This window comes from Podarcis gaigeae (genome assembly GCF_964106915.1).
Source record: "Podarcis gaigeae genome assembly, chromosome: 6".
NCBI lineage: Eukaryota > Metazoa > Chordata > Lepidosauria > Squamata > Lacertidae > Podarcis > Podarcis gaigeae.
In genome coordinates, this window is record NC_139682.1 from 28,277,790 (window position 1) to 28,554,988 (window position 277,199).

A 277,199-nucleotide genomic window follows, 5' to 3' on the forward strand; every position below is an offset into this window, starting at 1 on the left:
GGGTGTACGTACTACAATTACAGTCTGCAAGGTTGAGATCTTGAGACAACAGCTGCTCCCAACTGGGTTGTTGAGATTCCTATGTGCCTTCAGCATGTAGCAATTGGCACATTGACTGGGCTGCTGGAAACAAAATGGCTAGGTTGTGCCCAAGTGAGGAGCAAATGGAAGTATGGTATAGTGTCAGAAGCCACTCACTGAAATGACACCACACACCAAAAAAATTAGCACTAACAAGTTTCCATACCAATAGAAATTTAGGAGAAATCCTGTATTGGACCCTTAACTGATCTTAATCCACTGTTTCATTGTGTGCACGTTATCCAAAAATTAAAACAACATAAGATAAGATAGATTTAGGATACATTCAAAGCACTATGATACTTTTTTAAACAGCCATGACCCCACCCCCCAAAAAAAGAATTCTGTGCGTTGTGATTTGTTATGGGTGCTGAGAGTTGTTAGGAGACCTCTGTTCCCACAGAGCCATTTAACAGTCAATCCCTCTTCACATGGACTTCTGGGAATTGTAGCACATTAAGGGGAATAGGGGTCTCCTAACAACTCTCACTAAGAATTATCCTTTGGGGGACGCCATGACAGTTTGCAGTGGTCTCTTAGTGCTTTAAATATATAGCCTGAATGGGCCCTTATTGCAGCAAAAGAGTGGTATTCAATTAAGTTGTACTCAGAGTAAAGGTAAAGGGACTCCTGACCATTAGGTCCAGTCGTGGCCGTCTCTGGGGTTGCGGTGCTCATCTCACTTTACTGGCCGAGGGAGCCGGCGTACAGTTTCTGGGTCATGTGACCAGCATGACTAAGCCACTTCTGGCGAACCAGAGCAGTGCACGGAAATGCCGTTTACCTTCCCGCTGGAGCGGTACCTATTTATCTACTTGCACTTCGACGTGCTTTGTAACTGCTAGGTTGGCAGGAGCTGGGACTGAGCAGCAGGAGCTCACCCTGTCGTGGGGATTCGAACCGCCAACCTTCCAATTGGCAAGTCCTAGGCTCTGTGGTTTAACCCACAGCGCCACCCGCGCTCGGAGGAGACATGTTGCAATTAATGGACACTGCTAAGTTAGGTCCATTAATTTCAGTTGGTCTAGTCTGAATAAAACTTAGTTGAATGCCACCCTAAATTGATAAAGCAGCCTCTAATCCGCAAAAGTTTATGACACAATACATCTAAGCTTTAAGCTGCTGCAAGAATTTGATATAGTGATGCTGTAAGTAAGAGACTAGTCTGCCTACCCCTTTGCATATTATTATCCAAATGCTGGGTGTTGTTCTCCTCTCTAGGGGAAGTGACTATTGTAGTAGCAGCAAAGATACCGTAGTTTCAGCTAAAAACAGCTGAATAGCCAGGAAGTGGTGGAAATGATAAAACGAACCCCCACTTGCCTGGTTAAAAAGGCAAGGAAAGAAACAATATCTTCCTTACCAGAAAAAACAAGGCGGGGGGGGGGGGAGGCTGCATCTTGAAGCTCCCCACGTTAGCTGTGGGGCTGAGGGCAGATCACCCACCTCTTGGTTTTCCGACCTGTATGTTATTGATGTGAGTTCAGTGGTCCATATAACTTTGGCACATCCTCCGTGAGCTAGGAATTTCAAGCCAACTTTAGCAGTTGACTTGAGAATAGTAGACAACTCTACATCAGGATAGGGGATTGGATCTGGCTGATATGCTGGAACTTTATCTTCCCCCATGAGGCAGGAAGGCAGGACCCCCCCCCACACACCTGTCAGTCACAGGACATCAATTACATTGGGTTAACTATTTTTGCCCACGTGGTTTGAAATTAAACCATGCACAGTGCTTTGAAGCACCAGCAGTTAGCTGGTTGTTGTGGCTTCAAAGCACCATGCAAGGCTCTCTGCAAGCATCAATGATCAGCTGGGTGAAAATGGGTCAATAGATGTCATTGCAGTGCTGGGTGATTGACAGGTGCATGGGTCCATGGGGTGGGAGGGGCGTGTGCTGGACCAAAACAGCCTCACGAACCTAATAAGGCTATGAGCCAGAGTTCTCCACTACTGCTCCAGCTCCAGCTCCTGCTTGGTGCACATGTTGCCAGTGGTTGAAGCTGAGCATGTCCTCCCTCTTACATTAAGACAGAACATACATTAGAGAGAGGTGGTTTATCTGCATAAACATGTGTATTAGCAGACTCATTTAAATAATGACTTAACCAGTTTGTAAATAGAGCTAATTTGGCAGTTCCCTGTGCTCTGTCATTAGAATCCTGTGAGTTCCTGGACATCATGTGGACAAACTAAATTAACTTGCCTTCGTTTATGTGGTTGCCTTTCATTAAATAACTCTACTTTGCTCTGGCACAACACACTGTAATTGTAGAATCATGGGTCAAGAACAAATTAAGCATTGCTTATTACAACGCCCTCTAGATGTGCAAGAGCATTCGTTGTCCTCCACTTTTAATAACAGAGAAGATGCTGAAGTCAAAATGTTCCTTGATTATTATTTTTCAGACACCACACAATATAACTGCAAGTCTTGCCTCACCAGGATTCCAGGGGCATAAAATTCTGCAAAGCAAGGATGAGATAGTTCACGAGGAATATTAAAAACACACACACACCTGTATGTTCGTTCTTCACAACAGGCTATGCTGCAACATGAAACATGCACAGCACCGGACAGAGCCTCATTTGAATGCCCTTCCAGCTTGAAACTATGAGCAGATGTAGGCAGATCTATCAGGTGGTACTCTATATAGGTAGGACCAGCAAAATGTTACCATCACACTGTGCCAGTAGGCACACTTCACACTTTCTGTGTGGTGCATGCTTCGAGTTTCTTTGCATCCTTTTATATTTTGCAATGCTTATTGTGAGAAAGTAAGGTAAAGGTAAAGGGACCCCTGACCATTAGGTCCAGCCATGACCGACTCTGGGGTTGTGGCGCTCATCTCGCTTTATTGGCTGAGGGAGCCGGAGTACAGCTTCCGAGTCATGTGGCCAGCATGACTAAGCCGATTCTGGCGAACCAGAGCAGCGCATGGAAACGCCATTTACCTTCCCGCCAGAGCGGTACCTATTTATCTACTTACACTTTGACGTGCTTTCGAACTGCTAGGCTGGCAGGAACTGGGACTGAGCAACGGGAGCTCACCCCGTCGCAGGGATTCGAACCACCGACCTTCTGATCAGCAAGTCCTAGGCTCTGTGGTTGCGTCCCATTGTGAGAAAGTACCTTACGCTAAATCTATTAACGCCAGATCTCCAGAAATAGCAGCACAACCCTAAGCGTGTCTGCTTATAAGCAATTCCTATCAAATTCAGTGGGGCTTACTACCGGATAAGTAGGGTTATGATCGCAGTAAGGTCCATTACTTCATCAGTGAGTACATACTGCTATGTACTGTACACACACATGCAGTTTGAAACTAGCTCCTCTGAAGCCTTGTATGCACACCCTGATATACCATTTTACAAAATAAGTTGAATCCGGAAGAAGTTAGTTCTCAATTCCCAGTGAAATCAGCAAAAGCCCCTTCCATTTCAATGAATCATAACTAACTTAGTCTTGATTCAGTATACCTAATATTGTAACATCTTGTACAGTGGTACCTTGGGTTACATATGCTTCAGGTTACAGACTCCGCTAACCCAGAAATAGTACCTCGGGTTAAGAACTTTGCTTCAGGATGAGAACAGAAATCATGCTCCGGCAGCGCGGCGGCAGCAGGAGGCCCCATTAGCTAAAGTGGTGCTTCAGGTTAAGAACAGTTTCAGGTTAAGAACGGACCTCCGGTACGAATTAAGTACTTAACCCGAGGTACCACTATATTTTAATGCAGGGACCTTCGAATTGGCAAAAATGCCCAGTAGCAAGTGCCCATTTCAGGAATGCACAAATATTTCCCCCAATCACATTACAAAGCACCCTGAAGGGACAGAAATTCTAATGTCTGTAGAACCTGACAGGTGAAGAGTGCTGGCCTATCAGTAAATGTCTCACACTATCTTTGGCTGTGTGTACTTTGGCAGGGCTCTGTTTGCTCAGCAGCATGGAAATTTCAGCAAATACATATGCACTGTGCACCGTTTGTTCCCAAGAGCTATTATGATGATGATGATATAATCAAGTTATAAAAATGGAGCCCAGGTGGGGAAGCCCCACTCCAGGAGTAGCTAAGATCTGTCTGCTCTGGAAGTCATTTCTGGGTCCAGGTTAGTTCTTCTAAACTCCACCATTGTCCAGAGATTCAGAAGCAAGAGTAGCAGCTGGGACATCTGTGAGAAAGCTCGCGTACACCCTTGCTACTCCCTATTAAAACTGGTTTGCCCATGAGGCAGGGTAAAGTGAGTGCCACAGGCAGCAGAAGTACATGAGGCAACACTGCCTGCCCCACCACTGGTACGAGCGAGGCATTCTGGTGTGCGGAGAAGCCAAATAACAAAAAGCTTTGCAAAAAGCCCTAGTTCCTGCCAAGTTCTGCAAGAGCCAGGGTGTTCCTGGGCACCATGTTGGTGCTCGGTTTCCCCACCCCCTGGGCAGAGAAGCCAAATGGCAGTGCTTTGCGGTACACGTTGCTCTTGCCAAGTTTGGTGAGAGCCAGGGCATTTCATCAGCAGAAGTTGCAGGGTGGGCAGTTGCAGGAGGCAGCAATTCCCATGTCACCTAAGGTGATGAAATGGGACAAGTTGCCCCTGCTCCCTAGTAACTAAGTTTGCCTAAGTTTGTTTTTTGAGTTTATGGCAAGGTGCCTCAAGAACTTTGGTTTCTAAACAACAGCTCACAGTTAAGACAAAAAAAATTCCTTCCAGCAGCACCTTAAAGACCAACTAAGTTAGTTCTTGGTATGAGCTTTCGTGTGCATGCACACTTCTTGGTATCTGAAGAAGTGTGCATGCACACGAAAGCTCATACCAAGAACTAACTTAGTTGGTCTTTAAGGTGCTGCTGGAAGGAATTTTTTTTTGTTTTGACTATGGCAGACCAACACGGCTACCTATCTGTAACTCACAGTTAAGGTATTCCATGGTCCACATGCTAAGAGTACATAAGGGAGGCAGTAGCTCATAAAAGGATAATGCTATATTTTGTTTTTGTTTTTTTAAAAGATGATATTAATTGTGGTTTGAGCCAGACAGATGCTTTGTTTTGTTTTAAAGTACAGACCAGGCCCCATTCAGATAGTTTGAGATGTTATCACATTGAAGAGACACTTTAATATTTGTTGAACCAAATGTGTGTGTACATTCATGTGCACACATACTTTTAAAATTGCACAAAACATCAGGTGAAAATGACGATCATAAACTAGACAACACTCTTCTTGTTGATCAAAGGTTGCATCATGTCATGAGTCAATGATTTTGCCCTTTAAAATAGTCTTCCTCCTTGCATACAGTGGGCTCTTGAATCACTTGATGGTGAGCCTCCAGGCAGCCTGGGTGTGGTGACTTTGTCACCGTAAAAGCAAACTCCAAATGAGTGTTAAGATGTTAGCTTTATTACATTTAGTTTCCTCCGGGGGCTCCACCCTCTGTTCAAATTTGTCACTATCCAGGAAGGTCAGTTTAAGGAGACTTCCAGTTTACTCATGTGTTGTTGCTTTTGCTGTTACTATTTTGCTGCCTGGGGATCCTAGAAGCAGGATTGTGAAGTTGCAGGAATTGCTCTAATAAAGAATTTAATTTACGAGATTAGACGCTGACCTTGTTGATTTATAGCACAATAGTGGACAGGGAGGGTTGTTCTTTTAAGGTTATTAAAATTTATCTTATTGAAAGTTAATCAATAAGGGGCCCTCACCTCAACCATGACATGATAGTCTTTGAGCCTATCTCGCTTAAGTTTTATTTGATTTTTTTCAACCTCCAAAATGTCAATATTTATTTATTTATTGGTCTTAGATTTTTGTATGTTAGTTAATGGCAGGGATAATCACTTTTAGTAAGACAGAGCCCTCACCTAGTCAAAGAATGTCTTTGTTTTACTGCAATACAGATAAGAAAAGAAGAAAAGCCTACTGGATTGTGCCAATGGTCCATCTAGCCCAGCATCCTGTTTGCACGGTGACCAGTCAGATGCCCATGGGAAGTCTGCAAGCTCCCTGTCCACCTGTGATTCCTAGCAACTAGAACTCATGGGCACACTGTGTCTGGCAGTGGAGGTAGAGAATAGCCATTGTGGCTAGTACTAGATATGTGTGTGCATGTGTGTGAGTGTGTGGGTGTTACAGTACATATATGCTCATTAAAATATTGATACTGAAGTAATTAAAGTACCTTAAGTGTCTTCAAGGAATCCAAGAACCCTGTTGTACATTCTCCAATCTTCTTACAGTCTGACAAATGTCTTTAGACATGGTGGTAAATTCCTCCTCTTCCATGTCCTCCATTGCTGCTATTGACTTTGAGGTTCTCCTCACATATGCCTCCACAACTTCCATCTCCATAGCCACCTCATTGCATTAAAGCTGAGAGGGTTCGGAAGCTTCTTGTTAGACTTTGTTAGGTGTGGCCTGGAATTGATACGTCTTGGGGTTCTGTGAACATGACAAGGTTGGTTTCATCTGCCTGTCCCTTATCTGGAGTTTCCATAGCCACACCTTCTCAGATGCCTGTAAAAGAGTCGGTACCTTCAGTGTATTTTAGCAGAGATAATTGTGCTCAGCTGAACAGGAACCTTTACTCTGCCCAATGCTATGCTTGTAATTAGCTGAATAATGCTTGCAGGGTCAAGTTAAAGAGTCTCACTGGAAGTAGTTCCTGCCTCTTGTGTGCACATTGGCTACTTTGCAGCTGAAGACATCTGACACTTTGCCTCATCTTTTGAAACTTCCTGTTCCTTTTGCTGCTTAAAGTCGCAATCCAGTTGGGCATCTGTAGAACCATGCTTCAAGATCTATCAAATAGAAGTTAAAACATCATGGTTGGGTTGTTGTTGTTGTTTAGTCGTGTCCGACTCTTCGTGACCCCATGGACCAGAGCACGCCAAGCACTTCTGTCTTCCACTGCCTCCTGCAGTTTGGTCAAACTCATGCTGGTAGCTTCAAGAACACTGTCCAACCATGTCGTCCTCTGTTGTCCCCTTCTCCTTGTGCCCTCCATCTTTCCCAACATCAGGCTCTTTTCCAGGGAGTCTTCTCTTCTCATGAGGTGGCCAAAGTATTGGAGCCTCAGCTTCACGATCTCTCCTTCCAGTGAGCACTCAGGGCTGATTTCCTTCAGAATGGAGAGGTTTGATATTCTTGCAGTCCATGGGACTCTCACGAGTCTCTTCCAGCACCATAATTCAAATCATCAATTCTTCGGCGATCAGCCTTCTTTATGGTCCAGCTCTCACTTCCATACATCACTACTGGGAAAACCATAGCTTTAACTATACGGACCTTAGTTGGTTGGGTACTTCTCCACAATACAAAGCTTCTTATCATACCCCATGATGATATAATGGCCGCTTTTAAGGAAAATTTGAGAATGAATTTATCAATCTAAGCAAGAACAAAGTTGCCTGTGGGCTGAAATCTAGAATGTCTTGTGAAAAAAATAACAAAAAATGTTGGAGTGCAATCTGATCTGCCACGTTGAAGTAGGTAAATTCATACCATGAATGCTGTAACAGTTCATAAAGATGTTTGGTGGAACCTTTCAAGAATATTCTGACTCAGTGGGCAGTTACTTAGAGGAGCTTGACAAACAACTTTATTTTGCCCGTGTTGCTTCTTGGCTCGCAAACAACAAGGAAGCACAAAGACATAGAGATGTGCCTGCTCCTCTTACCTTGGGCATTCTCGGGTGTGTTCATTCATTCATTCATTCAATATAAATATTGCAGCTTCTGTGTAATGATCACAAACATCTTCTATCCAAAAGAGAACACTAAACAACAGGTGGGCCATAGATCTTTGAACTGCCACATCACTGAACTTGACTGTGAACTTTCTGTTAGTCTTTTTTCAACAGGAGTCAAGGACCTTATGGCCCAATCCTGTGCATGTTTACTTGGAAGAAATTCCTACTGAGGGTAGTGGGGCTTGCTAATGGGAACTCCTAGTTAACACGCATAGGATTGTAGTGTTAGTCTAACTTTTCTGCATACAATGTGAACACCAGTTTTATGGACAACCTAAAACACAGTGTCTCGCCTCACTTTCAGCTGAAGGGAGGAGATCATCAGGTCACGAACATGAGGAAACCCATTTGTTATGGAAACAGAGCCATATCAGGAAATCTGGGGATGCTATGGCAATAACATGATGAAAAGCAGCCTAGAAATACAATAAATCGAATCAAACATTGCACTCTTCCTCCAAGCTGCGCAAGGTGAATACATGGGGAATCCCCATTTTATCCTCACAACAAACCTGGGAAATAAACCAGACAAAGAGATAGTGACTGGCCCAAGATCACACAGTGAGCTTTGTGACTGACGTTTCACGTCTTCCTTGAACAACACTGGGTAGAGTTGTTCTAGAGTGTGATCTTTTAGCTTTGTCCAAATCCTGAGAAATTTGTTACGATGTTATGACTTACGATAAAAGTCTAAATACATGTATGTAGTAGATTAACAGAACCAGAAATTCAGAAATGAGAGATTATTGGGGCAGGGCCAGCCCACTCATGAGGAAAGGTGAGGCAACCACCTCAGGTGGCAGGATCCACAGGGGCTGTAGTTCTTCATGTCATGCTTTATTCCCTCCTTGTTTCTGATATAGATCTTAACCCATCCCTTCTTCCCTGGCAGGGAAGGGGGGGGGATCATTTTGGCATTTGCATCAGGTACCAAAATGTCTTGGGCCGGCCCTGTATTGGAGTAAGCAACCTTTGGATCAGGCTCTGAAGCTGTTGCATCCTACATAGTATTTCTAATCATTGCCATGGACCCCTTCTCCTCCTATACCTATGTTGACTCTAACATCCTATGGAACTTACTCCTTTGTTTCAGTCATCCTAGAACATGCTGGGGAAACCCTAGATTGATGTTAGTGTGATACATTCTCAGAGTATTTTGTTCTTGGATCTCTTGTCAGCACAATGGAAAGATGGGAAAGACTATTACATCATGATCTGTGGCTGGAAATGTGTGTGCTTGCATGTATACATATACAAACACACACAAACTATTTCAACTCCCATAATAACTGTATCTCTAGGAATGAGAGGCAGGAGATCCCATCACCTTTGTCTGATGGATTGCAAAGCTTTCTAAACACACAATTTTTCTCTGCGGTTTGTCGTTTAACAGGCTTGACCCGACTGGAAAAGACATTTCTATTATTGCAATTAGTCCAACATTCTCTAGGAGTTCCCTTCATTATAAATCATTCCCATCGTCTGTGTTTTTCCCTTCCTGTTGTTTAAAATTCATGTCATGGGCTCCTGTGAAGTGTTTTGTTTATCTTTCCTGAGACGAGTGGCCATTTAGATAGGTCTAGTCTCTCCACAGCATCATGGGTGTCTTATTTCTATTATTTTGTATTTTATCTGAAGAGGGGAAAGGATGCTAGAGAACAGCAAAGCCTATGTCCTAGAAAATTTGGGCACTTCCAGACTGTCACTATTTTGTGGTGAGATTCAGCTGCATACCCGAAAATTCAGGTTGTGCAGTTGAAGTGGATTTGGCGCTCTTGTGCAGGGAATATGCTTTCCACATCCACTTTTACATAATAAGGAAAGTAACAGGAAAATGCATTGGAAAGTGTGGAATAACAGTTGTTTGACCCAACGTAATACTAAACTCCCTGCAAAGAAACCCGAATGTTCAATAAACAACTGCTGTCACTTAACCTCACCATAAAATGTCTGCAAACAAATAAGGATGAATGTTCAGTTAGCAGGTCAGCAGGAAGTCTTTAGGATACCACAAGACTCTACATTGATTTATCTGCAGCAGACTAACACTGGCAGCTAACACTGTGGAAGAAGAATACAGGGAGACTTGAAATAGTGACTCACTAGGCTCCTTTGGAAAGATTGCAACTGATTTGAATAGGTAGTTTTTGAAATCTGAGTGGTTTAATTTGGAATGTTTTACTTATTGCATCTTTGCAGGCTTGTTCAGGCAGGGGAATTTGGACTAATGTGCCAAGAATGAAATTTATTGTAATCTGCCCTGGGATCCACAGATGAAGGGTGTTATAGAAATATAAAATAATAGATAAGTAATGGAAGGGGCATGATCTCAGTGCTGCTGTCAAAACAAGACTTCAGGGCCCTCACTCAGCGGAATAAGCAGGAGTGACCCCCTACACAAGAGGGCTGGGCTTACCAAATTTTAAAACAGGTGAATGCATTTATAAATATATGTTAAATATAAATGTAAATATATTTATAAATAAACATGTTAATAAATAAAAATGTTTATAAATAAACATATTTATAAATATGTTAATACTATTTATATGTTTTAATATAAAGCAGTATGCAAGTGTTTTAAATGAAGCAAAACAAAGATTTAAAACATTCTGCAATGATCCACTGGCCATGGCCAGTGTGAATGGAGTCATGGGAGATGAATGGTGCACATGATCTCATGGCCCCTACAGAGTTTGAGCCCTCACATGTTCAGCCGAACATCTGATCAGAACTTGTAAACAGCACAGCTAGTAAATGATACTGAGTAGACCACTGATTTCACAACCTTCCCTTCTTCCCCATCTCTTTGTTTATACAGAATATAATTACTAGCTTAGTACATTTACTTCGAAGGCAGGAAGAAGTCCCAGAGGAACACCTTCATGGACCAAGATATTGCAGAATCTATTAATCCAGTGATTTCAGTCTGACAGCATCTCCCTGCAGGATTTCAAGATAAGATTATGAAAGGCAGGTCTCAAAGGTAATTTGGGCTTCAGGTAGTGAAATAATCACACTCCTTCATTGGAGGTTTTTAAGCAGAGGGTGGCTGACCTTTCTGTCATGGATGCTTTAGTCGAGATTCCTGCATTGCTGGACATTGGACTAGATGGCCCTTCTAACTCTACAGTTCTATGATTCTGTTATTGTAGACTGGAGGAAATAGATAGCCAGAGAGAAATGATATTGATGGATTAGTCAAGGGTGGTGCAAAAATGCAGCTCTCTGATTTTCAACTTTGTGTACTGGCACCTGATCCACATTGCTGTAATAAGTTTTATGTGTCTGTATGTAGAAAAGATGCAGCTATATTTGCCTCACTGTGACTTTGTGATAAACATCTGTTACTATCATTATCTAAGAAGGATTAAGGGAAATAACATGCATGCCCTAGCATGCCTAAATTTATCCACCTGTTTGGCCCAGAGTTGTGGGTTCCTTAAATGAAAGGGAATATTTCCCCCTCCCTCTAAGCTGCATGCTCTCATTTCCTCTACCACCGCAGATCCTAAGAGGAACATTAAAATGACTTGCTTTGCCTATTTACATGAACTGCTTTGTAGAGTCATGCTGCAATCTCAATAACTTTGCTGGCAATTTTTTCTACCACCTCCCCCCTCCTCCCATTGCCCCGGAACTCACTTTTGCAGTAGATACAACACTGGCTGGGGAAGAGGGGAGGAGGGCAGAGTCCTGCAACTCTGAGGAGGGGGTGAATTGCCCCCTCCCAGGTCATCAGAGTGAACATTTGATGAGCAGAGAGGGGATGATAGCTGCCGTGCTCAGCTGATTTGCATGGAGCAACTGAGGAGGGATGTGGGCTCTGTATATGCAAGGGGGGGCACCTGCACCACCCCAAAGAGTTGGTCCAAGATGAATGTGGCCCTTTGGACAAAAGGAGGCAGCTGTAGGGATAAGCCACAATAAAATAGCAGTAAAACAACAACAGCAACAAGCAGATCAAGGAGCAACAGGATCATATACTTTCAAGAAAAAGTGCTTTGGAAGAACAAGTAGGTGTTTAATGTCTATTTGAATACCTTCCAGACCACCTGTTTCTTAAGTATTCAACTTTACCATATTGGCTTTGAGTCCTGAAAGACTTGCTCCATGCCTTGCAAGCCTTTTCCAACTGGCCTGAGAGGCTGCGGACGTGACTGACTCCAGCTATAAATGCTGATGCCGCTGAGCAGAATCTTGGGCTGGGGTATTGTTTAGGCGAGAGGGGTTGTTGCTGTTGTAGATGTTAATTTTTTTCTATTTTTATTTTGGATCTTAAGTTTTAGGTGGAACTTGTTTGGTTTGGTTGTACTTTTTGATGTTTTCTTTACTGTTCATGACTCCTTCTGCTATGCTTGGAATTGTGCAATTTTTAAAATATGTTGTAAGCCTCCTTACAACCTAACAGTTTGAAAGCATGCAGCGCAAGTAGATAAATAGGTACCGCACCAGCGGGAAGGTAAACGACGTTTCCGTGTGCTGCTGTGGTTCGCCAGAAAGTGGCTTAGGCATGGTGGCCACATGACCCGGAAGCTGTACGCCGGCTCCCTCGGCCAGTAAAGCGAGATGAGTGCTGCAACCCCAGAGTCGTCCACAACTGGACCTAATGGTCAGGTGTCCCTTTACCTTTAAGCCTCCTTCAGCATGGTTTTAACTTTGTAAAGGTAGCATACAAATAAAAGCATTGATTGTCTGATTTGCTTGAGAGGTTAGGTGCAGTTTCATTACAGCAAGTCTTATCTGACATTCTCCAATGCAATTTCTTAATACATTCCTTTTCTCAAAAAAGGTCTGATCTTTTGGGGAAGCGGGTTTGTTGTGCAAGACCTCCCAATCCACAATAATGGCAAGGCCTGGATTTGCTGGTATGTGATTGAATCCCACACAAAAATAGTGACAGTCTAGAAGTGTCCTTCCTGATGGGGCCATATGAGACCCAGTTGGAATAGAGCTCACTCCTTGAGTGTTCTGCTTAAATAAATGCTTTGAACATTCCAAAAGACACATAAGCTCACTATTATTATTAGTCTCTGCACTGCTGCTAATCACTCTGGGTCCTGCTGCTGCTGCTGCTGCTGCTGCTGCTCTTGAAAACCAAACCCGGCACATAGATCATGCTTGTTGCTAATGTTGTCACATCCGAGCACTGGGGACTTGGGGCTCTTGTATTTGCATCTAGTACAAATCCCATGGGTAAGCTGGCTCTGCTGATTGGAACAGCTAGGACAGTGGCACGTTGCTAACTTTCTCTCTTAAGAGTATACACTGGTGGATTTGTTCAGAATTCATCTTTTAAGCAGAGACATAAGAGCACAAGAAGCGCTTGCAGGATCAGGCCCATGGCCCATCTAGTCCAGTCTAGTGGCATCCCAGATGCCTGTGGGAAACATGCAGAACCTGAGCAAAAACCACCCTTCTGTGGTTTCCACCAACTAGTATTCAGAAGCATTTTTGCATCTGAGACCTGTGTGTTCATTTTGACATCAGTGTATAGCCTGTTGTCCCTCACCACTTACAATTGCACATATTGCCCCGCATTCTAATGGTGCTTTTGCCTGACTCCTTTTGCCTATTATGGGTGGAGCAGGAGAGTGCAGCCCAACAGCAGCAACAACAACAACAATAATTAATAATAAGTTATTATTTATACCCCGCCCATCTGACTGGGTTGCTCCAGCCACTCTGGGCGGCTTCCAACAAATTATAAATGCAGCCCTATGCACACAAACAGAGCTATAAGCAACAAATTCCATATACATGGAATTTCATCTGCCATAGTAAGCAACAGTGATCGCTATGCATCTAAAGGGCTTTGGGTCACAGCCTGTGATGGTATGAGGTACCTGTCAATCATTTTGTTCTCATCCATAGCAAGAGACCGAACCACTCTATTAATAGCATATTTGCAAAAACAGCAAATGCTGACATGCAGAACTATTTTCTGGGTGTGGGGGAGAGTCCTGTCTGGGTTACAGTGGATGAGAGGGCTGGCTAGGATAAAATAACTTTCAGTGCCCTAGTACCATGTTAGTGACTCACCTAATTACCTTCTGGAGAAGAGAGTGATGACAAAAATGGGAGATAGCAACTTTGGGGTCATTCATGTTGATGAATGTGAAATTTGTGATCGTTAACATGTTACATTATAAAGAATTTTTTTTAAAAAAACAGCAAAGGGAAGAGGTTCTCATTAAGAAACTGACTCATTCCAAGGGAGAACATTGGCCGATGTATTTGTATTTCAAAAAGTGAAAATCCGGACCCAAAAGCTGTTGAGCTTCAAAAAGTTGCTTTTGAACTTCAATTCCAAAATGGGTTGCCATACGTTCTGGTTTTCCTGGACATTTTGCCAATTTGTGAAAATCCCCCCCCCCCCCGATGCCATTTTCAATGGCCGAATCCCAGATATCTCTGGGAAAACCCGGACGTTTGGCAGCCCTAGTGTACACTGATTGGCAGCTGCTCTTCAGGGTTTCAAGCAGACGTCTTTCCCAGCCCTGCCAGAAGAAGCCAGGACTGAACCAGGGACATTCTGCATGCAAAGCATGTGCTCTAATGCTAAGCTATGTTTCACTTGTTACATATAAAATAAGACCCCAGTCCTCAAGGTTCTGAACAAGTTGGCTGGCATCCATCTGTCTTGGGAGACCATGGAGGAGTGTGCCTTTGGGGGTGAAGTCAAACTGCTCAAAGGTTACAGCGCCTGCTGTGGCTGTAGAGATCAATGCAGGAAAGACATGTTTTGTTGCAGTTGGGGCAGGTGAAGGCACCTGGTTGTGCTGCAGCACTTGCACCATGGCATTTCTTCTCTCTGCACTCCTCCCAGTGGTCATTCCTCCTCTGGTCACTGCCATCAATACACAACCTGACTGTCTCCAAGCACTGTAGTTGTCTACAAGGGTTTCCCCTTTTCATATTGTTTCTAATGGTGGCTGCACAGTGATGGCCATGTAAGATGTGTGGTAAATGAAGGCTCACAGGTTGTAGGGGAACCACCAGCCCAGAAATCTTATTAAATTAGAACGTACGGCCATTTTAGCTTTGTTTTAAAAGTCTCTCTCACAAAAATGTCCCAAGTCTGCCACTATCAAAGAAGCCCAGAGTAGGAGGTTTTCCTGTTCTGCTGACTGTTTATTCTGCTCTCTTTCTGACTCCCATAGTTGTTTATCTTCAAGAGCAGAGTGGTCATGCAAAGGTCCTTCTAATCTCCTACTTATGAATACTAAAATTCAAGACAGACTTTGAGGACTATCTGTTCTTTTGATAAACAAGACCATCTGGTGGGTATTCCAAGAATCATTGATGACTTTGCTCATCTCAAAGGGAAGGAGGAAGGTACAAGGGCACTCAAGCTGAAAAGCTGTGAATTTTGTTAGAGAAGGTTTGAAGTTATTTATCTTTAATAATAATAATAAAAAAATATTCTAATAAAACTTTGTCATGTCAGTTAATACCTTAAATAAAGATGCATCTGTAATGTATATCCATTCTGAAGATATGTACTTCATCTTTATTTAAATTTCTTCTTCTCATAATCATGTTTCACCTCCAGTCAGAATGCATGTCATTGGATACTTGGTGTATAATCAAACTAAATTGGGAGGCCCTCTCCACGAAGCACCACTGCAAAGCATGTCCACCGCTGCTGCTACAGCATTTGCACAGCACACTTGGCATCCTGTACTTACTTGGTCATCCTTCCCTGATCTATTTGGACTGTGAACTTAGTACAATGTGTTTGGGTCATATCCTGTGGTCACAATGCTGGAGTACAAAATAGGAGTGAGGAGACATTTGACACGGCTGTCCATATACTCAGTGCCTTGCTCCCAGCAGCAGACAGCGTGGTGGGGCTGCACTGCTTGCCTGACCTCTGGCTGCCTCTGCCATTGCAGCAGAGATGGAGGGGCACGTGGAATGGACTCCCTCAGAAGGTGGTGGACTTTCCTTCCTTGCAGGTTTTTAAACAGAGTTTGGATGGACACCTGTCATTGCTGCTTTAGTTGAGATTCCTGCAATGGAGGATTCTGCAATTCTATTATTCCTGCTGGTGCATTTGCACTGTGCCAGTCTCTCTGCTGTTGCCACACCCTCACCTTTTCTATCCAGGTGTGCTGCAGTGACTCAGTTGGTTTGAGGTCAGGTGAGCCCCAGAGCCCCATCATGTTGTCCACTGCTGGTTGCTCTCTGTCTTCAATTTCCCCCAGCTCTTCTTTGACTATCTCTCCAAGGCTTTCCATTTTGCAATTGCAGAGTGGAATTTGTTGCATCAGTACTGCCTTGAATGTTTTGCTCTACTAGTGATCTGACTGTTTATTAAAACAAATCCCAGTCTCAGTGTTAGGTAACATACTCCATTAAGCCATTAAGAAGGTGGGGTAGAGCCGATGGGTGTGATCAGCCTTTGAAGACAAACAGTCTCCTTCTCTAAGCTGGTGGAAGATCGATGGCTTTTAGCCCATTAAGAGACATTTGTGCCACATTATCTGTGAGACAACCAGCATGTTCAGAGACTAGTTCTACTAGACTAGGACTGGGAAAACCAGAGTTCGAATGCAGCCATGAAGCTCACTGGGTGACCTTTGACCAGGTACTCTTGTTCATCCTAACATACCTTAATGGGCTTGCAGTGAGATTAAAGTGGTGGTGTGGTTCAGGAGAGGGACCGTGTATGGTTTTGTGAACATCCTGAAGGCAGGTTAAGATATAAATGAAATAAATACATAACTATTAATGCTTTGGATTTGCTACCTAAATCTACTTGGAGTCAATTTAGAAACATGCAAAGGATAAATGTTTTAATAAATATTTCAATGTATTCCTTTCCTTTCAGTACTGGCAGATGTGGAATTGCAATAGCCACTAACCCTAGCAGGCTCATTCCTCTGTTCCCCACAATATGGAGCAGAAAGTTCCATACAAGAATGTAATTTGATGCAGGGAGCTGACAGAAAACAAGGGTGTTCTGGTTGTGGAAACAGATGGGAGGGGATACTTTTGTTAAGCATCTCCTGTCTGTTCCCTGTGCTTGTGGGATAGACTTTTCTCCCTCGTTATCTGTGTAGTCCTCGTTGTGACACTCAGAAGAGCCCAGATGGCTGAGTCTGATTAATCAGAGCTTTAGTTTTAATCTGTAATCAAACTATAAATCGGTCCATCAGTCAGATGAATCGATTTTAAAGCCTTCTGCTGTGGTAAGGGTTTGTTTGTTTTTTGCTGTCTATTCTTTGGTGGTCATCAACGGTATAGCAAAGGGATCCTGTTTTGCATGAAGTGCCCCAGTTTTAAATGGGGAGGGGAATGTGACGATGGGTGTGATTGAGGTGATGATGTCTCAGGTCGGAACAGGTATTACCATACATCAGTGGCATGGGGAGAGCCCACAGGGGTGGTTGACCCAGGTGCAAAATTATTAGGGGGCACAAAATTTCAACACCCGGTACTGCCTCAATACAGCTGTGCGCTTCCGTCAGTGGGCTGCATTGACAATGGCTTTTCCATGTGAGCCAGGAAGTGACCTCTTCAGACAATGAAATGACTCTTCTTTTCTTATCTCTGCAGCTGAGATCTCCTGGGTGACATGGATGCCGTTAGGCAGTTGAATGTGCATGCATACTGTGATCTTGCACAGTGCCCCAAAATGTGCATTTTGGGGTGCTGTTCCCCATCCCAAAAAATTGTTTTGGGGGCTGCAACCTTGTGTGGGTCATGTGACTCACAAGGGAATGTGGACTTGGAAGATGGTGTCCCAGATTTGGGCCGGGCCATATTGGAAGGTATGCTATTACATCCAGACAGATTGGAGCAATGTTTCTGTATGACACACACTTTCCTCCCTGTGCTGGATGAAATGGAAAATTTAAAGGTCGAATTTCCTTCTTGCTGACCCATAGCTAAGAGATATTCTTCATTTCTACTATTGCTACCCTTCTGTAGGAAGAGCCCCAGGAAACTAATGCTGGCAGTACTCAGTTAATGATGGGTAAGTCTACCTGAGGAGATTGAACTTGTTTTGGAAGCCATGTTGGCACTGAATGATCCGTTACTCATTACTGTAATAGAAAAGATTCTCTGTTTCATATTCCCAAATTAATGAAAAATAAAATATTAAAGATGACCTTTCTAAAGATTGTGCTGAGTGGCAGATTTATTTATTGGCATACATGAGATAAATTGTACATTTATACATCCTCAAAAGGCACAAATACTTATTTATCTATTTATTTAGAAAATGTCTGAATCACTTTACATTCAGAAGAATGTCAAAGCAAAGTAAACATGCAAGTGTATTTACTGTAAATCTAATCATTTGTTAGGGCTTGTTCTCAGCTGGGTCATTGCCGAATCTGTTAGCCGCTAGGTGCCAGGCGTTGAATTTGACCTGAATTGACATCTGTTTAGTTACCTCCAATTCTTCTAATCTTCTGCTGCTCTATTATCTGCGCTCTACCTTCAGAAGCCTCAGGGCACCGGGTATGGCACAATCCCCTAAAATGAATCATTTGAGCTTCTGTATATTTCCTGGCTGGAAATTTTCCTAGTTGGAAAAAAAATTCCACTGTATCAAGCTGAAATATTTGGCTGTGTTGCGTGCCTTTGAACTGTATGTAATTTAATTGCCTTTGCCCATATGCCAGACTGTTTTGTAAACCAGCTACAATAAAATCTCACAATAAAATCTCACAACTCTTTGTTTCACAAAACCCTCAGCTTAGCTGGGCAAACATCAAGCTCCTAGTTTGACCTATTCCCCACCAGTAGCCTGATGTTAAACGTGTATATAGTATTTAGGAAAAAGTCATGCACTGACTTCAGTGGGACTTACTGCATTTAAGATCAGTCACACTGCTTTTGCAACTTGCTTTTATCTTTTTTTGGCCATTTGTTGCTCAAATAAAAAGGTGTTTTCTCACTCGCCTCTTCTCTCTGTCATCTTGTGGATCCAATGTAGCTGCTGAAACTTCTGACTTTAAATGACATGTCCTTTAATTTATATAAAGCCATTCTCAACTTGGAGCTCTTTTCTTGGTGCTGTCAAGCAGCACCAAACAGGAAGAAGGAGTCATCTATTTTAGTTTGTTGATGTCCTTGGGTCAACTGCTGGCTAGACACACATGCTTGTGTAATCCTATGGTGTGGGGGGAGAAGGGAGGAGAGAGACTGTAAATCACAGCCGTAATATTGGACACCAGGATAGCTATAAATGTCTTGGTGTGTATGCTGAAGAGAGCTAGGGGACACTAAAGTCCTCTCCTAATCCCCCAAGATTCCTAGCCTTGGTGTAGATCTTGCCTTGCGTGTTATGCATCTCACACATACCATCTGTGAATATCTGAAATATGAAGAATATCAACATTGACATGGGAATGTTGAGAATCCCAGGTAAGTTTTGTGAAAGTCTCAAAAACTCCATTGACACACCAGTGAATATCTACTAAAAACGATTGTCAGCATCCACTCATGTACATCTGAAAAATGGGGCAACATCTCTGTCTTTGGATAGTCACAAAATGCACCTGGGATTGTCAGCATTCACATGCGCATGTCGGCACCCACCAAATTTCAAAGATTCACGTGCATGCATTTTCGTAGGGTACCAGGCACTAACAGGAGGCACTAACAGTGCAATGGGGCTTACTTCAAGGTAAGTTGGTAGAGGATTGCAGCCTAAAAGCTGCCTCCATTTGAACTGATATGTCTGTGGCAGGAAGGGGTAGCGATGATTAACACAATCTGATGAAAATGAGCTTGGGAGGGTTACCAGTCATACCACAGACATTCCCAGACTCTCATAAAAATACCAAAACCTGTATAATTTAAAAGCAAGAGTCTCAGTTTTGTCCTGCTAATTATCAAACCGAAAAGGTAGATATCATATTCTTTCTCTTCTCTGTGGCCTTCTAAATGTTTTTGGCTTACAGTTTTCATCACCCCTGACCACTGGCTGCAGCTGATGTGAGCTGGACTCTTGTTACTCCTGTAATCAGTTTTAAAAGGAAAGAAAAAAGGAAAGAGGGAAAGATACGGGACGGGGAAAAGAAGAGAAAGAGGATACAAGGCCCTCTATCACAATTACAGTATAACTTCAACACACAGAAGAGTGAACCCTCTCAGTTAAAGTTCATATAAAAGTAAGGTTAAAAAAGAAATATAAGGAAATAAGAAGGTCTTCCCATTGTCTGCCAATTATACATATGGCAATTATAAAAATTATTCAATGTATGCATTCCAGGATAACATCTAGCTGTATTATTCTTCAGCTGTTTCTCAGTTCTGCTGGACTCCTGCTTCTTTCCCAGTGGTCAGTGATCTTCAGTCTGATAACATCTGACCAAAAATGATACCTAGGGATGAGGAATCAGCACTTTTGTAGTGGAGAGAGTTTCATCAACTGAATTTCTGCCTGTTGTTCAGTTGTTAAAAGCACAAGAGCCCTGCCACAGAAACAACGGGAACCTCAGGTGGGATAAAAACCCCATGTCTGCCTCTTAGGGGTCCGGGTGCTCTCAGTGTGACAAAATGCTTCAGGGCCAGTCCTATCATTAGGCAAACTGAGGTGACTGCCCTCAGGCAGCAGCAGCCCTCTGTAAGTTTCTCCTAAGTCCATTGGCCATTTTCCACTGATGAAAGACAAGAGCTGTGAACGCTGCACAGCCTGTTCTCCCCCCTGTAGTGTGCTATAATAGATTCAGTCAGCAGTCTTATCCTGCCTGGAGATAGGGTGCCATCTTGCCCTTTGCCTCAGGCAGCAAAATGTCTTGAACTGCTCTATGCTTTGAGGAGTTATAGAGTGAAAGGCAAAAAGATGATATGGTGGGAATTCAGATCTCAGAGAGGGGAAGGGGAGCTGGAAGACTCCAAAGGAGAGCTTTCACATGTCCAAACATCCATCTGAAGGACCCTCTCCCCGCACTGAATAGATTCCAGTGGGAAGTGTGTGCATTGATGTAGGCCTGTGCTTTAAAATTCATAATCTGGCCTTTTGCAATAAAAGGCCTATTTCTGTTTCTACCTGTCTGAACACTCACCCTAGGCGGTTATTCATCCCAGCTGGCTGTACTTGCGAAGGTCACAGATACGTTTTCTAAAATGTGGCCTATAAATAGTTTACCAGTTAACATGGAGTGAAATGCTGACTAAATTAGGGCAGGCTGTGGGTCAAGCTGGCCTCAGAGAGCACTGACCAAGCATTCCTCAGCCTTTCTTCTAAGGGGAACATATGATGCTGACTTGAGTTGCATTCACATGTCAGTTTATTGCATTTTCCTGACATTCCCCTAGGTGTTCCTTTCCACATTATATTCCACATTCTATTATATTCCACACAATGTAAACACTACTTGCAGAAATATAGTAAAATATAATACAAGTTTAGCATGCTATTTGCATCCCCCCCCCCCCCCCGGAAGCAAGTAACATGCAAATGAGCACTAAATTTGCATTATATTCCACTGTATTTCCTCAACTAGCTTTTCTGAGATGTGAAAGTTCAAATATATAATGCAGAAATTAACAGTTAAGGAAATGTCTAGAAAATGAAATAAACTGAGAGTGCAACTGTAAAAGCCACTTACAGAAATATACCAGAATATAATGCAAAACGGCATCCACATGACATGTTTATTCTACTTTACCGACTTCTGTGTCATGTGAAAGCTCAAATACAATGTGGAGATTATCAGGAAATTGTTGAGAAAGCAGGATAAACGGCTGTGAGAATGCAGTCTTGCACAATGTTCCAGGAAGTCTCGTTTATGTAATGTGAAAGCTCAGATAGAATACAGAAATGAACAGTTAGGGAAATGTGTGGAAGATGGAATAAACTGCCATGAAAAAGCAGCCTTATACCAGGTCAGACTATTTCTCCATCTAGCTTAGTAATGTCTACTCTGACTGGCAGTAGTTCACCAGGGTTTTGGACGGACGCCTCTCACATCACCTGAAACCTTATCCTTTTAAACGGAGATACAATGCGTGTGCTCTACCTCTGTGCTACACATCTGATCCAGCGGTCCAAAGAATTCATATTCAAGATGTGTGTCTTTGCATGTTGAAAATCATGTCCGAAACACATCCAAACTGCTGCAGTTAAATCTATTAATAAATGGCTACAAACCATCTATGAAGATGTAATTGTTTACTGGGCAGAGATGGTGACTAGAGAATAAATAAGTATCTGTTCCCATTAGAGATGCCTCATGCCTGCCTTATAAAGCTTGCCTTCCCATGTGTACGGAGTTATCATGCACCCGCAAGTTCCTCTCTGGCTCTCATTCAAATACAAGTTGGAGAAGAGCCCAGACTCTCAGCTTAATTGGCCTCATAACAGGAGCCACTGGAGCCCCAAGAGAGGCCTTCATCCCTGGTTTCTTGATCACAGCCACACAGTTGTGTCCCAGGTGCTAGCAACATTGGGAAATGTAGTTTTCGAAGGGCACTCCAGTTCTTTGGATAAATGTCAGACTATTTATTTATTTACGCCCCAACGTAAGCATAAAAATAAATGAGGGAGACCAGGAGGTCTCTGTGGAGTCTGTGCTTCTATTACCACCAGACCAGGAAAAAGAGAGCAGGGCAGGCTATAGGAACTCTCTGGGGCTCATGAGAGGTTTGGGAAGGTGTTTGAATCCTGTTATGCTCCCAATGTCAGTGGGAGCATGAAGAGTCCCAATTTGACCCAGAATGAACAAATCTATTTTTTTTTTTTTTGTTTCATAAGGTAATAGCTGAGTTTGCAAAACCTAATTTTGAGCCAGGTGTGTGGGATTTTACAGTCTTTTAATTTGCATTTTGAACTCTCTACTTTTGTTGTTTTGTGCTGTTTTCAGTATTATTATTATTGGTGGTGTTGGCATTGCATTGAAGTTTATGTATACATAAATAAATTTACCCATCAACTCAACCGCGTGGTGAATCTATCATAGATGTCTGGGATGCATCTCTGCTAATAAACATATGATAGAAGTACTAAATACTCAACTACGTTTCAGAAAAATGTGGGCATTTCACAGGTGGAAGAGGAGTCTGTTTGATCCCCTGCTCTCAACTGGTCGCCACAATTTACTGTCATCATCCTACAAAGTTGTGGCAGCAAAGTGCCTCTTTTTGGGGTCTGTTTTGTGCCTCGCTGAGTTTTAAAGGATTGCTTTCTGCTAACTGAAGGGCTGCTGCTTTACAAGGCTGTCCTCCACAGATAGGATCTTCACCTGCTGCCTCATGAATGCATTCCCAACCGGGACACCGACATACAGAGGGATTGAGTATCCCCCACAAGCCAGCGCTTGCTTGCTGTGTATCATTTATCTCAGCTGTTTGTCTCACTGATCCAGTACACAAATTGATATGTAGATAGGCCCTGGGTTGGAAAATTAATCTAACGATCCTGGAGAAAAGAGGAGGAGGTGGATAAATTTAGCAACTGTCTGAGTTATTCTGGGTCCTGGAAAAAAAGAGAAAAAGAAAAGTCAAGGTGAAAGGGATTTCAAAGAGTTATTGGTACTGCTCACAGAAACTCTACACTCCCACAGTGCTTTCCTTTATGATTTCAAAGCAGAACTGCAATGTAATTTAGGCCCTGAATCCCAGAGGTTACAGAAAAGAGGCCATAACTGTATAAAGTCAAAATATTTCCTCTTCCTCACATTGTCAGTCCCATACTTATAGCATCAGGCTGCTCAGAGTTGAGTGAGCATGTGCAAAAACTAGTAAGCCCTAGGACATTTGCAGGTGGGTGCCACCATCTCAGTGCTTGGTAACCAAACTTCATGAAACTTCACAGAATCACAAAATGGTAGAGTTGGAAGGGACCTTGAGGATCATCTAGTCCAACCTTCTGCAGTGCAGGAATCTTTCACCCAGCATGGGACTTGAACCCATGCCTCTGAGATTAAGAGTCTCGTGCTCTACCAACTGAGCTATCTCTGTGTTCAAAAGAGCAGCAGTGGTGGTGAAGTATGGAACCTGGTATGAGGTTCGGCACAAGGATCTCCTCATCTTCTCCTGTGGTAGCCAGAATAACCATTGCCAAATACTGGAAGATAATGGGGAAATGGAGGACTAGTATAGACAAAAAGGGAGAGTCGCATGGATGGAGAACTTCTAACTAAATGAGTTAGAGCACCAAAGACTTCAATTTACACCAAGGACAGCTTTGGTGAACAGTAGTGTTTCATTGCATACATCTCAGAGTTGTCCAAAGATGCTTCATCAAGTGGGTCAGACTTCTGCTGAAGGGTCTCAGGCTGACAGATGGGAGCCTTTCACCTCACCTGCTACCTGCTCCTTTTTAAAGAATGAAATGCTATTGTTTGAACCTGGCCCTTCCGCATGCAAGCATGGGCGTTTCCACTTTGCTGCAGGCCTTTCCCCACTGCAAAACAGCCATTGAAAAATGGTCTCGTTCCCATTTGTAGCAGTGTGTGAGAAAGGTATGGCAAGCATGTTTTGCATCTCATAGCTTCCAGTTACCCCCAGGATTGAAAAAAAGGGAGAGATAAGAAGAGAGGAGGAAGCAGGGCTGTGTGCTTTGCTAGCTGGGAAGCTTGAGAGTCTGCTCCAACTGGTCTGGCAAACTCTGCTCCCCAAAATAGAAAAAGGCCAGGCATGGGAATGAAATTATCAGCACACAGAATTTGATAACCACCAGTGCATAAACATGATTGGCACACAGTCGCACACTGTGTCCCTGTTAAATACTCAGCATAGGCTATTGCAGTTTAGAATCCATGTTTTGGATTTACGGTACAAGCTTTCTAAATACTTTGGGATTATGGTAAAGGAAAAATTGGGTGACGTTGTGAGAGGAAAAGTTGTTTGCGGTTACTTCCTGAACATTATTATCTCTTTGTTTCCAGGCATCGTACAATAATTTCTCTTCAAGGACCAACTTTAGGATGTAACCCTGCAGAGGTATCATAACAAGCAGATTTGCTTAAGCGTGCCACGTAACATGTAGATTTACTTCAAGAGTGCCTTCTCGTGGCAGTGAAGCTCCATTCATTAGCTAAAGTATGTGCATGTAGGTTTATTACATTAAATATTTCCCATTATGGATGTTAAATCCTAAAAGCATCTGAACTCCCATGTAGGAACATCTGCTATCTAAATCATTCCTGGGGAAACAGAATTCCCCATGGAGGAAAACTTGGGGAAAGTGTTCACTGGAAACACAAACAAATCCACATGGATTAATTATTATTTTTTATTTCAATGTAGGGATGGATGAATCTGTCAGGTTTAATTTCTCTCAGTTTCTATTTTTCCCCAGTCTTAAATTCAGTTACCCACACTTCCTCATCAGTTTGCTCTTTTATTTTTTGTGGGGGGGGGGACTCCTCATGGAAATTCACCAGCATATTTTTGTATGCAGTTTCTCCAAATATATACATTTTTGCAAACTGATTCCCCTAATATAATTGGTTTGTTATATAATTCTCACCATTGTGTGCATTTTCCTGTGCACATACACCTGGTTTTGGTTGAAGAACTGCATTGCAAAATGTGGAGAAGTGTAAAATTCAGAGAATAGCTGTGGTGTTTCAGTTTGCAAATTAGGTAGGTCCGCTTTAAAATGCAAACCAAACTGAATTTCTCCCTTATCCCTGCTCTAGATAGTGTTTCCTTCTTGAATGAGCTGCCAAACAACTACTTAGTTATGGTAAATGTGACTATATATTTGTAAAGCAGTTTGATTGGAATACTAACACCCAGTGGCGTAGGGTGGGTTGTCAGCACCCAGGGCAAGGCAAGTAATTTGCGCCCCCTAACCCATGGATTTGCGCCCCCTAACCCTAACCCCATATGTTGCGCCCGGTGCGGCCGGCCCCCCCTGCACCCCCCACGCTACGCCACTGCTAACACCAGAAGAGAGCAGCAGAGATGGCAGCAGATAGTGAAAAAATAAAAGTGCTTAAAATCTGCATGAAGCAGATGAACGGAGCACCCAATCCGTTTGGACATGCCGGCCAGCCGGACTAATGACTTCACATCAAAGGATTCAACACTTGACTTCTGCTCTTTCCAGGAAATAGTTATTTAAAAGTAGGGAACAGGACGGAAAACATGAAAACACTTGACTCATTTTTATGTATGTATGTATGTATGTATGTATGTATTTATTTATTTATTTATTTATTTATTTATTTAAAGGCACTGCTAAACAGCTTCATAAAAAATATATCCAAGCAGTGTACACTGGATGCAATATAAAAGCAACGGGTGGAATCCATTGTTGTACTAACTCCCTCTTTCCATTTGCACAAGGAATTTCCACTTGTGCAATGGAACCTCTACTGCTCCTCCTCTCTCTGGATGGCCCCTAAATGGATTCTGAGTTTCCCCCAACCCTTGTGATTAGATATGGGGAGGGTTTGGTGCACACATGTGAGAAGACAGAGTAGAGTTCCATTGCACAAGTGGAAATCCTTCTGCTGACAGAATGAAGGAGTTGGAGGCAGCTAGATTCTGTTAAAACAGGACAAAACAATACAACCTCACAGACTTTTGCTTTTCTCTTAAGGGTGGGTGCACAGCACCATACCCAAGAACAGTCTCAGTCCCTGGCATCTCCTAGAACTGATGGGAAAGAATCCTCTCTGAAACCTAGGAGAGTTGCTGGCAAGTCTGTGTGGACATGTTGATGGACCACATGTCCCATCATCCCTGACCCAGTGGCCATGCTGGTCAGGGCTGATGGGAGTTGGAGTCCAACAATATCTGGGGACCCAAGGTTGGGGTCTGGTGTAGATAGTACTGAACTATGGACCAATGGACTGGCTTGGTAAAAGGCAACTATTTCTTTGTTTATCTGTATCGTTTATATGCCACTTAATATAGCAACATCTCTAAGCAGTTCACAGAAATTAGAAACAAAAAATCACAAGCAAATACACAACATCAAAATGTAATGAAAATCCAGTAAAGTGTTAAGCAAAACATGAAAGCGTAAATACAGAGTGGCGTAGTACGGAAATTAAGTGTCAGGGGAAGACTGACAAAGCAAGCAAGTTTACTGTTTAAATTGCACCACAGTGACGGCCTACAGATTTGATGAAGTAAAGGGGCATGAGGGCCAACCAAAGTTGTTGACCTTTTTTAAGGATTTAAGTTGTGGAGGTTTTTGTAGGATTTTACCCCAGGAAATAAACTGCCACAGGGGCCGGATTAAACTGACTGGCAGGCCGGATTAGGCCCCCGAAACGGACTTTGGACATGCCTGGCCTACAGTATCTGCCAATGAGGCAGTCCATGATCCTTACAATGGTATTTCTATAGAAGGTCACTTGTTGAAATCGTGCCGGTTCAAGGACTATTTGCTTAAAAAAAGAAATGGGGATAGGAATTTTTTGGAAGCCAGATAATTCTTCCCAGAATTTTGGTATGCAGTTCTTATGAATTTACAGTTCTTCTGCTTGTGGTTATCCTGTTTAGAATGGCATCACCAAGGAAACTATCTTTTGATGTGAAATGTGTGTTGTGTGAATGAGCTCAGTGTCAATAATATACTTCTCATTACTAGCTTTAAATGTGCCCAGCGTAAGAAAAATAAAAGAACTGGCATTATTCCCTGGTATGCTTAATGACGTAGAAGGGAACCAGAAATAGCTGAGCTAAGAACATGCAAGCAGGATTCTTTTGTCAATCATTTCCTCTATTTTGAAACTCATAGGTGACTGTTGATTCTTAAGCAGCCAAAATAGAATCAACCACACATAAAAAAGAAGGCGGCGTCAGCCAGTTGGAGGGAACCTGAAGGTTTGTGGAAGTACCATTGTTCTGTAGGGGGAGCTAGGTGGACAGACTTCCCAAAACAGAAAATTGAGGACTGAGAGAAATCAAGGGCCACAGAATGCTGCCTGACCATTGTAGATAAATGGAGGGGTGAATGGAAAACTGAGTAGGAAGGGCAATGGAATGGAGTATTCAGCAAGGGGTCACGGCTGACTGACTAGGGCAGAGAACAGGAGCAATCCACCCTGTAACATCTGTTTCAGGTTCCACTTTTGTCATTGTTCCAAAGGACTCAAAAGAATATGAAAGACAGCTTTTCACTAAAAACACATACCAATTTGTGCATAATTTATTATGTTCCTGCTAGTCATGGGAATGGGAAAAGAAACCATATCCACTCACTGACCACTAAGAATATTCAGCAGTGAGCAATTCTGGCAAGGCAGATTACATCATGTTCATGAAAACAACTTTGCAACCATAAGGACTGGAAACATACCAAAAGAAATAAAAGAAGAGAAGAGAAGAGAAGAGAAGAGAAGAGAAGAGAAGAGAAGAGAAGAGAAGAGAAGATCCACAAACACCTCAGATTCCCTGGGAGTAATTTTTGCATCTCACACTAGGCATCATGTTTATGTGGAATCATAGCCCTGTCTGTGACTGAGTGTGCAGAAATAACACATGAGCATGGAGGAATTTTGGAATAATTTTGACAGATAATACACTACTTCAGACTTCAATTTCTGACACACACACACACACACACACACAAACACACACGGCTGGCATCAGGTGTTGGAGTTCCCAGGAGAGGTCCAGCTGCCAGATCCTAGAAATTCCCCGCTCTGCTTCTCATTTGCTGCCTGATCGCTTCTGAAAGAAAGAGGTAGTGACTGAGAGCACAGCAGCATCCATTTACACCTGTGCCTTTCCATTTGGATAGTGGAGCAGACTGGGCCCAGAGGAAGGACGCAAATGACTAGGAGTGGAGATAGCAGCATGAAGAAGGAGGTCCAAAGAGGACATCTTATCCAATAACTACCCAAACCCTATTGTCAGTGCTAACAAGACCTTCTCAGATAAGTGTTATTGCCTGCTTTAATATGCTGCTGTACTTTATTATTGTGAAATATTGTAGTGGTCATTATTTTTGTGTGATGCATTTCTGTCCTGGGACCATATGGTAAAGCCGTGGCTTTCAGCCATTGTGCTGTGGCACTCTGGGGTGCCTTGAACGATGGTGAGGGGTGCTGCGGGCAACACTGGCCTCTGTCCGTCTTCCCTTCCCTTCCTCCTTTGATGCCCTCGCACGTCTCTGCCTCCCAAAGGCTTGTGTGGCTGTTTGTTGCAGCAGCCCTGGCTACATACAAGCTCCCCAGGTGAATGGTGCCTCTGGGGCTGGCCAGGGAGTGCTTCCCAGGCCTCTGTGGGGCAGTGTGAAGAGGCACCTCCCTTTGGAGCAGGGGGGCAGCTCTGAGACCAGGGGTGGCAGTAGTGGCTGCCCAGAGGACTCCTGAGGAGAGGGGAGAGGAGAGGAGGCTGAGGGAACACTCCACAAGGGAGGGTGTTTGAAAAGGGGTGAGGGGCTGCCAGCTCTGTGGACAAGGGGTTTCTGAGCCCCACAGGGGTGCCACCAAAAGAATGTAGTTGGTCAAGGGAGCCATGGACTCAAAAAAGGTTGAAAATCTCTGTGGTAAAGGGTGGAGTATAAATGAGTTAGATAGATAAGAAGCATTAAATAAAACAACAACCAGCACCATTGCTTATTTGTGCATTTTAAAGAGCTGCCATCACTCCCCACAATCTTATATATCCACAACAAGATGCTTGTTTATGTCTAAGCACAAGAGGCCTACTTAAGCCAGTGTAACTATAGAGCTATAGAAGATCTTGGCTTTCTGAAAAATGCACTAAATATAGACAACAGAATTGGACTTTGTGCTGCTGCAACACTTATGAGCTCTCCTTTCTTTCCTCACTCAAGTTGCTAAATGTCACTTGCAAGCGGACCTCCACCCTCCTGCATTCTTTATGCACACAGAGAGTTATAAAAGGGTTGGCTCAGCAGTTCAGCAAAAGGCTAGCGTATATTTTTATCATCAAAGAGCCCCAGGACCCTGTAAATGATAAGCTGTGAATGCAAATGTGATAGGAGCTGGTGCCATATCACAAAGGCCTCCTGCTCAGACAATAACCTTAATTGGCAAGAGATGGAGCAATTCCATTGTCAATCTTCGTTAGTGTGCACCAGAGGTCATATGTGGAGCCAATAGAATTTCCCATTAAACTCAACCATGCTAAATGGGTCCCACTCTACACCATAACAGCTATGTCCCATGATTTATGATTTCCTCAAGGTTTTTGCTGTGAGTAGTATGTCCTTGGGTCACATAATACATGCCACTCTCTGTACAACACTGTGTAAGTATCTTGATACATTCTCAATAATTAAAGTCACCATTAGGGAGGTTTCCAGGTTACTTCTTGCTGCTATTTTGTTTCCAACTCTCCTTTTAGTTTCTGTATGTGGTTCCTTCTCTGGAATTGTCGACTTTTGCCCCAGTAGAGCTCTTTAGGATTCCCCCAAAGTGCTATTTTGGAGTGCCATTTTTAAATGAGGTTTTAGGGGTGAGCTGTTGCCCCAATCCTTCAGAAGGAGTTTCAAAGTCTGTGTGGCTGCTAAACCCTATTTTAGCTGAAGTGCCTTGAAGGCTTAAACATTGTTTTAGAGGTGAACTGCAATCTGTCTCATCCCCCACCAATTGTAAGGAATGGATTTCGAGTCTCCTGGACTTTCTGTGTGGTTCCTAAACCCAGATGTTGAAGTGAGGAATGTAAGTTTGTTTCGGCACGTTGTGGCAACCATCTAAATGACTGGCTCAGCACCCTCAGTCCTATGGAATTCAGTATTGGGATGGTTTTTATGTATGAAATGGTTTTGTATTATTTACATGATGTTGGCCGCTCTGAGCCTGACTTTGGCAGGGGAGAGGGCAGGATACAAATAAAATTTTATTGTTGTTGTTGTTGTTGTTGTTGTTGTTGTTGTTATTGGAATTGTTTTTACCATGACATTTTATAAATGAAATAAAAATAAATGGAACAACATAAAAACAATAAATAGGCTCAGTGTGTCTCAAATGTGTCATCTCTACCAGCTTGCCCTTACCCATGTGCTTGTTGACATCTCAAAGAGATTTCCTCAGCAAGCCTTGCTTATTTATATGTTTAATCATTCTGGTTTTAATAATGTGCTCAACCAGTTTACTCAGGAGAGACATTAAGTTAAACAGTGTGTTAATTTCTTGTTTCCCCATCCCCCACACAATCCCTTCAGTGCTTCCTTGGCTATCTTCCAGTCCTCCAGCAAAGAGGCTGATCTTAATAACAAGATGTATATTTCTGCCAGGAGGTCAGCAGTTTTGCATTTGAAGGCCTTCAGAACTCTTGGGTGTATAATCAACTTGCTGATTTCCAAATTCCAATTAGCCACAGAGCAGAAGTGGGGAGCTAGTGGCCTTCCAGGAATTGCTGGACTACGGCTCCCATCATCACTGACCATTGGCCATGCTGGCCAGGGCTGGTGGGAGTTGGAGTCCAACATCTGGAGGCCCACATGTTTCCCATCCATGCCCTAGAGCTTCATCGCTTGTCATCTCAATTTAATTTATTTCTTAAGACAGCTCTTTCCCAATAATCCAGGTGTCTGTCCAACATCTCCCACAGTTAAAACCAATGCAAATAATTAATTCAATGTCTGTACAATTTCCCTTTCTTTCTACAGCAGCCCTTTCATATCACCACTACCACCCCTTGTTGATTTCATACTCTGAATGTACTTAAAGATTTTTTAATTTGCTGCTTTATCAATGGTTTTTACACACACACGCGCACGCACACATACACACAAATCTTACTGTCAGTTTCCAGGTTTTTAGGTGTCTTTTCTTGTTTTCTTCACTTTGGGCAAGACTTCCATTTTTCAGAGGAACCACTCTTGCCTTTTTTTAGCTTCCTTGACTCTCTTTGTTAGCTGTAATTGCATCCTCTTGGAATTATTTGTACTTGTACCTTCCCTAATCTGTAGTATACATTCTGTCTAAGCTTCTATTATCTTATCATGGTTTTAAATGACCTCCAGACATCCTGAAGGGATTTGACCTTCTTGAATCTCCCTTTCAACCTCCTTTTAATTAACCACCTCAGTTTGAAGGAGTTTCCCCTTTTGAAATTAAAAACGACTTCCTGGGCAACTTGTCACTTAAGTATATGTTACATTCAATGTCACTTTGATCACTCTTCCTGATCAGTTAAACAAGAATTATATTTTGTACCAGATCATGGGCACCGTACAGGATTAATTCCAAGATCGCCATACTTGTAGTTAATCCCATGACCAACTCTTCCAAGGCATGGCCATAATATGCAGAAAGTTAGTCTCTCTGTTGCAACCTGAAAAATCATTTTCCAAGTGAATAGGGCTATAGCTAGTATCCCCTGGCGTGAAAGGAAGGAAGGAAGGAAGGAAGGAAGGAAGGAAGGAAGGAAAGGAGCAGCTTACACCACAGAACCATTGGAAAAGTAGTCATTTGGGGCCCAAATGATCATTTAGTACATCTATGTTATGAAAGCAAAGATCTATGGGCCGTGCTGTTGTTGTTGTTTAGTCGTTTAGTCATGTCTGACTCTTCGTGACCCCATGGACATGCAAATAGTAAAAGCATCACTGTAAGGTTTGAAAAAAATATTTCAAACACCTAGCCCGGATGTCACAGGGACTAAATCTACAGACGGGCTCTCCATACATGCACATACAGCCCCGAGCATTTAGGATCAGCACCCACACTTTATGTAGAGGAGGGAGCCTCGAAACCTGCTTCACCAGATCAGCAGCAATGGGACAATCACATACATAGGTCACACAGTACCCTAAAATAAACTTTTTTAAAAATAAGATCAAATATATATTAAATGGTATATATTTACTTTATTTTTATTTTTACTTTTGGTAAAAACAGGGAGGGGGTCACCTGTCACCTTTTTTATTACCAAAAGTAGTCACAATTGTCTTAGGACCCAAGGCAGTTCACAATATGAATTAAAAAGAGATGCAACTGAAACACACACGAATCAATCCATCCTCTACTTTTCACAAGGAAAAGTAAATAATCACAGGTGTGAAAACAGCATTTTCAGTTAGGATTGTTCAATAAATAACTTTTGATCTGCCTGTTTCAGTAAATGCCCTTTGGTTTATGGATGTGGGGTGTACACTATTGCAAAGTGTTCGACCTTGGATCTTTCCCCTTGCTGATTCAGGGGGAGGCAGTTTTGAATTTCTCTGGGTGTGTCTCAGGACTACAGGCAAAATGGATAACAGCCTCACTGCAACTCACTGCCTAGTATTCTGTTTGTACAATGCTGGCCAGATTTGCTACCCTAGTTGTAAAAAAAAATTGACTCCCGTCAGTCTAAACCATTGAGCCTCTTGGGCTTGCCAATCAGAAGGTCGGTGGTTTGAATCCCCGCCACGGGGTGAGCTCCTGTTGCTCTGTCCCAGCTCCTGCCAACCTAGCAGTTCAAAAGCACACCAGTGCGAGCAAATAAATAGGTACCACTGCGGCGGGAAAGTAAACGGCGTTTCCAACCCTGCAGTCCCTGTGGAAGGGAGACACTTAAAGTCATGTTGTGGCCATGTCTCCTACTCCACAGAGGGCAGCCCTCCATATGAAAGGTTGTTTGTCTGAGATGAAAAAGCAGATTGCGGCACTGACAAAGCCAGTCCTGTCTTTCAGGAGTCCAGACAGAAACTGGAATAAAATGAGGAAATAGATGGTTGAGAATTTGGCCATCTGGGTGTAGCACTCCCCTTTCTGTTACATGCGTGTGAGTCAGGGATCAGACAGATCTAGAAGGTGCCAGGAATACTGGGGCAAGTCTAGTTAACCCATGTTGATGCTACCAGGATCAGCAGGACACATTTAGAACCTGATATCATTCCTAGGAGTACTTTAAATTGTATGCACTTTGGGACCAGGTCCTGTCCTTTTTTTGTTATAATTTCTAACAGGGACAGTCCTACAGGTAGGCAGAGTGAGACATCCATCTCAGGCAGCAGTGATGGCAGGCATTGGACCCCCAAAGCTAACCTGCTGCACTCATATATATGGTAGAAAGCTGTCCTGTCACCACTGTTGAAGAAAGATTTGACTGGAAACCTTGGTCAGCTTCTATACATGGCATTGTGATGACACCATCTTATCTATTGCCTCAAGTAGCAAAATGCCTTAGTCGAGCCCTGAGCTTTTGCTTATGCTGTAAGTGTCATGTGCAGTGAGGATACACACTATCTACCGGTACATAAAAACAACAACAATGACACCTTCATGGCTCAGACCTGAAGGAAAAGAAATGTTGAAAAGATTTCTTAGGTCTGTATTTTCCAAACTTTCAGCGTGCGTCAGACGGCAGCCCTCCATTTTTAATACCTTGTCTCTTGCTGCAATAGTTGCCCTGCAATTCTTATTGAATAAAATGGTCACAAATGGCCAGGGGGGAAAGGGATCAGAATTGCTAAATGTGCAGGGAATATTTCTTCTGGATTTCTGTTGAGAATGTGTGAGTGTGATGGCAATTAGATTAAAAAGAAGAAGAGTAAAGTCCATTTAAAACACAATTCTGGGAATGTTTATTCATAGTAAGCTGTCTTATTAAGTTCGGTGAAACTCACACCCAGTTAAGCTTGCACAAAATTGAAGTGTCGTTGACTAAGCATTAGATGGAACTTGCGAAGCATTCTTTTTAGAATTCCTATCTTTGTTCACGCTACTAAGCGGCACATGAATCCATCATTTCTGGAAGGCACAGTTATAGCATCATATTAAAGGTAAAGGTAAAGGTACCCCTGCCCATACGGGCCAGTCTTGACAGACTCTGGGGTTGTGCGCCCATCTCACTCAAGAGGCCAGGGGCCAGCGCTGTCCGGAGACACTTCCGGGTCACGTGGCCAGCGTGACATCGCTGCTCTGGCGAGCCAGAGCCGCACACGGAAACGCCGTTTACCTTCCCGCTGGTAAGCGGTCCCTATTTATCTACTTGCACCCGGAGGTGCTTTCGAACTGCTAGGTTGGCAGGCGCTGGGACCGAGCAGCGGGAGCGCACCCCGCCGCAGGGATTCGAACCGCCGACCTTTCGATCGGCAAGTCCTAGGTGCTGAGGCTTTAACCCACAGCGCCACCTGCGTCCCACAGCATCATATTAGCCCTGGTGAAATGCAAGTGCAAATCCACCAACTGGATTCATTCTACTGAAATGAATTGAAGTTGCCTAGCAACAGGGGATGGGCCCACATACAACAACCTCTCAAGCCCCTAACTTCTCTTAAGAACGTCTTCCGCAATTTTGATTTGTTTGCTTCTGTCAGTAACAGCCATGACACAACTCTTTGCTTACACGATTGCGTCACAGGCATGACTTATTTTCCCCTTGTCAAAATCAGAGCACCCGGCAATTATAAGAGCCACAGCAGAGGAACATGACGGGCTTGTCAGATGGTGTGAGTTGCTGAACAGGTTCCTATTGTAGGAGCTCACAGAGCCGTATTGTGTATGGCTGAATTGTTGTCCCAAGTGAGCAAGGGTGAGACAGGGAGTTGGCAAATGGATAAAAAAGGCACATGTGGTTAAGGGGAGGAACAGGCTGGGTAAGTGGGGTGGGGGAATAATCTCTTAATCACTTGAAAAATGAAGGGAAAACAGGATCTGTGCAGTAACCTGCAAATGCTTTTTGGACAACTTAACATTTGCCTTCTGGTGTCTGACATATCACTTCCCCCAAAGAATCTCAGGAACTGTAGTTTGTTCAAGCTGCTAGGAATTGTAGCTCTGTGAGGGGAGGAAACTACAATTTCCAGGATTCTTTGGGGAAGTCACATGCTTTAAATGTGATTTACATGTAGGGTGTGTACACAGCCTTTGACTTGAGTTCATTTTCTGTTATCCTGGTGCCCTGGGAAGTGGTGCAGGGAACTGCTGTTTCTCGCGCTGTCTAGATAATTTGGAAAGCCCTATCCCCACTGTCTAGATAATTTGGAAAACCCACACTTCACAGGGGACAGGAATTAGAAAACACCATTGTGAGATAGTTTGAAAACATGCCCACCTGTGTGTACAGACAGCACAGGTGGTAGCTGCTGCTTTAGATGATGTTTTTGCATCAAAGTGTGTGCAATTACAAGCAGCAGAAAAGTGCACTGCAAAAAAAAAAATGACCTCTACATGTTTCAAAGGCCACATCTGTGCAGAGGCTTTGATCACCTGTAGGTAAGGTTAGCTGGCATCTCACTGAAGACCACAAGAGCCTACTAATGTCACAGGAATATTTGGAGGAGTATCAAACGTTTGCACCAGAGATGGAAAACCACTGTGACCCTTCAGAAGATGTTGGACTCAAAGTCCCATCAGCTCCAGCCAGCAAATGCAGTGGTCAGGGTTCATGGGAGTTCTGGTCAAGGAATATTTTGAGGGCCACAGCTACCCCCACCCCTGCTTTACACACTTCAAAAAGTTCTACATTTTTCTAGTGGTATTATTATCCTCATTTATTGGTTGTTACACAGAGATAAACAAGACACTTGATTGCAATCATTCACCAGTCTCTTTTCTTAATGAGCATTTAGCATAACTAGTAATTTGACGATTATCATAATTAATGGTGAGTCATAACAATTGGGAGTAAGCCCACTAAGCTTAGTGAGGCTTACTTCCAAGTAAAGTTGTTGTTAACAGAATACACTGCTACATTGGTTAATGAAGTTGCAATATACTGCAGCACATTAGCAAAGTATGCAAGCCATCCACACAACAGCTGTTTCAGAGTTATCTATCAGCAATCCCATAAACTTCAATAGGGCTTTGCTGACATTAATACACAGGTGGTGGTGATTTGCTTCTTGCAGCCATATATTTGAAGAGACAGGTGGATGAATTTGTTGTTGGGAAACCTACTCCAGGATTTTATTTTGACAATTGCAAACCTGTTCTGTGTATCAGCTGGCATGTACAAAGCTGTCCATTCATTTACAAAGTCTGTACCTTTGCAAACCTAGGCTACATAAAAATTCATGAGTGAGGGTTAAACTGCCACTTTTAGTTTAAAGGTTTTCCAAAATCTCTTGATTATGACCAACAGTGTTTGAGCCTGCCAGAACTCTTCATAAGGTTGAATGTTAACCAAAGTGGCCTTGTGAAGGGTGAATAATGCTGACTTGTCATCGAAGCCATAATGTCTGCATTGGTCAAATGCTCACTTTTGTTGCATAGTCTGGCACGAAACATGGCGACGAGGATCAGGTTATCAGGCTTGTTGTGAAGATCACTTGCACTTAAGAATTTGCCACCACATCCCTGTTGGAGTTTCTTCACCCCGGATGCAGAAAAGGTGCTGAGCTCTGCCCCAGCATCACCAAGGAGCTCTCCTCCTCTCCCAAACCTTGCCAGAATTAATGATATCAAGAGTCAGTGATGCTAAGTAAGTCCCACTGAACTCAGCTGGATTTTAACATGCTTAGGATCCAGCAGTTGGAAGTGCACCTACTGTACAAGTTACAGAAGATTCCAACTAACATCAGGAAGAACTTTCTGACAGTAAGATCTGTTCAACAGTGGAACGGTCTTCCTTGGAAGGGGGTGAACTCTCCTTCCTTGGAAGTTTTTAAGCAGAGGTTGGATGGCTGTCTGTCATGGATGCTGTAGTTGAGATTCCTGCATTGTAGGTTGTTGCACTAGATGATCCTTGGGGTCCCATCCAACTCTACAATTCTATGATTCTATGCAAGATATAGGCTTAAGGATAACCGATGAAGTGCAGCCCATCTTGGAATGACTATCCATGAATTTCAAATTGTGTGGCTTATGCAACAAGGTGATGCCATTGTGAACCATGTCGGCAGACAGTCACCAAGCTGGACCTTTAACATCTGCCTGAAGCAATTAAAGTTTTTGTTTGTTTTTAACTGCTATTAGCTTTGGGTGAGTCAAGCATGGGAGAACTAGAGCAGGGTTATCTGTAGTCCTCCAGTTGTTGCTAGAATCCCACCACTTTCAGACAGTATAGCTAATGACCAGGGATGAGGGTTGAATACTTGTTATGTTTTTAACAATGTTGTTATTGATTCCTGTTGAACCCTCAAGGTCCCTTCCAGACCTACAATTCCATGATTCTACTATCTAAACCTTTGGAATGGGAATGGCTACAAATGAAATTAAGAAAGCACATTGAATTCCTGTTGTTGGCAGTATGTTGCAAGATGGGTTAGTTAATTGGTTGGCTCAGGGCACCACTCCCTGCGGACTACACTTATTTAAAAGAGGGCTCCACACACCTACACTCTGCAGTCTTCTAGCCACTCACTGGGAAGTAACCCTTCACCTACTGCAGCTGCAGTCATGGGAAAATCAAACAGGTAATATGTATCAAGTGAAGAAATCTGCATCCCCTCTTTGGTGTGTACTGAAATGTGCAATGAGAACTTCATGAATAAGAGTTTGAGGGGGTTGCATGAGTAGGAAAACCAAACAGGTAATGCAAATCAGGTGAAGACAGCCCTGCTTCTTCCCTGGTGTGTAGTGCAACACAGCAGAGGGGAATGACCTTGCTGCATTTTAAGCTAATGTAAACATACCCTTTGTCTTAGCCTTTATGTAGCTTTCCTACCTCTGGAATAAGCAAAGCCCTTCTAATTTCCCCAACTGACCTTTCTCTGCCTCTTTTTATCAGCCCTGCCCCCACCGCCTTCCTCTTTGGAAATGACCCACTTCCTTCCTAACCATCCTGGCTGGTCACTTAACAAATCCACTTCTCAGTACCTCCAACAAACAGCTCTCGCCATCTTCCTCCACCAACCACCAATGTGTTTGTTTACATGCCATCTTCCAACTCAACTTCTCAAACTGGCAGGCTGTCAAAGGGCAAGAACCAGTTTCCAAACCGGTTGTGTAAGATAATGGCATTTTGCACAAGCTCAGAATGTGGTAAGGGATCCTCGCCATGACCAGATGCCAACATATATATTATTTAGTGTGGTTAATTGCAGAAACTCTAGGTGGTAAAGGGACTTGCCTAGTGTAACAGAGTGACTAAGAAATTGAAACCCAGGACTTATTTCCATAATATATGACTGCATTTGAACATTTCAGCTTGGTTAGTCATGGGCGGAATAGAAAATAAAGTTTGAAGTTCATAGAAGCCTTCTGGGTTTTTAGGGCCTCTCCAGCAACGTGGTGCCCTCTAGATGTTGCAGACTCCAACATCCATCAGCCTCAGCCGGCATGCAAAATGGTCTGGGTTGATGAGTGATGTAGAAACTGGGAGGTTGACAGATTCGTCCACCCACATCTTAAGTAAGACTCCCATTTGCCCTGTGACAAAAAATTGTGGTTGGAGTGCTGGGGAACAGCAATATATGTGCAACTGATATGTTACCTTGAGAGAAGATCTCTGGGTGTTATGCAACAGACAAGCAACAACTGCACATTTATTGCACTACCTTTTGATGACCTAGAAAGGTCCCCCCCCCCTCTTAAGCAGTCACCAAATTTACATACAAAGAATTTGGCATAGAGCTGGATCTATGTTATGTTGGTGGGTTACAATCATTCCTCTTCTTCCTCCACCCGCCCCCGTGTTGTTGTTGTTATTTCCTCTTCTTCTTCTTCCTGCTGATTTCTGGAAGCCTGCATGCACGCAGTTGATCCTGCTAAAGCTGACCATAGGAACAGCTTATAACAGGGTGAGAGAAAGGGAAGGAAAGGGGGATGGTCAACATTCCCATATATGTTGTTGTTGTTATACCACCCTTCATCTGAAGATCACATGGCGGTTTACAATATAAAAGCACAAGTATACTTACCATAATAACAAATAAACATAATAACTCCACCACCACACACACATAAAGATCCCATACATATCTACTTCTCATTTCATTTCATATTTATTTATTTCCTTACTTACTTACTTACTTACTTACTGCATTTTTTATCCTGCCTTTCCTCCAAGGAGCTCAAGGAGGTATACATAGTTCTCTTCCTCCCCATTTTATCCTCACAACAACCCTGTGGGGTAGGGTAGGCTGAGAGACTGGTCCAAGGTCTCCTAGTGAGTTTCATGGCTGAGCGGGGATTTGAACCCTGTTCTCCCAAGTCCTAGTCCAACACTCTAACCACTGAACCACCCTGGAACTCATTCAATGATGCTTACCCCCATGAAAATGGGTAAAGGTTTGAGCTTTTATTTCCATTTACTCCGTTTTTGAAGGAGCACCCAAGTGATGTAAAAACGAACTTCTATTGTCCAAGTTGGTGGCCATTAGCTGTGAATTCTATAGCTTAACTTTGTGCTGTATGAATTTCTTTTGTCTGTCCCAAATCTGTCAAGAATTGCTCACCACTGACTTTCTCTACATAATTCTATACATTTATATCATGTCCCTCTTCCTTTTTTTCTGTGCTAAAAGGGCTCAGTAATTGTCACCTTTCTTCAATTAAAGTTTTACTTTAATAAAGTTTTACTTTCATAAGATACCATGATGGAGTCTACAGATGTACAGAGGTTAAAGGTAGATCAGTAGAGCTGAAAGCTTAAAGTGACTGTGTCCTGCATATGAAACTTAATAAGAATCTATCACTGGGCAAGTTGCTGTGTTTATTTGTTGTTCTTGTATTTACATGAAAGCCAATAAAAATTATCTGGATTAGAAAGCTTAAAGTGAATCACTGGTGCCATTAAGCAGATTCATTAGCATCTTATTAACAAAAAAATTAATTGGAGTTGCCTGAATTCAAGGTGTGTCAGTCAGGTCTGGCCTTACTAGGAATCAACATGAAGTTATTGCTTCAGGCAGAAAAGGGTGCCATTTTTCTGCCTTTAGTCTCTACTTCTATGTCTCATTGAAAATAGTATTTAAATACAGCTGCACTCAGGAGCAGTAACACAGAGCTATTATTTAATCCTTTTGTGACCAAAGCAAAAGTAATCTGATCGCCATAGATTTAATTACTGAATGTACTTTTAAGTATCTGATAGGCATAAATTTTAGTACTGATTGTACTTGAAATACATTTTCAAAATACACACACACACACAATTGTTTTCTGTAGTGGTCAGCTGCTGGACCCTTCTATTCATGAATAAGAACATAAGAACTCAAGACGACCCATCTAGTCCAATATTCTGCTTCCATGATGGTAAACCTATGGGAAGCTTGCAGACAGGACCCAAGTGCAGGGGCGTATGAAGTGGGGGGCGGAGGGGGTGGGTCGCCCCGGGTGCCACTCTTGGGGGGGGTGACAAGATGGCCCTGCCTCCCCGCAGCTGTAGAGCAGCCGAGGGCGCGCACAGTCAGTATGGGTGCCGCTCTCTCTCGCTGTCCATACAGGCTGCCGCATATGTGTACTCTGTACAGGGTGCCGCACATGCACACTCCGTACGGACGTCGCACGTGCATCACCAGGCAGTTTGTCCCGCCCTGGGTGCCAGAGAGGGTTTCTCTGCCACTGCCCAAGTGCAGCAGCACAAATATTCTTCAAACATTGCCTTTATTGAAATAGTGTGCACTGGTACCTTGGTTCTCAAACGCTGAAAACCCAGAAGTAAGTGCTCCAGTTTTCGAATGATTTTTGGAAGCCGAATGTCTGATGCGGCTGTCAGCTACTGTTTATGAGGCACCTTGGTTTTCGAACATTTCGGAAGTCAAACGGACTTCCGGAATAGATTGTTTTGCGCTTTTGTTTTTCAGGGTTTTTTAGTGAATTTGTTTTTGTGACTGTGTGGAACCCAGTTCAGATACTGATGGATTGATTGTGGATTGCAGAAATGGATAAAAGCTCCCCATCCAAACAATGACTATCATCAGTGCACGTAAGAAAAAAAATTAATTTAAATTTTTATCATCTACAATACTTTTTTATTTATTTTATAGTACAGTACATTGATTATTGCTTTCATTTTATGGATGATGGTCTCGTTAGATAGTAAAATTCATGTTAAATTGCTTTTTTTAGGGGTTGTTTTGAAACGGCTTAATCCATTCTGGAACAGATTAATCCGTTTTGCATTACTTTCTATGGGAAAGCGCGCCTTGGTTTTGGAATGCTTTGGTTTTGGAACGGACTTCCGGAACCGATTAAACTTGAGAACCAAGGTACCAATGTATATAACTAGCTAAATTAATCCATTCATTGTACAACATAACAGCAAGATAGTTAATTTACGGTACTAAGAAACACTCAGCCATATATAGGGCCTGAGGGACACAGGAACATGCCAGAGGAGACATGAAAAGTGGAAGGATTTAGGAACGCTGATGCAAGGAGAAAAGTAACAGGGCTTGGTTCTGGCCTCTGCAGTAGGAAAATGAAAAGTTATATTTCTTGCGGATGCAAAATTATTTGTTGTGCCGCTTTGTGAAACAATAAATGCAACTTAGTGCTGACATTTTTCAACACACTGAATTATTTTGCAGGGGGCTAAGAGGATTGGTTCAGTTTTGTCATTGCTGCTTCCTTCATGTCAACAATACAGAGCATTTTAATGAATATTTTACTTCCATGTGTTACTGCAAATAATTGCAACGATTGCCTGTACAATGGATATTTAAGGAATTTGGGGATTTGCTTTTAATTATTCATTATTTTCTCGGCAATGGCTTTCAAACTATCCAATATGTCACTGAATAGGATTGCACATTTCTAATTTAGTACATTACTTTTAAAAATTGGGTGGTGTATTAGACTTTAAGAATCCAGCCATTGTTCATTTTACCAAGGAACTCTGGGAATGGAGATGAGCAAGGTACAAACATAGCACAGCTCTGACCTTTGCAAATAAAGAGGGCTGACCACAAGTGACTATTTGAATAGCATTGCAGCAGAGACACAAACCACTCCCATAAAGTCATGTGCAGTGAGCTGATGTGAAACTACCCTGAAGATTACCAAAAGAAACAACCCAGCCACAAAGTTAACTTGGCAGTCATAAGCACATGTCTGCATCACTTCTACTGAAACCAACAGAACTTTAAATTCTTTATTTTGGTTGAATAACACCCAGTGCCTTGGAATTTAATGTAGCCTTGATGGCCTGTGTTCTTTTGATGTAATAAGCGTGGATCTGCACATTGTTTAGTCTATGCAAGGGAGAAATTTGACATGGAACTAAGCACTCCGTGAATTCATTTTGCCACTTGCTGGAAACTGCAGGAGAAGAGAATGCTCTTATGCTTGGGTCCTGCTTGTGGGTTTCCGACAGGCATCTGTGAGAACAGGATACTAAACTAGATTGGCCTGATCCAGTAGCTGCTTCTTGTGTTCTTGCATGTTTAAAACTTCCAATCTCACAGGTAAACTGTTCCCAGCTTCTTCTGGCTTTATATACTAATAGTGACACGTTGAACTTGTCCCAGGTTCTGGAGATACAGTTTTTATTACAAAGTCTGTGCTTAACATTGTCTGGATGATCATATATTATGAAAGAGATCCAACAGAAGCCCATGCACCTCCAGGAAGTTTAAGACTATTTAAGAGTCTTAAACCAATTGAACCAATTACCTCTGATTGCATGGTCAGCATATTTCCAGATGTTCTTGCCACACACATTCATTCTCCTGGCTCACACGATGGTTTCCTCATACATACCACATGATATTTTTCATACATGGGGATAGTATTCATGTAGCAAGAGAGGAAGCATATGTCATCATATGTGCGGTGAGAAGCATGTGGCTGTTTTGCTGTGAGAATGTGGAACAGGAAGCCAGACTCAACTTCCTTACCAATATGCCAGGGATGGAGAATCTGTGCCCTGCTCCCATGCTTGGACTACAACCTCTGGCAGCCCTACAGCTGGAGATCCAAGTTTGGGAAACCTTGGTGTAGACGATACAAAGCTAGATGTAACAATGGTCTTTTCAGCATAAGGAAACTTCCTGTGTTCCTATATTCCTAATTTCTTCTTAAGTGCAAAAACAAAAACTTTTCAGATTCACCACAAGGGATCTCAGCAGCAAGCACAAATACCAATGTAGATACCAGCTGTCAGACTTGAGCAGATATATTGCCCAATGTACAACCACCTGTCAACACAAGAAGGTCAGAGTTGAGGTTACGTGCAAATGTGTGTCATCATCTTGTTTTTGGGGCAAATAACAGGCACCCTGAGAGTTTTAACTTCGGGAAACAGAACGTTTATATCAGCAACATTACATAGACAGCCAGCTTCATGGGCCTCCTTGATCATGGGCAGTGGGTGCCTTCATCATCGTATAGCAGCAGTAAGTCCTGTTCCACAATTGGCTCTGCACTAAGAGACAGCCAAGGCAGTCTCTGGCTTCTTCAGCAACCTCAACGTTTGCAGCTGGGCTCTGCCCTCCCAGGCCTTGTGGGAAAAGATCTGTAAGGCAGGGAGCAGGTCTTCCAGGACTCATGGCCAAGATGTCCACACCATGGCTTGTCTCTTCAAACCTTGGTCTGTGTCTGGGATGGCCAAACAAACCAGGTGCTATGCAGGCTGCATCCCTATCCAGAGAGAGCAGACCTTGGCTTAGTTATCAGTTCACTAGTGGCATCCAGACTAGGCTATTGTAATGTGCTCTATGTGGACCTGTCTTTAAAATTGCTACAAAATGCCGCCGCCTGACTATTGGTTGGAGCCAGGCAGTCCGAGTATATTACACCTTTATTGTACCAGCTGTAATGACTGCCAGTGCATATCTGGGCCCCATTGAAAATGCTGGTTAGGACTTTTAAAACCCTAAACGGCTTGGATCTGGGTTACCTAAAGGACCACAGTCTTCTGTTCCATCTTGCCCATACCTTAATATCTGCCTTGAAGCCCTGCTATGGTGGCTTCCTAGAAGGAAAGTTAGACTGACAAGCACTTGGATGAGGACATTTCCAATGGTGGTCTCACAACTGTAGAATACATTTTCTCGGGACATCAGACAAGCCCCATCCCTTGCAGTTTGGAAAGAGCCTCGAGGAGCCTCTTTACTGCAACGTGTAGCAAGTAATCTGATCAGAGCTGTAGAATTTGCACACATCAGTGGGAGCACTGGGTTGGCTCTGGCGTTGCATCTGAGCAGCTGTGATCTTGCCACTGCCGTACTACCTTCACCGTTTACCTTCCCGCCGGAGCGGTACCTATTTATCTACTTGCACTGCATGCTTTCGTACTGCTAGGTTGGCAGGAGCAGGGACCGAGTAACGGAAGCTCACCCTGTCGTGGGGATTCGAACCGCCAAACTTCTGATCAGCAAGCCCTAGGCTCAGTGGTTTAGACCACAGCGCCACCCGCGTCCCTGCCCCCACCTTGGTAAACAGCAGCAATGTCTCAATCAGGAGAGTGGGCATGTGTCACTACCCCACTGCACCAGCCACTTCTGCAGGTACATATTCAAATTTTTGTACTTCAAGGAGGAGGAGGAGAAGGCTGCCCTAATATAATTAGAACTGTAGTGTAACAGTTGGAGTCTAACTGAAGAAGTAATGCTTCCTATGGACACTAGATGGTACCATTGCACAAAACTAATTTAAGACTTCCTTGTTGGGGCTCATATTTCACAAACCCCGGAATGATGTATTTTGCTCCATTCTGAGGCTGCTTACGCACTGCGTCTTCAAAACACATCCAAAGTACATTCTTTACTTCTTCTTTTTTCCCAATACTCAGTGCTGTACATTAAAGCAGTCTTGCTAATAATGATCGGTAATATCAGTCAATTATAGCTTATAATATCCATTTAAGTTTCAACAGTGTTTTAAAAGAAAGGTTGGAAGAGCATACTTAACCTGCGAAACACAGTACGAATTCATTATGGAAAAAGAGCATGTTTTCGTTATTTTAATGGTCACGCCTACCAGTCCCCTCTGCAAGCAAACCCAAATATTTACATGTCCTGGATTAAGGTCCACATTTGGGTGTGCTGCTTTTCATATTTCAGAAGCTCTTCAAAAGTTTCGGAAATAGGAAAAACAGAACACGCAAATTTGGTACTCTTTCAATGCATCTATGCTTAAGCAATAAAGTACCCCATTGTGCCACGAAGGGAACAGCTGCTCTGTATCAGGGGGTGGGGGGCAGTATTTCAGGAACTTGGTTCAGTGCCCGACCTTCAGCCAAATCTTTATTTCTTTACTGTACTTTGATATGGATCCATGCTTCCAAAGGTTCCTCTAGAAAATTTCAGTTATCCTATAAGCCCTATATCTGGAAATAGGTAAAGCCTTATTTAAAATCTTTTGTTTTGTTTTCGTTTTGTTTGTTTTAAAAAACCCCTGCTGTTTTAAGGCCAAAGTTAAGGCTTTCTCATTCTGGCTCAAGCCCCACAAAGCCAGAAACCTGGAAACTAAGGCTGATGGCTTAACAGGTATGCCCAGTAACAATTTGCAATTATTTTGTAAAAGTGAAGGGAACCCTGATCATTAGGTCCAGTCGTAAACGACTCTGGGGTTGTGGCGCTCATCTCGCTTTATTGGCCGAGGGAGCCGGCATACAGCTTCTGGGTCATGTGGCCAGCATGACTAAGCCACTTCTGCCGAACCAGAGCAGTGCACGGAAACACCGTTTACCTTCCCGCCAGAGCAGTACCTATTTATCTACTTGCACTTTGATGTGCTTTCGAACTGCTAGGTTGGCAGGAGCAGGGACCGAGAAACGGGAGCTCACCCCGTCGCAGGGATTTGAATCGCCGACCTTCTGATCTACAAGTCCTAGGCTCTGTGGTTTAACCCACAGCACCACCCGCATCCCTAGCGCCACACAAATTGTGCTTCCTTACAACTTACCCTCCACACACCCACATTTCTCCTTGGTGTTTCAAACCCAAATCTAGATGGAGAGCATTTGGGCAGCGGTGGGGGAAAAAAATGTGCCACCTGTTTATGTATCTGTACCTGTTTTTATCTATCAAATTGTGTTTATATATGAGTCAAACCACATACAAACATCTTGGCATTTTACCTTTTCTTTCACTTTTGTGAGTAAAATAAAATATGAAACACTTTTTCATCAAGCATCAAATTAATGTTAGTCTGCAGTACTAGTGTACAGTACTTGCAGAAAAGTTAAGACCACCATGAATTTTCTGGACAGAAGGGTATTTATTTGCCTGCCGAGGAGGACGGCAGGGAGGGGACCCTTGTGAAAGAAAGCGGGTATATGTACGCATGTGTGAGTGTACCAGCGAGGTAATGGGGAGGAAAGGGAAAATGGAGTGTACTAATGTTGCAACATGGGACGCGGGTGGCGCTGTGGGTAAAACCTCAGCGCCTAGGGCTTGCCGATCGCATGGTCGGCGGTTCGAATCCCCGCGGCGGGGTGAGCTCCCGTCGTTCGGTCCCAGCTCCTGCCCACTTAGCAGTTCGAAAGCGCCCTTAAGTGCAAGTAGATAAATAGGTACCACTTTATAGCGGGAAGGTAAACGGCGTTTCCGTGTGCTGCGCTGGTGCTGGCTCGCCAGAGCAGCTTCGTCACGCTGGCCACGTGACCCGGAAGTGTCTGCGGACAGCGCTGGCCCCCGGCCTCTTAAGTGTGATGGGCGCACAACCCTAGAGTCGGACATGACTGGCCCATACGGGCAGGGGTACCTTTACCTTACCTTTTACCTTTAATGTTGCAACACGAAGGGTGGTGGAAGGCACTCTGTACATGTTCAGAGGAGCATATTTTGGATCCAGGAAGCGTTGCAAGATGTCCTGGGCAGGGGGGGTTGCCTCATGGTAGCAAAATTAGTTGGATGTGGTGGCAAAAATATCCAAACTGCTCCTCCATGTTGAAATAATTGCACACCCCTGAATCAGTAAGGCAGACCTGCTAACGTAAGTCCATAACAAATGAGGGGGTTGGTTGAGCTGTGTGCTATTAGAACTTTGCAAAGCATTTTTAAAGGTTAACATTATGTCATGGCCTATTTTGGAACAGCCAATATACCTCCTCCCTCTCCATTTCTTCCTCTTCCCACACAAGTGAGAACATATTTCTGTGGGTTAATTTCATATTATATTCACTGAAACCCTGTTCTTTGTGAGCCACTGCTTTTGGTTGAAGAGTGAAAATAATGAAGCAGAAAAGAGAGTGGAGAGTTCCTCTATTGGACTCCTGACTGAATTACTGGTTTTGGTTCTTTACTATTATTTCTTATCACCCAACTCCCAAGGCCACTTTTTCACACAGTGCTTTGAACTTCTATTTACCGTCTTTCAGTGTGGTCTATTGTTTCCTTTTTTGTTTGTTCTCAAGTTTGTGCAGGGCCCGCCTCCTCTTGCTCTCTTCATACGCCACTGAAATACAATAGTAACTATACACTCCATTAATACAGTGGTACCTCGAGTTACATACGCTTCAGGTTACAGACTCTGCTAACCCAGAAATAGTACCTCGGGTTAAGAACTTTGCTTCAGGATGAGAACAGAAATCATGCTCCGGTGGCGCAGCAGCAGCAGGAAGCCCCATTAGCTAAAGTGGTGCTTCAGGTTAAGAACAGTTTCAGGTTAAGTACGGACCTCCAGAACGAATTAAGTACTTAACCTGAGGTACCACTGTGAATTTCATTTATAAGGCAAATTCTAACTGAATGCCTGTCAGGGCCGGCCCAACACTACTACACTATAGATGTGGGTGGGTGTTAAATAATCCCCCCTTGCCCCCAAAAGGCAAATGGGAAAACTTTGCAAAGAAGCTTAGGCATGTATTCTGCAGTACATGTGCTAAAAGACATTCAATAAGAATTCACTGTCTCCTTACAGTACAGTGGTATACATGCCTCCTTCAGGTGTAAATCTCTTTGTGTTTAATGAATCTCACTCTCATGTTGTGTTACTATGGCCCTATGGCAGCCATTTTGTGACTGGCACCCACAGAACTCTCTCAGAATTGGTCCAAAATGGTTGGTGAACTGTGTTGCAAGTATTGAGATTGTTGACAAACAAAGCAGGCATTTTCTCCAAGAGTACATCCCTCTGGCAACTGAAAAATGCCAGCATTGCAGAACATTTCCAATTGCCTTCCGTATAAGTACATAGCACATAAAAAATGCTTTTGCACTATGAATATTGATTCAATGTCCTCTTTTTGACATGTCACCAAATGAAAATATAGCTCCTTCCAAAAAAACTCCAGCATCACAACAACCAAAAAACACCTCAGGCAGTGTTTGCATATTATATCAATCTAAACACAATGCATTTCACTGACGTATTCCAGCTCATCAGCTCATTAGATTCCTCATGTTCTAGCAGTGTTTTAAATAAAAGTATATTAAAAAAATAGATTACTAGCCTGTAAAATAGAAATCAAATTAATTCTCATAATGTTTGTGGCAGTTATGACCTTTGCACAATAGCTTTTCAAAGTCATACCTATCAGACTTTTCCATGGACAAAATCAAATATTTGCATGTCCTGAATAAAGGCCCAAATATGCACACACTCTCATATTTCAGACTCTGGTGTTCCTTTTCTGCTGAAAGGTGAGGAAGAATTCAGGTGTTGGATTTCCTTTGAAACTCTTCCAACAGGTAACGTTCCGTTCCACCAGTTAGAGCTGACCACCTAGAGATCTCTTAGAAATTCAGACAAGCCAGATGCAAACTTAAAGAAATAAAACACAGTGGGTGAAAATCAGAGGTGCCCATCTGCCAGTAGAACAGACATAATGAGCAGAATGGATTTTTCACTTCTGCTTATGCTACAGAGGTTTTGGGGACCCTCCAGGAGGTGCTTTGAGAGCCCCAGGGGAAAAGAAGAAGGGGACATCTATTTGTTGGATATCACCCTTTTATTCTAATTTTACACAAGTTTGGCATATGCTTAGTTTGCTTTCAGCCATGCTTCAAATACACAGAGTGGAAAGAAACTTGCAGTGTGTTTATCTACATCACCCAGACTTGTAAACCCCAAGCAGAGACAGCCAGAAGACACAAGCAGGAATTACACCAGTAGCCAAAATCCAGTTGGCCTCATGGACTATCTTCTATCTTGAGATTGGCGTCATTGCATGGAATTAACAACCCCATAGTTAGGAATTGTGTCACGTGCAACTTTGTGTTTAGAAAAGCCCAAAGAAGGGAATGCAGCATCTTTCAGTTAGACCCATGGAGCATCATTTTTGTGGAGTTTGGTTTTCGTATTGCAATTTGGCAATGTTCCATGTTGTTTTCAATGGCTCCTCTAGAAAATTGTTTATCCCAGAGTCTGCAGCACCTAGGAAAGACTTAGTCAGCATACAAGTCTGAGACTTACAAGCCAACCTCAAGGCTACAGCTGCCCATTTTTTGTACCTCCCCCCCCCATTTTTCTGTGTCCCACCCACCCTCTGCTTTGTGTAGCAACTTGCCCAGCTGAGAATTATGGAGAACCCAAAAGCTTGCCACATTTTTGTTTTTGGTATTGATATTATTATTAGTCTAAAGGGTATTATTGAGATTTTAGTAAATAATGTCTGTTCTGTACAAATTACTACACCTTTGTTTTATCAGTTTGATATATAAGGAACTCTAGATGTCCTGGCAAAGCACAACTCCTCCTTTGAGGCACCCTTCCCACAGATGTGGATTCCTACAGCTATTGAGCCAGCTGTCTGCAGAAATAACTGTAGGCAGGAGTGATCCTGTCCTCCTGGCCCAGGTATTGCCACCTGCTCTGCTCCCTGAATCTGGACTGGGGAGGTGAGGTCTTGCTCTCTCTATTTCTCCATTGGTACCAAGGCTGTTTCCAGACTGCCAGTATTTTGTGGGAAGGATTTCAGTGCATACCGGAACTTTAGCTTTGTGTGATCAAAGTGGATAAAGTGCAGTGTCACCTTAGCACAACAAATCCTTTATTTTTTTGTGGATGGTAAAGCAACAAGGAAATGCATTGGAAAGTATGGAACGAACAAATGATTAATGGGAAGACGTGTAAATATCCCACAAGCAAATTGAGAAGAATGCTGATTATAGTATAAACTGCCCTCTAAACAAATCAGAACAATTGCTCAATGAAGGCCGGACATAGTCTAACCACCGTATAAGCTTTGTACAAGCAAATCAAGAAGAATACTTCAAGTATTTATTGTTAAGCAAGAACCTCCTATAACTAATCAATTTATTGTGTTAGGCTGAAAGCTTCTATTTCACCCACTGCAATCTGTCACTCGTGGCTTGCATGCTCTCTCCTCAATTGTTTTCTGTTCCTAGATTTTTTTGGCAGATACTGAAACAAAATGCAGTAAGGCAATCCAATTGCTGGAACAAGTCTTGGGGTGGGGCAACTGGCTAAAATGTTTTACAATGTTTTAAACAGTTCTAACTTTGGTTCCTCTTGTTTTTGTCGGGTTGGGGTTGGTTAAATGTTTAGTTGGGGTTGGCAGTTATTTTAAATTGGGTATAACTGTAAACTGTTATTATTGTTCTTATTGGTTTCTATTGAATTATTGGTTGGTTTGTTGCCTGTATAGGATATTCTGGTTTTTTAATGTTTGGTGTTTTGTTGTACTTTTATATATGCTATAAGCCACCCAGAGTGGGAAACCCAGCCAGATGTGTGGGATATGATGATGATGATGATGTTTTCAACAAATGAATAAAAAGCTCTTTCTAGATCTGTGTAGATTCCCCTCTCTTTTTCCATGGATTCGTAGAATTAGAAGGGAATGGAGGTAATCTCGTCTGGCTACTTGCCAAACCACAATACACTGCAGGGTATTATGCAGAATACGCCTATGAATCCAAAATGGAACAACATGGAAAGATGCATAAATAAAAATGGCATCATGTCGCTATTTCATCTGCATTACATTAGATGAAGACCATCCAAAATAATGTCACTTCTAACCAGAGATTTGCAAGGCTCATTTAACAAACTCAAAAGGCTTCCAGCATACATCAGACCGAAAACTAGGTTGGCCTCCTGCTTTACAGGAGGACAGGCCTCTATTTGAAGGACTAACAGAGGACAGTCTTCTAGTTGAAAGAGTTTCCTATTTGGGAGGCTTCCAGGCCAGTTTAAATAGAGCAGTTGAGGTCTTTAGAAGCTGCTCACCAGTAGTTGCACCTGGATAGCAGGCTGAATGTATCGATCTGACCACTTGACACGGGGCAATTTATTGTGGGCTCAGCACAGCTCATTCACGCAAGCTTTTTGCAGCAAAGTTAATGAGAAGGTAATGAATTAGCAGCAGCAGCAGCAGCAACAACAATGGCATCCTATTTCTCCACCCCACCCCATTCAATACAGGTTTACTATTTCCAGGTTTGCTTGTTTATTAAAAACAAAAACTTACCATTTTCTGCAGAAATGGTAGCTCTGATTTAAATGAGAAAATTATATGGGACAGCAACCAGTTCTGCAAGTTTGCAACAAAAGCCATCTCTGCACAGTCCTGATTGGCTAGAACCAGTGATATCACAAAGCCACCACTCCTCCCCATACAAGCTGTGCTAAAAAAAATCTTGAAGTATGTAGGAGGCAAAAGACAAGTAAGTGAACCAGTATTCTAATTCTTGTTAGTTGCTTTCCAGATACAGTGGAACCTCGGATTACATACTGTCCTCCTTACGAATGCTTCAGGTAACAAGCTCCGCTAACTCGGAAGTAGATGCCCCTAGTTGTGAACTTTGCCCCGGGATGTGAGTGGAAGTCGCACGGCGGTGGCACGGCAGCAGCGGGAGGCCCCATTAGCGAAAGCGCACCTCATGTTAAGAATGGTTTCGGCTTAAGAACAGACCTCCGGAATGAATTAAGTTTGTAACCGGAGGTACCACTGTACGAGAGGAAATTGAACTGAACCTTGCAGAGAAACATGCATAGTGACACTTGTTTTTGGTACATCTGTATGCATCTAATTCTATTTCTGGACCGCTGCAAACCAAGTTTAAGGAAAGTTTAAGGTAATAGTTGCAGGATCCATTTCTGTTGCTTGTCAGATCACTGGAAATCTATGATTTTGGAATTATTATTATTAATATTATTAATAATATTCCGGTACATATTGAGAATATACCGGTACATATTGAGAAAGAATGACACCTAAATCAATAACCAGCACAAACCAATGCTACTTCAAAACTTACAGAATCCAGATAACAAGATATTGCTTTTGCCCAGTGTGTTTTCAACTTAGCTGGAACAAAGCTGCTTTTCCTGAAGCTATCCTTTTCAGGGCTGACTATTCAAGTGCTGCTGAAAATCAGAGACTGGACTGGGAACCTGTGGCCCTCCTTGACCATTGGGCATGCTGGCTGGGGCTAATAGGAGTTGAGCCCAACAACATCTGGGTGACTACAGGTTCTCCATCCCTGCCGTAAATGAACTCTGTGCATCTTTTCATTGAGGCAATGCTTTTAAAATGATTGTGCAAACAATATTTATTCTTTTTGTAGCATTCTATTTAACCAAGGGAAATTCATCATTAATGAGTACATTCAGAATGGTGTATGTTATCAAGATAGCCTCATACAACAAATACTGCAGTTCTTTTAAAGCAGCCAAATAGGAAAAGAAGTCATAACAGAGGATTACACAGAGTGAGAGCCTTTGTAAACATCCACCAAGCCTTGTGAATGCGGGATGAAAGGTCTATCAACAAAACAGTTGTTCTATCTATCACTTAATTGTCTCCTTAATATTACATCACTGTCACGTATTACAACTTCCCATCTTTTCAACATCAACATGTTGTTTTTTTTGTAACAGGAACCATATAAAACAGATAAGCTGCCCCCAATCCACTTTAATAAATACTTCAACATATGATCAGGGTAATTGAAACCTTATTCTTCTATACTGCTGAATACAAGTGGCACATTGCTTGCAAAACCTTCCAAGTTGGTGGTCTGGTAACTTGGCTTTATCAAGAAGTGCCAGCTTCCCATTCTTTCAATGCCTAATTAAATATGACCATGTTAATTTTCAATAGTAATTCTGAGTACAAAACCATAAAGATAGTTGTTTTGATTTAATTAACCCAGAATAAAGGATGTTATCTAAAGTCTGTGCCAGCACTGCTCCATATTTAAGAGTACAGTGTCCCTGGTTTTTCTAGAATGTGCACATTTAGAGTTTGAGTGAATTTTATATGTTGCATGCTGAAATACCATAACCATATTTGTGATAATACAACAAGCAATAACTGCACCCAAGGGCCATTTTTGGTAATTGTGTTGTTGTTTTCCTTGGGCTTGGATCTACAAAGGGCCCTTTTCCAAGTTTGTACAGAGAAGAAATATTCTGCTCGGTAGAGATTTCTGTGTTCTGAGGTTTTTTTAAAAGGCTCTGTTCTATACCTTTTCCTCTGCTTATTTATGTAAACTGGAACCTACTTAGAACAATTTTTGAGAGAGCAGCATGCTTCTGCACTCTGCATTATAATTCATGCCCATAAATCCATGCTGTATTTATTCTATGAAATCCAGGAGGTTACATCTGGCGCTTCAAGAGAAGTGCACATTTCTAAAAGATAACAGGACCAGCTCCATCATTAGGGGGAGTGAGGTGGCCACTTCAGGCAGCAGATTCTGTGGGACAGGGGGTGACAGTGACACGTTGGAGGCAGAGATGTGTAGGCTGTGTGATCCGTCCTACACTCCTTAAACGAGCCAATGTCCAATTGTCAATTCCATACATGGAAATAAGGGGGCCATCTCGTCCTTTACCTCAGGCAGCAAACTATCTCTGGCCAGCCCTGTCCACAAAGGAGCCTGCAGTGGAATAGGATAAGGACTGCACATCCCAACACAACAGCCACCCTAAACAAAATGGCAGACACCAACTGTGTTATCGGTTGCTCTCTGGGCGGAACATCTTCTTGAGGACTGCAACACAGGCAGGGGCAGAGCTGTGCTCCTCCTGTGAGCAGGCGGCATCCTGAGAGGTCGATATCAGCACCGGCTTGTTGAACAGCTCCCGAACCCCCTGACGGAACTTGGGATCCCAAACACTGTAGATGGCCACGTTCCAACAGCTGTTGGAAGTGAGGATCCAGAAGGCGTAAAAGGAGAACTTGCACCACTGGTAGCCCATTACTGACCCCACAACAAATACCGCAATGGGGAGGAAGGAAACGGAGAAAGCAAAAGTCAGAATGCCAATGGTCTTGGCAGCGGTAATGTCTGAGAAGGAGACCTGGTTGCTACCGCCCTGTGCCTCTTCTCCCAGTTGCTTCCGTTTCTTGCAGTATTGGTGGACGGCTGCAAAGGTGACGGCATTGATCGCAAAGGTCCCACTCAAAACTGAGAAATCAAAGACCGGGTACAGAAGCATGATATTCCAATGGGATTCAGGTGGCTTGTCTGTTGGAAAGGCATAGTTGCACATCTTGCTGCAGGCATTGTACTGGAAGGTGATATCAGGGCTGGAGAGCAAGGGCACCACTGCCAAACAGCAGCTCATGGCCCAAGAGGCCACAATGAGCCAAATAGTCCTGCGCTTGGTGATCACTGCTTTCCTGTGCAGAGGCTTCAGCACAGCTACACTCCTCTCAACTGAGAGCAGAAAGATGGTGCTGATCGAGACAAAGGTGCAGCCTGCAAAGATGGGCCCAGTGATGAAGCAGGCAGGCTTCTCATATTTATCCATCTCTGGTTCCATCCCCCAGGTCAACCTGTTCACCTCCCTGTAAACAGAGTAAGGCACAACGATGAGCCCCACTGCCAGGTCAGCTAGGGCCAAGGAGGCCTTCAGGTAGCCTTGAGAGGTTCTGAATTGCCTGACACGGAAGAAAACCAGGAGGCTCACCAGATTGCCGAGGCTGATGACCACCACCAGGAGGACCATGAGGAACAGCTTGCAGATGTCCCCAGCAGAGGCCTGGCTCCAGTCTGTGCAATTGGGGCTCCTGCCACTGCTGTTTCCCAACATTGACCAAGTTGTATTTCCTTCCTAAGACAAGCAGGGAGCTACAAAAGTTACAGGCTAAGGTTTCTTCACCTCTGAAATTCCATGGGAGGTGCTTCGCAGGGTGCTTTCTCCATAATGAATTTCCAGAAGCGGAGTTTGCAAGAAATAGCAGCACAAAGAATTTGAGTGGAAGTCCGGGTCAAACTGCAGCCTATTCACAAATGTAGAATAGACTGCTGTGCCCACAAAGATGTGAAGTGCAGATCCACACAGGAACAAGCTTGAGGTGCCAGTCAGGCTCCCACGCAATCTACTGTAACAAGTTCCTTCTCTCCCTCCCTCCCTCTCTAACACACACACAGGAGTCTAACTATAGTAGTGCATAGTTCACACAAGCAAAGAATTAGTCAAAGATCATCTGCAAATACTGTGATCTTGCATCACTTTGTTCAAAACACACCCGTTGATACTGCAATGTCACACAAACCCTCAGATTTTTGCAGAAGCATCTCTCAGGCACACCTTGCACGCGCCCGCACACAAATATAACAACAGACCCGTCACCAATCTTATATGAGAGCCCTTGAAGTATTCAGGTGGTTTTTGCCCTGGGATAATACTATGAGAAGTAGGTTACAGCTATCCGACAGACTATCGCCCCCTTCTCCCTCTCTTGAAGAGAACTTTCCGTGCCTAGACCTACTAGTGTTACAGCAGCCTCCAGCGTAGTAAAAGCAAGGAAAGGGCGAGTCTTAACGTTCCGCCATAGATTCACATGCTGGCAATTTCTCGCATCGGTGAGAAGTCTTTACGCGGATTATCTGCACAGTCTCCTCCTCAAAACAAAGCAAAGGAACAAAGCAATCCTCGGGCCCTTTCCTGGAGTTGCCATTCAGATGCGCTCCGAAGTGGCTCCGCTCTTCTGGAAGGAACGTGCGCTCGAAAAAACCAGCACAAACTGGGAGACCCATCAGCCTGTAAGGCTCTCTGTTCGCTCTCTCAAGCTTTGCGGCGCTGCGCGCAGCTCCGGGCTGTTTTCATCCTCTGCTTCTCCCCGCATCGCTAGCCCGACGGCCGCCTCAAAGTTCAAGGCACCCTTGGCCAGAGTCCCTGCCCCAACTCCTGCGGCGAAGAAGCGAAGTTCCCGAGGTTGCTCTAGAGACCGGCGAGACGCTTCCCGCGACAAACAGCCTCTCTTCTGCAACCCGAAAATGTGGTTACCCGAAACTCCATGCAACAGGTTCCTGGAGCTTCCAAAAAGGGGATGCTGCTGGAAACATTCGCCACGCGCCTCCAGATTGAATATGTCCACAACTCTCTGCTCTCCAGTCCTTCGGCTGCTCAGCCAAAACTAACCCACGCGCCTGAGTTTCCAAGTCTTCTTGCGTAGCTGCTTTTGGCGACGCCTCCAGCCTCCGGGGACTGGGTTACGGACGGCTCTTGCCCCATCGGGCGCTCCCTGCTTCTCTCACCTAAGCGAGCAAAAGGCGAGGGGCACTGCAGACTGGAGACGCGCGAAACAAGGCTGCCGAGATTCTGGGCGAGATTATTTGCAGTGCTGGGGGCGTTGCTCAGATTTCCCCCGCACTCGCCGGCTCCAGTTTGGGCAGAGGGGAATGGGTGTTGCTCCAGACATCAGGGTCAGTTTCTTCTGGGAGCGCGTGCGTGCGGGTGCTCCTAAGGGCGTGATCCACGTTGGCTGGCGGAACGCAATGTTGCGTTATGCAGCGCTGCGTCCCCGGAGACCACAGGGGCGTTGTGGAGGGTTGTCGCTCTCATCCTACGATCAATCACCGGTTTCCTTTTATTATTATTATTATTATTTTATTTCCCCGTAACAATTCGTTGGACAAAAGAAACCTCTCGAAGACCAGTCGAATGAAGAAGAAGAAGAAGAAGAGTTTGGATTTGATACCCCGCCTTTCACTCCCTTTAAGGAGTCTCAAGGGGGCTAACATTCTCCTTTCCCTTCCTCCCCCACAACAAACACTCTGTGAGGTGAGTGGGGCTGAGAGACTTCAAAGAAGTGTGACTGGCCCAAGGTCACCCAGCAGCTGCATGTGGAGGAGCGGAGACGCGAACCCCGTTCCCCAGATTACAAGACTACCGCTCTTAACCACTACACCACACTGAATGGGCGTTTTCCCTGCACCACTTTTTAATACAGGCCCAGTTCCATACACTCTCGAGATTTATTGCTAATGTTAAACCCCTTTTGTCTTAAACATTGCTATGTCTCTCCCTCCCTTCTCAAATTGCCCTTCAGTTGAGAACTTAAGAGACGCTTCTCCATACACAGTGGTCACGTCAGGGGGGTGGGGCGGAATAGAGGGACAGAATCGTAGAATCCTAGAGTTGGAAGAGACCCGAGGGTCATCAAGTTCAACCTCCTGTGATGCAGGAATCTCAGCTGAAGCATCCATGGCAGATGAGCCAAGGTGCACTTCTAGTGAGTACCTGTTTGTCCCATCCTCAGATTTCTAAGAAAAATTGATGATGTGGTGGCATCCCTGTGTCCAGCCTTCTCTTGGAAGGAGTCCTCTCTTTGAAGGGATGTCCTGCAAGTGTTGTCTTTGTCTGTTCTCATGTAGAAATTCACTGCAAGGTGAGTTGGTGGTTAACTGGACTTTATCTCCAATGTGGCCTGGGTGCCTGCATTGAATAGAATCCAACCTCTCCTGCCAGGCCACATCTTTAGGCAAAGGATCATAACTCAGTGGTAGAGCAGCTGCTTGACATACAGAATGTCCCAGGTTGAATTGCCAGCGTCTCCTGGTAGGAATGGGAGAACCCTCTGCCTGAAACACTGGGAAGCTGCTGGATAATCACCGCAGGTAATCCTGAGCTAGTGAGCCAGTGTAAGTCAGTTTCCAGTGTTCTCTGAGTCAGCTCTCCAGGAGCCAGCCTCCTGTGTCATAGCTGCTTCTCACAAAGGAGCCACCTGCCAGATATTTAGCTGATAACACATACATTACATCCCCCCATCTACCAGTAAAACATGAAATGAAAATATCCCTAGATGTTTACAGCAAGGAAGCAGATACAGGGCTAAATCATTGCTTTCTATTGTGCAACACAGTCCTCCCATCCTTTGGGTTTGAATTTCCTTCCATATATTGAATAGTTGTTGCTTTCACTTGCTGGTGCTTCTGGTCTACAAGCACGTTTTTACCTCTGACATGAAAAGTGGAGGTGTTTTGGGTGGGTGGGCATTTTCAGGGCAAGAGTGATGGGTGGGAGGGGTATATTTAACTTTTCCCCCAGATGCTAGTTTTGCTCCTAGTGAGGTAGCAAGAAAACTGCTTGCGTATTTGCAATTTGCAAAGTTAGGCAGGGTCTGGTATGATGTCAAATAGTTTAAACAAGCCAGAAATTCCCAGAATGATAACAGACACTTCATATTAAAACTAAAAGTTCTCACTGTTTTTCACATTTCTCAACCAACAGAAGCTGTTTCAGTAAAAGATTAGTCCTTGTCCTCATTATGTCTCTCAGAGAAGTCTATTCATCTCCTGATGGTTAAAATGTGTTAATGATCTGCAGATCCTTCACAAATCCTTCTCTTATAATATTGGCCGTCCAGACGTAAATAATCTCTCACAGTAAAAGATAAGTTGCTCACTTTAGATTTCCAACAGAACTTGGTTAAGTGATCATCTATCAAGTGTTTGTGAGTCCTCTCCAAATCCTTCAGAAACAGGAAGTGCAAGCCATCCATTTGGACAGAGAACAGCATGAACTTCAGAGTAACTGACAAGCATGAAATAATAATGTCACAGTACTTGGCATCATTTCATTCTGCCTAATTTTTTCACTCTATCCTTGGGGGCACCCTAAGGATGAAAAAGCCTGAGATTTATCCACTCTGCATTCCCAGCACTGCTATCAACCCTCACTGGAGCCTGAGAGAAGTGTAGTTGGTCTTGAATCAGGGATCTAGTGGTCTGGCTTTGGCCGGTCATCCTATTCACTGTGCGTTCATGATGGCTTTTGCTCATGCTGCAGCTGTACATGACCCGTTTTCCATATTGTTAGCACCTGCAAAAAGTGTTAGGGCAGTCACACTCTTTCATTTCCAATCAGTGCATATCCTGCTTAAGTCCTACAACTATTTATGCCTCAAATGTTCTGGTTTGTTTTTGAACCAGTTTCATTGCACTGTAGCCTCTCTAGATAGCAGTATTGTGATAGCAATGGAGAAGCACTGGACACCAGACTAAAGCAGAATAAGTCCTCCACTACTATTATTGTGGGAAGGCCATGTTGCAGAGTACACTGGCAATAAAATAGCAACCTGTGGGGGGGGGGGCACAGGGGTGCAAATAGGCACAGCTGGTGGGAAGAGCCATTTCTTACCTTCACTGTTGAAGGGGCAAAGTGTGAAAGCTTCCCTTCCCATGCCATGGTTTTGGGGGATCCTATACCAGCCATTTAAAAAACTAATTGCTATGTGAGTGACACGTCATGTCCTTAGACTGTCCTTTGCCTTTATGTAACCATAGCTTCCCACTTCCACAATACCATACAAACTGAGAAAAAGTCACCTGAAGAACAAGTATTTCACTCTTGTTTTACTGGAAGTCAAATATATGGGCTGTTTACATGGACATGCCTTAAAATAGTTCAGCTGCTGTCTTAAAAGATGTACAGACATAATTTTGGGTGGTGGTTTCTCCCTGTAACAGACCATTATCAAGGCTGGTATATATATAAAAAATAAATTCTCCCAAGATTGTTGATCCAGCCCTGCCAGGCCTAAAGTAACATCGGAATCCTAGAGCAGCCATGATGGAATGAAATGGATATAGTAGTGAAGGGCATGGGGGGAGGAAAATCCAACCTCCGAGAAAACAAGGAAAGCGCTTGTGAGTCAAAAGTGACTCCTTTGAGGTACTTCTTGGGAGGTGGAAATGCTAATCTCTGGGCACAGCTCCTTATGTCACAAAGGCTGCTAGTCCTACTCAGAGTAGACCCAAGGAAATTAATGAATATGACTAACTTAGGTCCCTTAATTTCAGTGGGTATATAATCTGAGCAAAACGTAACTGGTTACAACCCCTAGGCCTATTTCTGATCAACATAAGATGTAAATGTCCAGACGTCCAAGTACCGTACTTCCTATATATCTTTCCTGTTGTTTTGCTTTCTCCACCTTCCTTCCTTCCTTCCTTCCTTCCTTCCTTCCTTCCTTCCTTCCTTCCTTCCTCTTCTTCTAAAATAAAAATAAAAAAAAATTGGCAAATGAAGATTTTGGATTGTTCTTCCAACTGCTGTCATGTGTTGCTTTATGATGGTGTTTTCAGCCTTACTTAGGTTTCAAAATCTCTCACACAAAGACTATTCAAATAATTCTAGCTATGTTCTCCTTTAGTTCTATATTTGAAACAGGAAATGTTTGGCTATTGTTTTTGAAACAAGTGTGTGCCCAGGAGAGCTTCTCTACAAGACAGGTGGAATGGGTAGACTAGAAAAGGCAAGTTCGTCTGGCTATCTAGACATAAATTAATGGTTGGACATGTCCTTGCCATGGCCCCAATGGAAAAAATATCAGCTAGTGGGCATGGGATAGCTTCCCAGAATTCAGTGTGTTTTGAGGAAAAGATGGAAGGGAAATCTTAATGTAAACTATCCTGAAAGGTAGTGTGTGCGTTTAGGAAAGAAGCTGGTTAGCACAGAAGTTAGTACAGGATTATACTTGCAGCAGTCCTGCATTAAACCATCTTCCTAAACATACATTCTAATGAAAGTGAGATTTAGTCAGTAGTCAAAGGGCTCGTATCCATAGTACTTTTTAAAAGTGCCTAGTTTATTATTACAATTACCTCCCTCTGCTTATTTCAAACACAATGGCTTTTAACTGTGGGAGCTAAGCACCAGCTTGCGCAACCTGCTGTTCAAACCCACACCCACCCACTCACACTCCAGAGTCCTAATGAATCCAAATACACAGCCACAAAAAAAGCTTTTAATGGTGTTTGATGTTTTAAGGAGAAACTGGTAGCATTGTAGCACAAATGGGAGGAAGAAAAGATTGGAAGACATGTGGAACTGAAAACCACACCTACAACGCTGAGGACTTCTCCCAGAATTCATGCCATGCTGTTGGAAATACAGTACAGTGGTACCTCAGGTTACGAACTTAATTCGTTCCGGAGGTCCATTCTTAACCTCAAACCATTCTTAGCCTGAGGTGCGCTTTTGCTAATGGGGCCTCCCACTGCTGCCAGCACACAATTTCCGTTCTCATCCTGGGGCAAAGTTCTCAACCCGAGGTACTACTTCCAGGTTAGCGGAGTTGGTAACCTGAAGTGTTTGTAACCCAAAGTGTTTGTAATCTGAGGTACCACTGTATCTGAAATCAAACAAAATGATGCAATGGAGAGACCTGGTGGGGTTTTGTTCCAAAGAATCATAGCCTTTCCAGGATTAATGAAGCATAACATTACCACATGCCCTAAGATGCCCTAAGTTATTACACAGAATTTATGTGCTATAAGAGATGCACATGATATGGGTAGCTTAGGAAATTTTCAGAAGGCTGTGGTTTATCCTGTATCTTCAGCAAGTAAACTGAGGAAAAAAGCTCAACAATTTAGGGGTCTCCCGGCCTAAAAAAAAACCAACAACTTTTTTGAACTACAGCAACCCTAAGATAGATGGGTCTTTTGTTATTAACTGCAACAAGGGCTGCTCTGTAGATGGTTCTCTCTTGCATTTATACCTTGTGCTGGAAATTTGATTTAAAGAAAGCATATGCACCTGTCCATAATTAAATAATTAATAGTGCAATCCTATACTGAAGATCCATCAGCTGAGGGCCTATAGAAATCAGTGGAATGTCAACTATGCCCCCCACCATGACAGAAAAGTGGCTGAACGCTTCAGATTTGCTGACAAACCCATTCTGCTTCTGAAAATACACTGATGGATCAAGCAAGTATTTTCTACCCATGTGATTTTCCTCTCCAGGCCAAGTACACCTTGATTACAGTAGCTTAGCTTCCATGTCATGCAAAGCCATGGTTTGTTTTAAAGCGTGGCTTAATTGTGATGTGCCTCACCTCCCTTACCCCCAAATTGTGTTCTACTTGTTTGAAATAAACCACATGTGGTAAGCCAGTAATAAGACAAAGGACTTGTGCAGCAGAGCAGAAGGCATGTTCGTGATTAAGTCCAAGTCTGGCTTAGCAAGATATGCAAACAAGACATTCCATTGGCCTAGTAGCTGTGTGTCTCTGGTACTGGCATAATGTGAGAACATAGCTGTCAACCTTCCCTTTTTTGGTGGGAAATTCCCTTATTCCAGTGCCATTTCCCACTGCTTCCTGCTGCTATCCCAGATTATTAGATATCTGGGACAGGTGAGGCTGCTGATCCCTTATTTTCAAATCTGAAAGTTGACAGCTATGTGTGAGAATAGGATTGCTTACTCAGTTCACTAGGTCATATACATATTAGTTTATACAATCTTAGGTTGCCTCCAGATTACTCCATTATTCAGAATTCATCCTGATTCATTCATACAATTATTTGCAGAGAAGTTAAACTATGGTGGTTATTTACTGAGAATTCATTCTGATTTGTTAGGTGGGACTCTGCCAGGGAGGTTGCATCAAGCAATTGTTCTCCCATGTTTTCCAGTGTATATTCCTGTCATTTTCCTTATTGCAAAAAGTCTGGTTTGGAGGAGGGGCCTTGTGCAAGTGCACCAAATCAACTTTAATTGTGCAACCTCAGTTTGGCAGTATGTAACTGAATCCACTTGAAAATAACAACAATCGGGAAGTGCCATTATTGTGTGAGATTGCACAGCGGTAGAGTAGCAATACTCGTTCTGAGCCACACATAGTCCCCTTATCAATAAAACACATCTCACCTAGGAAAAAGTTGTGAAGTTCAGAATGGGTTGCAGGTGCCTTAAAAAAAATCTTCTTGCTGAATTCCTTGTAAATTGTTTTCTGTTTTAAAACCCATTTAAAACCCGCATGAGTCACACTTGTTCAACATTGTTCCACTCACAACCCCAACTCCCAGATGGAGCTGAACCCCCATATGTGAAATTATAGATCTGGTCTATGGTTTCCTATAATAACTTTATGAATCACTGCTATTCATGGCCTTGGAACCAAAGCACAACACTAATTCAGAAGCCAACCAATTACAGCACAATTTTTTAATATAAGAAATGCTGTGGCATTACAAAGAAAGCTGACTTCACTTCTGCCATAGCTTTTGTTATATGTTGTTCAATAAAAATTACCCGGGGTGATGAATGGCATGGTAAACCTTTACCGACTCCACCTGCAGGTAAGGGCTGATTCATACCTATGTAATGTCCCCATGAACAAACCTAGCCCCATGAAGCTCAAATATATATATGTTTAAAACAATGAATGGTGTTTAAGATTATGTGAGATGCTATTAAGGCTCAGCCTGTTGCTGCTTCCTAGGTCGTTGTTTCACTTATGAAAGTCATCCCATTGGACAATGAATTCATGCTGTGATGAGTTTGCCAACTACATCACAGAGAATCTTATTATTACTCAGAAAGAAAAGAAGACAAACAACTGCATTGTCGATTTGGAGTGAAAACGGAGAAGATTGCATGGGACACGGTAAGCAGTGACGTGCTACATCATTGAACTAGGACTAGGTGAGCACATCAGAAGTGTGTTGGCTGATCTAGAGCAACTGTGACACTGGAGGCAAAACATAGCCTCCATCATGGCAAGTAGCAAACTTATCCTATATGGTCAAAACAAATTTATTTATTTATTTATTTATTTTATTTATTTTGACTGCATCAGACCAACATGGCTACCTACCTGAATCTCTTATCCTACATGGATTTGTCTAATCTTCTTTTGAAGCCATCCAAGTTGGTGGCTGTCACTGCCTCCTATGAGATCAAATTCCATTGTATTTTCTTTCTATCTGTCCTGAAACTTCCATCCTGCTTGTGTCATTTTAGTCCATTCAATTCAATATTTGCTCCCTTTGGCTTTTGGTTCTGTTTCAACAATGATCACACATGTGCAGAAATAGACTGGGACCTCCTGGATGTAAAGCATTGCCACCACTGAGCTACAGTTTGCACTACTAAGGTCTTGTTGCCCTTGACAGAAACTCATATAAAGAGACCTTCCAGCTTTCCTTGCTTTTAAGAGCTTGCAATTCTCTGTTTCATTATTCAGACCCATAGCTTTGATTTCTCTATTATTCTATCCCCAGTTATTCAATTAGCAGGAAGACTTTTCCTTTGTGCTTCCAGTAGCAAAGAGAAAATAAATGGTATGCTCTGTATGAGGCATACACCACTTTTCTATAACATTAAAAGGAACAAAAAGCCAGTTGTTCTGAAGGTCTGTTAATGCAAGAGGACATCTCTTGCTAATGAAAAGCAGAAAGATGCAGTCCACTGAGTAGAATAAATCTGAGTCATCAACACTACTGGCTCTGGGTTTCTAGCAAAGGAGCGTTTAACGAACCAGTGCTTTTCTGTTTATGAGGTCATTTCCAAGACCTTGTGTTTGTATTGCATGCTTACTGCAACACCTTTATGGTCTTATCTGTAATATACAGAATTTCAGTACTAAATGCAATGGTCAATCAACCACACTATGTATGATAAGCTACTGTTTTATAACGGGTTTGCTATTGCAGAGGGCCTTCTTGGTAGTGGCGCCAGCCCTGTGGAATGCCCTCCCATCAGATGTCAAGGAAATAAACAACTATCTGACTTTTAGAAGACATCTGAAGCCAGTCCTGTTTAGGGAACTTTTTAATGTTTGATGTTTTTTCACTTCTTATTTTTATTAATAATATTCTGTTGGGGGCTGCCAAGAGTGACTGGGGAAACCCAGACAGATAGGTGGGGTATAATTAATTATTATTATTATTATTATTATTATTATTATTACCCATGCCTGATGCAAGGAATTTGGTCAAGCGGATGTCACCCAGTAAGGACTCCATAAAACCATCAAATAGCAAGGGAACTGAAGGGTCTGCTGTGCTTGGAATTAAGACTATGGAGGGCAAGTTCATCAATAGCATTCCTATACACCATGGAACCTCATGTAGCCAGAATTGCATAATCTGTGCACAAAATGGAGATATCAGAAAACATGGAGGAACCTTGAGGTTTGCAGAAGTCCCCCCCCCAAAAAAAAAACCTAATTGTGGCAGGGTAGAAACCCCAGAACAGGCAATGGAGGAGTGAGCATGCTCAGTGGCCATGGAATGCTAGCTGATGATGTGGAGGGACAGAAAAGAAGGCGAGAGGGGAATGGAATGAAGTAGGCTTGGAAAGGGTATGGCCATCTTAAACAGGAGCATGGGTGAACCATGCTCGGATCCAGCAAGCCAGGTTTGCAGCGATGCTGCTGGACTACAGCTACCATCATCCCTGATTATAGGCCGTGTTGGGTGGATTGATGGGTGTTGGAGTTCAACAGTATTTGGGGGTCCACAGGTTCCCCACACCTATCTTAAGAGTTGATCACCCATTATAATGAAAAGATTCTCAGTCTTTAAACTTCCAATGATAGATTTTAACCTTGTATTGTCTTCAGCATTCCAGAGAAGGTGATTCTACAAGAGGACAACTTGTTGCATTGCCCAACCATTTTTACAAGTGCTCCTCCATATCTAGCAAGCCTGTTTTGCTGTGAATATGAATCCATTGTCCGAAGCTCATTTCTTAATGTTTCTGGTTTTCTTTTCTGCAGTCTTTCAGATTTTTTCGGAGAAAAACAGTTATCATCATGCTATTCCCCGCCCCCATCTCAGTTAAATACCAACTGTAGATTCCACATTCCACACATTTTATCATTGCGATATAAGTTAAACAATCACATGGTTACTTTCTTTCCCCCTGACAGTCCCATGTCTGGTTTAAATCATCTGCGCACACTGTGCTGTTCTTGGCCACCAACTACTAGCTATCTCTCATGAACTCGACCTTGAGCATTAGCCAGAATGCTTACATAGAGGATAAAGTAGAGGTGCCAAAATAAAACAAAACAAAAATTCCTTCCAGTAGCACCTTAGAGACCAACTAAGTTTGTTACTTAGTTGGTCTCTAAGGTGCTATTGGAAGGAATTTGTTTGTTTGTTTGTTTGTTTGTTTGTTTGTTTGTTTGTTTGTTTGTTTCGACTATGGCAGACCAACACGGCTACCTACCTGTAAGTAGAGGTGCCATTTACGGTAGGTTGGGGGACCAGTAATGTAAGCTATGGAGGTGCTGAACTCAGAACCAGGCCATGACACTGAGCTTGATCCACAGTCTGTCAACCAGAAGCCCTCTGAATCACAAGCCCCAAAACTGGGAACACCTCCTGAGCCATAGTCTCCCAGAGGGGAGATTCTCCTCTCTATACCAGGGTCCTCATGCTCCCCAGTGCCTTCTTGCCAGTGATGGCAATGCACAAGGCAGGAGTTGGTGGCTATGGATCACAAGACTCAAGGCAGAGGACTGCCCCTTTAAAATGTTCCAATATTCAAGGTGGAGGCGGAGCCTGGGAATGGTAGTTGGCCCCAAAGGCCTCCAATGGTGTTCCTGGTCTTGTTGAAAGTAGGTTGTCTGCTTGGAACTATCCAAGGTCCTGTACACCAGCACGACCCTACAGTACTTGCTACAACAGACTAAATCTCTTTCAGGTATCCATTGTGGTTTGTGTGTTCCTGTTATGATCAAGACATTCATTCATTCAAAGAATTATGCTCTCACAAGGCAGTTTACAGAATGACTTTTTGTAAAACACTTTAATTTACGATACGATATCTTTATTGTCATTGTCCCATACAGAACAATGAAATTGAACTCAACAATTCAAAAGCAGCAAATCACAGTTGCTATCATTAATTTAAAGCTAGCAGCAACTACAAAGTTACCATGTTAGAATCTTAGCTACCATTAATAACCAAGCATAGATTAAGATAAAAATGTCTTCAGAGTTTCAAAAGGCCACCACTGAAAAGACCTGTCCCCTAGTAACAGCCAATGTAACAGCTCTTACCATCAGGCCAGTCTGATGCTGACCATAACAGGCAGGATCATATAGCTATAAGTATCCTTCAGATAATCCTGGTTCTACACAATTTACATCTTTAAAGGCCAAAGCCAGCACTTAATCTGGTTCTAAAAATAGGAAGCTGAATTGATACCATAGGATCTGAACACCTAACTCCAACAGGCACTCCGACTGCCACATTCTGTACTAATTGCAATTTCCAAATCCTGTTCAAGGGCAATCTATTGTACAGCACATTGCGTCAATCAAGACTGGATGTAGCCAAAGAATGTGCCACTGTTACTAGGCCCGCTTTCTCTGGAAAGGCTGTGGAACTAGCCAGAGGTGGTATAAAGCACTCCAAGTCGTTAGTGCCACATGAGCCTAGGACAAAATGTGGCATATCCCTGTATACATAGTGAGCACTGCCATGTCTGTTATCTGCATGGTGCATTTTGGTTTGCCAGTTCTGGGGAACTAAAAATCAATACCCTCTATTCCATGGCACAAAGCCAGTGCCTAACTATTGCAGAACTCCCCAGAAGTTGTGGACTATAAGTCCCAGCACTCCTGACCATTGGTGGCTGGGTCTGATGAGAGTTGTAGTCCACTGTGTCTGGAGTCATTCTGAGGACTATCATTGGCATAACCACTACAACAGGCTTTAATCAGCTGATTTGGCTAACTTCCCAGTGACTGAAGGGCTGATTAAGAAGAAGGCTATAAAGAGATAGAAAAAAACCCTTCTTCACAAACATGGACTTTCTCATACTTCTCTTGAGCTTATTAATAACACCAGCTGGTTGGTGTTTTTCTGCTAGGAAGAAAGTGGGGAGAGATAAAATCATCAAAGTAAGTATTTGTGATTTTTAACTTTCATGGCATGTTTTGGACACAGTTTGAATAAGTTGCATTCTGCATGCAAAAGGATTGTGATAAGCAGAAAGGTTGACTATAAACACTGCAAGGAAGTAATAAGGATATTAGGCAGGATTTTGGAGTATTCTTTATCTCCCACCTTTCCTGCAAGGAGTCCCAGGGGAAGCACACAGTTTTCCCTGTCCTTTTTTATCCTTACAACAACCCTGTGCTGTAGGGATGGCTAAGAGATAATGGCTGGCCCAAAGTTAATGAGTGAGATTCATGGCTAAGTGGGGATTTGAGCCTGAGTCCCCAAACCCTAGTCTGAAACCATAACCACCCTAACCTCCATCACACTGGACCTGTGGAGAATCATGTATATGTTTTTAAAGCAGGTAAATATTAGTGACTCTCTCGGTGTTGGTCTTCAGGAAAACCCTAAATACTTCTCTCCACATTGTACTTCATTGATTTTATGGTGCTGTGCTTCCATAATGGTTTTATCTTCCACTGTTATCTTAACATTGCTTATTTTGTTGTTAACTGTTTCAATAATTTTATATAGTATTGCATGGATCTTTTGATTAAAATCTATATGACTACACTGTGGCTGCATACATGCCACAAATTTAAGGTTCATCATTAAAGCATCACCCCAAAGAATCCTGGGAATCCTGGTAGTTTGTTAAAGATGCTGGGAATTGTAGCTCTGCGAGGGGTAAACTAAAGTTCCCAGAATTCTTTGGGAGAAGCCATGTGCTTTGAATATATGGTGCACATGCAGCCTGTATCAAACATTTACATGAACCCACCACAACCATCAATTGATATGTTTTAAAATGTTATATATAAAATACCAGAGGTGATTAACCTGTAGCCATCCAAGATGTTGTTGGACTACAACTCCCATCACCCCTGACCGCTTGCCATGTTGGCTGGGGATGATGGGAGTTGAAGTCTAACAACATCTGGAGAGTCATGCTTTGTACCATTTTCTGGTATCATTGTGGAGACTCTTGAGGGGTTCAGGTTGGAGGTCTTCCCTAGCCCTGTTACATGAGATTATGTAGCTTAGGTGCTAGGGATTGAATCTCAAACAAGGCATGTGCTCTGCTGCTAAGAGCCTTCTCCTCTGAGTGTGGCCTTGTGTGGGAATTGTTGTCCTGTGCTTATCTTTGACTACTATGAAGCTACCTAGATGCAATGAAGTAACCCAATGGATGAAATTAACAGCAAGTGTATAACTCCACTGATGCAAACTAAGTTCTGTTGATTTACACACACGTGTACATTCTCGTGCAATTAGTAGCAAGCCAATGCTCTTTTATAGTTGATGTTTGTGGCTGGGTTATATATATATATCCATGAGAGAGTGGGGGAGAAGGAGAGCCTTGAATAATACATCTGTAAATAGTTCAGATATGTTTGCTCAACTAGAAATATTCATAACTGCTATTCATTGTGACAACTTAATCAGATTTATGAAATGGTTTGAGAGGCTTGAAGAATCAGAGGAAATGAGAAGGATGAAAAAAATCTTTTATATTTTTATTGTTAAGGGAAAGCGTTTCTGCTGTTGCGGGGACAATCACCGGGCTGCCACGGAAACACTTTTGCAATGACGACTGTATGTTTCATAGCTGCCCAAGAGCATATAAATAGTGTGTATCACACCCTTTCCTGATTTTTCCCCTAAGCTGGTTATTCAGTAAGCAGGGAGCCCACAAAATAGACCCAAGTGGAAAAAAATCCATGGTATTTGAAGTGATTCTTTATACAACCAACCTCCCTAGGTTTACATGTCCGTAGGGCAAACTCATATGTAGGGGAAATTGTAAATAAATAATGAATACAGTGGTACCTAAGGTTACATACGCTTCAGGTTACATATGCTTCAGGTTACAGACTCTGCTAACCCAGAAATAGTACCTCGGGTTAAGAACTTTGCTTCAGGATGAGAACAGAAATTGTGCTCCAGCGGCGCGGCAGCAGCGTGAGGCCCCATTAGCTAAAGTGGTGCTTCAGGTTAAGAACGGACCTCCAGAACGAATTAAGTACTTAACCCGAGGTACCACTGTACACCACAAGCAATGTCACATTTTGTGCCTGAGGGTATTGGAGGGGAGGCAAAAGAAGCAGTGAGGTACTTTTCCATTGTGCTTAGATCCAGCACCATGATCCACTGGATTACTGCTTTTCACACAGAGGCATGAAGGGATTTGGAGAGCAGAAAGCTGAGATGGTTAAACCAGGGACCACCAATCTTTTGAGGCTTGTGGGCACATTTCGGATTTTGAGCTTCTGCTGTGGGCACAACCCCCTCTGGCCGCTTCTCTCTTCCTGCTTCCAGTTCAAACCCTCCGCCCTGTTCCCAAGAGACAGAAAATAAAAAAGTGCACTGCACAAACACTTTGCTTTTGCAAAGGATGTGGGTAAAAGTCAGATGAAGCAGAATTAATATGAGCCTTATTCAGCATATGGAGCTGAAAGAGGATGTGAGAAGGAGTACACTCTATCTATTTCATCTGCCAACTCTATCTACTTTTCAACAGAGAAAAAGCTAAGCATCTTCACCACCTCATTTCCAAGAGGGCTTTACGTCTTGAGGGCTACTGAAAAGGAGGAGAAGGAAAGCTTTCATCCTAAATGTCCAAGAAATCTTGCTGCCCTGCGCTGTTTCTCTCTGCCACCAAAAACAATAAAACCTGCTGAGTGCATCAGTGCAAGGCTTTCATGAGCAATCTTCTTATAAATGAGTACAAATAAGGTACATTGGTTATAAAAACATTTATCATAGGAATCAACAGGCCACTGCTGGCTCTGTACCAATGGTAATGGTGATAGCTTGAATAAACAAGCAGTGAAGTTGTAGCTGGAAGGTTGCTAAGGGTTCAGGGAATGTAAGAAGTGCAGTAGAAATAGGCATTCTCTTGAAAGTTACAGAATCATAATACAGACTCACATCTGTTAACCAGTTCCCCCCACTGTATTTTTTTTGGCCAGTGTTTTAGAAAACAGATACCATTTTTGTTACCTTTTCAGTATCATTTTTTTGTATATGCTGAGAGAAAGAGTTTGAATGAGACCAGCAAAAGGTATTCTAAGAAATGCTATGCTTAGATGGTATGTTCATCATGTACAAATGTGGGACAAGAGATTATAAATGCCATGGAGCTGGGTGGTGATTAATTCTTAGTTATTCCATTAATATCTAAAAATAGCTGTTTCTTTCTTTTCATCTCCTAAAATCAAAGGAATAACATGGAATGAGGCTGTGTTTGCTCTTCTGAGGTCAAGGCTGGAAACGGAGCGGGGATCAGATTGTGTACATAATTGCTGTCCAAAGCCTGATTTATCTTTTTATTTTTGAGGGAATAAAATGTAGCCCTGGAACCTTTGCCACCTTCATTTCATGTGAAAAGTGGTGGTGGTGGAGATGTAAGAAGAAGAAGAAAATCTATTGCAGTGACAATTTTGTCTTGTGACACTACTCTTTCTACAGACACACTTTCTTGACCAAGTGAGCAGCATTGGACACAACAAAATTTACTTCTGAATAAACATGCTTAGTGTATGTGTGAGATTAAGATTTTTATGCCCCAGTGTGTGTCATGTGACACTTGTTTACACTGAATTGCATTTGTGATTTTACTGCTCATTCACTCAGTTTGGAAAAATCCTTTTGAAGCTTTTCGCAATCTCTTTCCTGTTAACCATCCTGAACAAAAGTGTTTCATTAAAAAAATGTATTTTTAATTCTACAGTTATAATTATAAAGCTATACAAGTCCTGCTGAAAACCTGTCATGGTAAAAGCCTCAGAAAAGGGGGGCGGGGATAGGAAATGTACAGGCTCCATTTTCAATGTGAGAAAGCCAGTGTGGTGTAGTGGTTAAGAGCGGTAGTCTCGTAATCTGGGAAACCGGGTTCGTGTCTCCGCTCCTCCACATGCAGCTGCTGGGTGACCTTGGGCTAGTCACACTTCTCTGAAGTCTCTCAGCCCCACTCACCTCACAGAGTGTTTGTTGTGGGGGAGGAAGGGAAAGGAGAATGTTAGCCGCTTTGAGACTCCTTAGGGTAGTGATAAAGCGGGATATCAAATCCAAACTCCTCCACCTCCTCTTCTTCTTCTTCTTCTTCTTCTTCTTCTTTAAAATATTTATTAAAGATTTTCTTAATACAATAGAAAAAACAAACAAAGTAACATATAATTTTTCAATAACCACATTTTCTTCACTTCTTTGGACTTCCTCGCATCTCTCGTTCCTGCATTCCAAGTTTTCCGAGCTTTACCCAGCAATTTATCACCTTGTTTCAATTCTTATATTATAATTTTCCAGTATTGTGTCCCTAATTTTAGATAATTTTACCCAAACCTTAAAAGCTTAATTTTAGCATAATATTTATCCAAAATTTATCTTTTCTTATATTTTCATTTATCTTCATATTCCTTTTAACTAGCTTAATGGTGCCCTATTGTTAATAATCTTACATCTTTCTTAACATTCATACAATTTACAATATTTTTTGTAAATAGTCCTTAAATTTATTCCAGTCCTCCTCCACAGCCTCTTCTCCCAGGTCTCGGATTCTGCCAGTCATTTCTGCTAGCTCCATATAGTCTATCAGTTGCATCTGCCATTCTTCCAGTGTGGGCAAATCTTGGGTTTTCCAGTGCTTGGCGACAAGTATCCTTGTGCTGTTGTTGCATACATAAAAAATGTTCGGTCCTTCTTTAACACCCTCTGGCCGACGATGCCCAAAAGAAAGGCCTCTGGTTTCTTAGGGAAGGTATACTTAAATACCTTTTTCAACTCATTATATATCATTTCCCAGAAAGCCTTAACTCTAGGGCAGATCCACCAGAGGTGAAAGAACATTCCTTCGGTTTCTTTACATTTCCAACATTTATTATCAGACAAATGGTATATTTTTGCAAGCTTGACTGGAGTCATGTACCACCTATATATCATTTTCATAATATTTTCTTTCAAGGCATTATATGCCGTGAATTTCAAACCGGTGGTCCATAACCTTTCCCAGTCAGCAAACATGATATTGTACCCAATGTCCTGTGCCCATTTTATCATAGCCGATTTGACCGTTTCATCTTGTGTATTCCATTTTAGCAGCAAATTATACATTCTTGAAAGTACCTTAGTCTTAGGTTCTAACAATTCCGTTTCTAACTTTGATTTTTCCACCTGGAATCCTATCTTTTTATCCAACTTGAAAACTTCTTTGATCTGAGCATAATGTAACCAATCTCGCACTTTATCTTTTAATTTCTCCAAACTCTGCAACCTCCAATTATCTCCTCCTCCTCCTCCTCCTCCTCCTCCTCCTCCTCCTCCTCCTCCTCCTTCTTCTTCTTCTTCTTCTTCTTCTTCTTCTCTGGCATAGTTATATAGAGCTAACCTTAGCATGGGACAGGCAAACTGCAGATGAGACTTTGCCTTATCCAGCAACATTTTGGTTGTATATTTCTGACTGCCAGGATGAACAAAAGGAAAAGGATGGAAAACTTAATACACCCTTTAAGGTTAATGGAATACCCTCCCCAGGAAGGCCTGCCCTAGCACCTACCTTTTTTTGGGGGGTGCCAAGCAAAGATGGCAAGAGTGCCAACATCTTGTCCCATTCAGCTGGCAGCAAGAGGGTTCTTTGAATTAACATCTCCAGCCTAAATGAATCACATATAGAGCTGAATATTATTCTGTTTGCTAAATGTTATCAGCCATGTGAATATGGATACCTGGCTATTTGACAGTGACGAAATCAATATGGGCTTCATGTTCAAGGGCCTAGACAGATAAATCCACCTATGGGTAAGATAATTTTAAAAAGTCAAATAAACATATTCAAACAGATGCATTACATGGCAGCAGATGTACAAACATATAAGAATATTATTAATCACCCTAGCATTTTAATAGCTGAAGAGAGATGTAGGATGGCACATATGTTGTATCCTATCACTGGCATAGTAACGTGGCTCTCTTCCTTGTGGAAAGCAGCAGGGGATTGATAGCAATATGGTTCATTGCTTTTTCATTAGCTGATATGCTCAATACATCCAGGTGTTTGAATTGTCTGCCCGTAGAACATTCATAATTGGAAAAATCTAGGACTGAACATGTTCAAAATGTTGCTGCAGAGTAACAGTTGTATTTAACATTTCATCAAGTTAATTACTAGCACTTTGGAGCTCTTTAGAAGGTCACATAAATCATGACTAGATAGGTCACTGGTGGCAAAAGAACATTCCCAAGAGTAATGGAAAAGGAGATTTATAGAAAATAGAGCACAACAGTTCTTGGGTTAGAACAAACTAACTTGAAATAACCACCATCCAGTATATATGAATAGCAGAACAGGGAATCCTGAAGTTGCCAAAATCTGTGGCACCATCCATGCAAAAGAGAGGGGTAAACACAGGCATAGGGGTACCCTAAGACTTGCAGAGCCCCAAAAAATATTTTGTGGAAACCTAAAGGAAGTAGCATCATGGCTGTCTCTTGGTGCAGATCAGGTCATTGAGCCTAACTGCTTCTGGAGGAGGAATAAAAACTCACAGGGAGAGGGAATAGAATGGAGTATCCTGTTCAGGGCATAGCTGGTACCCTGAACAAAAATACTCCACACTGCAACATTTTGTTGCAGGACTCCTCTTTAAAATCAAGGAAATTGCATCATTGCTATTCTCCAACTATTCTATTGCCTTCAATGTTTGCCTACAGGCATTCTCTCCTTCCTCCTCCACAAGCCTCAAGTTTTCCTTGCTTAGAAAAAAAAAATCCCTTAGGGATGCATTCTTAAGCTGGAGGTCAAATTCATTTGATTTGCTTGGAAGATGTTGGTTTGTTTTTTTTAAACCCAGTTAGTAAGATGCTTAAGGGATATGCAAAAGCTTACTTGTGCATATATTATATATAGATGCCTCACTAAAGTTGGATAAATAGGAATGCAAAGAAATTTCAAGGGTTCCATATATCACAGCCTCTGTTGATGTGACTTGCCACAAATACGTTTGCCTGTGATAATAAAGGGCATTCATGTGAAACTCAGAAGCAGTTATACTTTTTAGTCTTCTAATCTGCTGCTGCTTTGGTTTTGTTGTCTTTGGCAGATTGCGTTACTTTTAATTGTTTCTGCTTTTGCTGTTTTACTGTTAGAGAGCCTTAGGACATTCGGTTTACATTGAAAAGTGATGTACCAATTTGAGAAATCAGGGTGTGTAAGTGTGTAAAGGAGTGTGATTGCAGTCTTAGTCCAGCTTTTTGCTTGCATGTGGGTTAAACCACAGAGCCTAGGACTTGCTGATCAGAAGGTCGGCGGTTCGAATCCCCACGACGGGGTGAGCTCCCGTTGCTCAGTCCCTGCTCATGCCAACCTAGCAGTTCGAAAGCACGTCAAAGTGCAAGTAGATAAATAGGTACCGCTCCAGCGGGAAGGTAAACAGTGTTTCCGTGCGCTGCTCTGGTTTGCCAGAAGCAGCTTAGTCATGCTGGCCACATGACCTGGAAAAACTGTCTGCAGACAAATGCCGGCTCCCTCAGCCAATAAAGCGAGATGAGCGCCGCAACCCCAGAGTCGGTCACAACTGGACCTAATGGTCAAGGGTCCCTTTACCTTTACCTAAACCCTCCATGTGAGTCGTGTGTGTGTGTGTAATTTGCTCAACTCCCTGAAACCCCATCCCACTCCAGCTTGTGGGAGGTGACAGTCTGAAGTAGGGAGCCTAATCTACTCCCTGCATAACAGGTCTTAACTGTAGGGTGGAGAAGGCTCCCTGCTTCACACAATGCCCTCCATGAACTGGAGGGTACCAGGGGTGGCAAGACAAGGGGTGAAGCTTAGTGTGCACCCACCACCCCACTTGCCAAGCTCATGTGGACGACCTACATCTGAGCAGACTACATAAACAGGGCCTGTGCTTCTTCATCAGTGATGCAGAAAAGTGTTGACTAAAAGAAGCCAGTATGTTCTGAACCAAAAAGTCTGTTGATCAGAAAAAATGCAAAATGGCTAATATTTTAAAAAAGCTCCCTACTGTACATGGTCCAATTTTGATCCCCTCACTCCCAGTTGTAACTCCTTTAAACATTCTATTGCTCTACATTGCAGCAGAGTGGGCTTGGCTTGGTTGTTGACACCACCGTGACAATGAGTGTTGTGGCCCCACCTGCACTTTCCAGCTTTCAGAGTGTAAACCAGGAAAGAGAAGATTTTAAAGGACCTAATACAAGCTGTACAGGGATATAAGATACACAAAACACCCGAGCTTGGAGATTAATTGACTCTAAACATCTGATCTGCATGCGTAAGTGGAAGAGGTGTCATTAGCAGGAGTCAATTATGGCTTAAATGGTTTCAACAAATGCTGACTCATGGTATTTACAGAAGCTCAGCAGCAAAGCCACATTTCCCCCATTTTCGAAAACTCTGTAATTTAGCATTTGGTGGAAAGAAGAGTCATATCCTCTGGCTTCCCATAGCATTATGAAATATATTTCAAAGTTCCACTAAGAGGCATTTAAATAAATAAATAAATACAGACAATTTACGCATATCTATTAGCAATCACATCCCCAGTTTGCTAGTCAAAATAATATAATAGCAGCCCTTTCAACTGTGACCAAACATCCATCTACTCCAGCATACTGTTACCCCAAAGTGATCTAGCAGGTACTGGCTATGCGCATGCCAAATATTCAAAGCACGTTTAAAGCGTTACTAATCACCGAGCTGTAGCTTTCTAAAGGTGTCAGGGACTGTAGCTGAGGAGTAAACTATAGTGTGCAGGATTCTTTTTTGGTGGAGAAATGTGCTTTAAATTTGCTGTTAATGCATGGTGGGTATACAGCCACATGGTGGAATTACACAAAACAGACACTAAGGGAATAGATCTCTTGCACCGTTGCTACCCTAATACATGGCAGGACTGACCCTACTATGTGGCAGGGCAAAGCAGCTGCATCAGGCGACAGATTATCCAGGGCAAGGAGCAGCAGTGAGGTGTTCGGAGGACAGAGCGGTGCTTGCTGTGGATTCCACGTACATAAAGAAACCACACATATATACACACGGGGATCTTTTTTCAGAATATGTATTTACTGTACTGTATTCAAATAAATGGGGATAGAACTTGCTCCTTAATTGTTTTTGTCGAAAGATTACAACTGCTTCCTTTTGAAACAAAGGCATTACAGTGGTACCTTGGGTTAAGTACTTAATTTGTTCCGGAGGTCCGTTCTTAACCTGAAACTGTTCTTAACCTGAAGCACCACTTTAGCTAATGGGGCCTCCTGCTGCCGCTGGAGCACGATTTCTGTTCTCATCCTGAAGCAAAGTTTTTAACCCGAGGTACTATTTCTGGGTTAGCAGAGTCTGTAACCTGAAGCGTATGTAACCTGAAGCGTATGTAACCTCAGGTACCACTGCATATACATGATCAGAAATTCTAAATGAAACACATAGTGGTTGAGGGGTCAAGACCTCAGATGTAAGGGGTGGTTCTAAATTGGTGTAGTTGAACGAGGGGATGACTACAAAACCAATATAGTTTTTCTCCTTACCCCACTGAGTAAGGGAAGGGAAGGTTGTTAGCTTTGGAGATGTACCTCTCATGCTGCTAAACATGTCAAACAATTTGGACAATATATTTCAGTGTCCTCCAAACACATTACACTCTGTGAACCTTTTTATTTACTATTGCATTTTCCTTTTAGTATAAAACAGCAGCTACGATACAGCACTTTAAGCAGAAGATAATGAGTCATTAAGAGAAGATATTCAGTAAATATCTGCATCTGTGTTTAGGCCATTAAAATGCCCTGGAATTGTTTAGTAGTTTCTGCTGCAGAGGAAAGTATGGCACATCCTTGATCTTAAAGTGGTTTGGGGCTAATGTGTTAGCATTCTGGATGAACAGATTGGGTCCATGTTTATCCTGTTACACTCTCTGCCAGTAATAAACTTATCAAGTGATTAGACTTGTATCAACATAGAGGACTACTTGGTGGCCAAAATACGCTGAGGATGTTGTGTGTAAGTCCCCATGAAAACAGTGGATACTACTTCTGAGTAAACAGATTTAAAATTATGCAACATGTTAGCAAGACTAATGTAACACAGTGACGAAGGGTGAAACTGGATGTGACTTTGGTGCTGCATAGATGTGTAGTTTGGTGCTGCATAGCTGTTTCTTGTTTAATAAATGGGGTGGAGTGGGGAGCGGGACTGGGAAATTGGCACCGTGAAGGAAGCTTTAAACACCCCCCCCCCGTGTTATGTACTGAAGTTCTCACCATGGGTCAGCAGGGGGATACTGTAGATAGTTCAGGTCCACATATGCAAATGAGGGATTGAAAGTGACGTTCAGTGATTGGATAGTTACAGAAAGTTGTTACAGTTGCGTTGTAGTGGAGCTCTATATAAGCAGGCTGGCTGAACCCTTCAGTTCAGTTCTGTTCTGGTCTGTGAATAAACAAGAGCAGTTTGAAGAATCGCTGTGTCGTCTGATATGTTCACCTACAACTCAACACCCTGCTTGCCTGAGTCCCAGTTGGAATCAGGCCTACCCCTTATGTCTGCTATTCACTATGCAAGAAAAATGACAGGTATATGGACATGGAAATAGGTGTGCCTGTATTATTATTTTTTGACAGCCAGCACAGTAACCCATAAGATAGACCCCTACCCCTAAGTTAGCCTTGCAAATTGAACTATAACTCTGCTTATGTCTTAAAGGAGGCTTACCTCTGAATACTGTAGTTCTGTAATTGATTTCTCTAGCTCTGTAAAGAGACTTGCTTTTACAACCCAGTATTTCCCCCTTTTGTCCCATTAAAACCTTTGAAGGGCTGTCTTTTGTGGGGAATTATATTCCGTTCTTCTCCAAGGAGGCTCACCTAGCTCCTTCGTTACATATCTTTAGATGCCAGGCATTCCTCTTCTCCCAGGCCTTTGGCTAATTGAGCAGTCTATGGCCTTTTGAAATGTGTTTGTGGGATGTGTGGATTGGTTTGGTTTGTTATTAGGGCATGTGTTTTTGTGTTTTTATATAGTAAACTGCCCCATGGTCTTCAGATGAAGCATGGTATAGAAATTTAATGAAACAAATAAATGAATAAATTCTTGCCACAGTGTAAACTTTAGCTCTTCCTAGATCTGTTAATGTTTCTGCTGCAAGACACAAGCACCATGGCCAGCCCCACCATTAGGCAAAGTGAGGTGACTGCCTCAGGTGGCATGGGGTGTAGTAGCAGTAGCCCCTGGCTCTTCCTCCTTAGCTCCCCAGCCATTTGTGGCATCTCCTTATCCCTCATTAAATACTCTTATTCCCAGACAAGTCCTACTCAACAGCTTAGTGTACATAATCTTACATAATAATCCTTGGATGCATTCTCAAAAGTGCCAATGAAAATTTATACTTGTGTCTGTTGGTATCATTTCTGCTATCATTGCCCAGATTTCTTCATGTTTTCAGCACAACAATAGGATGTAACGTTATCACGACAACAAATGTCAGTACTGTATTATGACTACTGGGGGGGAGGCTGTTCAGAAGCTGCTCCAAAACTGTTCAGAAGCTTCCAAACTCTGGTTAGATGCAATGCACTACATAAATATTTGCTTTAGAATGACACTCCAGAGAGATGTGCAGGGATTCTTAGCCCCTCTACATTGCTGGTGGTGATTCAGAGGCTCCTAAAGTAGAATTTAGCTTGTAAACTGTACTTTGTTGTTAAGCCCGGTGCATCACAGTCACAAGAAAAGAATTTGAGTAAATGTCATATCAGGTGATTCACTGTTACACTTCCCAAATATTACTCATTTGGGGTGTGTGTGTGTGTGTGTGTGTGTGTGTGTGTATGCCTGCATGCATGCAAGCAGGCTGTTAAGATCCAACTAAAGAAGGTCTTAATAATGACAAAATGGAAGTGACATATGGTTGGCGCTTGCCTTGTTAGGGTATTAGGATTTCCTAGGTGCTCTTGCCTAAAGATAATTGTCCTTTTGTGATCACATGCATAGCACAGCAATGACTGATAAAATTGACATGCACAATCATATGGATTAGGCATGAGAAAACATAAGACATTGCTAGGGGAAATCTTATCAAGTCTATCCTTGACTCCCCCTCCCCTACTGTAGTTTGTGCACATAACAAATGGGTATATACTGCTTTGGTTTGGAATATAAACCTCTCCTCCTCCAGCTTAGCAGAACATGAGATCAAGTGTGTTATAATTAATGGACTCAGGAGATCTGGGTTTAAATGTTTGCTCAGCCATGAAACTCATTGAGTCGGTCATTATATCACACCTCAAGTAGCTGTTCTGAAAATAAAAATGGCCAGAGCTCATGTGTGCTCTGCTGAGCTCTTTGGAGAAAAGATACACTACAAACATGAATAATAAATAAGCATGTGTATTGGGTGGATTATGCTGATGGGTGTGATTAATAGAGATAATATCTTTTTTATACGATTTCTTTTTTTCTAGAACTCTAGTTGTTGTTGTTTAGTCGTTTAGTCGTGTCCGACTCTTCGTGACCCCATGGACCAGAGCACTCCAGACATTCCTGTCTTCCACTGCCTCCCGCAGTTTGGTCAAACTCATGCTGGTAGCTTTGAGAACACTATCCAACCATCTCGTCCTCTGTCGTCCCCTTCTCCTTGTGCCTTCCATCTTTCCCAACATCAGGGTCTTTTCCAGGGAGTCTTCTCTTCTCATGAGGTGGCCAAAGTACTGGAGCCTCAGCTTCACGATCTGTCCTTCCAGTGAGCATTCAGGGCTGATTTCCTTAAGAATGGATACGTTTGATCTTCTTGCAGTCCATGGGATTCTCAAGAGTCTCCTCCAGCACCATAATTCAAAAGCATCAATTCTTCGGCGATCAGCCTTCTTTATGGTCCAGCTCTCACTTCCATACATCACTACTGGGAAAACCATAGCTTTTACTATACGGACCTTTGTTGGCAAGGTGATGTCTCTGCTTTTTAAGATGTTGTCTAGGTTTGCCATCGCCTTTCTCCCAAGGAGCAGGCGTCTTTTAATTTCATGGCTGCTGTCACCATCTGCAGTGATCATGGAGCCCAAGAAAGTAAAATCTCTCACTGCCTCCATTTCTTCTCCTTCTATTTGCCGGGAGGTGATGGGACCAGTGGCCATGATCTTCGTTTTTTTGAAGATTCGTTTTTTTGAAGAGAGCCAGTGTGGTGTAGTGGTTAAGAGCGGTAGTCTCGTAATCTGGGGAACCAGGTTCGCGTCTCTGCTCCTCCACATGCAGCTGCTGGGTGACCTTGGGCCAGTCACACTTCTCTGAAGTCTCTCAGCCCCACTCACCTCACAGAGTGTTTGTTGTGGGGGAGGAAGGGAAAGGAGAATGTTAGCCGCTTTGAGACTCCTTACAGGGAGTGAAAGGCGGGATATCAAATCCAAACTCTTCTTCTTCTTCTTCTGATGTTGAGCTTCAGACCATATTTTGTGCTCTCCTCTTTCACCCTCAATAAAAGGGTGAACTCTAATACATGTTGTATAATGTCTAATAGAACTCTAATACATGTTTATAATACCTTTTCTGCCATCCTGCTCTGCTTTATGCAAGGCTCGTTTTAAGTTGAACATTATCTAAACATGCCTATGTCTTTGTTTTGACTTAGTTATACTAAGTTAGTATACTTAGTTATACTAAGGAAATTCACCTTTTTTGTCATGTTGTAGGGAAGCTCACACACTTTGGGAAGCCTTGTTTCATAGTACTCCACCTATCAGCAGATGCTCAGATTGTTAAATTTAGTCTGTTAATAAAATTCAGAGACAGTTTTACTCTATTGAATTGCACAGGAAGCATTTCTTTGGATCAGTAGTACTTTGTAGAAAATTTTGTTTACTAACATTCAAGTTAAAGAGCTTGTATGGTTTTTATATATAAAAAGGAGATGTTCCTAAATTAAATTATGTATTCCAGATATTAGCACCTTTCACTTGTGGCAAAATGAACAAAATGAATGAAACAACTGGAAGATTCACCAAAGGAAATTTATAAGAATTAGTGAAATTCTAAATACTGTAAGTAACTTTTCCAGTAAGATTAAAGAAAGTATAATCTTCCCAGAGGTATTCAGCTTCTGACTCCCTGCAGAATGAGTATATACCATGATGCCACCTGCAGTAAAAGCAGAAGCACTACATTAGTCTTTAATTATTATTTCTGTAGCAGTTGAAGAAGCCTATAATTTGTAGTCCCCTTTCTTACAGAGTGCACACAGTCTCCAAACAAGTTATTGTGCATTTAAACATGCACTCCCTTTGAGACGCATGTAGTTTATCCCAAAACAAGGAACATTAGTGGAAAATAAACTGATTGTTGTATGATTGTATACAGTGCTTTTTTCAGGGGGACGGGGACATGGGGCTACACATACCCCTAAACATTTTGTGAAGCTAAGTTTGGCCTCATTGAGGGGCAGTATTTCAATATGAGTAGGAAAATAAGAGTACCCCTAAAAAAAATTTGAAGGAAAAAAAGCACTGATTGTATATACTTATTTCCAGAGAGGTAGCAAAATCAACAAAGTCTTGTGCCACCTTACACATTTTGTTTATAGCATCAGTTTTCATGGACTCCAGTGCACTTCACTTCGTGCATCTAATGAAGTGGACTCACTAGTTACAGATAGGTAGCCGTGTTGGTCTGCCATAGTCAAAACAAAAAAATTTCCTTCCAGTAGCACCTTAAAGACCAACTAAGTTAGTTCTTGGTATGAGCTTTCGTGTGCATGCACACTTCTTCAGATACACTGAAACAGAAGTTTCCAGACCCTTCTATATAGAAGGGTCTGGAAAGCTCATACCAAAAACTAACTTAGTTGGTCTTTAAGGTGCTACTGGAAGGATTTTTTTTTGTTTGGACTCACTAGGTTCGTCTTAATTTTAATTAAATGTCACAAAGCCTTACACTGCAACCCTGTGCAAGCCTCATTTAGTTATGGGACTTACTTCCATTTAGGCAGGTAAAAGGACTGCAGCCTAACAGAAAAAAATCCTATACATAAGTCCCATTGAGTTCAAGGGAGCTTACTCCCAGGTAAACGCATATGCAGGGGCATATGCTGTAGGAGTTTTTGAATGAGTTGGAAATTGCAAGGGGACATCTGCTTCAGGAAAGCGACATTGAAATGCACTGAGCTGCTGAAATAAGCATCCTGATTCTGTACCTAAAGAAGCTCAAGTCTAAAACAACGCGCGCACAGCCCTCCCCTAAGAAGAGCAACTCTCCGCTCGTTGTTAGGCCGGCTTTATTTTGTCCCGCTTCCCTTGCCGTCGGTCCTCGGGAAGTAAAGGCTTCCTCAGCCGATGGGATTCTGGGAGTTGTAGTCTCTTCACCCCAGCCCGCTCTGTAGACGCCCAGCTGTAGGGGCGAGCCTGGGAACTACCGCTGGCATAGGCCGGTGTGTCCTGCCGCTAAGATGGCGGCTCCCTTGGTGCTGGTGCTCTTGGTGGCCGTGACAGTTCGGGCCGTGCTGTTTCGCTCCAGCCTGGCCGGGCTCATCTCGGAGAGGGTGGAGGTCGCGTCCCCTTTAAATGCCTGGAAGCGAGGTGAGAGGCCTGAGGTTAGGAGGGGGCGGCAGGGGGGGGGGTAGGCGGCGGGAGGTGGGCATCTTCGCCCGCTCCTGGGGTGGCTCCCTCGAAGGAGGGGACCCCAAGCCCTCCTCGTGGGCTGCCTTCTGACGGCCGGACCCAGGACCTTCGTGGGAAGGGGGGTGGGCGATCTGCCGCCGCCCTTCGACCTGTGCCCTGGTGCTAAGCTCTTCTTGGGCGCGGAGAGGGTTTCAAAAAGTGCACCCGCGGGAGAGGTTGCCAAAAGGGCTCCTCTTCCCATTGCATGGCAGAAGCCTTTCTTCGCATGGAGAACAGTACTGTAATTAATGGGGGGAAACTTCACCGGTTGAATTTCCCCCCCTCAATTTTTTTATTGATTTTCCCCAAAAAATTTAAACAAACAAACATAAATCTCAACCGTATTTAAACCAAACTTAGTAACATTGTTAAGTGACTTCCTCGTATCCCCCTGGTTGAATTTCAGTGTATATCATTTTAACGGTTTTCAAAAACCAATATTCTTATAAAATTAACTTAATCACTTAACATCTTTCTTTCTTTCCAATTCAGCATTAAACATATTAATTCATCACATTACATATTTAAATCCTAAGCCTATCTGGTATTTGCAAGCATTTCCAATTAATTTGTTGAATTTCTTTTTACCTGTTCTTCATGTCCCAAGGGCACAGGAGCCTGCAAAGTAAACGAAACAAAAAGAAGTAACTCTGTTTTCTCTCTGTACAATTAATGTCTGCAGAAAAGGGCCACGTGGTGTAATAGGAAGAGGGCTCTTCTGAGCAACAGAAAACAACCTGCTGAGCTCTAGTCAACTGTTTGCTGTTGTTAACGAGTTACAATTAAAGCCATTCAAATTTCTTTTTACTTTATTTCTGTCCCCTGTTTCCCCGTGATCAAATACCGCATAAGGCGTATATAACATTCAAGGGGTGTTTACCCAGCTTCTACCATCAAAAGAACTGGTAGCTAAAAATATGACTTCTCTTTGTAAAACTTCTGTTATAAAAGAAATAATAATTTGCTTTCTCTGTGTTAGTTAATAATGGAAAACTCTGGCAACTGGAAGTATGTCATCTGACAACCAGTAGTATGTACCAGTTATATCAGGCATAGGCAAACTTCAGCCCTCCAGATGTTTGAGACTACAATTCCCATCATCCCTAGCTAACAGGACCAGTGGTCAGGGATGATGGGAATTGTAATCCCAAACATCTGGAGGGCTGAGTTTGCCTATGCTTGAGTTATATGAAATGCATATGTATGTATGCATGTATGCGCGCGCGCACACACACACACACACACACACACACAAAATGGTCAGCAAAATTTTCAAAACCAAAAACAATTCAATTCAAAATGCTGTTTTTGACCTTTCAAGCGCATGCGACAGCAATACCTGAAGGATCACCTCTCCCCATGAGGACCACCAGCCCATGTCCTGCAATCATCATCAGAGTGTGTTCTCTGTGTGGCCCACCTGAGAGAAGAGTGGAGGGTGGCAAAACAAGAAGGGACCTTTTCAGTGTTGCCTTGCCATCTGTAGAATGCTATTTTCAGGAAGGTACTCCTGGTGCCATTTCTGTCAGTTTTTAGGTGCCAGGCTAAGACTTTATCCTTTGGTTAATTAAAGTTGTCTCCTGTGGTGGTGCTCATCAATTAGTGGGATGGGTAAGACTTTGCCCATATGAATTTATTCTAGAATGAGAATTTCTATGTCTTGTGTAGTTAGTCTTTCAAATTTACTCTGATTTTTAATTGTTTATATATGCTGTGATTTATTGTTGTCAGTGTCACTTTAAGACTCTTTAATGTAAAAAGCAACTCGTGAAACAGAATAACTAATAAAATAACAATACATAGGATATGTTTAAGTGGTGAATTTGTGTTTAGATCTATATGAATGAACCCTCACTATTTTCAATCTTGGGCATTTAAACCAATAACAGCGATTTTGCATGTTTTTTTCAGTGGTTGAGGGGCTAGCCTTACTTGATTTGGGTGTGTCTCCATACTCTGGTGATGTATTTCATGAAGTAAGTATGCAGTGGTTCATTTTTATAAAATATATAGAAATGCTATTTATCTTGGAAATTCTGAAGTCAAGAGGGCATGGTAACTGATGTAGAGGGTCTTTGAGACACTGCACAGAATCCTGTTACTCCCTTCTCACTTCTGATAGGATGAGATGGGATTGGCTGGTTTTAACATTTTGGCATAATGCTAATTGGTTATTTCTGGTGATTTGTTATCCTTGGGCAGAGCAGAGGTTGCATTGTTTTTGTATATTTTAATTGCTGCAAAAAATTTTTTTAGAAAAGGGTATCTAATAAATTTACTGAAGTTATATGTGCACATATAGTTAGTGTAACAGGGCAATCTTGGGGTTGGAAGGGTTGTCTGCATCTTTCATATCCTCAACCAGCTTTTCCTCAATGTACTGTGGAAGTTACTGAATATCTGAATCTCAAGTAACTGATACTTTTGCTCTGGTTCGCAAGTAATTTATTCTTTTATTCTGTTGTTATTCACTCTGGAAGTTTATTTTCAATTGAAAAGACTGCTATAAAATATTAATTAAAATAAATGAGCCAATACAATTCCACATTGTGAGTGAGAATTGCATACAGGGAGCTCACAAAGATCTGCTCAGGACTGGTCCAAGACTTCCTGATGGCAACCTTTCCATGTACAGTACATGAGTTGCCCAGTCTGACAGCTGAATTTTATTTCAACACTGGTGATGGTACAATGCCAGCAGTAGCAATTTTAGGGCAGTAGGCTGGCTTAGGAGTGCAGGCCAGACCATGTGACACACACAGCTCTGTCTTCCTATATCCTGCTGCTTCTGTCTGCTCCTCAGAACTTGCCACCTGAAGTGGCTAACTTACTCTTACTCTGCCTTACATTTAGAAGACATCTGAAGGCAGCCCTGCTTAGGGAAGTGACATTTTAATGTATTTTTAATCTTTGTTGGAAGCCACCCAGAGTGGCTGGGAAAACCCAGCCAGATGGGCAAGGGACAAATAAATTATTATTATTATTATTATTATTATTATTATTATTATTATTACTCTACCTAATACTAGGGTTGGCCCTACTCCCGTTCCTCTGATCAACTTGATACAAGGAAGGAAACTCCAGGGGAGTTTTTTCCCCCAGAAAGAGTTTTCCATAATTATAATGGCTATATAAACTTATTTTGGATGGGAAATCGTATTTGTCCAGTGTAAACTCAGAGAATTTGTTGTTATTTGTTAGCCTGAAGAAGGCAGTAGCTGACCTAACTATGCATTATCATTGGAGCATGACTAGAAATGTAAAAGCAATTGGTGTTTGCTCCGTAAGATAAAAGGGATGCAGGTGGCACTGTGCGTTAAATCACAGAGCCTAGGACCTGCCAATCAGAAGGTCGGTGGTTCAAATCCCCACAACGGGGTGAGCTCCTGTTACTTGGTCCCTGCTCCTGCCAACCTAGCAGTTTGAAAGCACATCAAAGTGCAAGTAGATAAATAGGTACCGTTCCGGCGTTTCCGTGTGCTGCTCTGGTTCGCCAGAAGCAGCTTAGTCATGCTGGCCACATGACCCGGAAGCTGTAAGCCGGCTCCCTCAGCCAATAAAGCGGGATGAGGGCCGCAATCCCAGAGTCGGCCACGACTGGACCTAATAACTTGGGAGGGGAGGCAGGAGATGTTCTCCACCTATTCCCATCCCCAACACTTTCAGAGTGTGAGGGATGCTTGCTTGCATGATATTGAAGGGCAATTGGTTATTTGTTTTGGCGTGGGGGGCAAGAAGAGGGGCACAAAAGAGTTATCCTCCCCTTTCCTCAATGCTTGTGAGTCCCTACTTGTAATATTAAAGGCAAAGGCACAGCTTCTCCAAAGAGGAGGCTGTGGGGCTGTTCGAGTTGCCTTTGGGAATAGCAGTCCTCTTCCTTGCCCTTTTTTGCCCATGTCAGTACAGCGTTTATACCAGGGGTCAGCAGACTTTTTCAGCGGAGGGCCGGTCCACTGTCCCTCGGACCTTGTGGGGGGCCGGACTATATTGGGGGGGGGATGAATGAATTCCTATGCCCCACAAATAACCCAGAGATGCATTTTCAATAAAAGCACACATTCTACTCATGTAAAAACACCAGTCAGGCCCCACAAATAACCCAGAGATACATTTTAAATAAAAGGACACATTCTACTCATGCAAAAACACGCTGATTCCCGGACCAACCGCAGGCAGGATTTAGAAGGCGATTGGGCTGGATCCAGTCCCCGGGCCTTAGTTTGCCTGCCCATGGTATATACCCTTGTGGAGCACTTAACAAAGTACGCAGGAAGTCAGGAGCAGTCATAAATGCCACAGCTCCAACATCAGCCATGGCTGCAGCATTGGTCGAGTTGCAGTAGGTTCCTAGCACAGATATGAATGATAGGTGGATTAGTGGCTCTGCATTACATGTCATGCCATACTCTGAAGATACCACAGGTTGCATTCAACTAAGCTTTACTCTGAGTAGACCCATTGAAATTCATACTCATCACTCATGTAGGTCTATTAATTTCAATAGGTCTACTCTGAGTAAATGTTAACTTAATGCATCCCTAAGTAACACGATTATATGAAGCTAAAGTGTAGACTTTGTGTCATTTCCAGGAAATAGTTTGTGTGTGTGTGTGTGTGTGTGTTGCTTTGATTTGAAAGCAGTTTGCTCAGGTTAATTGTATTTCTCTCTTTGTTTCCCCCCTTAGACTCCACTAATAATATACCTCTTTCATTTCCTGATTGATTATGCTGAGCTAGTATTTATGGTAAGTATTGATTTCATTTTCATCCACAGCTCAGTTGCCTCTCTTTCAGAGCTTATTCCTTGTTTTATTGAGCATGTACACTCCCCCCCCCTCTCTCTATATATATAGTACTCTTATAAATTCATACACACATACACACACACACACACACGTGAATTTCTAAGAGTACAAAATACAGAACTGAAGAATAAAAAAGAAAAAAGTGAAAGAAAAAGAAGGGGGAAAGGAAAAAAATTAGATATCAACCCATAATTAGACATCAACCCATAATTGTTGTGAACCGCCCTGAGACCTCCAGGTATCGGGCGGTATATAAATTCAATAAATAAATAATTCTGTTCCATCGACTTCCCATCCATCCTTCCATGGCTCCCGAAAGTTTCCCATTCCTGCTGCATATGCAATTTTTTACCTAACTATTGAAACATTCAAATTCTACAGTACAATTTCCTAAACAAAGTGGTAGTTGTATTTTTTCCTCCAGAAAGCTTTTGATTATATGATACTCTGTTGACATGTGGCATATCCTAGAATGCATTAATTCTATACATATTTTTTCCTTTAAAAAAAGTTAGCATGGGATGTTTGCTTGCCAAGAAAGATAGAAGAAGTGGAGAGTTTATAAATCCCAGCTTTATTGCTTTTTTATACTGCCTTAGAGATAGTGAAGAATCCAAAAATTAGTAATTTTCCATTGCTTTTCCTGTTATTAATAATTTCCTACCAAAAGCAAATGCAAAGGTCTGGTGACTTCAGTAGGATTTCGCCCATGTTATAATATTGGAGTTACAATAGTGTTTGTGCGCCAAATAAAAAAATGATCAGAGATGTGTCTAATTTTGCTTGACTTCGTGGCATTCCTGTCACGGCCAAATTTGGATTATACTTGCCCTTACCTGTTTCCTATGCATAGTGGCCGAGTGAGATCACACCTTACTTTCCTACATCTGATACCTCTGGGGTGTCCATTTGTGGGTGTCATGTCTGAATGTGGTGTATATGTATAACATTCATTGCATACAGACCAAAATGACATAGACTCTGCACGTTGGGCCTATATGCATTGCATTTTACAGGTGTGCACCATACTTGTTTTCTCAGTTGTGAAATTGCTGTAAAATGCTAATCTTAATTTACCGTGTGATAGGGGTTTGCTGCTTCACAAACAAATACTTCTGCTATCTGGTTCCAGTCTTACCTGAATTTAAAAAGACCCACCTGTGATAATTTTTTCTTCTTCGTTCAAAGTATCAGGTCACAGCTGCAATTAACACACAATTAACATGATGGCGTGGATGAGCTCTGAAACAGAGTTTGTCAAGCTGTTCAAACTTGTGTGGGACTTGATGAATGAGCTCCACTGTCAACTAGGTTCTCAAAATGCTCCGTTTCCTAGATCCTTCCAGGGAGATTGATGAGCCAATAATATTGTGTTTTACCTGGGACTGCCTTTAAATGTGATCTAGAAACTTTCATTGGTTCAACATAGGGCTACAAGATTGTTAACTCTGGGACTGGCTGATATGATCATATTACACCAGTATTTTACCATCCGCGCTGACTTCCAGTCTGTTTCTAGCCCAATTCAAAATGCTGATAGTGACCTTTAAAATCTTAAATGGCTTTGCGCAGATAATTTGAAGAATTGCCTGCTCCCTAGAGGCCTTTCTCTGGCTTTTCTGCAGGTACTCCCACCAATTGAGGTTTGGTGGGTGACTTCCAGAAAGAGGAACAGCTATGGAACCTCATTTCTGGACTATCCGCCGTACTGCCACCTGGTGCCTGAATTGTGGGCTCTTTGGTGCCAGGCAGATACCTTTGTTTTTTTCCTCATTTTTTTTCAATCTTAAAATTTTCAGGACTTTTAAGGTCTTTTGAACTGCTGTTGTTTCTCATTGCCAGTTTTTAATCAGTATTTATTCTTCTGCTGGCTTTATACTGTTTTGGATTTTATGCTTATGCAGTATTGTGGTTTTTAAATTTTGTCTTTTTACTGTAACCCACCTGAGGGTATACTGGGAATTTTACACTTGAGATGTATATTTTTAGAACCCAACTTATTTCTGAATTTTATGTTGCTTTAAACTGTTCTTAATAACGTGTCTTAATTGTTGTAACCTGCCCTGGAATCTTGGGGTTAAGGGTGGCTAGTAAATTGTAGTTGTAGTTGTAATAATAATAATAAATTTATAAAATAAAATAAGGTGCTGTAGAAATGAATTAAAAATATATAAATCAACTCATTATAATTTAAACTTACAGGTAGAAAAATACAATTTTAACATGTTTTTGGCCCATGATGTTTGCATTCCTGAACATTGCAAATTGCCTCAGAAGCTGATGTTACTTTTTAAAAAACATTTTGTAAAGTAACATGTTTCATTGTGATCCTTTACAATCTCCAAGTGTTTTTCATTAATATTGGTGATATTTTTTTTTCAGATTACAGATATGCTGACTGCTGTTGCTCTCTATTTGGCCGTTCAGGATTACAACAAAGTTACGGTAAGTAAACATGTGTCATTTGTTTATTTGTTTATTGTCCACATTGATAGGGCATTTGCTGTGTGTTGTCTTCTCTTTCCTCATTTTTCTTTCTAATAAGCATTTTCTTTTCTTGTTGTGTTACCCACCTGCTATGTGGTGTAATTTGTATGAATATCTGCTCCCACATATTGAAATTTACTGTCACAGATCTTCACAATAGTTACATTATTTCGCAGTCATTGAGTACTGAAACCACACAGTATCCCTCTCACACACAAAGAGAAAGAGAGAATAAGAGGGAAGCAGGACAATAATTGGGCAAGAGAGGGCAAAAGGCTGCATTTGACTCTGCTCATGAGCTCCACTTTTGTTACGTTGCTGCTGGATTTGCATCCAAATGCATTTTTGCAGCATGATGTTGGAGTGGGAAATTAGCCTTTCTTAGGCACGTGGCAATACCTGACCCACTCTTTCAGTTTTTTCAATGCTGACTGCAGTGCATGCCTCATGTGCAGTAAGTAGGCAGTGCAAGGTCATACAGCACTCGCTGCTTTTCTTGCTGTTCCCCTTTGCCTTCCCTTTGCATGAGCTGTGCTTAAACCAAGAAGCGTTTAATTGACTATAGCTTCCCATTTCATCCAAACTGGGAGACTATAGTTGCCAGTGCCATAACAATCCAGGACATTAAGTCCTGGTTTGAAGTTGGGTTAATATTCTAGCTTGCTTGGAAGCTGGTGACCATAGTTTCCCAGTTTGAACGAAAAATGGGAAACTATGGTTAATTAGAGATGTTATGGTTTGTTTGCTCACAACAGAAAGCAGAAAGGGACTGTGGGTGCAGGGGGGGAAATATTGTAAATATTTTGGCTTCAAGGTATTATTGTCCCAACTCAGCCTGTCTAGTCTAGTATTCCAGCAGGACTGATTAATCCATACCAATCCCTTTGAAATACCACTGAATGGAATATGAAACTAAAAACCCTCTCTGGAAAGGAGAGGATAATACTTTCCTTATGGTCAGTAGAAGAGATCCTTAATATAGACTGATATGCCCATTATCTTGGTGAATCATTTTCCAGTACAAATAGGAGGCAGAGACACACAGTCAGTATCCACCCAATAAATCTCAATCTAGATTGTGACTTGACCTTTTCCTTATTAACTCATGAAAACTGAAAGGAAACTACTGAAGCTGTAATTGCTTGCAATTCAAGCAGTTTTGAATGCTCTCTTCTGAAAGGTCAGTATTGATTTATCTAGCGAGTGACATTTTAAATATATAATTACATCAATATATTTCTGAAATTGTCCTCAAATGAATCTGATGCAATGTTCAGGGGGGAAACTGCTGTGGTTTGTAGATGTTCATGTCACGCAATATACGGTAGTTCTGCCTGTGAAAAGATAGTAACAAAAAAATCTAAGTACTAAGTTTATAAGTTTTGGGCTATGGTAAAAAGAAATTTTCTTCAGGCAGCACAATAATGAGGCTCAGTAACTTATACAAATACAGTGATTTGTGACATCTCATTTTTCTTTCCTATCCAGTTTAAGAAGCAAAAGCTACTAATAGAACTGGATAAATATGCACCTGATGCAGCTGAGCTTATTCGGACCCCCATGGAAATGTACTATATCCCTCTCAAGGTTGCACTGTTGTAAGTATTGCCTTCAGTGGGTAAAAATCTTCTAATACACAGAACGTTTGTTATTACTAATTATATTGGCTTGGATCCAGAGAAGTACTAGTGGAATCCTGTTCACACAGCTGGGCTTTCCTGTCTCCTCATTCTGCCAAGCATTCCATCTCCTAACCAGCAAACTATGGTTTGATTAAGACAGGAAATAATGAATTATGCCCTGTCCACGAGGGGAGGAGAGGCTTGGGAAGGAAATGGCATTCAAGCCCACTGCTCATTCACCGTTCTCAAAACTATGTTTTGGAGCATTGTCTGCAACACAATCATCCTGTCCATTCCAAAGATGCACAAGACTGTTATGGTTTGTGGTTTCCCCCTCTCTTTCCCCCCAGTAACCATTTCTGCCCTTTCCTTCTTGTCCCTCCAACAAGAGGGAAAGAGGATGAGCTTCATGAATCCAATGAATAGTGTACTACCTTCTGCTAAAATTGCAGGCTTCTTTCCCAAAACTACCTTCCCAAGCTTGACTTTCAGAAACAGAGAATCTCCCCTTCCTCCTGCCCTGATCCAATTTCTTGAAGGAGCTGCCTGGGGCCTATCCCAGGATAGCACCCAAGGAAAGGGCTTTTAACTCACACACCTTATCTTGCTGTGTCCTTATTTCTAATAGTTTTATTATAATAGTAATGATTCACCCAGAATCTCACCTACTGTGCAATAATCTATCTGTGTTTCCCTTTTGAGCCTAGTGAATATAAACAACTGAATTGCTTATTTTTTTAAATTAAGGAACTGTATCTTAAAATAATTAAAATGAACCATCCTCTGGAAGATATACAGTGATGTGTGTGTGGTTTTTAATCTTGTAATCTCTCAACCACTCTAACTCAGCTGTGTTCAGGGCTTGCAACACTTCCCACAGAGCCTGCCACCCACACAGTTGCAATTCAGCCCATTGTAAGTGTTCTCCTGTTAGCACGTAATAGTCCTTGAATCATTTTCTGTGTGTTCCCTTGATTTCTTTAATAAAACCTATTCAGTGGCAGACTGTATTTTTTCTTAAAGGTGTTGCATGCTATTTCCCCCCTGTTTTTACTGTTTATCCATTACCAAATGTGGAAGCACAAGTATTAGCAATTGTACATTAAGAAGTGGGGCCTCCATCAAGGTGTTGCCGTGTATACTCATCTCTCAGTAAGACTGCTTCTGTTCAGTGTGCCAGCCAGCCATGTCCTCTTCCCCCAGGCCATTCCACTCAGTGTTTCCCCAGTTTTCTATTTTTCTTTTCTTGCAGACAATAATTATTCTCTGGTTACTGAACATGCTCAGTCCTTACTGAGCTTTTCTGGGAGGGAGCTGCCCCTTTGGGGTCTTCCTGTACTCTGGCAAGACTCAGGGTTTCCCTGCGCATTTTCATACCCCCCTTTTGTTTCTCAGTGACCATTGTTGGCTACAACAATGTTTTCATATTCTGTTGGCAGCCGCCCAGAATGGCTGGGGAAACCCAGCCAGATGGGCGGGGTATAAATTATTATTATTATTATTATTATTATTATTATTATTATTATTATTATTATTATTATTGCATTCACCACCTGAATTTACAATTAAAGGGAATGATAAATGATAGGTAGGTGAAGTCTCAAGGTCTGAAAGGCTCGCAGCCTGACAGTGCAATCACATACACGTCTGCTCAGAAGTACATCCCACTGGCTTCATTCCCAGATAAGCGTGTACAAAATTGTAGTCTTAGTCAAAAAGAATATGCATAAATGAAAGAAGAAATGCATAGGGGGAAAGGGAAAACATAATCTTTCTAATACTTCATCAGCCTGGTTCCCATGTAACGCTAAGCCAAACCATGATGTATCTTACATAAGCAAACCTTGGTTCCCAAAGAGAACATGGTGGCTACTCTGGTCCTGCTCTGGCCCTAGGACTATCATACTGTGAGCTAAGCCATGCTTTGGGTTAGGGTTACATTTGACAGTGGGCTGATGGTTTATCTCCCCCAGACAAACCATGATTGCTGAATCATAGGAAACAAACTTGGCTACAGCTCATGGTTTGTCTTGAGTCACAAACTCTGGTTCAAATGTAATACTAGGCCAAAGCATAGCATAGCTCACAATAGCGCAGCTTCAGCAGCAAGACCGGTGGACGAGCAAAGCAGCCATGACCTTCTCTCTAGGAACCCACACATTTGCTCATTCACACTACTAAACCATGGTTTGGCTTAGTTTTGTGTGCAAAATGAACCAGTTTAAATATATCAATCCAGCCCTTTCAAACTCACATTTTTTAGTTCTGCTACATATAAAGTTTCCATTCCTCTACCCATCCTAATCTCACCCTCTGCCAAACTCACTTTGCATACAAAAGGGCAGTTTCCCCTATTACATCATCATGCTTCCGAATGAGATTGCATTTTAAACGTACTCTTCTCTAACATTCTCCTTTCCTCCTTAGACTCTTGTAATTGTCTTGTACTGTGCTGGAAAATAGGTTTGTCTGCAAGGGCAGTACTTAACTTGGCAGGGTCCCAAAGGTACCATTTAAGTTCAGGGTCTTGGATGACAAAGCATGCGCAACCCAGAAATAAAAAAGAGATGGCAGAATCCTGATTGCTTGGGGTTTGTTTTAACTCCTTATCTGCAGCTGCGTATTTTATACAGTGCCCTTAATGTACAGAGTAGCATAAGCAAAAAGAAGAAGTACAAGTCTGTACCCTAAGCAGCTTATAACCTCCTTTTGATGAAGGAGAAGGAAAGGGTGAATGTGCAAATACAATTATGCATACTTAAGGTTTGTATCGGCTGGGGATGCAAATTACAGGGTTACGCCAAAGGTTTCACAGAAGAGCTAGGTCAGAGGAGGAAATGGAAGATAGAGTAGACATTCTGGGACCTTGACTTTGCGTTTTTGCTTTTTTCCAGTTATCTCTTAAATCCATATACTGTGATGTCTTGCGTTGCAAAGTCCACTTGTGCCATCAACAATACCGTAATTGCATTCTTCATTTTGGCAACGATTAAAGGTAATTGATCTGGGGGAAACAGGCATACCTCTCAGCTTTTCTTTTTATAACAGTTGAAAAATGTGCCACTTTAAATGCAGAAAATAACTGTGTGGTTGTGTCTGAGCTGTCAGGCAAACCAGATTGCAGATAGGTTTGTGGTTCTGCAGTCTTTGATGTCACAACTGAAAACCTTTTCGGTTTGAAGGCCACGTTTGCTTCTGGGCAGCTTTCTGAGAGCCACATTGCCAGTTGTGGGCGGGGCCAGAGGCAAAAATGGACTTCCGCTTGCGCAATGGGTCTTCATCCCCCCCCCCACACCCTACGTGCCCCCTGAAATTGGCTTGGGGGGGTGTAGTATTGTCAGGTGAATAGCACAAAGAGGGAGGAGAGGGAAGACCATTCTATCTGGCGATTGCAATGCTTACGTGGAGGGAATGTTTGTCTTAGCACCCTTCAATCTCCTTTTTTTGACCAAATGCTTCCATTTTAGAAGCCTGTTTGAGTATGGAAAGTCTAGTGATTATTAGCTGTCGCAATTATTTTGTTTTCCTGTTTTGCAGGTAGTGCCTTGCTCAGTGCTGTATTTCTGGCCTTAGCAACATACCAGTCCCTGTACCCTCTCACCTTGTTTGCACCAGCCGTTCTGTATTTATTGCAGGTAAACATTCTACAGAGGCAAAAGCTATGTTTTTAATACTGCTTCTCCTATCAACCATCAGCAAACAGAAGCTGATACAGCAAGCACAAACTGATAGGTACCACAATGGCACCGGTTGCCAACAGTTTGCAAGACTTCCTTGGGGGGCAGACGGCTCAAACTGGAAAGCAACCTGCAAGTTGTTTTTAGCTCGCCTTGGCTGGGACAGAGCACTCTTCCATTCTCTCGTGGCCAATGTTACTGAGCAAATTGTGAAACGCCAGACATTTGCCTGCGCTGATCTAGCTAAAGTGGGGACAGTTTTGATGACTGTCTTTTCTTCTGAATCAACTAAGTCTAGGAAGGCCCTGCAGTTGGCTACAATTCTCTTTCTTGCCCTTCTGTAGAAGATGACAAGCATCTGACTTCTCTTTTTCTGAATGTTGATCTGAGTCCCTGAGGGAGTCAGATGCATTTGCAATCGTTCATGTATCTACACAGCCCTGCAAAACAGATTAAATGAGGTTCTCATTCAGAGGGCACAGGATATTTTCCCAAGATTTGGGGATTGATAATAAAATTTTGCAAACCATTTTTTAGTGGTTTTTAGCCCATTGTTACCCTACCATTCCCAGATATTTAGGATTTTGCACTATTATTAAAATACAAGCGCCTTCTATATTACAGGCGCTCTTCCATAAATATGCAAACCCTGATCTGGAAAAGGTGGGGTTTTTTCATATTATATGTTTCCATTTCAAAAAACTTACTTTGTGATGTTGTTTCTCCCCCAATAGCGTCAGTTCATACCAGTGAAAATGAAAAGCAAAGGCTTCTGGCTTTACACCATGCAGTATGCAGCTCTGTATTTGGGAAGCCTGATGGTGATTATTTGTCTCTCATTCTTCCTCCTCAACTCTTGGGATTTTATTCCGTCTGTGTATGGTTTCATGTAAGTAGAACTTGCACTGGATCTATCCATCTATAAAACCACCGTCCCCCTTAAGAGCTTCTTGTTGTACTTGTGAGTTCAGAACACAAAACAGTAGAACAATTAAAATATTGAATTAAGCCTCCTGTTGTTAAAAGATACGTATGTTTGTTCAATGTCATGTTAATTAGGGGTGATTCATTGCTGGGTGAATAGCATAACTTCATTTATCTGAATGGTTTGGAAGATAAACAGTTTGGAAGATGGTTTGGAAGATACTGGATAAACAGGAGCTCAAGTAAATTGATGTACAGTACTTATTATGTAGCGCTGTGCTGGCATTTTAACTGAGGAGCATGCAGTGATGTTTGGATAACACGCATTCATAAGGCTGAGATTTGTTATAATAGAGATCCTGTAAATTAAGAGAAGCTGTGTTCAAAGGCTCTTTAAGAGCAGTTGTGTGCTTCCCATAGACACCTGATTGGCCACAGAGAGAACAGAATAGTGGACTAGATGGGCCCCTGGCCTGATCCAGAAGGACCATCTTATATTCTTAATTCAAGTAGTCACAATTCCTGGAGAAAGCCAATGTCTAAGAGGAGTTTAGATTATGTGTGGGTTAAACATGGCTCAATGTATTAAATGCTAACAAGAAAGGAAAAGCAATAAACAATACCCGATGTTGCTCTGCTTGTTGCATCCTTTAGGTAAGCATAGCTTCTGATACACAGTTCAGTCAGTAGGGCGTGAGACACTTAATATCAGGGTTGTGCGTTTGAACCCCACATGAGCAAAAGATTCCTGCATTGCAGGGGGTTGGACTACATGACCCATGTGATCCCTTCCAACTCTGCAATTCTGTGATTCTATAAGGAGCACTGCCTCAAAGGCACCAGTTCTTTGGACAGGTTATACAGTATGTGCTTGCACACAGTGGGAAGGTGAGAAGCCCCACAGCCTCCAGATATTCCAACCTGAAATGTTAGAAATGGAAAGATGTGGAACTAAATGTTTGCCCCCAGTGCATTGTGTTGTTGTTGTTGTTCCTCAGAGTCATTATTGTTTACCTAACACAGGACAACGATGTTCCTTGAATAAGCCAATAGGTGTCACTGTTTTCCCACAGAAATAAATTTGTGGTTGAAATGGAACTGCAAATGTCATAGTGAAGATAATGGGGGAAAGCCTAGCTTTGGGTGGGTGGGAGAGGCAATGCTTTGTTTATTTTTTTGTAAAAATATATGTATTGCTTTTCAAACCAAATTGTTCCCCAAACAGTTTGCAAATATATGTACAAAAAGCTAAACCACAGTTCAGTGTTATAACTAGATGAAAAACCAGACCTTTTAAATAGTCCAAAGTACTGCTAAACCCAGCAGAAACTGACATGAGTGTGGCAAAAAGAGAGAGGGGGGGGAATACAGACTAGCTGCTAAAAGCAGCAGTAAAAAGATTGATCTTTAAGGCCTGTTTAGAAAGGATGGAGCAAAAGGATGGAGGCTTCCTAACTTCATATAGAATTGAGTTCTAAATTGTGAGGCCACAGCCAAGAAGTCCCTATTCCATGTTCACAACAGCCTATCTTTATAGGTGGGCACCTAAGTGGGGCATCTGAAGCAGATTTTAAGGCGGGGAACGAGGTCCTTTAAATATAAGCTGGGTCTCAAACTATTTAGGGCCTTAAATGTCATCACGAGCACTTTCAGTCAGGCTCAGACACTGGTATAATATGGGTGTAATATGCTCCAGCTTCCCAGCCACAACCTGTGGGTGGGCAGTTATATTTTGCACCAATTGAAGTTTCTGAACCATTTTTAAAGTCAGTCCCAGGTCTTTGTAATGTCTTTGTCTTTAACATGCTGCTTTTACTCTCAATTGTTCGTTGATCTACTGTTCTACTAAGCTGTATTTATACTCCCTGATTGTGACATTGTGCCATCCATTCCAGCCTTTCCGTCCCAGACCTGACACCCAACGTTGGCCTCTTCTGGTACTTCTTTGCTGAAATGTTTGAGCACTTCAGCCTCTTCTTCGTGTGCGTCTTTCAGATCAACGTCTTCTTTTATACTATTCCCTTGTCGGTGAAACTAAAGTAAGTAGACTCTCTTACTCTTGCCTCTCTCTTTGTTGCTGCTGCTGCTTCCTCAGTTTCTGCTGGCCAGGAGTGTTAATTTTTAATGCTGCTGACAAAAGCTTTTGCTGTGCAAGGTGGTGTAAAACCATCACCAGGAGTGATCACTGTTCTCTTCGGGGGGGGGGGGGGCTCTTATTGCTCACTTTAGCTTGGCTAATCCTTTTTGAACATCACTATTATTCTTTTAGCTGAAGCTTGGTTTAACATAATGCTGTGCATGTAAGAGAAAAATGTGCTGCATTCCGCATAGCTGGCTTAATGTTTCAGCCAGAATCTTCAACTGCTATCCATGGTGCTCACCTGGACCATGAAGCCATAGCATGTTTACACAGCACATGCAATCCAATTTAAATGAGATGGAGCAAACATACGTAAGTTTTTCTTACAATTCTGATGCTGTGCTTACAATTGAGCCTTATTTGTTGTATAAAAGGGACTCTGCATATAACAGCAGAATTATTCAGTGTTGAGTTTGAAGTTTTAATTTAACTCCTTTATACCTCCTGAGGAATAATGGTGTAGTTAGGGTTGACAGTGCTGTGTAGCTCAAAATATGATCCCCTTCCCCTGGCAAATGCAAATTAAATAAAGTGACATAAACATTGCTTTGTATGCATTATTTATTTATATATTAGAAATATTGCGTCTTTCAAATAATTTGGAGCTACAGAGGACGTAAAAGATTCGAAAGTATGGATGAGGTTTCATGTGTCGCAACCTGTTGTTACAAAACTATACACAGGCTGTTTCATGATTTAACTTCATTTATTGTTATTATTTAGGTATCTGTATGCCTCTCAAGTGGGTGGTTTGCAATAAAAAAATTAAGATATTAAAATAAAACTTTCATAATAACAGTTCAATCTAAAAATCAGAGTAGTTATATTATGCTTAAGAGCCTAGACTGTTCAGAATTGTTCAGCTCATAAATGTGCCACTTTGTCAATCTGTTTCATGCATCTTATGAAAGCATCTTGCTCGCAAAATAAGTAAGCTGTCTCTGAGGCGCTATCAGAGCATTGCCATGTTGTGCATTGATTTGTTGACCGTGAGTCAACAGAGGCAATTTGGTGGGACAGAGGGTGCATGTGGGGGCAGAAGGCAGAAACCCCACTGTGCAGGTGGAAGTCCTTATGCAGGGCTTCCGCTGATGGGACTCAGGTGAATGCTTCCCTCTGCAGCTATATTTTATCTGTATAAGTGCTGAAAATGAAAGCTATGAGATCAAACTTGAGAAATCACTATACATAGTTGTGCAAATCAGAACTTAAAGTCACTGTGGGTTTTTTTACTTGTCCTTGGAAGACCTGGGTTAAAATATCCTGGCCTCAGCCGTGAAATTAGCTTGGTAGCCTTGTTATCTCACAGGGTGGTTGTGAAGATATAATGCAACGATGCCTAGGAAATGCATAGAAGCCTAGAAGCCTCCATTATTAAGTAGCAGTCTTGGGAGATCCATTTTGTCCTTCTTGGTTGGAGTCATGCCACACTCTGCCTGTCCCATGTGCTTGCAAAGCTAAGAATAGCATGGAAGGGATTCATGTGACCCCATGTTGTGACTGCAGTGTGATGGCACCGTAGTCTCTCTCAGTTTGAAGGCACCGTCGTCTGTCCCTTTCACACCATGTTTTCACTTCCCAGCAACTGTGATCAGTCTGATTTTGCCCAGATATTTCAATCTAGTTTAATATCTCCTTTCCTCATCAACTGTAGCCACAACACATACTATAGGCCCAGTTTCACATGAAGTTATTCTGAAAAGGGATGCGATTGCCATTCAGTTTGTAGGCATCAACTTTGCCCTGTCGAAGTCAGAAGGCAGCCATGCTTCTGCCTGCTTCTTGCACAAGGACTCCCAGCGTGATGTATGGGAGGTAGAGCAATGGAGCCAGGCCATGAATCTTAGCGGGTGGCCTTGGGCAAGTCTCTCGGCCTAAGTTAGCTCACAGGTCACCCAGCTTGCAATTTATTGTGAGGATAAATCGGGACAGCTACATTCACGCCACTCCTGAGTTCCTTGGTGGAAGGGTGGAAGATTTATTTTATTTTTCCATTTCCTCCAGAGAGCTCAAGGTGGCTCTCTTCCTCCCCATTTTATTCTCCCGACAGCCCTGTAAAGTAGATAAGACTGTGAGAGTGGCTTTCAGTCAAAGTAGGGATAAGAAAATGTTCTGTCAGGGCAAGGATTGCTCATTGTGCTGTAGAATGTTCTCCTTCCTCTCTGTTCCCCCTAAATACATTCTAGGGGTTCCTTCAACCCTCTGGAGAAGATTTGGGTATGACACATGGTTCTCATTGGTGGAGGAAAGGGAGGGGATCTTCCTTTGTACAAGCAGAAATCCTTGTGCAAATATGTGGAAAACTGTTCAGTGACTAACCCAAGGTCACCCAGCGAGCTTCATGGCTGAGCAGGGATTTGAACCCTCATCTCCCAGGTCCTGCTCGAAGACTTTAGCTGCTACACCACACTGATGCAGCAGTCAGAGCTTCGTGCATTGGAAGGGTACAGCATAAGAGTTTGCCCCTCTCTCAGACTGCATTGCTAGACTCTGAAGTTGTGGTCTTTCTGCACGCATGCATTCTGCTGCCTCTGTCATTGTCTACACCCAATTATGTCCACCATGTTTCCTTATGCTACCAAACCTGTACTCATGTTGAGTGCATATGATGTCATCTAATGAAATAATGGTGGCAATACGACATAAACTCATAGCTAGAGTGTATGTATCACAGGTGAGGCTAAACTATGTCTGAATGCTGGAAGAAGGAGGGGGCAGATTTTGTATTTTAAATACTCCTGGTGGCAGGGAGCACAAACCACAGAAGGCTAGGCTCCATCCTGACATGGCAGATTTCCCCAGGCAAAGATCTTTGATGCAGGGAGTGTTCCAACATTTGATTTCCACCCCAGTGTGAAATGGTGCTATCCCTGCCTAAAGGTTTTAGTTTTGCTGTTAGAAGGCCTGCTGGTTGCACTGATAGAACAGCAGCCTCTGCCGTTCCTGCAGCATCTACACCATCCAGTTATTTACAGCCTTTTATGTTTCCCCCCTCTAGGGAGCACCCCATCTTCTTCATGTTTGTTCAACTTGCCATAATTTCCATCTTCAAGTCCTACCCAACTGTGGGAGACATTGCCCTTTACATGGCCTTCCTTCCACTCTGGAGCCACCTGTATCAGTGTAAGTGATTTGCATTTTATTCTTTCCCCTCTGCCATCCCTAATCCTGTCGTTTTTGCCCACCTTGGAAAAGCCATTAGTGACTGTCGTTCCTTGTTGGAAAGCGAGTGTAAAGTAGCATTTAAAACGACAGAGGAATGATTCAGCCAAAGTTCTAAGACCTTTTGATTTTAGTAGGAGAGAACCAAGGACATGCTTATCTTTCCCAGTGAGATCAATGGAATTCAAAAGTGATTCGTTTGTACTGATCTAAAATTGGACCGGAGTGTGTATGTGTGTGTGTTGCATCTCAGAGCTCTGGCATTTCATCACTCTGGCTGTTCAGCTGCAGCTTGCAATTGACACTTGCTCTTCTTCTTTCTCCCTCCCTGTATGTGTGCAGACTGAGAATAAATCATTCTTCAAGATGGCTTTAATTGCCTGCTGTGATGACGTTGACAAATTCTAGTGATCCAGCCTCTTTTCACAACAGGAAGCATTTGTTTTTCTTCCTGCAGTGACTTGCTTAGGGGCAGGTTTTGTAATCTCAGTCATTCAGCTGTGGCTGACTGTTTTGGATTAAGAATTTAACCTGTTTCTTTTTTAGTTCACTTTTGAGTTCAGCCTGGATACTCAAGCAATTTTGGTAGGATCAAGTATCATGAAATCTACTGATAATTAGTTTCATCAGAATGCATAAAAAGAATTTCCAAAACTCCCCACCCCCCGGTTTTACTTTAAAAATGTTTAAACTGGCTTGTCAGTGAATCGCCTTGGGTATATATATATTTTGTTAAAAGGCGCTATGTCGATACCAGAAGCAAGTAAGTAACTTGAAATGCTTCGCCAACAACCAATATTAGTTATGGGAATTGTCTTGTGCTGGCATGACTAGTGTGTCTGAAAAGTAAAAAAGGAAATGCTCTGAAAAAGCTATACAAAATGTTTCATTGTATTTTAAGACGGGAAAAGTTTGGTCCAAATTTAGCTTTCCATTCAGTCCCCATCTTTATTTATCTTCCAGTGTTATTGCTTAGACTTTTTGTATGTTGCACCTGCTAAAATAAAAAATGTGGAAGCGATGGGGTGGTGGCATTGGGAAATGAGTGCAGAATAAGCCTGTCAAAGCTTTCATGTGACACAGGAATTGCAGTTAATTATTTATTCTAACTAGAGGGATTTCTATAGCAGCTGTCTCTGGAACAACCCTCTAAATTAGTATCTGCCACCCTATTGTAGTTGGTATGGTACAATGCCAAGGACTCATTAGTATACCAGCTAACCACTTTTAATGACGCCTCTGCTTTTTGTTGCAGTCCTCCGGAATGTCTTCATCCTTTCCTGTGTGCTCATTGTTTGCTCCCTGCTCTTCCCGGTTTTATGGCATCTCTGGATTTACGCAGGAAGTGCCAACTCAAATTTTTATTACGCCATCACTTTGACGTTCAACGTAGGACAGGTTAGTAAAACAAGGTGGTGGGTGAGGTTTAAGTAGCCCTCTTTTAAGTTCCTTGTAACAGATTTTGTACTGGACACAGAAATCAAATGTCATAGGAATCTTGGCATTACAGCAATAGGCTAGAAAGTGTTTGTGTGCGTGCATGTGTGTGCGCGCATGCGCATGTGTAATATCTAGTGAAATCTCCAGAGTCGGAGGGGGATGTGTAAGATTTCATTGTTAAGTTGCCTCACACAGTTCCATGCCTGTCCCATGAGCCAGAGCTTAGTTGGAGAATATCTCCTTTGTATACAGAAGGTCCCAGATTCAAACCTCAGCATCTCCAGGTAAAGTCTGGAGGGACACCTGTCTTAAATCCTCAAGAGTTGCTGCCTGTGCCAGTTTTGACAATACTAAGTGGACCAATGGTCTGTCTCAGCATGAAGCTACTTCCTAAATTCCTATAGAATGCCTGGAATAAATTAAATAATAATATAGTCAGGTATGCTCAGTTTGCATAATTTATTCATGTTTTCTCGGTGCATATTTTATGTTTAGCGCAGACAGGGCTGCCTAGCTAGCATCTTAGCTTTGAAAAGCGATTTGTCAAAATGTGTTCATGTTGTGTGTTTTGTCCTGCATCTCCTGTCTCTCTTTTGGTCGTCCCAGATCTATACGGCATAAGAACAAAAACGGGGAAGTGTAACTGCAGGATCTTGTTATCTGAATGCTATTCTTGTACATTCTGATTTGGGGCATGGCAGCTTAGAAAAGCAGTTGCTTTCCCTTGTTATGGGGTGGATTTTTCTATTTGGCTTGCTAGCTGCCTGGACCCATCTGCTCTTATCTGGCTCACCACATTTCATTGAGTAGCCAGGAGTGCTCCTCTATTACTAAATGTTGGGTCACCAGGAATGGGAGGGGGCACCACAGCAATCTTGCAATTGCTTTAGATCTCCTTCTTAACTGTATTGCTCACTGTGCTGGAGTTTCCTGTATCAGAGGTTCCGAATTTCCTTTGCATTAAGCAGATTTTGCTGTGAACTAGTAGGGAGCGGGGAATTACAGATGTGACTGTGGGCCTCCCATGATTTGTGCATCCTTGCATGGTATGTAAGCTAATGCCAAAGGGGTGTCACATAGTCATCTTTTGTTCTCCTTGTACTCAGTACGTCAAGGTAATAATCTACTTCAGTGGAGATTTTGGCTTCTAGACTAGGTCTCCTGTTACTCCATCTGTCTACTTTAATTGTATATTTCATCAAATGAAGCAACGCCCCTCTCCAAATTTCATCATTGCATCTATTTCTGTTCCAACAAAAACAACTAAATTTCTCCCTATTGCTGATCTGCTGTTAGCTTCAAGATAATTTCTTGCAAAACAGTTTGGTTTGATTTTTCTCCTGAAAGGTATTAAATGATCATTTTAATATTAAAAAGGACATATAGTTGCTTTGCCAGTCTCTGGGGTTGGCAAATTGGTCATTTACACTGAGTATTCTTCTAACTTGGGCTTGCTTAGGAAAAAAAAGCTGATATATTAAAGAAATTAGAATAAAAACTGTTGTGAGTGTTTGGTACAAAGGCAGAGGAGATCGTTAGAAATACATCACTTTCAGGAACCTCACTGAGGCCCTGAGATATTTATCCAAACTGCAGCTTTAAAGATATGGGTTAATTAGTGAAACAACAATTTTTCTGCAGTCCCTAACTGATATGTAAATACACAGATTGTTATATACATACTCTGATCAACCTAGTTATCTGATTAATTAAATTTAATTGAACTGCATATTGTGTGCATGAATCTTGTCAATACCAGTATTTAGTGAATGTGTGGGACTTACTGTCTGATAACTTTTACACTAGAATCTCTAACTTGAAGAGACAAAAATGACTGTGTTCCTCCATCCCTAAACTGCCTATGACATAGGCTTAGAAATAGCAAGATTGCAACACAGAGTGAATTCAGTGTATACTTGTCCACTTTTTACTAGCTTTGTAATGTCTTTTTTAAAGCATTTATTGTCTTTGTAACCAACTAGCTCTCCAGTGGTTCTTGCTTTAGATGCAAGAGATTCTGGGTTTGAATCCCATATGGGACCTTGAATTGGAAAAAAGAGGGTCTAAACCTCTAGAATTTGGGGAGGGGCCATAGAGCACATACATTGCACGCTAAAGGATCCCTGGAATCTTCATTTGTGTTGGGAAAGGCTCCTACTTTAAACCCTGGAGAACTGTTGCCAGTCATTGCCTATGCTACTAAGCTATAAGACGGCGTCCCATGGTCATTGCAAAGATAGCTAGCGGGTTTCTTAACAAATTAAAACAGAAGTGCTCTGAGGACCAGTATGAGCCTGCAGGCTGGACAGAAGTATTTGGGAAGCTGTGCATTCCCAAATCCAATTGCAAGAGTAATTGTTTGTTTCTGCCACTATTCTGCATCTCCTCTAGCAGCCTGAGCCTAGATATGCTTCCGCAGTTCAGTGGGGATATTTTCCACGGAGAGTGTACCTTGGATTTCAGCCTAAGTTGCAATCCTTCACTTTGTCCAGTATGTCTAAGGCAGGGTTTCCCAAACTTGGGTCTCCAGCTGTTTTTGGACTACAATTCCCATCATCCCTGACCACTTGTACTGCTAACTATCAACCTCCCATCAACCTCTGGGGGTCAATATTGACCACTTTGGGAAACCCTGATGTACATAAAAGGCTCCAGGTTTCCATGCAGAAGGTCCAGATTCTCTAGGTAGCGCTGGGAGAGTTACCAGCACAAAACCCTGAAATGCCGCCATCAGTCTGTGGAAACAGCACTAAAGTAGATGCTCTGATTTGGAATAAGGTAGCTTCCTATGAAGATTTTTGTGAGCCTTCAGCTGCAATCTGGAGTTGTGCAGTCCACGCTGATTTATCGTCTCATTTGCTGTTTGTGTAAACTAGTTCAGAGTGTTAGGTTTCCATGGGGGGAATTCAAGTTCAAATCCCCATTCAGAGTCACTCCACACTGTATGTGGCACTGTTTGACAGATGACTACTTTAGCCCTTCACCGCTTGTCACTAAAGTTTCTGGGAATCCACATCTCCTCTTCATCTTTTGAGTTTAACCACGGAAAACCGGCAGTATATAAATATGACTTAGAGCTGGATGTATTTAGGTCAGGGATGGGAACCTATAGCTCCCATCAGCCCCAGCCAGCATGACCTCTGGGGGGGGGGGTTGTCCCTGGGTCCCTGTCCCTGTCCTAGTGCATGAATGTTTATGTTTAAAAGTGTACCTTGGAAATTGCAAGCTTTTTGGGTCCTCTTGGTTTCTTTTGCTTGAGTAGATGGTTTTCTGCACAGATGGTTACTTTCAGTCTCCTTCATGCAGAGTGACAGGTGTGCTGTCTTTTTGAATATTAATTGCAAGAGGAAGAATTGGGTCAAAATGAAATGCTCCAGGGGTCAGGTGCACAGCACACTGGAAGCCATTAAAACATTTGCTGCTGTGCTGGAGAAATATAAGGTGCCTATGTTCTGAACGCAAATAAGTGTGGGGGACACAGTTCTGTCCTGTCCACTCCCCAAGCTCTCAGCCTTCATGCTTCTTTTGCTGGGTGTGGACTGTAGCAGCCAACTGTAGCAGAAAGGGTTAGAGAAAAGGGTGCGGATAAATTTTTATATTTTTAAAAAATTGCTAAGACATGTTGGCTGAATGCATACGTGGTTTCTATTATACCTTGTACTCTCACAAACTATGATGCGACAATATATTTATTCATAGAATGATAGAGTTGGAAGGGACCCAAGGGCTATCTAGTCCAACCCCCTGCAATGCAGGAATCTCAGCTAAAGCATCCATGACAGATGGCCATCCAACCTCTGCTTAAAAACCTCCAAGGAAAAAGAGTCCACAATCTCTTGTGGGAGTCTGTTTCACTGTCGCACAGCTCTTACTGTCAGAAAGTTTTTCCGAATGTTTAGTTGGAATCTCTTTTCTTGCAACTTGAAGCCATTTGTTCGAGTCCTACCCTCCAGAACAAGCATGTGACAGCCCTTTAGATATTTGAAGATGTCTCCTCTCAGTCTCCTCTTTTCCAAGCTAAACATGCCCAACTCTTTCACGTGCTCCTGGTAAAGATTAGTTTCCAGACCCTTGATCATCTAGGTTGCCCTCTTCCACACATGTTACAGCTTGTCAACATCCTTCTTAAACTGTGGTGCCCAGAACTGGACACAGTATTCCAGGTGTGTTCTGACCAAGGCAGAATAGAATGGTACAATTACTTCCCTTGATCTGGACGCTATACTTCTGTTGATGCAGCCTAGAATAGCGTTAGCTTTCTTTTGCTGCTGCATCACACTGTTGACTATTGTTAAGCTTGTGGTCCACCAAGACCCCTAAATCCTTTTCACATGTACTGCTAGTAAGCCAGGTGTCCCCCATCCTATATTTGTGCGTCTGGTTCTTCCTGCCTAAGTGCAGAACCTTACATTTCTCCCTATTGAAATTCATTTTGTTAGCTTGCACCCAGTTCTCCAGTCTGTTAAGGTCATTTTGAATTCCCCCGGCTACACTTTGATATGTCACTGAGTTCTAAAAAGAAAAGGCATTTAAGGAGGATTGTTTATAGTGCTTCTTCTGAAGAAATTAATCTTCCTAGGAAATCAGGACATTGGGTAGCCTACAGGTCAGGAGTTGCTGGTCTCTTTCAGCCTGAGGGTTGCATTGGTTGTTAGCCACAGAATCTATGGCAGCTCTTCTCAGAACAGATTGAGTATTCCAGAATAAAATTGTTAAGATAATGCAGCATTGTTGGGTTTTTCCTTACTGCTTCAACACACAACCTGGCTATTCTTGAGTAGCTTTATCACCCTTTTGTTACTGGTAATGTTTTTATGGTTTAAAAGCCTTACTGCTATGCAGGTTGGCTTGTGTCTATAATAGTTCAGTAAATCTAAACCAAATAAACATTGATAGTGTAAAGTACAGCATGTCTTGGTCTGGATGTGCAGCCATTTTGTTCCGAATGAATCAGGTGTCACTCCTGCATGTGTTTTCTTCTCTTCCCCTGCAGATCTTGCTCATCTCAGACTATTTCTACGCCTTCCTGCAGAGGGAGTACTACCTCACTCATGGAATCTACTTAATTCGAAAAGACAGGACAGACCCCATGCTGGTTCTCAAATAAAGTTGGCATCTGATGCGACTGCGGGAACAGACAACGGATGATACTTGGGAAGGGGTGGGGAGATACCTTTTTTTGCGTATGGTGAATGGGCTCCTGTTTGGGGAATAACCAATTCAGTGCTGGTACAAAGTGTGATGCAGAGAGCATGAGAACGGGTTGAGAAGCCCACCTAGGTGACTCACAGCCGCATCAGAATCTTCTTGTCACCGCTGCGAATGCCACTCATTAGTTCTGGATAATTCCTCAGGACCTGGTGAAATGCATTTGAACTGACACCAAGGAGGGGTCTTGAATCCAGGCAAGTGACAAGGCCATGGGTGGTGATTTTATTATTATTATTATTTCTTGGGGAAAGTCCTGGGAATTTTCTCCTTGAGGAAAGGAATAACTTCAGCAAGTGTTTATTTGGTTCCTCTTGCTGCTCTGCTTCCATTGCTTGAATTGGCAGCTCGTCTGCCTGATGTACAGGGATCTTTGTGCCCTCGGGAGAGAATGGGCAGCTACTCTTTGACACTTATTCTCCTTGCACTGATACTGGAAACTGGGAGGCCCCAAGTATTCTGTGTGCAGTTTTGTGCTCTGGACAAATGGTCAGTTTGATGTGCATCAGAGTGGAGCTGCCCAGTGGAGCTAGACTGGGAGACATGGAGATTTGCATTCTGCTGCTTGTAACCCAAGAATTCGGAGGACGTTTGGAGGAATCACCAGCTGGATCAAACTTGTTCACTATGGACATGCAAATGAATCATTCACGTGCAATCTTAGGAAAATGAAAATTAAGAGTTACAGAAAACCCAAAGTGAATGCATATTGACCAGAGAGGTCATGGTTGGGCTACACAATCCATTCAGCTCTTAAGATTCATAGGAAAATTATTCTTCCAATCTCTTCCCAACCTAAGATTTGAGGCCAGAAAGCACAAAAGTGGGAGCACTGTTAATGGAATGTTTGGGCCCAACAGTAGTTATAACCATTACATATTCTACCCAAAGTGTTACTGTTTTAGTAGGAGAAGCAGTAAATTGTGACTGTATTAGAAAAGCAGCTATGCAAAAATGGCTACCCCATCCCACCCGCTTTTAATGCTTGTGTGTTCAGTTGGTTCACTTCCCTTCAGTAACCAAGAGACAGGTATTTTTGTTTGGAGATGGCTGCTATTTTTAACTCTTCTAACCCAGCACAGCTACAGCTAGTTTCTTTCTCTGACATTTTAATTTTACCAATGGTGTGGTTCCCTCACCGGGTAGCCAAACGAGACCCAGGAAAACTCCTAAAGCCCAAAAGAGGCCCAGTGACAAAACCACTCCACCTTTATAACTATAAGCAGAAGAGATTAATTTCAGACCCACTGAATCTGCAATTTAATGTCCCCTCTGTCATTTTTTAATTATTATTTTTTTTGCAAAGTTGCTCTACAGGCTATAGCTTCCTTTCTCTTACAGTGTATTAAAGCAATCTTTCAGAAGGGATTTTTAAAAAATGAAAATAAAAAAGCTTGCCTTATTAAATTGCACTTTTAGTGATTTTCTAGAACAGGGGTGGGGAAGTTCAGAGCCAGGGGCCTTTTTGGAATGTGCCTTTGAATTCTGATGAGCAAGAGTTATTGTCTGGATGGAAGAGAGAGGTGTGTGAAACTAGTCTACCTTACAAAGGCAAAATTTATATTCATTGCTCTGTCCACTTTTTGCCTGTGGCCCCACCCACCATAAAATGTGGCCCCCGAAGGTTGCCAAGAAAGGAATGTGACCTTTGGCTGAAAAGGGTCCTCCACCTCTAATCTAGAAGACCTCCATAACAAAGTGACTTTTATCTAGGCAGGGCTTCCAGGACATAACCTTGTCTCAGGGAAGTATCTGGAGACTACGGTACTTGAGTCTGAGTTTTGATGGGCTTTCCAAGGAAGACTTCCTTTCAGCTCAACTGTACAGGTCGGTTGGGGGCACAGTGTAACTCAAGCAATATTCCGATGACATTTCCACTCCTGACTTGTGTGTGCTCCCTGTCTTGTTCTTTCCCTCTTTCAGGGTTCATCTGAATTTAGGGCAGATAATATTTTGGGTTTGTCCGTCAGATGGCAGGGGGTGTCAGCACAAAGTGATTCCTGATGTTTTCGAGGAGAGCCTTACAGTGGCAGCAGGGAAGGCTTGTTACGGTACCTTTATTTCCCCCTTTTTGTCTCCCCCTACACACCTTAAAATAAAATAGAAAAGCTACCAACTCTCAGCAGCTTGGATGACAAGAACTTCCTCTCTGAACTTCCTTCCTGAAAAAATGCAAGCAGAGGTGGATTTAGGGGACCATGACTGGTGCAGTCGCACTGGGTGCAGATTGCCACCGGGGCACCGCAACTATGATTGACAGTGGAGTGTGAGAGGTGAAGGAGCGCTGAATTTTGGCATCGCACAGGCTGCCGCTGAAATTTGAGACCCCAAGATCCGCCATTGATGCAAGCGTGTATGATGAGCACTTCTAAAAGTTGAAAGCGGTCAGAAGCTCCCTCACCCCACCACTGCCCTTGTGCCTCCTAAATGACCACCTCCCAATATGCCACCAGTAAACAAGGTGATGAATTGAAGGTGGGCTGTTTCAGGGCCCCACCACCCTTATGTTCGTGCTAACTGCATGTGTATAGACTCAGTGCATGCACCCAGGTCGGGGTGCAGGATCCAGCTCATCCACCGCTTTCTTGCATGCATCTCCACTCCATGAGCATTTGGTTCAGTTCTGTTGCAGGTAAGATGTCTGGCTTTTCCCAACACTCTTTGTCACCATTAAAGTACCTGCCAGGGGTACGCAACCTGACCAAGCTTCAGAAAATTCTGACGAAAACATCAGTCATAGCAGTTTAAACACTGTGCATTGTGAGGCAGGCATCATATATTTGCAACCATTTTTGTGTCTTACCAAGGCATTTTATAAATGTATGCTATCGGCTGCTTGTGTGAAAAAATGCAAGGGTATTGCAAGGATGTAGCTTTTTCTGGTTTGGATAAAATTGGGGGATTTCAGGTTCCTATTTTAATCAGCCATTTACTGAGGGTATGTTTTGCAACACAACACTCTTGGGTGGATTGATGCCTCCCTGGCTGAGCCTGTTTCCCAAAAGAAATATATCAGTTTTCAGCACTCAACAGCAGTGAAGACAATTGATGGGGGGAGTGAGCCTCTGTGAGTGTTGCATGTTTATGAAGTACTCCTGCATCTGTTTGATGTGCTACTCTCTCTCTGTGTGTGTGTGTGTGTGTGTGTGTGTGTGTGTGTGTGTGTGTGTGTAAGAGAGAGGCTGAGAGGCCACATTCAAACCATGCATTTATCATAGTCTCTGGTTTTGTAGTCTCTGGCTTGGCTCACCGTAGTGCTCTTCTCAAGGCATGATCACCTGTCTGTGAGAACAGTGGACTACATTACAGGGTTGTCGTAAGCCAAGCATGACTAAACTTGGCCCTCCAGCTGTTTTGGGACTACTACATCCTGTGTAAGCCATTCTGCCTCAGCGTTACCATACCCTTTGGGGGCAATATGGGAATCGCAAGAACAGCACTGTATGCCTAGTCTACTTTTTGAACCAAAGGTCAAAAATAATAAAATATAGGGATAGTGTTAAAGATGGCCCACCTTACAGGGTTTGGCATAAAGGTTGCTAGGATATGTGACATGCTTTAACCAACGTAAAAGTGAAGCATAAATACTATTATAGAGTTGTGGTTAAATGCTGTTGTTTGTTAAAAACATCTGGTTCTGCCCAGCTGTTAAACATCCCCGATTGTGACTGATGTCCCGATTGTGACTGATGTCGCAGTCCACCGAACAAAATGGATGTCCTTCATTTGAGACGCGGTCCAAATGTATCACTTATTTAGGGGGGAAATAATAAGCTGGAAACAGTCTGAGCCATGTGTCAGCATTACCTGATAGCTTTGGGCTTTCAAAATGGCTGCCTTGTCAGAAGACTTGAGCCCTTGGTTGCAAACGGGAAAACTGATCAATTGACAGAAAGATTACCGTGGTCTGCAATACAGTTCATTTCCCTCTCAGCTGGTCTGCCCCTTTCACTTATGGGCGTTTTGAGGATTCATGCTGTCTTTGTAAACTGGAGAATGACCACTGCCTCAGGTGCATTATTCTATTTAGGACTGAGAGTGGAATGATGGTCTAATGGTATTTATATTATTTGCAGGACATTAAGAGATAATTGGAAGCTGACATTGGAAGTGTGCATGTGTAATGGTTAGTCGAGAGCGTCTCTAGTCCGTCCTTACCCAAGGGCTATTAAAACCTTTTAGCTAAATGTAATTAATGTAACATAATATTTCCCCCTGCTTTAGCTTGGCGGTGTCCTGATTCTAGAGTTTCTCTCCCCATCCCCCTCGTTTTCATCCTCTTAAATCCTAATCTGGGCTGGCATGCAGAAGCCCTGGAGCTGCAGCATCTTGGCACTGAGCGGTTGCCATGGCATCAGCCATTTTGTTTCCCATGTGAACCGCGTAGAATAATTTGAGGCTTGCGCTTGTCCTTCTCCAATGCAGGTGGCCATTTTTGCAGAGGGTCAATAACTTGCTAGGCTGTGACAGGGAAATAAAAAAGCAAAGGCTGCACATGTACCCCACAAGAAGTGAAAAAGGAGGTTGTTTAGGGGGAGAGGAAAAGAGAAAGAGAAACAGGTGTGTTAGAATGAGAGGAACAGGCAAGTCAAGAAGCAGGAGAACGTTTGGTATGGATTTGGTACAGAATTATAGGGCACGTTTTAGACCCAACCTACGTCGTCAGACCTGTTGCTTAGCCTTCGCTCACATGCAATGAAAGATGGATGACAAGCAGCTGGCAATCTTCCTTTTAGAGCATCTTACTATTGCTGATCTCATGGAGGGATCTTTGATGAGCTTCCAAAAAACCCTAGGGTTTCTCACAGCACAGTTTGCGAATGGCAGGAGTTGAATCTGGACCTGGATTCCTAATGACTGTACTAGCACGCCATCCCAAATTAGTTTGGGTCCATAAGCTCAGGACTAGTCAAACTCAGGCTTCCCAAGCAGGGCAAGGGCTATGAGGAGTAGCAATGTACTGAATTGGGATGACTTTTAACAGGGAAGGGTTTGTTCTAATAATGAGATTGCTTTCCTACACATGGAAGGATCTGTACAGCAGGCTGTCAAGCTGGCAGGCTATAAAAGCTATATGGCATGAATAAATTGGTTCCAGCAGCCATGGGGAAGTGGCTTCTGCCTGCACTGAGCAGGATGAAAGTGTTGCTGAGCTATTTTCTCACGGAACGGAAGGCATGGTTGCACAAAGCGGGGGGGGGGGGGGGGGAGCTGGTGTGTTCCAGATAGGAACTACATTGCTTCCCTGTACGACTGGTACTATCCAATTCGGTTCCAAGATTTTAATTGTAAACCTGTTGCTGGTCGACATGCTGCTCTCAGCAGTTTTTCTCGTGGGTGTGATGTATTTTGTGAATCTGCTCAAGGAAAGAAGTTGGCATTTGGCAGCAAATTCAATCTTAACTTTCATAAGCATATTTCTAACTTTTATGGCTGCAAACGTAGGCTTGAAACGGTATTTGCAATTGTGGGTGAATTCTAAAAAGCCAGGAGGAGTTGGGGGGGGGAGTCTCTGCCTTACTCACTGGTCCTATGAGAAGCAAAAGTAGAATAAATGGTGCAAATTGACAATTTGCATCACTTATACTAATAATTTATTATTTATACCCCGCCCATCTGGCTGGGTTTCCCCAGCCACTCTGGGCGGCTTCCAACAAAATATTTAAAATACAATAAAACATCAAACATTAAAAACTTCCCTAAACAGGGCTGCCTTCAGATCTCTTCTAAAAGTCAGGTAGTTGTTTATTTCCTTGACATCTAATGGGAGGGTGTTCCACTAGGTGGGCGCTACTACTGAGAAGGCCCTCATAGTGTTGAGACCTTTGAGCCTATGCAGAATGTACAGTTACGCTGTCAACATGAGTTAGAGCATGTAGCCTGGCTTCTCATAGATCTCCCAATAGCAGCAACTGTGAACTTGAAGGCAAGTTTCAAAGATACAGGAAGCATATGTGACACAAGACCTCATAGGTCTCATGTATCACACTGTTCTCATGAGAAGATCTCCTTTGGGAGCTTTCTATATTTACAGGAGCAATGCCTAACTTAGCACAACCAAGTCTGTTGCTGCATTTCTCTTCCTTTAAGAGACCTAAAGTTCAGCTTTTCCCCTTTGCCTCTTCTGTGTGGTCTTACTGGTACCTGTGCAGAATGGCACGGTTCTTCCCACTTTCTGCTTTGCTCATGTGGCAAAGGGAATGAAATTACTAGTGGCACCAAACGGCTCGATTTCATTTTTTGTGTGTGCGGCCCTTTCTGAGCACCTGAAAGGGCTAATAGTCGAAGAGGTTTACAGTAGTCAGTGAGCCTCATTCCTCCCCATTACTGCAGCAGAGCTCATGAACAAGAACAAGAACTACATTACAGCTTGGTTCCTTGGGGTAGTGAGGAAGTCCTTTAGACACCTATGAGTCTCAACCAGCAGGGCTAAGGGCAAGGGACGTTGGGAGCTATAGTCACAGAGGTTCCCAATCCCTAGACAGTAACAAGGTAAAGGTAAAGGTAAAGGTACCCCTGCCCGTACGGGCCAGTCTTGACAGACTCTGGGGTTGTGCGCCCATCTCACTTAAGAGGCCAGGGGCCAGCGCTGTCCGGAGACACTTCCGGGTCACGTGGCCAGCGTGACATCGCTGCATCTGGCGAGCCAGAGCCGCACACGGAAACGCCGTTTACCTTCCCGCTGGTAAGCGGTCCCTATTTATCTACTTGCACCCGGAGGTGCTTTCGAACTGCTAGGTTGGCAGGCGCTGGGACCGAGCAGCGGGAGCGCACCCCGCCGCAGGGATTCGAACCGCCGACCTTTCGATCGGCAAGTCCTAGGCGCTGAGGCTTTAACCCACAGCGCCACCTGCGTCCCACAGACAGTAACAAGGGAACAGGCCTAATAGGCCCAGAAGCCATCTTCTGGTTTACTAAAAAAAAAAAACCCAGTGGTTCCATTAGCCAAATACATTCTCTAGGGCTGCAGTGTGTAGATGTGCAATTCTCTTCCCCGGGCTAGAAAAGGGTTAGTTTAATCTCCCACTTGCTAGTAAAACTGAATTACTGTGTCACGATATGATACACATCTAAACACTGTGTCACTGACATGAAAAGTTTGGAAAGCTCTGCTCCAGGGTTACACCAATGCACAGAGGTTTGTGCACATGTTCCATTTACAGCTCCATTTACACTGCACAACTAGGTTCAGCATTTCCGTGGAAGTTTGTGGCACAAGGACACAAGCAGAGAACAGGCGTGCTGTCACGACTCCTCATCACCAGCCTTCAGTCTGACTGTATGGGACGCCTGAGATTGGGGCAGGTGAAATCTACTGCTCTGACAACAAGACACAATTTTAACTTATCTTTATTTATATAGTTATTTGTATAGATTCAACTGGGTGGGGAGTTTTTTCTGTCATACACACACGTTTTTGGTATCATAAATTTAAAAAAAGAGAGGAAAAAAGCAATATAAATCAGCACATTCCTTGAGTGAATGGTCTGCTTGCCACAATGGGACAAAGAAAATTAGAAAAAAAGGAAAAGAAACTCGTGCATGCAAGAAAGGAGAGGGGCTGGCTTTAAAAAAACGAAACAAAAACAATCCTAAAAAGGCAAGTATAAATATCGACAGAGACACAGCACAGGGTACGGCAGATCTGTGAAAATTAAGCTAATTCCACGCTCACCTCTACTACGTTTTAAAGTGCAAAGAAGCTTGGGCTTGGTTTGTTTGTTTTTCAAAATCTACATAATACAAGCAAATTATATTCCCCCGTCGTGCTTACAAAATAAAATAAATCTAAAAGATATACATTATACACAGTCCTGTAGAAGACGCCTACATCTACTCTGTAGCACCAAGAATTGATATGCAAGTAATTAAAAACGCAAGAGCAGTGGTAGTTATTTGTTTTTGTTTGTTTGCCTTCAGATTTCTGGCCCTTTAATAAAAGTTCAGGGGATAAGCCCCTCCCCTTGCTGTAGCGGTGGCGTTTTTCTTCTTCCGCCTGCCACAAGCTCCATCAATTTGGCATTGGACTAAGAAAAAAGGACATGATGACAACAGAGACAGAAAAGGAGACAGAGAAAACGCACGCAGCGGGGAAGGAAGGGGGACGCAACAAGTGTTCCACACGGGGGGTCAAGGGCAAGGAAGTAGAGACTTGTGGGTCACGCAATCATACACACACAGAACTAGCTTGGTCTGCTGCACTGCAAAGGTGGAGGCACATGAGTTGCTTTTTGTGCTGCTCCCGAGCCACAGGCCTCTGTCTGCACTGGTGTGCCAAGGGGGTGGGGTGGGGGGAGTGTTGGGGAGGCAGGGATGTTGACGCAACAGTCAGTCCTCTGGTGCGGACAGGCGCTCAGTAGCCAAAGGTCTCCTGCGAGGCGTAGACCATGTAGAGGAAGCCGTCTTCGTCCTTCTCTTGCTCATAGATCTCAGAGATAGGGGTGGAAACGCTCACCATGCTGTGCTGGTTCACCAACAGGAAGAAGGCCTGGGTGGGATTCAGCTGCAGCCGGCGACTGGTGGAGAGGGGGAGAAGGAAGTTCAGGATTAATCAATTTATTCAATTTCGGTGCCGCCCTTCGCCCGAGGGTCACAGGGCAGTTTACAGTAGAACAACACAAAAACACACAAACCAAAATAATAACATGCCCGAGCACATTAAACACAGAGTTTAAAGGGCCATAGGTCGTTTAATTAGCCAAAGGCTTGGGAGAAGAGGAATGTTTTGGCCTGGGACCCAAGGATATGTAATGAAGGCATCTGGCGGGCCTCCCTGGGGAGAGCATTCCACAAGTGTGGGGCCACTGCAGAAAAGGCCTGCTCTTGTGTTGCCGCCCTCTGTGTCCCATGAAGAAGGGCCTCAGATGATGATCGCAGGGTCCAGGTCAGTTCATGTGAGAGGAGGTGGTCCTTGAAGTATTGCAGTCCTGAGCCATTTCAGCTTTATAGGTCAAAATTAGCAATTTGAATTGGGCCCGGAAACTAAATTGGCTGCCAGTGCAATTGGGCCAGGATTGGCATTAAATTCTCAAACTGTCTTCCCCCGGTGAGCAACTTGGCTTCTGAATTCTGTACCGGCTAAACTTTCCGAACCATCGTCAGTGGCAGCCCCATTTATAATACGCTGCAGTAATCTAACCTGGAAGCAGTTACTTCAGGAGAGCTAGCAGGAGGAACTGCACAGTGGAATCCAATTCACTTATTTGTTCAGACCCAAAGATGCCACAAATAGCTCAAAAGAGAGAGCTGGCATCTTTTGGTGGCAAACCTGGTTGGCATCTGGAGTGCCTGCAGATCTGATTATGGTATAGATTCAGGGAAATACCCTTTCTGCCTCCCCCAAGCAGCAACAATACCTGCTGTGCCTTCAGCTCATTAAGTCAGTGAATGATGAAAAGCCACGCTGCAGCCTTTGCAGCTGCCCCATCACCCTTCTAATTCATAGAGGAGGACTGCCCTATCCTCATGTCCTACTTTAGGAAGCTAGTTAGAAGGGCAAGCTGTTCCCATGCCAAAAAAATAACCCTTGATTTGCACTGTCAGGAGCAGATCACAGCTGGCTGCTTTGAGGCCTTTCACTTACCGGATTATTTTTACCAATTCACTCATGTTGACATGGTCAGGGACTAGGAATTTGGTCTTATCCAGCACAGGCAGCTGCTTCTCCCCCTTGTATCTTTCAATAATGACCTGATGAGAGAGAAATGGGTGCAGTCAGGTTTCTTCTTCTATCACGGCAGCCCTTAAGGAGACAGCCTTTCAAACAGCAAACAAACCCAAGGATGTGAAGATAATTAAAAATCAAGAACCAAACCACATCAAAGCTTTTCCCAATTGGCACCTTGAAGTCAGGAGTGGCTTCTGTCTGGTTTTACAAGAACCCCTTTTGAAAGGTGTACTGTAATCAACGAATTGAATGCTGACTCCACATTCGGTCTTGCTCCTCTCTCCTTCAGATTGCTTGTGCCCACCTTCTTAAAACTTATTTTAAGCAATAGCCTGAACATTCAGTCATTAGCATGTTTGTTCCATATCTTATTTGTAAAAGCAGACATATGAAAAATTAAAAAGAAAATGATTTCCATGATCTTGAACGAAAGCCAGCATTTTTTTTTTAAAGTGTTTTATTGACTCGTTCACTGCTCAGATTATATATGCCTGTCCACAGCCTTAGCATCAGTGAGAATTCAGTAGGCCCACGTCCCCTTTGGTGTTGTGTACAACACAAAATGTACGCCACTGCTCACAAAAAGGAGAATCTTCTGAATCAATAAAGACAACAAGATGGTGCGACAGCCACTCGGCAGTGAAACACAGAGATGGCACAGCTCTGTGGCATGATGGTGATGATGATGATTGTATGTATGTATGTATGTATTCATTCATTCCCCTGCCCATCTATCTGGGTTTCCCAAGCCACTTTGGGCGGCTTCCAACAAAATATTAAAATACAATAGTCCTTCAGATATTAAAAGCTTCCCTAAAGATTTTGACCAAACTGCGGGAGGCAGTGGAGGACAGAAGTGCCTGGCGTGCTATGGTCCATGGGGTCACGAAGAGTCGGACACGACTAAACGACTAAACAACAACAACAACAACAACATCTTTTGATGATGACACGGAAAGACCACCAAGTTGATATTTAAAAGGCAAATGTGATGGCGCTGGCAGTAAGCAGCCACCTCAAATCTGCTGAGTCTCCATCTTTTCCCCTCCCACTATCTCAGATTTTGAAATGCGACCACTGGTTCAACCCCTGGAGAGAAGCAATCCTTTTAAGCATCCATATTCGCTAGTGCCACAAACTCAAAGCCACACAACTGCCATTTTTGTTTAAATACAGTGGTGCCCCGCAAGACGAACACCTCGCAAGACGAAAAACCCGCTAGACGAAAGGGTTTTCCGTTTTGGAGGCGCTTCGCAAAACGAATTTCCCTATGGGCTTGCTTCGCAAGAAGCAAGCCCATAGGGAAATCTCCAGGGACCTCTTTTAAATGCTAGCGGTGGGGAGCAAAGCCTTCCCCCCCCCCTCCGGCCTTCAGAAGAGGTCCAGGAAGGCCGACGGGGGCCGAAAGGCTTTGCTCCCCACCGCCAGCATTTTAAAAGCAGTCCGGGATAGCAGGCAAGCGCTTCCCGCTATCCCGGATGGCTTTTGAAGGCAGGCGGGGGGGAGCAAAGACTTTTGCCCCCCGCCCGCCTTCAGAAGAGGTCCTGGACCTCTTCTGAAGGCCGGCGGGGGCAAAAGTCTTTGCTCCCCCTGCCTGCCTTCCCGGGATGTTCTCATCCTGAAGCAAAGTTCTTAACCCAAGGTACTATTTTTGGGTTAGCGGAGTCTATAACCTGAAGCGTATGTAACTCCAGGTACCACTGTATTTACAAACTGAGCTGAGCAGAACCTGCTGTTTATCATGAGTATGCGACCCCCCCCCCCACAAAAGAAATGTCTTCTGAGGTTTCTGACAAACCTCTGGAGCAGATTTGGAAGGGGTTCATGTGGAGAGAAAGTACCACTGTGCAGGCAGCAGTCCTTGTGCTAAATACATCCCAGTATGAATCTGAATGAATACCAGTTATTGGGGGACAGAAATGACACAGGGCGGGTGTTGCTGCATTCATGTGGGCTTCGCAGAGGCATCTGGTTTTTGTTTCATCAACCCCTTTTGGGGAATTAATTTGATTCAGTGTTGGCCATATGTTCTGCATTTTATGATGTTTTGATGCTTGTATAGTACACTTCCACGGTATTTTTCTCAGGCGTTGGCAGCTTACAAATACTCGTATAAATAAATAAAAATCTGGCTGGTTAATATTAGAGGAGAATGCTAGATTGGATGGGCCTCTGGTCTGCTCCAGCTTCTAAACATCATTTCATTTACAGACCCGAGAAGCTATATACGTACGTAATGGGGAAGGCCCTGCTCCCCAATTACTGAAGTGTGGGAATTGTTTGGTTTGCTCTCTAGTTAGGAAAAGGAACTCTGCACATCCTCAGTAGTTCTGCTGCTTCACTAGATGTCCCTCACAGCCCTTCCAACTCTACGATTCTATATATGCTCAAGGGCTGGGCCCCAAAACTGAAAACAGGTTCTGGGGCTGAGTTCCAGCTGAATGCTGATCGACCCTCATTCACCCCCCACTTTCAGTCCAGATTTTATTTTTATCTCTCCTTCTAGGAACAGAAGTGCTACTTCAACAGAAAAATGTCTGAAGCCTTTTTTACAGATAATAAATGCAGTTATTGTGCAAATGCATGATTGTTTGCAAAAAAGGGGGGTGCCCTAGTGTAAGAATTGGCCTTAAAAGATCAGGCCAAGGTCCATCTGGCCCAGACGTCCATCTGAACCACTGCCAACCAGCTGCCTTTGGGAAGAGCCAAGAAGCAAGGCATTCAAATACATGTTCAGGGCATTGAATCACGTCTGTTCAATGTCTCCTTGCCATGCAGTTATTAAAAAGCATAGTGAATTGCCTTCAATCAGAGCCTTTTAGGATATAATGGATGTTGTCCCTTGTCAAGGATCCTTCCAGATGGGAGCTTATTGTAGATTTGGTGTGGCTCATGCCTGCAAAAAAAATTTTTCCTCAGCATCCACACAATGATACCACTGTCAAAATGTGAACCCATACTTTTAAAACAAACAAAAAAAAATCCTTCCAGTAGCACCTTAAAGACCAACTAAGTCAGTTCTTGGTATGAGCTTTCGTGTGCATGCACACTTCTTCAGATACACTGAAACAGAAGTTTCCAGACCCTTCTATATAGTGAGAAGGTGGGGAGGGGTATTACTCAGAAGGGTGGTGGGAATGGGTGGTTGGCAGATAGCTGTGATGAGCCTGTTGACGACTCTTAACGACTGCAATAGGTCTTACAGGGAGAAGCAAGGAGTGAAAAGGTGAAAAATGGCTTTGTCATGTATAATGAGATAAGAATCCAAGGTCTTTGTTCAGGCCAGGTTTCTCCATGGTTTTAAGTTTGGTGATAAGTTGTAATTCAGCAGCTTCTCTTTCCAGTCTATTTCTGAAATTCCTTTGTAGTAAAACAGCTACTTTGAGATCTTGTATAGAATGTCCTGGGAGATTGAAGTGTTCTCCTACTGGTTTCTCTGTCTTGTGATTCCTGATGTCCGATTTATGTCCGTTTATTCTTTGGCGTAAGGTCTGGCCTGTTTGTCCAATATAGAGAGCTGAAGGACACTGTTGGCATTTGATGGCATACACAATGTTAGACGATGAGCAATTAAATAGTCCCGAGATGGTATGTGTGATGTTGTTGGGGCCAGTAATGGTGTTGTCCGGGTGTATGTGGCAGCAAAGTTGGCATCTGGGTTTATTGCAGGCTCTGGTGCCAGTGTCCGTGTTAGGTCTGGTTGTAGTATTATTGTGGGTTAGGAGTTGTTTAAGACTGGGTGGCTGTCTGTAGGCAATGAAAGGTCTTCCTCCCAGAGCTTGAGAAAGAGAACTGTCATTGTCCAGGAGAGGTTGTAGATCTCTGATGATACGTTGTACTGTTTTAACTTGCGAGCTGTATGTGATGACTAGAGGTGTTCTGTTATTTTCTTTTTTGGGTCTGTCTTGCAGCAAGTTCTCTCTGGGTATCAGTCTGGCTCTGTTCATCTGTTGTCTAACTTCATCTGTTGGGTATTTTACACGGACACGGACACTGGCACCAGAGCCTGCAATAAACCCAGATGCCAACTTTGCTGCCACATACACCCGGACAACACCATTACTGGCCCCAACAACATCACACATACCATCTCGGGACTATTTAATTGCTCATCGTCTAACATTGTGTATGCCATCAAATGCCAACAGTGTCCTTCAGCTCTCTATATTGGACAAACAGGCCAGACCTTACGCCAAAGAATAAACGGACATAAATCGGACATCAGGAATCACAAGACAGAGAAACCAGTAGGAGAACACTTCAATCTCCCAGGACATTCTATACAAGATCTCAAAGTAGCTGTTTTACTACAAAGGAATTTCAGAAATAGACTGGAAAGAGAAGCTGCTGAATTACAACTTATCACCAAACTTAAAACCATGGAGAAACCTGGCCTGAACAAAGACCTTGGATTCTTATCTCATTATACATGACAAAGCCATTTTTCACCTTTTCACTCCTTGCTTCTCCCTGTAAGACCTATTGCAGTCGTTAAGAGTCGTCAACAGGCTCATCACAGCTATCTGCCAACCACCCATTCCCACCACCCTTCTGAGTAATACCCCTCCCCACCTTCTCACTATATAGAAGGGTCTGGAAACTTCTGTTTCAGTGTATCTGAAGAAGTGTGCATGCACACGAAAGCTCATACCAAGAACTGACTTAGTTGGTCTTTAAGGTGCTACTGGAAGGAATTTTTTTTTGTTTTGACTATGGCAGACCAACACGGCTACCTATCTGTAACCATACTTTTAAAGTATTTAATCCAGATTTTCCTTCACTGCAGAAAATCTATTAAGTAAAAATTACCCATTATATATCTGCAGTACAGAAGCTCATTGTTTCCTTCTGTCTGTCTCTCTCTCTCTCCCCCCCCCCTATATATATGTGGCTAATTTGGGGGGGGGTGTATGTGTTGCCAGTGTTGATAGGTGGCCTCTACTGCCACAGCCCTACTTACATTTGCTCCCTGAGTCAGTACAACGCAGCCATTTTATTTCCAGCAGCCCAAAAGATACTAGAATGCCTAATTCCATCAACTGTTGCATAATGAGGGCATGTTTGAATTTCAATGACCCATTCTCTCAAGATCTCAACATGTGGGGGATAATTTTGGGGACTGTAACTGTGGTATATAAACCAGGCTTTTAGATAGATAGATGATAGATAGATAGATGATAGATAGATAGATAGATAGATAGATAGATAGATAGATAGATATAGATATAGATAGATAGATAGATAGATAGATAGATGATAGTTAGATAGATAGATAGATAGATAGATAGATAGATAGATAGATAGATAGATAGATGATAGATAGATAGATAGATGATATAGATGATATAGATAGATAGATAGATAGATAGATAGATAGATAGATAGATAGATAGATGATAGATAGATAATAGTGCCTTTGCCCAAGGCCTCTTCATCACTCTTGCACAAACCTCAACCGGGAAACTATCGGTTCACAAACTTAATCCATTCCGGGAGTCCGTTTGACTCCCAAAACGGTTCAGAAACCAAGGCACAGCTTCCAATTGGCTGCAAGAGCTTTCTGAACTCAAGCGGACCCCATGTTGAACATTTGGCTTCCAAAAAAAGTTGGCAAACTGGAACGCTTACTTTCGGGTTTGCGGCATTTGGGAGCCGATTTGTAAGCCGTTCGGGAACCAAGATGCCACTGTTTTGTGAAACGTGATAACTAAGGCTAGTAACATTTGCTTTTGCACTTGGGTGCACTACTTAGGATTTTTCATTTTAAAGGTGTGCATGTACACAGAGAGATACAGAAACAACTGCATGTGTGTCCCCAGACTGAAAAAGGGTAGAGAAGGACAGAGTGAGAGTAACTGAAGGGGTGGCACACATCTGCCTGCACAGATGGTGCTAAAGTGCCTAGCTACTGTCAACCTTCTGAGTTTAGGAAATCCTTATGTTCTACTATTAGACAAATGGAAGATGACAAGAGCACAGCATAAGCGTGGCTGGCTTCAATAGCTTCCTCTCTGGATCCTCACCATTCATCTTCCTCTCTGCTAAAGTCCTTACCGGTGTCTAATGGCAACAGTAGGAGATAAGAGGCATCCTTTTAATTACCAATCCCACTCACCACCCTCACAGGAGGAAATCATTCCTACTGCAATGAGAGTAGGCAGAGTAGGAGCCCTTGCTGTTTCTGCTGCTGCTGCTGCTGTCTATAGCTTGGAGATTACAGTGACAGCTGATGACATTCAGAGATTTATGGCAAGACTCTGTTTCTGCAGCCATGGGCTGAGAGGCACCCAGGAGAAGTGAATGGGAGACTGCTTACTACAGCAAATTTGCTACTCGCTTAGCTCTAACAGCATCCTGGGTGTCCTAAGGGATACAGAGGTGACACAACTCCAGGCTTATTTATCTACAATCTAAGCAGTGCAGGCAGGACAAAAAATGAAGGATGGAGAGGACTTTGGTGGGGGAACAGAGAATAAGGAGATGTTCCTTTCTCTCTCAAAATTCTAGAGCCCAGGGTCATCCAATGAAACTGAGTAGAGGGAGAATCAAGACAGACTATTAGGCTGATATTAAAGTAGGAAAGGGAGTTTTTTATATACAGTGGTACCTCGTGTTACAGACGCTTCAGGTTACAGACTCCGCTAACCCAGAAATAGTACCTTAGGTTAAGAACTTTGCTTCAGGATGAGAACAGAAATCGCATGGCGGCGTCACAGCAGCTGCAGGAGGCCCCATTAGCTAAAGTGGTACCTCGGGTTAAAAATAGTTTCAGGTTAAGAACGGACCTCCAGAACTAATTAAGTTCTTAACCCGAGATACCTCTGTATATATAGAGAAGGTGGTTGTCTGCATTCTTAAGGAAGAGCATGGATTAAGATGGGAGTGGGGGAAAGGGAGACAATAAATGAGGTATAGAGTCGGACAAGAAAGAATGTGAACCTTATGCAAAAGCTTCAGAAAAAATAGTTTAGGGTCTCTGAGTCTTCATGCATGAACACTTGAAATGTGTTAACATCACAGTGCAGCAACAGAGCAGCACTGACGACATGCACACACAGACCGAGTGTGGACCTATGGAAAGTTGTCAGTTGAAAGCAACCTTAGGAATAAGTGCAGAAAAAAGAGAAGCTGAAGGTGAGAGAGAGAGAGAGAAGCAGAACTGAACAATGACACAGAAGTGTGGAGTGGCAGGTGATGGGCAATAGATAAGGATTATGCGTTCTGCTTTCAAACACATTCAGGTTAAGAGTATGGCATGACTGAGATGGCTAGGATGAAATTTCAGAGCCAGCTAGAGATACTGTATTGAGCAGAGGAGGTGGGGGAAATGTCAGGAGCAGAAAGTTAAGTCTGGGAGTCATCTGCATAAAAATTTGTGGTTGAAGGAAATTATCTAATGTTTTTTTTCTCAAGTGGCACTTAAATCTCTTTCTTTGTGTGCTTCCCCATGTTTGCAAAGTAGATGAAGATCTTGGCAGTGACCAGAACAGTGTTGTTGTTTTTTCTTCAACTATGTTGCTTGGATCCCTAGGGTTCCCTGGAAAGTAACAGGGGGTTCCTCAAGGAAAATATCAGTAATGGCAGATACATCTTCTTGAAAGGCAGCACCACTGATTTTTCTTCTGCAGCTACAGAAGAATGATGTACATGTTCTCGGCTGCATTTGTAGTTCTGGCAAGGGCGATGGCAAGACCCAACATGCCTTGCTAGCGCCATGCATCAGATGAGTGTGCGCCCTAGAACACATACCCAAATCCTTTGCAGTGTGCATGAGATCCTTGAAAAACTCTAGAAATAGATCCCTCAAGAGCGAAAGACTGCAAAACCGCTCAGCTAAAACACTGATTTGCAAAGGGCGCTCTTTTCCTTTTTTTAAAAAAAAAATCCATATTAACAAACAACACATTCTGCAGTAATAGGCATTCTTCACATCTTGCAACATTATTTTTCTAAATTATTTCCCCTTGCCCATATTCCATCTAAAGGGGGGAGGGACTGAAGGCTGCACACCTACAAAGCTCCAAAAATACTGTCCACAATGACTTGGAGCCACAGTTATTTGTTGGTTGGGGCTGCTGTGGTCATTGCAATCTGTTGTCAAAGGCTGCCTTGTGTTGTAACTTCCCATAGGGCATTTGGAGAGAATGTGGCAGATAGCAGCCACGACACTGATGGCATCCAGGACTGTGGGGAGGAATGCAGAGATGATGGCACTGCTGGCACTGGAGAAAGAACCATCACTCTATCCACAGCTAGTAACATCATGAGCTGCTCTTGTGTGGTGCTGCTGGGAAAGAGCCACAGCTCAGTGGCAGAGCATCCTCATGGTGCGCATAGTTAAACTATGGAACTTGCTTCCTCAAGAGGCTGTAATGGCCACCAACTTGGATGGCTTTCAAAGAGGATTAGACAATTTCATGGAGGATGAGCCTATCAAAGGCTACTAGCCCTGATGGCTATGCTTCCCCTCCACACTTGGAGGCATCAATGCTTCTGAATACCAATTGTTGGAAGAGAGTGTACTTGTGCTCAAGTCCTGCTTGTGAGTTTCACACAAGCACCTAGTTGGCCACTATGAGAGCAGAGTGCTGGACTAGATGAGCCACTGGCCTGATTCAGCAGGCTCCTCTTATGTGGAAGGATCCAGTTTCAATTCCCAGCATCTCCAGGCAGGCCGGGCAAGCATCCGGTTCTGAATCTCTAGAGAACTACTGCCAGTCAGGCACTGACAATACTCAGTTAGATGTACCAACGGACTGAGCTAAACAGCTTCCCATGTAGCTATGTAAACCAAACCAAATAGTTATTCAAGTATCAGTAGCAGAGAACAGATGGGTGTACATACAAGCACACCACATATCATGCTTGTGGCATTTTAGAGTCCAATAGCTAAAGAGCTGTTGGCTAGGGAGCTGTGTACTTTGCAATACTGAATGAACACTATGCAAGTTACAGGATTTGGTACCGACCACAAAGTTCAGAATCTTAGCGTTGTAGGAATGCCTTTCCATTTTGCAGATATGTGGTCAATGCCTAGTGAAATCCAAGGAGCTAGAGGGGATATTGAATAAGATGCCTACTTGTCAGCACTGCTGATTGGATTTCAAAATCCTGCATAGCCTCCCTTCAGTTTCCTCACCGACCAGCAGGGTTGGAATTATGCAAAATATCACGAACCAGCCCATTTTCCAAGTGGCGATCCTTATGTAGCCAAACAGCACCACACATGCACAAGGAAGAATTACCAGGATGCCTGGATAATCAAGATTTATAGAGCTACAAATAAAATGTTAAGGGGAGCAAATCTAAAGGAGTCCAAAATACCCCAATGAGGACTGAACATGCTGATAGTTGAGAAAATGAAGAACATATATATTTTTACAAAACTAGAGAGGAAGGGGATGGAGTATCCTGAGAGAGCGCATGGTTGGCTGCCTTGAACCCCAAAAGGAGCAATCCACACGATGCAATGTTTTGCTGCTGGTCTCACTTGTAAGAAAATACAATGCAGACTGGGTTAATCTGCATAGATAGCAGAATGCAGCTCAGTAGCAGCAAATAGTTAAACTATGGAACTCATTCCTACAAGATGCAGTGATGGCCACCAAGTTGGTTGGCTTTAAAGGAGATTTAGACAAGTTCATGAAGCACAAGTCTATTAGCGGCTACTCGCCATGATGCCTATATTCTACCTCCACTGGCGGTAGCAGCTGGCCTCTGAACACCGGTTGCCAGAAACTGCAGGAGGGAAGAGTGCTGTTTTTGCTCATGTACTGCTTGCAGACTTTCCACAGGCATCTGGTTGGCCACAGTGAGAACAGGATGCTGGACTCGATGTGCCTTTGACTTGATCCAGCAGGGTTCTTCTTACTTTAAAAAGAGCTTGGCTCCCTCTAGCCAGGAGAACCTGTCCCCGTTCCTTCTCAAATCAAGTAGCTGACAGCAGAGATTATAAACAGGCAACCACTGTGTGGTCACAAGATTAGCGCTGACCCAGCATGGACTCTCAAGGAGGAGAGGCTAGTGAGGGGCAGGTGGAGAAGAAAGACAGACAGACGGACAAGGAGACAGCTGGGGAGAGCAGAACGATTCTGCCCATTCACTGCAGGAGCAAAACAAGACAGGATTGTCATATCCCATCTCTCCATTTAAAAAGGAAAGAAGGAAGAAGACTTCAAGGCCATCTTACAATATGAAACAAGAAAATAAAGGTATTACAACGAAGATCTGAAATGCCATTTAAAAACCTCAGGAAAACAAGACAGACTTGGCCTAGTGCCCAGAAGAAGTAACAATGACAGCATCCAGGGACAGTGTTTCTTCCATAGATAGGGATTTAAAGCGTTATTCCTGAATAAACATTTTCTAGCTTTGCACTGGGGCATGGACATCTGAAACTAGGTGCTTGAGACAAAATCACCCTTTGTTTTTATTTTATTTTAAATTCTTACATATATATCTCTCTTTTCTTCCATCATGGAATCCATGAGGACAGAGGGTCAGGTCAAAGATCAAAGGCCAGTCTAGTAGCCTAGCATCCTATTCTCACAGGAGCCAGCCAATGGGAAGCCTGAAAAATACACTTGAGTGCAACACAACACTGTTCTCCTCACTGAATTCCTAGTCCTCATAATTTACTGCAGGAATGATCCTGGAAGTATGTATGGTGAAGTCTGGAGGAGCGTTAAAAGATTTCCCTACTCCCACATACCCCTCTCCAAATAAATTTCCTTTTATAGCTGGGCATTTGGCTTTTTCGGCTTAAACATGAAATTCTCACTAAAATTCCCCCCCCCCCTGACTGCCCCTTGTGTTATAACACTATCCATTGTATTATAATGATATTTCACGACGTTTCATTAAGTTCTGTGTCCTGTGGCCTCTGGCAAAGTAAAGTTCCTCTTGTTCATTTCCTCCCCCGAGGTGGACTGAAGGGATTGGGACTAAGAAACTCCACAAGCAGCTAGTCAGACTAGGGAGTGGCAAGAGTTTCATTCTGTCTGGTGGTAGCCTAATTTTCTGGGTGGGGAGCAGGGACATATAAAAATGGGGTCTGCTAGCAATACCCCCCTGATGTGTCACAACCCCTTTGGATTCTAGAATGCTATGGTTTTATTTTCATTTTCACTCGCAGCACAGTTTGTCTGCATGATCCCTAAACTATAAGCAGAAAATATTTCCCACCCTTTTCTTTTGTCTAGTCATCCACCATTCACATCTTGCCCAGATTAAGTGACAAGTTGATTGGATTCAGCTTCTGATTTTGGCCACATTTCCTCAAGCATGACACCTGGCACTTAAGAGAATGTAACTTAGACATACAAAATTGTGCTGGGGCAGCTGCTAAAAATGGCAAAATTGTGATCGGCTGTCTCCTTTCTCCCCATAATGCATAGATTAGTTTTGCCTGCTCTTGCGCCATTTTCATAGACAGGCAGCAATGGTTCCATTGACCTTTGTGCAATTGCTACCCAGCGACAATGGCTAAGTATTTATGAAGGAAGTTAAGTTTCGCAGTATTTGGAGACTGGATGAGAGAACAGCACAAGTCTAGAGCCAACAGTGTTATTTTTCAAGAACTCATATTTCAATGGAACAATATGCTCATAACAAAAGAGCTAGTATACATTTCTCTGAGCCACGGCAGAAGGAATCTGACATTGCTGGAGCTGTCAACAGAACCAAGCAGCAAAGCGGAGGCCCTGAATGCTCATAAAAAGGATATATAGTTCTTTTGAGAGCAGTGACTCTCATGCCAGTATATACCGTAACTCACAATCTAGTAATTCACCAACCAGCCATTCTGGCAGACTCCATCTGTTCTTTCCCGACCTGCTAGCCATGCCTATTGCCCATCTGAACTGTTGCCCTGTTCCAACCCAAGGTTTGGCAAGTTTCAGTAGACAATTTGAGTATCCCTGTTGACTAAATTTTAGAACTTCTATCAGAATTTATTCTGTTGCTCTTGGCAGATTCTTCCTCAAGTTGTTGCCTCAAACAAACCCATGTCCAACATGATGGAAATCTATGAGCAGTGGCAAAGGACATTAGTAGCCCACAATTATTAGAAACATTCACGGAAATCTGATTTAACAATGAGAATAGCTCCACACAGGCAAGATCTCTTAAATTCTTCTGCCACTTCAGGCAAAAAATATGATTTGGGCACTCTCCCTCTCTCCTCATGTTCATCCAAGAGCAAGAGAACTGCTGCATTCAACCTTTAAGGGGATGCTCAGCTCCAGCCCCCTCCTCTTCCTCTGCTCCATGCAAGTGAATGGAGCAAGGAAGAAAGGGCTGCAATCCGGGGGATAGGGAGATTCTAAGGAGGTCAAGTACCCCTTCCCAGAGACCCTGCTCTTCCACGGGCCAACACTACAAATGAGTTAATTGCAACAGGTTTCTTTGATTTCTCAAATTAAAAGATTAACTTCAGATTTATGTGGGGTGGGGAGCAGTGGCGTAGCGTGGGTTGTCAGCACCAGGGGCAAGGCAAGTAATTTGCGCCCCCTAACCCTAACCCCCAGATGTTGCGCCCGGTGCGGCCACCCCCCCTGCACCCCCACGCTACGCCACTGGTGGGGAGTAAATGTGGGGTGGGGAGGTAGAGGAAACATAGGCTAACATCTTGATGGCAACATTTTTGTGCAGATGCAAAAAAAGAAAAGGAAGCTTGCACACCCATCCAGAAGGGCTCATAGATATCCAGATGACAGTTTAGCCTGGACACTGAGGTCCAGCTCCGAGGGCCTTCTGGCGGTTCCCTCACTGCAAGAAGTGAGGTTATAGGGAACCAGGCAGAGGGCCTTCTCAGTAGTGGCACCTGCCCTGTGGAACGCCCTCCCATCAGATGTCAAGGAAATAAACAACTATCTGACTTTTAGAAGACATCTGAAGGCAGCCCTGCTTAGGGAAGTTTTAAATGTCTGTTGTTTTATTGTATTTTTAATATTTTGTTGGAAGCCGCCCAGTTGGCTGGGGAAACCCAGCCAGATGGGCGGGTATAAATAATAAATTATTATTATTATTATTATTATTATTATTATTATTATTATTATTATTAAATTTACATTATTCTTTCAGTTGGGGACAAAAAAAAGAGGAGGAGGAATAAGTATATGATCACAACCCCAAAAAAAAGTTCAGAGGATAATTTCCTGGAAAGTCTCTCCCATGCAAAAATTACTGCTTTCTAGTTCCAGTTTGTCCTTTGATAAGGCTGGAGTACCAGGTACGCTTTTGCTTTGGCACAAGTGAAAGAGATTGCAGTAATGTTTGTGCCTTGAGGCAACTACCTCCCCAGAGAAACTTGAATTTCTCTTTGGCATTCACTTGATTACTTCAAGGTTAAAGCCAGGAGGATAGAATCATGGATAGAATCAATCGAGAAGATAAATGTTTGATAATGTTGTAATTAGAATCCCGAGCCCAAAGAAGTGTTTGGGAAGGAAAGTTTGAAACAGGATGGGGTGGTGAGCAAAAGAGAGCCACAAACCATGTAGGAAGTAAACAGAGCATGCTCAGCCCTTGTAATTAAAAGGACTGCTGTTTCTTTTTGCTGCTCCCTTTGGTTAGGAAATAATAAATGTTGCCAGCAGCTGGCAGAGCTGGTCACTTACAAGGGCCTAGTTATATTTCCCAGAGATCCCTTGGAAGAGGGACTGACTATTAAACCACTCTGGCAATTGTAGCTCTGTGAGGGGAAGAAGGGTTTTCTAAGAACTCTCAAAATTTGTGTGATTCTTTGGAGGAAAGCCATGACAGATAAATAATAATAATAATAATAATAATAATAATAATAATAATAATAATAATTTATTATTTGTACCCCGCCCATCTGGCTGGGTTTCCCCAGCCACTCTCGGCGGCTTCCATAGAAACCAAAAATACACTAAAATATCACAGATTAAAAACTTCCCTGAACAGGACAGATTGATGTGGTATAATACTGCTTTAAATGTATAGTGCAGATAAGGCCTAAACCAGGCAGCTGAGGCTCCCTGGAGTAAATAAGACCTTGTACCAGCAGTTTGAAGTTTATTGTCAAATTTCTTTTTGCTTTGTACTTACGTATTTCATTTAAGACTGCTTCTTCTGCAACACTGAATTTATTGCATGTTTGCTAAATTGTTGGTTTTTGTCTTCTTTGAACTTATTGGCATGCCTTGTAAACGGCTTTCTCCCTCAACCTCCATCTCCACCTTCAACCTGCAGAGTGCATATCCTTGCCCTCAAATATTGGCTATAATTTTTATAAGGGGCCAGGCCCCATTTTATTATTTTCTGCTTTCAAGGTGTTGAGTCTTAACAATATAGCGATTTCATCTTGGCCCGTGTAAGAGGAAAATGAGCAACTTTAGCAGGCTGGCACTGAGAGCCAAAACCGAAGCATGGAACACAGGAACACAGAAGTTCAAACAAAAGCGCACACACACCACACAACCATCCGTTCTATACTCACTGGAATTTTGTTTGGATGCTGTTCTCGGATCTGCTGTACTTCTTTACAACGATCCGCTGCAAAAGGGGAAAAATAGCAGATTTAGCAATTTGGAAGACTTTTCCTGGCTATTTTTTTCAATTAAAAATTGGGGGGAGGGGGAAACCTTGCAAATGTTTGCAAGCAGGATTATACAACTCATACCAAACTGGGACAGTGGTCAGAATGTAGCAGTTACAGCAATAAATAAGAATATTTGCTATTTATATAGCAATCCCCCCCATCTATGGGAAGTCTTGTATATCACCTGATGTCCACCCACACCCAAAGTCGGGTACCATGCAGATTAGCTAGCTAGATAACACAAATGAGGCTTCCAGACAAATGCTTATTATGGAATCGGTGCTGTTTATGCACACAATGCTGTTGTTTATTTGCCACATCCACATGAGGCCATTGGCATCAAAATGTCACCCTTCCATCCCTGCCCCATTTAATCCCAATTTCCCCCTTCCCATGGAAAATCAGAAAACCTGCTGCCAATGACTGGCTTGCAACATTAAGTCCTTGTCTGGAAACGCCAAAGTACAGAGCTGCTACAGCAATGAGATGGTAATTTACACTGACCTACATGTAACTAAGCTGGACATTATCCACATTGTGAAAGGCTTATGCCAGCTCATCAGGAAAGCATTCAGGAAGGAAGCCAAACTTCTGATGTAAAAGGATGCCTTAGCCTATGCAGATTACAGTGGTACCTCGGGTTAAGAACTTAATTCGTTCTGGAGGTCCGTTCTTAACCTGAAACCGTTTTTAACCTGAGGTACCACTTTAGCTAATGGGGCCTCCTGCTGCTGCCGCCGACCAATTTCTGTTCTCATCCTGAAGCAAAGTTCTTAACCCGAGGTACTATTTCTGGGTTAGTGGAGTCTGTAACCTGAAGCGTCTGTAACACGAGGTACCACTGTATTATTTACAGGATGTCTATGCTACTTCTTCATCACTCAGCGCCCTCAAAGCAGCTTACAAAACACATGCTCCATCTCCTTATAACTAGGACAATCAGGAAGACTACTTTATACATTCTTTTTTAAGGTATATCCATGAAGTCTCAGATATACATCTAAAAACATGTGGATGGGACATGCATTTGAAAACAAGCAGGTCATACACCTGCCCTCATCAGGGCATCACGAATAGCTATAGCTCTCTGCTGAGTACACACTGTGGCAAATCCAAGTTTGTCCCTATAGAACACGTGAAACAGCCCACATAAATTAGTAGACAAAAAAAAAAAAAAAAGCAGAATGAAACACTATGTCAAGCATCCCCAAACTCGGCCCTCCAGCTGTTTTGGGACTACAATTCCCATCATCCCTGGCCACTGGTCCTGTTAGCTAGGGATGATGGGAGTTGTAGTCCCAAAACAGCTGGAGGGTCGAGTTTGGGGATGCCTGCTCTATGCACATTCATTAGGAGGGAAAGAAAAGTCTTCTTAATTCTGTTCAGGCATGGTTTCCACATTGTTACAGAGATTTCACTGCTCGTGTCTCCTGATGCCAGACATATTTCTGATAAACTGAAATGGTAGTGATTGGAGACACAAGAGGAAATAAATTCCACTCCCACCCTGCCTCAAGCCCAGCTGCTGCTTCACCCCAATAGAATAGGGGTAGAAAACCTGTGGCCCTACAGGTGCTATTGGGATGAGAATGACCATCAGCCACAGTCATAATGTCCAAGAGATTATGGGAGGTGTAGTCCAACATAACTTGGGGGGGGCACAGGTTCCCCATCCTTGCCCCAGAATCTCAGTGGTCTGCAGATTAGAGAAAGGGTGGAAAGTTGAGTACAAAAAGAAAGGAGTACATTCGTTTAAACCTAGCCTGAAAGGGCACAATGTGTATTTCAGAGGGTTGAAAAAATTATTATTTTTCACAATGAGCGATAGATATAGGACAAAATATAAATTTTAACCTCTGGGGAAAGTGACTTGAAGTTTACAACACATTATTCTTTGAAGGAGAACTACCTGAAAAAGATCCACAAATGGTATTTAACTCCAAGTTGGCTTGCTAAGATGTATAAGACTGAATCATATAAGTGCTGGAGATGCAAAGAGGTGGTGGAAACGTTCTTTCATATGTGGTGGACTTGTAAAAGGGTAAAAGAGTATTGGGAAATGATCCATAATGAATTGGGGGGAAATGTTTAAAAGTACTTTCCCCAAAAAACCAAAGTCCTTTCTGTTGGGGACTGAAATTCCCAGGTGTCAAAAAAGGTTATTTATGTATACTACTACTGTGGTCCGTATTTTGTTAGCCCCAAAATGGAAAATGAGTGAGGTCCCAACCAAAGAAGAATGGTGACTTAAGTAGATAGAATATGCACAACTTGCAAACTTAACATATAGAATAAGAGAACAAGAAGAACGTATGTTTAAAGGAGATCGGAAAACGTTAATTGTGTACAGCTGAAAATGCTAGCAACATTAAGATAAATTCAACAGTGTAAATAATGAAATACTGATTGGTATAGTTTTTGTAAAATATGCAGTGATTTATGATATGTAAAATGAACCATGGAAAAGGGAAGTCACTGATATCTTAAGGATGTAAAGTGAGTATTTTAAATTGTAAAACAGAAGATTTAATAAAAAATATATTTTTTATATATACGCAGGTGGCGCTGTGGGTTAAAGCCTCAGCGCCTAGGACTTGCCGATCGAAAGGTCGGCGGTTCGAATCCCTGCGGCAGGGTGCGCTCCCGCTGCTCGGTCCCAGCGCCTGCCAACCTAGCAGTTCGAAAGCACCTCCGGGTGCAAGTAGATAAATAGGGACCGCTTACCAGCGGGAAGGTAAACGGCGTTTCCGTGTGCGGCTCTGGCTCGCCAGATGCAACTTGTCACGCTGGCCACGTGACCCGGAAGTGTCTCCGGACAGCGCTGGCCCCTGGCCTCTTAAGTGAGATGGGCGCACAACCCCAGAGTCTGTCAAGACTGGCCCGTACGGGCAGGGGTACCTTTACCCTTTACCTTTATATTTTAAAAAGGAAATAATAATTATTTTAACAAGTGTTTGAAGTGCTTCCAATGGTTCATAAAACAAGTATATAAAATTAAGGCCAGTATTATTATTATCATCATCCCTGTATAACAGATGGGAGGCAGAGAACAGAGACAAGTCCAAGATGACCCAACATAACCTAAACTAGGGACTTCCGGCATCCAACTGGTACCCTTAACTACCACAGTAGCTCACATACACCTATAGTTCTGCACATTAGCTGCAACCCTCTTGCTCATGGTGAATTTCCAGTATCTAAGAGAAGTTGTCTCCTTCAGGCTTGGGACTTAAGATATAGTTAAGCCAGCCTTTTTCATGCAAACTCAGCATGACATGTTATTCTGCGGTGACACAAGAATTTAAATGAGATAGAACTGGAAGGGTCCGTCCAATGTATTTGTGAGTAATGAGCCAGCCCAAGTGTACAGCTCAGCACTACTGCACCATCAAAGACCATTCAAATTTAGTATAATTTATATGTCACCCATTTGTGCACTACAAATGCATATGCTGCCAGCTGCTCACAGTATGTCACGGGTGAACCACACACACACACACACACACACACCAGTAATTTATATGCATGAATATTTTTTATATAAAAGCACTGAAGTGAGGATAGAAATAATAGAGCCAGTAAAGCCCCAAAGCACTTTTGGATCCACTGAGATTACAGGGATTGTAGAAATGTGCAAATATTTCTAGTTTCACCATACCCCCCCCCCAAAAAATAATAATAATAAGCAGACCATTTTTCTGCATTCACCCTCATGGTTCCATCACAGCTAATGGCTACCCAGCATCTGATACAAGTGAAGATGAGAGTTGACTGTTCTGTGTCAGATCCACTGTGGAAAAGTCAGCCAAGCTGAAATTGCCAACAAGCACCCAGATCACTGGGAGGAGGGGGAGGAAAGCAATCTGCAAGCCATTATCCTACAGATCAAGCAAGTTTAAACTGGAATGAGGAATAAAAGGGAGGAATTTAGTACAGAGAGGCATTAAATCTATTGCCATCTTCAGAACACTTTTTTTTTATGTAGGAAGAAACTGAAAGGCAAAGGACTATGGGAAACTGAGGAGAAGAAGAAGAAGAGGAGGAGGAGGAGTTTGGATTTGATATCCCGCTTTATCACCACCCTAAGGAGTCTCAAAGCGGCTAATATTCTCCTTTCCCTTCCTCCCCCACAACAAACACTCTGTGAGGTGAGTGGGGCTGAGAGACTTCAAAGAAGTCACCCAGCAGCTGCATGTTGAGGAGCGGAGACGCGAACCCGGTTCCCCAGATTATGAGACTACCGCTCTTAACCACTATACCACTAAGAGAAAGCACAATACATGAATAGCCTCATTCTCCCACCCAAGGGAGTTGCATCCAGGGCTGGCTCCAGATTTGAAGGGATCCTTGGTAGATTGGTCCATTTCCTATATTGGTGGGTTTTCCTGGCTGTGGAAGCTGCAGGTGGTTATTTATGTTTCCCACAATGCCCTGGAGCCATCAAGGGTACTATGGGAAGTTGAGTATGGCTTTTATCTAATGCGGCACTAGTTAAGAATCCCATCAGTGTAAGTATTCATGCTTACACAGCAATATGGATACTCCCTCTTTACCAAAGTGTTAGAAGCCATAGTCTTCAAACATCCAGAGCAGCTTCATTAAATAAGAAAGGAAGTGATAGCCAGGACAGAAGGACTGGGAGAAAAGGAGTAGGAGTCCTTTTTTGGACATTTGAGACCAACATCTCTGCTTGGAATGGACCAGGAGTCAACATGGATAACTAATACTGTATAACCTCCCTCTTAAGGAACATTCCAAGGGTAAAATACCCCTCTCAGCTCCTTGGAGGAAGACTGGGATTCAATGCTCTATCAAAAGACAGCTACTCTATTTACTGGTAGCAGCAGAAGGGAGTTTAGGTCAAATGAGGAGATGTGTGTGAGGCATGTATGGCCCTAGTTTCAGTTATGTTGAACGCTTGCAATTAATTTCAGTGGAAAGAACAATCAAGAGGAGTAAGTGAATGTGGGTGGCAATCCTGGCTCCAGTGCATGATCAGCAGGGCTGATATGGCTGGATAAGCAGGGTCTCCTCCTCCCTCTTTGCTCCATGTACATCCCTACAGAAGCTGTGCACTTGGTGGAAGAAGGTGACCTCCCCAGAATGAAAATGCTACACCAGCAACATTATGTTTATACGCTGCACTGCCTCACAGTAACCTCTGCCTCAACTGGGAAGTGAGGGATGTTACACCTGACAAAACAAAACAGTAGAAATAAAATAAAATAAATACTTCCACTTAGTTACAAAAGTAGCTGGAGGTGATTTTGTATTGGTAAACAGGAATCCGCCAGGAGTAAACGAAGCCTGCCATTAGTATAATATCCCATCAGTCACTGTTGAAAACGGGATGCTGGACTTGATGGTTGCACAAAGATAAATCCAAAAGAAAGAACAAGACTAAAATCAAATTATCACATGCAAACTATCTCAGGTAACCTCCAGCCCCAGCAAAGCTGACAGTAAGCAGAGAGGTCGGAGCTTTGTTTGCAAGGGGATTTCATTATTAGCAGCAAGGTAGATAAGAACACTAACTCTATGCAATATCTGTTATCATTCCACTTGCTGTCAAGCAGGAACAGCAAGTTCTTGGGGAAACAGGGCACAAGGTTGCCTCACTGCAATCAACAAACCAAGGCAATGTTACTGAGGGGGTCTTGCAAGTGTTTTCTAAACTCACAAAGAATCTAATTAATCAACTATGTCCTCAAATGGGTAACCTTAATAAGGGGGCACACAAAGCAGATCCTAGCCTTTTAGTAGGCTAGGTTTATTTATGTTTCTGCAGCCTCGTCACTTCTGTGGGTTTACAAGAATAGGACCATCGAGATATTGTTGAACTTCAATTTCCGATATAACTAATGGTTATATAATCCAGCAGGGACGTGGGTGGCGCTGTGGGTTAAAGCCTCAGCGCCTAGGGCTTGCCGATCGAAAGGTCGGTGGTTCGAATCCCCGCGGCGGGGTGCGCTCCCGTTGCTCGGTCCCAGCGCCTGCCAACCTAGCAGTTCGAAAGCACCCCCAGGTGCAAGTAGATAAATAGGGACTGCTTACTGGCGGGAAGGTAAACGGCGTTTCCGTGTGCTGCGCTGGCTCGCCAGAGCAGCTTGTCACGCTGACCACGTGACCTGGAAGTGTCTCCGGACAGCGCTGGCCCCTGGCCTCTTAAGTGAGATGGGCGCACAACCCCAGAGTCTGTCAAGACTGGCCCGTATGGGCAGGGGTACCTTTACCTTTATATAATCCAGCAACATATGGAGGTCCACAAACACTTGTTTGCAAGGTTACTGTAAGGATTACTCTCTGGTCATCAACCTCCCAGAAACCTATATAAGGAAGATTCTCCCCTAACTATCACAAACAATTTTTCCTTTCCCACTTGGCTCCCTTCCACAACATACCAGAAACAGGAAGTATTCTTTGTTGGTGTCCCTTGCTGTATTCTTGTGAGTGCAATCCAGTGGTATGCCTGAGCCTCTCCCTTTCCAACCCCATTTTGGATAGCAAGGAAGCAGGGAGCAGCTGCTGGTCTTTCCCCACCCAACTCTCACTTTTAGCAATGGCTCACTGCTAAATTATCACAGCAAGGCAGTGTCACAGAAATGAGAGGGTTGGTAAGCTGCATAGGGTCATTAGTTCTATGCTGCTGCTACAGAGTAAAATTCTACACCCCAGTATCTTTATGTGAATAGCATGCCGCAATCAGAGGGCAATGATGAACCTAGAGAGCTACAAGAAAACCAAGTTACGCAAGATCAAAACACCCTCCTGGAGTGGTTGATGCATCCTGGAAGAAAAATGCTATCCAAACACCAAGAGAAAATGGTAAGCAAGACTTTGAGTGTCAAGCAAAACAGACCCTTCCACTAAGTGAAACCCAAGGAGCACTGCTTTGCTGCAGACAAAAGCACCAAGCACTCCTTGGCTAACCATCAGAATTTGTCCCTGTGCATCCAGTTTTGGTTTTCATATGCAGGCACATACAGTGGTGCCTCGCTAGACGAAATTAATCCGTTCCGCGATTCTCTTCGTCTAGCGGTTTTTTCGTCTTGCGAAGCAAGCCCATTGACAGCTTAGCGGATTAGTGCTAGAGCTGTCAAGCGGCTTCCAGCGATCAGCTGTTAAGCGGCTTATCAGCGGAACAGCTGATAAGCGGCTTAGCAGCTTAGAAAAAGGGCAAAAAAAGCAAAAAAAACCCGCTGGGGGATGCAAGATTTTTTCGTCTTGTGAAGCAACCCCATAGGGAAATTCGTTTTGCGAAGCGCCTCCAAAACGGAAAAACCCTTTCGTCTAGCGGGTTTTTCATCTTGCGAGGCGTTCGTCTTGCAGGGCACCACTGTATGCACAAAAAAGGGGGGCAGAAAAGTACTTCTAAACTGAAGCATCTTGTCGGCCCAAGAGGCAGAACTGAGACAAAATATTTGGAGACATAACACAAATGGAAAACACCAGGCCCAGCAACATCTATCCATCCTCCCACCCACCAACCAGCACCCAATCTAAGAGTCTTTTGTGGCTTGAAACTTTCAATTGTAAGTTGGTCCACATAAATTCATTATTGCAACTTGCTAAGTTTGTAGAGCTTGGAAAGGGATTTGCAAATCATTGACTGCAAACACTGGCAAGAAATCTGCTCCTTGGGGCTATAATTTCCTTTGCCCTGTGCTTTATTGTTGCAACAAAAGACAAAGACAACTCTTGTGGCACAGTCAGGGTTAACACGTTTATTGTGGTAGCAGATGGCATACACACCTGATTAAGTAGACAGGGCTTAGCCCATGAAAGCTTATGCCATAATAAATTTGTTAGTCTTGATAGAGGTGCCACAAGTCTGAGTTGTTATTGTTGGATAGTTACACCCACTACATGCTAATCTTTTAAATGGGTGCCAATGCACCAAGCCAAATTACCTCTGAGTTCGAGGACACCAAACCTGCCAGTTCCATCGCCAGCCAGCACCTCCCCGCTTCTGTTAATACATTACACGTCACATTGCAATCAAGCAAGTCAGGACATTTCATAAGTGGCTGGCGTTTTCTCAAAACAGGTCAGCCATAAGTTAGACAGCTTCAGCTTCATTGTAGTAATGGTAGATGACAGAGAGAGGTTCGTCCCAATAAGGTTTCCAAAAGGGGAAACGGATAAATATTAAAACACAAGCCTGACAGATGGATATTTTTGCACAGAGGCTGTTAATTACACATGCTACAAAGAGATTTATGTCACAATCCTGGAGAGTCATGTACTGTATTATAATTGTACCAGAAGCTACAAACAAAAGCCAATCAGGCCTAGCTGATTAAGTACTTGCAGTTCTGTCCTATGCGCTTTCTGGGAAGTAGCCCTGATCAAGGACAGTTTAAAGACCTTGATTTCATGGTCACTGATGGAGGGACAACCAACCCCTGGTCACATGTTCAGGGGAGAAGAGAAGCTGGAGTGTCAACAACACAGTCAAACTCAGAGTCTTTCTTTCTTTCCAAGATAAATAATAATGGAAATAGCAGGAGGCTGTTTATATCAGATGTTAACAGTTCCAGTGAGAACACAGTGACCTGTGAATAAACCCAAGATAATAAGGGGATGTGTCGAGGACATCTTAGAAGCACAAGTTCCCATCAATAATCTCTGAAACCTGATTGCTTAAGTCCTAAAGCCAAGAGATGAAGTAGAGGGAGAGTGGCAATGTACAAGAAAACAAAATCCACAAGGAGTCCTGTGCAGATATTCGATAGTGTAAACAACTGAACTTGTGAAGAGTGCCTTGGGAGACACCTGCTCATTAACAGTTCCTCATCATCCTGGGAAAATGATAAACAAAACTGGGGGAGTGGGGGTTGATTTTGAGGAAGGATAATTGTAATGAGTGTTTTCCTCACACTCTGTGACATCTGGTGGGGAGAAACCTCTTGGCTTTCCCACCATCCAACAGGCTGGTGGCCACTCCATAATGTTCTTTCAGGGGTGGCTGGCTAGAACCAGTTACCAAATTCAGTGGCAGATCTGGGAAAGCCGGTCCTTTTACATGAGCCACCAAGACCACTCTCTTTAGGCAAAGCTCTTAAAAGGAAGATGTTGCTTTAATGCCACCCCTCTGATTTAATGTGTATTAACAATGTTTTGTTGTGATGGCTGCTAATTTTTATGAAGACATTTTATGGGATGGGGTTTGGAGCTAAATGACATCTCAGGGGTCCCAGTGAGAAGACTTTGGAAAAGATTCAGGATTAAAAAGTGCAGAGAGTATATAGGAAACCAGTTGGGCCATGCTTGGGCCTTTGCCTGGTCATGCAGGTTTAACAATAGATTATTGGCCTGGAGGGATCTGGAAAGATGACACATTGGGATTCCCCTTCCCTCCTCAAAACTATGGAATGTGTTCATGCAGTTGTCTGCGAATGGAAAGGACTAGGCACGCAGCTTGTACTTTGAAACAGAGAATCAGAAAGCAAAACCAGAGGTCTGAGATTTTTTGGGGAGAGGGGATCTGTTGGGAGTGCTAAGCTGTGATACACCTGTACTCAGCTTGTTAAATAAACACAAATACTACAAAACACCTAAGACCTCATTCCTAGTGCTGCTCCCCTGAAACCTGATAGCTTGGAGGACTGGGCTAAGCACACAACTATATTCTTCTTTGCTTGTTAACACATTTTGAGAATAGTAAGTAGGATATAATTTTTTTGCCAAAGAAACAAATAAAGTAGCTGTTTTCTTGGATGTTAATGAAAGGCACTTGCACTTTGAGTACCTTACTGCTATAGGAAAGAGAAGACCAAGTAATTCTGGCAAAGCCACCAATGACATACAGTGGTACCTCTGGTTACAAACTTAATTCATTCCGGAGGTCCATTCTTAACCTGAAACCGTTCTTAACCTGAGGTAACACTTTAGCTAATGGGGCCTCCCACTGCCCTGGCGCACAATTTCTGTCTCATCCTGAGGCAAAGTTCTTAACCTGAGGTACTACTTCCGGGTTAACGGAGTCTGTAACCCGAAGTGTTTGTAACCCAAGGTTTTTGTAACCCGAGGTACCACTGTATTTCCCTTGCAGCTTGTGACTTGGGGTCACTTCCACACCATGTTTAGAGCACATGACTTCCCCCAAATAATAATAGGAGCAATAATTTACCCATTCCAGAACTACAATTCCCAGCATTCTTAACATACTACGCTTCCCAGGATTCTTTGGGAGAAGCTATGTGCTTTAAATATATGGCAAGAATGCAACTCAAGAAATGGGGGGAGGGGTATCAACAGCTTATAGCCATGGCAATACGAAGCTTGGCGAGAGAATAAGCAAGCAATGTTCCAGTGACACCACTGAATGACTGTAACTCTAAAACTATCTAGTAACCAGCTGAATCCTCTCTTACCACTACATGTTTATTTCCCTCCTTTTCAGAGTGGAAATATTACAGGTAGATAGTTTTAGAGAAGGGTTTATCACCTGCCCACTCACAAAAGTCTTCAAACAAAACCTCTCTGCAGCATAAAATTATTATCCGTTGTTACTGCTGTTTTTAAAAAGTTCCCTTCTTGAAGATCAAGTGTCCCAATGTTAGAGAAGAATGAAGAGGATACTTATGCTAGATCAGAGCCTTTAGGTTGTCATTTTTCAAAAATAACCTCTCTTGCCCCAGTCCTAAAGTTTAACACACACTTTTGAATGCGGCATTAAGAGGGGGGAGGTGTCTCGATCCGCTTTCATACATGCATGCAATCTGTTTATGGGAGAACAACAGTTTTGTTGAATGAGGACCTTCTGATCAGGGCCGTAGCATTGTTAAAGCTCTTAAATGTATGGAAGAATAGGTCCTGCAAAGGAAGAATAAGCTTGGCTTTTGCAAAGGGAAGTTTGGCATGACTCACCCTATTAGAGTTATTCGAAGCATTATTAAGTATGCAATTGGAAAAGGGCCCATAGGCACATTCAGAAACCCAAGAAACAATTGTGGGCCCTCACCCACCACACGCACCCCTCAATGCAAGGATGTGTTTTAGCTTTTCCCAAACCTAAAGAGGGGAGTTGGTGATATTCCTGGACAGCACAGCCTACAGGGAGGGGGCAACCCACCCTTGCTTACTGAAGTCTCCAAAAGAGCAACAGGTTTAGAAAAAAGCCTTCTCTTGGAGCCAAAAGACTTCTTTTGAGACTAACTGCAATTGCGGGGGGGGGGGGGGGGGGCTCTTTTTGGTGGGATGGGTGGGATTGCTGGTAGAAAGAAAGCATTAACCCTTCCCCAGTGGTGACTCCAAAATTTCCAACACACGTCAACTAGCCTTCTATTGGCTACAACAGATGGCTTTTTTCAACCCTAATTTCAGCAAAGGAAGGGGCAGCGTGAAGGGTCCTCACGGTGGGGGGGTGGGGGTGGCAGCCAGGAATGCTTTGGTAGGTTAATTCCATGCACTGGGCTGTTGAACCCTGTCAAGAAAATGGTGCCATCACTTGTGCCTTGGGGTAAAAACTGGTCTCTGGAAGAGAAGCTACTTCCTAACAACTGGAATGATCTCAGCAAGTTGAGACACCTGTGCTATCTGGACATACTATGCTTTTAGGCCAGAGGGCATGCTAGTTTCAGCTATGACAAAACACGTACACCAAAGTGCTAGAAGATTCTAGCTTTTAAGACTTCTGGTTGGCTCACGGGGTTCCCCTGAGTTTTTATACCTTTGCATTTTCCTCTGCCTTCTGTTTTCTGTCACCTGTTACAGCCTTTAAGATCAATGCTCAATGGGATGCATAGAGTTGGGATCAGTTAACTTTTGTCATCATATTCTGGTTCGTAATTCCCAACCACTCTTTCTAATCGGATTCTGGAACTATAACTTTTATGGGCCTTTTGATTATCTCAAATGCTACTTGTTAATGCTGCTCTCTTTTCTTTTAGTTTTTAAAACGAAATCTACATCATTTAAATCTGGCGTTCTGTCTCTCTGGGGAACAGAATCCAGTTCCTAACTTCTTGTTTACTTTCTTTTATCATCATTTTAAACGGCCTTTCACCCTTAGGTTCCGGGGACAGTCACATTAAAACTCAATGTTAAAAACAGTTTAAAACAACATACTGTGTAAGTTGGCAGCGTGAGGCTCAGGAAGCAGAAAGCCCCGTTCATACTTGCTTCTTTGGAATCTTAGGGATAGCTAGTAAAGTATGGGCCCAGGCAGGTTGGACAAAAAGAGTGTTGTGTTGTGGTGTATTACCGTATATAATACTTGGACTTAATTACTGGATTCTCATCCCTGTTTTCAACTCAAAGCATCTCACAATATTAACAAAGTACACTAAATACATTTAGAATAGCTATAGCTCTGAATGGCAAAGAGTAGTAAATAAACAACTCAGAAGGGATATTGCTGCCACACCCTGCTTTTGTTTTCCCCAAAGTCATCTGGTTGGCCATTGTGTAAAATAAGGTGCTGGACTAGACGGACCCTGGGTCTAATCCAGTCAAGTTCCTCTTCAGGTAACCAGAAATTCTAGAAGACAGGTGAGCAAACAGTGGCCTTGACAGCCCTTTCAGGTGGTCCTTAAAGTTAATATCAGGTGGGTAGCAAGGAAGGTGAAATTGAGAAAATGGGGTGGAAGAGTGAGGGAAAAGAAAGTAATGGAACAGGAATGAGATCCCATGCACCTTTGGTTTCACCACTACCATTGTAGATCTGAAATTCCTGATAGATCTATCACCTCTGAGGAAATGCAGGCCTAGACAGAAAAAAAAAGGTTGTCCACCCTGGCCAAGAACTTTTACTGTATGTTAGGATCAAATGAGTTTAAGAAGAAATTGTTTTTAACAAGAGAGAGAGACAGAGAGACCTAGATTTCTGGCCAAATATTTTGTAGACGAGTGCCACTTTCGTATAAAGCAACAACTACCCTCCATTATCCAGCAACTCTACTAGAACTTAAGTTTTGAAAGTGTTTCAGAGCGCCACAAATTTCACTGAATGTTTTCTTTTAGAAAAATATTTACTTAACCTACAATGCTCAGCACAGCTGTGTGTGCAGAAGTCCTATTGCAACCAGATTGCATGCCAGTGGTTATGTGCCAGATCACAATCTTATACTGGAAGAAAGGAACTCAAGAGAAAGAAAAATATACAGTCAAGCTTCTACAAGGATTATGAGGATAATTTATTTTGGTCGTTAAAAATTATTGTTAAACCTACTGAAACTCTTATTCAACAACGGGCTACAAACATTACTATTTAGAGGTCCCAGTTCAGAACTTTAACCTAGCTATGAATTCACTGGATGGTCTTAAGCAAGTCATAATCTAGCCACCTCGGCCTGTAATTCTATACCCATTTATCAGGGAGTAAGCGCCATTTGACTCAATGGAACTTAATTATGAGGAGAAACGTGTAAGACTGCACTGCCTAATGAGATTTATCTGCAAATTTATAATTTGCCCTTTCTTAAAATATAAAAAGGTGGCTTACAACATGTAAAATAAAGTATTTTGTTTGGGAAATGAACTACATAAATAATAAACCTTGTTTAGTATTACTTTGATAAGCACATACAGCATCATAGAATTGTGTATCCTGGGGAGGAACTGTTGTCATAAATATACTGTATATAGCTATATGAAAGGCGTCATTGTGCCATGGCGACACCTAAGCAATAAAGTTAGAATGCAGCAAGGCAGGAGTGGACAATTAAAGGAGTCAAGGCTAGGACTGGCATGATCAACATTCCAACTCAGGCCTCATATTCCTGTAACAATAGCCCAATTTCAACTTGCAACATGTGGGTTGTATTTTAAGAGTTGGCTCATGCCTTGAATTGAATTGTTATTTATACATTATATGACAACATGCTTCTATATATTTGGGAAAGTTCTTTGTTCGCCCACTATGTATTTGGACCTCTTAAAAACAGCTGAACTAAAATTTGCAGGAATGCTCCTGGGATCAAAGAGCAGGTTTGCAGTGAACAAGCAGTGGACAGTTGAAAAGAGTAGCATGGCCTGAATGTGAGTAAACCCATTTATACAAACTTACAGAACAATCTTGTATGTGTCTACTCATAAGTAAATCCCCATCAAATTCAATGCCACTCCCAGTGTATACAGGTTTGCAGCCTTTCATTATAGTGCAATGAGAGGTGGATATTTTAATTGGGGGAGTGGGGCCAAACAATGGCTTCCTACTTCCCTCTACAAAAGTGTTTGGACTGAAAACAGATGCCTTTCTTAAAATAGTTGTGGGGCGAACACAGCAATTTGTTTTCATTTTGGACGTGAGGCACCCAGAGTTTTAGTATTGTTTTTGCATTTTTAACTGTTTTTAATTAACTTTTGCCTTGAGACAGTATTTTACAAGGAGATGAATAAATTAACTGATGATGATGATGATGACATGTTTTACTGCTTGCTTCTGCCTCATCTACATGTAACTACTCATCCTTTTAAGTTTCCATCAAGTTTGGTTCAGCTTTTCCCCATCAGGTTGTCACTACAAGGGAACAACTCGCTCAACAACCTTGGAGACTCTTATCCCAGAAGGCAAAGACGAATAAACACGATCAAGGCTTTTCAAAGCATGAAAACAAAGAAAACCTAGAACTACATCCAAAAATCAGCTGTAAAAGAAAAGGGAAAAAAAGTGGAAAAATACATCTAAACAGGAGCACCTGAAGTTTTTCAAAAGGGAAAGACTCTGGCCCCTCACAGAGCTACAACTTCCATAATTCCCAGGGTAAAAAAGAGTCATTGTTAAACTACTCTGGAAGTTTTAGCTTGGTGAGGGGACTGGGTGTCTCCTAACAACTCTCAGCACCCTTAACAAACTACATTTCCCAGGATTCTTAGAGGGAAGCCATGGCTGCTTTAAATAGTACAGGTGGGGCCTACGAAAACAGTGTACAGGATACAAGGAGGTCTTGTAATATTTCAGGAGATTCTCCCTAGGAACTCCTCCATGGGACAGGAAAAGGGCAGCAGCTTCAAACACTTTGTAAACAGATGTTCTTGTGACGACTGTTTGCCTTTGCGGGCCCAGCCCACGACTGTAAACTTTGCAGAGCCTGAAAGGGCAGAGAAGCCAGAAGAGCACTTGACCCTGAGGCATTTTCCTTAACACACTCTCTGCTGTGCTTCTTAATCCCATCCTGGAGGAGGTAGAGAAGGAAAACAGGACTACTTTTTTTTTTTTTTTACTTTCTCCATAGAAGCAACAACATCTTTGGCTCAATGCAGATGGCTGGCTGGCTGACAACATCCCCGCTCTACCCTTTCTTCCCAGAAAGTATTTAGCAAACCAGTCAGCTGAGAGAGCCAAAAGGGCATGTGGAAAATAAGCTGAAAGGAACACGTAACTGTCAGTCGCAGCTGCCTTGCCTGACCTCGCCATTCCAGCCCCCTGTGCCTCCTAGGCTATTTTAATCCTGTTTGCTTTCAAATGGGATGGCTGGGATTGGGAGAGGGGGGTGGGAAGGAAGGAGAGAAGAGGGCATCTGGAAAGAAGCCAAGCTCGCTGCTCTCCTCCTACTTGGCCCACCCCCTGGCATCTAAAGCAGCTGTTCTCCCCCCCCCCCCCAAGCTCACAGCAGGCGGTTGGGAGGGAGAAAGCAAACTTCAGCCATTGCCCTTCGCCAGCCAAGACGTCAGCAGCTCTAGATAGGTGATGGCATATACATTGCAGCAGTCAAATACCTGGTAGTCAGAAAAGCCTCGTGATATTTTTGTTTTTGTTACTCCCTTCTCGACTGGGGTGGGCGGTTGGGCAAAGGGCGGGTGAGTAAGCGGTTTGTGAGGACAACAAGCAGCTCAAGAGGTATTCAAGTCTCCAGCATGTGGGAGAGTCAGCTACAGTGTTATGAAAAACACAGCAGTGCAACACGTGATGGTGTCATTTCCATAGTGGCTTTTAAGGCGTCAAGTGCTCTTTGTAATTTCTCTCATTTCTCTTCATTATAATTATGTGCCTTTGCAACTTTGGTCCAGGGTTAAACCCTTCACCTTTTCCTGACAGGGCTCCTGTACCTTTAAGAGCTGCAGCAAGCAGAAATTCGATGGGATAAAGCTTTCCTCAACAGGAACAGTGTGTTGCCTGCCCATTATAATCTGTTAAAAACACAAGAACCTGTTCAGGGGAAAAGGTTGCATCGCAGGACAAGTAGTGTCCCCGCAGTCCCTACTTGCTTAAGGACTCTTCAGTTTGTTGCTAAATTAATATTTTAGCCCAGGCCAAGCTGCTGCACAGGTTCAAAGCAGGGGTGTGGCCTCAAATGTGCTTGCACGATACTTAAGAGTTGCTCACTGACAAGGCAGCGTTGTCGCAGCATGACAACACTTGAAAACCATTCCGTGAGCTTTCTTAGAAATTACTGGACAAAGGTTTCAAGAATAATTCAAACTTTCCACAGCTCTCACCAACATACCACATAATAACCCCAGAATGCGGTAGATTTCAAGCATCAAGCAAGAGACATTCTCTATGGCTTCCTTTGCTAACCTGTTTCGCCTTCCAGATGTTTCAGACTACAACTCCCATCAGCCCAACAAACGTGTAATGGCTAGGGCAGATGGGAGTTGCACTCCAATACATCTGGAGATAAACAAGATATCGAAGGCTGATCTGTGGTGTGGCCTGTTGGGTGGAATATGAATTTGGTACAAAATAATACACACACAACAAACGAGAACATTTTGGAGAAAACATTTGCTTCCAGAAGGGCATACAAAACCTTCAGGAATGCCAGTTCAGCAAGGCTTCAATGACAGAAGAAGGGAGCCTACACAAGACACATCTATCGGACCAAAACAGATGCGGCACAGAAGATCACATAACCATAAGAGTTAGAAGGTACCTCTAGAGGTCATCCAGTCCAACCCTTTGCTCAGGACAGGATCTGCAATGCAAGAGTGCCATGTAGAAGAATCTGTGATCAGATTTCCCAATTAATTTAAAAAGAAAAAGAGGCCACATCTTTACAATGACATGCCCAATGTAATATTCATTCCAGCACCCCATTCTCCACTGCAAATGTTCGTCTGGGGGCTTGCCTTTAGCTATACAAAATTCCTGTTTGCCTCACTAGGGGAAAGTACAGATACCCATGCTGTGGCTTCCCCCCACCTTCCAAAAAAGCCCAAAGTTAAATAGCAGCTTTGGGGAGGGACAGTATGGCCAAGGACAGGTTTGTTATTTCTACAGCCTCCACCAGAGTTGCTGCTCTGCACAAAACTGAAACACCACCCCGGCTGTTTTAAACAAAAAACAAGATATTCAGGGGATGTGATCACAGATCTGCAGTATCACATCTGTTTCAGTCTTTGGATAAACAGTACTCAGATAACAGAATACTAAGGTACTTGCATTCCTGGGTGCTTTTTCTTTACTCAGTTTCTGGTTACATTGCATGAGGTGATTAGGAAACCTATCCAAGCCCAGTCATCAGCTCCCTGGATGCCCTTAGTCAAGTCATTCCTCTCACCCTCAATTCTTCACCAATAAAATAGGGGTGACAGAGAACTCACACACATAATGGATGTGGAGCTGAAAAAAATGGTAAAGTAGGCTTGTACAAGGTCAATTGCCTGGTTCTTTCTGATCAGAACTACCCCCAAGGGAATCAGACAGGGAAGTTTTTCTAAATTTAGGAAAATGGTTAACATAGTGAAGTACTGAGGTGGGAAAATAAAAAGTGAGGTGCACAATAGAGCTTTATTATTGATCATCGTCGTCGTCATCAACTGTTTTTAAATAGGATTAACCAATAATGTTGTTCTCTAGGTGGCTCAAACATAAATGAAAGTTAAAGACAAGTATGGTACAAGGGTCATTAAACACACAGTCTAAACATTACCAGCCAGATAGGAATAAAACCAGAGGACACTACCCCTCCCCTGAAAAGTCTGGGAAACATGGCCTAGTTTTGGGGAATCACAAGTAGGTAGAGAGATGTTGCACCCTGGTTCTATGTTTGGGCAACCCACATTCCTCTGGTTGGCCACTGTGAGAAGAAGATGCTGGACTAATGGCCTAATCCAGCGGGCTCTTCTTATGTTCTTCTGAAAATAAGAGGTCTTCACCTAGTGCCTGCACAACCTTAAAGAAGGCACCAGGCGAGTCTCTCTGAGAAGGGCATTGGGGTGCCACCAATGAGCAGGCCATCTTGCTTGTAGTCACTTTCCTCACTGCACTGGGCACAGTGACTCAGGGCAGGGCTTACAAATAGGATCAAAGTTCAGGTATATATGTGTGTGATATTTCAGATATCCTGGTTGCAAGCCATTAACGGGCTTGAAATATAAAACCAGCACTTCATGCTGGGTCCAGAGATGGACCAAAGGTCAGAGCAGTAGTTTATAAGATTGTGCACAACTTGAAACAAATAGATAGCTGCCCAGAGTGGCCAGGACAACCTAGTGCATTGGGTGTTGTACAATTATTGTTATTCTTATTACAATTATTGTTATTGTTATTACAGATATCCCCCTTCACATCATTAGAATTCACCCAACAACACTGAAAAGTGGTAGAGATTCAGGACAGAAAAAAAGAAGTACTTCACACAATGCAAATTTAACTTATGGAATTCCCTGCCGTTTTGAATGTCTTTTAAGGATTAGATACAGTAAATTCATGGAGGATCCTCAGTGGGTGCTAATTATGACAGCTAATTGAAACCTCCATGTACAAAAAAGGTTGTATCTCTCTCTGGATGCTTGAGACAAAGGGGAAGACAGTTTTCCTCAAGCTAGCCACTGCAGAAAATAAGATTCTGGACTAGATATAACTTTGCTCTGATCCAGCTGGACTCTTCCCATGTTATTTTGTGGGTGTGCACTAAAAAGGCATTCTGGATCACCAAGAGAATAATGATTAACCACTGTTGCCATCAATAGTCTTTCCCAGCTCGCTCGCTCGCGCGCTCTCTCTCTCTCTATATATATAAAACAAAACAGTTTAAGGGAACACACTATTTTAGGAGTTGAATGGATACATAACAATGCTTCTTCTAAAAAGAATAAAACTACATTTGAAAACAGTCATTCTTTCTAGCTAACAACACTCTCCAAGCTGGCATCTGAAATAAGAGATCTTGTTTATATGACAAAAGTGTTTTTAACTAAGGTGTACTCCTTTAAAATAAAAGAAAATAATGCAATAGTATTTCAGCAAACTTAACACAGCAATCCTAGATACATATAAGTCTAACTGAATGCCAAAATAGGGAGGAGGTGGATGACTAGAAAATACTTGATAATCTGATAAGCATCTATTCACTTGCAGATAAGCATCTATTCACATAGCCATTAAGGGGACACAAGGGCCTTGACAGCTGCTTTGAGTCAAAAATGAATAATGGAAAATGAACGGGGTCAATATTTATGATAGGTGAAAACTATTGATGAGTCACTGGCATTTTCTTGGAGGAAACACAAACCTGTCTGGTAAACATTCTTAAAAAGGATCATTCTGAAGCAGCAGGACCTGCTTATGGTGAAAAACTCCAAAAGCATTTAACTGATCTTCATTCAGCAAGCTGTCATTTTAATGCCCAGGCTGCCATAGATGAAGAGCAGTGCTCTTGCACAACTGCAATTAATCACAATAAGGTTGTGCTAGAGAACTTCCCTGTGGACTCACTTCAGTGCTCTGAACTAGTTTTGTAAGTTATGCATGTGTTCTTGTTTTACATAAAATATTTTGTTTTCCTACCACCCAGTGGCCAAATTGGAATGTACTGGAAGAAGCAGAGAAACAGAATGAAAATAGATGAATCACAGAGATTAGGGATGGGAATTTTGAGGAGAAATGAGATCCTGTGCATCACACTCATCCCCTGATGACTACAGATCCTGCTCATCCTTCCATGTTTCTGAATTGCTTTATCTTACACAATTGATAAGGACTAGAAACTTTCCTTATTTTTTTAATGAACTATTATGCCCAAGAGAGGAATAAGTGTCCAGCGCTATACTTATTTATCCTCTATGAAAGACAGTGGCAGAATACAACAACTAACAACAAAGTCCAACTGTTGGAGAAGCATAAACTTCAACAACATACAGATCTAAATCTAATCCTTAATTAAGGATTAATGACTATCAGTCTGAAGACAATTTAACAAGTGAGAAGATAGTTATTTGAACACAGATTCTGGAATGTATTTTACATTTTCTGGAAGTACAGTACTTTTAGGGCAGTGGATGTGTGAAAAACAGGAGAGCTTAATATTTCTCAGGAGCCCTTTAGCTGCCCTTGATCAGAAGAGGATGCTGGTTTCAAATGGAAGTCCAACGAAATATACATTGTCCCTATTCCAAACCATCGCTCACCAAAGGCAGCTGCCAATTTCTAACCATGGGAGGGGGGAGTAATAGACTTTTGTCCCTCCTTTCAGCTTCTACAGTGGGTTTTTTATGTTTGTGTGTGTATTCTTAGATATTTTCAGCAAAAGGGGATAACAATCTGGAGACCCTAGAAATCTACCGACACAGCAGATTACCCAAAGCCACACTCTCTGCTCCATTAATCAAAAGAGAAGAATGACAAGTGGGAATACTGTGGGCATAACAAACGCTTCGAATCTCGGGGGCGGGACCCCGCTGAATGCCTTGGATCCCATTGGAGGCAGCAAATATTTCCACCCGAGTGGGAGTGAAATGGCTCTCTTCCAGCGGAGCTCCTCTTTCAACCGCACATTTGGCTCTTTCGAGGGCTGGGGGTTTCTCTGGCACAGGGACTTGGCTTTCCAGCTCCGCGTTCCAAGCCCCCATCATTGCAGAGGCTGGACCACATCAACGTTCCCCCCCCCCCGTTTTCTTATTTGTAGGCATTACATCACCGCTATGGTTCGGCTGGGCTGCTGCAGCTGCTAATTACCTCGGGCTTCCTTTCTGCCTCCTTGCCCTGCCTGGCTCCGCAGCAGGAAACTTGAACGATCAAGCAAAACAAAGAGAGTCACCTGGCTGCCTACAGCTCCCAGAGTCGCCCAAAGCGCATTTATCTCCAGGTCTGGGTTGAACATACACCAAGACAAGGAGGGATTTTTTCCCCCCAAGGGGCGGAACCTGCAGCAATTTGGGCACCGAGTTTCAAATTGCTTTTAAAAGGTGGGGTTGGGGACGACGACAAGGCAGGTTTTAGAGGGGGCAGGAGGAGCTGCCCCTGCCATTAGGAGGACTCCTCAGTTCTTTCACTCACCCACCCCAAACCATGAAAAAGAGCCCCACAAAACGGGTGGGGAAAGTGGGAAGATGCCAGAAGCAAAGCAGTCTGTCCCAGTAAAGGGTGTTGAGTCACCCAGCACAGCCCACCAAAGTTTCCTTAACGGGGGAAGGGGGAAATATTAATGAAAATGCCTTAGGTTTGGATGACCGAAGGGCACATTTTGGAGAGGAGGCGATACCTGCCCTTGTTTTTAGGCACTTCTCATTCGCACAACCCAAAAAGGTACGAGTTAAAAGTCTTGCCCTAGATTGAGAGACGCAGGTGAGCTGGAGGGAGCCGAAATCTAAATAAACTTGGGGAGGAGGAACCCCAAGGGGGTGTGAGCACGGCCCCCTCTCCAGCTCTGAGCCCGCTGCGCCCTCTCCAACAGCATAAGGAACCCTGGAGGCGGAGAAAAGGGAAGCACCCTGGGTGGAAAAAACAAGAGCGAAGAAAACAAGGACATTAAGCTCCTCCGCTTAATTCCGCGGCAGCGTTAATGCAGAGCAGCAAAAAGGGCTCCTTTGGCGGCCGGAGGCCCCCCAACATTTGCGCCCTCCAAACCTCCGCGCCCCCCTCGCGTGCTCCCCAAAACGCCAGGGTAGGAGGGACGGCGTCGATAAGCTCCCTCTCTCCCCACCAAAAAACCCCCCAACCTGCTGGGCCTGCGAAGCCGAGCGTTTTACCGACGTAGGAACTTACAGAAGCTCCGCCGCTGCTTGAAAGGCCGGTCCGAAGGCATCTCGGCCGGGGATGGAAGGGGTGTGAGCCAAGAGCGCCGCGACTCAGCAGGGACAGCGGGATCTTGCCCGGGCTCCAAAGACCCCGCGGCTGGAGAGGGACGCGGCCGAGCTCCCCACAGCCGCCTGTGGCTGCCGGAGGACGCCGCCTATTTAAGTCCTCGAAGGGCAGCAGGTGCCTCGCTGGCGGCAAGAACCAGCCGACTGTCGCTGCTGCTGCTGCTTCGTCGTCGCTGCCGCCGGCTGGGCGATCCTCGGCGCTTCCCGGAGCTGGCAAAGCAGCGGTGACTTCACCAGCAGCCTCCTTAAAGGGGAGGTGCGCGGCCCCGCCCCTTCTGCAGTGCGGCCTCCTTGCCAGGGACGCACCGCGGCCGGAGCCGGCAGTCCTCGGCGCTCTTTCCGCTCCAGACACCCTGGCGAGGAGGCTGGGCTTCGCGGGGAAGGGAACAATGCAGGCTCGGGGAAGGGCGAGGAGCATGCACAGAGTGCTCCTTCCTCGGGTTCATGTTTTTAGGTGGCGCAGGCCTCGCTACGGAGGGAGCCTCGGGTCTCTCTTTTAAACTAAGGAGAGGCCCGTTCATCGAAGACTTAACCTCGGATTCCCCCTCCCCGCCAATCCTTCCTTACAGGCTCTGATAAACCACAAGAATAAATCAAAGCAGAAAGCCTCAAATCGCCTTCAGAGCAATCCATAAAGCCTTTCCCCTTCTCTTGATGATATAGCCATAGTGATGCCATGAACCCAGTAAAATGCCTCTGAACATGTACAGAGTGCCCTCTTCCTACTGAATAGTCCAAGGAGAATAACCTAATTATGTGAACAGGAATTCTGGGTCAGAAGGAGCTTTGAGGTTGAGCAGGGTCTCATATGCTTATTTATATTTTTATAAAGGTGAGGGACGAGGGTGGCACTATGGTTTAAACCACAGAACCTAGGACTTGCCGATTGGAAGGTTGGCGGTTCAAATCCCCACGACGGGGTGAGCTCCTGTTGCTCAGTCCCAGCTCCTGCCCACCTAGCAGTTTGAAAGCACGTCAAAGTGCAAGTAGATAAATAGGTACCACTCTGGCGGGAAGGTAAACAGCGTTTCCGTGCGCTGCTCTGGTTCGCCAGAAGCAGCTTAGTCATGCTGGCCACATGACCCGGAAGCTGTCCGTGGACAAACGCCAGCCCCCTTGGCCTATAGAGCGAGATGAGCACGCAACTCCAGAGTCGTCTACGACTGGACCTAATAGTCAGGGGTACCTTTACCTTTACCCAAAGGTGGTGTTCTACCCTCATCCCACCATTTTATCCTCCCTACAACTCTGTGATGTAGGTTAGACAGTCCGGAGAGATCATGACTACTTGGCCAAGGTCACTCAATGAGCTTCATGGCTAAGAAATCCAGCATGGCTCCTTGTGGAATTTCCAGCAGCACTGAGCTCCCATTGCAAAACCTATAGGCCTCTTCACGTCTCTAAATGCAACTAGTCTCCTGCTTCTCTCTCTCTTTTTTAATTATAAGGGCCAGTTCTACTGCAGCAGGGGTTGGGACCTTAAGTCCCTAGCACCAAATCTATTTGGACCTCAGGAGTCTCCCTAGGCCACAACCTGCTTCACACCCTCTTTGAGTGGTTTTACCTGGTTGAAATGCATCCTTGAACTCTGATAATGCCGGGATATAGAAAAGAGACGAGTGCATGAAGAAACCAGCCTACTATGCAATTGTAAAATTTACATGCATTGCACCCAGTGGCCATCAGTGCCTCCTGTGGAAGTGAGTTCCGTGGTTTATGTGCTGTGTAAAGAGGTAATTTCTTTTATCTGTCCTGAATCTTCCAACATTAAGCTTCATAAGTTATAGTATTACGTATTTAGCATTATGAGAAAGGGAGGAAACTTTTCTTTCTATCTGCTTTCTCCAGGTCATGCGTAATTTTACAAACTTCTATCATGTCTTCCTTGCCTTTTCTCTAAACTTTGTTGTTGTTGTTTAGTCGTTTAGTCGTGTCCGACTCTTCGTGACCCCATGGGCCAGAGCACGCCAGGCACTTCTGTCTTCCACTGCCTCCCGCAGTTTGGTCAGACTCATGTTTGTAGCTTCGAAGACACTATCCAACCATCTCGTCCTCTGTCGTCCCCTTCTCCTTGTGCCCTCCATCTTTCCCAACATCAGGGTCTTTTCCAGGGAGTCTTCTCTTCTCATGAGGTGGCCAAAGTATTGGAGCCTCAGCTTCACAATCTGTCCTTCCAGTGAGCACTCAGGGCTGATTTCCTTAAGAATGGATACATTTGATCTTCTTGCAGTCCATGGGACTCTCAAGGGTCTCCTCCAGCACCATAATTCAAAAGCATAAATTCTTCGGCGATCAGCCTTCTTTATGGTCCAGCTCTCGCTTCCATACATCACTACTGGGAAAACCATAGCTTTTACCATACGGACCTTTGTTGGCAAGGTGATGTCTCTACTTTTTAAGATGCTGTCTAGGTTTGTCATTGCTTTCCTCCCAAGAAGCAGGCGTCTCTTAATTTCGTGGCTGCTGTCACCATCTGCAGTGATCATGGAGCCCAAGAAAGTAAAATCTCTCACTGCCTCCATTTCTTCTCCTTCTATTTGCCAGGAGGTGATGGGACCAGTGGCCATGAGCTTCGTTTTTTTGATGTTGAGCTTCAGACCATATTTTGTGCTCTCCTCTTTCACCCTCAATAAAAAGTTCTTTAATTCCTCCTCACTTTCTGCCATCAAGGTTGTGTCATCTGCATATCTGAGGTCTCTAAACTAAAAAGCCCCAAATGCTGCAACCCTTCTGAGAGTCGCTCCATCCACTTATCATTTTGGTTGCCCTTTTCTGAATCTTCTCCAACTCTCCCAATATCTTTTCTGAGGTGAGGCAACCAGAACCGTACAGAATTTTCCAAATTCAGTCACTCAAAATGCTCGGGAATACCGTGACAGCGTGGGTGATTTCAAGATACGCAAGACTTCCAATTTCTGTATTAAAAACTCAAGGCTACTAAAATCTTTAAAAATGAAAGATCACAGTCCAGAATTCTTCCATTCTTTTAATCAGTTTCAGAAGAAACAGCAACTTCCGAATTTAAATAAGTGTCAAAATAAAAAGGATGCAAAAGAAAAACTAATATATGATTAGAAAGGTTTCAGACAACAGTCCTGTACAATTACATTTTCTGGAAAAAATCTTTGACACTTAAGTTAGCCTGATTTCATTGCTTTTCTTCTTCATCTAGTTACATTTTAGTTATATGAAGATACTCCTTGAATCTACATTTAACAGTTAAAAACAGAATCTCAGACATTATTAATGTGGCACAAACAATTTCTAACAGCTTTTTTGGACGTTAAATAAAAATACATTTAAGTATAAGGAACTGAAGGTCATTTTGAGAAAATTTCACTCCGTTGGATTCTGAACGACAATCAGGAAATAGTCCTTATCTGCAAGGAAATAATAGAGGATTTATTTTTTTAAAAAAGTATTTTATTGTTAGTGCTAATTTACCGTATTTTTCGCTCTATAAGATGCACCAGACCACAAGACGCACCTAGTTTTTGGAAGAGGAAAACAAGGAAAAAAAATATTCTGAATCTCAGAAGCCAGAACAGCAAGAGGGATCGCTGCACAATGAAAGCAGCAGTCCCTCTTGCTGTTCTGGCTTCTGGGATAGCTGTGCAGCCTGCATTCGCTCCATAAGATGCACACACATTTCCCCTTACTTTTTAGGAGGGAAAAAGTGAGTCTTATAGAGCAAAAAATACAGTAATCACATGCATTCTAGGCTCAGTTACAGATAGAACACTGTAAGAGTGGAAGTCTCATTTCTAGAGCATGCCTTTCACAACTGGCCAGTAGTACCTAGACTATCTTATATACAAAGCACAAGAAGTAGAAGAAGTTCAAGAGCTGTTCAGAAGACTTTGAAGTAAAATATAAATAGGACCAAGTTGCAAGATTGTGAAGGATATGTAAAACCCCCATCAGTGATAAAGTTCTTCAATGTTACTTGAATCTGGATAGGAAACCCATCTAAAACTCTTTCACCACTATTTAGAACCCACACTTTTCTGTATTTCCTATACAGGTGTACAAGATAAAGAGTGTATCCCATATAAAAGTTTAGATTTAGAGATAATGAAATTCCACTTTGGCATCCGAATGTACCAAGAAGAGCTTTCCCTGTTTATTTTACCTGGTGCAACCATGATTTCATTTTTCTTGGAGCGAATCCGCAAGAACGTGAGGTCATTCTGGGGATCAATATCTCGCACGGTCCCCCTTGCCTTCATTATTAAGTTGTGCATTAAGCCTGCATACTGCACTGTGGTGGGGTTATCCATGGTGCTTTTGATGGGAATGCCTGCAGGGTGCAAAATGATTCTGTGGTTACGTTAGGCTAAGACACGGTTTGATATTAGAAACTTAAGGGCCTAACCAGCCCTGTCTGCAGAAGGCCTGTACTAGGACTTCCGCTTGTGCCTACCAAGTGAAGAAAGCTTACTTCTTTGCCACCACTGCACCCACAAGTAGCCATATGGCAAAGCTTTTCTGAGTGGCGAATGGGCTTTTGTCATCTGGCCAATACAATATTGCTCTGACACCCTCCTTTGCAATTCACTTTAGGGGGGGGGGGGGAATCACTTGTATTCAAACAAAATTGGATGCCACAGTTACTCCCAAGTCCAATGGAAGTGCCTAGAACACTGCATCTTCCTTCTATACTGAATCAGTTTAGATTATTGCAGTCTGAGGATGTGGTCAAGGTGCTTGAAGAAGTGCAGCTGATCACCTGCCTGCTTGATGCTTGCCCATACCGGTTTCTTAGAGCTAGCCACAGGGAGTTGATTTGGTGGATACAGGAAGCGATTGATGCTTCACTGGAGAAAGGGCAAGTACCATCTGCCTTGAAGGAGGTGGTGGTGGTGGTGGTGTGTGTCACCTCCTTAAGAAGTCCTCCCCATGGCCAAGAAGTGTTAAACAACTATCACCCAGTGGCAGATATCCCCTTTTGGGACAAAGTTCTCGAGAAGGTGGCAGTGGTCCAGCTTCAGGAATGCTTGGAGGAAGCTGATTACTTGGAACCATTCCAGTCAGGCTTCAGGCCTGGTCATGGCACTGAAACTGCCTTGGTTGCCCCAGTTGCTGATGTTTGGTGAGAGAAACAAGAGGGCAGTCTCCTCCATCTCTTGGCCACTTTCAATACTGTTGATCACAGTATCCTTCTGGAGTTTTTCATGGAAGTAAGGGTTGGGGGAACTGTGCTTCAGAAATCTGACTACACACCTATTTACCCTGGCCTTTTGACACCTGAGATGTATATTTTCAGGACCCACCTTATTTTTTCGAGATTGTAAGTTGTTTTTAATGTTGTGTTTTCATTGTTGTAACCTGCTCTGGGATCTTACAGTAAAGGGCAGGTAATTATGGTGAAGTTCTCCACCACTGTTAATAGGGTCTTGTGGATCACAAGTAACATTTTAGAAACAGGCACACAGGCGGACATTCAACAGTATTACACCATCCCAATTTGTAGAGGAAGATGCAAAATTAATTGGCCACAAGCACTGCTAAATTCATCAAAAGTACAGCACATTCTTAAAGATATATACCATTCCTTTTGATTTCACTGGGTCTTACTCCCATATAAACATGCATAGGATAGTAGCCTTAGCATCACAGCAGACATCTTTAACATGCAAGTGGGTTTCTCTAACGCAATTGTGTTATGTAGCCCATGGAAAACTCTGTCTGGCTCCTGGAATTCTCCCCAGATTGTACAACCCTTTTCCAAGCCACACCCCTCACTGGCTCCATTCCACACCTGGAATATTTCTGCCTGGCGAGAATGTATCCCTGAGTTCTGAAAAGGCATCTTCCTTGCCTGGATGAAGGCTGAAGAAACCAGTATGCTGTGCAAAGGTAAAATCTACATTCATTGCTCCACCCACTTTTCCCTCTGGCCCCATTCATCACAGCATGTGACGGTTCACATATACTTAATAAAACAAAAACAAACTAATAACCCCCTCCCACACAAGAACATTTATTATTAAATTTATTGCACAATCAGGATAAATTGAGTATGGCAATAGAGCATCAGGGCCTAAAAGAGTGGCTTTCGCCAACAACAACCATAATTACACAATACCTTCTGAATTAACAATGATGATTCCTTGGACCCCCTTTTGACTCTGAATTCGCTTAAGGGTTTCTTCTACCTCAGCCTGGAAGAAAAAGAAAATATGCAAGTGTATCTTGAAAGATGCAATTTGTTTTCCAATAATGCTGTGTAATCAGACATCTGGAAAGACTGGAGGGGAAGAGGATTCGGAGAGGTACTTCTCGTGCTCCAAGCACAGAAGCACAGCTCTCTCCAGCACCACCATATCATCAAAGTCTGCTTAAGCTTTTCTTAAGGCCACAATTTTCCTCCCATCATCTGGCAATAAGTCCTGGGAAGCCAGAAACTGGTTCCGCTTATCCGTTTCAGTGGCTTTGCTTATCAGGCTCAGACGTTACACAAGGCAGTGCGATGATAGGGGTGAAATCCTGCCGCATCTTGCACAGAAGTCTCCCCCCCTCATGTTACAACAAAGGCCTCTTCACACATCACTTCTTATATGGAAATCATCTTTATGCTGGAAAATATCTTGCAGAATGCAACCTGGGAAGCACAGTGCAAATATTTAAATGCTGCTATGGCAAGCCAAGATGTGTCATTTAAAAGGTTTCATGGTTCAGCAGCAATGGCATGTAGACAATTCTAAGAGGTAGGTTAGGGTCAGAAACAGACTGGCTCAAGGTCACCCACTGAACTTCGTAACTAAGTGGGGAACTGAACTCTGGTTTCCCAGGCCCTGGTCATACACACACACATCCCCACATATATATTTAAGTGCTTTTTTGTTTTGTTAGGCATGTCTAGCCAGATAAGGATTTTTATTACACATAAAAATGCAGAATTTGCCCAAATTTTAATGTTTTCGGTCTTCTTGATTTTAAAGTTTGATTTTGCTTTTTTTAAAATATGCATGCTTTATTGTTTTGTCTAAATTATTTAGAGAGTTATATTAATCATGTTAAACACACACACACACCATATATATACACACAGACGCACACACACACACCTGCAACTCAGGATAATGCAATGCATCTAATAATGTGGACTTATACTATAATAAATTAGTTAGGTTTTTCAGGTGCCACAATACACTTTTGTTATTTTGACAAAACTGTGTCAAAGGTACCCACCAGAGGTTTCTGCCTGCAGATAATTTTGCCTAGACAAGGCCAGACCTGTTATTAGGGAGACTACTTCATCTCTGCAGCCAAGAGGGTCATGACCACTTCAAACTTTTGCAAACCTGGCAGGGAAGGGGGAGAGGGTTCCCTGAGGGCTGATGCTTCCGCTCTTCTTGGTCAGTTTTGCCTACAATGCTAGCAGCATTCAGCTCATGAGTTTGCTATTATAGTGGAAGTGATAGAGGAACACAAGGTTCAATTTAATACTTCAAATGTACGGTGTGCCCACACTTGAAATACCATATTTACTCGAATCTAATGCTCACCTTTTTTGGCCAAATTATGTTGCGGAAATTAAGGTGTGCATTAGATTTGATGGCATATTTACATTTGCCAGCATTTTTTTTGTTTTTGTTTCAAAGTTCTGAACATTGAGGTGTGCATTAGATTTGTTGGCGCATTAGACTCAAGTAAACATGGTACATGAGGCCCCCACCATGCTGGAACTGTAAAGGTTTGACCAGTGGCTGCCTGGATGGCTGACTGATTGGGAAGAACATGTTGACAGTCTCGGGTTCCATGATGGAGAAAAGGTGGACGATGAATGCAAATATATATGCACCATGGAACACCCATGCACTGCATATGATTTATGCTGTATTTATGATGCTCTGTTATGTTCTGTCACATTATTGTCATTTGTAAGCCGCTTTGGGATTCATCTGAATGAAAAGTGGCACAGAAATATAATCAATCAATCAATCAATTCAAGAATATATGACGAGCTCTACTGGATCAGGAACCAATGACCTATCTAGTTCAGCATCCTATTCTCACAGTAGTCAATGATTTGTCTCAACAGGAAGCCTGCAAATAAACCTGAGCACTCACCACTCTCCATACTTGTGATTCCCAGGAACTGGCATTCAGAGGCACACTGCCTCTGACAGTACAGGAAGAACATACCTGCTGTTGCTAGTGGGCCATAGATAGAGTCTTTTAAGTTTAGTTGTACTGTACACAGGACTTAGGAAGCAACCCACATGCATCATCTTACAAATAGTTTTGGGTGCCAACAGCATGCCTTGGAGAGACCTTTTGACGGAAAGGACAGCTAAAGTGATTTTAATAAAATAATATATACATGCAGCAGTCCCGAATCTACACATTTTGCAGCATTCTATACGAAGTACACTGAAGGGCCAAATGTTGTGCAGGGGCAAAAGTCGTGGGTTTGGACACTGGGAGCCACAAACGCAGACCCCACTTTGCCAGCAAATACAATGCAACAGAAAGCCACTCTTGTCAGCGGAACCTGCCCCATTGTGATGTTGGGGGGGGGGGGAGAGCTCCTGGGAGTACAAAATGTATCAAGCAGGAATGCATGCAGGTGAGAGCGTTGCGCATCACGAGCTGTGCGCCTGTTCTTATATGGGACCAGAAAGATGGTCACATCACAGAGATGGGGATGATGCTGTAAACAATGCAAGAGGCCCCGAAACCCCGAAGGCCATGGAAATGCACGCGATCAGAGAGAAGCTGAACAGCAAAAGAAAAGAGCTGGTGAATGCAATGGGCCCCTCAGCCGCATCCTTCGATCCCGGACCCCGGGGCGCGCAGGAGCTGGCCGGGTGTGGCACATCACAAGGCGGCAGCGGAGTCTGCTCTGGACTTTTCCAAAGAGCTGCCCAGGAAGTCTCCACTGGTCACCCGAAACCCACCCAGGAAGTCTCCTCTTTTCTGCGACGGGGAGAATTCGGCAGAAGCAGACCGCCCACCGCCCTTCACTCACCATCTTGCAGAGAGGGAGGGAGATCAATGCCTTCCCTGGGTGGTACCCACAAGCTGGCACCCGAGCCCCGTCACAGTGAGCGCGCGCGCCTGCGCCCCAGTCTCACCCCGCAGGGCCAGCCGCGTCCTTAGCCAATCGTTAGAGAGGGAAGGCGGGTTCCTAAGTTTAGGGACCGGGTGTCATTTCCTACACCGCCCTCTTGTAGGAAAACATTCAGTGGGGGTGGGGGGAAAGTGAGGGTGGCGGCTATGAATCGTTGCTATGGAAGGCTCTCCATAAATACAGAATGGGTGTTTGCAACTTCGCGTATAAAGGAGGAAAACGCGTAATGCTGGACGACCCAGCAGCTCAGACAGAGGCGTCGGTGGCATAAGCTGTTCTCTCAAGGGGGAGAAAACTGAGCGTGATTTCAGAGCTGAGACCCAGGTTCAAATCCTTATTCGTTTGAAGCCCACGGGATGGTGCTTGGGGACACTCGCTCTCCTTCTCGCGGTGGCTAAAATAGGAATTGGATTGGGAACGAGTTTGCTATCTGGGTCCTTCTGGGGGGGATGTAGAAGTATGTAGAGAGAGAAAAAAGCAGTAAGTAATTTTGTGTTTGAACATAAGATTGGCTTAAAAGAGAGCAAGCATTATGGGACATTTTCAAAGCACGCTTAAAAGCAGGTGAGGTGGAGAGGGTGCTTGATAAATTTCGCCTGGGAGATAGTCTTGATGCCACTGCCAAAGGGTGGGGTGGGGGCTGCTTCCGGTATTCAAAACCATCCAAGTTTTAACAAACGCAGTCCTTGGGAAAACGAGACCCCAAATCGTTTAAGTGATCTGTGACTTTTCAGCTGTCATTGGGCTGCTGGGATTGAAGGGACACAAGGCTTTAGGGAGGGGTGCAGGTTACCCAACCCTGGATTAGGGCTTGAGAAAGATCAGTACCAACCCCTTAAATTGATCCAGGAAAGACAATGGTACCAGTGATTTTCTTAATTGAGAGAAGGCTGATAAAAGTTCTGCAAACCACCCACCCTCATTCTCTCTCAAATTCCTGCTTTGCTACAGGCCACAGAGTTAAGGGCAAGGTTGGGTGGCAGGGAATGGTAACACCCCCATGTACCTGTTCTGTACCTAGAAATCCCCACAAAGCTTACTGGTATCACCAGCAGCAACAGCAGCAGGAGAGCAGCAGCAGAGCAGGTAAACTTTTGCCATCTCTCCCTGATTTGTGTTTGCTGCTGCTCTCCCTGCAAGGAAGTGGGCAGCCACTGGATCATGGATTACAGGTTCCCACCCCACTGGTTTGCAATAGCTGGCCTGGACACCAGGCTTCTAGCTGGGGTGGGGAGATCAAATATAAAACTAAACAAATCACAGGGTTGACATATCTGACTTCTGGACAGCGCTGGCTGCTGGCCTCTAGAGTGAGATGAGCGCACAACCCTAGAGTCTGTCAAGACTGGCCCGTACGGGCAGGGGTACCTTAAATAAAAAAAATCCCGTGTAGGTAATTTGAAAGTCTTTTAAAAAACAAGTGACTATAACGTTTAATAAATAACTATGCTTAGCCTCATTCTGTAAATGTGTTGTTTCGCATGAGGCCTTGCTTCATCATTAACTCCTCTCAGTTTTAATAGCACAACATGCTATTTTAGTGCGTGGATGGCTAACCTGTGGACTTCTAGAAATGGCTTTGCTCCAGGTGCCATCATCCCTGGCAGTGCTGAATGGGGCTGTTGGGAGTTTGAGCCCAACAAAATCTAAAAGGCCCCAGGATAGTCACCCCTTATTTAGCAGAGGGCACACAATTGCTGGCTTTTTGGCACTACTGTATTCAAGTGCTGTTCTGCCATCTAGTGATGTGGCCAGGAAATACATGTCTATACCAGTAACAGAAAAATTCCAAACAAATGTCACTAAAATGCAGTTACCTGCGGACTAGGGCTTGCAGTAATGTAGAAGTTTTGGATATGGGAAGTCCATCAATGTAAATGGGTTTCCTCAGTTATAATTGGATGCAACACTTTGACGCATTTGTGATCAACGACAGTGAGAGCATAGCATACGCAAAAGCTTTAATCAAAACAGGAAGCCTATGATTGATGTGCAACAATATTTCCTGGTACTGGTTTGTTACTGACAGTGACATTACAATATCTCCACCTCACAATGGCAACCTAGGCTAAGACTAGTTCACTAAGGAGTCAACAGGATAGGAGAGAATTACAATTGTGCAGACAGCTACAAGGTGTGTGTTCAAAGTCCATGAAGCACATACATGTCAGTGTGAAATAAAAGGGAAACTTTAACCTAGAGGAAGCATATGTGATGTGGAATTCACCCCTTTAGTAAAAACATAAATAAAAACAAACCCAACATTTCGTATAACATACACAATTCCATTTAAGTGACAATTAGAGTGAATGTATGTTGCTTAGTGACTGTTGTTGCATTGTTTAAGGTTTTTAAGAGAAACATTTCACACCATACAAGGAATGACAACCATCACCAGCTTTTCAGTACTTTTATAAAAGTTTGACTTGGTGAGAGACTTTTACAGTTACCTGAGTATTTGAAATTACAGTTCAAGGAAAATTTAACAATGGGATTCCAGTACAGTATTTTACAATCCAGTGCCTCTGATCCCAGTTCATAAACTAGTTAGCTAGGGCACATATACATAACAATGATTCCAGGGGGGCAAAGGGGGGATGACGTGACAGACCATCACAAAAGGAGCTGGAGATACCAATGCACTGAATGGAGCTTCAATTAAAACCCCGCTGTAGTGTGTATTTATTATGAATATGAATCAAGAGCTCTACACAATGAAAATGGCTGATCATGAAACCTTACACACTAAAAACTGGAAATGTAAATTCCATACAACCTATCCTGAGCTTTTCAGAAAGATAAGGCTTAGAAAAAATTAAGATCTGTAGGTTGAAGTACGTACTTTCATAAGGCAAAAATTCAAATAATTGATGTTTCCAGTCAGATTGTGATGTTATCACACGCATGCAGCAGAATGTGGTTGTTATTGCTGTCCACATGCTGTCGAAGCTGTTTGAAGCAGACAAGTCTTAATATTTGCAGAAAGGACTTGTTGCAATCCAATTCATTTCAGTCCGTAGCCCATCAAATCAAACTGTGCTTCCACAAGACTCCCAGGTTCCCACAATGAGAAGAGTGCACCGACTGCTCAAATTATTTTTTATTATTGCAACATTACATGGCATAAAAATAACAGAATTTAGAATTTACAATGCAAAGGGACTTTAAAAGTAAGTTTTCATTCTGATTTTAGAAATATTGCAAGCATAATGCTTAACAACAAATCTCTTTTAACAATACTTCATGGTCAAAATTCCATTTCTTAAATATCCTCAGTTTTGAGTGTTCAAAATACTTTCTTGTGCTTGGGATATCCAGCCCCCATTACCCATGTAATACAGCAGTAAAGACAAATAAACATGCCATTTAAATTAAAATAAATTGAAGAAGCTAGACCCCCAGACTGCAAAAATATATACAAGCTTTTACTTTTTCCTGAACTAAACATCTGAGCCATAAAAATATTAAACAGCCTTAAGCCCTATAGAACTAGGGCTTCAGCTATTTCAATTAGAACTACTCTTTATTTTAAAAATAGAGGGCAGAAAGCCTTTTGAATGATATTTATACATTAACAATATTCCTAGGTCCCTAAACAAATCATGAGCCATTATGGAGAACAGACTATTTTCCATAGCTTACTCTTGGTTACTTCATTTCATTTATGTATTGTAAATGTTAGTTAACTAAGATGTATTAAAATCAATAAACAAAATATTTCTAAGGCTTTTTCTCTTCCGTAAGCTATATTTCTAATACACCCATCAGGTGTTCTGATAGGTGGCATAGGTAGACATATCTCCAGCATTCACACATGCGTCCTCTACCCACAGAAGCAGTAGGCCATTTGTGTAAGGGGAAAACTTCTACATATATATATTAGAAGACACACTGAAAGGGAGGAAAAGGAGAGCATGTTCTATTACCCTCTTCTTGTAAGCTCCAGCCGAGGGGAAATGGGCTGCTTATATTACTTCACAGAAGAGTCCTAAAGTCGGACAGTTGTAAAAATGGTTGAGCCCACTAGCTTTCAATAGCCCTGAATTAAGTCTCCCCCCTCGTTGCCCCCACCCCTCCAAGTCTGGATGGGGAAGATGATATTTGTTACCAAGACAAAAATGTTTGATCTTCAACTGTCACGGCAAGCTTTCAAACTTTGCTGCCTGCGCACAGCAGAACAATGCAAGTATATAGTTATCAACATGCACTACTGCCGGTTCAAATATCATCACTTCTCCCATTTCACAGCTGCATGCACACCATGGAATTATAACAACCTGGAGGAAAGGATACAAGGCAGCCAAGCTGGGGTAAAGAACAAAGTGCTTTCGTTCCAAAACTGGGAGTGTAGTTTAAGTACTGTTGTAAGCTATGATGGAAGTTTTGAAATTGTGATAATATAAATAACTGAAGCGCAAATCAGATTTAAAATCAAGGGCAGCACAAGCTGCCTGTATGAAGCTGCTCAGAGTGCTAGCCTAGAAGCTGCACAGTCTCCACCCTCCTAAAGGGTTACTGGGTGGGTTTTCCAATGTAAAATTTGGATTCTTTCAAGAATTCCACTATTGCACATCCATTTCCTACAATACAATTCAATGCATGTTGACTCAGAAGTAAGTTTCACTGTGCTCAGTGAGGTTCACTTCTAAGCAAATGTGCACAGGATTGCAGCCCCAGAGAAATTAAAGTGGCGGTTTCATGGCAATGATTCAGCCACTACTTGGAAGTGATATTCCCTCATTCAGAGGAAAACAAGAGTTGTTCATTTCAGGCATTCGCCTACAAACAGGACTGGAAATGAATTCCAGCTGCTGCCTTTTAAAGAGACTTTGTATTCTCTTTTAAATTCGCTACTAAAGTTGAGAATTAGTCAAGAATAAGTTAAAATTCCTATGAATTTGAAGAAGCACATTCAAATGTAGGGATAAACCTGAGGAATGTGATCATCATGGTTAAATAAATAAAAGTGCTATGCTCTGTAAGTGTGCATTAGCTTTTCAGGTCCTACTCTGCAGCTTGAACTGAGGTGATGCGGGAATAAAGTTTGGAAGGAAAACACAGTTAGATCTCACTTGGGTAAGAAACAGTTAACATAAGCAATGGATCTGTTTACAGCACCTCCAGAGACTGATTGCAAGGAAGCACTGTTAGCAATAGGATGGGTGGTGCAGCAGCAAAAAGATGCTACTATAACAGAGTAACTTTTTTAAAAAAAGTCAAGAACACATTCCAGTTAATGAACATGACCCAGGACAGAACCCCAGAAGTACAGGAAGCCTCTGGTTAGGGAAGATTTCATTTATAGTTGTATCATTCTTGGATTTCGCAAAGGGACTCAGGAGAAATCAATAATTAGTGGGAATAAAATGGCAGGATAACATCCATTTACTTACACACTAGCAATTGTTTAAATAAATCAAGGTCAAGTCCTGTTTACAGTAAGAAGTGCAACTAGCAGAGGCAGTGAAGAACTCACACCACATATGACTTAATGTTCTTCAGGTGCAAATTCTCCCCAATTGTTATTCTTGCCCGAATCCTTCTGTTTCTTCTATTGCAAACAACAGCTTTTCCTTCAGTTGTTCATAACTCTTGTATGGCGGCAAGTCCAAGCGGTTGAAACTGAAAATAAGCAGCAAACCTCACTTTCATTTGAATAATTAACCCACAAACACAGGAACAAACTATTTACACCACTGACAGTTTAAAACGTGAGAGGCATATTTATCTGACATTGTTCCTCAACTTTGGTTCACAGCAGCAACCTAGGTACAATACTGTGACTTCCAGGTTTCTATCTTGTGTGCTAATCTGCTTCATTCTATTAGGAACATACTGTCCACAGGGTTGAATCCAGACTCTGCCCTCAATGAACAGAAGGGCTCCTTCTGCACATACAAGACCTTTAATCAAGGAATCCTACTGGCAGAAGATGGGTGCCTCTTCCAATTTCTCCTCCCCCCTGCAGCTGGCAGTGTCATTTCCCACTGCAAAGGGAAGTGAGCAATGTCTCCTCCCCCACTTATATCAGCTGAAGTGAAGGGTTCAACTTCAGAGTAAGTCTATGTTTATTTCCCAAGACCTTAGGGAATACTGATTTTAATGGGTCTGTGAATGAATCTGTTTTTCAATACTGGTGGTTGTTTTTTTTTTAAAAAAAAGAAACAAACACGTTTTCACAACTTTTCATTCCTGGGCAGTCAAGAATATATCCAAAATAGAGTGAAGGAGAGCCTCATCAAGGACTGTCATGTAGAATGGTATAGCAATGCTCTCAACATGCTTGAAATGTTTATTTTGGCTTCTGACAATATGGTAAATTAAGACGCAGCGAAGAACATCTTAAATACCAAATTATGTTTTGTATGAAGGCACACCATTTGCTAAAGGCAACACATGATTTTGTGTGTCTAGTGTTGAGGCTACATGACCCTAATGATTCCTTGTCAAAACGGATTTAAGCAACCAATTACACAAACCAAATTACTCAACATTTCTTGTGAATTTGATCTAAAAAAAATACAGTACACCTGTCATTCCAGATGAAACCAACATAGTTAAGCAAAAGTAAAGATACAGCAGACTTATTTTAAGTGCTCATTTTTAAACCAGAAACTTTGGTTCTCTGGGCTACCACACACATTTTGTGGAGTCAAACATGAGTTTGCTATCAAGTGTACAGTTAATAAAGAAGCTCCAGTTGATTATATCTTTATGATGCATACTGACAATTTTGAATGTCACATTCATATGTGTGCCATGTATTGAGATGTAATTTTATACATCTTACGTGTATAACTAAAAAACGTGATTTGGTGGTAAATCTGTTATTTAAATGCCAAATAGGATCATCAACTGTAGAAAGAAGTATCAGAATCACAATTCTCATCTAATATATTTTACTCACCAGGTATGGCTTCTAGGTAACCAGTTTTCTTTGCCAACTTTCTCAATACAAAACTTCTGGGGTCCATTACTCCCTAAAATAAAATAATAATAATACAGGATATGGGAAAATAAAAATTGCAAATATTTTTTTCATAACTAAATACACATTGAAAATAAAATCAGTTTAGGCCAGGACATTTGCATTTGATAAGAAGTAACCCTAAGACGAGTTCTCAAAGTTTTAAGAACTCAGATGTATTTTATGGCAATAGAAGACACTGGTCATACTATCAAATTCCTGTCAGCAAAATCTTCCCAGTAAGTGGCATTGCCACTACAGCATGGTGAAATATTGTCATGCAAAGCTCTTACATGGGTCAGATATGACCAGGGAGTCATAAAGTGCTTTATGCCCCACGGAGGACCTTAAGGTCCATAAATAGCAACACCCTAGAGGTCCCGGGCCCTAAGGAAGTTAGATTAACTTCAACCAGAGCCAGGGCCTTCTCAACACTGGCTCCGGCCTGGTGGAACGCTCTGTCTCATGAGACCAGGGCCCTGCAGGATCTGATTTCTTTCCGCAGGGCCTGTAAGACAGAGTTGTTCCACCTGGCCTTTGGCTTAGAATCAGTTTGATTCCCTCCCCTTCTTTCTTTTTCCTTTCTCCTCCTGTGAAGAGGCTGCATCCTAATGTTTTAACGTATTTTAATCTTGTTTTTTAAATTGTATTTTAATCAACTTGTTTTTATTATTGGTTGTTAGCCGCCCTGAGCCCGGTCTTGGCTGGGGAGGGCGGGGTATAAATAAAATTATTTATTATTATTATTAAGCCTCTACAGTGGTGCCTCGCAAGACGAAATTAATCCATTCCGCGAGTCTTTATACATTGGGCTGCTTTTGAAGACAATTTGGAAACCATAAGTAGGGCAGAATTTGGCAGCCAGATATATGCTTTGGCCACTCAGGCCACCAATTCTGGCCTGAGTAGAAAGTCAATTTGCTCCCAAGCCTAATTGGAAGTGCTGGTTTTGACCCTATATGCCTCGGGACCACCATACTTCAAGGAACACCTTTCCCCAAAATTCTGAACTGGGAACTCAAGCCAACATTCTTACACACAGTGTCACCCTGGTTCTCGCACACTTAGGAATAATTTTGCATACCCATGAGGTCAGAAAATCCTCCAACTGGTAATCGGCATGTTCCAGTAACAAATTGTAGTAGTCTCATCCTCTTCTCATTATCTATGTCCTTCACAAACTGAAAAAGAACACATTTAAAATAGCTGTACAGACCCCATCCCTATTCCAGTCTTAAAAACAAATAAAATTTATATAATCCATTCTCATATCCTTGTGTTTTGAGGGTCTATTTTTTGGTAAAAGGGCCATGGAAGGAACAAGGATAGAGGCAAATGGAAAACAAAGACAGCTTCCATGGGGAATAGTAGTGGAAAAGCCTTTCGAGGAAGCTTATTTAACTAGAGTGCCTGGATAAGCTTCTGAAGTATTAGTGTGAGATATCACTGGTGTTAGCTGTATTCCACTGAAGATTTTGTATGGTTTAAAGACTGTAAAATGTTCTAAGAGGTAACTAAAAAAGAAAAGAGAAGAAAAGAAAGACTTTCCTCCTCATCCATGATTTCTTTTTCCAAGCCTGGAGATGCCCATGTTCTTCAGTGTTTGTTATCTCATTCCCAGGTAAAGAAAGGATTTGAAAAAAGAAACATTTTTGCACAGTTCTGAACATATAGATCCATAGAATAGTTTGTAAGTAACCACAAAGTAACAGCCACATAAGATCACTTTAAAAAGACTGCCAAAGTACACTGTACCTTAGTTTTTGTCAGCCATTATATACTATCATTTTAAACTTTGTCACCTAAGTCTGGCTTCACTATTGCCATTTTTTCATACATAGAACTTGTAGCATACGTGCAAAATGTTCCAGCTTCAATCCCTGGCATCTCCAGACTGGACTGGAAAAAGGACTGGAAAAAGACTGCTGTCTAAAACCTTGAAAAGCCACTGCCCATCAATGTACTCTATAATTAAGGTAATACTGAGCTAGATGGACCCTGTTCTGACTAAGTGTAAGGCAACTTCCTATGCTTAAAGTATTTTTACTATTCCTCACATAATTCCAGTAGGAAAGCTGCTACTTATCCCATTTTTAGATGAGCAAGAAAGGCTGAACAATTGTGACATGCACAGGGTCAAGCAGAATCTATAGCTGGGTATAAACCAGAAACAGTTTTAAGGTGCCACAAGACTCCTGTTATTTATGGCTATTTATGGCTCCCCCTCTGAAATCTGTTGGCATTCTGTAATCTTAAGTTTATAGGGCTAATACTTAGGTAACTATTGGAACAAGAACAGAAGAGATCCTAGATTCCCAGAAGTTCCATTAGTGGCACATTTGGCACAATTTTTGCTGCAATACAAACCTGCCAAAACCACATTATTTGCTTGCTTGTTCTGGTATAATGTCGGTAGATGGTATGCCTTTGCCAGTCAGTCAAGTCAATCTCTTGCATTCCACACAAAAGCACCTTTTTGAAGAGAAATAGTTGAACACCAGCTAGGTTAGTGAAACTCTGATGCCATGATACGTTGGTGTAAGAAATGATGGAGGAATCTCTTAGATACTCAAAGGGTTAATGAAGAGTTAGTATCTTTCTAGATATGGTGCATTTAGGAATTCATTTTCTAGCTCAGTTGTCCAAGGATTTAAACACAATTGTAGCATCCTTGTTTAGAAGAGTTTCATATGTACAGGACTATGTGCCTCTGTGTTAAAACATGTTAAAATATACTTTGCCTTGATAAGGTGATTGTCTACCCTTGTATTTGGCTGTGTGATGCCCTCCAGGTGCTATGAAACTATTCTGACCAGAGTCAATGCTGGCTGGAGCCAATGAAGGTTGTAGTCCACAACATCTGGCTATTCCAGGTTAACTAAACTGCAACATCTTTATTATAACTCTGCTATGACTCATGTCATAAAAGTGCACCGCATTTATAAGCCCCTGCAAATATGCTAACCATTTCTCAACTAAACCTTATGCCCAAAGATTAGACATACCTCAAGCTCTTTTGCATCAAAGTACTGCAAGTACTGCTGTGGTAAGATCTCGTTGAAACCTTCAAAGAAAGCTTGTGTCTGCTCTTCAACACCCCGGGAAAGTCTCCACTCTGCCACTAGCCTAGAGTATGAAAACACACAGTTACTCCAAACAGGCTCAACCAAGTCTGAAAATCTTGATTTTTGATGAGCAACAATATTAATTAAATTGTAATAGGTATTATAGTAGACAGACATTGAATTTGCAGTGGAAGGTCCACCTCCATGGCAGAATTACAACTCTGTGCCATGCGACACAGGCAGAGGTTACTGCTTAAGACTATAGCACACCAATCATAGTAGTTTCCTATGCATGAATATGCTCATGCTGTATTTTGGGCAAGACTAGCTTTGATGTAGCAATTTGACTATTTTACTGATAAGCCCACGTCTATTTTACATGTGAGCCTTCATGAAGAGGTTTGATAATACTTCCAAAACATTAAAAAGGGAAAGTTTATAGAATTAAAAAACAAATGGTTAAAAGATAAAATAAACTTGCAAACCAACTTTGAACTTACTTAATGTATTCCTCTTTGTTTTCCTCAGTAACCAGGATGTTGCTGCCATCGGGTTTCAAATCATGGCTCTTTATTTCACCTAGAATTTCCTTATCAACTGAGAAATACATCTCCAGGCCACATTCCTCAATATTGTTTTCCCTACAAAACAAACACCATATATATTAACTACTATTTTCAGGAAGTGCAATCAGCAGTATCATTAAACAAGTTGATGTCACAAGCCGAAAATTCCTTTTGTTCATCAACAAATGGAGAGGGAGGCATATTCTACAATGAGATTTTCAAAAATTTGTAAGGAGAAAGGTTTTCTGAATTTTGATATTGAATGTTCATATATATTTTCTGTACACCAAAAAGTTCGGTATCTATACTAGCTATCCAGTTATAATTTACAGTACCTCAGAATTGGCATGCAATAATATTTAACAGATACATACTTTACATTTCATATCAAGTATTTTATAATTACTACCCATTTTTTAAAAAACAAATGGTCAAAGCAGTTTACAATCCAAACAAAATATTACAAAAAGATTTAATGCATGGCAAAATAAGGAATGTCAATATTCACTTCAGTTTTGAGGCAAATGTTCTTATTTTTAAAAATCACACTTGAACAGTAAAACTGACTTTTAAAACAAACTGCAAATATGTTTTTTAACACTAATTCACACACCACAGCACTGATTTTCAAATGTGCGCGCACACACACACACACACACACACTCACTCACACATTTTAACATCTACAACATTTCAAGAATTGAGAAGCTGACTTCAGAAACTCACTTTACCCAGATGAGTGAGTTGTAAAACTCAGGATCTACAGATTCTAAATCCTTTAGTCCTACTGGCTTGTTGAGGATACGTTTGTAGAATGGTAGAGAAAAACCCGTGTCTATAAATTTCACATGGAATAAAGCCTGCAAAAGATGGAAACTATTAATTATTTGTTTTATAGGAATCCTTGTCTAGTCAACCTCATAACCAGCAAACAGGTGCCTGCAGCCTAGATTTTGGAAGAAACAATGAATTAAAGGTCATCTTAAAGTCACTCAAAAACCAGTAACTATTTCCTTAGGTGGATGTGCTGTGTTGATGGTTACTGGTGACAAGAGAAAGGGGAAGCACAGAAAACATGTGGGGTATAATCCCTCCTGTGTGAAATAGGCTATAATTCCCCATGGTACAGATTATGGGTGGGATTCACCTAATGAATCCCATCTGTGGAACCCTTGTACACAAGAGGGCTTTCCCCACTCTAATCAGGCAGAATTTTCAGGTGGTGCTTTTACCGGAAAATTGCTATAAGATACTATATATTTTGGAGCTGTAGGTTAATATGGATGATATCCAGCAAAGCCACACTCAACAGTATAGCCATTGAAATCAATGGATTCAAGTCATTATTTATTATACTCAGATGGCCTATAACCCGTACTTCATTAAAACCAGCCCTAGAGTAGGGTGCAACTTAAAAATACGTAATTCATAATAAAGCAATCTGAAAAAAATCAAATAATAAACCAAATTTACAGCACAGCACAAGCATGACCAAGCATGTTTTCACTGTCACAAGCATTAAGGAAAAGAAACAGAATTAAGCACCTGGTATGTTTTAAAATACACTAGAGTGTAAGAGTGCAATGCACTGCACTGCAAACAACGTCGTAATCCCTCTTGTCAAGAGTGGGTTTTTTCAGTCTAGGTTCCCCTGGCCCCACATGCGGACTTAAGAGTTTCTGCTACACATTAAGAATTTTTTTTAAAAAATCCTCTTCTACCAGGAAACTTTCAACTTGTCCTTACTATGTTCCCAGAAACTCCCCTATTTATTATTTTGTGCTCTGAACTCACCATGGCAATAAATCTGCCAATAAAGTGGAAGTATTTCAGGTGGTCTGGATTGATGTAAGAAGCTGGATTTATCTGTAGGCAGTAGTTATCCTTTCCTGCATATTCAAACAGGCAATACATTGGGTTCAGCACTTCATGCGACAACAGAAAGAACCATTCCCTGAAACCACATAAAGAACTCACAGTCAACACCACAAGAACCAAGTATTAGGTTTAGACATTGTGTACAGATTCCATAGTGCTAATTTAACCTCCAAAGCTAACATAAAACTATCGGGGCAATCTATTATGTTCAGCCTGCCCACAGCTAGTTGGAATGAGCACATCAAGTGCTTCGATAGGACACCAAAAGTAGTTCTCAGTTATAGAAATTCCGGTGCTTCTAAAAAGACTAGGATTACTCAAGGTTCAGATGCAGATAATTAGCAATTTACTTATGCTGGGTTCAGCTCCTACATGCGGTACTGTTTGAGTCTTATCGTTTTTCTTTTGCATATGGGAACTCAGGGTTCTCTTTATAAACAGGCCAACACTATTCTTGCAATGTCCATGTACATATCTTAAACAATGTCACAATATTGAGTGAAATTAATTATGTCCAAGATGCAGCCCTGTGACTTCTGATGTGGAATCAGATGTTCAGTTTATAAATACTGATGCTGACTTTACATTTTTTTAAGCTGAAGAGTGTATTGACTGATATGCTGGGCTATTTGGCTTTAGAATAGACACAATCAGTATAGCCAGAGTAGATAAAATCATTTTAAAGATAGTTATATGTATAATGAAGGACTGACGCAGCACTAAAGGTATGGTTATTTTGAGTGCCGCAAAAACACAAAACTAGGGATCAGTTTTAGTGGTTATCGAATTTTTTTTGCTACATCAGCTAAAGAACCAAGTATTGTGAGTCTAGCCCAACTCAGCTGATACAAATCTTACCAGGACACATGAAGATGTAAGTCATGGGTAGGGAACTGGATTCAACCCAAAGGCCAGAACATGTCCTCCCCACAAAGGCTACTTTGACAGCTGGGTGGTGCCACCCACTTGTCAAAATCGGTGACAACTTCAAAGGGGCCTACTGTTGGCAGTGACCAGCTAATTGGTGCCAACAGCAAACCCTGATTGGACTCAAACTGTGCCTGTAAAGAGTCAATTTCCCTCTGCGAACCAGCAAAGTCTGCTGAAGGAAATTGCCCATTTGCAGGCATGTTTTGCCAAGGCACAATTGAGAGCACACTTCAAGCTCCTTATTGTTCCCTTGCAGCCATGTGATGTCATGCGTGGGGTGAATAGGAATGGTTTGCAGTCAAATTAGGAATGCTAATTAGGTCCACAGGCTGAAGCTTTCTCACCAATGATATTAATGTTATCCATGATACTAGAGCCCAAATTTGTTTACTGAAAAGTTGTGTATATAACACACACGCAAGCTTTAAAACTGCAAGTTTCCCTTTCCCGGATACTGACAAGTTAAACCCCAAATTAGATAGAACTTTCCAAAGAAAAGGGTCACGGTTTTTAAAAAATGTAAACCCCTCAGAGTTGTCTAAAAAACTTTCCTACCAAACAATTTCAAGTGCCTATGGTTCAATTTGTTTTACATAGTAAGACATCCCTACCGTGCAACACCTCCATAATCTAATCCTTCTTCTCCAGGGAAAATGACCCACAAACGTCTTCGTAGGTCCGTAGGGCTGAGGCTCATTATCTTAGTGGAAGAAGTATTAGAAGATTAACATTCTAATAATTGTTCACACAGTCATGCACATTAAAATGGACACTGGTATATGGTGGTTTTACTGTTTTACTCATTTATTCTGGATCAGCAGATCCTTGAAACATTTAATAGGCCATTTAGAGAGGAAGGTTGACATTGAACAGATTAGAGAGGGCTGAAACATAGTTCAGATCAAATACACATACTAAACACATTTTACAATGCTATAAGTACTGAAACACAGCTCAATTACCTGCTGAAATGAATCTTCAAACAATGTTTTTCTGCTCACTGTGATTTTAATGTGCTGGGGCAGGGCCAATTGCTAAAATGTAAGAAACAGATTTGAAAGACAAGCCAACTACATAATAGGACAATAGATGATAAAGTATATGAAAATACTGAATTCAAGAAACCCTGGTTGCACATATGTGAACTGGTTTGCATGTACAGTATAGCATTTACACATATGGAAGTGTGCCAGATGCAACTGTGTATGGTTAGAAAAAAGAATCCTAAGATATCCCTTCCACATGTGCACGTCAGCTATGAATCTGAATGCAGGCAGGTCTAACACATAGGGCAGATCTACCATGAATGAATGGAATAGATTGATGTGTTTCCATCTGTGCCAGGTGTGGGGAACCTGTGGTCCTCTAAATGCTGCTTGACTACAATCCCCATCGTCCTTGACCATTGGCCATGCTGGCTGGGGCTGATGGGAGTGGTAGACCCACAATATCCAGAGGACCAAAGGTTCCCCTCCCCTGTTTTACAGAGATAGGTGCAACTGTGAATTAATTTCCCATGTGTGGTACTAGCTGCTTACAATGTATTACTGCATACACATATCCTTGAAAAGAGGCCACTGACACCATTGCTAGATATTGCCAGTGAAATAAAGCTGTTGTATGTGGATGGTATTCCCATTGATGTTCATGAATAATTCCAAATATACACAGTGAAAATAGAAGCTCTGTAAACTGTATTTTGTAAAACAACTCCAATTCGAACTTATGCTGAGAGAAGCTTACTCCTTTGTGCATTCATCTAGTTTACTAATGCTTTCACCTGACAAAGTTTAATTATTTAATGACTGCCCTGTGGCCAAAAACTTCCAAGGATGTTTTTGAGTTTGCATGTAAGACAAACTCTAAGATAATGCTTTTATCTGATGACACATTATCACAGTTATTCTCATTAATATTCATTTGTTAATGTAGAGGACAGTGCAGTGGAAGATTCTGAGTAACCTCTCTCCCCACTCTTCTTTGGGGTGTCCAACAGAGTTACTGCCACCATAATTTCACGAAGCCTCGTGAAATCCCACAGGGCATGGGGGTTTGTGGAACTGGCAGCTCTTTTAGAAACATACATACTATGTAACACAGATTATGACAATGGACTCACTAGAAACTTGCAGTAAAACTCTTTCCCCAAAATAAAACATAACTTACCTGACACCAAAACCGGAAGTATTGGACCTTTGCTTTGAAATCACGAACATATGCTATCTGGGGTCCATTATCTCTGAAAACAGAAGTAAAAAAATCACTGGAATACAGTTGTGCAATTGTCATCCATTTCAGTTCCTTGCCTAGTTAACTGATTCACAAAAGGAAGGTTTGTTTTGTGGAAGCACATATAGCTACAATATAGCTAGGTAAATTATTCCTTAGGAACAAAATCATCTCCCTTCTTCCCTTTACTCAGTGGCATGCTACTAGTACACCGAGGAGTTGTAATTTTCCACGGGCCTCTGTAGCCTTTCCCCCTAGCATGGTAGCAGCCAGTTGATCCTATTTCCCCCTCTTCTCTTACCTCAACCTGACTGCTACTGCCTCTCTTACTTTCACCATTCCATTAAGTAGGTGTGATTAAAAGGGAAGGGTGGAGGGGGATAGAGGGAGTAAGATGAGTGAAGAGTAAACTGGGAATTCTCTGATTTGAAATTTAATCTTTGGGGTCTTTGAAGCAAAACTGATAAAACGCTGAAGCGCAGGTTAAATAAGTACTAAAGGAAAAACTGGTGTATATTATTTTATAAATAAAAGAAGTATTTAACATTTAATAGCACATTAAAAAAAACCTTAGGCAAGTTGTTGAACAAACTCTGCTAACATTTCAAGAACAGCATCATTTGTTTTCACCACCAAAGGTAACCAAGTTTAATCGTACGGCTATCCAGCAGTGTGTATAACAGATGCCAATAGTAGAAAGAAAGTAGCAGTAATACAAAATTGTAGTAAGAAAGCTTACAGAGCCGATTTCCCAGTACGAGGATCGATATAGGTAGTTGTTCTTCTATTGTGATCCACAAAATATGGAATTCCATCTACAGTGAATCTCATCTCCCAGCCCTCTGGCAAAGGTTTCTCATTTAATTGACTGCAGAAACAAGATATACACAACACATGAATCTCATTATACATATTTTTCACACATAGTAAAAGGTACTGTTCCATTTTTATTCCAGGTATTTCATTTAGCTTTATTAGACCCAAGATAGTAAATCGAACTCTTAGTTATACTGAGCTCTGAGGAATGCACAGCTAACACCACAAATCCAAAATGGAAAACAGTTTGTCAAGAAGTCAAATGCCTACCCCGTATCTCAAAAGGGAGCATGTGTTATTACAATTAATCACACGGAATCAGAATAGGGAAGAAAAACTAAACATTACACCAGACAGCCTAGTAAGAGAAGACTCAGAAATACTTTCTATCCTGCTCACGGAATGTAGGTTGATGTGTGGGTTACACCCTGTTTGCTTGTTACCTAGGTCTCAGCTATACTCGAAGTCAATTATATCGTTATAACTGCTTTATAAACACCAGATGGCGCAGTAGAGTTTGATCTTTCACCAATGTGATTTTCCATTATGAGCTTTATAACACGTTTCCCTTAAACTTTTTTTTTTATGTGTCTAGATCCTGCCTTAGTTATCTGTTGATCACAAAAGAACTCAGAGAGCTTCATGCGGGTGTATCCTTCATTTCCCCTCTCTGCTAATGTTATCTAAATGTAGAACAGGGATTATTACATGTAAGAGGTGTATAAACAGGTCATTTGCCAGTGTATTCAGAGTATTTAAGTGTTTGGGGAGAAATCCTCACAGGATTACAGAAGTGCAGGTCCGGGATACACCTGAAGATTATTTAGCACAATGCCTGTTTTTAAGGCCTCAAATATGTACAGTGGTACCTCGCAAGATGAAATTAATTCGTTCTGTGAGTTTTCTCGTCTTGCGAAGCACGGATTCCCATAGGAATGCATTGAACATTTTCGTCTTGCGAAGCAAGCCCATAGGGAAATTTGTCTTGCGAAGCAACTCAAAAAACAAAAAACTCTTTCGTCTTGCGAGTTTTTCGTCTTACGAGGCATTCGTCTTGCGAGGTACCACTGTATTACTTTCTAATCCTTCTCGGAGATATTCTAGAGAGTATCTACTATGCCTTTAAAATATTAAGCTATTTTTCCATTCCTCCTTTTTTGAAGAACTCTAGCAAGATATGAAATAAGGAATAGTAGACTCTGGCTGAGATCCAAGGAGCAAAGTTATTCCATGTGTGCAAGGCGGATTTCTGACTTTCTATTGCAGCAATGAGCACCTGTGCCTTTGGGAATGCAGCTTCAGAGGGTTCTTTGTGCAGCAGAAAGGGGGTGCTAAGAACACCTGCATCCAGGCAGATGACGACACATGACCTTTGAGATCTCCTCCTTTGATCATGTTATTAGGTTAGCCAATAAAAGAATGGCAAAATGAGTCAAAAGTTGTATAATATGCTGAGTCGCCAGCATGTAATTTGTAACACTGCACTAGATGCAATACGTTCTTTTACCCACCAACTCACTAAGACTGGATATGAAATAAACAACAGGATATGAAATAAAATAAATAATATTGAGTACAAGAAATGTTTTTATTGTGTGTTGGATGCAAATATGAGGATTTCCTTTTTGGTTCTTCTAGTAATAATTTTCTTATGTTTTGTTTCAACAAGAAATATTCCTCTTAAGAAACCGCTTCCTCATATCTGCTACTTTCCCCTTATGTTCTCAATACACTTTAAAAAAAAAACCAATCAATCTCCTTTATTGGCATAGAAAAAGTGCACCATATACATGGATCAGAACACAACACAGTTAATGGAACATAGTAGGAAATACTTTAGGATAAAACTGTCCAGACATTGTGAGTTATGAAAATGGCTTTTAGGATCTACGGTGACATAATTTCATGGAATACACTTTTGATAAGCAACATGTTTTAGTAGTCTAAAATCTAGCCTTATTTCAGTTTAAGATCCATTTCAACCTAGCTTTGAGACTGGTTTGGGCACTGAAACAGCCCCGGCAGCTCTGACTGATAACCTCTTTGGAGAAAGAAACATGGTTCTCCTGGAGTGGTTCTGTGAATTGGAGGCACTGCTCCTATCTGCGGGACCACCACCAGAGTAGCAGTAAGGGCAGACTGCTGCTTTTGGCATTTGTGCTGTGGGGTCCTGCGGGGTTCTATTCTGTACCCCACACTTTTTAACATCTATGTAAAGCTGCTAGGAAGTGTCATCTGGAGATTTGGAGAACAGCATACCTAGTATGCAGATAATATCCAGCTCTCACTCTCTCCATACCACTTTACTAGTGTCTGGAGGAGATAATGGGCTGATTCAATCCAAACTTAGATTGAATCTGGACATGATGCAGGTGCTGATAGTTCTTATATTCAGGAATTGAGGCAACCTGTGTTAGTTGGGACCACACTCCTCCTGAAGGACAAGGTGTGTAGCCTGGGGGTGCTCCTGGAACCAACACTTTCAACTGGAAGCTCAGGTGGCTCCAGGGGTAAGAAGTGCCTATTTCCAACTAGGGCTGGTTCACCAACTATAGTCCTTCCTGAACCAAGATGCCACAGCATGGACCACTATGGCTAGGTTAACCTCCCATTTACCACTACTGCAATGAGTTCTAAATGAGGCTGTCCTTGAAGATGGTCTAGAAGCTGGAGCTAGTGACAATGCAGCCATCAGCTGAGTGGCACTGCAAGGTGGGACCATATCTCAACAAATCTTAAGAACTGCACTGGTTGCCTATTTGCTGATGGGCCCAACTTAAGGTATATCAAACCCCATATAGCCTGGGCCCCAAGTACTTGATGAAGAACTTCTGCCAATATATCTCACTCTTAGACTTAAAATCTGCATAGCAGGTCCTATTCATGATCCCACCTATGCCTGCGGTACATCATGCAGGAACCTGGGATATGGCCTTCTCTGCTATGGCACCTTCATTTTGGAACACCCTCCCATTAGTAATACAGTTGTTCCTCTCAAGAACAGCTTGTTGTAGTCAGGTAAAAACAGTTTTGTCCATCAGGTTCTTTGGGGGAGATGAGCAAAGAATGATTTTGTTCATCATGATTGCCAATCAGAATATATATGTATTTTGGTTTTAATATATCTTGAGCTATGTATTTATTATTTGCTGGGGAATCTCTCTGGGATGAAGGAAAGTTTAGAAATAGTAGTAAACCAAAATGTTGCCTATGTTTGCTTGATTTTGGATTATGTTCTGAAGACTATTAAGAGAAGAGAAAAATCTTACCCTTGGCTTCTGGGATCTTCCCACTGTGTGATGCGTGTATTGTGATTGACAAAATATACTCTGCCATTGGCGTCTGTTCTCTTTTCTGAGGGAATATAAATTAGGACCATTTTAGTTATCATGGACATATAGTTTTAACGTTAAGATAATGACAGTGAATTATAAATGCCAGGAGCTATGGGGAATATCTCACTTCTTTCTCCCCTCTGCAGAACTCTCTGCCAACAAAAAACCTCTTAAGGGTTGGGGGCCCTCATGAAAGACTTGGGATGTAGAACAGTGGGAACAGGAAATCTGGCAGAGGCAGCTTGCCTAAGCATGATCTTTTCTGTAGGGACACAAGGGGAAGCAGAGGGCAGGAGGGAAAGGAAGTTCACCTTGTGCAAGCACTTCTTTAGATAGAACCCCATGTGTTTGGCAGTTCTGCTCCCCCCTTTGACTTGAATTGTGCCCAAATTCCCAGTCTGTAAACTTAGCATTTCATACCAGCTGTTTGAACATATCATCCAACTAATGAATACATTGTGTTCCATCATCTTAACTTCCTAGTTCATGAAACCTCAGTAGAACAGCACTTTATATCCAAGTCAAGGACATCTCCTTCAGGGAGAACCTTGCACAGGTCAGTAGTATAGATAGCAGTACATATGATTGGTTGTGAGAGTAGGGCTCAGATTCCTGTCCTAGATGAAACACCGTTACTTATGATTCTGCTACTAAACTAATAAAGGTCCCTATAATTGTATACCAACTCAATGACAAGAGACTATAATATGTATGAAATATAGGTCTTCACTCCTGAAGGCACACTCTTCCATTGCTTCCTGAAGCAGATGGATGCCAACCAATGGGTCTTTATGCTTCTCAGATGAGCTGTGCTACATATTACACTATTCCTCTTGCGATATGAACACAATTTATCTACAAAGACTGCCCAACACCTACTGAGATTTGCAGTCTTGCTGGCTAGAGAGCTCTGAATTTGAAGTGACATTATTGTGATCCCCAAGTAAACTTTACTACTTTTATCAGGTTTCTGGAGTCATCAGAGTGATGGCAGAGTAATAGCTAGACTCAGTGTTGGCTTGGACCACTATATAAGTGATGTTGAGAACCAGAACTTTTAAAGACCTTACCCCATCCATGTGGCAGGGGACCAAGAGGATCAAATTCTTTGTTCTGTGTGAAGTCTTGATTCTGCAATCACAAGAAAGCATACTGTAAACTACTGACTGAAAAATCTAAGCTTGGATAAATCATATACATTATACTTACAACTGGTTATTTTTAAAAGACCTTTCTACCTTTTTGTAATGAAGGTAAAATCACCTAACAAGATAGTCCCTGGACCTATTTGTTTTAACTTTGGCAAGTTTCTTAGCCATCGGCACCTCTCTCACTTTTCCAAACCAATGCCCACAAAAACTAGGAAAGGAATAGGATTTTACCATCCCAAAATGGTAATATGTCTGTCCTTGTGGGACAACCACTGCATCCATCTTTCTGGAATCTGACAGACTTCCACTCCACAGTAGAAGCAACTTACTTTCATCCAATTCTGCAGAAAATAAAAATACCAAGCCAAAGACCTGATAATATGGTTTCCAAGGATGGCATCCTATGAAGTTCAATCAAAATATGCTCTCACTATGCCTGGAACAACACTTGCCAGTAACTCTGCGCTTGCCTGCAGCTGCTTGAATTAACATAACAATCTTTGCTGGCAAATGGCAAAGTAAGAAGCCATAGGCAAAATATATTTGATTTGTAACCCTCTGTGATCAATTTAAACTACAACTAAATCTGACAAACAGGTTATACTTTGTATACTAAAGAAATTTCCATTGAAATATTTGGAGGGAAATGAGTAACTTCCATGTGTAGAAATCAATCACCCTGTTTTATTTAGATACTACTCTACTTTTTGCTGTCTCTGAAGTATTAGTGATTAGTTATTAGGAATTTTAGGCTGAGGATAGAGCAAGTGCTGTTGAGTTAATCTGCATTAGCAGATGTTATGCCAATATGAATTCCAGCCCAATCCTCAGTGTTCTCACCCCGTATATAAACCTCTGGTTAAATTGTTGCATAGCTCCTTGAAGCTGGCTGCGCTGAAGTTGCCACTGTTCATAATTCCGGACAGATTCCAAAGTTGGCCGCTGCCAGGTTGTTGTTCTGGTGAAATGGTCAACGTAGTAAATCCGCCCCATGTTGTCAACTCGACGTTCCCAGCTAAAGAACACAGATGATATAGTCAAATGAATGCACTGACTTCACAGTAGACTACAGTCTGACAGAATGGAATACAGGAGCACTTGTTCAACATAATAGGACAAAGCGGGTCAGCACAATAATTCCTCAGTTTTGCTTTATGTCACCTTATTACTCAATTCCAAGGGGTTTATCATTTGATTAAAGGTTCTGCACTTTGCTCTGAACTTCCTAATTTGAGGTAGCAATATCTATTTATCGGTCCGCCATTTTTTTTGAAACCTCTAGAAGTGTGCTGCAAGTCCAAAGGATGAGAAAATATCACTTTCATATGCAACAACATTATGATGCAGACCCCAAACACATCCGACTTCTTTGGCTGGTTTTGATTCTCCTCTACTGAAACAGTGAGCAGCATAGCAGGCTTAAATATACCATATCCATGCCTAGAGGCACTTCAATTGCTGCCAAGGAATGCCACAGATTTTGGCGGTTTGTGCCACCATTGGCCTCCCATGGCCTAATATAACTGACATTTCTACAGCCAGTCTTAAGATTCAACATACACCGAATAAAGTGCAAATTAGACCCATTTTCTTTTCACAGAACCTTGACTTAGCTATCTGGAAGTGCAATATTTTAACTGGACCTAAGCTGGACATGAAGATGGCAAGCTTGGAATGACATCTTCAAGCATGTTATCAAGCACAGTTTGACAGATCACCAAGTGACTCACCCTGGGGGAAGAGGTTCTGGCCTGTCCCATGTAGTTCTTTTTTCAACATGATCTACGTAATATACTCGGCCATGTTGATCCACTCGTTGTTCCCAGCTGTAAATACACAAATAATTTGTATGTACTATTGCGCCAACCTATTCACCTTGTTGCTTTCTCATAGTTCTTATTTCCAAATGGTCCCCTGATCTGTTTTGTATACAGTAAGCCTGCTACTTATGCGGGGGTTACGTTCCTTGAACCCCACCCCCTTCCCGTTCCTTTTAATTTTTATTTTGCCATGCATGTAACTTGTGGGCTTACTGTAGGACTAAATCTTCATTGTGACACTTAATAAAATGGCATTTTCAAACACATTTGTTTCTATACAAGACAAAGACCAGGGTTTAATTTTACATTTGTATTTATGACACTAGTACCATATAACTCTTGAGGGACATTCTGTGATTCCTTCCCTTGGACACATTTTATAGGAATAGGATTTATTGATCATCTTTATAGTGTTCCCCTCCTTTCTCAAAGTTGCAGAGAGTAGCATACATGGGAATTATCTGTTGTGATCTTATATGAATCTTGTAAATTATGTTATGCTGATAGAAGTCTGCTCCAAAGTCAACAAATTAGGATCTGAGCCCCCATCCCTGTGGTTGAGGTCTGACAATTCCCATCTCATAAGGTATGGATGAAGGGTATGTCACAATCCACCAATGGATCAGTAGTTCTTTTCTTAGTGCCTGTTTGCTTACAGACTTCCTATGGATATCTAGCTAGCCATTGTGGAAGAAAGCACACTGAACTAAATGAATCTTGACCTAATCCAGAAAGGCAAAACTTCTATTTTTCAGGAAGAGTGTATACTTTTAAACTGCTATGGCACAACTAACATTATTGGAGATGTTGAATATGTACTCTTGCTTTAGAAATTTAGTGAACCACAGAGCTTCTTTAAAACATACTCCATGAAAACATATTCAGCTCCACCCTGTACCATATCACACTGACTTAAGATCAAAAATTTCAGGACATTTAGATTCCAAACCCACTAAGCAACAGCAGCCACATTGGCCCACTGTGGCTACATGCTACCACATATATTGCACACACAGAATTGTATCCATTTCTCACTATACATATTCAAACTGCAGCCATTCAACTGTATTTATAAACATACTGGCTTTCTTGTATAGGTATTCAACTATGGAAGTTTTGAATTTGTGATCATCATCGTATTTGGGCACATACAATAGTTTTAAAAAATGTTTTGCAGAGAATGGACATGGTGGAAAAAAAGGCTTCTAAAACTTATTATTGGGGTGTGTCATTTATCAGATCTTATGGAATTATGTGCTCATGCCAGATTACTTTTTACCACTGCATTGTGGGGTAGTCCACCACAATATAAACAAATGTATCTTGTTCCATAAGCCAAGTGCTGAACTTAGTAGTTCTTAGATAGGGAGACAGACAAAAGGATCTTATGCTCTAATACAGTGGTATCTCGGGTTAAGTACTTACTTCGTTCCGGAGGTCCGTACTTAACCTGAAACTGTTCTTAACCTGAAGCACCACTTTAGCTAATGGGGACCTCCTGCTGCCGCCGTGCCACCAGAGCACGATTTCTGTTCTCATCCTGAAGCAAAGTTCTTAACCTAAAGCACTATTTCTGGGTTAGCAGAGTCTGTAACCTGAAACGTATGTAACCTGAGGTACCACTGTATTCATTTTTGCCTTTGCTCACTTCTTCAAGCAACAAAACTTGCTGAGAAGACTGAAAAGTATGACCATTATCTTTGATACTTGCCTTTCTCAGCTCATATTACTGCTCTAGATAAAGTCTGTTGATTGTCTCTCTGTATTAGCTTGGATTTCAAGAACTGTGAAGAGTTCTACTTGCAGGAATAGGGCTTCCCTGCCTCTTCCTTCCTGAAAAGATATTCCTGGTGGTCTGCAGACTCTACAGAATGCAAAGGTGTATGGCACAAGGAGCTGCAGTGAGTGAATTCATGAAAATTAGAACAAAAAGTTCCACTCATTGTGCTGTTTCTCATCTCTGTGATTTCTCTCAACTCAGTTAATTCATGGTATCTTTCACTTTAATATTTAGCTGACCTCTCAGCTTTAAATAATTAAAAACTCACATCTTGTCTCAAGCATTTCCGTGTTGGTGTTCTATTTTTTCTAATTATTACACAGGTTTTACTTTAACTCTTTTGTGGCTTTTTTTTAGTTCCACCCTGCAAATGCAATGTACTGTATAAAGCATAGTATATTTTGGTGCTTTTAGAAATCAAATGGATGAGACGGAGAAAACTTTTATCTTGCAGGAAATTTTGTGTTAGAGACCTATGTATAACATAAAACCTAAGAGCATCAAACTCTTACCCAGGTGGAAGAGGACCTTGACTAACTGTGTGATGTGGCTGTGAAGCTGGAGTTACTGGCTGAACTTGTCTGGATATTGGTGGTGTGGCCAAAGCAGCTGCTGCAGGAGCACCCGTTCCTGCTGTTGCTCCCTCTGAGTTTTGTTCCGATGCTGAACTTGTAGTTGGCACCAATCCTGCACTAGCCCCTTCTGATTCTGTGGAAGAAGTACCATTGACACATGCTGCAAAGAACACAGGCAAGAAAAAGACAAATATTTATGTTTATTTTAATTCCAGTATTGTATATTTATTTATACTCCACCTGTCCCCCTGAAACGGACTCAAGACAGCAGTACAGCAAAGCAGGAACAGATAAGCCCTCAAGTAACTACTTGGTACACGGCAGTTATTAAGTTCCCAGACTTCTAAGTAAAAGTAGTCAATGGCAGAAACCCTTTCAACAACATTTCCACAAACCTATCAGAACTCAGTTCAACCCTAAATGGAAAAGCCTTCTTGAATTTTAGTTTGGCTCATTGTTCTATTTCATTTACAGGAAATCTGTACTCTGATTAAGAGAACACTATGAAAGAGATTCTTTTTGAAGCAGTTGCCTCTTTCTCTTGACCACAGAAAGCCTGAAGTCCTTGAAAAGAAAATTCCAGGCTGCAACTTCAGTAGGCGTCACATAAAGCTACTTCAGTATTTTGTATGAAGAAAACTTCCATAATTTAACTGAGGGACAATGTGTGTTCTCAGAATTACCATATGATGCACTTCTGAGCTGTATAGCTTTTCCTTTCAGCAGTTTAAGAATGCTTTGCTGAAGGTCAGACAGAAATATATCTGGCTTCACAAATGCTAAAGCATGCTTATTATGAATTAAGCCACAATTTTTTGGAGGGGGGATGCATGTGGCATTATCTTTTATTATATTACACAGAGCTTTAATACACTAGTGCAGTGGCAGAATACATTGAACAAACTTAATTCAAACAAACACTGCATTCAAGAACTTTTAAAGTGATACTTTTCTCATGCAGACATACCAGGTGGAGCAGAGGGTCTACGTGGAGTAGGTGGAGGTGGCCGAGATGGTCTAGGCGGTCTAGCAGGCTTACAACCTCCATTTGCAATTAATGGAGAATCATTGCCATTAGATGCTCTGCTGTCACTAGACCCGGGAGACTCACAGCTTTCAGGACCATTTGTATTGTTCCTTTATGAGAAATCACAATACAAATTATCATGGAGACATGGAGATCTCACTGAATGTTAAAACAATTTTGAAAAAGAGGTTTCCTAATTGAAGTCTTGTCACAATTCATATAAACAAATGAGAACCCTGTTCTTATAAAAGTTCAGAAACATATATATGATCATATATAGTGATGCCATCAAAACATATGCTCCTGGACCAGAAATATGAGTCACGGAGGCTCATAATGCTCACCTTAAAGATAAAACAAACACTGTAGCTTAATTAATTTTTCTCCAGCTTAGATTTTAGGCTACAAATTTTACAACAGCTTCCTAACTACATTGGTATGTGTAAATGATACTGAAAACTTGATAGCAACTGTAAGGAGTTGATAGCTCTCAAATAAATAAAATGGGTAGGTAGGTTTAAAACAAACAAAAAAGCATCTATAGGGTTATGGCTGAATTGTCATATACTCAAGCCAACTACTGACAATCATTTTATTTTCAATTATAAAAACTTCAAGTGGGCAAAATAACATAAACCACAAGAAATGTGCTCCTTAGATATCAATCCTTCTATAAGAGTCAGAGAAATACAGGACATCTTATTCAAATATTTGCAAATCTGCAATTATTTGAAATGCCACCCTGATAAAAACTTCTGACTAGATGAAATAGCTTAAAGGTAAAGGTAAAGGTACCTCTGCCCGTACGGGCCAGTCTTGACAGACTCTGGGGTTGTGCGCCCATCTCACTCAAGAGGCCAGGGGCCAGCGCTGTCCGGAGACACTTCCGGGTCACGTGGCCAGCGTGACATCGCTGCTCTGGCGAGCCAGAGCCGCACACGGAAACGCCGTTTACCTTCCCGCTGGTAAGCGGTCCCTATTTATCTACTTGCACCCGGAGGTGCTTTCGAACTGCTAGGTTGGCAGGCGCTGGGACCGAGCAGCGGGAGCGCACCCCGCCGCAGGGATTCGAACCGCCGACCTTTCGATCGGCAAGTCCTAGGCGCTGAGGCTTTAACCCACAGCGCCACCTGCGTCTTTGAAATAGCTTACCATTTGTAAAATAAATTATTTTTATTATTGTGGAAGGTTGACGTTGTGAAAGGAGACCTATGAATTTCTGGCATAATGAGCAAGAAAATGTTTAAAATGAACTGAGGCTGTCTCAGGCAACTGAGCCAAGTGTTAATGCTCTGAGTAGCTTGGACTCGGAACAAAAAACAAACCATCATTAAACTTTAGTCATGATCATTACATTGTGACCAATTATAACCACAAAGAACTTTTGTAATAGCTAACAAAAACATCCATATTTAACTTTTCAACTGAAATGTACATTGTTTTGTGTATGTGTTATGAGTTTGTTTCTTGATATATCCTGAACAAACAAAATGTATATTTTAATTAAAATGTGTTAAGAAAACACAATTGGAAGATTCTGATAATTTAAGGCAGTAAAAACTACACATAAAATTAACTACACCACTTATTTACAGGCTTATAGTCAGAATCTTCACAGTGTCAAGAGCCTAACATTAGCATTAGCAGCAGCAGCATTTTAGTTTAGCATAAACATGGCCATGATCCTGTTTCACATATATTTCAAAAGGTACTAATAAACACTATTTCAAGTGGAATATATTCAGAATTCATCTTGCTGCTTCAGACTTTGAGGGAATTTTAAAACTGTCAACCCAGATATTATAAAATCTTTTGTTACTTGCAGTTTACAAGAACTAAAAACTTTGTATCACAAACAATGTGCTTTTCAGGATGGAATAAAGGAACTGAAAGGACACAGACACAGAGGTATTTATCCTATTGCATACAATTAAGTTGGACTAATCGTCCAATGGGTCAGTATGTCTGGCTGCTAACCAGAAGGTTGGTAGTTCAAGCCCACCCAGGATTGGCTGTGGGAAGGATTCCTGGATTGCAGGCCTCACCATCTGACCACAACAGGGTGAATATGGTGGGTAAGAGAGTTCCTTCCCCCTTGGAGAAGACAGCGCCGAGGGCCTTCTGGCGGTTCCCTCATTGCGAGAAGTAAGGTTACAGGGAACCAGACAGAGGGCCTTCTTGGTAGTGGCGCCTGCCTTGTGGAACGCCCTCCCAGCAGATGTCAAGGCAATAAACAACTATTTTACTTTTAAAAGACAACTGAAGCCAGCCCTCTTTAGGGAAGTTTTTAATGTCTGATGCTGTACTGTTTTTAATATTCAGTTGGAAGCCGCCCAGAGTGGCTGGGGAAACCCAGCCAGATGGGCGGGGTATAAATTATTATTATTATTATTATTATTATTATTATTATTATTATTATTATTAAAAGCTCTGAAGACCCTGTGAAGACCTTGCCTGCCTCCAGAAGGGGAATTCATCCCAAACAAGAATGTCATCCACCCCATCTTAAAAATATGCGTGCACCAACTCTTTTGCCTGAGTAAATGATTATTTATTGGTGAAGATCTGAACAGAAACTGGATTTTGCTTTCATTTTCTTCATTTCTTTTGAAATGTGTGTCTATTATAACCAAGATTTTTACAAGCTAGACACTCTTACAATTACCTTGATTCAGGTAGGTAGCCATGTTGGTCTGAGGCAGTCGAAATAAATAAATTGTCCAGTAGTACCTTAGAGACCAACTAAGTATGTTCTGGGTATAAGCTTTCGTGTGCATGCACACGGTATCTGAAGAAGTGTGCATGCACATGAGAACTTATACCCAGAACATACTTAGTTGGTCTCTAAGGTGCTACTGGAGAATATTTTCATTCAGTGGTACCTTGGTTAACAAACTTAATCCACTCCAGAAGTCAGTTCTTAAACCAAAGCGTTCTTAAACCAAGGCGTGCTTTCCCATGGAACACACTCAACAGGAAGCGGAACATGTTCTGCTTCCAAGTCAAAGTTCACAAACTTCTTAATCTGAGTTGTTCATAAAGTAAGCTGTTCTTAAACTAAGATCACTGTACTAAAACTACTAAGGATGCTTGTATCCCCATGACCACTTCCAACCAGTTTCCAATACTCTGAAATATCTACAAAACTGCTAAATCTCAGCACTTTAAACATCACAACTATCAGCACTCCACAACTCCACTGCAGGTGTGGAAAACCACCTTACCTTGTTTCATTTTTTGCCCTGGAGCCATCATTCTGCACAGGACCTTTAATATTAAAAATAAAGAAATGGAAACTTATTTTAACATTTGTGTTGTTTTATAAAGATACATAAGAAATAAGCATGATTTTCACTATTGGTCAAAATATATGCCATTCGCGTTTTAATTATTGCAAGAGATCAGAGTTCCCACAACAGCTCCAATACAGAGTATGGATAAAGTTTTTTGTACTTTAGAGCTGGAGTGCGCAGAAGGTAGATTGGGAATTACTGGTTCTCTTGGTAATTTGCCTCCCACAGACCACAAGCAGTTAACCAAGAATAAACCTTGTCTGGATTGAGACAAACCATGATCCCTGCTTCAGACATAACGCAAAGGTAAACTGTGGCTTAGCTCCAGGTAGCGTGGTAGAAGAAGCATTGGGGAGCAGCAATTTTTACTGTGGCTACCAGTATGTGTGCTCATTCATGCTTAGCCATGATTTGGCCTAGTGTTATGTGCAAGCCAAGTCACTGTCTTCAGTACTCTCAAGCATGCATGTATAGGTTTGTAACCTAAAGCACTTTGGCTTACAGTCCTTATGAGGGTTCAATGCATTCTTCAAGAAAAGCCAAAAGCTACCAACAATAAAAAATGTTATTTAATATAAACAACTAGTTATATGATGCAACAGCAGCGTGCACACATAGAAGGTAAATATTACTCACTTCTACTTGAAGCATCACCATTACTCAGCAGCTCAGGATCTACCTGCATGCCATCTAAACAGACAGACAACTCTCCAATCCCGTCAGTTGATTCTTTGTCACCAATAAGCATCATATTCACCACCACTTGTTCAACTATTGAAAATATACAAAAAAACCAATGTTCTTAACTGCCTTGTATTTTTATTGCAGTGAACTGATTAAGATTTATACAATTTCATGAAAAAGCTGAGGAAAGCTTTTAAGAAATGACCACAGTTCCATTTCATCTTACACATTCAGTGATCACTGCGCATGGTGAGCCTCAGAAAACTTTACTAAATGGGGGTCATTCCCTTACTGAAAAATGGGATTCTGAAGCTTTAGCTCCTTGTTTTAAATTTGACATCCATGCTCAGCCCATGCAATCAAAGATTATAGTCCATATTCAACAGCTGCACTGAGCAGAATTCATCTAGAGCATTTGCTCTTGTGGGTAAAGCCCACAACAATTACCATGGAACAGGTATCATCAGATTCTTAGCACTGAATTAATGTTATATGGTATATTGTTCTGATTTCCCTAAATGTCCCTAGCAGAACAATGTATAATTCTCATTTATTTTTATGTCATCATCGGGTTGTGCCACCCTTCTCTCAATAATCAGCAGAAGCAAAACTCATCCATGAATATCTTTAACATCAAACAAAAGAGCCCTCATAACCGTACAATAAATAATAAGAGTTTAAGCATAGTTGCATATTCTCTGTTCCAAATGAACCAAATTTTAGTGGAGACTTCATGGAATGATTTCTTGTTCTTAGGACCCTCTGGAAGACTGCAGGGGTGGGCATCACACTTCTTAAGATCTTTAATATTAACATTTGCCCACACACATATACACCAAAGTTTACATCATTTCAAGTTATGTGCTTTTGTATACTTACGTTTCATATTGTTTGCTTTGAGAGTCTCTTTAATTTCTAGAGTGGCGCTTCCCAATAAGACATCAGATTTTAACGTTTGGTGACTCCATACACGGAAGCACAGGTTGCTGACAGGTGAGACAATTCTAAAAAGAAGAAGCAAGAAATACTGTAATGCATACTCGCAAGTTCCATTTAAAAATACTTCTGAGTAACTTAGAATCATAGACTTATAGAACTGTAGAGTTGCAAGGGACACCAAGGGTCATCTAATCTAACACCCTGCAATGATTTGAGCCCCATGTTGGGCAAAGATTCCTACACTGTAGGGCATGGGTAGGCAAACTATGGCCTGGGGGCCAGATCCGGCCCAACTGCCTTCTAAATCTGGCCCGCGGACAGTCCGGGAATCAGTGTGTTTTTACATGAGTAGAATGTGCCCTTTTATTTAAAATGCATCTCTGGGTTATTTGTGAGGCACAGGAATTCATTTATTCCCCCCCCCCCACACACAATACAGTCCGCCGCCCCCCCACAAGGTCTGAGGGACAGTGGACCGGCCCCCTGCTGAAAAAGTTTGCTGATCCCTGCTGTAGGGGGTGGGACTAGATGACCCTTCATGGTCCCTTCCAACAGAATCTCAACTAGATTATACATGACAGATGGCTGCCTAACCTCTGCTTAAAATCTCCAAGGCGGATGAGTCCACCACCTTTCATGGGAGTCTGTTCCACTGTCAAACAGCTCTTACCTGTCACTTACAATTACAAAATTGACACAAACACCCAAAAAAAATGCACAAATCAATTGATCTTCCAAGAGCTATCATATTCCAAACAGTAGTAACATTTATAGAAAAATGTGGCTTTTTATGACAGAAATTAATCCTGCAAATATATGTTTATTTCAGTAGCACATACCGTATTTTTCGCCCTATAGGACGCACTTTTCCCCCTCCAAAAATGAAGGGGAAGTCTGTGTGCGTCCTATGGGGCGAATGCAGGCTTTCACTCCATGCTTCAGGAAGCTATCAGCAAGCCTGGGGAGCCCGTGGGAGTTCCCGCAGGGCTCCCTAGGCTGCGGACAGCAGCCTGCTGCATGGAGCGTGGGGCGCGCTGAAGCCTAGGGAGCCCTGCTAAAAACTAGGTGCATCCTATGGGCTGGTGCGTCCTATAGGGCAAAAAATATGGTAAATGGGGAACCTTGTGCACAAAAAATAATAATACTCTAAGTGTATTTATTTCACGGTAAATCTTACAGGCAGATTTTTACATGCAGGTTTTGAAGTTTTAGAAGCAAGAACAGTATATACACCTTTCACTAAGTTTTAGGGCGAAATAACCTTTCTTCTAGCAACTGTATGCTTCTTTAGTTCCCTCCTCATTCCTTGTACACCTTGGTTCAGATACAAAGATATTTAAAGTTGCTCACCTATGTACATTGGGACTTTCTGGGCTTCCCTTTTATGGAACAACTCCCTGTACTCCCCCCTATAGCCATTCATGAGGCTCAGGGAACCCACCTAGTGCCACACCTTACACAGTGTAAGGGGCTGAAACCCATATAACCTAGTTTGCAGAGCTACTGGTCTGCCTCCATGCTTAATTAAAAACAAACAAAAAAATCTAAAACATTTAAACCAGTTAAATCAAACCAATAACCTTTATTGGCATCACAGTATACAACATTTAAGTCACTGGGATAATTAAAATGACAAGGGTGAAGCTATCGAGGGTTATAAGGTCACAGTGTGATCGTGTGCACTTAGATATTATACAAATCAGGTGAATGAGTTAAAACTGATGGGGGGGGGAAGATTTGGAGTTCTCCAATTACAGATCTTGGGAATGGCTCAGAACAAAATACTATTTCCCATGATCACACACCCTGATAAGACCTGCATTTTTCTCTTGTCAATATCCATCCCACAGTATAAGGGGGTTGCATTTCTGTTTCTTATAAAAAAATAACAAAATAAGGAACATTTCCAAACCTACACTGTAAGATGTTGTTTCCATTTTGGACTATTAGTATTGTTGCACTTTTCTGTTTTCTTTGACTGTCCATCAACTGAGACTTCCACGTAAGGGCTGGGTCCAAACCATTTGTTTTTGTTTTCTTTCAACTTCGCAGAAATAACTATTGAAAGAGAATGAATCAGTGCTTTATTTGCTTCAGCAACTTCTAAAGTTTCTACTATTACCTAGCAAAGTAGATTATGGAACCACAGCCAAATTACAACTCTTTTACATTGACAGAAAAGACACCATGGCACAAAGTCATTTCATTTGGATGTAATATTTACATTGGACCAAAGATTTTCCCTTCCATTCAATCAATTTAAAACCTAAGATGAAACATTTGTCAAGTCATCACTATATCAAGCCATTTAATTTTCTTAAACCTTTCCAAAACTATATTCACCATCCTAATTCTGATTCATTTAGCTCTTGTTGCTGGTATGCCCGCCTTTTGCTAAGTAATTACAGGACACATTTTAAAGCAGGGGTAGGCAACCTAAGGCCTGTGGGCTGGATGCGGCCCAATCACCTTATCAATCCAGCCCATGGACGGTCCAGGAATCTGTGTGTTTTTACATGAGTAGAATGTTTCCTTTTATTTAAAATGCATCTCTGGGTTATTTGTGGGGCATAGGAATTCATTCATTTTTCCCCCAAAATATAGTCCGGCCCAGCACATGGTCTGAGGGACGGTGGACTGGCCCATGGCTGAAAAAGGTTGCTGACCCCTGTTTTAAAGTAAACATAAAGATACACACATTTTAAGTTAGGTGTAAAGATGCATGCAACAATCTAAGTTCTGTGTGCTCCATTTGCACTCACACAAATTCTTATGCTGTACCATACCAACCACAATCAATCTTTTATGTTACCACTATTGTCTGCAGCATGTAGCATTTCAAAAAGTGGACCAATTAATTTTGCGTATCTTCTCGTTGTCTTGGTGGTATTTATATAGCTACACTAGTCAAATTTAGCACCAGAAGTGTTGAGTCTCTCACAGCAGTTACGAAAGTGAAATAAGTAATAAGTTTTAAACAAATGTGCTTTATTTAGAAAGTTGAAGTGTGTTCTTCAGTGTGTGAGTTAAGCAATGAGAAAGTGAGCCTGACTCGACAAAATTAACATCAAGCAAATAAAAATCTTTCTCTTTAGAAATTGTACCATTTAGCTGGGGCAATTTTGCCACTCAGACAAGATATATTTTATTTCTGCTCGCACCATTGCAAGTGGCTTATTTCTCTCTGGTCTTGCCTCACCATCAACTGTTCACATCTACTAGAACTTTTACTGCCAAAATTACTTACATATCTTGTCAGTCTGACCACTTCAAGCCCTTCTTTAAATCCCAGAATTGGTTTTTTGCCAGCACCAGGATGTTACACAAGCTTCTTGCCCTTATCTTCAAAAACCTCCTTGTTTCTCCCCCCACCCCCAATTTTTTTCTGTTGTTGCATCCCAACACACCGCTTCCTGTGATTTTCGCTTACCCAGGTCTACTCTACTCAATTATTTGAAGAGATCTTCTGCTACTTGAAACAAACCCACTCTTTCTCCCTTGCTCTTCTTTATGATTGGAATGGCCTTCTAGAACATCTCTTCATGTGACTACCTATGGTCACTTGCTTCAAGCCCTTCCACACATTTTTCATGAAGCCTTTGAAACAACCCTCTATTCTCAATATCCTGCAAATAAAGTGCATGTAACTAAAATAATTGCACATTCTTCCCTTGTTCATCCCTGCCATCAGTTCCCTTCCCTTCTTCTGTTTCCCTATAAACCTCTTGAGGTAGGGGCAAGGCAAACCTGTTCTTTGTTAAGTGCAATGTAAACAGATAATTCCATGTAAACAAACAAACAAGTACACACTGGATATGTGGAAGTGGCTAAGAAGTGGCAACTACTTGGCTATATGGCTTATCACTTGTGTGAGTGGTCAATCATAGAACATGTCATCTGTTGCTTGGAGATAAGTGGAATTCTCTACATATTGCTTAAGATCACGAAGGCAAGCTTATCTGTTGCCTCCTGGGCCAGTCTGCCTACCTCTTGATAGATAGCAGAGGTTGCTTAAACTCCTTCCCCAAAATCTCCCTATTTCCTGGCTGAGATCTCTCCGTATCCAGTCTCCCCAATGTTGGCAGTCTCTTATGATGTTGTTATCTTGACTGACAATGCTGCAGACCTACACAGTCCTCTTCCTGTTTTTGCAGTAGATGCACTAGTGCCTGGGTCATTGCAAATATTGACTAGCTAAGCCAAGCTTTCCTTGGTAACACTCAATTTTTCTTGACTCAAGTGAGGCCTCACTGGGACATTTTTTCTAAAGTAACACTCATGGGTGTTATATACAAGGTGAAGAGGCTAAATTCTAACATAATAAATAATTTGCAGGAAGTAGATTCTGTGTTAACTACTTACAACACAGTTATGATAGATGAAACAGATTTTTCAAAACAAAACAGACTTTAAAAGTAAGTTGCGACACTGCCCCCAGTGCCTTAAAAATAAAAAAATCACCTATCATCTGGTTCTTCAAGCTAGGAGTCTATACTGATCACTCATTCATATACCATATTTTTGGCCTTAACTGTCATAGTGAAGATGAGCCAAAATTAAAGTTTCCTTCAAAGACCACTGTTGATATCCATTAATACATTCAAAGAAATATTAATGAATCAACAAAAAAGGAGGCAATGTGCATTCTTTCCCTTAAAGATTATTCCCTAGGCCAGTGGTTTTCAATCCTGGCTGCCTTCAATGATTGTCAGGGGCACCGCGGGCAACACTGGACTCTATCCCTCTTTCTTTCCTTCCCTCCCTCCTCTGATGCCCTCTCGCATCTCTGCCTCAAGAAGGCTTGTGGGGCTGTTTGTTGCAGCAGCCCTGGCTACAAGCTCCCCACTATGCACTAGTTGCAATGGGTTAAAACCAATTTATAAAAGGTCTGTAGAAACCTGCTTAAAAGACACTGAAATAACAAAGCAGAGTGATTAAACCAACAACACTAGCTGGAACAGGAAAATTATTTAAAGGCTTCTGGCGCAAAATTCCATTAAAGCACCTCTGAATCAACAAAGAGAAGGAACAATGTGAACATAGTAGTGGAAAAATTCTGTTCCAGTGGTCACAGAGAAATAGTGACAGAGAACATGTTCAATCCTCAGCATCTCCAGTCAAAAGAAATCTTGGATAAGGCTGGGAAAGACGTTCTGACAATGTTAAGGAGTTTGGGGCAGTTACAGTTAGATGGGCAAATGGCTTGACTTGACATGAGGGATCTTTATATGCCTTCCAGTAGGATTTGTTTTAGATTTTCCCACAAAGATGTAGGAAAAGGTCACAAAGATAGGAGTCTGCAATTCCTTCAGTTACCTTTAAAGGAAAGGCTCTACAGTGAGCAAGCAGGACTATTTGAGACACTTACCAGTGATCTGAAGCTGTGATTTCATAGTTAGTCCACTGATAGGCTCTGAATTTGACCCATTGCCAGCCATACCACAGGAAGGTACATGAACCTGAATGAAGAAACAAGAAAAAATAACTTTACTCTTGAGACAAAGAGACTAAAATTGAGTTCAATTGAAAATATAAAAATATAAAATTAAGCTCAGTTGCCATATGCATTAATATATTAGACAACTACACTATAGGATATCTAGGTAGACTCCCACAAGAGGTTGTGGACTCTCCTTCTTTGGAAGATTTTATACAGAGATTGGATGGCCATCATCTATGATCTAGTTGAGATTCCTGCATTGCAGGGGGTTGAGCTAGCTATTCCTCAGGGTCCCTTCCAGCTCTACAATTCTATCGTTTTATACGTGATGGACAGACCAATGTTTCTTAAGGAAAACCAGAACAAAACAAATACTGGTGAAATGCCTGTTGTGATCATTTGTAATGAAGGAGCCAAAATATGTGGTACTCTTCTCCTCCACCCCAACTCATTAGCAGATGCAAGCAACCAGTGGCTTGGGAATAAGGTTGTGTCTTCATCTTGATCACATCCATTTACTTTCAATGACAGAGCTGAATCAAACATTCATTCATATGGTTACAAAGAGAAATAAATGTTCAACAAAAACAATCACCACTGATACATCCCTCACCCCTTTCAAATGGACATTGTTAACTGATTCTCCACACCGACAGGAAAAGTATTGACATGGTCTCAGCTGATTCTAGTAACAATTTCCAGTGTGAGCTACCCAACTTGCCCTGCCTCACTGGCTCCCACGATCCCTTTCTCGTATTTATATTCATTAGAACAAAATGATTTGCCCTCAATTTTCTTGGATTAGATCTAACTATAAAATATTTAGTATAACATCTGTATATACAGGAAAACTGTGTCATTAGACACAATAAAAACACAGCTAAATAACTAGTGCAAACTGAAGTTGGAAAACAGCTACATATGCATACATAAATGAAACTGAAACAAATTACTCACACTAGATTAAACCCCACTGAAATATTTCTTCATGTACAAACTGCTATCTAATAACTCCACAAAGAGTTTCCAAAATGGCACATAGTTATAAACAGCTTCCGCAAACCCCATGTGTCAATATATTTCAGCACATAGTTCTGGACACTTCCACTAAGATTTGGAGAGTACTTGCCAGACTTGACTGAAGTTGTATAACAACAACAACAACAACAACAACAACAACAACAACAACAACAGCAACCCATACATCTGGTAGGGCTGAATATCATAATCTTAGATGTGGGACTGGAAGGTCTCATATAAAACAGAGTTTTTTAGTTTCAAAGTTCAAGGAATCAATTATTCCTATTTTCAAGTTTACTTTAATATGCCTGACAATTTGATAAGCAGACCTTAGTGTTTTAAAGTTATCACCTTTGAATCAATAAGGAACCAACACTTTCAGGCTGGTAATAAAATTAATATTTCAAACATTTGCCTAGCTGATGTCAGCAGTGGTTTCTTCTTCCTGGAAATCCTTAGCTATAGGAAGCATGCTTTATGATCAAGAACCTTTTAGAATTTGCTGTATTAATGATGTGCTGCTCTCACCTCATGAACAAAAACATTTCCCTACTAGAAATGGCAGCTAATTTAATTATGTAGTTTATAAGAAGAATAGAGGAAAAAAGGGAAAAACAACAACAGCTCAGCAGTTTCCTTTAATTTAGTAATTTTCAGCTTTGCTTCTGTGTGGAAACTCTGGACTCCTACAGACTCCTACAGAGTTGCCACATTCCCCCCCCCCCCCAGTCAGAAGCTTTGTGCTTCAACTGCTGCAGAACCATCAACAGCAGCAGCAGAATGCATGGGGGTCAGGGAGGATCCTGCCACTGTTACTCTTCAACACCCACCTCTTCGTGTTTGCACTGAATATGTACTTTTTGTTAGTATCTTGGTTATTTTTCCCTCACTTAGTGAATTAGGGGGTCTCTCTCACTAATAGGACTTTTCATTTTGGAGGCTGAGCACTCTAGCATAATGCCCCATTGACATGTACGGCTTTTTACACAAATAGGAATCTATGAATAATTCACATGGCGTGAGCTGAATTGCAGGGAAGGGAAAGGAGACAAAGAGCTTATGATTCCTTTGTGTGTGTCCCCTCCTTTCTCTCTTCAGTCAATTCCAAATCCCTACTTCCCTTTGCTATCCTTTTCGCGGCAAAGAGGAAAGACTCTGCTGCTGGAAGAATCATGCTTTAGGACCCAGGCTCCTTTCCCAGACTATGCATGCAGTTCCCCAGTTATAGCCCAGGGAGGTACAATTATATACATGATTAAGAGGAACCAGGACTCCATGTGGCACTCCTGAATATGACTATCAGATTCAGCTTACATATTCAGCAAGTTCCTGGTCTTACCTCTACCAGGAACATACTAGGTGGACTTAGGCATTCTCACCTTTAGTTCCCCATGTGTAACATGGGTGACCTTCGGCCAGTCACCATCTTTCAGTCTAACATACCTTACAGGAGGATAATATGGAGATGAGGTGAGCTATGTAGGCCACCTTGAGTTCCTTGTATAAAAGGTGAGATACAAAGCAAAAATAAATGATGAGATAAAAATAATACTGTGCATCCTTATAAGATTGCTATGTGAATTACAACAATAAAACATAGGGTAATTGCTGTAAGCACTATATAAATGCTAAGCATGATTAATATTAATTTCTTCCTACTATAATTACTATTGCGAATAGTTAGCTTGCTGTATGCACATATGAGAAAGGTGGGGGATTTGTTTTATGGAGCATGGGACTCCATGGATGGAGATGAATCAAACTTCTGGGGGCCAGGAATATAACCAGCCTATCTTGGGACGCACAGCTCTAATTTGCCTACTTTAAGAAAACTCTGTGATGGTTAAAAAAGCATTTTCACAACCTAGCTTTATTTGTCCCTATGGTTAAGAGGAAAGCCTCTGGGCTTATTTCAGTCATATGAAGTAATTCCTATTTAGCAGAGACACGCAACCTGTTTGATTATCTCTGAAAAGACAGAGACAATTAGAAGTTACTTTCAACTTGTCAAAATTAACCATAGGTTAATGTTCTAGCTATAGTGTCTGACAGCACCACGGAGGAGACCTGTGTGAATTTTAACAGAAAGGAATACAACAGACAGAGAAAGTTACTATTTGTTATTATTAACCTAATGGTGAATTCAGATGCTGAGTTTTATGCCATGCAGTGATCTCTATTTAACATAACCCATTGGTGGCAAAACTGTCTGAACAGTTCAAGGGCATCACATTTCACTTGGTTAAAAAAAATGCTCCTCTGAAGTGCATGGGCCTCAGTAATTCAACTAATCGGGACCTCCTTTGCCCATGACTTATACCACATGATCATCATGGTAGGAGATTAGTCATCTGAAACAGTTATAAAAGGAAATGCTTCATATAAGCATCCAATAACCCTAAAACATTAGGTAAGGAGAAGTTTCTGATGCTCACTATTATGCAAGTCTGCAGATTTTGAATCTTTAAGAGCTTTCACAACTGTAATTGACAGGTTTAGCAATCAAGACAGTAGTGAGCCCTGAAACATCACCAGCAACCTATACAAGTAATGGAAAACTCATTCTCTAAGTGCAAGTATTTAAGTAGCCAAAACAGCACTAACCACACAGACAAGGGAGGTATCACTAGCATTACTGGGGACCCAAAATAGGCCAATGACGGCTGAGTGGCCATACAGTGCTGGCTTACTGTTTGGGGGATGGAGGCTAGGGAAAGGGAGAAATAAAATGGGCTGAGGTACCCAAACTGGCTGCCATACTGAAGGGGGGGGAATTAAGGTTAATAAATAACCCCAAATAGTGTTGCAAATAACTCATTTTGAGTTAATTGTTGAATTTATTAACTTCATCTATAATATGGCCATTCTGAAAGCTTTAGCCGCATCTGTTCACCAAATTTCAGCATCCTCACTTTACATGAGGAATTGTAAAGCATATAAAAAGATGTCAAAGACTGAAGGAACTGATTATTCTTAGTTGAAAGGTATTTATTTTTTAAAAGTTGCAAATAGGCAAAATACTGTTAATAAGCAGGCTTATGAGTTTATCTCCCCTACATGCAATCGTCATGGAAAACTAATTAACTAAGCTTAAACTGGGAGATTAAGTTTAAATTGAACAAACGTTTTCTAGCCAAAGAAATAGGTGAGTAGCAAACAGATTAAAGGCTGTCACACTTGTCTATTTTTAAATGCACTATATAAAACAGAAGATGCAGCAAGTGCCTTCTTTAAAGGCAGAAGTAAAGACTATTTGGCACTTAAGTGTCTTCTACTCTTAATATCCTGTTTCATTTTATATTGAATGTCAGAAGGTGGAGAATGAACTGCAGACGTGTGTCAATTTTACTCAGTATAAAATATATTTAGCACATATATTTGAAGTAGGAAATACCTTGAATGGATGCTGTTTCAAGGTACCTATGATGGTAATAACAATAGGTGTCACATTAAAGCATGAACTTTACATGTTTAACTACAGACAAAGTGTAGTTAATCTTAACTATGGTCTGAACAATCCAACTCCAGGAGGAGGAGGGAATAAAAGCCTATGGCTTACAGTGTCTTGTTCTCAAAGCACAACAACTGATTGGCTAGAAGATACCTACTAATTCTTTATCTTTATCTTTTACTAATTTAATTTACAAGCCCTCACTACTGACCAAGGGTTTGGTATCATAGAAATTTTAATTGTCTACAATTGCTTGAGGTGCTGTGATGTAACTGACTGTTCAGTAACATTCTAGTAAGAGGCAAACAATCAGCACAAAGGGACCAAGGGCAAAGCAAACTTTGTACAGCTGGTGTGTGAAGAGCCGTAAGAAGGTAAATTTCAGAAATACCCTTTGCTTCCTAAGTGATATTTGAGGATGTGATTGCTAGATTAGGGCGGGGGTGGTGCAGCAAAATGCTTTTCCTGACAGTGACTCTAGCATACACGTTTGTTACTGGCAGGAATCAGAACAACTCTAAAAATTAGGATCATTCCACCAGAATAATTATAATTTTATTTATTATTAAATAATTAGTTTCCTGGTCCAATTCAAAGTGATGGTTTCGATCTATAAAGCCTCAAATGGCTCAGTACTGCAAAAGCTCAAGGGCTGCCTCTCCCAATATGAAACAACCTGGACCCTGCAATCATCATCAGAGGCCCTTCTTCATGTGCCTCCCCTGTCAGAGCTTTGGAAGGTGGCAACACAAGAACAGGCCTTTTCTGCAGTAGCTCCATGCATGAGGAATGCTATCCTCAGGGAGGTTTGCCTGGAACCTTCGTTACATATCTTTAGGCAAAAACATTCCTTTCCTCCCAGGACTTTGGCTAATGAAACAATCTGTAGCCTTTTAACTTGGTGGGCATTGTTTTGTTTGTTAATGTTGTGTGTATTTTTGTGTTTTTATATTGTAAACCACCCTCTATTCCTCAGATGAAGGGCAACATAGAAATTTAATAAATATTAATGAAATAATAAATATGAACAATTGCTATCCTATATTCCTAAACTTCGCCACTGACATCCAGTTACATAACTGGAACAGGAAGTATTAGCATGGTTGAGAGAAACCCAATGTTTGCAGAAGTAGAAAAAAGCAAGCAAAAAAATCTCCCCATCCCCAAACCTAGTCCACTGTGGACCCTTTGTCACAGGCCAGATAACACTGAGTGCAACTGGGGGGAGGGGTAAAATGGAAATTGGGCATAACAGAGCTAATGGAATATACCAGAAGCATGACTGCCTGGCTGGAAGGAAGCCTTCTTGCCTCTAATAGCTTCTCTGACTCCACTTGTTAACCACATTGGCATCCTCTGCACACTCATGGTATCTTTCCTGAGCTTCTAAGACTGTATTTTTATACAGCTCCCAAGCATTCTGGAGTGATCTGATCTGACCTTCTTGACTTTGCCTTTCAACTTCCATTTTATCAAGCCACTCATTTTGGGGAAGTCTCACTTTTTGAAATCAAATGTTACTGTGTCAGATTTTCTTGGTGATTGACTGTTTATATGTAGTATATTTAATTTAAGAACACTATGATCTCTGCTCCCAGTTGGCTTAACACCACTTACATGTTGCAGCAGAGGTAACGGTGTGTCATTGGCTCTCTGCAGTCCACCTCAGTTAACCCACACTGGCTTGGACTCTTCTAACATTAGCATATGTATAAACACAGAAAATATACAAGACTCACTCTTCAAGTGTCTTTGGCACTTCCATTTTGATCTACGATGCTTTCTCCTCTCTCAACTGCAATCATGTGCTCCTGCATTCACAGTGCTGAGTTGTATACCTCCCACATTTAAATTTTCATTAATTTTATCATCGGTATTCGAGTGAGATTTGCTCCAAACCCTACTCAGCTCCTGTGGGCTTTTCCTCCCTGCCCCCAACAGTTTAAAAGCTGCTCTGCCAGAGCATTACGGCCGCAGAGCCACAGAGCCACCCCCCAGCCAAGCACCAGCTTACTGTCGCCACTACCAAGGGAGAGAGGTAGGAGGGTACCGGGAGGGTCAAGGAAGCCGCAAGGAACTGCATGGCCTAGCCCTGGCCCGACCCCGAGCTTACCTCCCTGGCAGCTAGTGCAAAAAGAGTACCCCAGGAAAAAATAAACGCAACGTGGCCACTCCCTTGCTGAAAAATTATTATTTTATTTTTTTCTTTGAACAACTGTGATAGCATCCATGCAGGAGGCCTGAACCATTGAAGGTCACTCCCTGGGACTGCTGCCTTAGCCCTAACCCAAGGACCCAACATCCAGGTCTTGTGGGCCTCGCAGTGAAATTAAAACTGCCTATGAGTCAAGGCTTTGGCATTGCCACGTTTTGCCATGCGTCTTTGTTGCTAGGGAGTGGTAAGAGAATTCCTCTTCTAGAGCATAGTACGACGGGGCTTCAGTGGGCCTTAGGATGGGATCATAAGGAATGGTCTCAGGGTCGGTAGGCCCAACTCTCTGCTCACAAGGTTCCCAGAAATATGAGAGAGCCCTGCTCTGCCAGACTGTCACAAGGCCATCTGTTTTGGGTTTTGATTTTTTACATGGCTGGAGGACTGGGAAGGGCATTTATGTCTACTGGGATGCTACCTAGCAAGGCTAGGAGTATACAAAGCTGCCTAATACTGGGTCAAGGAGCCATTGGTTTACCTAATTCAGTGTTGTCTACTCTGACAGGCAGTGTTCCCAGGGGTTCAGAAAAGAAGGTATTTCTTATCCTACCTGGAGATACCAGAGATTGAACCTGGGATCCTCAACGTGCAAAACAGATGTACACCAGCCTATGATCCTTCCCCATCAGGCAAAATGTGAGGAAGAGGAGGTATCACATAGGTCACCAAGGAGAAGTATTGGCAAAAGGGGCTAAATGGTCGGTATAGGAGGCAGGCTATTGCTTCACACAGCACATCTCCTAACTGGCTAGTTTGCCTGGTATAGCAGTCCAACCCTTTTTGAGTGTGCAGTTGTCACCTGGATTCAAACAAGGGGCCTCAAGGATGTAAAAAGGGAGTAGGGAACTGGATCCACCCAGAGAACGGGCTCCAGAACTGGCCCACTCTACAGTTAATTTTGACATATGGTTGACATGTGGGATACCATATGAGACAGTTCAAGGTGTGGGAGTGGCCAAAGGCTCATCTCCAGCCTTAGAGCTGTGATGTTTAGAAAAAAAGATGTCTTACTGCTTAGATTGGAGATAAAAAAAAATATCCACACCTGTCCTCATGTGACTGACATATAGGCCTGATTTGTACAAAATGACCACATGGCCCAAATTCAGAGGACTGACATGCTAATCAGACTTGTGCATGAAAGGTTCTCCACAGCTAATATAGAAAACAAGCTGCTTGGGTTTAGGGTTTAACTTGCAGTCCCAGTGATCGTAACATCTGATCGATGGGCTGCAGTGGGATGATGTCAATGACCCATGGTTTGTCTGATGCCTGTCTTGCTGCTGAAGTTGAGTGTGAACATATTGTGGAACTCGAACTGTGGATTGGGAATCCCAGGAGCTCCCTCTTTTGCCATGATTATGATTTTATGTTATTTTGCCAGGCATGCAAAAGGTGAGTAGGAACATATTTGCCCCTTCCTCCTAATGGGGCTCAAACTCCCATTATGTGCTTCCTAACCTTATGTAGGGAGCTGCTGAAGAATGATTGCAGCAGTTAGTGTGTGCCTGTCTTATTGGATGTTTTGGCCACTTCGCTTTAATTCTTGGCAACAGTGACTTCCCCTCATTTGGTCTTGAAACTTGTCCTAGGGAGGGCTGTGTCCTGTTCTCTGGAGGCCCGGGAAACTACATCAATTTTGTTTTGCGTGGACTGTCCTCCCTCCCTTTGTATGTGCTGTTCTTCCAAAAAAAGTGGTTGTGAGTGACATACAAGCATTCAGACTCCAGCCTATAAGGATGCATGGGGCCAGAAGCAGCAGAGATCTTGGTGGCTGTGCAACCAGGGCAGATGAAGTGGAAATTATCTTACATGTAGTGTGTGCTGGAGGCATATCCTCACCATCCTGATGAACACCATCCTGTGTTCATCCCTCTGAGTGGGATGGTATGTGTGTGTTGCTGTCAGCACAGTTCTCTGTGTATGTATGTAGTTTTGACACCGTGTTGTTTTCTCCTTGTTGTACCTTCCCTGTCCCTCTGAAGCTGACCACACATAGAACATAGTGGCCATCTGCCAACCTAGTATTGGCATATCTCCATTCATGGTGTATTAAGAGTATAAAATTGCCATATAAATGCAGTGAAGCTATAACATACAGCCGGAATAGCTAACATAGTCCCCTTTAGACATCATTGGACTCCCAGCTGCCGTACATCCCCCACAGTATGGCCAATGATAAGAGTTTAGACCAAAACATCTGCCGGGCACCACATTGGCTACCCCCACCACTGTCATTGCCATCAGAACATAGGAAGAGCCTGCTGGATCAGGCCAATGGCCTATCTAATTCAGCATCACAGTGGCCTACCAGATGCCTGTGGGAAACCCATAAGCAGAGTTAGAGCACAGGATCCTAGAGCTTCCAGTAACTGGCATTCAGAACCATTACTACTTCCAACTGTGGAGACAGAGCATAGTCATCATGATTAGTAGCTATCAATAGTGCTCTTCTCTATGTCAAGTAGATGAGTTCCAAGCATTGCCTCCATGACAAATAGCCTTGGGAATATATATGCTGTTCTGAGCTCTTTGTAACAAATAGTATATTACATGGGTTGGTTGCTGCTATCTTGTTTTTTAAAATTGAGATATTTTTAAAAAGATAACATTTCTTTTGTACACTGAACACTACTGGAAAATCCAACTGTGCAGGTATAACTGCATTTTTCCTCATGATCGTAATAAGCATTATGTAACCTTGGTTTAAAAATTCAATTGCAGCCAAAATATAGGAAAACAAGTTTTTACTGTACTCCAGAGTAACTTGAGGTTATCATAAGAGGACAGAATAACTTATTCTGGTTAGTTTTACTTGCACGCATATCCCACAAGAAATATGCAATTTGTGAACAACAGCAGACCAAATTCTTTACCAAGACTCCATTCTACGAACTAATGCTTATAAGTGGAACCCTGTGCAGTACCTGGGATTTCAACAGGATTCAACATGGACACAAGCACTAAAGATAAAAGTGGTATAATTGTAATTAAATAAAATAATAAAACAAACTCCATTCTATTCCTCCTCCCATTACAGTGGTGCCTCGCAAGACGAAATTAATCCGTTCCGTGAGTCTCTTCGTCTTGCGGTTTTTTCGTCTTGCGAAGCACGGCTATTAGCGGCTATTAACGGCTTAGCGGCTTTAAGAAAAAGGAAAAAAACTCGCAAGACGTTTCATCTTGCGAAGCAAGCCCATAGGGAAATTCGTCTAGCGAAGCGACGCAAAAACCGAAAAACCCTTTCGTCTTGCGCGTTTTTCGTTTGCGAGGCATTCGTCTTGCGGGGCACCACTGTATTTACCCACAGTAGTCAGAATTACATGTACAAAGTACGGTCAGTATTCATTGGACAGTTGGGGAAGGGGTTGGCCCACTTATTTCATCTATTTTCCCCCTGCAAACCTCCAGTCAAGCCATACTCATAGAGCCATGAAAATAAATGGACTTAAGTTGTGACTAATTGAAATCCATCAGTTTCAACAGGTCTACTCCACATATGGCTTGGTGGATGCTACTCATAATAAAAAAGGTGTATGAGCTTAAAGTTTATAATATTTTTCTCAGCCTTGTCCAAAAACCCAGAATTCCTAATAACTGAATTCATCAGAAATCTATCCTATTAATGTTTTCTCTTGCAAGAGTACTTTTCTCTGATGTTCTCAAGTTTTGCTTCCAACTGTGATGCTGTCATCCCTATTCAAACATCTGAAAGAAAAAACCTTGCCATACATCTGAAAATATATGAATCTGCTACTTTATCATGGGATATAAATTAAGCAGCTGAAGACCGAGAATCTGAAGTGCCCACCCATAAAGGCAACCAACCTGTGCATCTTTGCATGCTTTGGCCTTGCCTCCTTCAAAACAGCTTCCACTGGGTTGAGGTAATTCTGCCACTTCTCTGTAATCTACAACTGGATTATCCAATCACTCCCAACGCAGTGGGAATTATAATCCCTCAGAGAATGTCCATGCTGCATCTCTGCATTAGTTGTTGCTCTGGCACTAGCCTCTTTTAATCAATATGTACATCTAGAATATAGTGGTTCACACAGATTGCTAGAGGATAGAGTCCTTTGAGGCAGATACTATTTACACATTCTTAAAAACAAAGTTTTCAAGGATAAAGTTACAATTCTTATGTTATTTTCTTAAACAGCACCTCAGAAGACAAGGGAATCAGACAAGTTTAGAAAACAATGTACTATAGGACAGAATTAACAAGTTAGAGAGAAATACTTTTCTGGAAATAAATTTCATAAACCTCTTTCATCTGGCCTTTGAGTTTGTATATACCGGTACTTTTTCCTTTATAGGAAAAAGACCCTGAATCACGATACCTGAATGCAGAAGGTCTTCAAGTTTAAACCTATGCTCACAATGAGCCTGTAGCCTGGAAGAGTTTATTTATTTATTAACATTTATATTTAAAGAAACATTGACACTGCAATAAAGATCAGTGGGAACATTCAAACAACTGCTCCTGTTCCTTTATATACTTTATTTTTCGTCCCATAGGATGCTCCGTCCCATAGGACACACCTAGATTTTTGGGGGGGAAATAAAGGAAATTTTTTTTCCTTTATTTCCCCCCCCAAACCAGGTCGGGGAAACCGAACCAGGTTAAGGAACAGCGGGATGGCGGCGCTGCGCCTCTCTGCTGTCCCCCGAGCTTGTGGAGCTGGCCGATGTCTGGCCGGCGCGCGGGGCGCTCTGCTTCAGGGCGCCCTTCGCGCCGGGCGGCAGGCTGCTATCCGCAGCGTGGGGACCCCTGCGGGGAACTCCTGCAGGGCTCCCCACGCTGCGGATGTCTGCCCGGCGCGAGGGGCGCTCTGCTTCAGGGCGCCTCTCGCGCTGGGCGGCAGGCTGCTATCCGCAGTATGGGGAGCCCTGCGGGGAACTCCTGCAGGACTCCCCACACTGCGGATGTCTGCCCGGCGCGAGGGGCGCTCTGCTTTCAGCGCGCCCGGCGCTCCGGGAAGCAAGCTGCTATCCGCAGCCTAGACAGCCCTGCGGGGACTCCCGCAGGGCTGCCTAGGCTGTGGATGTCTTCCTGAAGCCTGGAGAGCAAGAGGGGTCGGTGCGCACCGACCCCTCTAGCTCTCCAAGCTTCAGCAAAAGCCTGCATTCGCCCCATAGGACGCACCCAGATTTCCCCTTCACTTTTGGAGGGGGAAAAGTGCGTCCTATAGGGCGAAAAATATGGTAAATGCTTTTCATATTTGATGTAAGAACAAACAGGTACTGTACAGCAAATTTCTCATAATTACAAACCAATTTCACAATCTGTAGGTCCATAATGAGCATAAGGACAACAAGCTTGGGAATTATCTGGTTGCACTGGACAAGTTCCTATTGACAAAGCCTATCATTATACATGTCATCGCCTGGCAGTTTCAGAATCAGTGCCAAATACCACTGAACAAAGAAATCTATGAAGTGGGGGAGACATTATGCCTTTTAAAGATAAGCCACCTTCTCTTATCTGTTTCTGAATGTACCATTTTTCAAAACAAAAAGTTTTCAAGCATCCTAACAAATGTATTTGAGGACACCTTCTTGTGTATCAGCATAGTTTTCACAAACAGCATTCCATAGATTTGCCCTTTGCTGAATTCCAAAGAATATGTTTTGGTCCTATACCAATAGATATTGATCCAACAAAGACCATCACCTTATCTATTCTATAGCCTATTTCCACAAAGTGAAAACCACGAAGTAAAGCAATGGTCATTGGTTCCAATGGCTTTAAAACCATTCATTACAGCAGAATTAGATCATCATGGAGGATAGTTCTCCAAAATCCATGGATAATTATGTCTATCAAAAGCTATTAGCCATGACAGCTACCAGCACCTCCAGTTTCAGAGGCAGTATGCCTCAATACTAATTGTTATTAGTTATTGCTATCATGCCCTGTCTGTCAGGCACAGGAACTTTTGAGGTGTGCACCGTAATCAAAACACTTTAAACTGTGGTCTAATGCAAGACATTTGTGTGCACCCAATATGCAATACAAGATGATTTAGTTCACAATTTCAATGGCCTCTTTTACAAAACAACTTTGTTTTGGCAACAGCATCATTGTGTGTTATTGGCATTCATCCATTATAAATATTTGCCTGTTAGCTGCCAAATGAATCAGAACACAAGTAATTTTTGGTGAGACCTACAAAACCATGTCTGTTTTCAGTTTCCAAATTCAGGCTTTATGGTGCTATTTTTACATGAATATCAATTTATCATTCATCTGCCTTGTAATAACAAAAAGTGCTAAACTTAAGACTGCAGAATGAAATACCTTTACTTGGAGCTAAGATTTATGAGTAGAACTTTCTTTTTAAATGACTCGTCCACAATTTAAATTCATTTTTAAATGTATATTCAATAATAATTCACAAGCTTTTTTCAGACTTCCTATGTATTTAAAATATTTTGCAGTGCTGCAAGATAAAGTTTGCAATTTACTAAGGAGTAAAAGCCACCTAACTCAGTACAACTTACAGTGCAAGTGCATCTGAAAGTAAGGCCCCAAACATAAGCATACAAAAAAAGAAACAAGTCACCCTTAATGGGACTGACTTCTTAGTAAGCATGTACAGGATCAGGATGCAAGTGCAGTTGGTTTTAGACTTATACCAGTGATACAGTAAGTCCTACTGACTACAGCAATTTCTGTTTTAAGACATATTCCCCTCTTTTGGTACTGTTTCTCAAACATTTGTAACTTTATCCCAAGTGGTTACAAGCAAAGACGTCTCAAGATTCTGTTGTATTCATCTTTTAACATTTCTTGTCCAACTTGTAGCACAAGGTCCCTAGAGAGCGAGGCAATCTTTCAAGCACAACTACAAAATTACTGAGTAAAGAATAATAGCAAAAGAACAAAACAGGTTGTAAATAGATCTGTTGTGGTCAATAGGGCCAATTCCCAAGTAAGTATGTACAGGATTGCAACCTTCCCGTTCAATTAGTCATTGTAGAGCCTAACAAGTCACCTGATTTCAAGAGACTTAGGTCAAACGAATTATGCACAGAATCTTGCTGAATGGCTGAAAACTTATGAACAGTTACATGAACTACTGGAATCAGAGGGGCTAACATTAGAGTAACCATTAGAAAGGCTTTATGTCCATATAGCAATTCCCCTCCTTACAGTGTAATATGCATCCAAAGAACTCTTCCCACACATTTGCTGCAATGAGACTGTTATTACTGGTAGTATAAAGCTTTGGAAACCTTCCCATTAACATTTGAAATAATTTAAAATATTTAGCACCATCTAAATGCGCGGGTGGTGCTGTGGGTTAAACCACAGAGCCTAGGACTTGCCTATCAGAAGGTCGGCGGTTCGAATCCCCGCAATGGGGTGAGCTCCCATTGCTCGGTCCCAGCTCCTGCCAACCTAGCAGTTCGAAAGGACATCAAAGTGCAAGTAGATAAATAGGCACCGCTCCGGCGGGAAGGTAAACGGCGTTTCCGTGCGCTGCTCTGGTTCACCAGAAGCGGCTTAGTCATGCTGGCCACATGACCCGGAAGCTGTATGCCAGCTCCCTCGGCCAATAAAGCGAGATGAGCGCCACAAACCCAGAGTTGGTCACAACTGGACCTAATGGTCAGGGGTCCCTTTACCTTTACCTTACCACCCATTCCAAATCCTGTAAGATGAAGGCTCTGCTGTTCAGTGTTTAATATTCAAAAACTATCTGAATTTAAAAGCAGTTCAGCCTTTTCAACTGGAACAACAGACACAACAGTTGCTAACAATCCTCAACTTTAGATTGATGACTTTCATATCAATTACTGGTATGTACTGCATTTCATTATATTTATATCTTGCCTGTTCTAAACTTAAGAGTAGCACCCCATAAGATGACCAAAAGCCATCTAGCAAAAGCCAATCCACCCTTTATGCCGCAGGTATAGATGCAACATGTATATTTGCAAAGGCAAACATCATTAAAGCGTCAAGGGGATACTGTGTTTGTAACCACACAGGGACACAAGCCAAGAGAGTCTCAGTTGGTCAGGGCCGCACTACACCTTTTGAAATGTACAAGATTTTCACAGCTAAGAGTTCCAAAACATCATCCCCCCCCCAAGCCATCCAAACCCAATAACCTAAACAGCAGGATCTGCTTGGCTTCCTTAAAAAGTAGCAGGTGGAAGAGAAGAGAGCGCATTCCCTGTATTTAACAACTGGTGCTGTCCCGATATGGCCGCTAGATGACAGAGACATACAGAAGCCAACGAGAAAAAGAACAATCCAGGAAACAATATTCCCATAAATGCTAACGAAACTGGAATGGGTGAAAAGAGCCAAGAGATGTGGACAGCAGCAAAGAATACACATAACTACAGCGCGTACTTACACAAACAGCATTGGAGTGTTTCCCTGAGGCTGGGAATCTTCGGGTCACACATACACCCCCCCCCCCAGTTTTGCGTCCCAGACCAAAGGGCCACCCACCTCGGGACACCTCCATCCATCCCACCGGGCCTCGTCTTCCTGACAACACAAGGTCGCGAAAAGGGGGACCGGGAAGAAAATTAAGCCATCTTGAGTGCACAATCCCTGCGAACAACTTCATTGAAGGGGGAAAGAAAACGCCTACCGACGGCATAGCAGGAGAGGAAGGGAGAAGAGGCCGTAATGGGAGGGGGTGTCTCCCATCATCCCCAAACCCCTCAGTCTGAAGCTGTGAATGCCTCTCAGTCCACAGGTAAAGCGGGGAGGCACTGAGCTCACAGGCTGGAGATGGGGGAGAGGGAGGGGAGAACGGAATCCCCTTCCCCTTCGAAGGATATAGGGCAGGACCCCACGCACCGCACCCCCTCCCTCCCCCTAAGCGAGGCTGCTGCACCTGCTGCCAGCCTTCCCCTTCTCGCCGCCCACCCTTCGCAAGCCAGGCCTACCTTGAGCTCCCCGCCCTGCCTTAGACGCCCCCTCCCTCGGCCTCAGCCTCGCCGCAGGCCCAGAAATAAAAGCCTTCTTTCCCCCACCCCGCCCCCGCGGGCCCAGCTCCTCTACCGAGGCAGCCCAAAGAGCACACAGCAAGCTCCTCACCAGCGAGAAAGGCGACGGCTCCTCGCCTAAGATGGCAGCCAGTCCAAGTCCAACCTGAGGCGGCTTCTGTCCAAAGTCAGGCGCGCGAAAGACGCACGCGCACAACAAAGGCGGAAGGAGAAGGAGAAGCGAGCGGGCGCGAGGAAGAAGGCGGGAGGCGGGAGCCGGGAGCGACGAGGAGGAGGAGGAGGAGGAGGAGGGCGGAGGAGTACGCAGACGCAGGGGAAAATACAGTCAGGACTACAATTCCCAGCATGCCGTGAGAGAAGCCCGGCGCGCTCCGACTGGCTCCTCAGAGAGAGAAAGGGCTGGTTCAGTTCCACTCGCCAATGCCTGGCTTTCTCATTGGCTCTCGCTTTTGTTTCTGTTTACTCGAAAAGAAGGGGTGGGTTGGATCCAGGGGAAAGGGCTTCTACAGGTTTCGTCCTGTTCTTAAGGTGGTGCCTGAAGGCTGTCAACTCTGCAGTTGAGTTTAGCCAATTTCTGTTTCGAACTGTGGGGGAAACCGCTGTGGTTGACACGTGCCCCTGACTCATTTGCAAAAAACAGCAAGAGTCCTGGGGACTTAACACATTTATTATGGCACGAGCTTTTGTGAACCACGGTCCGTGCATCATGTTCTGATTTATAGGGGACTCTGTCCTCAATGTTATTTTCTTTTAAATATAGTATTATATAAACACACAATTACAAGTACAGAAAACAGTGCAAGCATTAGGCTGACCTTCGCCCAGTTATCTGTTGCTGTGGTGGAAGGTAACACTGTAAGGAATTTATTTTATAGAATTTCCAGTTGGTTTGCTAAGGTCAGCTCTGAAATCTTCATGTCAGGAGTGATTTGTGAGATCACCCAGGGGCTCAGAAAAACCTGCCCTTTTCCGGTATAATGAAACCCAGCTTACCTTAGCACAGAAGAAGCCGAGTGGCAGTTTCAGGTGATCTGTGTGAACTAATATAAAAATATAGTTTGACTTTTTCCCTTGTTTAGTTATTTGTCCATCTCTAACTATTTGGATCTGTCATGATGATATCCAAACAACTACTGTATCTGTGAATAGGTAATGCAAATGTATAATGTATATTGCAAATGTATAAAATTTACATTAAATATGTTTCTTACAACATACTGGCCCATAGTCATTCAGTAGCTATTTTATATGAATTTGTATGGACGAAAGCAGGATTGTGTTGTTCCCCATACAATGGAATGGATATTTGATGGGACCAAACAGGAAAATAGCCTGTTTTATGCTTTAAGTTTACATCACTGACAGAAAGAGTGAAAAGTAGAGAAGCCCTAACAGCCTTCAAAAGTGCAATCTAGTTATAACACAACAGGAAAAAAGCAGTACAAAGAAGAAAAACATTGGCTAACTGAAGTGCTGTAACTGGAAATCTTAAGGACAGGGGAGAGAGAATGTGATATCTCTGGCTTATGTTGTGCAGCTACACTAGTAAAGTTGGCTCTACAAGACAGCGCTACCTTTGCAGGAAGTATCCACCCTGAGAAGTACTGGTGTGCACAGAAAAACAGTTCTGACACATTGATGAATGTCAGTATTTGTAGTGCTAACAAACACCACAGCACAAAGTAGCAACAATACTCCTCCTTTGATCAAGCCCTGCACCTGCCATTCTCCAGATCTCTTATATGTACTGCCTCAGTAGTAACTTTAACACTGTCTATGTGTTGTCTTTTATATGAAGACAAATTCAATGTAGTAATGTAGTGATTAGAACAGATATATTTTATTAGTAAGCAGGCGCCACATATATGCACAACATCAATCAACTGACCTTAACATTCTCTGACAATCCTAAGTGACAGACTTGCTCTTAAGATTCTATTCATCTTAAAGATAACTGCAACATCTACAGTATACAGTATCCCTACGGTCTGTGTGACAGTTTCTCCTGTAAGTTCCAAAGATCTCTGAAGCCTTGGTAACACTGAGCAGGGCCTTTAGTGTGGCTGTCCTGTTCTGTGGAACAGCATTCCTGTCAATATATGACAGGTATTCATTATCTTCACTTTCCGGATATAAATTAAGACATTTCCCCCCCAACAGGCTTTGCCAGCTGCATAAATGGTTGTTTACCAGAAGTACTGTATCTACTTTGTTGGGGTCTTAGTTTTGTTTTAAATGTAGTTGCTGTGTATTTATGTTTTCCAACTATTTTTAATAATATTATGCGTAAATCACCTTGAAATAGTTGTTTAGAAGGTGATTAATAAATGAATAGTGATGATGGTGGTGGTGATATGCAGTAACATTGTTGGTTTGGAATTTTTTGTGATTTAGTAACAGGACTTAAATGCCTTATTATATACTGCTTGCTATTATTGCATAGTAAAACCTCTTCTGCATACACCCAAATTTCTAGGGAATTTTATATGCTGCTTCACTGCCTGTACATTGATTTAAAATGAAACATTGTCTATACAAAGAATTGTGTAAGCATATCAGAGCAGACTTTGGAGTTTTTCTCTGAAGACGTGTTATTTCTGCATGACAGAGTTTTGCTTTTGTTCTTTACCATGGTGTTCCTGTTGTACCTTCCTGTTTTTCTTTCCTGGTTTTTTTTCAGCAGACATCATAAGGAAGAGCAGAGACCTTGAAATTATCCATCAGCAGTTGGTACCTCGACAGTAGATTGAGTAGGCACACAGGTCACCTCAGCGCAGACTGTCTCACTATAGTAAGATGTATTGAGTTTGTATTTAAATAACAGTAATTCTGAGTTTCCATTTATGCTTATAAATTAGTGTATGCAAACTTAAGCAAATAATTGTCCTCTTTTTCTTACAATGCTTTCCCTCTTTTTTGGCAATGTGTAGTTTACTCAGTGCTTTCCCCCCATGGGGTACTCAAGGGCACGCAGTACCGGCCCTACTTTTTTTGTTGTTCAAAAGTATGACACTTACTGTAACAACTTCATGGTGAGTACTAGCACTTAGTTTTCTAGGAAAAAAACACTGGTTGTACTTACACCACACAGTGAGACAAGCACTTCTTACATGCATAAATATTCTCTTTTTTACTTTGCTATTATGATGTGATGCTAACATTTTTGACATAACTTGAGTATAAAAACCACAGTAACTCTACATCATAATATATAGTCAAATAAAATAAAATCATTCATTATCGCACCTCTGTCAGATTGGTACTTTTGATTGGTGCTGCACTAACAATGCATGAAGACTGCTGCAATCATCTTCTTTACCAATTGTGACATGGGTGAAGTGTGAAACCTTCCCACACAATATGAAACGTAATTATACTTCATCCTTGATCTGAAGGAGTAACCTCTGTAGCTGTGATTGAATTTGCACTTCCACATGTTCCCAAAGTTGCCAGATGTTCTTGTGCAATTTCTTGATGATTAGACTTGAATAGCAAGATTTCAGGCTGGCAGATTTAATATTATGCTTCCTATGTGCTTCCTGAAGAACCAGGAACAGAAGCAAATGGATAAAATATTGGCTTTGAACGCAGGAATGTCAGATTCATATTTTCACTCAGTCAATTATTTATGCAGGTGGTTTTGGGTAAGTTTGTTTTGTAGAACTTATCATAATTCAATAAATGATGTAGAGTTGCTATAAAAATTAAAAGAGGTAATGACTACAAAGCACTTTCTATATCAAAATGTTGAAATGTTGATTAATAGAGTGTGCAGTTCTTGTTTACGCTCCCTCTTCTTTGTCTTAGTCCAAATATGTTTGACTTATAGCAGGGATGTCCAACAGGTTGATCGCGATCTACTGGTAGATCCCCTGGAGGTTTTGGTAGATCACAGTTGTTCGCTGGCTCCCTTTCCTCAGCCAAGTTTGAGAACATGCTGCCACCCAAAAGAGTGGGCAGATGCTTATTAACTCTCACATTTTAAATTCCATTTTAGCTACTCCTGCTCACTATCAGATGAGTCAAACGAGAAAATAATAGGCCTTGTGATACATAGTAAAGCTATGTATTCAGGACAGAGGTGATTATCATTTTCTGAAGAACAAGTAAGGTGATTTGAAAACATAGGTAATTAGATTGATCTGGTTATTATAAATATGTCAGCAATGATCAGGTCTCCAATGCACAATTTGGAAGATGAACAAAAAAAATCTCAGTTATCTAGGAGGGGAAATGACACCATCTAGAATCTATGTTGCTTTCAGAGGCCTCAACCAATTAGTATCGTGCGGTGAATTTTTTCGAAGGGGAACAGTTAGAGCCAGACATCAGTTTATGAGGACCATGGGGGGTGGGGAACACTATACGCATGATTTCATGATGGCCTGACATGGTGCATGTGAGCATTGTGCCTCCCTTCTTAAGCTGGGCAGAAGCTTCCTGGACTTTGGGAAGGAAGCACAGGCTTTAATACTCTAATTTACCAGGAACATTTAAAGAATTAGCCCGGTCCCCCTAGTCTACTGACTGCACACCACTGTTACCAATTCATTTGGCAAAGGGCCTAATCCAAGTCCACATGAGAGAACCTCCTTCCTCTCTCAAGGAAAGGAGAAGAGGGATTTCTCATATTGCCCTTCTGAGCTTTGGAGATCTCAGCAATGAGAAACTGCTCATTTCCGATTCCTAGTTGGGAGAAGAGAGAAGGTGGGTCCCCTATGGCATGCTGCTGAGCTTCAGGAGATTCAGAATCACTCTATCCTGAAGCAATATAAATAATACACACATGTATACACATTTCCAAGGTGTGATTGAGACCTGATCTTTCCTAGGATAAACCCATCCATCTAATTATTTATTTCAAAAGATTTTTATTCTTCCATTTGATGAAATGATCCTTAAGGCAGTTTGCAATAGATTGTAATAATACACACACACACACACACACACACACACACACATACAAACCCACATAACTCAGAAGCCCATTTTTATTGTCTACATTTATATTCCCTCTTTCCTCCAAGGAGCTCAAGACAGCATAGATTATATTCTTCTCTCTCCGTTTTATTCTCACAACTACCTTGTGAGATCGGCTCAGAGATGGTGATGGACCCATGGTCATGCACTGAGCTTCAGTAGAAGCCTGGTCCCCCAGGTCCTCATCTGACAGTCTTACCACCCTGGCTTAGCTTCCTGGCTGATGGCAGAGATCAAAATGTGCTTTCCTTTAAGCTTTTCAGCCCTAGGTCAACTGGAAGTTGGAAGAGAGTATCCTTTCTGACAGGTAGGCAAGCAAGGTCCCTGCAATTGTTCCTTCTCTGGTTGATGGATGGGGCCAGATTGCTCTCCGCTTTGCCATGATGTATTTCTTGGAAAGGTGTGCAGCCTCCCAGTGGTCCTTGGTCCTCTGGTCAATGTTGCTTGAACATGCTTCCCTGTCATCCTCCATGTTCTGTGGCATGTGCAGAGGACTTCCAAAAAAGAATGGTGACCCACAAATTATGGGAAGCCAGAAATGTGCAGACTTTGAAAGGTGGTTGGAAGTGTGGAACCGTAACATAAAGTTTACAGCATGTATGTCCCTGAGAGAAAATATTTGGAAGATGCTATACAGGTGGTATCACACCCCTGTGAAGTTGGCCAAAATGTATAGATTAAAGGATAAGAAATGCTGGAAATGTGGGGAGGTGGAGGGTGACCTATATCATCTATGGTGGACATGTAAAAAGGTGAAAGGCTTTTGGGAATTGATTTACAATGAGCTTAAAAAAATATTTAAATACACCTTCCCCAAAAGACCCGAAGCCTTTTTGCTGGGAATGTTGGATAAAGATATTAAAAAAGAAGATAGAACGATATTCCTCTATGCCACTACAGCAGCGAGAATTTTGTTGGCACAATATTGGAAAGTGGAAACTATCCCCAATATAAATGATTGGCAAATTAAAATGATAAAATATGCTGAGCTTGATAAATTAACAGGTAAAATAAGAGACCATGATGAACAGAAATCTCTGAAAAATTGGAGTAAATACTGGAACTACATTGGAATAAATGGTTAATGTGACTGGCGGGGTCAGAACAATACTACCAGCGTGTGAATTTAGGTTTACAGATCAAAATCAAATACGTGAATGGAAGTAAACATTCGATACTTACCAAAAGGATGGAAGGAAGTTCAGGAGGTGGGTTTTTTTTCCCCTCTCCTTTTTTGTGAAGTAGCCGGATTAATCTCTCTTTGTATAGTTAGAGAGAGGAAAAAGTTTGGCTTGTATATTTTTACTTTTTTCTTGTTGTATTTGTTTGTATTTGTTTGTATGCTTGTTATGTATATAATGTTAATAAAAATGTATTTGGGAAAAAAAGAAGAAATGTGCAGACCTCTGATTTTATGGATGTCTGTCACACTGTCAATTTCATCATGATCATCCCCCCAGCCTAGGGTGTTTTGGGCTTACTTAGACCAGAGACGATCTATGCCATGGTCAATGTACCATCCAGTCTTAACAGTATTCTGGCTTCTGTCTAGCCTGCACGTCCTCCTGCTTAATACTTTTTATTTAGTAACCACTTGAAATTCCAATGCAGAGCTTTCTTTCCTCCAGTGTTGTGTCTTTTTTTATTGTAAACCTGAGAGCAGGGACTGTCTTACTACTCATATAAGATACCCATTTCTTTCATCTCAACCCTGCACCTTCAGCAGTGCTAAGAAGAATAAGTCCCCTTTGAGCATTATTACAGGGTAGAAAAGAGGATGCAAATTTAGAAGTGCAGGAGTGGGGGTGGTAGAATAGAAATAGTTTTTTCCTCTCTCTCATCTTTTTGAAAGCCCACATCACCACACACTCATGTGAATAGATAACAGAAGGTACAAAGCCATGTCTCGCACCATTTGCTTAATTATCCATGCTTCTAGAATAATTAACAACTATATTTATACGCATCATTCCAGCAACTCCAGTTCTTACGGGACTTTGGCCATAAGGCTATTATTCAATATGGGGCTTTTTGCCAATTATTTTTATAGATTTTCCAAAGTTTAACCCAATTATACAAATTATACCCAAAATAAAAAAGCAGTATATTGCTAGTTCAGTGGCTGCTGCTGATTTATAAATGGTACATTAGTCTAACTGAACTGGCAATATTTTGCCCTTTTATTCTGTGATAGGTTTACTTATTTATTTATTTATTCTGTGATAGGTTTACTGATTCCACATATTTGCAAATTACAAACTAAAAGTGAAATGTGCTTAACATATTAAGAATTATTCACTATCAGCACTGTACTTGTAACAGAAACTGTATTTTGATTATAAGTTGGGGGGGTTACTATTACCACAGTGCATTAGATGTGGTTCTATCACATTAATTTTCTCCAGAAATTAATCCAAAGAAAGTTATTATCCAACTGAAAGGCAAATTTTCTTTCCCAAGGTTATAGAATATATCATATCTGCCCTCTGCTGGGGAGTTCCCTTTATACGTCTACAGATAACACACTCAGACTCAGGAGCAAACAATGTATAATGCTGAAAACATCTTTATGAACCGCATGGGCAGATCCATGCTATACATTTAAAGCAGACTCAATGCATATTTAAAGCACATGGCTTCATGCAAGGAAACTTTAGTTTCTTATGAGTGCTGGGAAAGGTAGCTCTGAAGGCTGCAACATGCAGGGTGGGAAGTTTAATTCTTTTCCTCACCCACTGTAATCCTGATGCCAATTGCCTCCCTGCCAAACCTCCATGGGAACTTTCCTTCTGAAGCTAATAGCAGCAAATGCTATTAATGTATAGATTATCTATGAGTAGAATAACACAAGGCTTGCACTTGCCCACCTGCTTAGGAAATTATGTTTGTAAGAAGCAACCGTTAAATTGACCAGATAAGTGTGGATATTGCTGTAAACTGGGATGGGAGGGAATACAGTACTCTAGATGCCATCTGATGGATCTCTCAGGGCCCTGCGATTCTTGGTTCTAAGACTGAGCTTTGTTCAGAAGCGGGTTAAAAGGAACATGCACAACAAACAGAGATTAGTTTACAGTCACAGTGCAGTGATCAATGAGTCATGGCTTCCCCCAAAGAATCCTGGAAATGTAGTTTGTTAAGGGTGTTGAGAGTTGTTAGGAGGATCCTGTTCCCCAAAGAGAGCTATAGTTCCCAAAATGGTTTAGCAATTAATCCCTTAGAATTGAAGCAGGGGCAGAGATAATGTATCCAAACAATTCCCAGCTTCCATAGCACACTATGCTTCCCAAGATTCTTGACTATTAGAAATGGTTTAATACTGCTTTCAGTGTATAGTGCAGTCAGGGCCCCTATATGTCAGAAATAAACTGTCCTAGCCACACCTTCTCAGTGGCATGATATTTTTATGGGGATGGAATGATTGGAGTGTTTTTACAGAATCTTCAAGGGAACCACCCTCCCTTGCCATCCGAAGTGGTTTGGTCCAGAAAAAGGTTTGCAGCAAAGTAAGAAATCGGCCTAAAAAATAGAAACTAAGGGAACCACAGTAAACACCCAACTAGAAGACAGATTCAAAAGCCTTTCTAATAATTTTATTGGGCCTGGGGGAAGCTGTTATCCTCACGTTTCTACTCCTCTCGTGGTTATCTCCAGATAAGCACGGCTCGCGTAAAAAGAGAAAATGTGATGGCAAAACAAAATTAAATAAATATAAATCCAGCCAATATAAACACATGGTGCATTACTTAACTGCCTTGGCTTGGTGTGCCTGCATGGGATTGGTTGTTCCAGGGGGCAGTAAATGGACTCATGATCTGAGCTGGCAACCTGCACATTACAGTACCAGCAAGTAGGAGACATAGACGATTACGCTAAAAGAGCCTCTGGTGTTTAAGGTACAATGCAGTATAGCAGACATATAAAACCTAGTGTCGTAATAAATATCTATATTGCAGGACTCAGCATGATCCCACCAGGGATTGCTATTGCATTTGTGGCTTAGTGCAGGACAAAAGGGCTGAGCAAACAAAGCACATTGTTATTGCACATGTGAACATAACTATAAGTGACTCGTATATAAAATGTGGGAGGGCAAAGCTGAGCCTGGTATATTAAGAACAGTTGTGGAGTGACAAATGTGCTCAAAACCATGATCTTATACATATTTCCTGGATTGCATCCTTCTCTGTTCTCTTTAGCTTAGTCCCAGGAACTGTTTTGGACTTGACAATCACTCAGTTTTCATAATGCTGTAAAATGTTTTCATAATGCTGGAGATCTTGATGTTGTCCCTAGACGTGAGAAGAGTAAGGTTGTAATCCAGGGCACATTTACTTCCAAATAAATATACACATCACTGAGATGCACAGAAAAGAAACCATAAAGCACAGCTTTTGTCAATCACTCTACTACCAAGACAGAGGAAGCTGTGCCTTGTGAAATATTCCCACTTCCCTTAAAAATAATAATAATAATAATAATAGTTCTTTTGGGGACTGAATCTGGGAATCTTAGGCCATGATAATTCATGGGAAACATATGGGCACAGGCCATGAAAACTTCAAAAGGTAAAAAAAGAGCATCTTTCACTGTCAAAACAAAAAAAATTCCTTCCAGTAGCACCTTAAAGACCAACTAAGTCAGTTCTTGGTATGAGCTTTCGTGTGCATGCACACTTCTTCAGATACCAGTGAGGTTGATGGACTTCCATTTCATGCGGCTCAATGTGGTGCCTTCCATAGTTCCAGTTACAGATAGGTAGCCGTGTTGATCTGCCATAGTCAAAACAAAAAAATTCCTTCCAGTAGCACCTTAAAGACCAACTATTTTTTTGAGGTTGATGGACTTCCATTTCATGCGGCTCAATGTGGTGCCTTCCATAGTTCCAGTTACAGATAGGTAGCCGTGTTGGTCTGCATGCACACGAAAGCTCATACCAAGAACTGACTTAGTTGGTCTTTAAGGTGCTACTGGAAGGAATTTTTTTGTTTTGACTATGGCAGACCAACACGGCTACCTATCTGTAACATCTTTCACTGTGTTAGCAAAATTTTATTTTTAACTGGATTCCTTTGATCATTCAAAGGCAAGTCTCTGGGCTGGGTTCACTAAATCAAACAAACAGGACTTCAAAGCTATCACTGACGTGACAGTCTCTCTTCTCAAAGCTGCACACCTTGATCATTCAAGGATCACAGCAAAAGTTGGGCAGGATGGGCTGCAGTTCAGCAGCAGACCACCTGCTTTGCCAGGACCGGTTAAAGACATTTTGGTTCCTGAGGCAAACCACAAAATGGCACCCCTCCTCCCCACCAGGGATGAAGTGGTGAGTGAAAATCTAAATCAGGAGCAGAGAGGATGGGATAAAGATCTATGCTGGGATGTGCCGTCCAAGCTGGTCGCCTCACCTTGTCTCATGACTGGGCCGGCCCTGAGCTCTGCATATCTGCTCCAATTACTGGCATCTCCAGGTGAGACTGAGCAAAAGATTCCTGCATTGCAGTGGATTCAGTTGTTTCCCAAATTTGGGTCTCCAGCTGCTTTTGGACTACAATTCCACTCATCCCTGATCACCGGTCCTGCTAGCTAGGGATGATGGGAGTTGGGTCTGCAGCTGTTTTCGGAGTGCAAATTTGGGAAACACTGGGTGACCCTCGTGGTCCCTTCCAACTCTACAGTTCCACGGTCTGAGACCCCGGAAAGCTCCTGCCAGTAGAAAATGCTGAGTTCATAGGCGGACCAATGGTCCATTTCGTCTCCTCTGCCGCTGAATCTACTCTCCTGCTTCTCACCGCGGCTACCTCGGGAGACCTCTGAAAACTGGAGGCTGCCTATGCATAGCTGTCAACTTCCCCTTTTTAAAGGGAAATTCCCTTATTCCGAATAGGATTCCTCGCAAGAAAGGGGAAAAGTTGACAGCTATGTGCCTATGCCCTGGAAGGAGAGGCACCCCGAAATAAAAGCACAGCTGAAACCCCAGGACGCGGAGGCGGAAGAGCCGTTCCCCTCTCCCTCCGCCCACCGGCGCGGAATCCCCCATCCAAGGCCAGGCGAGCCGCCGCCGCGCGCTTCCTGTTCCTCTGCGCCTCCCGAGGCCGCGCCCCCTCCGTGCCCTACAAGGGGATTGGTGGAGGCGGCCTCGTACATTTGTCAACCTGGGCGAGTCTATTTAAAGCCTGCATTTTGCCGCCAGTGGCTTCTCGCCGCCTCTCGCCTCTCGCTCCCGCGCCCCTCCAGCCGCAGAAGCGCCAGCATGTCCGACAAGCTGCCCTACAAAGTTGGTAAGGGAGCCTCGTTGCATCTTTTTGTGGGTTTTGATTGCTCTTTGTGCTTAAGGCCTGCAGAGAGCGAGCGAGCGAGCGAGAAAACTAGCGTGCTCCCGGTTTTCATCGGGGGTGGCTGGGCCTGGAATGGTGTGTTTTCTACCATGTTTCCCCCTCTCTCTTCGTCGTGATGTTTTATAGGCAAATGATTTTTTTTGCACCGTTTTCATTGTTCTCGCTCCACTCCCGCAACCATTTTTTTAAAAAAGTAGAATTTGCAAATATTAATAATGATGATGCTAAATGTTATCCCCCCCTAGCCCTGTTCTGGTGTGCAGGGAGGGCTTATTTTTTCCTCTCCTTCCCGTAGTCCAAAATGGACTTTGGCTTAGCTAGGCTAGCGTGTAATTTCTGAGCAAACTCCATGTGGGCTCAGGAGAAAGGTCTGCTTCTGGGAAATGTAGTCCCTCTGATCATTCGGCAGAAGGTTTGTTTCGTGGTCGTGGAGCCGCGAGGACTGCATTTCCCAGAATGCTCTCGGGGACCATGCTGTCAAGCCGTCGCTTCTGCTCCCCTGCGTTAAGCACGCTGCAGGTTTCTATGAATCGCCCCTGCTGAGGGAGAAGCCTGGCTATTTTGAAATACGTGGGTAGATCCGTCAGAGATAGAAGGGATTTTTGGAAATGGGAAAAAAAACACCACCCCGTTTCTCCAATCGCGTACAATAAAATGTTTCGCAACGTCATAATCTGCTACCTTTGCAGAAGGAGATTAAAACTAGGGCAGAGGCTTAAGGGGAAAGTTGTGCAATAGTATGACTACGTCAGAATATCAGCCTCTGATATACGTTAAGAAGATCCCCCCCCCCCATATTTTTAGTTTGGGCTTTCCCCATCTTGGCCTCTTCTAGAGATGCTTAGTGTATGTTCTGAAGACAGCTGAAACAATGATCGACAGGCAGAAGGCCTGTCATGTGCTTAAATGAGAACTGAAAAATGAAGCTATTGTTGTACAGTGGTACCTCAGGTTACATACGCTTCAGGTTACATACGATTCAGGTTACAGACTCCACTAACCCAGAAATAGTGCTTCAGGTTAAGAACTTTGCTTCAGGATGAGAACAGAAATCGTGCTCCGGCAGCACAGCAGCAGCAGGAGGCCCCATTAGCTAAAGTGGTGCTTCAGGTTAAGAACAGTTTCAGGTTAAGTACGGACCTCCGGAACAAATTAAGTACCGTACTTAACTCGAGGTACCACTGTACTGAGAAAATGTGCAAAAAATATCTAGGTTTCACCATGCAAATCACTGGGATTCACTGTAGCGGGTCACCAACAGATCTTGCTACACAGTTACAAGAACCTGACGTGTGCTAAAGTTAGCTATCTTATACCAAAATCTTAAAATTGCCCTTTCTCTATTTTCCATTCAAGTATTGAAGTATCTGAAGTTTGGGTAGGGCAGGGGGGAAAACAAGACATCTCAGTTCTATTCAAGGTTAATGCTGGCATCCCAGTTACCCATTAAGCGGTTTGCATCAGCACTTTTGTTTCTCTGCCACTTCAAAGGCTTCATGTCACTTACCTGATGCAACATTTGTCAGTCTTTTCTGGGTTCATTCCCACAAGAGTCTCTCATAAGATTATGACACACAGTGTAGTCAGGTAACTGTCCAGGGGTCCTTTACCTTTTACCTTAAGTCCACTCAAAGGCGACTAAGGGGTGCGGCGCTCATCTCGCTTCAGGCCTAGAGAGCCAGCATTTGTCCACAGACAGATTTCTGGGACATGTGGCCAGCATGACTAAACCCCTTCTGTTGCAACAGAACACTGTGACGGAAGCCAGAGCGCACGGACATGACATTTACCTTCCCGCCAGAGCAGTACCTATTTATCTACTTGCACTGGTATGCTTTTGAACTGCTAGGTTGGCAAAAGCTGGGGCAGAGCAACGGGAGCTCACTCTGTTGTGGGGATTCGAACTGCCAACCTTCCAATCAGTCAGGACCCCACTCTTTTTGGCCTTTGATTTGTGCCTTGGTCTAGCAGAAACGGGCACAGACAGAAGCCTCTGAACTACAAAGGGCAGCAAATGCTGCTGAGAAGACAAAATTATTTAGGTTAATGAAAGACCTATTTAGGTTAATGAAATACTAGCAAGTGCTTTCAGAAGACAACAAAGGTATTAACAGTGCCAAATCCTGCCTAAGGTTCTTTGATATGTTGTGATGAAATAGTGCCCAGTGGGATGGGTCAAAGTCACAGATCATAGTGGGGCTGAAATGTGTCCGCTGCCTCCCCCGACCCTCACCACCTACTCAAACCTTTGTTTCCTTAACATTTGACTGCCCATTTATTCAACCACCTTGGTGAAGTCTTGGCTTATGGTTGCCAATTCTACTTACTGAATTATAGTTACTAGAAATCACTGCAAAGTGTGCTTGCCCTACTATACCATGGGGTTTATTTTGGGGTTTTTTTGTTATAGCCCTCCCATCTTTTAGCTCTAGCATCTAATGCAGCAACTTGCTAATAGGGTTCTGTGAAGCCCTTGAATAGCGCTCCTGCAGGAGGAAAAGTTGACATTGCCATGCACATTCTTTTAAGGGTTTGTGGGTGGCACTGTGGGTTAAACCACTGAGCCTTTTGGGCTTGCCGATCAGAAGGTCGGTGGTTCGGATCCCTGCGACGGGGTGAGCTCCCATTGCTCGGTCCCTGCTCCTGCCAACCTAGCAGTTTGAAAGCACATCAAAGTGCAAGTAGATAAATAGGTACGGCTCCGGCGGGATGGTAAACGGCGTTTCCGTGCGCTGCTCTGGTTCGCCAGAAGCAGCATAGCCATGCTGGCCACATGACCCGGAAGCTGTATGCCAGCTCCCTAGGCCAATAAAGCGAGATGAGAGCCACAACCCCAGAGTCGTCCGCGACTGGACATAATGGTCAGGGGTCCCTTTACCTTTTATGTCTCCTTAGAACTAAGTCCCACTGATTCCAGTGGGGCTTCTTCCCAGGTCTGCAGCTTTACTAGATGTAGATCAGAGGTCCTTCTAGCTAGTATTCTGTTTCCAGCAATAGCCAGGCGGGTGCCTCTACGAAGATAACAGGCAGGATACCTTGAACTTAGACAGTAGACAGAACCAAAGGAAGTAGATGTGCACTCAAGATCTTTGCAGAAAAGAAATATGTGGGGTAACTTTATGAGATCTTACTAGCAGTGCACATATTCTTCTGTTCACTCTTTTGGAACATGTAGGCAGCAAGGTATTTTAGTGCTGCAGATCTATATGGTCTTGGCCACACAGAATGACAGTAAAATGTATGCCCACCAGTGTCAATGATGGATGTATCATACTACCTTTAGCTTTTTTAGGAGCCAGCTTTTATTGTGGATGTTTGCACCTGAAAGGCTTTAAAATGGGATCTTGTTCATATATTTTATGAGATCTCTCTGAATATTTGTTTCCTGTGCTCTGCTGGCTGGCTGTACCCTTCTTTTTAAAAAAGATTTTTAAAGATCTAAGTGCTTGGCAAATGCATTTTCCTGTATTTTCTGCAAGATTAGCATGTGGTGTAATACAAGCTAAGTGGTGCTGTGTCATAAAGGTTTAATGTACCAGTGTTTGGAAAATGAAAGCTATATTTAGTTGCAAAGAACTTATGGTTGGGGTTTATCTTGCTCTTAGTTCTTTTAGAGCTGACAAATGCCCTCAGTCTCAAATGTATTCCTTGCAGAATGTTGCAGTTCCATGGAATGGTTCTCCCTCGGCCCTTATTCCAGAAGCACCTTGCTTCAAAGACTTTACAGAAGAAATTGCCTGGAAATGGTTTCTTGTAACTTAGAGAACATTACACCTAAATCAGATTACCTGTATATTATTTTTTATTTTATTTTTTGTAAAACAGAGGTAGAATTTTATAAATCTCTTAGCATAGTATAACACAGTGTATGCATAAGCTCTTAACCAAAAGGTTTCAAGAGAAAATGAACACTACTGCTCCTCTCTCCCAGCTGCTGCCAAATGTCTCTCTTGATAGCTTCATAGCAGTTGTGCTGCTGCTGCTAGTGGAGAACCTGAATGAACTACAGTTTCATGAATGCCTGTTCCAACCACCTGTTGCTCCTTATGCTTATAGCTGACATCAGCCTTGCAGAATGGGGTCGCAAGGCCCTTGAAATTGCTGAGAATGAGATGCCAGGGTTGATGAAGATGCGGGAGATGTACTCTGCAGCAAAGCCGCTGAAAGGTGCTCGGATTGCTGGTTGCCTACACATGACTGTTCAGACTGCAATTCTGATTGAAACTCTGGTGGCGCTGGGTGCGGAGGTAAGCATGTTTTGGATTCCTTCTTTAAGGAAGAGAGAGAAAGAAGGAACCTCATTGTTGTTGGCTAAAGTGGAACAAAATGGCCCAGACAGTGTTTGTTCAATATTTTTAAGAGAAATGGCAGAATAAAAAACAAAACAAAACACTTCAACAAAAAATTAACTTGTGTTTTCCTTAGTAAAGAGGACTACTGACCCATACCAAATGGAGCATTTTCATGCATCACGTTTAAGTAAAGCCACAGACTTTGAACACAGGTCTTTTGTAGGCATGGTTAGCCATTAAGAGTCAAAGTATAGTTGGAGTTGTGTAGCTGTTGAATAAATAGCCAGTGCAAGAGCCAGATCAGTACTGTGGCATGTGGTTTTTAAAAAAAGATTTTCGCCCCTCCTGCAGCTCCAATCCCACTTTTGGGCTTCTTCTGCCCTGGCATTTTGTTAAACAAAAAAACAGGTGGACCAATCTGGCAGCCTCTAGATGTTGATTGGCTGCAGTTCCCATCATTCTTGATGTTAGGCATGCTGGCTGAGGTGAGTGAAAGTTGGAGTATGACAACTGGAGGGCACCAGGTTAGGGAAGGCTGAGCTAGGCAATATCGAACTATGTGGAAGTCACTTGGAGTTTGTTCCTGATCATACTTCAGAGCAGTCATAGTTGGCACTGAGGAAGCACATTGAGTACCTCATTAGAGCAGCAGGCTGGCTATAGGGATTTAGACCTGCTGTTGTATTTCTGGTGTAATGGAAGTTCCATCTCCCATAAGGATTCTAGCAGTGGTAAGTATAGATTTTCTCCCCACCTGAAGTGTAGGTTGAGAGCCAGCAGTAGAGACCCATTGTGGTGTAGCGGTTAAGAGTGGTAGACTCGTAATCTGGTGAACCGGGTTCACTTCCCTGCTCCTCCACATGTAGCTGCTGGGTGACCTTGGGCCAGTCACACTTCTCTGAAGTCTCTCAGCCTCACTCTCCTCACAGAGTGTTTGTTGTGGGGGAGGAAGGGAAAGGAGAATGTTAGCTGCTTTGAGACTCCTTCGGGTAGTGATAAAGTGGGATATCAAATCCAAACTCTTCTTCTCATTAGACACATTGAAATTGAAGACGTTGCTGTCATTGATTCCAATAGGTCTGCTATGAGTTTGACTTCGAATACCACCCACAGTTTGCTGGGGGATTGCATGTGATCCTGAATTCTGTTCACCTGCAACCCAGTTTGCACAGAGGTATATTTAGATGCCAACTTCCCAGCATTGCTGTCATGTTGTTGACTGCCCACCCAACCCATGAAGAAGCAAATCTGAAAAAGGACATAGAATTCAATTTCATATCGGGTTAATAAAATATTGATTGGACCTTGAAAGGGGGGGGGGGACATCCACATTGTAACATTGTATTCAAAACTTCAGTTACATCCTGATATTTAGCAGATGCATTTTAGAAAGGTTTTCTTTTGATGCGGGTAATGGTTCCCAAATCTGATTAAGCCTCAATTTGTAAATAATTGTTTCCTGTTTCTTTACACTGTTTTGCCTTTTAAACGAAACATGCAACAGGGAAGTAAAAAGGGTTTGGACTTGCTTTGTTATCTCTGTAGAGGAAGGTAGGGAAAAACCCCTTATGGTTTCTGGATATATTTTGATTTCTTTTGCAGGTGCAGTGGTCCAGCTGCAATATTTTCTCCACCCAGGATCATGCTGCTGCAGCTATTGCCAAAACCGGGGTTCCTGGTAATATGTTGCTTTGATAACACTTTAACTCTTGTCTGTTTCTTTTGCTCGGTCCAGCCCAATGACTATCAAAGAATGTAGCTTAGAGGGGTGAATTTGCCAGGCTAGCACCAGAGCAGAAGAAATGCGCCTGAGAGTGATTTCTCATTCTGTATGCAGTGCTGACAAGGCAGAATTCTTTTGGTGTATCATCCTAGCAAAGGAAAACTGTTGGTGAGAAATGGCTAAGCAGGCTGCTGCTTATAGTTCATCAAAAAGAATGAAAACGTAGATCGGGGTAGGGAATCTGCAGCCCAGGAACTAAATGCAGCCCTTGGGGCCTCTCCAACTGGCCCCAAGACTCTCCCCACTGCTACACCCCTCACTGACCCAATTCAACCCCCAAGGGTTTTGCCTGGCTGGATTGCTTCTTGGACTCTGATAATGACTTATTTGCCAGGATGGAGGATAGAGGTGTGTGTGTGTGTGTGTGTGTGTGTGTGTGTGTGTGTGTGGAAACTAGCCTACTGTACAAAGGTAAAATTTACACTCATTGCTTCCCCACTGTTGGCCTGCCTACCACTGGCAAGTGGTCTTTGGAAGATTGCTCAGAATGAAATGCATCCCTAGCAGTGAAAAATGTTCCTCACTCTTGATGTAGGTCACAGGTCGGCAAAGTTTTTGTGACTTGGGCCGGTTCACGGTCCCGCAGACGCTGAGGTGGGCCAGTGTGCGCGCATGCACAAGCACTATTTCCTGCGCTCCTTCCAGCGTGGAGGAGGCATGCGCAGCTTCCCATTGGCTGCAGGAGCTTCCTGCAGCCAATGGGAAGCTGGTCAGTGTCGTGGAAGGCGGTTCCCGCTCTGCTCCAGGCCGGTTTAGCGCGGTGCACAGGAGCCAACTGAGCGGGTGGCGGGGGTCCATGGGCCAGTTAAATGACCCCCAGGGGCTGCTTGTGGCCCATGGGCCTTTGGTTGCCGACCCCTGATGTAGGTTATAAGCTGCGGGATTAAAGTAGCTCTCTAAGTACAGAAAGCTTACCCTAAGGAGTACAGTGGTACCTCGGGTTACATATGCTTCAGGTTGCATATGCTTCAGGTTACAGACTCCGCTAACCCAGAAATAGTGCTTCAGGTTAAGAACTTTGCTTCAGGATGAGAACAGAAATTGTGTTCCGGTGGCGTGGTGGCAGCAGGAGGCCCCACTAGCTAAAGTGGTACTTCAGGTTAAGAACAGACCTCCGGAACGAATTAAGTACTAAACCTGAGGTACCACTGTATGTTACCCTTGACGATGCAGTGTTGTGGCTTTGAAGATTGTACATTCTGTTTAGGAGTTCTGCCTCCTGACTATTTGCTTGAATATAGTGTATAGTGAGAGCCCCCTGCTCCCTCTTTGAATGATCTCATTGTATGAAGTCTACTTAACTGTTGATATCTGTCACTGAACAGGGGCTTAGGTAAAGTGGTCTGCTGTTTGCTAGTGCTGCATGTTGGACAATAAGAACATGTCAACATATTTAAGGATATCTTGGGAATTTCAGCAGGTGCATCTTTGCTTACTCTTGCAAGAGAGTGTCAAACTTCACTTGTCCAAATTGCCTCTTCTACACAACCAAGAAAGGTACAATCCTCTATCCTAGATGGAGACTTATGAGAAATGGTGATATTCCAGCTATCTAGTTGCTCCCTATTTAGTAGTAGGGGCAGCAGTTTTAAAAATAAAAATAAAAATTATGATCCTCCCCAATTCTAATTTGGTTGCTTAAGGCTACAAAATCCTTAACACACTTTCTAGAAAATAAACCCTACTGAGCTCAATGAAACCTTCAAGTAAACATGGTTAGGATTGTACTGCAAGTTAGTAATGACTTAAGTCTCACAGGTTTAAATTGGGATAAAATATGTCTTAGTCTGGGATCTAACCTGCTGATTATGCATCCTATGGGCTTCATTATAGGCCTCAAAATGTGGAAACATGCGTCTAAGCATCACACCAAAACTAGCAAATTCATCGCAGCATAAGTTGGTGAACCAGACTCTAGTCTATAAGAAGTTGTAAGGCCACAATACAATTGTTTAGTTTTCAAGTTGCTGCAAGACTTTTGTTGTCTTTGCTGCAACAGGCTTAGGCATGGCTGCTAGTCTGGAAGATGTCAAGGCATGTATTTTGGAAGATGAATACTCTGCCTGCAGAAGTGTGAGTCTTAAGAGTTGACGTGTGGAGTGAGGAAAGCCAAAGGGATGTCAACAGTGCTCAATAACTGTACACCATTTTCACGGAAAAGCTGAGATCTTCTTTAGTTGAAGATAACATAGCCAATCTGCCCCTACCTCCTTCAAACCTTTCCTCCAAACCACACCTTTTCCCATGAAGCCTTAATCTTCATACCTGCTGATGCTACATCTAAGTAAGTGTTTATGAAATTTAAGCATACGTACTGCCCCTCTGTTGCCTCCACAATGTCAATTTAGATTGCAAGCTACTCAGGGCACGGACAGTATGGCATGAAGAGCACCAGCGTGTGAATGTATAAGAAACTGATGGGTTCTCATTAAGGTCTTTAATGTGCATGATTAAGCGGTAAACTCTGCTTCCCTGTTCACATGTAATTATTTTGATTTCCAGTTGTTTATGCAGAGATGAGTTTCTTCTTGCTTCAAGGGAAGATTGCTGATATAACTATCAGGATAGCACATCTTTTCATTTAGCTCTTGAAACTGCATTCAGTTGAGTGTAGCTGACCTGACTATTAACTTAAGTCTTTTAATTACCTTTCTGTTGAATTACCTCTGTGTTTTAATTGTGCCTCTGTTTTGACTTGTGCCTAGTGTTTGCTTGGAAGGGAGAAACAGATGAGGAATACATATGGTGCATTGAGCAGACGCTCTATTTTAAGGATGGGCAGCCCTTGAACATGATTCTTGACGATGGCGGAGACCTCACCAACTTGGTCCACACAAAATATCCACAGCTCTTGAAAGGTAATTGCATGTGGCCTTGCATAAACATTTAAAATATGTAAAGCGCAATGTAAGAATGAAGGAAGCTGCTTTCCCGGTATGCCCCACGGAGAGCCTCAAGGTCCATAAATAGCAACACCCTAGTGGTCCCGGGTCCTAAGGAAGTTAGATTAGCTTCAGCCAGAGTCAGGGCCTTTTCAACTCTGGCTCCGGCCTGGTGGAACATTCTGCCTCATGAGACCAGGGCCCTGCAGGATCTGATTTCTTTCCGCAGGGCCTGTAAGACAGAGTTGTTCTGCCTGGCCTTTGGCTTGGAGTCAATTTGATTCCCTCCCCCTCTTTCTTTTTCCTTTTTCCTTTCTCCTCCTGTGATGAGGCTGCATTTTAATATTTAATGTTTCAATATTTTCATGTTGTATTTTAATCTTGTTTTTAAGTTGTATTCATTCAACTTGGTTTTTTTTATTGCTTGTTAGCTGCCCTGAGCCCGGCCTTGGCTGGGGAGGGCAGGGTATATTATTATTATTACAGATCCAAACATTGTCCCATCGAGCTCAGTATTGTCTAAACTGGCTGGCAGTGACTCCCCAGGGTTTCAGTCAGGGAACATTGCCAACCCTATCTGGAGGTGAGACCTTCAGCATGCAAAGCACTTACACTACCACTGAGCTGTTGCCCTTCCTCCTTGAAAGTCCCTAGATAGTTCCCTTCCTCTATATCATGCACATAATGCAATGTGATTGAGGAATGCTATCCAGAGGCACTGTGTGCACTGACCTAATTAGCAATTCTTTCCACTTGAAATTGGTAGAAAAGGCTATACAAATCAGGCCATCATGCATATGGGCCTCCAGGGAGGAAGTCCACATGATACTACTTCAGGTGTATGGTGGGGTGGATGTGTTCATGCTACAGCACCATTGAGTCACTATCTGGGTAAGTATCTGAACTATCTTGGCAAGTAAAGAGGAGCCCTTCCTACACTTGCCTGCTTCTTGTAAGATTTTGCAGACTAGTAACTTCTGGGTGCTTTGTAGCATGGCTGAGTTAATCTTAACTATGGCTTGCTGAAGCAAGCCAACGCTATGAACTGTGCTTTGGAGCAGACTTGTTTCAACAATTCATAGTTAAGCCTACCCACAGTTTGTCTAGGTTTGGATGCTTCAGCAAGCTGCAGTTAATCTAAAACAGAAGCGAAAGGTTCCAAACCTTCCCTTCTTCAATGCTCCTGAGGCACACAAAGAAGTGTGAGCCCCTTCCAGTAGCACTAAACAATGTAAAAACATTGTCTATCAAGCCATTACTTTAATAGATGAATTACTAAAGAAATGAAACTCGGACAAAAACATGGTGGCTAAATTGAGCAAGACTGGATACTGTACTCATCATCTGCTAAGCAGAGAATTCAGTGTTTCTGGGTATCCCCACTCACCCTCCTGCCAGTATAACTTGCACATGCTTTCTGCCTTCATGCCTTAACCTACAGAAACCTGTAAGAATAAATGCTGAGATTCTCAAAATATGAGGCAGCCTACCTACCCAGTTTCTGTGATTGTACAGTGGTATAGCAGAAGGATTCACCCTTTGGGATTTTAGTCTGGAGGAAACTGCCTTGTTAGATCAAAATCAATGGATCTTCTTATCTGTATATTTTAGTTACAGTACTTTAAGTGCCGCTGCCGTGGACTTTTTGTGTTTGTGCTAAGGGGCAGAAGCTTTTGGAAACACCAGTCAGACAACATACAGCCAGGAAGTTGCTTGCGTCAAATGGTTGTGCACTGCGTTTTAGTACCTTTATGAAATCCACCCTCCTGTGTTATTTTCCTTGAAAGAAGGGGCATGTGCTAACTTTGCATATATAAAGTTATGTAAGGAACAAGGTGTTAGGTTGTCGGTGAACATATCAGACGACACAGCGATTCTTCAAACAGCTCTTGTTTATTCACAGGCCAGAACAGAACTGAACTGAAGGGTTCAGCCAGCCTGCTTATATAGAGCTCCAGTACAACATAACTGTAACAATTTTCTAAAACTATCCAATCACTGAACGTCACTTTTGATCCCTTATTTGCATAACTGTCTATAGTATCCCCCTGCTGGCCCAGGGTGAGAACTTCAGTACATAACACAAGGCATGGTTAAGATTAAACCAGCATTATTACCAAGCCCCAAGAAGTTACTAGCCTGCAAAATCTTATGAGGAAGATGAACAAGCATGATAGTAAAAAAGAAGAAGAGGTTGCAGGCTAGAACTGCAACTATGCCTTTTGCACTTTCCTCTTCTCCTGCCACCCTGCCTGCCTTCCCTCTTCTTCCCACTCAACACCAAGCCATAGAGCAGAAGTGGGCGCCTCCCCCCCCACTTTTAAACATTTTCCTGCACACAGTGCCACTTGAGCAAGCCCTACCCTCTGTCCAGACTGTTTTGGGGCCTGTGCAGAGTTTGCATGCAAGGGAGAAGAGAGCAGAATTGTCCCTAGTTAGCCTCTTATGGATTTTTAAGCCCTGTTGGCAGGATGTAAGTTTCAACAAAAGAGAAATTCACATATAGCTAGGCGAATTTTTTAAAAAGGTGAAAAACGAGTAGCCGTGAGCACTACTGAAAAGTGATTTTTGCAAAAGGCCCACTAGAGGGGGGCATTGCACTTTACACTGCGTTGGGAGCTGAATTCCCCCACCCACTTTGATGGTAACAAAGTAAAAACATGCTGGAAAATATTTTAAAGTAATATCTGTTTCAACAGAGCAGGGACCATATGACTGTTGGCTAAAGGGCAAAATTCTCCCCATCACATGTCATGGAATGATTAGGGTCCATCCATAGATTTGTCTCTTCATGTAATCTGCTACTGATCGGCTGCATGTGACCATACTGTGCTCCTCTCTCCATCTCATGATCTGCTGCCAATTCCCATTATTTAATAAGACACCAGTGTTTTCTACATTTATGTTATTAGATTCATATGCTCCTGCCCTTCAACGTTAAAAGTTCTGAAAGCAGCCTCTCAAACATCTTGAAGGATGCTGATTCATTCCAATCCAGTTTCAGGCCTAGGCTTGGCATGGAAAGAACCTTAGTCCCACCCTGGCGGATGGCATAACCATGGAATGGATTTGGTGTGCAACCCTGTTAGTTTGCCTGGATCTCAAAGTGACTTCCCGTGTCAGTGAATATAGTGTTTCTCTAGGTTTCCTGGTAGGATTGGCTAAGAAGCAGCGTTTCCAAAGAAAGAGGAGAGGGAATTTTAGACACACAGGGAGACACATTTAAATTTCCCTTGGTTAATTGTTATTAATTTAAGACTGTTTTATACCACTTAATACTTGCACTCGTGTATGTGTGTACACTGAAAGAAAGATAACATATGCCATATACTCTATCTTTTGTATTTGCGGGTGTTGATGATGAGACCAGGAAGCATTAGGATGCTTCTGGCATGTCCCCATAACTCCTCCTCTCTGGCCATTCTGACATTTGTTGGGTCATTGGAGAGAAGTGAATGACATTGAGGAAGTCCCTGGGATTGCACACAAGGGGAGGAATTCAACATTGTGCTCTTCCAGTGTTCCATCAGCAGAAGCATTTCATCTTGTCAGAAGGAATTATCCTCCTCTTCACTCTGTGTACTGTTCTAGGGTTTCTCTTGACCTCCCCAAGCCAATTTTGGGGAGCCTGATTGGGGGGGGGGGGTGAATCCCTGTTGCTAAAGCAGAAATCATTGCACAGGGCTTCTGTTGATGGGACTCATTAGGTGAATCCCACCCTAAGTCTTTTTGTTCATTTCTTTTGATCTCACTCCTCACTCCGCCCCCAGCAGTCTCAGACAATTGGGCTGCTCATGATGCTAAGGGAAGGTGCTTTGTTAGTTTAGTCTCTTAAAAACCTTAAGCTCGTTTTCCCTCCTTCTCTGTCTATTGAAGGTTATATCTGTTCTTTTAAGGGCCCTTTCAGATGCCAATCTTCATCCAGCCACTAGATGGTATTTATGGTCTCTCCCATTTCGAAGAATCCAAGTGTTTGTGTCTTACATTAATCCTGCCAATATAGGTGAAGATACTCTCTGACCTCTGAAGGACTGCCTGGTTTTTCTCAAACATCGTGATCCTTGATGGCGAGCATTGCTTGCAGATGGAAATAATCTATTAAATGCAACTCATCCACTAAAATGCCAACAGGACTGCACTTCTGTGGGCATTTTCTTTGCCTAGACCAACCAGCCTCTTCCTTTCCACTTCTCTGAGGCCCTCTCCTCTGTTTGGTTTAATCCATGGGTTGCTAGTGCAGTACCTGTGGGCTTATCCATTCAGTAGAAAACATTCTTGTTAAATGAGTTTCATAAATTTTCTGTCACTGACCCCCCCAAATCTCTTGGAGACACTTGTGGAATTGGCAGTAATTCCTGTTTTTTCATTTGCACATGAAGCTGCGCATTAACCTTTGTAGTAGTCATTTTGTTATTTTTAGTAAGTGCTATGTTGTAAATCTTTGTTTTTGTTAATGAGCTGCACAAATTTTAAGGTTACAGGCGATTTCAGACTTGGCATCTCCCCTGCAAGAAACAGGTGGGAAAGTCTTTATGGGAGGCCTGGGCCATCTCAGTTATGCATGCATGCATCCCGGCCCTTCACCTCCTTCTGCAACTGTAATTGGATAACTACCAGCTGCCTTTTCCAGAAACAAATACTTAAGCATGACTGTGTTGTAAACAAGTTAAAGAGCCATTAGGGGAGGGTACATTTTTATGCAATACTATCCACTGGCCACTTTCTGTTCTGCTAGGCTGCATTCATGTGACTTTTCCCTAACTGTTAAGTTCCCGTATTATATTTGAGCTTTCATGCCATGTAAAAGTCAATTCTGGAACTATAGTACAGGTTTAGTGCTTATTTCCATTTTACTTGCTTCCAGAAGACATCCATTTGCAAATAATATGGAAATGGGTGCTAAACTTGTACTATATTCCACGATAGTTCCAGAAGTGGCTGTTACATTGCAAGAAAGCTCAAATATAATACAGGAACCTAGCAGTCAGGAAAATGTTGTGGAAGTAGAATAAATGGCCATTTGAATGCAGCCTTATTAATCTGCTGTATTGCATCATAGGATTCTTTTCAGAAAAGCAGTTCACTGAACATTGCCTCTCCTGTTCTGCTGGCCTTGTGTCACAAGTCCTAGTTTCATCCTGATTTGTTCCTTTCCCCTCTGTTTTGGTCCTTCCACCTTGTGAAGTAGGGAGGGATGTCAAGCTACATAATGAGACTCATACTGCAAGCATGGAAAACCTAGTGGTCCTTCAGATGCTGTTGGATGATGGCTTCCATCAGCCCCGGTCAGCATGGCCAGTTGTAATCCAGCCACATGGAGGTCCACAGGTCCCCCTAACCAAAGTCCAGGACTACCATGTCAAATGACAGTGGGTCTCTAAGGTCTCATGCAGAGGTCTTTCCCAGCCATGCAACCTGAGTTCATATTGAACTAGAAATGCTAGAGGAATGAATTGCCCCAGTGAGGCTGCCCCTTCAGCTGTGTTGTGAAAGCCTGTTGTCAAAATATTATTGTATATGAGTTAGGATACAGTGGTTCATGTTCTTAGCATTCAGATACAAACCTAGAATACTTTAGACTCGACCTTGTATGAAGAAGGTTCCTACTACTAGAGATGTCCTCCTAAGAGGACTACTAAAGATGGCTGCTTAGGGTTGGTTGAAATCTGGAGATCTCTGCTTGCAGCAGATTGTAAACACAGTTGGATTCTTTCTTGCAGGAATCAAAGGAATATCTGAGGAAACCACCACTGGAGTCCATAATCTCTATAAAATGCATGCCAAAGGGACCCTGAAGGTGCCAGCTATCAATGTTAATGACTCTGTCACCAAGGTAAGGTCACTAAACTCTTCTGTGTTGTCTCTCCTTCCATAGCTGATGACTATGGATTTGTTCTTCCTTGTGTCTCATTTTTCCTCTTGAGCCTTCACCTGCCATCTGAAATGATAAGAGTCCAGTAATGATTTTGCTCTGATGAGCTGCTTGTCCACAGAACAACTCATCATAATTACTGATTTGTGATGGTGCTGGTCTTTTGCTTTGGGAAGCAGTAGTGGCAATGCCTTCTGAGGTGTGTGCTTCAGAGAGGGCATCTGAGCAGTAAGCTAGTAAGTCATTCCCCACAGAAGGTTTTTTTTGGGAAAGATGCATAGATTTCCTTTGAAGCTATAAGCTTTTGCATTCAAGCTAAATTGCAGCGGGGGGGGGGGCACCCTTCTTAACATCCGTCAACACTTGCAACAACTTTCCCCTCTAGGTTCCTGCAGCATTTGTGTCTAAAATATAGTTTGGATGCAAAATATCAAAGGCTTCTGTGAAGAAACTGCCTTTCTTTTGCCACCCCTGAAAGTTGACACTTTGCCAAGGAAGACTTCAGTGGCAGAATTATGGATGGTAGAAGTTGGGTTTAAACATGCTGATTTATGGAAACTGATGAAACCTGGATGCATTTAGCCTACCTCTAGCATTCTGATGTGCCTGCTTCATGCTGCGATCATCTTTGGAAATTGCTTCAGTTTCTCAAATTCTGCTTTCCTCCCTAGAGTAAATTTGACAACCTCTATGGCTGCCGGGAATCCCTCATCGATGGCATTAAGCGTGCCACAGATGTCATGATTGCAGGGAAAGTGGCTGTTGTGGCAGGCTATGGTGATGTTGGCAAAGGTTGTGCACAAGCCCTGAGAAACTTTGGTGCTAGGGTCATCATCACAGAAATTGATCCAATCAATGCACTGCAGGCAGCCATGGAAGGTGAGAATTGAAGGACCGTTTGCTCAAGTGAGTCATTGTTCTTGGTGAATCCAGCTAAGACATATGTGGCATAGGCCCATTAGAATGAATGGGAGTCCCAAATCTGGGGTCCATGCTTTAGGGTATGTTGTTTTAACCCTACGTATGCCACCCTAAGTGCTATGGGAAAAGGGTCGGGATGATACAGCTGTGATAGATACAGTGGTACCTCTAGATGCAAACGGGATTCGTTCTGGAGCCCAGTTTGCATCTAGAAGCAAACATAACCCATATTTGCGCGTGCGCGGGTCACGTTTCAGCACTTCTGCGCATGCGTGTGACGTCATTTTGAGCGTCTGTGGATGTGCAAGCGGCAAAACCCGGAAGTAACGCACTCCGTTACTTCCAGGTTGCTGAGGAGCGCAACTCGAATGTGCTCATCTCGAAGCACATTCAACCCGAGGTATGACTGTACTTAAGAGCTGGCAAAACAGGAGACATATACTTTGTTTATGGATGCGGGTGGCGCTGTGGTCTAAACCACTGAGCCTCTTGGGCTTGCCAATCAGAAGGTCGGCGGTTCGAATCCCCGCAATGGGGTGAGCTCCCGTTGCTCGGTCCCAGCTCCTGCCCACCTAGCAGTTCAAAAGCACATCAAAGTGCAAGTAGATAAATAGGTACCGCTCCAGCAGGAAGGTAAACGGTGTTTGCGTGCACTGCTCTGGTTTCGGTGTTCCGCTGCACCAGAAGCAGTTTAGTCATGCTGGCCACATGACCCAGAAAAACTGTTTGCGGATAAAACGCCAGCTCCCTCAGCCTGTAAAGTGAGATCAGGAGTCCTTTACCTTTTTACACCTTGTTTAAGGCAACCATCCCCCATGGTCTAATAGTGAAAGAGAACAGATACATTCTGGATCAGAAAAGGCAAGATGGAAGGTGGGTCATCTGTTGATCTACAGGGCCTTTTTGTACATTACACAGGGGAAGCCAGAATCTCTTTCCCTCTTTCAGTCTTATAATACGCATGTTTGCTGCATTCATTTTTTCACGTTTGTAGGTGTATGTGTAAAACTCTAATGTGCAAGGTGTGAAGAGGCCCACAGTTAAAGTTCAGTGTATCCTTTCCCTTCTCCCTATTTCCAGGTTATGAAGTTACAACAATGGAAGAAGCTTGCAAAGAGGGCAACATATTTGTTACCACCACTGGATGCTCAGAAATTGTGCATGGGAGGTACTGTATACGTTTTAGCTAGTGACTGCTATCCCTGTGTGTGTTGGGAAACGGTTTGTGGAAGATGGTACTGCAGATATTACTATTCCACAGCTTGGAAAAATAGGATGAATAAAAACTGACTCCTCAGAATAAAAATTGTCCAAACCATAAATATTGTTCCAAACTTTTGCTAACAGAACTTTCTTCAAACAGACACAAAACAAATAAGTGATACATTCAAATGGTTGCATAAAATCATGTGCTTATCGAAGCACAGGTTCAGCTTCTTATAAATATAAAATACTATTTATAATTGGAGCTGACAAACAGAGCTCTGTCTCTCCTACAGACTCCATCAGCCTGCATTCTAGCCTGAGGCTGTTTTCTCTCCAGGAGAGACATAAGCATGTCTTTCCTTTATAGGCGCTGAGGAACAAAGGACTCCCTCAAAATGGTGATTTGCAACTCAATACCTTACTCATGTGATCTAAGGTTAAGCACCACATGGTCCTCAAGCAGCTCTCTAGTTCTATCAATGGAAATCCCACAATGTTCCCTTTAGCAATACACATACAGAGTCATTTTCTATTCATTGTACAATTAAGCAACACATGGTTCATTGAAGCAGCTTTTGTGATGGTCTTGCTATTATCTTGCTCCCAATGTCATCTTCTGCCCGTGGAACACAATTAAAATGGCGTACCCCTCTAGAATTTGTGTTCTGCAGATATAGGACTATTAACTTCTATCAGCACTATCAGCATGGCTAAGGATGATGGGAGTTGTAGTCTAAGAGCTCCTGGGGGGCAGAATACTGACTGTTCCTGCAATGCACCAGAGCCCGTTCAGCTGTTAAAACAATTTAATTTGGCCAGGCCCCAGTTCTTCTGGATAGCTCTGGAGTATTTTGGTTCATAGAAGATATAACAGCATGTGGAGTTTAAATCTGCATTCCATCCTTTCTATTCTTGATTCTGCGACAGGGACAGAGAATCTGTGATACTCCAGAGGTTGTTGAGATTCAAATTCCCATCATCCCCAGCCAGTGTGGCCAATAGCAAGGGATAATGGAAGTCGGATTCAAACAACATCTTGAGGGCTGCAGTTTCCCCACCCCTGTTCTATAATAAGCCTGTAACCAAATCTGCTGAACCCTGCTAACTGATTGGTAGCTGATTATGAACCAGAACAGAGCTGAGAATTTTACTGCTTTCACAGGCTGCAAGGAGGTAATTGGGTCAGGCCGTGACAACCAAGGTAGATGGGCTTTACAGTAGATTGTAGCAAGATTAGCAAAGGTGCATTAGAATGTAATGGTGGAGTTAGACCATCTTCCCAGTTCCATTTTTAATATGCTGGATTTCGGATGCTTTCTGTTGGGAGAGACAGGAAAGCACAAAAGTGCCTCCTAGTGTGACGTGGGCAGCTGAAAAAATAAGTGAAATTCTTGGGACTTGTATTGGTCTGTATACTGCATGGACCAGTCCTTGGGTCGAGGGAATGCATAAGACATCCGCTTTTGCCAGCCTGGTGCCTTCTAGACCACAACTCCATCAAGCAAAGTCAGGTTGCTAAAGGCTACCTTACATCCTTGTCGTTTTCAGCAGATCTTTTTAGCTATGTAGCATCTGGTGGTCAAAGGACTTAGTTACTGGGATGAGACCCTTCCCAACTGTGATCTGTGGCCATCTTCAAGCAGTGTTCAGTTCCTTGGGTGCAGGACACAATGAATTGCCTTCTCCACAAAGAGCTGTTTTTCTCCCCCTTCCAGGCATTTTGAGCACATGAAAGATGATGCCATCATATGCAACATTGGACACTTCGATGTGGAAATTGATGTGAAGTGGCTAAATGAGAACAGCGTGAAAACTGTGAACATTAAACCCCAGGTGAGTGAGAGCTAACTTAGAACACAAAAGATCCCATCTTCATGGAACTCATTCTTGGGAGGATAAAGTGCCATGGGGAGAGTGTGGCGGCTACTCCAGAATTGGAGAAGGGGACCGCATCTTTTGGCAGCTTGTTTCTGGTGAACACTGCCGAGGTGTGCCCTGTGCTTCCCTCCCCTTTGGGACATGTGGTGAGCAAGGGATGAGGGGGGTGCAGACCAAAGACAAGAAAGTACCTTATTTTCAAAAGGGCTGGGCCTGTACAGAGACTTTTAGCAGAATGCGCAGTTGGGTTGCAGTGCCAAGGCACATATTGTGGGTTTGTGCAGATCACCGGAGAGCTTTACACAGGTATGGTTCTCAAACAAGCTGAACTCTCTGTTGGCTATTTGCAGATTAGTTGCGCTGCAGAAGGCATGCTGGGGAGACCACACATTACAAGGAACACAAAAATAACTTTTGCTAGGTTTTAATAAAAACAAAAACTCCTTTTACACTAAATATATCAATAAGCATAACCCATCCCCCAGGGTACTGAGAGAGCTAGTTGCTGCTCTTTATATACTGTACCCAACAGCTTAAGTAACATAACTTAACAGCACCTGCTATACTGCTTCACAGCTGTAAAACTAGGTCACATTATTTGCTCTGGCCCTTAAAGAAATACACATCTTGTGGAACAATAATGAACCTTCAAATTTAAAGAAACCATTCAATACTCTCTTCTACTCCCTTATCACCACAGGGGAGATAGGCAGCATTACACAGTTGCTGATCTAAATCGTTAAAAGTTACAGGCTGGGTTGAGGACCTCAGGATCCAGGTGTTGAATGCAGCCCACAAGGCTTCTCTGTCTTGCCCTCTGGTTTTTCCCCAGATCACCCCCCCCCCAGTCTGCTTTGTACCCTCTTTGGGTGTTTTTGCTGGGCTGGAATATGTCTTTGAACTCTGATCATGCCTGTTGCTTGCTTGAATAGAGTTAGGTTTGTGTATAGAAGCTACCTTACTCTACAAAGGTAAAATTTAAAATTCACGGCTGGGCCTATTTTGTCTCAAGACCTGCCTACCACAGACATGTGGCCCATAAATGGATGATCAGAAGGGAATGTGACTCTGTCCCTGTTTTGGACCAATTCTGGGAGCCAGAAGGCATTAGTTATAGGAGGGAATGTAAAAAGCAGCAATTATAGCTTTGGAACTATGGAAATTTATTTCTTTTCACTGATGAAAAACTGTGAATAACCTTTTAGAACCTTGTGAGTTCATGCAGACACTTTTTGAGACAGAAGGGAGAGATGTCTAACATATTTTGTTACACACATAAAGTATAATGAGGTTATCCCTGTTTCTGGTGAAACACTAGAAACTCATGGTGTACTTTTAAATTAATTTATATACTGCTTAATGTCAAAGTAGACTTCTGAGCAGCTTAGAAGTATAAAACCAATTACACGAAGTTCCATAATTAAAAACTACAATTAGATTGGAAGATTAAAATATAAACATTGAAAAATAAAATCATGTTATAGAAGAAACCCATTAAATGCGCACGCACGCGCACACGCACGCGCGCACGCACACACACACACACACACACACAAATTAAAACAGGAGACTCGGGTCCCCGGCAGGTAGCTTTCTCAGACACTTCTCTGAAACCAGACTTGGAGGCTGGAATGGCTCAATTGCCCATCCTGAATGCATAACAGGATGAAAGGTGAAGTTTTGTTCCTCTTGCACTCTTCAGGCTGATGTTGTTAATCTGCACACCTTCAGTAAAATGACCTCAGCCTTTTAGGATTAGACATGGTCCCATTTTAACTGCTTTGGCAGGCCTGGCTTGTATTAAATGTATATTAGAAACAAGCCTGGCAAAACTCTCACTTTGTGCTGCAACTGCTCTGGGTTGTGTCATGATTTTCTACCACAGATCTGCAGTCATGGTTAGTGTATCCTGTCAATGGCAAGTCCACATTTCCCTCTTGCCCCTTTCCTTGTGTGTTCAGCTACTGGTTTCCATTTACTCAAAGGTGGCTGGAGGCCTGGAGCTTTTCAGAAACACATTGTCATCCTTTCTTTTTCTTTTCTGAAGGGAATATATGGAACATTTTTCCAAGGCAACGTGCTAACTAGTTCTGAAATATTCCAGGTGCTGAGAATATGATACATCTTTTAGTGTGGCAACATCAGAAAACACTCCTTCCACATCGTGCCATCTAACATAAAAAACACCCCCCCTTTCTTAAAAGCCACAGTATGCAACCTAAGCAAGAATACTTGTTGTCAGAAGAGTAATTGGATCTGAGCGTGAGGCATATGGGATTGGAACCATCATAATGGAATTCCTAAAGAAAGACCTTATTCTGTTAGAACCAGGCTTTTGAGTGATCTCCTTCAAAGATAACCTCTGCAAACTGTTTTCAACTCCCTTTTCATGCGTGCACATGGACATTTTACTGAAGCATAGGCTGCTAGTCATCAAGAACATTTATACTGAGGTTTTTTTGACATTGAATCCAACACATCCATATGTGTGTTGCTGACGGGACATTCCAGATGGAGTCTAGACAGGTGGTTCTCTTTATTGTATCAGCTAACCCTTAAGAGCCAGGTAAGCACGCTCTCCTAGGATGTGTGCATACCTGTGTGTGTGTATGCATATATTATTATTATTTATTTCATATATTTATTATATTAGCACCCTCAAACCTCATGTTGCTTGGGAATTCTAAGGGCGGCATCCAGTGAGGTACTTCTGCTAGTGCTATGGTTTCCGCTTTTGCAACTCAACTCCTGTCCCCTTCCCCATTTCTGCCCTGGAAGGTTGGGGTAACTTGCAGAAGACATTTAGCGGGGCACGCTAGGAGAGGAAGGGGAAGTTAGCATATTACATCAATCCTGCACTGGCTGCCAATTAGTTTCTAGGCTCATTTCAAACTGCTGGTTTTGACCTATAATACCTCAAGGACCACATATCCCTATAGGAACCTACCTAGACCCTGCAATCATCCTCTGAGGCCCTAAACGAGAGGTCTGGAGGGTGGCAACCCAAGAATGGCTTTTTTCCGTGCTGACTCCCTGTTTGTGGAATGCTTTCCCCAGGGAGGCCCAACCCAGCGTAAATTACATACAAATACATAAAACAAAGGTACAATGAGCAATTTTCTTTTACAATGAAATAAGCATAGTTTTGTACCATTTATGATAGATCTTTATTTAATAGGGTAAATTGTAAATCAAGAAACACAATATAACCTGTCATCTGTTCAGTTTTGATCAAAAAACATTCTCCCCAGAACTCTTGTATATATTTATATGACCACATCATGTGAAAATAATTTCCTTGTTCTTCACATTTACTATTTCTCATTTTTTTGGTATATTTTTAATTAGTTCCAGCATGGTATACCATCTGCTCATAATTTTAAAAGAAATGTCTCTAGTAGACACACTTACATAGATGCACTGTGGTTCCAAATATCTCCTTAGTCCTCTGCTCTCACCTCTTTATCCAGTCTTCCTCCCAATTCTGCATATTCTCCATTTTAGCATTCAGCAAACATGGAACCTTGATGTATCAGTTTTTGCCCCATTTTTAATGAATCATCAGCTGATAATTCTTCCCTTTTCTCCAGCTTACAAACTTCCCAATATGCTTAAAATACCAAACTGTTCTCCCTCTCCACCCAGCCTTTGGACCAGCCTTCTCCAGTCTTGCACAACTAAAGGGCTCTGTCAGCCAAGGAAATACACTTTAAAAAAAGAATCGGATGCTTTGTGGTTTGGAACATGATGGGGAAATGCCCTGAAAGTGTGGACTGGGTGAATGAGTAATGGGAAGACATATAAAGACCCCTCAAGCAAATCTGGATGGATGCTTATTGTCAAATAATGACCCTGCAAACAAATAGGAATGAATAAAGAGGATCAATAAAGACCTGATATAAATCTAACCTCTGTGTTAGCAAATTGAGATGAATGTTCAATTAAACAGGTCATCTGGAGGGTCCCTAAACCTGTATTTTCTAGTACATTCAACGCATAAATGGGAATCCTCACTTGCCTTCTCTAGTGCTGCCGTACTGCTTCTTAGGTCCAATATCGGGTCCAGAGTGTCTGGTGCAAGCTCTTAAAAAGATGAATACCTCATGATCGTCATGAGTGCTGTGTGTTCCTTTCCAATGAGAGAATCCTCTTTCTTTCACTTTCTAGGGCAGGAGCTTAAGTATTGTTTCTCTCTGTTGTGCCTATGCCTCTGGAGGTTTGAATAGGGCTCTGTGGGTTTCTTCAATCACCCATTCATCATAGCCTAGTTCTAGTCAGGATTGAATTAATCTGTTAATTTGCAAAAGGCAAACTGGTTTCATTGAGGATAGTTTGCAGACTGGATATTCAGTGCCCAGATAGCTGTGGCTCTTTTGCTTCCTTCGGGTGTGTCAGCTCCTAGACCTTTTTTCTCACTCCATCTCTTTCCTGCACTTTTGGTTTTCTTGTTTCACTGGAAAATGGCAGCTGCTGACATTGAGGCTGTTGTCTCATAACACCATGACTTGAGATGTCTGTTGTCCACAGGATCAACAGACATCCACAGGATGAATACCTTCTAAAGCACTCAATTGCGGCACAAAATACATGTACTGTTGTACTTCATTGGCCACAGATTATTATTTTTTCACGGGATCTGTGAAAAGACCCATGTAGCCCCACACATGGGTGTGGGGAGTAGTGCCTTCCTTTTTAGTACACAACCTGCTGTGAGAAAGCTTCTGCATTGTCATGCAGGGCAATCCCTATGCATGCTAAATTCCACAGTGTTCAGTAGTGCACAAATCAAGAAAGCACATATACAGTGGTACCTCAGGTTACATACGCTTCAGGTTACATACGCTTCAGGTTACAGACTCTGCTAACACAGAAACAGTACCTTGGGTTAAGAAGTTTGCTTCAGGATGAGAACAGAAATCGTGCAGCGGCGGCACAGCGGCAGCAGGAGGTCCCATTAGCTAAAGTGGTGCTTCAGGCTAAGAACAGTTTCATATTAAGAATGGACCTCCGGAACGAATTAAGTACTTAACCTGAGGTACCGCTGTAAAGATTATGGCCTTGATTCCTTTAATCCGGAGTTTGTTGTTCTCAACCAAGAAAGGTTTGGCAGACTGGTGCATTCTGAAAAGCCATTTGTCTAGGATCTGTACTGCCACTTAATAAGGGACATGGTTCTTAGCATTTGTTGGGTTACATTTTAATATACTGATTGTATAGATAATACAGTGAAGAAGACTGGAGAAGGGCTGTAGCTTGGGGTCAACCATCAACTCTGCATTCAGGAGGTTCCGGGTTCAATCCCTGACATTTCCAGATAGGGTTGCGGATGCCTCCTGTCTGAAAGCCCAGAGAACCATTCCCAGTCTGTAGAGCCTACACTGTCTGGCAGTGGCTCTTCAGGGTTTCAGGCAACTAGATGGTGGCTTCCAGTGTTCTTTCATATCAGGATCAGTTAATCATTTTCTGCCTGTTCTGCAGTGGTTGATGAACTAAGGATTAAAGCTTTTGATCCCAAGGTTTTTACCGCCCAGGCCCCAGATGCTATCCTCTTCCTCCTCATGTGCATCAGTGAGAGCCAATGTGGTGTAGTGGTTAAGAGCGGTAGACTCGTAATCTGGTGAACCGGGTTCGGGTCTCTGCTCCTCCACATGCAGCTGCTGTGTGACCTTGAGCTAGTCACACCTCTTTGAAGTCTCTCAGCCCCACTCACATCACAGAGTGTTTGTTGTGGGGAAGGAAGGGAAAGGAGAATGTTAGCCGCTTTTGGACTCCTTCGGGTAGTGATAAAGCGGGATATCAAATCCATGATTTGTTTACAAGAGACCCACATAACAAGAATACACAGAAAATTGCTTATAAACAAAAGGTTAGGACAGGAATTTATTTCATCGGATAAAGTTAAGAAAAGAGGAGTGGTGATCTATGCAAAGGAGAAATTGGCCCCAAAACTGATTTTTAAAGATGAACATGGAAGAATACTGGCAATTGAAATACAAATCCAAGGAGAAAAGTTTTTGACAGTCGGCATATATGCTCCAAATGAAGGGAAGGCAGAATTTTATAAGAAATTGCACGAGACACTGATGGACTACCTAGATTATAAGGTGATTCTTTTAGGAGATATGAACGGTGTCGTCTCTACATATATGGACAAAGCACAAAGACAGGTCATTTCTAAGGATGGGAGATTACCTAAGACTTTCTTTGAAATGACCGACAACATGGACTTGATAGATATTTGGAGACTAAGAAACCCTCTCAAGAGAGAGGGGACATTTTTCTCAGAGTCCCAGATGACATGGACAAGAATAGATCAAATATGGATTACTAGTGGAATGGCTCCAATGATAAAAAAAGTGGAAATCTGCCCAAAGACACGCTCCGACCACAACGCGGTAAAGATGGAAATGAAGGTAACAACAGCTGGTTCCTTTAGATGGAGAATGAATGACACCCTATTTAGAGATCCAGAAGTCTACAAAAAGGCCCAAAAAACTTTGAGGGACTACTTTGAGATAAATCTGAGGACAGAAGTGGAGAAAAGAGTGATCTGGGACGCAAGCAAGGCCGTGATGCGAGGTTTCCTAATACAGCAGAATTCCCTAAAAAGGAGGAAACAAAATGAGAAGAAAGACAAGATTCTGGATCAAATAAAAGAAGGCGAAAAGAAATTGAGGTCTAAACCAAAGTCTCATGAGATCTTGAGAGAAATTAAGTTTTACCAGACGCAATATATGGAACTGATGAATCAGGAAATAGAATGGAAGATAAAGCAAATGAGACAAAGGACATTTGAATCAGCAGATAAATGTGGGAAACTCCTATCATGGCAATTGAAGAAGAGACAGAAATTGAACACTGTTACAAGTTTGGAGGTGGATGGAAAGAACATTTCTAAGCCAAATGAGATCAGTAATTGCTTTCAGAGTTATTTCAGAAGACTCTATGCACAAGGGCCAGAAAATGAAGGAGAAATAGAAGATTTTCTTAAGAAATATGGATTACAAAAAATTTCGCAACAGAGTGTGCAGACTCTGAATGAGAAAATAACTGAGCAAGAAATAGAGGGTGCCATTCAGAATATGAAACTAGGGAAATCTCCAGGACCAGATGGACTAACCTCCAGATACTATAAGGCGTTAAAGGAATGGTTAATACAGCCGCTTAAGGAGGTTTGTAATGAAATATTAGAGGGGAGGAAGGCACCTGAATCGTGGAAAGAAGCTTTTATTACACTTATACCAAAGACTGAGGTTGATAAAAAACAGATCAAGAACTACCGCCCAATATCTTTATTGAATGTGGATTACAAAATATTTGCAGACATTTTGGCAAAAAGATTGAAGAAAGTGTTGGTGGAGGAGATTCATAAGGACCAGGCAGGCTTTCTCCCGGGTAGACACCTATCGGATAATGTAAGGAACATAATTGACATAATAGAAATGCTGACAGTTAATAGTAATACAAAGGCAGTTTTGATTTTTGTGGACGCGGAGAAAGCCTTTGACAACATTTCTTGGAAGTTTATGAAGAAGAATCTCCATGGGATGGGGGTAGGCCAAAGATTTGAAAATGGTATAGGTGCAATATATTCGGAACAAAAGGCAAAATTAATTGTAAACAATGTGGTTACGAATGAACTTCTTATAGAAAAAGGGACACGGCAGGGGTGCCCAATTTCCCCGTTACTTTTTATATTAGTCCTGGAGGTTCTGTTAAACATGGTAAGGGGTGACCAGCTGGTTAAAGGAGTTCAGGTCGGAGCCAGAGAGTACAAACTGAAGGCTTTTGCAGATGACTTAGTTTTGACCCTACAGGAGCCAGACACTAGTACAAAAAGAGTTTTAGAACTAATCCGAGTTTTTGGTCAGGTAGCAGGATTTAAATTAAACAAACAAAAAACCAAGGTCTTGGAAAAAAACTTAACAAGCGTGGAAAGAGAGAGGTTTCAAGAGGAAACTGGTTTAATTATGGCAAAAAAAGTGAAATACCTGGGAATTAATATGACACCTAAAAATGTGAATTTATTTAAAGACAATTATGATAAATGTTGGACTGAGATTAAGAAGGATCTAGAAATATGGTCGAACTTGAAGCTTACCTTGCTAGGACGAATTGCAGTGATTAAAATGAATGTATTGCCTAGAATGTTATTTTTGTTTCAGACATTACAAATTGTGGATAAACTGAATTGTTTCAAGAAGTGGCAGAAAGATATATCTAAATTTGTCTGGCAGGGCAAAAAGCCCAGAATAAACTTTAAGATACTCACTGATTCAAAAGAAAGAGGGGGATTTGCCCTGCCAGACTTAAGACTGTACTATGAATCGGCAGCTTTCTGCTGGTTGAAAGACTGGCTACTACTTGAAAACGCAGACATTCTGGATTTGGAAGGTTTTAATAACATGTTTGGTTGGCATGCATATATCTGGTATGGCAAGGTTAAAGTGCACAAGGGTTTTAAAAACCATATTGTCAGGAAAGCATTATATAATGTTTGGACTCGGTATAAGGATTTGCTGGAAAATAAAACTCCCAGGTGGTTATCACCAATGGAGGCTAAAGAGGTGAAGAAGCTAAACACGAGAACCAACTGGCCAAAATATTCTGAGATTTTAGAAATAGAGAGTGGCGAATTTAAATTAGAGTTTTGAGAAGATAAAGTCCAAGGTACGAGATTGGCTCCATTACTATCAAATAATGGAGGCCTTTAAACAAGACAGGAAAATTGGGTTCCAGGTGGATAAATCGAAATTAGAAACTGAATTGTTAGAATCCAATGCTAAGAACCTATCAAAGATGTATAACTTGCTGTTGAAGTGGAATACAATTGATGAAACTGTTAAATCAGCAATGGTTAGATGGGCACAGGACCTAGGACATAAAATTATGTTCGCTGACTGGGAACAGTTGTGGACCACAGGTATAAAATTTACGGCTTGTAATGCCTTAAGAGAAAATATTATGAAAATGATTTATAGGTGGTACATGACCCCAGTCAAGCTTGCTAAGATTTATCATTTGCCCAATAATAAATGCTGGAAATGTAATGAGACTGAAGGTACCTTCTTTCACCTTTGGTGGACCTGCCCGAAGATTAAAGCTTTCTGGGAAATGATTTATAATGAAATTAAGAAATACTTAAATGTACTTTTCATAAGAAACCAGAGGCATTTCTTTTGGGTATGGTGGGCCAACTGGTGCCAAGGAGGGACAAGATCTTTTTTATGTACGCCACAACGGCAGCAAGGATTCTACTAGCAAAGTATTGGAAGACACAAGAGCTACCCACGCTGGAAGAATGGCAGGCGAAAGTGATTGACTTTATGGGACTGGCAGAAATGACCGGCAGAATCCGCGACCAGGAGAAAGAAACTGTGGAGGAAGATTGGAAGAAGTTTAAAGTATATCTTAAAAATCGCTATAAAATTGAGGAGTGTTAAAGTGTGAAGGGAAAGGAAGATGTAAAATTACAGCTATATTTATTCTTTTTCATTTAATGTGATATTGAAAAGGAGAATAAGTTTAAATTTTAATTGGTTAAAAGAGTTGCTGAAAAATTGTGAAACTAGGATGCAAAAAGGGGAAGGTATGGAGAAGTCTGAGAAAAGAGGCTTATGAAAAGGAGGTTAAGAAAGTTGGATCTATGTTTTCTTTTTGTGTGTGTCTGTTGTTGTATGTATTGTTTAGTGTTGCTGTGTCGATAAAATTGGAAAATCAATAAAAAATTATAAAAAAAGCGGGATATCAAATCCAAACTCTTCTTCTTCATCATTCCCCATACCTGACAGCCTAGCAGAGCTTTGTAATAATGTCTCTGTGTCTTTCCCTGACTCACTCCTTAGCTCTCACTGCGTCTTTTTTTTCTATTCAGGTGGACCGCTACACGCTAAAAAATGGCCGCCACATCATACTTCTAGCAGAAGGCCGGCTGGTGAACTTGGGGTGTGCCATGGGCCACCCCAGCTTTGTTATGAGCAACTCCTTCACCAACCAGGTTCTGGCACAGATAGAGCTCTGGACACATCCTGACAAGTACGCAGTAGGAGTCCATATTCTCCCAAAGAAGGTGAGTGTTCAGACTTAGGTCCTGTGTTTCTTTGGATGAAAGTGGTATAAAAGTAGTTTTTGTTGGGGGAGAGGAGGAGATAAGCTGACTTGAGACTCTGGAAAGCTGCTGCCAGTCAGAGTAGACTGATGAAAGGTCTGCGCTGACTGAAGGCAGCTTCCTATGCCCCTTGATTTGAATGTCAGTGAGTTTATGGCTGTGATATGGTTTGAACTAGGGATTCCCCAGCCCTCAGGTCCTTGCAACAACTGCTCTTAATTGTGCAATGTAATTATTGCCATCAATGCTTCCTCCAGCTGTTGTTGGACCTTGGCTCCCATCATTCTGGACCATTGACCATAATAGCATGGAATGATGGGAGCGCCATATTGGCTACCCCTAGTCTAGAAAAGCCTCATACTTTGTACAGTATCAACAAGCTAACCTTTGCGCTAGATCGTATTTGAATATGTTTTCAACTTCTGCAAAGTATACTTCTTTATACAGATTAATCTTGCGTGTCACGGGTCAAGAACCATTGCTCAAGGGTCTTGTGAGTTTTATTTTCTGCTTTGGTGTTGCCTTGCATTCTTGGAAAACATCAATTTGTCCCCAAACCCTTGCTTTTCAAAGGAGTTGGTGCACAGAAGTGTTTCATATGTAATCAAAGGAGAAATGGGAGTTTGTCCTCATTCTTTGTTGTTCCTTCTGGAGCCCAGTTGTAGCTTGTTCTTTTGTATAGGCCTGATGGATAAAGGGGAATATACAACTGCTTGAACATCTAAGCAAAGGCAGTCACAATCTGTTCCTAATTGTCCTAGTGTCCATCCTGTCTTTGTCCTTTTTGCCATTTTATTTCCCTGGGTTTATCCTTAATTATGAGTGAATTATTAATTATCAGTGAATTTCTTTGTTCTGAAAGAGGATGCGGGTTTGAGAGATGTAATAAATTACTAAAAACAAAAAGAGTCACCTGGCCTCAATTTTCTAAAACAAGCCTGTGATTTTGACAAGATGGTAGTTGTTTGGTGCTTGGCTTAGGCTTAGTCGTCTTTGAAATTCAGCCAGAAGTGATTAGAAAAGATTTTCCCTTTGGTAAATAACATAAACCTGTGCACAACCAGCTGACGCACATACTTGCTGGAAGAGCTTTTCCGTTTAGACTAGTTCCCTAGGAAATATGAGTCCCAAATAAATCTTGCTGTTGAGGACGCTTCCCCGATGAACCTGGAGTCACTATGTGCCAGCATTACAACAATCTTGGGATGCTGAAGAAAATTTTGGCAATTGCACAGTGTGCACAGCCTTGGCTCATTGCCTGTCCTTGCCAGGGGATGGGGTCATATGCCTCATTGGGTGTGTGGGTGTTTGTATGCTGCTGCCAGTCAATGTAAGCAATATGGAGCTAAATGGACCTATAAGGTAAAGGTAAAGGGACCCCTGACCATTAGGTCCAGTCGTGACCGACTCTGGGATTGCGGCACTCATCTCGCTTTACTGGCCAAGGGAGCTGGCGTTTATCCGCAGACAGCTTCCGGGTCATGTGGCCAGCATGACCAAGCCGCTTCTGGCAAACCAGAGCAGCGCACGGAAACGCCGTTTACCTTCCCACCGGAGTGGTACTTGCACGTGACGTGCTTTCAAACTGCTAGGTTGGCAGGAGCAGGGACCGAGCAACGGGAGCTCACCCGGTCGCGGGGATTCAAACCACCAACCTTCTGATCGACAAGTCCTAGGCTCTGTGGTTTAACCCACAGCGCCACCCACGTCCCTAAATGGACCTATAGTCTGATGCAAAATAAGGCAGTCTCCTCAGCTCCATAGTAGTACAGTTTAGTCTTTTATATCCTTTAAACTATTCCCTCCCCTTTCTTTCTTTCAGCTGGATGAAGCTGTGGCTGCTGCTCACCTGGATAAACTTGGCGTGAAGCTAACAAAGCTGACCGATAAGCAGGCGAAGTACCTCGGAATACCCAAAGACGGCCCCTTCAAACCAGATCATTACAGATACTGAGCAGCTAGCAGGGCCCCAAAGATCAAGACACAGGGGCGTAAATCTTTCAAAGTACTTGCTTCCCTGCTGGGATTCAGCAGACTGCTCCACCCCTGTCACTTTTTATATAAGCATTTAATAGCGGTTCTACATTGTCACATTTTGCTCTCCCCACTCACATCTCAGCCCATATTTCTTTTTTAGTGTGAAGTCCCCATGACTTTCCCCAAGCATTTTTTTCTCAAACAACTGTGCAGCCGGCTCCTCAGCAGAGCGGTTGCCATGCTGGAAGGTCTACGAGGAGTCTGCAAATTCACTTATCTTCAGGTCTGTGTTTCCAGGGGCGGCTCCTTTGCATCTTCAGGTACCTGGAGTGATCCTTCCCTAGCGGTTGTAAAGTACAGGCCACACTGCACAGCAGACTTTTTACCTAGCTGCTACATCATGCCTAGATAACTGGAACTTGGCTGGGGTTGACCTGAAACAAAAATGCAGGATTTGCTTGCATCTTCTCACTGGATCTCTCGGATCACAGATGCTGGTCCAGATCTAGCTTTTGGGCAATGTAACATGATCCCACTTTGCATATATAGTCTCCGTAGTAAGAAAGGACCTGAATGTGTCCAGAGAGGCAACATCTAGAAGCAATTTCTTTTGTGTGTAACAAAATTATAAGCCTGGAGCCAGGGGTTGGGGCAGCCAGTTCTCCAAAGATGCCAGTGGTGAATGTCTACTTGGGCCTAATTTTTGAATCTTGTGCCTGTCATAGTGTCTTAAAACAAGTTTTCTTAATAAAATCTGCAATGGTTGCCTTGTTTTTCTTTATGATATTGCTATCATTTCACATTGTCATCTTAAACATTCACCCATTTAAGGCCACTTTTAAGCAGACGACTTTGTCAATATTCTGTGAATATATAGGGTTGCATGCAGAGTATAACCATTGGAATCAATTGATTTTTTTTGTTAGTCATGTAATGTCCACTAATTTCAGTGAGTCTGCTCTGGTTATGACATAGGTTTAATGACATATGACTATAGGCTTCAGCCTATAGTCCTTTTCTGAAGGCAGTTCTTGTATCGTTCAGCATCATATCCTGTGACAGTAAATTCCAAAGAATGACAGCATGAGAGGAAGTCTACGGTATTATAGCGATGGCTCAGGGCGGGCACTGATTTTCATGTACAGGTGTATGGGGTATTTGAAAATTTTAGTGCTCACCCCCAAAATGTGGATTCTAAGGGTGGAATTCACTGTTGTGCAATGATGAACATTTCATTTGCAAGCATTTAAGCTGTTCTGGGGGTTCTCCCAACCACCATGAGCCAATTTCAGGGGTGGGTAGGGCTGCCATATTCTGGCTTTTCCTAGACACATCCTGGAATTGCTCAGCAATTGCGCCTGGGCGGATTTTTGCTGAATCAGCAAAATGCCTGGGGGGAGATGTTCCTGAAAAAAGCTCAACAACTTTGACCCCACCCCCAAAAAGCAAGCCCAACAACTTTGTTATTAATCCTCTAACAGGAAAGCCTCCATAAACCAATAGGGCTGGAGAATACAAATGCCCAGAATCTGTTTTTAAGCTCCTTGCAGTACTTGTATCAATTCACACATCCGGTGATGTTGAAGCTGAATTCTTCATATGCGATTTTCTTTTGGCTCTCGCCATGTACACAGTTGGGTCAAGATGGCCTTATGTGACCCAGCTCTGTGTGTGCACTTATATGGGATTGCATCGTGATTTTCGGTATCTGTGCCACAAATTCTGCCAAGATAATCACTGCAGACTTGAAAAATTGTGCAAATCTGGTTCACACAGGATTGCCGCCACATGGTCATGGGGAGAACATAAATCCTCCAATTGGTTGAAGAGAAGTTGGCAGCTTCCCAGGTGTGAACTGGTTGTCTTCTGTAGTCTCTGCAGGCGCAGAAATTGGTTCTATGTCTGCACAGAGCAGACACCAGGAATTTCTTGGGGAGGGAGCCTAGAAGTGAGTGCTCCTACACCCCCCCTGCTTGAAGGTGAGAGTGCCTCCCCCCCCCCAGATAACTATTGTACAAATCATCTCTCAGCTACCCACTGGTTACATGTCTCTCTGAAATGAATGAATCAGTTTCCCTGGTCCTGACCTCTTAAGCTGCGAAGGATGCTGTCATGGCAAGACAATAAATTCTCTGGTCATCTGTGCAATCACTTGACCTGCTCTATCACCTCCACTGCTTTCCTTAAAATGGAATACTCTTGCAGCAATAATGAAGAAATGGAGAGGGGTGTCAGTTGCACAAGCACAAAAGAAATGAAAAATTACAAGAGATGGGGGAAGAGTTAGCGTTTCTTTTTAGAAAGTTCTCAGTCATTGCCCTACACAGGTACAGAATCCATGTGTGTCTGTTGGCACAGACAAATGTGGCACCAGTTACAGGCAAATTGCATTTTTAAAAAATAAATAAATTGGGACTTCACCTGGATACATGTTTATGCACATCACAACTTCTTTACAACCTTTAGTCAATATGCAGGATTCTTATATTGTAATTGCTTGCTTTTCTTTGATATATGCCACAGCTGTTCAAAACCTGGGCATGTTGGTTGGATGAAAAAAAATTACACCTTTTCCTCAGGCAGGTGTGATCTTTTTATATATAAAAAAGTGTTCTGCATTAAGGCCTTCAAACAAGCTGTGGAGGGAAAGCACATGTCCCAAGATGGCAAGTTGCCTGCTTCCTTTTGATGAAAACTGGATGTGGGTTTTCCTTTCAACACCTATGCTCCCTTTTTCCTACCTATGGATTAAGTTGCCTTTTACACCATTCAGTTTATGGTGTTTGTTGGTAGCCTTGTGCTTCTTTCTGGAGATGGGGAAATGGACTAACAGAGCAATCCTGCACTCTTAAGTAATGCTGTGGTGCTGTAGGAAATGCCTGAAGCCCAGCTATGCTGGTAGAATGCAAGACATGCCACCACCATAGGAATCTGCCTTATACTGAGTTAGACCTTTGGTCCATCTAAATTAGTATTGTTCACACTGACAAGACTGTGAGAGGCAAGTCCCTCACAGTGCTGCTGTTACCAGGTTATATGAGGCTGTTAGTTGCCAAGTAAGAGAGGAAAGGGAAATGAGTCGTACCTGGTAAAGGTAAAGGGTAAAGAAGCCCTGACCGTTAAGTCCAGTCGCGGATGACTCGGGGGTTGCGGCGCTCATCTTGCTTTACTGGCTGAGGGAGCCGGCGTTTGTCCGCAGACAGCTTCCGGGTCATGTGGCCAGCATGACTAAATTGCTTCTGGCAAACCAGAGCAATGCACGGAAACGCCGTTTAGCTTTCCGCCGGAGTGGTACCTATTTATCTACTTGCACTTTTCGGCGTGCTTTTGAACTGCTAGGTTGGCAGGAGCTAGGACCAAGCAACAGGAGCTCACCCTGTCACGGGGATTAAAACCGCCAACCTTCTGATCAGCAAGCCCTAGGCTCTGTGGTTTAGACCACCGCACCACCCACATCCCCAGTACCTGGTAGGGCAAGACTATTGGGCAAAATAGCAGGAGTGCAGATGGAATGGTCACATGCATTGCCAGGAAATTACTCGTGGTGGGTGTAATTCAACAATGAATCAATGAGACAGAATTGAAAGTATACATTTCAGCAGTACCCAGTTAGGAGACAGTTAAGATCAAATGTTAACGGTGACAGCAACTGACTAAATGATATCAGAACAGATATCATATTCCGACAATCCTTTTACAAAAACAAATTTAAAAAACCCCAGTATTGGAAAAAATCCTCAGAAAGTTACTACAAGAAAGACCGCTTCACAAAGGAAGTGGACAAGCAGACTATGGGCCAGTTCAATGCTTGGCCCACGTGTAATGAATCCCACCACCACCCCTAGGGAGCACATAAAGGTAAAGGTAAAGAGACCCCTGACCATTAGGTCCAGTCGTGACCGACTCTGGGGTTGCGGCGCTCATCTCGCTTTATTGGCTGAGGGAGTCGGCGTACAGCTTCCGGGTCATGTGGCCAGCATGACTAAGCAACTTCTAGCGAACCAGAGCAGCGCACGGAAACGCCGTTTACCTTCCCGCCGGAGCGGTACCTATTTATCTACTTGCACTTTTGTATGCTTTCGAACTGCTAGGTGGGCAGGAGCAGGGACCGAGCAATGGGAGCTCACCCCGTCACGGGGATTCAAACCGCGACCTTCTGATCAGCAAGTCCTAGGCTCTGTGGTTTAACCCACAGTGCCACCCGCGTCCCTAGGGAGCACATAGGGACTAGCAATAACAGGGAAGTTGTTGTCTGTGACACTGCGGCTGTCTGTGTTGGAGGTACTGTGGTGCCATCCTGCATGTTTGTGTGGTGATGCCAGAACATGTAACTGGGAGCATGTCATTATTACCTTGAATTCATTGACTTCTTTACTGCTGCCACAGTCCTTGACTGTGCTGTACTGATACTCCCAGAGACACTGGGGGAATATCTGTTGTTTGCATTTTCTCCTTATTTTGTTCCCTCCTGGGGAACACCCACCCACACATAACTGGGGTATACAGGTAGGTAGCCGTGTTGGTCTGGCGCAGTCGAAATAAAAATAAAAATAAATAAAAAATCGTCTAGTAGCACCTTATAGACCAACTAAGTTTGTTCTGGTATAAGCTTTCATATGCATGCACACTTCTTCAGATACAGGGTATACAATTGCTCTGCCCAGCAGAACACTCCATACCAGATTATTGGCATTTGATGACAATGTGAATAGACTTTTTTTAGAACAGAGGTGGGGGGCTTGTATTCTTCCATTCATTCCTGGACTTCAACTCCCATTAATGCCAGAAAATATTATCTGGTGCCTGAGGCAATCTCTTCAGTCACTCCTGTTTGGGGGATGGTAAAATGTGTGTGGGTCGCAGGTGGCGCTGTGGGTTAAAGCCTCAGCGCCTAGGACTTGCCGATCGAAAGGTCGGCGGTTCGAATCCCTGCGGCGGGGTGCGCTCCCGCTGCTCGGCCCCAGCGCCTGCCAACCTAGCAGTTCGAAAGCACCTCCGGGTGCAAGTAGATAAATAGGGACCACTTACCAGCGGGAAGGTAAACGGCGTTTCCGTGTGCGGCTCTGGCTCGCCAGATGCAGCTTTGTCACGCTGGCCACGTGATCCGGAAGTGTCTCCGGACAGCGCTGGCCCCTGGCCTCTTAAGTGAGATGGGCGCACAATCCCAGAGTCTGTCAAGACTGGCCCGTATGGGCAGGGGTACCTTTACCTTTTAAAATGTGTGTGACTGGCATGTGCTGGGACGTCCTTGGATTGTCCAAAGTACGCAGTCAGTTTCCAAGGGAAGAACATTTCAGAGACGACTTCTAGAGTTCTTTCATCTTTAAGAAGCGAAACCCTGTAAGCATTGCCCAGAAAATTCCCACCACTCAAGCACGTCAGCAGTGTGTAAGAAAACAATAAAATATAAGATGAGCTTAGAGTGCATATGAATCTGTCATATCTCCGTGAAGGCTTGCTGAGATTTTTTAAAGAAAGGTGTGTGTTTCTTACAGCCTTTCTAAAACAAAAGAATATGGAACCAGCAGGCATCTTTATGGTACCCGCACTGACAGAACATAACAATCCTGCTGAGCCATTTAGTCCAGCATCCTGTTTGCCTACAGGAAGCCCACTAGCATGACATGAGTTCAAAGAGGCCTGCTGCTTGTGATCCCCAGGAACTGGTATTCAGAGGCATGCTGCCATCAGTCTTGGAAATATAAGTGTAGAGCTGCTATGACAAGCAGCCATGGCTAGCCTTATCCTCCATTAGTTTGTCTAACCGTCTTTTAATGCCATCTAAATTAATGGCCACCGCTATATATTGACACAGGAATCCTTTTAATTATTATATTTAATGGGGCTGCCAAGTTTTAACCTATACCTTTCAGATTTCCCAGGACAGTGGATGATAAGCTAGTTGCAGGCTTCTGCCACGAATTAGTCTCTCATTTCTCTTCTCCCATGAATTAGTCCCTCATTTCTCTTAATTGACATCACATCTACTTGCAGTAGCAAGCAGAACTCTAGGGCTGTGTACATACTCCCATTAACTCTACATCTAGTGCATTCCCACTCACACTGCATTAGCCACAGGTAGAGGCTGAAGGTAGGGATAGAAATGGTTGAATGTTAAGAAGGATGCTAGATCATAAATAATTGAGCACCACTAAATTAGATGGAATTAGGATGATAAGTGAGATTGAGGAAAATATAAATCTTTTGGAGATTTATTATATTATATTTAAAAGAGCGGGACATAAGAACGCAAACAAGATGATAAATTGCTGGTAAAAATCTATACTGATGTAAGTGGGAGCGGGAGACGTGAGGGAGTCCAAAGAAGCTATGAAACTATGTTATGATATATGTTATATTGTTTATTATTTTTGCATTTGTATTTAAAATTTTAATAAATATTTTATATAAAAAAAATGAAGGTAGGGATAGAAAAACCAAGTCCTCTTGATTTGCAATAAGACATTCATTTTAATGCGCACTTTTACCTAATAATTGCATTTTGTAAACATCGGTTGGATGGACCAGCGGCATTGTGAAATTTGAATAAGTGCAACTTTTGAAGGGGGGGGGCTAAGTTTCAGTTCTCAAATTGTTTCAGAAAGTGCCTATTTGATACATCTGCCTTTAAATGTGAACTGAATTAAGTTTCTCCCTCATCCCTAGCCACAGTCCACACCTATCTTTCATTTCTTTTTAAATGCTGCATTTCCTCATAAACCAGCCACAATCCAATTAGTATAAATAATAAAACGTATGAGGACATCCATGCCCCAACTCTGCCCACTGGTGTGGACAGACAGCAGGTGACTTGGAAACAGATCCAGCCGTACTGATGTGAACAATAATATGCTAATATAGTAAAAGCTATGGTTTTCCCAGTAGTGATGTATGGAAGTGAGAGCTGGACCATAAAGAAGGCAGATCGCCGAAGAATTGATGCTTTTGAATTATGGTGCTGGAGGAGACTCTTGAGAGTCCCATGGACTGCACGAAGAACAAACCTATCCATTCTTAAGGAAATCAGCCCTGAGTGCTCACTGGAAGGACAGATCGTGAAGCTGAGGCTCCAATACTTTGGCCACCTCATGAGAAGAGAAGACTCCCTGGAGAAGACCCTGATGTTGGGAAAGATGGAGGGCACAAGGAGAAGGGGGCGACAGAGGACGAGATGGTTGGATAGTGTCTTCGAAGCTACAAACATGAGTCTGACCAAACTGCGGGAGGCAGTGGAAGACAGAAGTGCCTGGTGTGCTCTGGTCCATGGGGTCACGAAGAGTCGGACACGACTAAATGACTAAACAACAACAACAACAGTCGAAAAAGCAACAGAGGTGGGGGAAGAACCCTGCTGCATTTTAAGGTGCTGGCGCTGCACACAGCTTGGGTGTGATGCCCAGTCAAAGGAAGATGGCAATGTCCGAAAAAGAAACACATGTTGGACAGGGACAGAGATGGAATGTATGCAAGCAGCTGTGACTCTCTTCTCTCCTGCTGCACTGTGGGAGTTAAAGATACCTTGCAGGCATAAAATGCCATTGAATACTTCTTTTCTAGTAATCAGCCACCCTACTCTCTCTTTCTGGCTACAGTTATGGATGTCTGTTTTTGTTACTGTGATGGTTCTTCTACTCTAATATTCTCCCCCACTATGTAACGTTCTACACCTCTTTTATTTCTTTTGTACAATTCAGCTAACATCTGTTTGTGGGGAATACTTCCCAGCGTCATCTGCTTGAAATCATGCCTAATATGTGGTTTATGTGACACTCAAAAAGTGAAAGATGAGATCTTGGTACAATTACACCTTCTTGAAGAATTTAAGTTGTGAGACGTACAACTTTTCCCTTCCTCTTTTTGCCTTTAGTCTTTTTATCCTACCTAATTCTTTTCCCACAAGGAGGAACTGCCTTCTCCCAGTTTCCATGCCATAAAATTGGATAGCCCTTGCTGTCTTTGTCTAAAGGTGGGGGATAACAGTTATAGCAGTTGATTCGACAGATGTGGTTGTATTGCACACACACCATACACTTAAAGCAAATCCCCTCAAACAAAGGAGCCTGGGAACTGTAGTTTTCCTCTTACAGAGCTATGATTGCATCACCCTGAACAAACTACAACTCCCAAGATTCTTTGAGGGAGCGGGGACATGTTTTAAATGTGCTTTAATGCAACCACCACAAAGCCGAGATAAAGCTGGAAAAGGAAACTGAGTAGTGTTAACGGAGGAATCCGAGGGCTCCCTTGGACAAAAAAAACGAGGACAAAAGCCAGGAATACCAGAGCAAAACAGCAGCCAGTACGCTTGGTATTTATTGAAGATTGTAGCGACAGGACTCCCACCTGCCACCAGGTGAAACAAAATGGAAGCCCAGAACAAAAGAAGATCCCAACTTTTATTAGTTACTAATTCTCCAAACTACACCCCTAGAACTACATCACAACTACATCATGACTACATCATTGACACACCACAAAAAGGAAGGGTTGAGGGAGGAGTTGTGGAGGTAACCTGAGTATCTTGTCACCTGGCTGGTTCCTCCTTTCCCCCTCCCCATGAGTCATTTCCAGAGGACAAAGGGGAGCTGGCAGTTTCCTGCCCCCAGAGGGAAGATCTGATCATTGTCCTTTGTTCCAGTCCATGTTGAATCCACTCCCATATGCAAGTCCTTTGTGACCTTGATGGTCTTCTGTTTGGGAACATCAAGGTTGTCATGCCAACTGGGTAGGGGTCCTGTGTATGTGCTGGTACGGTTAAGGGATTATGGCCGTCCTGTATCCAACCATCCCCCTTTGATAGTCCTTCCTTCATGGAGTAAAATAAAAGTGGACCAGTGTAAATCCGATGTATGGTTGATTTGCTATGAATTTATAACAGAAACGTTGCGTATGTCGTGTGTGAGTGTGTCGTGTTTGTACAAACTGAATGATTGGGGGGGTGTGTGTTTCCTGCAACAGTAGACACTTGCACTGAACATGACTGAATGTTGCCCATTCTTAAATATCTGTATCACCACTGCAACTTGTGATCTTGCTATGTAAGGAGAAGGGGAATAAACTAGAGGAACACCTCGGGTAAGCAGAAAAACAAAACATGTGCGTATTCCCCCCCCCCCCCCTTTGGCAGTCTAGAGGTGCTTGGGGCAGGGGGAAATGCACTGTGTTTATGGGCCTGATTTTGTGAGAAATGAAACAGGGAAGGAATCAGCAAGAAGGAAGAATGATAAGGCAAAGTACTGATGAGAAGCAGCTGTGTTGGCCAATGACCTTCAGAAGGAGCTGGCAGCCTCCTGCTGCTTTTAAAACAATGGCGTAATCTTGGCTAAAAGGATGAGATTGCATTTCATCTTTGGATCAATTTGTGGTGTTTTCTGCTGCACAAATGATGAGCTGGGAGGTTTGGCCCACAGAAATAGCAACAAAATCTTTGTGCCATCTTCTCTAGCTGGGCTAACTGCAGTTGCCAAAGGAAAAAGGTAACTTTATGTTCATTACTCTTCTGTTTGGGCAAGATAAACATTTTTATTAGGCACCTAAGGATTCTACATAAAACAGTATTCAGCCATTTCTGGCCCTTTGTAATAAATGAAGCTGTTGCCTTTATCTTTAATACATAATCTGAGATTTTCCTTTCTCAATATTTGACCCGTTACATTTTTTGGTGTCTTCTTGTCTGATTTTAATTCCTGTTCCTTTCTTTGTGTCTTTTTTTTTGGGGGGGGGGGTAATTGATGTTAATCTAGCACCAATAGTGCCCACTTATTGAAAATGTGGGCAATCTTTTAAAAGATCAAATTTCACAAAATGTAATCAAAAGCTCCACAACATTGTTGCAAAGAGTGAAGTTGTATTCCTAAAGTTTCAGAAATTGTATCTCTGCATCTTCCACAGCAAATGAGTAACAACTGTACATCTAGGAAGACCTTCTGAGTCTCATAAGATTCAATGTTGTTCTGTTTACTCAATTGCGATATGTACCTCTGACAGAGGAATGCATGAGCTCCAGTTACTCAGTGGTGTTTTTCATGGGTTATGTTATGGGTAGGCAAACTAAGGCCCGGGGGCCAGATCCAGACCAATCATCTTCTAAATCCGTCCGGCAAACTGTCTGGGAATCAGCGTGTTTTTACATGAGTAGAACATGTCCTTTTATGTTAAATGCATCTCTGGGTTATTTGTGGGGCCTGCCTGGTGTTTTTAAATGAGTGGAATGTGTGCTTTTATTTAAGATGTGTCTCTGGGTTATTTGTGGGGCATAGGAATTCGTTCATCTCCCCCCCCCCAAAAAAATAGTCCAGCCCCCCACAAGGTCTGAGGGACAGTAGACCAGCCCCCTGCTGAAAAGGTTTACTGACCCCTGGGTTATGTCATGTAGTTAAGTGCAATCTCTCTCCCCCCACCCCATCTCTTGTATTAGTGATACTGCGGCCACCCAAAACTCACTTTTACATGAATTCTTTTGCCCTCAGTACATTGGCAAATGACCATCACATCAGTCAGTAGAGAAACCTAAATTTCCAGAAACTAATCAGTGCTTCCCAGGGGAAACAGAATGCTTTAGCAAAAGAAACAGCCATTTATTTAAAGAATTGCTTCTTATTGTGGCACCTGGCTATTGAGGTGATGAGTTTTAGCTAAAATGACAAATACTATTCAGGCTGGCCTTACCTCCCCAAGGGCCCTCCAGATTTTATAAACCGTTTTCATCTGCAAGATGATTGGGGATTTGGCCAGTTTTCTTTCAAGATCAAAAGGCATTCCAAGATCAAAAGAAGATTCTTGTTGTATGTGAATGTTTCTCTGGTTTGGGTTGAATTGGAGAGATTTGTGGCCTAGTTGGGAGGATGGAATGTGGGGAGGGTAGGAGAAAATGAATTTCATCAAATAAACATAGCATTACAAAATGGGCCCGAGTCTGTGCTGCATAGGTAAACCTTACCTGAAGAAATAAAAAGTGAGAGGAGGAGCTGGTGAAGCACGTTGCCAGTTGGAAGGGGGTTGTATCTCTTTGAAGCTTGACAAAGTTTATTCAGCTGTCATTTTGGCTGGTCATCTGTTCAGGGCTGGCTGCAGCACCTGGATTCCCTTGGTAGTTACCAGGGAATCAGCACCATGACAAGGCCCATCATTGATGCTCATTGTCCTCACTATATTTCTAAAGCAACACTGCCTTTGGAGAAACTGGAGAATTAAAATGCTAGTCCTCAGCAACCAAATGCTGTTGCTGCTACATGTGAACATATTAAACTGTGTGCTATAATGAGTCACACTATACATACTTAAAGTATGGAACTCATTCTCACGAGAGGCAGTGATGGCCACCAATTTGGATGGCTTTAACAGAGAATTGGACGAATACACTGGGCATAAGGCCATCAGTAGCTGCTTGGCATAATGGCTTTCATTGTCAGAGGCAGCACGTATCTGAATATTAGTTGCTGGGAATTGCTTCTGTGTAGTGGAAGTGCTGGCTTTGGTTGGACTAAAGTGTTGAACTAGGACTGTGAAGACCCAAAATCAAATTCCTACTCAGTCATGAAGCCCACTGGGTGACCTTGAGCCAGCCATGCTCTCTCAGCCCACCTCACAGGGGTGTTGTGTGAATAAAATGGGGGTAGGGTGGAGAACTGTGTATGCTACCTTGAACTCCTTGGAGCAAAGTTGGCATTTAAATATAATAATAAATTTAATGTAATAATCAATAGACTAATGGAATTAGCTTTTTGACAGAAGAGAGAAAATAATTTGGTTGAAAGACAGACATAAACCTGGAGCCCACCATTCAGAAGTTTGAAGCAGAATATAATAGTTTCATTCATATACTGAGAGAAGACCATGAGAGGCTCAGAGCTTTTGAGCAAAAGGATATTCATTGTGGAATCATCTCCACAGTTTCCTTTATAATCACATTTCTACTGATATTATTATGTATGTTACTCTACAATCTATATTATCTTGACAGTGATCAGGAAATTTTCCTTCCCAACCCAATTATTTTTAAAAGACAAGAAGCATTATTTTTGATAAATACTTTATTCGTTTCCATACCCTGTAAACGATCACGCAATGTGAGCCACGGCCAAGAAATTCAGTAAGGCATATGATTATTTCACAGTGCTTATTGTGGAACACATTGTCCTTTTTGCCATTAATTATCATGGTAATGAGTCACAGGAAATATTAGAAACAACATCTTGCACACACCTTTGTATCTAAATAGTGGTGACAAAGCAGTAGTAACAGAAGATCATGAGTGCATGGAAAAAAGACATAATTAATTCCTGGTTAATTCTAAATGCATAACAAAATGGTTAACTGCGGGCCAAAGGAGATATGACATCTGGGTGAAAGCAAGTAATGTGCACAGTTTAAAAAAATGTCAAAAAGCCATTATGGGGGGGAGGAGAGGATATCGGGACTGTTTTCAATCCCCCTGACTGCTCCTGATAAAATTACCTCTGAAGCAGCCAATGGGAGCTCTCCCCTTCAGAACTAATAGGAGTTTTGGGGAGGGAAAATTTTCATTGGATTTTGAAGTGGGGGATATGGTCATATCTTTCCCTGTGCACCATGCTATCAACATCACATCGAATTTGGTCCTGAATTACTGTGTTAAAAATCTCATAACAGTCTAAGTAAAAAATATTTAACTGCATTTAGTCGCCCATGTGCTTGTTCACATCTCCACACACATGCCCACATGTAGACCAAATGTTGATTTGCTTTTCTTACCAAACTTTATGCTGCTTCGAAGTAAATAAACTCTAAATGAATACATCTTAATACTGGTCTTCAAATATCGGAAGGGCTGTTATTGCAGAGTATGAAATAGGCTTCCTCTCTGTTGCTCTGGAGATCAGGACTAGAACCAACAGGTAAAAATGGCAGGAAAGCAGATTTTAGATCTCTGTTTAGGCAAAACTCCCTAACGATAAATGTGGTTTGACAGTGAAGCTGTGCACATGCTGTAAATGTAAAGATGACCGCCCCCTGGAAAGAATTCTGATAGCTGTAGTTAGTTAAGTGCTGAGAATTGTAGCTTTGTGAGAAGTAAGCTACAGTTCCTCAGGAGGTGGGGGTCTTTCCTTTGCTGGAGATATTTAAACTCAAAAAATCTTCATTTTCTGCAAAAGAGGTGTTTGTTGTTGTTGAAACAGGGAGAGTGGGAACTTCAGAAGAAGAAAAATGTGGGACTGGTGTGGAGCCTAAGTTGATAACAATATCTTCCCCCCCCAAAATAATATCTATGTTATAAAAGCCTTGCTTCTCCCTAGTAATGGTGGGGCTCTTTCACAAAGCAGAATTTGTCAAATTCGTACTTTCTGAAACAATATGAGAAGTGCACTTAACCAAATTTTGTGATGCAATTGTTTCACCAATCAGAGTTGACAAAAATGCACATATTAGGTAAAAATATGTATAAAAATGAATATATTCTTGAACATAACATATAAAATGCATTATATGGCTAGAAATTGCTTGCAAAAAAGCATATATTAGACAAAACTGCATATGTGTATATTAGACTAAATTTCCACTGAAATGCTGAAGAACTTTCACGAGGATCTTAAAACAGAAAATTGTCAAATTTCTCTAGAAATATGCAAAACCAAATTTAAGATTGGAAAAGTGAGAAATACAGAGAACCAAAAATTGACAGAAGTATCAGTAAGCAAAATGGGATTTACTTTCATTTTTGTTTTTGCATAGGATTGCAGGATTAAGAACTGATTGTTATTGGAATGGAATATTAATGGAATTGAGAAGAAAACCACATACTGTATTTGGTTCCTAAACCTGTATTTATTGAGCTAATACAAATGTGGGGCAAAGAGGATATTTGCCAGTGAGATTTGGTGGGTGATAAGGAAGAGTGCTTAAACTTTCTTATACTAACCACTTCTCTCCTGCAAATGGTTCTCCCGCCTATCTTCCCCTCAGCTGAACTTACTGCTTTGGAGCCCTGGTGGGTGAAGAAACAATTCAAATCACTGGAAAGGGCATTTGTAGGGGAGAATCAGCAGCTGGAGAACTCCTTCCACTGCTGTTTCCTTTTAAGTTCCACCAGCCCTCATATTTCCCTTGTAAGGAAAACACGGAGTTGGGGACACCATATTTTCATCATGTGGTTCCACCTAAATAAGGAATTCATGATCTAGGTTGCAGTATTTCTATTTTGTTTTGCTGTGGTATTAGGCAGTCTCCTGACATAATATGCTATCCAACCCAAGTTAAACACATTTAATGTCTAATTGATTTCAATAAAAGCGAAAACTACATTCTTAATTATCTTCTACAAGTTATTATCTTTCATTTGCTTCTGCTAATAATTGTATTTTTACTCTAGCACAGCCCCTCCCAACCTTGTGCCCTCCAGTTGTTCTGGATTACAACTCTCATCAGCCCTCAGTCCAAAACATCTGGAGGACACTCAATTGGGGAAGGCTGCATGAATCATTATTATTTGTCTGGTTCTCTTTCATTCCCATCTTCATGTATTGGTCTTTAATAACCAGTGTGATATTTTTATTACTCCTTTTTGAAGAGGAGCCCTCACAGCTGGGATTTTGTTAAGTTTGCTTGACAACCATACTACAAGGCTCCCTGATATTTTGTGCTGCCATTAATTTAAAAAAGCAGGTTATAATGCTGTGCAAGATTTCTGCTGTTTGGTGGAATCCAACAAAAGGCAGAAATGGGTTTACTGGATTGAGGCCAAGGTGGCTGGTTTGTCCTCTGTCAACACTTTCATATTAGACAACAAGATCAACATGCCTAGCTAAAAATCTGAACTCTAATTTTGGAGAACATTATTGTGAATTTGGAAATGATTGAAACCTCATATCTGAACATCACTGGATGGCTGCTTTTATGGTGTGAACTATCCCTTCTTTTCACTTTGGGGTTTTTCTTCGTAAGCAAATTAAGTGCAGATCTCCAACGCTGTAGGGCTGATTAGAAGTACCGTAATTGTTACGAGCATTTTAATAGAATCCAACCTTCTAAGATTTATGGCAGTCAATAGACAATGTTGAGGGAGACAAATGTTCTTTGAGGTTTTGTCTGTCACTGCTTAGGTCTCTGTCTCTGTCTTTCTGTCCCAACTTCATAGAAGGATGGACTAGCAAACCTGCCCTCCACTCTCTCTTAACATCTGGCCTTTATATTGAGCACTGGTCTTTGAAGAGGGTGAAAAAGAATTAAACAGCAAACGCATAAAAACAAACGTTTCTGAGCCCACTTCACAGAATACATCTATATTTTTTGTGTCTCTTTGTTTACTTTGTTCTCACACGGTTCTCTGTAAGGAAATCCAAGTCTGCAAGTTATCCTCATGCCCCAGAAAGCCCAATGACAGATGATTCACTGAGCTTTAATACAGATGTGAGAGCACATCTTAAGAAAATAGCTCCTATATGCTTGGGGAATGTGTGAAGGGCACTCAAGTAAATTCTGCTTGGATATAGCCACGTTATGCACTACGCTGAGTGAGGTGGCAGAATTACAGATTGTACCACCATACCAGTGTTCAACAGCCTGGTGCTTCTAGATGGTTTGGGTTTTATAATTCTCATCAACCTCAGCCAGCACATTGCATGACTGTTGTTTGGAGGGCACAATTAAAGCCTGTTGACTATTAAACCTCTATGATGGATTTAGGGGTTGTTATTATTTCTGTATAGACCATAGCTTTTTTATATTTAAAAAATCATCATGGTGTGTTTAGAACATAATCAACCACTTCAGCCATAATATACCACTTTTTTGGGGGGGGGATTTGTAGAACGCTTTTTTTTTTTTTGCAAAATCTCAAAAAACATTCTGACAGCTGAATCCTGGCATATGGCAGCACTAACCAGAAGCAATGCAGTTCCGAATTCAGGCATGGTTAGGATTGTTCTGTTGTTAGTCCGCCACCTCATCAGAGCATAAGACAAGACCTGCTGAATTGGTTCAAAAGTTCCTCTAATTTAGTACCCTGTTCCCAACAGTGATCAGTCAGATTCTTCTGGAAAGGGCCTTCACATCCCCCTTAGTTTTTTAGTATTCAGTAGTACAAATGGGGGACGTACAAAAAACCAAAGTTCACTGTTTTAATTTGTATGCATTCTCCTCCTAAATTAAATAGTTTTTTTAAAAAAATTAAACATTAATTAGTGTGCCAAAAACTCATCTTCCTAAATATACATATATAATGCTTTGCTATGTTGCGTGTTCATGTTCAGGGGAATTATTTTAAATTGACGCCTGCAGATAAAAACAAGACTACTGTTACACTGGTAAATATCCTGGAGGAATTAATATGCAGGAGGATTTTGGAAAGTTCTTGTACATTCAGCTACCAGCACCCTGACCATGGACTATGCTGTCTGGGACTGATGGGAATATGAAAACATTTGGAGGGCCACAGCACAGCTGACAACATCTGGAGGACCACAGCACTGATCAAAAGTTCCTCTAATTTGGTATCCTGTTCCCAACAGTGATCAGTCCCTGTCTTAAAGGGACCGCTTTTCTCACTTGTGAATTGTTTCGCTGAGCAACAAAGCAAAATTGGCACACACTTATCAAATTATGTATATTATTCAGGTGCCTGAATAATTTGACCATGGGTACTATATGCAATTTTCTGTTCTTCCTCAGGCAATAAGGTGTCTTGAGCTAGCCCTGAACCTTCACTATTCTCTTTAAGTCATGCAGATAAAGGTGATTTCTTTTACAGTGCATCTATGCATATAGATGCCTTTTGATATCCTCTCTTCTTCAGTTTTTCAATATGGGGGTTCTATTTCGGTATAAGCCAGGGGTAGGCAACCTAAGGCCCGGGGGCCAGATCCAGCCCAATCGCCTTCTAAATCTGGCCTGTGGATGGTCCGGGAATCACCATGTTTTTGCATGAGTAGAATGTGTCCTTTTATTTTAAATGCATCTCTGGGTTATTTGTGGGGCATAGGAATTCGTTCATCCCCCCCCCCCAATATAGTCCGGCCCACCGGCCCATGGTCTGAGGGACGGTGGACCGGCCCATGGCTGAAAAAGGTTGCTGACCCCTGGATAAGCAGTCTTATTTCCCTTGGTTATTTTCAGCTTGCTGTACAAACATTCTATATCTATAGTTATTTTTCTTTATTGACAGTATGCCAACATTGGTTCATTTTTTAAAAAGAAGTGTTCCCTTTCCTTCCTTCCTCAGTTTTATTTTCCTCACATAACTTCATTCAATTTTGCTTTCAGGACCGGCCTCACCATTAAGCAGAGTGAGGCTGAGGCAGCTCCCTCAGGCAACTGATTTTGCATGTTATGCAAGGGCAGAAAAAAGGTTAATTTATATACTTGTTGTATTTATACTCCCAGAGGGGAGGGGTGGAGAGGCACCTATGGGATTATCTGATTTAGGAGCCAAAATAACTAGACCAGCCAAAGTTACAATGCACCTTGACTGGGAATGTTGAAGCGACGTTTGCTGTTCTGCCTCAGGCAGAAAAGTGATTTGGGCCTGCCCTCTCAGAAGGGAAACCATTTCATGCTTACTTGAAGCTAATAAGTAGTCTAAAGAATATTAGTCAATTTTAAGTAAACTTGAAATAAAGGGGGTGGGGTGGGAGAGAGAAATCAGGTTTACCTGAAGCTAATAAATAATTCAAAGACTATTTATAGGACTATTTATTTATCAACTTCAAGTAAACTTGAAGTGTTTTTCCTTTTTTTATAAGATATTTATTAAAGATTTTCTTAATACAATAGAAAAAAAACAGACAAAATAACATATAACTTTACAATAGCCATATTTTCTTCGCTTCTTTGGACTTCCTCGCATCTCTCGTTCCTGCGTTCCAAGTTTATCAAAATTTACCCAGCAATTTATCACCTTGTTTCAATTCTTATTTTATAATTTTCCAATATTGTGCCCCTAATTTTAGATATTTTTACCCAAACCTTAAAAGCTTAATTTTAGCATAATATTTATCCAAAATTTATCTTTTCTTATCTTTTCACTTATCTTCATATTCCTTTCAACTAACTTAATGGTGCCATATTATTTATAATCTTACATCTTTCTTAACACT

The 277,199-nt window shown here is 42.4% G+C and overlaps 6 protein-coding genes across 9 annotated transcripts; 2 read left to right on the forward strand and 4 right to left on the reverse strand.

Moving 5' to 3' along the window:
• Window positions 1-52,931: 52,931 nt before the first annotated feature.
• Window positions 52,932-57,223, reverse strand: LOC310847955 (trace amine-associated receptor 9-like). The gene has a single exon (XM_083746313.1). It carries the CDS (start codon window positions 55,446-55,448, stop codon window positions 54,366-54,368), a length of 1,083 nt encoding a protein of 360 aa, XP_083602439.1. The 5' UTR covers window positions 55,449-57,223; the 3' UTR covers window positions 52,932-54,365.
• A 26,472-nt stretch (window positions 57,224-83,695) lies between these two features.
• PIGU (phosphatidylinositol glycan anchor biosynthesis class U) lies at window positions 83,696-110,863 on the forward strand. The gene is made up of 12 exons (XM_083746287.1): window positions 83,696-83,910; window positions 85,903-85,967; window positions 88,677-88,736; window positions 91,179-91,241; window positions 92,772-92,881; window positions 95,800-95,900; window positions 96,443-96,540; window positions 97,317-97,471; window positions 99,402-99,545; window positions 102,645-102,769; window positions 104,064-104,206; window positions 109,242-110,863. The coding sequence occupies exons 1-12, from the start codon at window positions 83,781-83,783 to the stop codon at window positions 109,353-109,355; spliced, it is 1,308 nt and encodes a 435-aa protein (XP_083602413.1). The 5' UTR covers window positions 83,696-83,780; the 3' UTR covers window positions 109,356-110,863.
• Window positions 110,864-116,790: 5,927 nt separating this feature from the next.
• On the reverse strand, window positions 116,791-155,900 carry MAP1LC3A (microtubule associated protein 1 light chain 3 alpha). Of its 2 annotated transcripts, none has more exons than XM_083746390.1 (4): window positions 155,561-155,900; window positions 133,585-133,640; window positions 119,040-119,146; window positions 116,791-117,972 (listed from the first exon to the last, which is right to left on the reverse strand). In XM_083746390.1, the coding sequence occupies exons 1-4, from the start codon at window positions 155,598-155,600 to the stop codon at window positions 117,810-117,812; spliced, it is 366 nt and encodes a 121-aa protein (XP_083602516.1). In that variant the 5' UTR covers window positions 155,601-155,900; the 3' UTR covers window positions 116,791-117,809. The 2 variants fall into 2 exon arrangements, with proteins under 2 accessions (XP_083602516.1, XP_083602515.1); XM_083746389.1 differs by lacking the exon at window positions 155,561-155,900 and adding an exon at window positions 138,934-139,017.
• Window positions 155,901-158,631: 2,731 nt separating this feature from the next.
• Window positions 158,632-164,774, reverse strand: DYNLRB1 (dynein light chain roadblock-type 1). Its single transcript, XM_083746395.1, has 4 exons — window positions 164,636-164,774; window positions 161,747-161,822; window positions 159,791-159,958; window positions 158,632-159,038 (listed from the first exon to the last, which is right to left on the reverse strand). Exons 1-4 carry the CDS (start codon window positions 164,636-164,638, stop codon window positions 158,995-158,997), a joined length of 291 nt encoding a protein of 96 aa, XP_083602521.1. The 5' UTR covers window positions 164,639-164,774; the 3' UTR covers window positions 158,632-158,994.
• Window positions 164,775-167,135: 2,361 nt separating this feature from the next.
• On the reverse strand, window positions 167,136-217,282 carry ITCH (itchy E3 ubiquitin protein ligase). 3 transcript variants are annotated; one of them, XM_083746192.1, is made up of 24 exons: window positions 216,986-217,282; window positions 201,161-201,251; window positions 197,709-197,850; window positions 195,733-195,857; window positions 194,806-194,940; window positions 194,101-194,143; window positions 190,817-190,986; window positions 189,787-190,009; window positions 187,405-187,500; window positions 186,515-186,689; window positions 185,594-185,654; window positions 184,458-184,542; window positions 181,112-181,240; window positions 180,310-180,382; window positions 179,106-179,177; window positions 178,755-178,843; window positions 177,130-177,289; window positions 176,062-176,195; window positions 175,270-175,410; window positions 174,710-174,830; window positions 174,072-174,176; window positions 172,789-172,885; window positions 171,645-171,717; window positions 167,136-170,359 (listed from the first exon to the last, which is right to left on the reverse strand). In XM_083746192.1, exons 2-24 carry the CDS (start codon window positions 201,228-201,230, stop codon window positions 170,260-170,262), a joined length of 2,619 nt encoding a protein of 872 aa, XP_083602318.1. In that variant the 5' UTR covers window positions 201,231-201,251; window positions 216,986-217,282; the 3' UTR covers window positions 167,136-170,259. The 3 variants fall into 3 exon arrangements, with proteins under 3 accessions (XP_083602318.1, XP_083602319.1, XP_083602320.1); XM_083746193.1 differs by lacking the exon at window positions 197,709-197,850 and having other exon boundaries at window positions 216,986-217,157; XM_083746194.1 differs by lacking the exons at window positions 197,709-197,850; window positions 201,161-201,251; window positions 216,986-217,282 and adding an exon at window positions 196,588-196,644 and having other exon boundaries at window positions 195,733-195,949.
• Window positions 217,283-227,933: 10,651 nt separating this feature from the next.
• AHCY (adenosylhomocysteinase) lies at window positions 227,934-259,912 on the forward strand. The gene is made up of 10 exons (XM_083746257.1): window positions 227,934-228,155; window positions 232,269-232,459; window positions 234,107-234,182; window positions 236,993-237,145; window positions 242,890-243,002; window positions 243,713-243,920; window positions 245,043-245,130; window positions 246,884-247,001; window positions 256,921-257,115; window positions 258,977-259,912. The coding sequence occupies exons 1-10, from the start codon at window positions 228,128-228,130 to the stop codon at window positions 259,106-259,108; spliced, it is 1,302 nt and encodes a 433-aa protein (XP_083602383.1). The 5' UTR covers window positions 227,934-228,127; the 3' UTR covers window positions 259,109-259,912.
• Window positions 259,913-277,199: the final 17,287 nt, after the last annotated feature.

Bases quoted from the DNA above. Each gene is read 5' to 3' on its own strand.
- LOC310847955 (XM_083746313.1), bottom strand. From the start codon at position 55,448: ATGTTGGGAAACAGCAGTGGCAGGAGCCCCAATTGCACAGACTGGAGC.
- PIGU (XM_083746287.1), top strand. From the start codon at position 83,781: ATGGCGGCTCCCTTGGTGCTGGTGCTCTTGGTGGCCGTGACAGTTCGG. The intron at 85,968-88,676 runs GTAAGTATGCAG...TTCCCCCCTTAG, and splicing joins CTGGTGATGTATTTCATGAA to ACTCCACTAATAATATACCT. The intron at 102,770-104,063 runs GTAAGTGATTTG...TTTTTGTTGCAG, and splicing joins CTGGAGCCACCTGTATCAGT to TCCTCCGGAATGTCTTCATC.
- MAP1LC3A (XM_083746389.1), bottom strand. From the start codon at position 139,000: ATGGCAGGCTTCGTTTACTCCTGGCGGATTCCTGTTTACCAATACAAA. The intron at 133,641-138,933 runs GTAACTAAGTGG...CCCCTTTTGCAG, and splicing joins AATCACCTCCAGCTACTTTT to CGGATCGTTGTAAAGAAGTA. The intron at 119,147-133,584 runs GTGAGTATAGAA...CTCTCTCATCAG, and splicing joins AGCATCCAAACAAAATTCCA to GTCATTATTGAAAGATACAA.
- DYNLRB1 (XM_083746395.1), bottom strand. The intron at 159,959-161,746 runs GTATTGTGTAAT...TGCACCCTGCAG, and splicing joins CATCATTGTTAATTCAGAAG to GCATTCCCATCAAAAGCACC. The intron at 159,039-159,790 runs GTAAAATAAACA...ATTTCCTTGCAG, and splicing joins TGAAATCATGGTTGCACCAG to ATAAGGACTATTTCCTGATT.
- ITCH (XM_083746192.1), bottom strand. From the start codon at position 201,230: ATGGCTGGCAATGGGTCAAATTCAGAGCCTATCAGTGGACTAACTATG. The intron at 187,501-189,786 runs GTAAGAGTTTGA...GTGTATTTACAG, and splicing joins CAAGGTCCTCTTCCACCTGG to CTGGGAACAACGAGTGGATC. The intron at 185,655-186,514 runs GTGAGAACACTG...TTGTGATTGCAG, and splicing joins ACCAGAGGTTTATATACGGG to AATCAAGACTTCACACAGAA.
- AHCY (XM_083746257.1), top strand. From the start codon at position 228,128: ATGTCCGACAAGCTGCCCTACAAAGTTG. The intron at 243,003-243,712 runs GTAAGGTCACTA...TTTCCTCCCTAG, and splicing joins TTAATGACTCTGTCACCAAG to AGTAAATTTGACAACCTCTA. The intron at 245,131-246,883 runs GTACTGTATACG...TCCCCCTTCCAG, and splicing joins TCAGAAATTGTGCATGGGAG to GCATTTTGAGCACATGAAAG.